General features: G+C 37.5%; 5 protein-coding genes and 4 pseudogenes across 10 annotated transcripts; 6 read left to right on the top strand and 3 right to left on the bottom strand.

The window, feature by feature from the left end:
- Positions 1-2,273: 2,273 nt before the first annotated feature.
- Positions 2,274-163,813, bottom strand: ART3 (ADP-ribosyltransferase 3 (inactive)). Of its 4 annotated transcripts, XM_037830009.1 has the most exons (12): positions 163,745-163,813; positions 154,776-154,871; positions 71,438-71,515; positions 67,727-68,438; positions 23,539-23,571; positions 21,593-21,622; positions 8,436-8,468; positions 7,793-7,825; positions 5,705-5,737; positions 4,438-4,470; positions 2,589-2,654; positions 2,274-2,466 (listed from the first exon to the last, which is right to left on the bottom strand). In XM_037830009.1, exons 3-12 carry the CDS (start codon positions 71,504-71,506, stop codon positions 2,408-2,410), a joined length of 1,101 nt encoding a protein of 366 aa, XP_037685937.1. In that variant the 5' UTR covers positions 71,507-71,515; positions 154,776-154,871; positions 163,745-163,813; the 3' UTR covers positions 2,274-2,407. The 4 variants fall into 4 exon arrangements, with proteins under 4 accessions (XP_037685937.1, XP_037685935.1, XP_037685938.1 ...); XM_037830007.1 differs by having other exon boundaries at positions 2,274-2,654; XM_037830010.1 differs by lacking the exon at positions 4,438-4,470 and having other exon boundaries at positions 2,274-2,654.
- Positions 26,153-30,404, top strand: LOC119529533 (annotated as a pseudogene).
- Positions 85,160-85,441, bottom strand: LOC119530315 (annotated as a pseudogene).
- Positions 97,736-98,500, top strand: LOC119530314 (annotated as a pseudogene).
- On the top strand, positions 117,995-119,870 carry CXCL11 (C-X-C motif chemokine ligand 11). 2 transcript variants are annotated; one of them, XM_037830014.1, is made up of 4 exons: positions 117,995-118,097; positions 118,743-118,830; positions 118,936-119,008; positions 119,242-119,870. In XM_037830014.1, the coding sequence occupies exons 1-4, from the start codon at positions 118,037-118,039 to the stop codon at positions 119,281-119,283; spliced, it is 264 nt and encodes an 87-aa protein (XP_037685942.1). In that variant the 5' UTR covers positions 117,995-118,036; the 3' UTR covers positions 119,284-119,870. The 2 variants fall into 2 exon arrangements, with proteins under 2 accessions (XP_037685942.1, XP_037685941.1); XM_037830013.1 differs by having other exon boundaries at positions 118,704-118,830.
- Positions 143,025-144,150, bottom strand: LOC119530313 (annotated as a pseudogene).
- Positions 146,938-149,248, top strand: CXCL10 (C-X-C motif chemokine ligand 10). Its single transcript, XM_037830012.1, has 4 exons — positions 146,938-147,059; positions 147,595-147,721; positions 147,948-148,037; positions 148,484-149,248. Exons 1-4 carry the CDS (start codon positions 146,999-147,001, stop codon positions 148,518-148,520), a joined length of 315 nt encoding a protein of 104 aa, XP_037685940.1. The 5' UTR covers positions 146,938-146,998; the 3' UTR covers positions 148,521-149,248.
- On the top strand, positions 160,217-166,265 carry CXCL9 (C-X-C motif chemokine ligand 9). Its single transcript, XM_037830011.1, has 4 exons — positions 160,217-160,326; positions 161,486-161,612; positions 162,833-162,917; positions 164,024-166,265. Exons 1-4 carry the CDS (start codon positions 160,263-160,265, stop codon positions 164,126-164,128), a joined length of 381 nt encoding a protein of 126 aa, XP_037685939.1. The 5' UTR covers positions 160,217-160,262; the 3' UTR covers positions 164,129-166,265.
- Positions 166,266-192,094: 25,829 nt separating this feature from the next.
- On the top strand, positions 192,095-226,026 carry SDAD1 (SDA1 domain containing 1). 2 transcript variants are annotated; one of them, XM_037830005.1, is made up of 22 exons: positions 192,095-192,286; positions 195,786-195,890; positions 196,363-196,461; positions 198,917-199,027; positions 200,773-200,844; positions 200,921-201,021; positions 201,985-202,042; positions 202,713-202,787; positions 203,975-204,076; positions 204,595-204,664; positions 205,727-205,830; positions 207,106-207,163; positions 211,795-211,853; positions 212,448-212,524; positions 213,315-213,412; positions 213,515-213,591; positions 214,242-214,371; positions 215,843-215,937; positions 216,089-216,279; positions 216,387-216,471; positions 217,341-217,502; positions 222,645-226,026. In XM_037830005.1, exons 1-22 carry the CDS (start codon positions 192,197-192,199, stop codon positions 222,690-222,692), a joined length of 2,067 nt encoding a protein of 688 aa, XP_037685933.1. In that variant the 5' UTR covers positions 192,095-192,196; the 3' UTR covers positions 222,693-226,026. The 2 variants fall into 2 exon arrangements, with proteins under 2 accessions (XP_037685933.1, XP_037685934.1); XM_037830006.1 differs by having other exon boundaries at positions 192,249-192,286; positions 196,288-196,461.
- The last annotated feature ends 249 nt before the right edge of the window (positions 226,027-226,275 follow it).

The following is a 226,275-nucleotide window of genomic DNA, read 5'->3' as shown; positions in this document are numbered from 1 at the left end:
ATAATTCTGTCTGGGTGTTTTGTTTACTTGGCTTTTGGAAAATGACAATTCATGTCCACATAAACATTAAATCATAATCATAATTCAAGAATTTTAATCTTATTTTAAATCTGATTTTCCCTCTCAAAAACTTTTGTGAATGCTTACATAAACATTTTTCTGACTACAAACTGCACACCCTGGCTTGTTGGCCCCTCTTGAAATGCTTTAACTTTGTGTTCTTGGTGTGATGCTTTGACTTATATCAAGGGGTGTTAAAACAAACAGTCCCATGAATTTTGCCACTGTAATATACTATGGGGATAGTGATGAATGTGATTCACTGTATATATCCAGAGTCCATTTTCTCAAAGAATTTCTCCCCACATGCAGACTAGTTAACAGTTACAGAAGACTTGGGAACTTTAAAACTGATTATCCTTCCAACTTGGCTCTCCCCTTTGTTGCACTTCCATCTTTGTTGGGAGAGGAATTTATCTCTTTGTGCATGTTTTCTCCTTGACCAAAATGAGGGTACTTCTGTCCTTCTCATCCACATATTACAGTATGGAAGGAATTTCTGTCCCTCTCCACACCAATTTACAATAGGAAGAGTTGATCTAATTGATAAGAACTGTTATTCATTGGGTCACAGTCTCTACTGGACAGATCATTAATCATGAATACCACTTCTCTAGACTTTTGTTTTTGTGTCTGACATTGATAGGTTCCTCACCCTTCTTGGTTCACAAAGAAGTATGTACACCTAGATGGGGCCCAGGATCTGCCTTATAAAGGCAGGTCCAGTCAACCTCCTAGGTTTTATCCTGCTGGTGACTGCATGTGCAAAGCAGGCCTGTGGTACTTGTTCATGTAGCTGGTTAGATAAATGGACTTGGACTGTCTTATGTTTTTGTTCCAACAAGTGAAAACCGAATTCTAGATTTGAGTGGCAGGAAAATTTGGCCTTAGGACTTGGGATCTCCAACACGGTTGATCAGAAGTTTTGTATTTAGTCCTCAACTGGCTAATAGTTCTTGTGGATAATTTTCACTCAGAATTCTAAACATGAAGAGAGCTTTTAAGAGGTAGAATTAAAGCACACTGAACTTCTAGCACCTCATTTAGATTTTTAGTTTCTATCTTTGAAAGTGACCTTAAATCCTTTTTGAAACATTGGCAATATGTAAACAAGTGTTGGTTATGAAAGCCCATGCCTAAGTCAGTAACTGTTTGTTCACCACAATACCTCAGGAAAAAAAGGTATATTCTGTAATTTCATTTTTCCCTGCTTGATACAAATATTCAGTACCCTGTCTACATTCCTGAGTTAACATGAGATTCAAGTTAGAGACTATGTGAAATGTACTGGTTTGAATGTATTACGTCTCCCAAAATGCCATTTTCTTTGATGTAATCTTGTGTGGGCAGACTATCAGTGTTGATTAGATTGTAATTATTTTGAGTGTTTCTGCGGAGATGAGCCCCACTCAACTGGGGGTGATGACTCTGATTGGATAATTTCCATGAAGGTGTTACCCCAACCATTCAGGGTGGGTCTAAATTAAATCACTGGAACCATATAAATGAGCTTACAAACAGAAGGAACTCAGTGCACCTGAGAGAGATGTTTTGAAGAGGAGCTATACCCAAGAGGGACACTGAAGAATGCACTGGAACTGAGAGGAACTTCAGCCTACAGAGACATTTTGGAGAAGGCCTTTGAAAGCAGACTTTTGCTTTGGAGAAGCTAAGAGAGGATAAACGCCCCAAGAGCAACTAAGAGTGACATTTTTGAGTTGCTGAAGCCTAGAGAGGAACATCCTGGGAGAAAGCTATTTTGAAACCAGAACTTGGAGCAGACACCAGCCACGTGCCTTCCCAGCTAACAGCTTTTCTGGATGCCATTGGCCATCCTTCAGTCACGGTACCCGATTGTTGATGTGTTACCTTGGACGCTTTATGGCCTTCAGACTGTAACTGTGTAACCAAATAAACCCCCTTTTATAAAAGCCAATCTATCTCTGGTGTTTTGCATTCCAGCAGCATTAGCAAACTAGAACACTATAAACTGTTGTATTTATAAAATAAAATGTGTTCATATGTCAAGGGAAGATGAAGAGATTAAGGGATGATACTATTTGAAATGAAAGCCTGACCCTTCAAAGAGATGAGTAGAAGATATTTAAAATTCAGGTATTAAATTCATGTTAACTACTAACATAACTATTGGGCATTTTAATATCTGGCAGTTCTATTAAAATTATACCTAAATAATCTTAAAAGTCTTTTATTGAATTCAATCGAAGTATACAGTTTTATGCAATCGTAAGAATACAGAAGTAAGTGAAAAGTTAATTCTATGACAGATCACATCTAGACCAACTTTCTGAATTTGCAAAATGAGGAACAAGCAATTTTCTTTGTATCAAGTGACTGGCGAACAAGTGAAAAATACATCATTCCTTTTGCTTTCCTTTGGAATCCCTGCAATGTATTTCAAGTAACAAAGAATGTATCAAACTATAGAGCAACAAAAACAAAGAGATTTATAGTGGAAGCACTGATTAAAATGATGAATGTCCCAAACAGTGGAAGGAGCATTTCACCTGAGGATGCAGAGGGATGGGTTTTGGGACCTGGAACTGGAACTGGACCCGGGCCTGGACCTGGAGCTGTTAATGAGAACACAATCACTGATAGAAGACATTTTTACTATCAAGTATCATCTACTTAAAACGTATATCCTGAATACCTGAACAAAGACATTCATGCTGAGTTAGAAACTTACCTGAAATACATCCAACCAGCAACAATTTTCAAATAAATGTAGTTCATTACAGATTTCAGGCTGTATTTCCTTATATATGATCACAGCATGCTGATCTAGGCTTTATATAGTATTTCACAGGCTTTGTAAACAAACTGAATGCAGATAACTAATAAAGTTCCTTAGGTGGTATATTTTATTATCTATATAGCCAAGACAAGTATTTTTTGTTGTTCAAGTTCTCTAGAATTTCTTAGCAATTTTCTATTTCCATTTTCTGTACATGCATGCGAGGTAAAGTTTAATTCTGTATCCTTCACAGAACAGGACAATATACTTTGTCCTATTTCAAGTAGGATGAAGTATAGTTCATATACCTACTCAAATAGCTGCCAATATACATAATTGGATATAGCTGCATTTTTAAACATGAAGCCATAAAAGTTTTTTTAAAAATATGTTTTTTTCTTTTCATACATCATTCACTGCTCTAGAGAAAACCACTTCCCTTTCCACTGAACTAGTGGAGAGGAGTAGTGGAGTCCTTCCATCTCAGAATGATCTGTTTCACACTGCCTTTAACTCAGATAACTGACTTATTGCTGTGTTTTTGTTTAAATAGACTATAGTGGGAGGGTTGACTGAAAGTATCCAAGTGGGATCACAGTTCAGATTTCATAGGGGAAGCCAAGAGAATTAAATACCCAGTAAATTTTATAAAAGCTTTCAATTCATATTAATGATTTTACTTGCCATAGTTAACACATGCAGTTACATGAATACAGATGAGGAAATGGACAGGCAGATGCACTCATGCATTAGTATGTTACTACAGACCAGTGATTTCTCAAGCTGCCAATACTGTCCCCTAAAGAGGCAGTCTGGAAATTTGTCAGGGTATTTTTTTGATTGTCACAATAATTGGGTGAAGATAGAGGGCTAGATATCTTATAATGCTAAGGACAATATCGCACAATGAAAAACTGACCCATTTCTGGTACAACTTTTAAATGCACTGCTAGATACATGTAAGTTAAAAACCTGTTTTATAATGATCAAACCCAGAATCTAACTCAGTTTTACGTGTAAACAAAGTATTTTTGGACAGCTCTAATATATACCAAACATAATAGTTTTTATCTAGTGTCCACTGTTTCTCTTCCCTTTTCATTTTTTTATATTTCTGGTATGAAATAGCTTCCAATTTTCTCTTAAATCCAAATTTATTTAGTAAGCAAATAAAAGCATTTGTCTACTTTTTTAAGTCTTCTAATAGAGTCAAAGCATTTCAATACTGAAATGCATGTAATTCTGTTATAAATTTTATCAGGACATTATATTGATTTTTTAATGGGTGTGTGTAGGTCTTATCTATGAATCTTATTTCTGAAAAATATAAGGGCTTCATAAAATGTTTGTTATTAAAAAAAAGGGATCAATGAGTTGATAGAATTGAGATCACTGCTCTAGACAGTACAGTCTCCAGACACAACTGAAATGCTTAAGAAACAAAGTCAAGTTGTCCCTGCCACACATACATATAAGCATTTGGATATGACCTTATACTGTATATGATGACGCCTTAAACTCTCACAACTTTGTTCCATTTATTGATGGAAAAGAAATTTCTCACTTTTTCTATGTTGCAGAAACAGACATTTATCAACTGAGGAAATGAGATTTCTTACTAGGATTGTCGATATTTCCTTGACTTCTGTCTTCTAAAATATAAACAGATTTGGAGTTAGCTGGACTGTATATCTATCTATCCAGAAGAGAATAAAGGATTAAGCAAACTTGGTTATCTCTGGGGGCAGTTCTGAGGAGGAGGGTATTAGGTTTTGAAGTATGTGTGAGGTTGGGAAAAGTTAATATTTCACTCACCTGTGCTCTTTGAAATTTTTTTTTACCATGAATAGGTGTTTCCATTAAAATAAAAGTTAAAATTTTGTTTATTACAAAGTACTGCCACGCATTGTGCAGTTGCTTTATGTACATTGTTGCCTTTATTTCTTATAGTACTCTTAAGGTAGGTATGTTATCTGTGAAATGTTTTGAGGGATGACTTACTCAAAATCAAGAAGGTAATCTGGTAGCAATGATTTCAAAGCCTTTGCTCTTAATTTCTATTCTTTATTACTTCCAAGTGTGTTGTGTGCATAGCCATGAAATATTACAATTTTACCATATTTTGACAGTTGTGAAGAACATATGCCAATTCTAGGAACCAGGATAGAGGTGTATATTCTATAAGTAAATCTGGCTGGAAGACTGTCACATGGCAGAAAATGAAAAAAACTTGTGTCCTAGGTTTGTCTTTCTAGCTTCCTACAGGTTACTTAACCTTCTATGTTCCGTGTCCTCAGCTTTAAAGTGGCAATAACAATGCCTGTCTCACTGGATTAAATGAGATCCTGCGTAAATATGTTCTAACACCACCTTTAAAAAAGCCTTCACTACACATAGCTCTCCAGGAGAGGGCACAAAACAATATAGTCCCAGCAAAACCAAGTGGCCTATTGGAGAACAGGGAGAGTGTAGTGAGGAGTACAGAATGGCCGGCCCCAATATTAGTATGTTGTCGGGTCTCTTTTACACCTCTTTGATGGCACTAAATCTGTGACTACAGATTCACTCACAGTAGCCACCTCACCCCTTGAAGCTTCCCGTCCCATTCTGGAATGGACAGGAGCAGCTGGAAAGCCAACTGTTCCAGTTTCAGGTGAAGCATCTTTTTCTCTCTGTAGCCCAGAAAGCCATAATAGCAGCTTGCTACTTACACTGAAAGGAGTTACTGACATTTTCCCTGTCTGGCTTGCAGACCGGAGTACAAGAAGCTGTGTACCCAGGTGTCCTCCCCAGACCCGTTAAGAATGACCTAATTGATAAAGGACTGGGAACCCCATGGTGCCTCTACCCCACACCCCCCCCCCCCCAAAAAAAAGAATTTGTTACCAGGGTTTTCATCCGGCTGTATCACTTTTATTCCTAAATGAGAAAGAGATTTCAGATAATAATAAAACAGCTACTATTTACTAGTCTTTTACTACCATTCGCTTTGCCAGGTATTTTATCTCATTAGGTTTTTAATCAATTCTGCAGGACAGGTTTCTTAATTTTAAGATATGGAAGTAGAGGCTCAGAAAAGTGAAATAACTTATACAAAGGCATCCAGAGGAAAGTGGTAGAAGAGAGACTTCCTGATGTCAGGACTATCCACCTACAAAGCCATGTTCATCCCCACAGCCTGATTAGCAGCTGCCTTTCAGACAACCACAAGGTGCCGTAGGAAGATCCCAATGAGAACACCGTGCAAACTCAGGTCCAGCAAGCTCAGAAGTCGTAGACACAGAAGGTGTGTCATCAGTGTTGCCAGAGGTTCACTTTGAAGTTGTGGCCAAATAAATTCAAAAGTACAAATGTGATGAGCTTCTGCTGGAACCTCCCTCTGAGCCTAAGTCTGTGCTTTGTGTAACTAACTGTGAACATGCTGTTTCTGTACACAGGATGCAGTTTCTATAGACAACGTTAGCCAAAGCTTAGCACTGGAGCAATGGATATAATGTCATGGGTGCTAAAAATCTGATTTCTTTAATAGATGCTCATTCCCATAATAACCAAATGTACAAAAAAATTTTTTTCAAAGCACTACATGACTCAGGAGAAAGATTTTAGGCATGGAGAAGGGCTTAGACCCTGAGGTTTTGTGTTTTATAGTCCTTACAGATATCCCTGTGAGGTACACATGACAAGTTGTAACCACCTTTGAAAGATAATAATTCTGAGGCAATGAAGCATCACTACTGTCCATAAATGTCAACATGCAGGTCTAGGACAGAGATCCTTAGACTTTCCCATCTCTGGGCTCTCTGGTAAAAGATATCAAATCATACGTACTTTTTTTTTTTACTTGTCTCGGGGAAAAAAGTTAAGTTTTGAGGCCTTTTTATTTTTTCCCTCTATTACAAGCATAAATTTTGAGGTCCCTCTGAAGAACTTGACTGGAGTCACTGCTATGTTTTTCTGGCCACAGAAGTTCTCAAGGTCTCCTATTAGCCTTGCCCTAAGCTACAGCTTCACACTTTAATATGTATTTCATTGCTATATCTTGAAGGCAAGTTAAATCTGTCATGGTAAATACACTGGAAAAACACTTGAGGAACCATTAATGTTGAGGAAAGGGCACTTGGTCATAAGTTAAGAAACCTGAGTCCTTCATTCACATATGTAATCTTGTGCAAAGTATTTAGGCTCAGAGGGTCTCAGTTCCTCTGCATGTCAAATGGTGATGATTATGTGTGTAACACCCCACCCATCTACCTACCCCACCCCCCTCCCCTAACTCCCCACCTCCATATTGGCAGCTTCCTGTCTAGCATGCCTACCAATGCTTACCAGGTAGTGAAAAAGAGTCTGAAATTTTCATTCCTAAATGAGAGAAATTTTCAGTAGCTTGCAGTTTGCTCCAGTGAGTATAATTTTTCAACTCCTGTCTGATGAGCTTAAGAGATACAAGTACCAAAGGTTCCACTGCACTGCAGTTTCACCGGGTTTTTATTTAAAAGTTCTGGCTATATGGACCCTCATTGTGTAAATCCATGGCACCTCACGGAGTCTGTGTCTATGCCAAAATACTGTTTTGTTACCTAGAGATCCCACATACTGAGATATTAGGCAAAGTTAACAGTCTGTTCATGAAGGTGAAGTTTCTATTGAGTAGCTCCCAAAGCAGACACTTTCCCTACAGAACTTGGAAGTGCTGGACTGTATGCATCCCAGTCCCAGTAGCCCTACCCTCAGTGATGTCCTCCAGTAGAGCTAACTTTTCTGCTCCAGAGGCAATGCTCCAGGAACACATGAATGCTATGGAGGAAAGGCACCTTCTCTACTCTTACCCAGCTCAATCTTTGTAGAATGACTAGCAGGCAGTTGTGAGGGAAATATTCATGAATAATAGTCTCATGACAATATTCTCTTTAGTGTCTGGAGTACTCCTTTTCATCTCATACTCAGGTCCAGAGAGTAAATACAAAGATGTCTTACCAGGAAATTGGGTAGGTTCATTGTTTTTCATAACTAAAGAAAGAAATGAATATTGGTTAGTGTTAATCTGTTATCTTGCATTATTAATGTCCTCTTTGTCTATATCTTCCTCATAACCAACCCTAAGAAAACACACACAAAAGAAACCAAACAAAAAGAAAACAAACACACACCTTTCAGTGACTCTTCATTCCCTAACTGGACAAAGTCCAAACTCCTTAGCCTAGAATCCAAGAACTTCCATAATACAGCCTCTATCTCTCCAACCTCATCTTCATAAGGCAGTTGAGTACATAGGTTTTTGTTGTGTTTTTTTTTTTTTAATAAAAACAGTACCAGGTTTCAGTCTCTGTTAGTTTGGTCACTTAATAACTATGAGTTTGGGCAGGTTACTTAATCCCTGCACTTCAATTTCTCATTTGTGCAAAGTAAGTACTTACCTCATAGGTATGAATTGAGTTAGGATTAAAGGATAATAGATAAAAGTGTTTGGTACATTGTCCAGGACATAATCAATGAAGTCTCTCTGTTCTGGCTTAACTCATTCCTCAAACTCTCCACACCCAGTAATGTTCTCAGGCTTTCCTCTCAGTTCTTCTAACCTTACAGCTAGTCTCAGAGAATAAGTAAAAAGATGACTTACCATGTAAGACAGTGGGCTCCTGGCTTTTCATGCCTAAGGAGGAGAATAAGGACTGTTTAGTGAAAAAAAAGCAAATCAGCTTGAAAATTAATTGAACCTTATACTTGGTGTGATGGTTAGGTTCATGTGTCAACTTGGCCAGGTGATGGTGCCCAGGTGGCTGGTCAAGCAAGCACTGGTCTAATCATTACTGCAAGGACATTTGTGGCTGGTTAATAAAAGGCTGGTTTATTAAATCATCAGTGAATCTATTGCATTTGTAGCTGATTACATCAACGAAGGGAGTATCTTCCACAATGAGAGAATTCAATCAGCTGGACTTAATCCAATCAGCTGAAGACTTTTAAGGGAGATGAGAGAGAACTTGCACTTCTTCAGTCAGCTAGCCTCTCCTGGGGAATTCACTGAAGACCCTCATCAGAGTGCCAGCTTGCAGTCTACTCTATGGAATTTCTCTTCAGCCAGCCTCTCGTAGGGAGTTCATCGAAGACTTTCATTGAAGGTACCAGCTCACTGCCTGCCCTACGGAATTTGGTCTCATGCATCTCCACAGTTGCATGAGACACTTCTATAAATCTTACATTTACAGATATCTCCTGTTGGTTCTGTTTCCTTAAATAACCCTAATACAGCTTGGCTATTTATAGCGGAAAACTTTGAGAGACAGGAGGTGACAGAGTGAAAGGAGAGAAGGGGAGAAGATTCAACACACTGGAGCCTGAATGACTTATGGTGAGAACTACAGCTAATGACCCAGAATCTCTCCTAAACAAACAGCTGTTGCTGATTTTATGTTTTGCTTTGTTTTGAGATTCAGTCCAAAGATTTTGATCCAAAGACATCGTGCTATACTTTAAAAAAAATTCCCTGTTTATATAATTATATATAATTTGGAAAAATACAAGAAACTATTAAAAATAACAACTTCACACTTCAGAGATAATCATTTTTAACATTTTTGGTTATTTTCTTTCAAACTTTTTGCTTTGTATATACATATATGTGCATATATATTTTTAATAAAATCAATAGCTGTCTACATAGTTTTATATCTTATTTATATTTACCATTGTATTATGAGTACCTTCTCATATCATTATTTTTCAAAACATGATTTTTAAGTTGGTTAGTGTTTCATAATACAGATACACATTATTTAACAATACCCAACTGTTGGGTGCTAAGATTGTATCTAAATTTTTCCACTATAACACTGTGATAAACATTTTTATACACAAAGACTTGAGTTTATGTCTAATTTCCTTAGGACAAATTAACTAAAAGTGTTACTACTGGGTCTATGAGTCAAGGTTCTCCAGAGAAACAGAACCAGCAGGAGATTGTATGTATGTATGTATTTACATAAAATACTAAGACATTTATTATAGGACTTGGCTCATGCAACCATGTGGATTGGCAAATCTGAATTCTGTAGAGCAGGCTTCAAGTTGGGAGCTCCAATGAAGGTTTCACTGAATTCCCCAGGAGAAGCTGGCTGGTTGAAAAAAGAGATAGAATTTTTTCTTTCTGACTGCTGAAATCATCAGTTCCCCCATAAGGCCTTCCACTAATTAAAAATGTGAGACATTTCTCTCATTGTTAAAATCAATCTCTTTTGTTGATTGTAGATGTCACCAGCCATAGGTGGAATCAACTCACTAATGATTTAAGTCCACAAAATACCCTCAGAATAACAATCAGGCCAGTGCTTACTTGACCAAACAACTGGACACCATAACCTAGCCAAGCTGACACACGAACTTAACCCTCATAGTCCTCCACATGTCAACTCAGCATCAATACACATCTCCTTAAACCAATCTTAATTTCTAAATAAAAACAGTAACAGTCATACTTTCATCAAACATGAATTTAACTGTCCTGCATACAACCAGAAACACACTAACTTGTTCCCCAGAAGAGGATGAGAAAGTCCTTGGGTAATAGTCACCCTTCAACCTGATATCCTGTAATTTAAATACTATGACAATAAGGTTAATTTATGTTATAACTTATGTTATATGATAAGGGGATAAGATATGGATGAAAACAAAGACATTTGCTTTATGTATACATATAAACATAACAAAACAAGGAAGAGATTCTCATAACCATTATGGTCCTTATTTCTGCAACTGGTTGTAGGCACATATGACTACCTTCTTCCACAGTCCATTCTGTATTGCTTTTACGCTCACAGCAAGAACTTCAGCTGGTTATCGTTCTTTGCATGGTGGGGTGACCCAAACCTTCACTCTGGAAGGTCTCGGCCATTAGTAGTCCTGCCCTGATGGGGATGCTGCAGATTTCCACTGACTTCAATCATTGGCCTTGGCAGTACTAAAAGACGCCCTAGGGGATCTCTCCTGTATTCCAGGCAAGCTTTCCTTGTAGAGTAGCAGTCCTATTTCCCCTTGATAATCAGGATCAATCCACCTACCCCCATCCCCCAGCAAGTACAGAAATTCCTTCTTTGCCTATTGATTCAGAGGCATGAGAAGTCCAAAGTGGCAGAGTAGCTTGTTTGGCAACCTGGAGCTGTTGCAGAGCTTCCTGTTGTTCTGGTCCTCATTCAAAATTATCAGCAACTCAGGTCACTCAATAAATGGGCCGAAGTAGCACACTCCAATGAGAAATATGTTGCCTCCCAAATCCAAAAAAGGCCAACTAGACATTGTACCTCTTTTTTGGTTGTGGGGGTGAGGCACCACTTGCACTTCACCTTAGAATGAAAATCTCAACATACCCCACACCACTGGACACCTAGATAATATCTCACTGAAGTGGAGGACCCCTGAATATTTTTTTTAAATTTCCATTTGTTTTATTTTATTTAAAATGTAGTTTTGTAGGATCCCTCTGGTGTTTTGGGAATACAGATTCAGAATACATGATCATATACAACATTTGCATTCTAAGAAAAGGTTATTCTTACCCTCCTCTTTCCACTTACAACTTTTTAATAAAAGCCTTCTATACACTGTAAATAAAACCTGCAATGCATTATAGAATAGTACACAAATTTCAATACAGATTAGCGTGGCTACCTCGTTAATTAAGATCCTGTGGTTGCCAGAGGAGACTTCATTCCCATGGTCAGGGTCTCCCGAGATTTACAGGAAATACTTTCTTGCAATAAATAAGAAGTGTACATACACAGCAGCAGTCTTAAACTGATAATCGGTACCACAGCAATACTGACTCCTCACCAGTAAATAGATATTATAATAACTCTTTTCAAAAAAGCTGAGCCAGTACACACAACGAGATTCAGAAGTCCAAATGAACTCCAGGCATACTATTACCAAGTAGGTCTGCCAACCATGAAATTACTATATGGATTTCAAAGTCAAATGATACACCTGACTTTGATTAACACTGTAATATTTTTAAACATTGCCTCTTTTCTATTAGAACTGCTATTTGTACTCTAGGTGTTCACTCTAGTATGTCATGTCCCCCAGAAAAACATTTCCCAGCCCTTTTATAAAGCCCTCTGCCCATTTGCCCTGCCCGCTTGCCTCATCCCTTGTTCAGGTAAGCAGGTGCTTGAAGATAAAATATATATATATACACACACATATATAATTGAGGAACAAAACAAGGAACATTTAGAACAAAAAGTGTACTTTCTTTTAGCAGAATGTTGACAAACCCAATGGTTATCAGAGATCAGGACTGTAAAGGAAGGACTTCTCAGATTGATCGCATCTAAAGGTTTCATTGTCATCAGAATGACCAGAATGATCTGGGAAAGTGATTTTTAGTTTCCATTTGCTATCAAACAATAGATAAATCTGTAAGAAGCCTCAGGCTAAGAAAAGTATTGCTTCTTTTGTTTTGGATAGACTGGATATCAGAGATTGAAGGCCAAATTTTAACATTAGATAGCCCAATCACTAAAGTCCTTCAAGTGTGTTTAAATAGAAGTAAAAAAGCTAGAAACGCAGATTTTTTTTTTCAATTTTAAAACATTTTCATTGCTCCAAAAAGAAAACCCTGTACCCTTTATATCCCCCCTATTATTAGCAGTTATCATTGGTGTGGTACCTTTGTTACAAATGATGGAAGGATTTTAAAATATTACTGTTAACAATAGTGTATAGTTTGCATAAGTGTATTTTTTCCTATATAGCATTTTTACATACTATTAACCTCCTTCATTGTCCACAATAGAGTTCACTATGTTATACAGTCCCATGTTTCATTCTCTAGCTTTCCTTCTAGTGACATACATGATCTAAAATTTCCCTTTCAACTACAATCACACGCACCATTCAGCACTGTTAATTACATCCACCATAATGTGCTACCATCACCTTTCATTTCCAAACATTTATATTCAACCTTATTAAAAATTCTGCACAAATCAAGCATCAGTCCCGATTCTGCACCCTCATTCTATCTTCTGGTAACCTATATTCTAGATATTAATTCCACAAGTTTGCTCATTACATTTAGTTCAAATTAATGAGATCATACTATATTTATCCTTTTGCGCTCGCTTATTTCCTCTACATAAGGTCCTCAAGTTTCATCCATGTTGTAGCATGCATCAGGACTTCATTTCTTCTTACAACTGAAAAATATTTCATCATACGTATATACCACATTTTGTTTATCCATTCATCAGCTGATGGACACTTGGGCTGTTTCTATCTATTGACAACTGCAAATAATGCTGCTATGAACATCACTGTGCAAATGTCTGTTCGCGTCCCTGCTTTCAGTTCTTCAGAGTATATACCTGGTAGCGGGACTCTGGATCAAACAGCAGTTCTGCACTTAGCTTCCCGAGGAACTGCCAAACTACCTTCCACAGTGGCTGTACTATTTTATATTCCCACCAGCAATGAATAAATGTTATTTCTCCATATCCTCTCCAACACTTGTACTTTTCTGTTTGTTTAACAGTGGCCATTCTAGTAGGTGTGAAATGATATCTCACTGTGGTTATGATTTGCATTTCCTTAATCACCAGTGATGTTGAGCATCTATTCATGTGCTTTAGAGCCATTTGTACCTCCCCTTTGGAAAAATGTCTATTCAAGTCTTTTGCTCATTTTTAAAATTGGGGTGTTTGTCTTTTTACTGTTGAGTTGTAGCATTTCTTTATATATTCTGGATATTAAACCCTTATTGGAATCAAACTCTCAATATGATTCCATTGATCAATGTCTATCTTTATGCCAGTACCATGCTATTTTGACCACCGCAGCTTTATAATATGCTTTAAAGCTAGGAAGTGTGAGTCTTCCACCTTTGTTCTTCTGTATCAGAATGTTTTTGGCTCTTTGGGACCCCTTACCTTTCCAAATAAATCTGCTAATTGGCTTTTCCATTTCTTCAAAGTAGGCTGTTGAAAATTTTGATTGCTATTGTGTTGAATCTGTAAATCAATTTGGGGAAAATTGACATCTTAATGATATTTAGTCTTCAAATCCAAGAACATGGAACATCCTTTCATTTATTTAGCTCTTCTTTGATTTCTTTTAGCAATGTTTGTGGTCCTTTACATCCTTGGTTAAATTTTTTCCTAGATATTTGATTCTTTTAGTTGCTATAGTAAATAGAATTTTTTCCTTGATTTCCTCCTCAGATTGCTGTTTACTAGTGTATAGAAACACTACTGATTTTGGGGGTGTTGATCCTGTATCCCGCCACTTTGATGAACTCATTTATTAGTTCTAGTACCTTTGTCATAGATTTTTCAGGACTTCCAAATATAGGATCATGTAATCTGCAAATAGTGAAAGTTTTACTTCTTTCTTTCCAATTTGGATACATTTTATTTCTTTTTCTTGCCTACATGCTTTAGCTAGAACTTCTAGCACAATGTTGAAAAACAGTGGTAACAGTGGGCATTTGTCTTTTCCCAACCTCAGAGGGAAAGCTATCAGTCTTTCATCGTTGAATATGTTGTTAATGCAGGTTTTCCAGTTATCCACCTACTGATTTCCAGCTTCATTCCACTATGGTCAGAGAAGATGCTTTGTAGAATTTCAATCTTTAAATTTACTGAGACCTGATCTGTGACCCAACATGTGGTCTATCCTGGAGAATGTTCCATGGGCATTTGAGAAGAATTTATATCCTGCTGTTTTGGGGTGCAATGTTCTGTATATGTCCATTAAGTCTAGTTCATTTATCATAACTTTCAAACTCTTTGTTTCCTTATTGATCTTCTGTCTAGATGTTCTATTTCTTGATGAGAGTGGTATATTGAAGTCTCCAACTATTACTTTAGAAATGTCTATTTCTCCCTTCAGTTTTGCCAGTGTTTGCCTCATATATTTTGAGGCACCATGGTTAGGTGTATAAATATTTATTATTGATATTTCTTCTTGGTGGATTTCCCCTTTTATTAACATATACTAATCTTCTTTGTCTCTTATAACACTTTTGCATTTAAAGTCTATTTTGTCTGATAATAGTATAGTTACCCCAGCTCTTTTTTTGGTTACTAGTTGCATGGAATATCTTTTTCCAACCTTTTATTTTCAACCTATTTGTGTCTTTGGGTCTAAGGTGAGTCTCTTGTAGACAGCATACAGATGGATCATATTTTTTTTGTACCCATTCTGCCAATCTGTATCTTTTGATTGGGGAGTTTAATCCATTAACATTCAAAGTTATTACTCTGAAGGCAGTAACCACTTCAACCATTTTATCCTTTGGTTTTTATATGTCATACCTTATTTTTACCTCTCTTTTTACCCCTTTAGTTACCCTTACTGATATTATTCATTTCTATACTTTCCTTCAAACTTCTCTGTCCTGTCTTTTCAGCCTGCAGAACTCTCCTTAGTATTTCTTGTACAGCAGATCTCTTGTTGACAAACTCTTTCAGTTTCTTTTACTGTGAATATTTTAAACTCCCCTCATTTTTGAAGGACAGTTTTTCTGAACAAAAGATTCTCGGCAGGAAGTTTTTTTCTTTCAGCATCTTAAATGTATCGTACCACTGCCTTCTCTCCTCCATGGTTTCTGATGAGAAATAGACACAATGTTATTGAGCATCCTTTGTATGTGATGGATCACTTTTTTTCTTGCTGCTTTCAAAATTCTCTATCTTTGGCAGTTGAAAGTTTGAGTAAGTGTCATGGAGTTGTCCTATTTGGGTTTATTCTGTATGGAGTATGAGAGTATGCTGCACTTCTTGGATATGTGTATTTATGTCTTTCATAAGAGTTGGGAAATTTTTGTCCATTATTTCCTCAAATATTCTCTCTGCCCTTTTTTGCTTCTCCTTCTGGGACACCCATGACACGTACGTTTGGCACCTTGTGCTATCATTCAATTCCCTGAGACCCTGCTCAATATTTTCCATTCTTTTCTCTGTTCTTCTGTCAGTTTGATTTCAGATGTCAGTTTAATTTCAGATGTACTGTCTTCTAGGTCACTGATCCTCTTTCTGTCTGTTCAAATCTGCTGTTGTATGCCTCTAGTGTATTTCTAATCTCATCTATTATGCCTTTCATTCCTATAAGTTCTGTTATTTTTCTTGGCATGCTTTCAAATTCTCCTTTATGCACTGTTAGTGTCTTATTAATATCCTTTATCTCTTTAGCTGTATTTTCCTTCATCTTCTTGAATTTATTTAGGATATTTGTTTGAACTTCTTTGATTAGCTGTTCCAAACTCTGTATCGCCTGTGACTTTTTAATTTGTTCCTTTGACTGGGCCATATCTTCCTGTTTCTTAATATACAGGGTAATTTTTGCTGATATCTGGATATCTGCTTATCTTGATAGATTATTCTGTAGGTCAGTTACTCTCTTTTGTAGAATTGGGTTTGTTGTTTGTGTTTGTGTTAAGGCTCTTCTTTGACATTTGGTTCATATTTCCCAGTCATAACACGACCGTGGACCCATGCAAGGAATGCTGACCAGTTCCAAAAGCCCCTGGGGAAAGGGTCAGAGAAAATGTCAGAAAGCCTTTTTTTAGTTCAGCAGGTCTGTGCTTTCCTGGCCTGCCCACCAGAAGGCACTCGTCAGCGACCCATTCCCCACAGCCCTAAGAAGGTAGGGTATTTTTAGCCCTCTGTCTGCTCTGCCTCTGACACAGGTCAAAACAATGGCATGGCAGCAACTGTCTGGGTCAGGTTAAAGCAGCAGGACCCAGAAGTCTCAATTCACTGGCCAATAGCTGTATCAGTATTGGGCCATGCCGCCCTCTATTCTGGGGGAGGAGGACTTCCACAACCCTTCCAGTCTGCAGCTGCCCACCAGGTAGGGACCAGACCGACCTGAAGCCACTTGCCTTGAGGTTGGGGGATGCGTGCCTGAAGCCATGGCCAAGCTAGTTCTCAAAGTTCTTCACTGTAGTTTCTCAGTCTCTTTGTCTCTCTCTTCCGTGGATACTGCATAGTACTCCCATTGTCTCTGGAGTCCCAGAACAGTTGTTTTGGACAGTTTCTGCCTGCCTACTAGCTGTTTTTGGAAGAGGAATGAGCCCTACAACTCCCCACTCCACCATATTCTTGGATGTCCTGTCCTAGAAATGGCCCTTTGAATTTGGGGGGAACTTATTTCCCACACTGTGACAAATCATACCTTATGAATAAGTCTAGAGTAGTTAGAAGCTCTTGCTCACTAGGTCCAATCAGTATAATGTCATCAATATAATGGACCAGTGAGTTGTTTTCTACATGGGAAAGAGGATCAAGGTCCCTGAGGACTAGATTATGACATAGGGCTGGAGAGCTGATATATCCCCAAGGTAGGACAGTAAAGGTACACTTCTGGCTTGTCAGCTGAAAGCAAACTGTTTCTGGTGGTCTTTACTAACAGTTATTGAGGAAAAAAAAAAGAATTTGTGGATTAATAACTGCTTACCAGGTATCAAGGAATGTACTGATTTGTCCAAGTAATGATACCGCATCTGGAAAGCAGCTACAATTTGAGTTACCACCTGATTAAATTTATAATAATCCACTATCATCCTCCAAATCCATTTGTTTTTTGCACAGGCCAAACAGGGGATGTGGCGGGAATCACCCCTTCATCCTTCAAGTCCTTGACGGTGACACTAATTTCTGCAATCCCTCCAAGAATGCAGTATTGCTTTTGGCTTATTATTTTGCTAGGTAGAGGCAATTCTACTGACTTCCACTTGGCCTTTCCTACCATAATAGCTCCCAGTCCACAAGTCTACAGCCAATGTGAGGATTCTGCCAGTTGCAGAGTATGTCTATTCCAATTAAGCATTTGAAACTAGGGAAATAACTACAGAATGGGTTCAGGGATTCACTGGACCCACTGTGAGATGCACATGAGCTAAAACCCTATTGATTACCTAACCTCTATAGGCCGCTACTCTGACTGGTGGACCACAGTGATGTTTTGGGTCTCCTGGAATTAATGTGAGTCCTAAGCCAGTGTCTAATAATCCCTGAATTGTCTGATCATTTTCTTTTCTCCAGTTCATAGCCACTGTGCTAAAAGGCCATAGGCCCCTTTGGGGAAGGCTGGAAGATTAAGAGTATAAATTTTGGGGGAGTATAGCAGTGTCCTTACCCAAGGCCCAGCCTTCCCTTCATTCTAAGGTTCTGGGTCTGTAAACTGTCTCAAGCCCAGGAATTTATTGTGGGGCAGTTACTCTCTGTTTTTGTGATTCAGTTAGACTTTTGTTCACTTGACCTGGAACTCTTTTGCTTACACAGATTAAGAAAGAATTTAGCAGGCTGCCATCTATTTTACTTCTGGGTACCCTATGCTCAAACTAGCCAATGTCCTAGATCTCTGAGTCAGACTACTCTGATTGCTGATTTGAATCTACTGTCCATTATGCTAGCCATGCCACCTTGTCTTTGGGGATTAAGTGCTGCCAAGTGGCTCCTGCCAACCCATGATCCAATCATCCTTACTGTGTTTAAGGATCCAAGTTGAGTGACAGCAGTTCCCACAGTAATATCTGACCTAGAGAGATGAGCCATCACAGAGTTCTTCAGGGATTATGGATATTCTCTCACAAATTTATTCCTCAGAGTTGCAGTGAAAGCTGTGTCCTCTGGACATTTCTGGGGTGGATGAACAGGTATTACAAGATAAATCTACTCTTAACATTCCAATCTTTCTAAGCCTTTCGATCCCCTCATTTACATTACACCAGTGCTGTTCTGGCACTTCAACTTCTGGTAATGAAGGCCACCATGCTTTAGCCAACAACCTGAAAAAAACTCTTGGAGCCCTTTATAACCCCTCAATACTGAATCTCAAATCTCTGGTTCTTGGGCCATGTTTAGAATCTCTGCTTCTTAGGCCCTTATCAATAAATTCAGCTTGATCCAACTTCATGTTCCTTCCCCATTATCTCACATCCTTAATATCCATTCCAACAAATATCCCCCTGATTTCTGGCTATATGGATTTGAAAAATCATGCAGTTCTTTTGGAGTGTAGCATACCCCCTCATGGTCACACTTCACCCCTTTTGGGACCTGTTAGGAGTTCAAAATGGCATAGGTCTGCAAGAAAAGGGGTAGTGGTGGTGGGTCAGGAGAGGTATTAGTGCCTTGCAAGTCAACAACCTCAGAGCTTTCCATTAAATTTTCATTTGGGGAAACAGGGTTAATTTCTTCAGACAGAGACGGGAGGGTTGTTTCCTTAGGAGAGGTCATAACAGGTTTATCAGGCATACATGGTAAATCTCTTCAGGTGGAGGCAGGATGGCTAAATTCTCAGGGCAAAGAAGATACAGAGGAATCTAGGGTTTCAATGTCCCCACCATCATCATCAGCCCATATATCCCCATTCCAATTTTTAGGATCCCACTCCTTCCCAATCAATGCCCTCATTAACAGCAGACACCCTACAAGTTTGGGAATTCAGTTAACATTGTAATTCAGCCACTCATACAATGAGAGATTTCTGGTTTTCAGAAATCTCAAAGCTGTAGCTACAAGAAATAAGAGTTGCTTTCAGGGTACACATAGAAACTTTCATGTCCTTCATGTGGTGCTTAAGCTTAGAATCTGAAGCCTTGATCTCACCCTTTTCTTCAACAACTGTATCCAGCAGCTTTAGGAACAACCAGCCAACATCATTATCCTTTTTAACTCCATGAAACTCTGTTAAGGCATCAAATAACACTGTCATCCAAAGCCTTGCCTCTTATAAGCATTTGAGCAGCAGTATCCAATGGTGATATTTTGTGTATTTCTATTGCCAGTTCAAGCCATGGACTATCAGTGCCATCTTGACCACTGGAAATGGAATCATTAGTGCCTTTGAATCTACTCAGATTAAAGAACCAATTCCAAAAACTGAAGGATCAACTAAGAAATATCATCCTTAGATTCTGTTTCTCCAGAACTACTCTTGGTACTCAAGTTTGTATTAATCCTGGTTCTCCAGAGAAACAGAACTGACAGGATATATATGTATATGTGTGTGTGCGTGTGTATGTATGTATGTGTACATATATATGTATGTATACATATATATGCACATATGTGTACATATGTATACATACACACATATGTATGTATGTAAATATTAAGAGATTTATTATAGGTATTGGCTCACGAGCCTGTGGGGATTGGCAAATCTGAATTTGATATGGCTGGCCACAAGTTGGGAACTCCAATGAAGGTTTCACTGAATTCCCCAGGAGAAGCTGGCTGGCTGAAGTAGAGAAAGAAATTCTTCTTTCTGACTGTTGAACTCATCAATTCTCCCTTTAAGGCTTTCAACTGATGGATGAGACTTCTCTCATTGCTGAAGGCAATCTCCTTTGTTGATTGTGAATATAATCAGCCATAGATGCAAGAACTACCCTCAGAGTAACAATCAGGCCAGTGCTTGCTTGACCAAACAACTGGATACTATAACCTAGCTGTGCCAGTTTGAATGTATTACGTTCTGCAAAACGCCATTATCTTTGATGCAATCTTGTGTAAGCAGACGTATTAGTGTTGATTAGACTGTAATTCTTTGAGTGTTTCCATGGAGATGCGACCCACCCAACTATAGGTGATAACTCTGATTAGATAATTTCCATGGAGGTGTGGCCCCACCCATTCAGCATGGGCCTTGATTAGTTTACTGGGGCACTATATAAGCTCAGACAGAAGGAGCGAGCTTGCTACAGCCAAGAGGGACACTTTGAAGAACACACAGGAGCTGACAGAGGAGCTTTGGCTTACAGAGACATTTTGGAGATGGCCTTTGAAAGCAGATTTTTTCTCCAGAGAGGCTAAGAGAGGACAAACGCCCCAAGAGCAACTTACAGTGACATTTTTGAGAAACTGCAGCCTAGAGAGGAACATCCTGAGAGAAAGCCACTTTGAAACCAGAACTCTGGAGCAGATGCCAGCCACATGTCTTCACATTTAACAGAGGTTTTCCAGATGCCACTGGCCATCCTTCAGTGAAGGTACCTCCTTACCTTGGACACTTTATGGCTTTAAGACTGTAACTTTGTAACAAAATAACCCCCCTTATAAAAGCCAATCCATTTCTAGTATTTTGCTTAACAGCAGAATTAGGAAACCAGAACACTAGCCAAGTTGACAGATGAACTTAACCATCACACTGGATCAAAAAGTATGACATTTTAAGGCTAGTAATAGATACTATCAAACTTTCCTCCAGAAAAATTGCTCCAATTTATAATCTTACGAGTAATTTATAAAAGTGTTCTCCTGTCCCACCACCCTTGAGGACGTTTGGGTGCTATCATTAATTTTTTTTTTTTAACTTGGGAATGAGTTGTACTTTGGAATGTACCAGATACTCAAACGAATATAGCTAATAGCATCTGTAACTCAGACTGCTAGAAGTAGAAATCAATACACAGAGTTTTCATTTTAATTTAGAAATAAGCAATGCTGTCTTTTGACCATCCCCAATACCCTAGTTCACAGGAGTTTGTCCATATAACAGCTGGCTTAAAGTAGGAAATGTTGTATATAATTGGTTCCTCATGTCCTGTCTCTAAATGCTCCTCTGGGATAACCTAAAGATTGTCACACAGGAAGCACAGAACTATTATGTCAATCTTAAAAAGAATTCTATCTGAAACCCAGGATGGTCTTAGATATACCAAATTAGAAAGTGAACATGGGGTCCTTACCATGCCAGTCCCACCTGCTCCCACCCCTAAGAGGAGTTTCTTGCAAATGTAAACCCTCAGAGTTTATGAAAATATCTTACCAGGGTCTTCAAGCTCCTGGTTTTCCTCACCTAAGTTTTAAAAAGAAATTAATCAGTTTTAATGCTGGTGCAAAAGAACTGGGAGTTACTACAGCTGCAGCAAAACTATTTTCATGTAATATGGCTATAAAGAATCATTTGACATGTTAAGCAAACTACTGCTACTGAACGTAAGTGTCAGCCAGGATCTATGTGCATACTGGCTGACAGGCTGGAATCTTACTCTAGATTCCTCGACCAAGAAAAACTGTCATATATGTCTAGTCTCCTGGAGATCTCAAGGGGCCAGAAAACTGTCTATCATGAAGAGGTAGGTGAGGTCCCTGAAGGGACCAGCAGAACTTGTGGGCACAATGTGACAGTAAGAAGAGGGATTAAGAAGGTCCTCAGGGGAATGAAATGCTTCATTTCTATCAGGATAGGAAATATCTTCTCAAATATCAACTAAAATGCATATTTAAGGAAGGGACAGATGCTTCACCCCTTGAACAAAGAAATACTTATTGTGGTGACATGGGCTAAACAAATAATAAGGGGCTTAAATACAAAGAAGTGATATGGGCATCTCTCTGTAAGTGGAATATAAATAAATGTATATGTACATGTACATATACATGTATATATAGATAATCACTCAAACATTTTAGTTAAATGATACTAAACACTGGCATATTTGAGAGATGCAAATGACTAAATTATGTTTTCATATGGATGTCTGATGTCACACAGGCTAATCTCAATGACTGAATACAGTGTTCTACCATCCTTATTCCTCAGAAAGTTTCCATATTTTTCAGATCTCCAGAAAGCCAACCCTCTCATTTGCAAGGAGGAAAACTGACCCAGAATTGGTTCTTCTTCATATCTGTCAAGTCACTGCTTTGTATCTGCAAAGTACTCTGTTCCTTCAGCTAAAAATTGAATTTGCTAAACAGGAAATAGTTAAAACATCCATGTAAGCATTATTAAAATAAATTAAAGTATACTTACCAAGGTTGTAAACCTAGATGGGTTGAAAATATTCTGAAGTACAAACATATTCTCATTACATTATACTATGTTCAGATGTGAATTTCAGGTTCTGTCCATTTTTATATACTTACTAATAAAGATTTGAGTTGGCTTACATTTAAGATAGATACAAAATATGGATATCAGGAGAAATATGAAATTTTAATCCCAAAGACCAATATGTGTGGGTTCATTTTAATTAATGAAGAAGAATTCATCGAAAAGCTAACCAGGAAGACAGCTAGAAACAGACCCTTGTTTTCAAACTTTTTAAAAAGGAAATTCTCACAAGGACCCACCCAAAGCATGTATCAGCCATAAGCATTTTCTGGAAATTTTGGTTTAAATCTGTTGGGCTTATATGATAATGCTGTTCCTGAATACTCTTAGAATCCCCTATTTTCCCAAATCTTTCCTACAGTACTCTAAGAAAGATTAGTTTTTGTTACATCCTATTTTTCCCTGAGGAATCTGAGACTGGCCACATTACCATCCTGTCATCCCATCCTTCTCTCCTGAACTTCATTCCTTCATTAGTCTCCCAAATGTTATTACCTAAAATCATCAACACAGGAGTATGAATCCAGCTCTCTGCATAGGAGTCATGGGAAATGGCTGAAGATGTAGAGGCATTTGGGAGTCCTTCAGTTCCTATAACGATAGGCTAAGGTGTGAGTGGCATGGTCTCTGCTTGCCTAGGGCAAGACAAGGTAATGTATGTGAGAATAGCTACAAGCAAGACTGGGGAGGGGATATAGCAGGCAGCAGAGGTTCCTTTACTCTTCATCTAAAAAGGCAGTAGCAGTAGCACAACTCAGCTACTTGACAGAAAATGATAGCCTCACAGTGTTGCAGGGTGGCTCTGACCCCTACCTAGGAGAAACAACACTGATATAATTCCCATTACAGACAGAATATATTAAAGCATGTCTTACCCATGTTCTCGACACAAGTATCTGTTTTTAGTCCTGAAACACAAAGATAAAGTTTAATTAGTAAAACATAATCTACCCCCGGCAAAGATTTCAAATTGGTCTGTGGATATTGGTAATCTAAACTTTCAGCTCCTAGTCTATCAGACCCATAACTTAATGGGATTCAAGCCACAGAATAATTATATTTTTGTATTCAGATTACTCTGCCACAGTATGACTTTGACAAAACATCTAAAGCTTCTGGAATTTAGCTGCATAATCTGTATTTTTCACTAAGAGATTGCTTCAAATGACCTGCAAGGGCCTATCCAAAGCTAACAATTTGTGATTCTATTCTATGGTTAGTCTGTAAAAGTTAGGAAAAAATTTACCTGTTCATTCAGTTAATCCTCTCTTCAGCTACTAAAGGTCCTTAATAGCAAACCAATCCCTGTACTATAGCAATTTCTACCCTTTTGAAAAAAAGAGTTTCAGTCAGCTCTTCAAGATACTTTAATATATGAACAAAGATCCTTCACATTCATGAAGGCCTTCCATTTTCAGAACTGGTCTGCCCCAGAACATTCATCTGTACGTGAGGAAATCCACAACTTCTAGAAAACAGGAACATGGCTTCTAACAGTACCTCTATAAGGCCCTAGACCTCCTGCTGGTGATACACTACAAGAAGTCACCAGTGCTGAAGTGCTATCTCTGTAATCTGACATAAAGGGAAATCTGCTAGCCTGTCTAACAGAAGGGCAAGGAGGTCAATGAGAAAGTATTTAGATTTGGTGCCAGCATGAGCCATGGAGGGCTGCCCAGAATACCACATGAAGGTATAAACTGCCTATAGCCTGTTCTCCATGCCTGGCTAACTCACTAATCTAATCTGCAAGTTCAGCTACAGGAGAATAAGCCTTTCCAATGAGGTGAAGGAGTCCCTGAGAGGCCTGGCTCCACTATGAAACAAGGGCTCTTCTATGATTTGTTCTCAAATCCTGCTCCTTTTATGGAGTCTGAACCCAGAATACAGGTGACTTGGTCTAGTTTCTGGTAGTCCGTGAAATGGTATAGATCTGTTAGAATCTGGATGGCTAAACTGAGGGGTTTGGCTAGACTAGAAATTTAAAAACAAGTTCTAGAAACTATTACAAAATGTCCCAATAGGAGATGAGGTGATGCCAGCCTTGCCCAAAGGGCCTAATTGAGGGTGAGGGTGAAGGTTAGGGGAGTTGGGAACAGGAAGGTTACAGGTACAGTAAGTAAAGAGATTCACCCTGGGGACTAAGAGCTAAGGAGATTTTAAAACCCCTGCCTTCTGTCTGCAGCACAAATTAGAGCATGTTTTTCAGAATCAACTGGGTGCTTTTAAAAATGCAAATTCCAGGACCCCAACCATGACTACTGACACAGAATTTCTGGGGATGATGTCTTAAAATCTGCATTTTAAAAAAGCAACCCAAGTGATTTTTATGCACAAAATTTTTGATAACTACTGGGTCAATGCCTCCTCAATAAAATAGGATTGGTATCATTTAATGCTTAACATAGACCCATTTTGTCAAAGACTGCATTTCTCCTCTCTTTCTGGCTTTGGATTTGATTTTCCATTAGCAATTTCAGTAGCAGGAAAACAAACTACTTTGGTTTTCTAAAGAAGTAGCAGGGTAAAAATAGATAAGACATTGATCCAGAAATAAAAGCAAGAAGATACAAATATAATACACATAGACAGAAAAAGGGAACATTATTACAGATTCAGGAGATATCTAAAAAGATATAGGGATGCTATGACCAGTGTGCCAGTTTGGATAGATTATGTCCCCCATAAAGCCATGATCCTTTAATACAATCTTGTGGGATATGTGGATTAGGTTGTTTCCATGGAGATGTGACTTACCCACCTGTAGGTAATACTTCTAAGTAGATTATTTCCATGGAGCTGTGGCCCCACCCATTCAGCATGGGTTTTGATTAGTTCACTGGAGCCATCACAGGTCCAGGCTGTTGCTGACAGCTAGCTCAGAGTCTGCTCCAGAGAAGCTAAGAGAGGACTAAATGCCCCAAGAGCAGCTAACAGAGACCCAGAATGCCACTTTGAAACACAACTTGGGAGCAAAGTGTCAGCAGATGCTAGCCACGTGCCTTCCCAGCTGACAGAGATGTTCCCGATGCCAACAGCCTTTCTTCAGTGAAGGCATACTCTTGTTGATGCTTTAATTTGGACATTTTCATGGCCTTTGGACTGTGAATTTGTAACCAAATGAACCCTCTTTATAAAAGCCAATCCATTTACAGTGTTTTGCATAACAGCAGCATTAGCAAAGCGGAACAACCAGTTTATTCCAATTTACTTGAAATATAAGGAAATGGAAAAATTCTTAGGAAAATATAACTTACTGAAACTCACTCAGGAATAAATAGAGCTCTGAGCTGACCCAGGGAGAGGGTGGGTTCATCTCGGCGGCACTGCAGAGACCTCCGTCCAGAATGGCTTCCCCTCCCCAGGCCTCTCCAATCTTGCCCACAAGTCCCCATGGGCTTGTAGGCCTCTGGGATCTGATATCATAGGGTGAGGTGTGAGCAGGCCTGCGAGGGTGGTTACCACTGAGGGGCCACTATCACGATCAAGATGATAGAGTTCCTGACAACAACTAATGCTCAGAAACTGCTACACCAGCTGAATGCCCTTTTGGAACAGAAGTCTAGATGTCAGCCAAAGGTCTGCAACTTGAGACTGAGTCTGCACATGTAGAATGACTGCAAGGCTAAGGGCCTTTGAAGTAAAAGATCTTCTTGGTTTAACTCAGTTCTTTGACTTTGATACAGAGACCTTTTCTCTAGCTGTGAATTTACTGGACAGATTCCTATCCAAAATGAAGGTACACAGCCCAAGCACCTTGGGTGTGTTGGGACTGAGCTGATTTTATTTGGCCATAAAATCAACTGAAGAGGAAAGGAAAGTCCCACTGGCAAGTGACTCAATCCATATAAGCCAGTATACGTTCACGGTTTCAGACTTGATGAGAATGGAAAAGATTATATTGGGAAAGGTGTATTGGAAAGTCAAAGCTGCTACAGTCTCTCAATTTCTGCAACTCTATTATTCACTCATTCAAGAGAACATGCCAGAGAGGGGCAAGCTGGTGGCATAGAGAGGTGTGGAATTTAGTTAGTACCCTGGAGCAACTAATAAACAACCAGGAACAACTAGTAAATAATCTGAAACAACTGTTGGGGGACAACCATGACTATCCACTCATTGTACACCAACCTGGATTGTGTGGAATGGCTGAGATCACAGCATAAGATCTGTAAGTAAAAACTGCAGACCCATGCTGGGAGCCCTGTGTCCCCACAGCAGGCTGAACTGCAGGACCTTATTGGGGAGAAAACAGCATTCTTGGAGCAAGCGAATATAGCTCAGCCCAGCTCCAACTGGGGTTTTAATTAACAGAAGTGGACTACTGAATACAAGCTACAAACACAAAACCCTAACAAGCAGCAAAGTACCCTGAGGTCACTCCCAGTGGAAAGGAGGTAGGGCTGACGGAAAAAAAAAATTAATTAAAAAAAAAAGGAAAAATATGGAGGCTTTTAGAGACTGACCTTGGAGAGCTGGAGGATACCAGCACCCCAGGAGAGGGAGCCCAGAGGACTGGGTGTTCTATCTGACCAAAGGGTAACACCGGGGGGCTGTGGACTGGCTCTGAAAGAGGGCTTTCTTTCCCTTTTTCTCTCTCCCAACCTGAGTGGCCATTTTCATTTCACAGCACTCTGACCCAGACAGGGGTGGTTACACAGTTAGAGAGACAAAGGTGATATTCAAATGTAGAGGATAACTTCCTAGAGGGTGTATCTTCCCTAAGGGGAAGGAGGTGGGGCCCAGCTCTAGTGTCAGCCCGCCCTTCAGAATTCAGACCCCAGGGCCTGGGGGAAAACAGTCAAAACAGAAACAAACTAAGCTAAGCATTAAAGGGGCCACACTTTCTTACACCAGCCAGGAGCAAGAGGCTGACAGGCACCACCTGCTGGGAAGGTTAGGAAAAGCACAGTAGCTAGAGGCCTCACAGGAAAGTCTGTCAACTTTCTAAGACACACCCTCAGGGAAACTTAACACTGAATATAGTCCCACTCTGAGACCTGAATCCGGTCTGGTCTGGGAAAATCTGATTGGGGTAACCAAGGAAACCAGATGCCTAGACAAGAGAAAACTATAAATTACATCAAGAAAAATGAAGATATGGCCCAGTCAAAGGAACAAACTTACATCTCAATTAAGACAGAGTTGAGATATTGTTTCACTTTAATGAAACAACAAATTAAAGATTTTCAAAGAAATATGCTAAATCATATCAAAAACCAAGTCAACGAATTCAAGGAAGATATGGCAAAAGAGATGAAGGATATAAAGAAAACACTGGGTGAATATAAGGTAGAAACCGGAAGTTTGAAAAAACTATTAGCACAATCTACGGAAATGAAAGGCACAACACAAGAGAAGAAAAACACAATGGAGACATACAACAGCAGATCTCAAGAGGCAGAAGAAAACACTGAGGAACTGGAGAACAAGACACCTGAAATCCTACACACAAAAGAACAGATAGGAAAAAGAATGGAAAGATATGAGCAATGTCTCAGGGAATTGAAGGACAACATGAAGCACATGAATGTATGTGTCATGGGTGTCCCAGAAGGAGAAGAGAAGGGAAAAGGGGCAGAAGCAATAATAAAGGAAATAATCAATGAAAATTTCCCATGTCTTATGAAAGACATAAAATTACAGATCCAAGAAGCACAGTGTACCCCAAACAGAATAGATCTGAATAGACCTATGCCAAGACAATTAATAATCAGATTATCAAACGTCAAAGACAAAGAGAGAATCCTGAAAGCAGCAAGATAAAAGCAAACCATCACATACAAAGGAAGCTTGATAAGACTGTGCAGTTTTCTCAGTAGAAACCCTGGAGGCAAGCAGGAAGTGGTGTGATATATTTAGGGTACTGAAAGAGAAAAACTGCCAACCAAGAATCCTATATCCAGCAAAACTATCCTTCAAATATGAGGGAGAGTTTAAAATATTTTCTGACAAACAATGACAGAGTTTGTGAACAAGATCCTGCTCTACAGGAAATACTAAAGGGAGCCTTACAGACAAACAGGAAAAGACAGGAGTGAGAGGTTTGGAACACAATTTTGGGTAATAGAGCACAACAATGTAAGTATACTGAACAATGATGACTGTGAGTATGGTTGAAAGAGGAAGGTTAGGAGCTTGTGGGACACCAGAAGGAAAGAGGAAAGATAAAGACTGGGACTGTAAAACTCAGTGAAACCTAGAGTGCTCAACAATTGTGATAAAATGTACAAATATGTTTTTACATGAGGGAGAACAAATGAATGCCAACCTTGCAAGGTGTTAAAAATGGGGTGGTATTAGGGAAAAAATACAATCAATGCAAACTAGAGACTATAGTTAACAGAAACATTGTATTATGCTTCCTTTAATGTAACAAAAGCAATATACCAAAGCTAAATGCCTATAAGAGGGAAATATAAAGGAGGGGTATGGGACTCTTGGCATTGGTGATATGGTCTGACTCTTTTATTCTACTTTAGTTTAATTCTAACTTTCCTTTTCTTGCTTTCTGGCTGTCATGTTTGTCTTTCTTTTTCTTTTGTTTCTCTACCTTCTTTGACTCTTCCTCCTTCTTTGTAGAAGAAATGGAGATGTCATTAAATAGATAGTGGTGATGGTGGTGAATGCATGAATACGTGATTATACAGGGAACCACTGATTGTTTACTTGGGATGGACTGTATGGTGGGTGAACAAAACCACCTTAAAAAAAAAAGAACAGGTTGATGAAGAAACCTTGAGGGCACTGTACTGGGTGAAATAAGTCAGACACAAAAGGACAAATATTGTATGGTCTCATTGATATGAACTAATTACAACATGTAAACTCATAGACATGAAATCTAAGTTACCAGGATATAGAATGAGGCTATAGAATGGGAAGCGGTTGCTTATTATGAACAGAATACTTAAAAAGGTTGAGCTTAAGTGTTTGGAAATGGACAGAGGTGATGGTAGCACATTACTGTGAGAATAACTAACTTGCTGAATGGTGTTTGAATGTAGTGGAAAGGGGAAGCTTAGAGTCACATAAGTCACCAGAAGGAAAGTTGGAGCTTAAAATACGGGAATGTATAAAAATGAATCTTGTGGGAGACAATGTCTGTGAATAACTGTACAAATACTAGAAATCTATTTCATGAACTAAAACAAATGTATGACACTATAATGAAGTTAATAATAGAGGGTTATTTAGGGAAAAATATACCTATTGCAAACTATGTACTACAGTTAGTAGTATTTTAACATTCTTTCATCAACAATAACAAATGTACTATACCAATACTATGAGTCAATAATGGGGGGGGTGGTTAGGGGTATGAGAAGATCTGAGTTTTCTTTTTTATTTCTTTTCTGGAATAATGGATGCACAGCTGTATGATGGTACCATGGGAAACTGATTGTGCACTTTGGGTGATTGTATGGTATGTAAACTATCTCAATAAAATTCAATTGAAAGAATAAAAAAAGAGAGAACATGCCAGATGGAAGGAGAAATAGCCTTAATTTTGAAAGACTAGAAGCTCAACTCAAGGCATCCCACTGCAGGATCATACTTTCTAAAGCAAAGCCTTCTGTGTTAACACTGTTGATCATTGCATTGGAGATTTCAGCACAGAAGTCTATAGAATTAACAGGAGTAGACCATCTTCAGAAACATTCCAAGATAAACGGCAGAGATTTGATCTCTGGTAAGAGGTTGTATCCAAGTGTTTAACTGAATATTCATCAAAAGTATTCCAAACCAAATGTTCAGAAGTTGAAATGGATTGTTTCTGGGCATACTGCATGGCAACTGAAGCACAGTTACTATTGAATCACCCACCTTTCAACAATTCCTGAAACGGTTCCTTAATCGGTAAATTTGGTTCATAGTTATTCTCCATATAGATAAACTTTTCCAATATTATAAGTTTCTTCTACAATTGAAGAATTAAAATATAAATTATTGTCTTCAAAATAAACAAAATGGAACTGGAGTAGCAAAGGGAAAAATAACTGATCTAATAACTAACATTTGAAGGCATTTACTACATACAAGGATACCACCTTAAGAGTAAAGAATTATCCAACCTCTGATATGTACATTAATTATTTTTATTAAATATCAACTTAGAAAACAGCATCCTCCTTAATAATCTGAATGTTAAAAGTAGCATTAGAACAGTATTTTTTAATTGCACAACAGTTTGCTATATGTAGACCCAAGCTTTGGTTCACAATATACATCATTTGAAGTTGCATAAGCCTAAATTGGACAATAAGACCAAACGTCTGAAACACAGATGAACTAATTTCAAACTGTTAGCTTACTAGCAAAATCAATATGAACTTGAATATGGCAGATGGTCTCCATATTAAATATTTGGAAACTGCCAGTGTGTCTCAATACTAAGGCTGCATACCAATGCTATAGCAGTTGGGCTAATTATAAAGTAGTTATAATCATAAAGAATGTAAAGAGGACCCCAGCATATATGATATACATCCTTGCCATCTAAATTACTTAACTCATAGTGGTGATTTATCTTTTTTCTACTCAAAACTAAGTGCAACATTTTTAACATATCTGCATATGATATAATTATGAAACCAAGATATTGAACAGTTCCTTTTAACAGTAGTTAGTAATATTTATGTTTTACAGATTTTTTGGTAACTCGGTTTTTGCTTGTTTATATAGGATTATTACAGTAACAATATCTCTACTCTTAAGTCTTTTTCCACAACCCTGAGCCATGGCTTCATTAGTGTTACAACAGATTTAAGCTGAGAACTCTCAAAACATCACAGGTAGATTAACACTGATGTTTTCAGACTTGGGAAAACTGCCTTCTTAATATTATGCTATGGTAGAATTATGTTTAGATTTGAGTTCATCTGTGAAGCCTACAAATCAGCTAATAGTATACTTTTGAAACTAATGACAAGCCTGGGAAGATAAACTGTGAATCTTCATTTCTAACATTCATTCAAATTTCTATATTGTATCAATACATTTTCTTTAGGTGGTATTGAAAGTGGTGACCTACTTAAATCATTTTAAGAGTGCTTTTTAAATTATGAAGGTGTATATCAAAACCAACTTTCAGGTGCACTTTTCGGGCATAACAGATTACTATTCTAGGCAGTATAAATGATTTCTTGGTACTCATAATGCTAAGTGATGGATAATCCAGAGACGTGGATTTATTACTACACTGAAATTACATTTAAATTTGAAGGCATTTTATATAAAGCAAAAAATATAGATATGGTAAGCTTGGCATAATCATTAAGTTATTTTTAATATTTTTTCTAGAACACAGGTGATGTTTATACCCATGATAAAAATGTTTTTATAGAATCTACTGCTCAGTCAAGTCCCATCAAGAAAGTTAGTTTCTCTTGTAACAAAATAAATTATCACTCCAAAAACTTGCTTTACCCCACCAAAGCACATTTAGGCTAAATTTAATACTTGAGAAGTTTTTACTGAGGACTGTTTACATAAAACCACTATTCCCTAATTTAGAGTTTAATTTAAAAGGAAGAGAGTATACTTTCAATGATGGCCATGCTGTGCCAAGAACAGTATTAAGTAAGCAGGCACCCTCAAAATAGGTAATGTTCAGGATTTTCCATGCATATCAGTGAATGTAAGGTCTACAGTATTAAAGTCACCATTGTAAACAGTCACTCTGTGCAAATATGTAGCCTGAGTCCATCCAGAATAGCTGTAACCAATTCAGATTTACTTTTGACATCATGTTATGGATAAATACACACTGAAAAATAAACCAAAGAACTACAGTAACACCTAAAAAAGTTAGACCTAACTTTTATAAACTGTGTTTGTAGATAACTTTTCAGTTTTCCCAAATGCATGACACATTTCAATATTTTGAATACTTCAGTGTTAATTTTGAGTTGGCAAGGATAACTTAACAAACTACCATTATGTTTGGTACTAAAGGATATACCTTTCAATAAAATTACTGAAATGCAAAAGAAAAAAACAAAACAAAGAATAGAAACCTCAAATGGTATTATAACCATTAAGTAATTCAATTTTTTTCTGGTTTTCACAGATGAGTTCCTATCCCCCTCGATGGACAAAGCTCCTTCCAATCTTATACAAATTCTTCCAAAGGAAAGAATAATAGGAATATTTCTGATGTAGCAAAAAATTCTTATACACACTTGAGTAAAGGAAAAACTGTATTACTCATTAATGAGAGAACTAGTATAAATAGTGTCCAGTTCAAAATGACATGGGAAAGAGGAAAGTTAAATACATAAAACTACTAGAAGCTAGGCACAACCTGCTGGTTTACTTCACATTCTTATCAGTCGTAGGGTTCGATCTGTGTCATGGAAAATTCAGAACCATCTTCAAACTTGAAACATTAATCAAAATAAGAACTGATATATTTAGGAAGCAAAATTAAGGAAGTAAATCCATGGCTACCATAACATGACAATGAAGCAATTAGTACCCAGGTGCCAAATGCCCATCAATGAAGGCACCCAGAAGGATCAAAGGGGATTCAGTTAAGTAGAGACACCAATCCAGAAATTATCAGGAATCTCCACTATGCAATCAGATATGCTAAACATAATTTGCTTAATTCACATTTTTTTTTTCAAACCCACCAACTCATTCTATGAGTGCAAGAGTACAATGATACAAAAACCATGCAAGGACTGCACAAGAAAGGAAATTTACTCATAGACATAGACCCAAAGCCACAAACAGAAGTATTTTTTAAATGTTAAAAAATGTATAAAAAAAGAAAGTATATGTTGACTCAGTTGCGTGATTCAGTTGGTTAAAACATGCAAGAGTGGTTTAACATTAGGAGATTGATGAGAGACAAATACAGCTCATTTCCTTTCCCCTTTTTGGTAGCTTAACAAGAGCTAGCTAAAAAAAAACCAATTAGCTCAACAGAAGAACAAGTTGATGCCAGATACCTCCTAAAGGATGCCCATTTCTGAAATGACCACTGCTTAGATTGGAGAGCTTCCACTCTTCCATAGTTCAGGGCCCCAGCAACAACCTCTACTGAAATGCTGGCTATCGTGCATAGAGAGCATAAATACCACTTAAGAGGTTGGATAATAAAAGTTCAGGGGATATATCTCTGCTTCCCAGTTTTCCCCCAATGATTCCCACATTATATATGCACCTGAAAGCACTAGTGGTATGCCTGTGCAACAGCTGACCACTGCAAAACATACTTTCTGCTTTTCCCAGTGCTATGCATTTCAGAATTAAGAGTTAAATTGGGCCACCACAGAAGTGAGAAGCTTTCCCTACTAGGGTGATAGCAGGTCACTAGGAAGGCCTGTGAGTAAAGATACATTACCCTAGAAATTGGGAGAGCATCATGGGGTACAGGGTGCTCTAGAGAGGTCGATGACGAACTGCTCAGAGCCAGGGATGGGTGGGATGGGGACCAACAGCAAGGTCTCTGGGATATCTGCTCCAGGTACTTGGTGGTAGAAAGGAAGTCTGTCAGCCTCACAAACTCAAAAGAAGCAGGTCATTTGTAACAATTGAATTTACTATAAAAATTCTAAGATAAGTAAAGATTGCTGGTAGCCAGAAGAAAGGAAGCCAGGCTCTTCAAAGCCCAGAAAAAATGACAGGAATGCTTAGAATGCACATGGCTGAAGGTTGAGGCACAGTAAGAGTTAACTGGACAAGCAGAGCTCTAACCAAGTTTGGGACAAACAGACTGACTCATGCCAAAATTAGATAGAAAACTTCAAAAAAGCATGAGACGTTTTTTGGTCAAGATGGAGTAACGGTAACTACATTTACCCTCCTGCCAGAAACAACTCAATAGGAGGTAGGGAATAAATGAACCTATGTTCATATTTATTTAAAGTGCCAGAGTTGAGTTGAGATGAAGCTGAGACCCCAAAGAGATCAGCATTCACAGGAAAGGGTCCCAGAGAGAAAAGAGCTGCAATGACAGAGAACTCCAGAGATGTGCGAAGGGCTTTCCTCAAGTTTTCAGCAGAAGAGAACTGATCAGCTTATACAGGTGAGGAAACTATCCAAGGCCAGGAGAAGAACCCACAGGGTTTAGAATAGGGCCTATTCTACAAGCCAAACTGGAAAACTTTATAATTAACAGGTTTTGATTAGAGTACTCAGAAGAGTATTGCCTCAGCAGTAAGAAAAATTAGCCCTACACTAAAGTGGATCTGGTCCTGCCTAACAAATCTGAAAAGCAAGTCTCACAAGGATCAAACCGTTTTCAAGTAACTTCACTACATACCAGAACAGAGCTCAAGAATATTTTCAGAAATACAAAAATATCCAGCACCCAACAAGGCAAAATTCACAATGTCTGGCATCCAAGCATGCAAAGAAGCAGGAAAATACAACTCATAATGAGGAGAAAACTCAATTTATTGAAACCAACACAGAACTGACACAGATGTTAGTTATCAGAAAAGGACATGAATATAGTCATTACAACTGTTTTCTATGTGCTCAAAAAGCTAAAGGAAAAATTAAAGGTGTTAAGTAGAGACATATATGATAGTTTGAAGCTGTATGTACCCCAGAAAAGTAGGTTCTTAAAGTTAATCCACTCCTGTGGCTACAGGCCCATTGTAAGTAGGATATTTTGGTGAGTAGGATCTTAAGATGTGACCCACCTCATTCAAGGTGGCTCTTAAGCCTCTTACTGGAGTCCTTTATATGAGAATGAAATTCAGACAAAGAGAGAGAAAGTCGTAAGCTAATAAACCCCACTGTTAAAAGCCAATCCATTTTATGGTATCTGCTTTCAGCAGCCTAGCAAACTAAAACAACATGGAAGATACAAAAAGACTCAAATCAAACTTCCTAAGACAAAAAGTCTGAAAAGAAAAGTACTCTGGATGGAATTAATGGCAGACTAGATACTGCAGAAAGATTAGTGAACTTGAAAATACAGTGTGGTTGGCAGAATAACAGCTTCCCAAAGAGGTCTACATACTAATCCCCAAGCATGTGAATACTTTATCCTACACGGAAAAGGAAATTAGGATCACAGATGCAATTAAGGTTGCTAATCAGCAGACCTTGAGATTGAGAGATTATCCTCTATTTATCCAGGCAGGCTTAATGTAATCACACGCATCTTTAAAAGTAGAGGAAGAACAGGCAGAAGAGAGGATAAAAGAGATGCAATGTGAAGAGGACTCAACCCATTGTTGCTGGTTTTGAAGATGGAGAAAGGAGATGACAAACCAAAGAATGATGGTAGCCTCTAAAAGCTGTAAAAGGCAAGGAACCAGATTGTTGTCTACAGCATAGAGAAAGAAGCACAGTCTATCAAAACCTTGATTTTAGTCCAGAGTTAACTACCCGTCAAAATAAACAAACAAAAAATAGGTCAATACCTTTTGGAGCAACATAACAGAATCCAGACTTTCTATAATATATCATTCACGAAGTTCAGAATACAATTCAAAATTACTAGACTGGAGTATCTTAGAGGTAGGCAGAATAGGGAGTTCTAGGATTCAGTCCATCTTCTAGGGCAGCTAGTATATAGCCAGGAACTGTCTGAAAGAACTGTTTGGGAGGTTGCAGAGACCAGAAGCACATAGTACATTAGTCAGGAATAAGTGGAAAGAGACTGATAAATTGTGGTGAATAGCTGTAAGTAGATCTCTCCATGATGTGGAGGCTGATGCTCATCCCCCACTGGCATGGCAGACTTCTTTGGAGTCACTCCCTGGCTGGAAATAGAAGCTGTCTCTCCTAGGATTAGGGGAAGGGAGACTTGGCCAAGCACCAATTGCAGCTTTTGATTAGCAAATTTGGACTGCTAGATACCAATTCCAAGCACAAACAAACTACAACTCACCCCGGAAAGAAAGAACTCAACAGGTTCTGTTTCAACCCTCCTCCCAGTAACAGAGGAAGCAGGGAGGATAGAGAAAAAGAGTCTTCCTGGGACAGTGGAAATCAGTTTGTTGAAGGACAGTTCTTCCCCAAGAAAAGGGAGAGAAGGCTGGTCACTGACTCTGACTCTTGATTGGCAAATTCAGGGTGCTGGACTCCAGCTCTGAGAAAGCTACATTTTTTTAAACAGTCTATTAAAGAAAGCAGCTGGCAGTCTCCATTTCAGTCCTGCCCCAGCACGGGCGGAAGTGGGGCTGATTAAGAGAAGCTGTGACTTTTCAGGAGGGCAGGGAACAATGTGCTGAAGGGTAGCTCTTCTTAAAGAAAATGGGAGGGGGGAGGGCAAGGCCCAGCATAGTTTGTGGCTGCTGGTTAGAGAATTCAGATTCCAGGGTCTGAGATCCCAGAAACAGTTTCAATCTGCAAAAAGTAGTTGGCAACCTCTGTCTCAACCACGCATTTGGTACAGGTGGAGTCGGCTGAGAATGAAAGGTGCAGTACTACCTTAGGACAGTGAGGATCAGTTGGGTGAAGAATGTCATCTGCTGGGCAGGAAAGGATAGCAGAAAATCAGGCGACTTCATAGAAAAAATTCATATCATGCCAGGTCTCCTCACCAAGCACTTTGGAACTGATCTACACCTCCTTTGTGAGTACTGGACCTCTCTCATCTGGGAAAAACTGACTGAGGGAGATCCTCTCCAGGGGGAACCCTCCTCCCAGAATCAGCCCTCCAGATAAAAGTAGCTTGAGATAACAAAAGGAGTGTTAAAAACATATAGAGGCAAATCAAAAACAAAGAGAACAGATCAACATTCCTGAAGGAAGAAGAGGGAAAAGGAGGCCTTTTCCTAGGAGTGAAACTATTGCACAAATAACACAATCTCAAAAATTGTACCATAAATGCAGGGCAAGAATCAGATAATTAACAGCTGAAAAAATTCTGGTGAGTTAAACATAAGATACTTGAGAGGTCCAGAATAAGTTGAATCAAATGTCAAAGAAGAGTTATAGCACAAAGGCAATCAACAAGAAAGCCCTAGGCAAGAGAGAGAAACCAACCCCCAGAATAAACTAATCAAAAAAATCAGATGCCTAGACACAGCAAAAAAACCACAAGCCACACAAAGAAACATGCAGATATTAGCCCATTCAAAGGAACAAACGAAAACTTCAGATGAGATACAGGAGTTGAAACAACTGATTAATGATCAAACAAATCTCCTAACTCAACGAGATGAAGGAAAATGTGGCAAAAGAGATGAAAGACATAAAGATGACACTGGGTGAGCATAAAGAATAATTAGAAAAATGCAAGGAAAAAAATAACAGAACTTATGGGAATGAAAGGCATAATAGAAGAGACTAAAAAATACAATGGAGACATACAACCAGCAGACTTGAAGAGGCAGAAGAAAGGATCAGAAAATTAGAGGATAGGACATCCGAAATCTTACACACAAAAGAACAGATAGGGAAAAGAATGGAAAAATTTGAGCAGCATCTCAGGAAATTGCAACATACAGTTTTAAGAAGTGCAATGTACTCCAAACAGAATAGATCCAAATAGACTTACTCCAAGGCATTTACTAATTAGACTGTCAAATACCAAAGACAAAGAGAATTCTGAAAACATCAAGAGAAAGCAATTCATTACATACAAGGGATGTTAAATAAGACTAAATGCAGATTACTCATCAGAAACCACAGAGGCAAGAAGGCAGTGGTATGATCTATTTAAGATAATGAAAGAGAAAAACTGCCTGCCAAGAATTTTATATCTGGCAAAAATATCCTTTTGAATAGATGGAGAATTTAAAATATTCACAGATAAACAAAAACGGAGAGAATTCATTAACAAGAGACCTGCCCTACAAGAAATACTAAAGAGAGTGCTACAGGATGATAGGAAAAGACTGGAGAGAGAGGGTTGGAGGAAAGTGTAGAAATGAAGAATATCAGTAAGGGTAACTAAAAGAGTAAAAAGAGATAAAAAAATAAGATATAATAATATATAAAAGCCAAGTGATATGATGGTTGAGGAAAGTACTGTCTTTACAATAATAACACAATGTTAATGGATTAAACTCCCCAATCAAAAGACAGAGACTAGTGAAATGGATAAAAAAACATGATCCATTTATATGCCATCTACCAGAGACTCACTTGAGACTCAAGGACATAAGTAGGTTGAAAGTGAAAGGCTGGAAAAATATATACCAAGCAAACAGTAACCAGAAAAGAGTTGGGGGTAGCTATACTAATATCAGACAAAATAGACTTTAAACACAAAACTGTTAAAATTTTGAGACAAAGCAGCACACTATCTACTAATAAAAGGAGCAATCCACTAAGAAGAAATAATAGTCATAAATATTTATGCACCTAGCCAGGGTGCCCCAGCATACATGAAGCAAATACCGGCCACATTGAAGGGAGAAACAGACATCACTTCAATAATAGTTGGAAACTTCAACACACCACTTTCATCAATAGAACAATTAGGCAGAGGATCAATAAGAAAACAGAGATCTTGAATAATATGATGAATGAATTTGACTTAACAGACATTTACAGAATATTGCACCTCACAACAGCATGATCTCCAATCTTCTCAAGTACTCATAGATCATTCTCCAAGATAGATCACACATGCTGGGTCACAAAACAGGTCCCAATAAATTTTAAATGACTGACATTATACAAAAGCAGTTTCTCTGACCATAATTTAATGTAGCTGGAAATTAAGGAAAATTTTTTGGAAAATTCACAAATTTATGGAGATTAACAACACACTCAATCAGTGGGCCAAAGAAGAAATTACAAGAGAAATCAATAAATACCTTGAGACAAATGAAAATGAGAATGTGGCATATCAAAACTTATGAGATGCAGCAAAGGCAGTACTGAGAAGAAAAATTATTGTCCTAAACACCTATATTAAAAAAAGAAGGAAGAGCTAAAATCAAAGACTTAACTGCACACCTAGAGGAATTAGAAAAACAGTAAACTAACCCTGAAGCAAACAGAAGGAAAGAAATAACAAAGATTAGAAAAGAAATAGACAAAATTGAGAATAAAAAACCACTAGAATCAACAAAAACCGAAGTTAGTTCTATAAGAAAATCAATAAAATTGACAAATCTTAGCTAGACTGACAAAGTCAAAAATGGAGAAGATGAAAATAAAATAAAAAATGAGGGGGGGGCATTGCTGACACCACAGAAGTAAAAGGGTTCATAAGAGGATACTATGAGCAATTGTATGCCAACAAACTAGACAACTTTGATGAAACTGACAAATTCCTAAAAACATATGAACAAATTACACTGACTCTAGAAGAAATAGAAGACCTCAACAAACCAATCACAGGTAGAGACTGAATTGGTCATCAAAAACCTCCAAACAAATAAAAGCCCAGAACCAGATGACTTCACAGGTGAATTCTACCAACCATTCCAAGAATAATACCAATCCTACTCAAACTCTTCCAAAAAACTGAAGAGTAAGGAACACTACCTAATTCATTCTATGAAGCCAACATCATCCTAATACCAAAGTCAGACAAAGATACCACAAGATAAGAAAATTACAGACCAATTTCTCTAAAGAATATAGATGCAAAAATCCTCAACAACACAACCTGCAAATCCACTCCACTGGCACATTAAAAGTATTATCTACTATGATCAAGTGGGTTTTATCCCAAGTATGCAAGGGTGGTTCAACACAAAAAGATCAATATTAATGTAATACAACACATTAACAAAACGAAGGGGAAAAACCCTATGATCATCTCAATAGATGTAGAGAAGTCATTTGATAAAATCCAACATCCTTCTTAATAAAAACACTTTAAAAGATAAGAATAGAAGGAAACTTATAAAGGGCATATATGAAAAACCCACAGCTAACATCATACTCAATGGTGAAAGTCTGAAAGCCTTCCCTCTAAGATCTGGAACAAAACAAGGATGCTCACTGTCACCACTGTTATTCAATATTGTACTGGAAGTTCTAGCTAGAGCAATTAGACAAGAAAAAGAAATAAAAGGCATCCAAATTGGACAGGAAGAAGTAAAACTTTCACTGTTTGCAGAAGACATGATCCTATATTTAGAAAGTCCTGAAAAAGTTACAACAAAATTATTAGAGTCAATAAACAAGTTTATCCAACTAGCAGGATACAAACCAACACCCCCAAATCACTAGTGTTTCTATGCACTAGTAAGGAGCAATCTGAGGAGGAAATCAAGAAAAAAATTCCATTTACAATAGCAACTAAAATAATCAAATATCTAGGAATAAATTTAACCAAGGATGTAAAGGACCTAGACACAGAAAACTACAAAACATTGCTAAATGAAATCAAAGAAGACCTAAATAGATGGAAGGACATAATGAGTTCACAGATTGGAAGACTAAATACAGTTAAGATGTCAATTCTACCCAAACTAATTTACAAATTCAATGCAATGCCAATCAAAATCCTGACAGGCTATTTTGCTGAAATAGAAAAACCAATAATCAAATTTATTTGGAAGGGCAAGGTGACCTGAATAGCAAAACAAATTCTTAAGAAAGAAAAATGAAGTTGGAGGACTCACACTTCCTGATTTAAAAGCACGTTACAAAGCTGTAGTGGTCCAGAACAACACGGTCCTGGACAAGACTAGATATACTGACTAATGGAATTGAATTGAGAGCCCAGAAACAGACCTTCTTGGGGAGTGAATCTCCCTGGCAATGTGGAATATGACTCCCGGGGAGGAATGCAGACCCGGCATTGTGAGATGGAGAACATCTTCTTGACCAAAAGGGGGATGTGAAAGGAAATGAAATAAGCTTCAGTGACAGAGAGATTCCAAAAGGAGCCGAGAGGTCACTCTGGTGGGCACTTTTACGCACAATTTAGACAACCCTTTTAAGGTTCTCAAGAATTGGGGTAGCTGGTGGTAGATACCTGAAACTATCAAACTACAACCCAGAACCCATGAATCTCGAAGACAATTGTATAAAAATGGAGCTTATGAGGGGTGACAATGGGATTGGGAAAGCCATAAGGACTGCACTCCACTTTGTCTAGTTTATGGATGGATGAGTAGAAAAACAGGGGAAGGAAACAAACAAACAAACAGACAAAGGCACCCAGTGTTCTTTTTTACTTTAATTGCTCTTTTTCACTTTAATTATTATTCTTGTTATTTTTGTGTGTGTGCTAATGAAGGTGTCAGGGATTGATTTAGGTGATGAATGTACAACTATGTAATGGTACTGTGAACAACTGAATGTATGATTTGTTTTGTATGACTGCGTGGTATGTGAATATATCTCAATAAAATGAAGATTTAATAAAAAATTAAAAAAATTAAAAAAAAAAACAGACCTTCTCATCTATTGCCCATTGATTTTTGACAAGGCAGCCAAGTCCACTCAACTGGGATTGAAGAACAGTCTTCTTCAACAAATTGTGATGGGAGAATTAGATATTCACATCCAAAAGAATGAAAAAGGACCTGTATCTCACACTTTATATAAAAATTAACTCAAAATGGATCAAAAGACCTATACATTAGAGCTAGGACCATAAAACTCTTAAGAAGAAAATGTAGGGAAACATCTTAAAGCTCTTGTGGTAGGAGGTGGTTTCTTAGAACTTACACCCAAAGCACAAGCAATGAAAGAACTAGATAAATGGGATCTCCTCAAAACTGAATACTTTTGTGCTTCAAAGGAGTTTGTCAAGAAAATGAAAAGGCAACCTAGTCAATGTGAGAAAACATTCAGAAACTACATATCCAATAAGGGTTTAATATCCAGAATATATAAAGAAATCCTACAATTCAACAATAAGAAGACAACCCAATTTAAAAATGGGTAAAAGACTTTTCCAAAGAGGAAATACAAAACAGCTAAAAAGCATCTGAAAAGATGCTAAACATCACCAGCTATTAGAGAAATGCAAATCAAAACCACAAGATACCATTTTGCACCACTAGAATGATCATTACATATTAAAAAAACCAAAAACCAAAAAACAAAAAAACAGAAAACTACAAGTGATGGATATGGTGTGGAGAATCAGAACACTTATTCACTGTTGGTGGGAATGTAGAATGGTACAGCTGCTCTGGGCGGCAATTTGGCAGTTCCTCAGGAAGTTACAGAACTACCATATGATCTGGCAATCCCATTACCAGTTATATACTCAGAAGAACTGAAGGCAGGGACACAAATAGACATTTACACACCGATGTTTATAGCAGCATTATTCACAATTGCCAATAGATGGAAACAACCCAAGCTGGCCATCAACTGATGAACAGATAAACTGTGATATATACATACAATGGAATATTATGGACCTGTAAGAAGGAATGAAGTCACACTGCATGCAACAACGTGTATGAACCCTGAGGACTTCATGTTGAGTGAAATAAGCCAGAAACAAAAGGACAAATGTTATATGGCCTCACTAATAGGAACTAATTATAATGAGCAAACTCATAGTTGAATTCAAGAGTATGGGAGAGAGAAAGAGGGTAGAGAATGGAAAGATGATGCTTAAGATGTACAAAATGTTTAATAAGGTTGATTATAAATGTTCAGAAATTGATAGCATGATACTATGTGATGGTAGCACAATGCTATAAGTGTAATTAACAATGCTGAGAGTGAGTATGGTTGAAAGGGGAACACTAATGTCGTGTATGTCACTAGAAGGGAAGCTAGAGAATAAAACATGGGACTGAATAACAGCAAAACATACTGGATGATGACTGTGGTTGTACAAACATAAAGTTCTCACATGAACTATTAAGAAATGTACATCATGATTACAATGCATTAATAATAAGGTGGTATATGGAAAAATATAGTTAATGCAAATGAAGGACTATAGTTAACAGTAACATTGCAATATTCTTTCATTAATTGTAACAAAGGCACTATACAAAAGCTAAGCATAAATAATAGAGGGGAATAAAGGGTATGGGACTTTTTTTAGGGGAAGAAATGAGAATATTCTCATGTTGATTATGACAGTGGATGCATAACTATGTGATTATACCAAGAGCCACAGATTTTACACTTAGTATGAATTGTATGGTATGTGACTAAAAAAATAAAAGTGGGGCTCTCTGGAAAAAAAAAACAGAATATATCCTGCAAAAATTGCAGTTTAAACAACAACTGAAAATAATCTGGTTTCAGTCCAATAGAAACAGCCTGTCAGAAATAGACAAATAAACTGTAATAGCCACTCTATGATCATTACCTCCTTTGCAAGGCCCTCCTAAATGTCAACCAATTGTAATTTCCCCTTTGAAAATGCTCTAATTGTCTTTAGAAGCTAATATTATTTGCTAACTATTTTGAGACTCTTACTTCAGTTTGCGCTCTCGACTGCTTGAGCAGTTTCTCTTTCAATAAACACAGTATATTTAATAACAAAAAAAGAATGCTCTTCCATGAACCAGAACAAATGTATGTCACTATTATGAGGGGTTATTAATAGGATGGTATATGTGAAAAGTACAACCAATGCAATCTGTGGACAATAGTTAACAGTAATAGTGTACTATTCTTTCATCAATTGTAAAAAAGGTATCATAAAAATGCTAAGTGTCAATAATGGGATGGTATAAGGGGTATGGGAATTTTATTTTTGAAGGAATGAAAATCTTCTCAAATTGACTGTGGTGGTGAATGCACAACTCTGTGATTATACTGAGAGCCAATGATTGTACACTTTGGATGGATTGTATGGTGTGTGAATAAAACTTTTTTTTTTTTTAATTACTAGGCCTAAAAGCCTTACAAAGAAACAGAAAAATGTGAACCATAATCAAAAGAAAAGAAAAATGGTGATCAACCTCAAGATAACATGAATATTGGAAAAGGGCAGGCAAGGATTTAAAAGCAGCTATTACAACCATTCTCAAGGATATAAAGAACAATATTCTCATAACAAATAAAAGACAGGAAATCTCAACTGAGAAATAAAACCTATAAAGTGGAAAATTTAGAACTAAAAATCAATATCTAAAATAAATTCACTGGATGGACTTAAAAAAAAGGAGACTGAAAGTGATAAAAAGAAGATTCAATGAATTTGAAAACAGAGCAACAGAAATTATTCAATATGAAGAAAAAAGGTTAAAAAATAAGGGCTCAAATGTTTATAGGATAAATAGGCAATAAATCTGAATATCTGGGTAAGGGATATACTGGAGCTCTTTGCATTGTTTTTGTATCATTTTTTGCAACTTTCCTGTAAGCCTGAAATTATTTCAAATTAAAAAGTGTTGGGAGGAGGGGCAAGATAGTGGCATAGAGAGGAATGGAATTTAGTCAATCCCTGGAACAACTAATAAACAACCAGGAACAACTAGTAAATAATTTGGAATAACTGCTGGGGTACAACTGTGACTGTCCACACATCATACACCAACCCGGATTTGGAGGAATGCTTGAAATTGCAGCATAGAATCTGTAAGTAAAAGCAGCAGAACCATGCCGAGAGTCCCCTTTCCTGATGGCAGGCTAAGCTGAAAAACCTTGCTGTGGTCGAAAGCAGCACTTTCCTAGCGAGTGAATACAGCTCAGCTGAGCTCCAACTGGGGTTTTAATGAACAAATGTGGACTGCTGAATACAAGCTACAAATCCCCAATAAGCAGAGAGGCTTTTAGTGATGACTGACCTTAAAGAACCAGAAGACTCATCTGTCCTGGGAAGGGGAGCCCAAAAGACCAGGTGTTACCTCTGGCCGATGAGTGAAACTATGGCGCCATGTACTGGCTCCAAAAGGGAGCTTTCTGTCCTTTTACCTCTCTCTCAACCTGAGGGGCTCAGAGGAGAAAGCCTCAGCCATTTTCAGTTCACAGCACTCTGACCCAGACAGGGGTGGAGATAAGAGTCAGAGAGAAAACTCAAATGCAGATGATAACTCCCTAAGGGGTGTATCTTCCCTAAGAGTAAGGAGATGGGGCTCAGTTTTCCCTTCAGAACCAGACCCCAGAGCCTGAGGAAAAACAGCCAAAACAGAAACTGAAAGGGCCACACCACCTTATACCAGTCAGGAGTGACAGGCTGAGAGCACAACCTGCTGGTGGGCAGGTTAGTAAAAGCACAGTGACTAGAGACCTCACAGGAAAGTAAGTCACTCTTCTAAGATATACCCTGAATATAACCCCATTCTGAGACCTGAATCCGTGCAGATCTCAAGAGGCAGAAGAAAACACTCAGGAACTGGAGAACAAGACACCTGGAAGCCTACACACAAAAGAACATAGAGGGAAAAGAATGGAAAAATATGAGCAACGCCTCAGGGAATTGAATGACAACATGAAGCACATGAATGTACAGGTCATGGGTGTCCCAGAAGGAGAAGAGAAGGAAAAGGAGCAGAAGCGATAAAGGAAATAATCAATGAAAATTTCCCATTTCTTATGAAAGACAAAAAATTACAGATTAAAGAAGCGCAGCCTACCCCAAACCATACAGCTGTGTCACCGGAGTCCCAAAAGAAGAGGAGAGAGAAAATGGAGCAGAAAAAATATTTCAAGAAATAATTTAAAAAATTTCTCAAGGCTAGTGAAAGATATAAAATTACAGATTCAAGAATCTTGGCAAATCCTAAATAGGAGAAACACAAAACAAAAAACTAAAAGCAAAAAAACCCAACCAACCAACCAAAAAAACACATCTAGGTACATCAGAGCCCAACTTTCATTTCAAATGTGAATCAAAATCTTTAAAAGCAGCCAGAGAGAAACAATGAATTACATACAGATGAACAATTTGAATTCCCAGTGCGTTTCTCACCATGAGCCACAGAGGCCATAAGACAGTAGAACAATATCACCATTGAGTACTATGCTGGCTGTGGGTTTTTTGTATACGCCCTTTGTCATACTGACGAAGTTTCCTTCAATTCCTACTTTTTCAAGTGTTTTTATTTAAAAGGATGCTGGATTTTGTCAAATGCATTTTCAGCATCTATTGAGACGATCTTTGATTTTTCTCTTGATTTTGTTAATGTGTTGGATTACATTGATTGATTTTCTTATGTTGAACCATTTTTGCATGACTGGAATGAATCCCACTTGTTCATAGTGCATGATTTATTTAATGTGTCTTTGGATTCTATTTGCAAGTATTTTGTTGAGAATTTTCGCATCTATATTCACAAGGGAGATTGGCCGCCTGTAGTTTTCTTTTCTTATAGCATCTTTACCTGGTTTTGGTACTAGAGTGATGTTAGCTTCATAAAATGAGTTAGATAGTGTTCCATTTTCTTCAATTTTTTGAAAGTTTAAGTAAGATTGGTGTCAGTTCTTTTTGGAAAGTCTGGTAGAATTCCCCTGTGAAGCCATCTAGCCCTGGGCATTTATTTGTGGGAAGCTTTTTGATGACTGATTGGATGTCTTGGCTTATGATTGGCTTGTTGAGGTCTTCTATTTCTTCTTTGGACAGTCTAGGTTGTTCATGTGTTTCCAGGAAATTGTCCATTTCCTTTACATTATGTAGTTTGTTGGTGTACAGTTGTTCATAGTATCCTCTTGTGATTTCTTTAAATTTCTTCAGGATCTGTAGTAATGTCCTCTCCCTCATTTATTATTTTGTTTATTTGGGTCTTCTCTCTTTTTTATTTTGTCAGTCTAGCTAATGGCTTGTAAATTTTGTTGATCTTCTCAAAGAACCAAATTTTGTTTTATCTATTCTCTATTGTTTTTTGTTGTTGTTGTTGTTCTCTATGTCATTTATTTCTGCTTTAATCCTTGTCATTTCTTTTCTTCTGCTTGGTTTAGGATTAGTTTGCTGTTCATTTCCTATTTTCTTCAGCTCTTCCTTCACTTCTTTGGTTTTAGCTCTTTCTTCCTTTTTAATGTATACATTTAGAGCTATAAATTTCCCCCCTCAATACCGCCCTCACTGCATCGTTTTCATTCATCTCTAAATATTTAGCAATTTCTATTGTTATTTCTTCTTTAACCCACTGATTGTTTAGGAGTGTGCTGTTTAACCTCCAGGTATTTGTGAATGTTCTAAATCTTTGATGGTTATTGACTTCTAGTTGTATTTCATTGTGATCAGAGAAGGTGCTTTGAAAAATTTCAATCTTTTTAAATTTATTGAGGCTTCTTTTATGGCCCAGCATATGATCTATAGTGTTGAAAGTTCTGTGGGCACAAGAGAAGAATGTGTATCCTGGTGATTTGGGATGTAATACTCTATATATGTCTGTTAAGTCTAATTAGTTTATCACATTGTTTGGGTTCTCAATTTCCTTATTAGTCCTCTGTCTGGTTGATCTATCTATAGGAGACAGTGATGTATTGAAGTCTCCCACAATTATTGTGGAAACATCTATTGCTTCCTTCAGTTCTGCCAATGTTTGTCTCATGTACTTTGGGGCACCCTGATTGGGTGCATGGACATTTATGATTATTTCTTCTTGTTGAACTGTCCTGTTTATTAGTATATAGTGTCCTTCTTTGTCTCTTATGACATCCCTGCATTTAAAGTCTATTTTATCTGAAATTAGTATTGCTACCCCTGCTTTCTTTTGGCTGTAGCTTGCATGGAATAGTTTTTCCAATCTTTCACTTTCAATTTCTTTGTGTCGCTAGGTCTAAGATGAGTTTCTTATGAACAAAATACTGATGGTTCATATGTCTTAACCTGTTCTGCCAATCTATATCTTTTAACTAGGGAGTTTAATCCATTCACATTCAATGTTATAACTATGAAGGCAGTTCTTGAATCAGCCATCATATCCTTTGGTTTTTATTTGCCAGATATATTTTTTCCCTCTCTGTCTTTATTTCCTTTAATGTATCTTTATCAAAACTCTTTAGTTCTGTGCCCTTCTCCAGACCTCTCTCTCCTTTATGTTTTTTCTCAGCCGGTAGGGCTCCCTTTAGTATTTCTTGTAGGGCAGGTCTCTTGTTAGCAAACTCTCTCAGCATTTGTTTGTGAAGATTTTAAGCTCTCCCTCAAATTTGAAGGAGAGCTTTACTGGATAAAGAATTCTTGGTTGACAGTTTTTCTCTTTCAGAATTTTACATGTGTCATACCACTGCCCTCTCACCTCCATGGTGGCTGCTGAGTAGTCACTACTTAGCCTTATGTTGTTTCCCTTATATGTGGTGAATTGCTTCTCTCATGCTGCTTTCAGAACTTGCTCCTTCTCTTCAGCATCTGACAATCTGATCAGAATATATCTCAGAGTGGGTTTATTTGGATTTATTCTGTTTGGAGTTCATTGGGCATCTATGATTTCCATATTTATGTCATTTAGAAAGGTTGGGAAGTTTTCCCCAACAATGTCTTTGAATACTCTTCCCCTTCTGGAACACCAGTGATTCTTATATTTATGCACTTCATGTTGTTCATCATATATCCCTGAGATCTATTTCAAATTTTTTTATTTTTTTCACCATTCATTCTTTTGTGCTTTCACTTTCCAGCTTACTTTCTTCAAATTCACTTATTCATTCTTCAGCTTCCTCTAATCTGGTGCTATGTGTATCAAGAATCTTTTTAATTTGATTAACAGTTTCTTTTATTTCCATAAGATCATCTATTTTTTTATTTACTCTTGCAAATTCTTCTTTATGCTCTTCTAGGGTCTTCTTGTTGTCCTTTATATCCTGAGACACAATATTGGTGTTTCTGATTACTCCTTTGATTAATTTATCCAAGTTCTGTATCTCCTCTGACTTTTTAATTTGGGAACTTGGGTTATCCATAACTTCTGGTTTCTTCACATTTTATAATTTTCTGTTGTTTTTGGCCTCTTGGCATTTGCTTATCTTGACAGGCTTCTTTTAGGATGTGCAGGCTTATTTAAAGAATTATCTGTAATTTGACAGAGCTACAGCTTGGTGGAGTGCACTCTCCCTGATCTTCCAGCAGATGGTGCTCCTGAGCCACTTCTTTTAATTGGGGAGTTTAATCCATTTACATTCAATGTTATTACTGTGAAGGCATTTCTTGAATCAGCCATCCTATCCTTTGGTTTATGTTTGTCAGATATATATTTTCCCTCTCTCTCTTAATGTCCTTTAATGTACCCATACTGAATCTCTTTGGTACTGAACCTTTCTCCATATCTCTCTCTCCTTTCTTTGTTTCTCTGTTGGTAGCGCTCCCTTTAGTATCTCAAGTAGGGCAGGTCTCCTGTTGGCAAATTCTCTCAGCATCTGTTTGTGAAAAATTTAAGCTCTCCCTCAAATGTGAAGGAGAGCTTTGCTGGATAAAGTATTCTTGGTTGGAAATTTTTCTTTCTCAGAATTTTAAATATGTCACTCCACTGCCTTCTTGCCTTCATGGCGGCTGCTGAGTAGTCACTACTTAGTCTTATGTTGTTTCCTTTGTATGTGGTGAATTGCTTTTCTCTTGCTGCTTTCAGAACTTGCTCCTTCTCTTCAGTATTTGACAGTCTGATCAGAATGTCTCAGAGTGGGTTTGTTTGGATTTATTCTATTTGGAGTTCACTGGGCATTTATGATTTATGTATTTATGGTGTTTAGAAGGTTTGGGAAGTTTTCCCCAACAATTTCTTTGAATACTCTTTCTAGACTTTTACCCTTCTTTTCCCCTTCTGGAACACCAATGAATCTTATATTTGGATGTTTTATATTATCTATCATATCCCTGAGGTCCACTTTGATTTTTTTGATTTTCTTCCCCATTCTTTCTTTTGTTCTTTCATTTACTATTCTGTTGTCCTCAAGGTCACTGATTCACTGTTCAGCTTCGTCTAGTCTTGTACTATCCAAAGTCTTTTTAATTTGGTCTACAGTTTCTTTTATTTCCATTAGATCATCTATTTTTTTAATTTACTCTTGCAGTTTCTTCTTTATGCTCTTCTAGGGTCTTCTTCATGTCCTTTATATCCTGTGCCATGCTCTCATTGTTTGTCTTGAGTTCTTTGATTAATTGCTCCAAGTACTCTGTCTCCTCTGATCCTTTGATTTGGGTGTTTGGGTTTAGGCTATCCATATCGTCTGTTTTTTTCATATGCTTTAAAATTTTCTGTTGTTTTTGGCCTCTTGGCATTTGCTTAACTTGATAGGGTTCTTTTAGGATATACAGACTGATTCAAACACTTATCTCCAATTTGTCAGATCTATACCTTCGTGAAGTACACTTTCTCTAACTAACCAGCAGGTGGTGTCTGCAAGCCACCTATTCCCCTCAAGCCAGTTCTCCCCAACTTTGTGGTGAGTGGGTGTGTGAGTCTTGTGGGGTCCAATTGGTGCACCAAGTTTGCATGTGTAGTTGGTGCTTCCTGCCCTGAATGTGGGGTGTGTGTCTGCGCAGTTACGGAGAGAGAGTGGCTTTAATAATCAAATCTCCCAGGTGTTCCTGGAGATTTAAAGCTGTTCCAATAGCCTAATCCTTCAGTTCAGTCTCACCACAGTTTGTCTCTGCTGCTGACCCACAAGTCCTTGGTATTGGCTTATGGTCCCTGGGACTTGCAAGTGGGTCCCTCTTCCAAGCTGTGCCCTCCTAGGTCCTCTGCTGAGGGAAGACTATGCTACGTCACAGGTGAGCACTGTCCCGCAAGGGAAGTTCTGGGCTGCAGGGCTGTGTAGCAGCATTCCCAATCTGCTGAAAGGATGGCTGAATGGGGCGTGTTAATTTCCCCCTTTTCACACAGCTCTGCCTTCCAGGCTCTGGGACAATTAGCTGTGGGTGCATGAAAGGCTACTGTCCACGCCCTATGTTGTGGTGTGTGCACATGTTGTTGGAAACACTTCCCATCACACTGGGTTGTTTGGGGCAGCTCTGGGCTGCAGCACTGGCACCAGGCAGGACCTTTCCCAGCCCTCCAGGAAGATGGCTATAAGGACACGCCCCCCTTTTCTTGGGAAGTTGTGGCATTTAGCAAATTTTCTCAGCCACTAGACTTATTGCTTTGTGTCTCAGAGCTATCTTAGCTCTGCTCTTGCCTGGGCCCAAACTGCAAGTCTTTGAGGCTTTCTGTAATAGGCTTCTTAGAGTAATTGTTTTAGAACAAGAGAAAAAGATAAAAAAAAAAAAAAAAAAAAAAGAAGAGCCCTCCTTGCATATCTAATGGACTACTGAAATGCTAAGAGACAAGGAGATTAGGGCCATTAAGGAACAATCAAGAAAGCAGAGAAACCAGCTCTTCAAACCAGGGACCTTACCCTCTGGATTTGCATATAGCCTAACTCTGCCTGAGCCCTGCCCTTTTCCATTTTACGTTCCCAAGAACTCCAAAAAGTCTCTGTTTTTATTTTTGGGTGTTTTTTTTTTTTTTTTTTTTTGCTGTTTTTGCTAGCCTATCTCCTTCCTGCTGGGTTGACTGCTCCTGGATTCTCTGATATCTGGTCTCAGTCCATCTATGTTTGGAGTTTCCATCAGCAGCCAGAGTTTTCAATCAGAGTCGCAACTGCAGTTCTCCCTCCTTGTTCCCAGTACAGACGGCCCCTCCTCCCATGGGACTGAGCCTGGCAGGTAGGAGCATGGGTCCCCTGGCCACGGGAACTTACAGATTTCGCTGATCTCAGCTGTTCCATGTGGTCATGAGTGTTGTATGAAGTATGCCCAAAGTCAAATTGCTCTGTGGTGTCTGGTCCACACAGTTCCTGGCTTTCTATCTACTGCCCTGGAGGAGTAACTAAAACCTACACCTCACCACTCCACCATCTTGCCCCCCCCCCCCCGAGCCACTTCTTATCCTCAATACAGTTCTCCCCAGCTTCATTTATGCAGCAAGGCAGGGGGGTCCAAACCATGGGGATGTCTAATCAGGGCACCAATTTTCCATTTGCAGTGAGGACTGCCAGCCCTGTGGTGGGTAGCATGCCCCATGTAGTGTGGCAGGGAAGGGGGCTTTAAGACCCAGTACTGCCAGCCATTCCCGGGGCTGCAGCTAGAATATACTGGGGCTGAGGCAGGTGTCCAACCTTTCAGCTCAGTCTCTCCTCAGTCCCTCTCTGACATGGGCCCACAAGTCCCTGGGCTTGGTGGAGGGTTCCTGGCAATTCCGTGCGGCACTCCTGCCTCGAGGCTGCCTATAGACTTTTGTGGAGGAGGAGTTGTGCTGTTACAAGCCAGATGAATCCCGTGTTCCCTTGAGGAAGCTCTCAGCCACAGTGCTATGAAGGGGTGGCTCCCAGTCAGCTGCAAAGATGGCTGCACAGGGCATGGAAACTAGCCTCTTCTGCAATCATCCACCTGTGGCAGCAGCTCATCCCTGGCTCTGGGCCTTCAGCTGCGGGTGCGCAAAGGGCTATCACCCAAGCCAGACACCGAGGCAGGATTCCAGGTCACGCAAGGCACTCCATGTGGCGACTGACCATGGCTACCTCTGCCAGCTCTTTGGCCACTCCCTGGGTCCCATTCTGACCTGCCTCCATACACAGACTCTGTTTCTCCCCGACGCAGTGCAAGTCTGGCTGCCGTTTCCCCAGCGGCTCTCCAGATCAAACACTTACACGACTCCACACACAGTCTCTCAGTTTCTCCAAGTGCTCAATCACTATGGATATACAAGTCCCCGCCCAGCTGGTGGAACCCTGGAACCACTATTCTGGAGCACTTTCTGTCTTTTATCTAGTGTTTTTCACAGAGGAGAATTTTGCTCTGTCTCTCCTAACCCACCATCTTGGATCTCTCCGCCATGTGAAAGAAAAGCCAAGGACCAAGGATTCCTACAGCTAGCCCCAGAATGCCATAGTCTTCACGTAGAAAGCACTGCCTTGCTGATAACTCAATTTCGGACTTCTCCTAGCCTCAAAAAAATGAGCCAATAAAGTACTGTTGTTTAAACCAACCCATTGTATGGTTTTGTTTTAGCAGCCAGGAAACTAATAAAAACAATGAATAATGTTATGTCACTAAATTTGATAAATTAGATAAACTGGACAAATTCCTCTAAAGTCACAAATAACCAAAGCTCATTTATGAACAAACAGATCACCTCAATAGCCTTACAAGAGCCCTGTATCTTCCAGAGAAATTGAATTTTAGTTAAAATACCATCTCACAAAGAATACCATCCCAGCCCTACATGGCTTCACTGGTAAATTCTATCCAACATGTAGGGAAGAAATAATAATTCTATACAAATTATTCTAGAAAATAGGAGAAAACTTATTCTATGAGGTCAGCATTACCCTGATACCAAATCCTGAGAAACACATTTCAAGAAAAGAAAATTACTGGCCAATATGATACAGACACAAAATCTTTAACAAAATTTTAGCAAATGAAATTCAATAATATAGCAAAGGATAATACAGCATGAAAAGCGGGGTTCTCCCCAAGAATGCAAGGTTGGGTTAACATTCAAAAATCAAGCATGTAACTCAACACATTAACAGTCTAAAGAAAAAAAAACATAGCTCAATTGATGTGGAAAATGCAGTGACAAAATTCAACATTCATTAATGAGTAAAAAAAAAAAAAACTCTAGAAAACCAGGAATGGAATGGAATATCATCAATTAACAAAGGGCATTTTTAAAAAACCTAGAACTACCCCAGGAACAAGACAAGGATGTCTGCTCTCACCATTTTTATTCAACATTGTACTGAAGGGTCTATCCAGCGCAATAAAGCCAGAAAAAAAATGGTTTCCAGATTAGGAAGGAAGAAGAAAAACTGTCTTTATTTGAAGATTGTCTATGTAGTAAATCCTAGGGCATCTATCAAATAACTAGAATTATAAGTGCAGTTGAAGACACTGGAGGATACAAGGTCAACATACAAAAATCAATTGTATTCCTATGTGCAAACAATGAACTGAAAATGAAATGTAAAATACTTATCAGCTATGAAAGCCTCAAAATACATTAAATTAGTATGGATAAATTTGACAAAAGAGTACAAGACCTATACAATGAAAATCACCAGACATTGCTAAGAGGAATTAAAGTCCTAAATAAATAGAAAGGCCTTAATCATGAATCAGAAGACTCTGTATAATTAAGATGCCAATACCAAAATAATGGAATCAACCTGTATGTCAATGAATATTTGTTATATTCAAAGAATGGAATATCATAAAGTGTGAAATGATTGAACTACAACCACACATTGTAATATTACATTAATGTTTTTGTTCTTAAGTTGGCTGGTAGGTTCACCACCATTCATTTTATTATTATATTTGAAAACCTATATATGTTATTTACATTCTCTTCTAAATCAAGTATTACATACATTTTTAAACTATAAGTAACACAGTTTCACACAACTTCAGAGGCAGAAAGAACTGCAGAGAACATCTAATTCAACCCTCTTATTCTACAGGTAAAGAAAAGGAGTCTATGGTTTAGTAACCATAAGTCACATAGCTAATAAAAGGTAGTAAGAGGACATGATCTAAGCCTTCAGACTCTTTGTATACAGGTTTTTTACCTTTTCCATTGCCCTCACACTATTTCCATGCCCCTAAACCACTCCTTTAGAGTAGAGAGGTGGGCTATATCCTACCTAGTGTACCTTGAAAAGACTCAGGCCAAAAGTTCTCTCATGCACTCCATCTCAGGATTTCCCTGAGCAACAGGCACAAAACATAAAGAGCTGAAGACTTGATAAAGCACTGATCCATCAGCAAAGGAAATCAGACTTAAACAGCAAGTAATTAGAGGGCTTTAGATTCTCAGAAATCTAAGTTCAAAAGGTGCTACAGCAACTGCAAACAGAAAGTAGAAGAATAAGAAATGGTTAGATTGTCAGACAAAAATCATACCAATAGGGAATTCTAGTTAATATGGCATTCTGAATATTTGTGTTTTATTCCTGCTTTCTCATGAAACATCACTAAATTACTGCAAAGGAATAAACATGGTATTAACCTACAAGGACAAAGAGAAATCAGAGAGGAAACAACAGCTAACAAGCAATGTCAAATTAATTTGGGGAGATGAAAAGAAGATGGAAGACTTAATGGAGCCTTTCAGGGAGGAAGCCAACAATAAAGTAGATTCCTACCTCAGAATTCCTTAAAGGCTCAGGATTGGTGGTGCTAGATAGACTGGGGTTGGAAATAGGAAGATTGGTTGAAATTCTACGTTAAGAAGCAGTTGATGGAGTTTGGAGAAGACCTGCTTGAGAGCACCACCAGCTGGTAGGTGAGGGAAACTGCACGTCAGAAAGCTGTACCTCAAGAGTGCCATCTGTTGGTAGGTTAGGGAAACTGCACTCCAACCAGCTATACCTCAAGAGCACCACCTTCTGGTAGGATTGGGAAACTGCACTCCAAGAAACCAAATTATATATGTAAGTTCAATTAATTCTGCACTTCCCAAAATAACCCTATCAAGATAAGTAAATGCCCCCAAAGCCAGCAGAAAATTACAAAGCACCTGAAGGATACAGAAGATATGGATAAGCCAAACGAACAAATTAAAAAGCTGGAAGAGACACAAAATTTGGAGCAATTAATCAAAGAAGTATGCACAAATATCAATATTATGGCTCAGGATATAAAAGACATGAAGAAGTCCCTAGAAGAGCATAAAGAAGAATTTGCAAGAGTAAATAAAAAAATGGATCTTATGGAAATAAAAGATACTGTCAATCAAATTAAAAATACTCTTGAGACACATAACACCATATTTGAAGAAGGAGAGGAACTACTTAGTGACCTCAAAGAAAGGAGATGGAAAGTGAAAGCACAGAAGAATGAATGGTGAAAAGAAAAAAATGAAAAATTTGAAATGGAGCTCAGGGAAATGATGGACAACATGAAGCTCACAAATAAAAGCATCACTGGTGCTCCAGAAGGAGAAAAGAAGACTAAGGGCTGGGAAGAATATTCGAAGACATTGTGGGGAAAATTTTCCAACCCTTTTAAACAACATAAATATGCAAATTAAAGATGCCCAACAAACTCCAAAAGAGAATAAATCTACTCCAAGACATATACTAATTAGATTATCAAATGATGAAGGAGAGACTTCTGAAAGCAGTGAGAGAAGTGATTCACCACATACAAGGGAAACAACATAAGACTAAGTACTGACTACTCAGCAGGCACCATGGAGGCAAGAAGGCAGTGGTATGACATATTTCAGATTCTGAAAGAGAAAAATTGCCATCCAAGAATTCTTTATCCAGCAAAGCTCTACTTCAAAATTGAGGGAGAGGTTAAAATTTTCACAAACAAATGCTGAGAGAATTTGTTAACAAGAGAACTGCCAATAAATACTACCAGCTGAGAAAAAAAGAACAGAGAGAGAGGTCTAGAGAAGAGCACAGAACCGAAGAGTTATTAGTAAGAGTAATTTGAAGAAAAAAAAAAGAGGGAAAAAAATAGATCTAGCAACTAAAAACCAAAGGATAAGATGACTGGTTCAAGAACTCCCTTTACAGTAATAACTCTGAATGTGAATGGATTAAACTCTCCAATTAAAAGATACAGACTAGTAGAATGAATTAAAAAAAATATGACCCAGCAATATTCTGTTTACAAGAGACTCATCTTAGACCCTGTGACACAAAGAGACTGAAAGTGAAAGGATGGAAAAAAATATTCCACACAAACTGCAATCAAAACAAAGCTGGAGTAGCTATACTAATATTGGACAAAACAGGCTTTAAACGCAAAGATGTCATAAGAGATAAAGGAGGACACCATATATTAATAATAAAAGGGATAATTCACCAAGAAGAAATAACAATTATAAATGTTTATACACTCAATCAAGGAGCTCCAAAATACATGAGACAAACATTGGCTAAACTGAAGGGAGCAACAGACACATCTACAATAATCATGGGAGACTTTAATACAACATTCTCTTCTATAGATAAAACTAGACAGAGGACCAAAAACGAAATTGAGAACCTGAACAATATGATAAATGAATTAGACTTAATAGACAGTTATATCCCAAAGTACCAGGGTATACATTCTTCTCTAGTGCCCATGGAATCTTTTCCAGGATAGATCATACGCTGGGGCACAAAAATGTCTTAATAAATTAAAAAATATTGAAATTATTCAAAGCACATTCTCTGACCACAATGGAATGCAACTAGAAATCAACAACCACCAAAGAACCAGATCTTTCACAACTATATGCAGGTTAAACAACACACTCCTAAACAACCAGTGGGTCAGAGAAGAAACTGCAAGAGAAATTGGTAAATATCTAGAGACAAATGAAAATGAGAACACAACATATCAAAACCTGTGGGATGCAGCAAAGGCAGTGCTGAGAGGGAAATTTATAGCTCTAAATGCATATATCAAAAAGCAAGCAAGAGCTAAAATTAAAGACCTAACTGAACAACTGAAGAGGTGAGAGAATGATCAGCAAACTAACCCTAAAGAAAGTAAAACAAAAGAAATAACAAATATTAAAGCAGAAATAAATGAGCTGCAGAACAAAAAACAACAGAATAAATAAAACCGTAAGTTGGTTCTTTGAGATCAACACGATTGAACAGACCCTTAGCTAAACTGACAAAGCAAAAAAAGAGAAAAGACACAAATAAACAGAATCAGAAATGAGAAGGGGATAATTACTACAGATTCTGAAGAAATAAAAAAATTATAAGAGGATACTATAAACTATATGCCAACAAGCTAGACAATTTAGACGAAATGGACAAGTTCCTGGAAACACATGAACAACCTAGACTGATCCAAGAAGAAACAGAAGACTCAACAAACCAATCACAAGCAAAGAGATCCAATCAGTCATCAAAAATCTACCTACAAATAAAAGCCCAGGGCCAGATGGCTTCACAGGGGAATTTTACCAAACTTTCCAAAAAGAACCGACACCATTCTTGCTCAAACTCTTTCAAAAAATTGAAGAAAAAGGAACACTACCTAACCCATTTTATGAAGCTAATATCACTCTGATACCAAAACCAGATAAAGACACTACCAAAAAAAAAGGAAAACTATAGGCCAATCTCCCTAATGAATATAGATGCAAAAATCCTAAACAAAATACTTGCAAATCAAATCCAAAGACATATTAAAAGAATTATATATCACAACCAAGTGGGGTTCATTCCTGGAAGCAAGGGTGGTTCAACATAAGAAAACCAAATAATGTAATTCAATACATTAACAAATCTAAAGGGAAAAAATCAAATGATCACCTCGATAGACACTGAAAAAGCATTCAACAAAATTCAACATCCCTTTTTGATAAAAACACTTCAAAAGGTAGGAATTGAAGGAAAGTTCCTCAATACGATAAAGGGCATATACGAAAAACCCACAACCGGCATAGTACTCAATGGTGAGAGGCTGAAAGCCTTCCCCCTAAGATTGGGAATGAGACAAGGATGCTGACTGTCACCTCTATTATTCGACATTGTGCTAGAAGTTCTAGCCAGAGCAATTTGCCAACATAAAGGTATAAAGGTATCCAAATTGGAAAGGAAGAAGTAAAGCTGTGGTTATTTGCAGATGATATGATCTTACATTTGAAAAATTCTGAGAATTCAACCACAAAGCTACTTGAGCTAATAAACAAATTCATCAGAGTGGCGGGATATAGATTAATGCACATAAGTCAGTAATATTCCTATACACTAGTAATGACCTAACTGAAGAGGCAGTCAAAAAAAAAATTCCATTCACAATAGCAACTAAAACAATGAAGTACCTACGAATAAACTTAACCAAGGACGTAAAAGACCTCTACACAGAAAATTGCAAAATTTTACTACAAGAAATTAAAAAGGACCTAAATAGGTGGGAAAATATTCCACACTCATGGATAGGAAGACTAAATATTGTTAAGATGTCAATTCTACCCAAACTGATGTACAGATTCAATGCAATCCCAATCCAAATTCCAACAACCTACTTTGCAGACTTGAAAATGCTAGTTATCAAATTTATTTGGAAGGGAAAGGGGCCTCAAATTACCAAAAACATCCTACTATAAAGCTACAGTGGTCAAAACAGTATGGTATTGGCATAAAGATAGACATATTGATCAATGCAATAGAATTGAGAGTTCAGAAATAGACCCACAGATACATGGTTGACTGAGTTTCGATAAGACCCCCAAATCCACTGAACTGGGACAGAACAGTCTCTTCAACAGATGGGGCTGGGAGAACTGGATATCCATATTCATAAGAATGAAAGAGGACGCCTACCTCATACCCTATACAAAATTAACTCAAAGTGAAACAAAGACCTCAATATAAGAGACAGTGTCATAAAACTCCTAGAAGATAATGTAGGGAAACATCTTCAAGATCTAGTATTAGAAGTTTGCTTCTTAGACTTTACTCCTAAAGCACAAGCAATGAAAGAAAAAAATAGATAAATGGGAACTCCTCAAAATCAAAAGCTTCTGTACCTCAAAGGAATTTGTCAAAAAGGTGAAGAGGCAGCCAACACAATGGGAGAAAATATTTGGAAACCCTATATCTGATAAGAGACCAATATCTTGCATATATAAAGAAATCCTACAACTCAATGACACTAGTACAAACAGCCCAATTATAAAATTGGCAAAAGATATGAAAAGACATTTCTCATAAGAGGAAATACAAATGGCTAAAAAACACATGAAAAAATGTTCAACTTCACTACCTATTAGGGAGATGCAAATCAAGACCACAATGAGATATCATCTCATACCATTAAGAATGGTTGCCATCCAACAAACAAGAAACTACAAATGCTGGAGAGGATGTGGAGAAATTGGAACTCTTATTCATTGCTGGTGGGACTGTATAATGGTACAGCCACTCTGGAAGACAATTTGGGATTTCTCAGAAAACTAGATATTGAATTACCCTACGATTCGGCAATTCCACTTCTCGGTATATATCCAGAAGATATGAAAGCAGTGACACGAATAGGCATTTGTATACTGATGTTCATAGCAGCATTGTTCACAACTGTCAAGAGATGGAAACAATCCAAGTGTCCTTCCACAGAATAGTGGATAAACAAAATGTGGTATATACATACGATGGAATACTACGCAGCAGTTAAGAAACAACAAGATCTTGAAACTTATATGGCAACATGGATGAACCTTGAAGATATAATTGAGTGAAATAACTCAGATGCAAAAGGAGAGATATTATAATTACCACTTCTATGAACTATCTGAACAATGTAAAATCAATGTCTTATAAAGTAAGAATATTGGGGACCTAGTGATAGACAGTAGCTAGGGAAGGGGAATGATAATCTAATATGTTTAAATATGTTAATGATGGTGAATTAAAAGGTACTGTAATGGATAGGGGTGATGATTGTTTGTTAATGGGATTATAAGTATCAGAGCTGTACTGAAGGCGAATAGGAAAGAAAGGGGTTGTTTAAAGGCATGTTTCCCACAGATCAGCACCACAAATATAGATAGGTGCTTGCATGATATACTTCTAAGGTATGACACTAGCACAAAGAGTTGACAACAGAAGCATACAGGAGAAAAATCTATACATTGTATACTAGGGACTGTAATTAACAGGAATACCTTACTAGTATTACACAAATATTAGGGACAATAATTAAGGGCTGACAAGAGCTATGAGATGTTTTACATCATGAGAATTGTTTAAAATGGATAGTGATGAGGATTGTACAACTAAGTGATGATAATGTGAGATATGGATGGATTATCATGGCTATAACATATGCTATGTGAACTTAGGAACCCCCTACTTTTTAAGTCAAGCCATTGATGTTGAGGCTTGCTCAGGTTAAACTTATGGCTGTAAAGAGGAGGCTGAGCCCACCTGAAATTATGCCTAGGAGTCACCTCCAGAGAACCTCTTGTTGCTCAAATGTGGACTTTCTCTCTCTAAGCCTAACTCTACAAATAAATTCATCACCCTTCCCCTGACGTGGGACAGGACCCCCAAGATGAATGAGCCTCCCTGGCGACGTGGGACATGGATTCCGGGAATGAGCCTGACTCCAGCATTGAGGGATGGAGAATGTCTTTTTGACCAAAAGGGGGGAAAGAAAGGCAACAAAATAAGGTTCTAGTGGCAAAGAGAAGTCAAATAGAGTCAAGAGGTTATCCTGGAGGTTACTCCTATGCAAGCCTCACCTACATACGCCAAATGACCACAATATGATAAGCCCAAGTCAACAGGAGTCCCCAAAACCTTCAAGAATATCAGGATCCCTATCTGGGACTCTATAAAAGTTTCACTCACTAAGTGTATTCATCAGAAATTTAAATACTTCAGAATGCTCCTATGCTAGCTAAGTCCCAAAACCCAGAGGCAATAGCCTTTTCAAGAACATCAACTAGATGTGTCCCCTTTGCACATAAAGTTGACATCCCTTTTCAACAGGGGTATATGAATCTTTATATAATTTACTTTTTCTAGTTGCTAGGGTATTAGAATAGTTGGAAGGAAATAATTGAAATGGTGGAACTGTAACCCATAGTATCCTTTGAAATTTGTTCTGCAGCTATTTATTAAATTGTAATTTGAAAGCTATAACTTTTTGTATATATGTTAGATTTCATATAAGGAAATAACTGAAACTATGGTACTATAACTCATAATAATTTTGGAAATTTCCTATATATCTACTTGTTAAATCATACTTTGAAAGATATTACCATTATGAATATATTATATTTCATAATAAGGAAGTAACTTATTGTCACCTATAATATTCTTTGAAATTTGCTATTTGTTAAATTGCACCTGGAAAGCTATCATTTTTATGTATGTATGTTATATTCTACAATAAAAAATATGATAAAAATAAAAGAAGCAGTTGATCTCAAAACTCTTTTTCCTTGACCCTGGCAGGAGACTGGAATAAAGTCTATTCTCTGGAGGCAACAAATCGGCAAAATTCTCAGGAACTTAAGCACAACTGAAGGCAACAGAGAAGCATAGAGCAAAAAAACAGAGGGTCTGCATAAAGATCCTTCTTTCTCCAAGTCCTCCTTCTCTAAATTCCCAGCATATTGGAGATGAGGCATTTTCTCCAACCAGGAGAAAACCAAAAGCTTTCTCTCTGAGGAAACTGGTCAGCCCAAGAGAATAAGCTTACAGATACCGACGTTAGGAAGTGTCCCAACAAACCCACTTCCTCTCCCCGTTCTCCAACTGTACAGTTTCCTATCAAGCTAAATCTGAACTGACAGGTAAGACTCACTAACACTAAAGGACAGTCTCTAACATTAAAAACAGAGATTAAAAACAGCAAACAAAAGGAATTCTGTAAAAATAAGGACAATACGAGGAGCAGAAGAAAACATACACACAATAAAACACCTAAATCATAATTGATATCATTAGAAAGTTACTGTGTAATGAAACAAAAATAGGAATGAATAAAAAGTGAACACTCAGAGAGCAATAATGAGTATCAAAATTAAATATATGATATATATTTTTAAAAACTCTAATGATAGGTTGGAAGATAAACATGGGGAAATTTCTCAGAAAGCACAATAAAAATACAAAGAGAAGGAAAACAGGAGAGAAACTTTTCAGAAATCAAGCTAAGAAGTCCATCATTCAACTCACTGTTCCAGGGAAAACAGAGAAAATAAAGAATCATCAAAGACAAAACTTTCCAAGAACTTAAGAACGTGAGTTTCCAAGATTGAATAGGACCATGAAGTGCCCTGAAAAATGAATAAAAGAACCATACCACACCCTTGAGTTCTATTACATCTAGACAATCAAACTCATCCCACCACACAAGGGCCTCGATATTCAGAATGACACAGGCCAGGGAATAAATACAGCATGCTATCCAGGCAGCTTCAGACGTGTCGCTTCAGTGGGAGTCCTCATAGCAGTTCAGACTCCCCAAGTGACAGCTCAGGTTTGAAGGTGGGTATGAAAGCCACTATGGTTAATTAGAAGTCCCAAATAGGAACAGACATCGACATAGCTTTCAGCAAGGGGAACATCTGACTACCACATTCAGGGAAGCCCAAAGCTATGTCTTCTCACCATGTATTTATAATTCATCAACAGTCCTCCCAATCCAGGTGCAATTTTCCACTTTCGGGTCAGTTTTAACCATAATGACTATAGCTGATTACATAGCTAAATTCCACTTTTACCAAGTTTTCTAAGGAAACAGTATAGAAGAAGGCTAACTTGATTTTTCCCTGAAGGAGAAAGGGGTTTGTTTCTTTTTACCCACAGTTCATTCCCATGATCTTGGATTAATACCAAGATTAATATTCATGACAGGATTTGTATTAATGAATGGGACCTCTACTTCCTAACCAACTGGACTATTTTTTTAGTTAGCTAGTTTTTGTAAAGCCCACAGTACACTTTTATCATGGAAATCATAGGCAAGTGTATAACAATAACACAGGACAGTGTTTAGCACACTAAGTACAGCACAATATATTTATCATTTTAGAAATACTGTTTTCATCCAGAGGCACAGTCATATCCAGTCACAACAGAACAAGGTTCCAATTATATCCTTCTGGCTTAGGCTTTTAAAATCCCTGGTCACTGTCCTTTATAGTGTCTCAAACAGCTATCTTTAATCATCACGTTAGGGAATTTTTGACCCCGCATTCTCATTAGTTATCTCTAGATGGCAGGGCAGCATAGGACATTGGTTTGACTCCAGCCTAGGGTTAAATCAACAAATAATGCAGACTTTATCAGGGCTGTCCAAATAAATGGTACATTGTGAGCCACCACAAATGCCTTCTACTTTGAACATCATGCAGCTGTGTAACTGCCTGACCTTGTGGGCAGGCCCACAGCGTTTATGCCCACTCCCCTCCCCATTCTCCCCACTCAGGGATCACATTTACTTCTTCAAGCCAATAAAAACTCAGGCTCTTTCAGAATAAACCCAATGGCTCCACTCCTTTTGTCATATTACAATCTCACTCACAAACATGGACTCTGGTGCCCACCTCTGCCCGTGCTTGATGTGGCCTGTAGCCACTGCAGCCAGGGCTTTTTTTATTTTTATTTTTTAAAATCTCCAATGTCTTCACAAATGGCATTTGGCCAATTGCATCAAGAGCACCAAAAGTGGTATCACTTCCATTAGCCCAGCTCTAACTGGGTTTCTGATGGTGATGTGCTATTGAAGTTCAACAGTCTCTCCAGAAAACTAAAAAAAAAAAAAGGCCCTGATTTGTAGTGTTTGCTGATTTCCATGGTATAAATACTCACAACATGGCCAATTTCAAGCTACTGATGTAAAATCATCGAGCAAAGAATTGGGAAAAAAGATGCAAGTCCACAGCAGCTCCCATGTGCTGGTATGAGCCCGCCCCAGCTGACATGGTTTTTGGTCAAGTTCAATGTATGGTGAGGGGAATGGGCAGTTTTCCTCTCAGCACAATTTTCTCTAGCTTTCATTTGCTTCCTCTAGGAGAACAGTTAACCCCACTCACATGCTAATCAAGGTCAGGTCTACAGTAAGGTAAGGAGGCTCCCAGAGCACAAAATTTAAGGAGGCCCTCACTCTCAGGATCATGCCAAGTACAGGGTGGTGTAAGTGTACAACCTGAAAGTGAGGGCCTCCTTAAATTTTGCACCTCAGGTACCTCGCTGGCCTCAGTGAGGCTTCATCCTACTCCTAGTTCTGTGACACTTCTGCCATCAAATCCTAAGTGTATCAGCCACCCATCCAGGAGTTGATGTCTCACCAGCACTTCCCCTACCCATCCTTTAAATCTCATAATGCCTTGGCCATACTGAGTAAGTGTGAAATTCTATACCAATTCTGGTGCTCCAATGTAATACTCACTCTGACAGCAGCCATGATTTGGTGTTCAACTAGACAATCACACTCACAAGACCCCCAAAAGGCCATCTCCTCAACAGTTTATTCAGTTTTACAGAAGAACGCAACATAGAGCATATAGCATACTGCTTAGCAGCAGAGCAACATCAATTATGCCCCTTTAGGGCAAGTTCTCACAGCTGTCCAGAGCTGTTCTTTACTCCCCCAAACAACAGCTCAGATACAGCAGAACAAACTTGCATAGGCAGGAGCCACCTTGGCTTAGTAGCCTCATGCCACATATAGAAGCCAATATTGCTGTTACCAGAACACAGACGTCCTTCCCAAGACTCAACAAGGAGAACGCCAGGATAAGTCATACCATATTCAGGGACCCAAAGCTATAGCCTCCCCTCACCCCTACCCCCATATTTATAGTTCATTAGAATCCTCTCAGTTTAGATGCACTTTACCAATCAGGGTTTATGTTAACCATAGGCTGTGCTGCATGATTACACAGTTGTCATTCCAGCTTTGGTAGATGACAGAGAAATAGTGCTTGGAGCAGGTCAATGGGAGGCCATTTACTCAGGAGGAAGGAGAAAGGATTTTATTAACCTTTTACCCATATACATCAAGGCACATTATCACAAAATTTCAGAATGTTGGGGATAAAGAAAACATCCTAAAAGCTTCCAGAGGTAAAAACAGATTTCATTAAAAGTTTTAGTCATTAGAATGGCTTCACACTTTTCAACAGAAACTAGAAGTCACTGGAGGAACATCTTCAAAATTCCAAAGGAAAATTATTTCCAAAACATAAATACAAGTCTACGTAAACTCTTACTCAAACCTAAGGTAGATTTTTCAGACTTGCAAAGTCTTAGGAAACTTATCTCAATGTCCCTTTCCTCAGAAAACTCCTGGAAAATGCCACTCCCCTGCCAAACAAAGGATTAATTCAAGAAAGAAGACTATGAAATCTAAGAAACTGGAGATCCTTTACAGGGGAAGAAGCAAAAGAAAGTCTCAGAATAGTAGTGAAGACAGATTTCAGGACATTCACAGACCTAAAGAGCATATCTTAGAGCAGGATGATGGGGAATCTGGGAGGGGCGTACCCAGGAAAAAAAAAAACAGAAATGAGAAAGTATCTGACATACTTGAATGTATTAAGTGGAGATTTATATTTCTATCGAAGAGTTTATGGTAAATTAGTGATGAGATATAAAAAACTAAGAAAAAAAATCTTAAAGCTAATGACCCTGGGGTAAAAGAGGTACTTAGGAAAGAAATATAACTCTGACTCAACTATGACTAGTCTTTTATTACACTGGGAGAATGGGAAGAGGGAAAATACACACATGTTGGGAAGAAAGACTTTGATTGTCAGATATGTCTAACTCCCTTCTCCCTTCCCTCCTTGTACTACAGAAATTTCTGATGTTGCTTTGGATGATTAAGTAACTGTTCTGGTCAGTGATCTGTATGCATAAGTTTACTAATGGTTTCTGGGAAAGCTTTTACTTTCATGACTAAAAGGACAGATTGGCTGCTGACCCCCTTTCTTCTTTTTGTCTTGAACATAGAGTGAGGCCTAGAGCTGTAAAAGTCACACTGAAAACAGGGAGCAACAAACCAACATGCTAAGGATGACAAAACAGAAAGAGCATGAAATACTGAGGATGCAGTTAAGCCACTGCATCAACTCTGGACAGCCTGCCTCCACACTTATTAAATGAAGCCCATCTGTCAAGTTTTCTATTACACCTGAAAGCTATAAAGGATTCCTAACTAATGCAATGATATATGAGAGCTAAATACACATCCTGTATAGTAGGAAGTCAATAGATGTCTAAAATTTAAAAATAAGAAATAACAAGTTTAAGCATGTAACTTAGAAATATGACAATATGTACCAGAAAAACATAGCTAAAAGAATTTAAAATGGATGCCACCGAGAAGTAGGAACTGGGGATGGTGAGGGGTGGGGTAAGGGACTGCTATTTTTCATTGTTAAGTCTTACAGTAGCGTTTTTCAACTTCAGCACTACTGACATTTTGGGCCAGATAATACTTTGGGCCCAAAAGAGGAACTGTCTTCTGCATTGTTTAGTAGTATGCCTGGTCTCAACCTACTAAATGCCAGTAGCAACCCCCCTCCCTAATTTGACAAGCAACCCCCCTCCCTAATTTGACAATCAAAAATGTTTCCAGACATTGTCAAATGTCCCTTGGGGGGCAAAATTGCCCCGGTATGAGACCACTGCCTTATAGTACTATTTTTAAAATTCTATAAATGTATTATTTTGATAAAATTGAATTACGGGAAAAGAAACTGAAGTACAAATGGTACTGGACTAGAAACTACCAATGTCATTTCTCCTTTCAAACACCTTTCTCTCTCTTCACCAGACCTTATCTTCCGAACCTAAGAACCCCATTTCTTCACTCCCAAACATGTACAACAGAACAGAGATACTTACCACCTAGAAACGCACACTCATAATGGCTGCAGGTCTTGTTTGTGCTTTGAAGGATAAGGTTATTGCCGCTCTCTTCCCGTAACACATAAAATACTTCATTCAGAGGTATTAAAACAACTCTTTCACTTTCTTTGTCAAAAAATTTTTCAATAGAAACTCCAAAGCATGTGTAGATGGTTAACAAAATGTGCTGGTCATTCGCAGCTTGAGGCTCAACTAAATATGCCAAGGTGAAGTGGCCAAACCTGGCTTGATTTAGCCTTCCCAATGTAAATGACATATTTTGGCTTGTTCTAAACACCACATTCCTGTAACTGTCCTCACAAGGTCGTCTCAGCAATTGCAGGGCTCTTGTCAGGTAAAAATGAAAAGCTTTGAACTGGAAGCCATAGATATAATCTTTTCGAGATTGGCCAGCCATTTTCACAGCTTCATTGAACAGCTGGTAAAAGGAACTTTGCTCTTGAGCTTGAGAAATATATGCCATCAGGGCTATTCCATGATTATCCTTAAAATTTACAGGGAGAAAGAGCTGAGTCTTCTGGGATTCCCACTTGGCTTTTGCATTTTCCCACACACTCTCAAAGAGCTGATGGCCTGCTTTTTCCTCCTTGAGCAGTTGGGGAACGTATTTGGTTTCCATCCTGTCAGTACATTTCAGGTATTCATCATCAAATGCATTAGCTGCCATGTCTAACATTTCAGCCTTCACCTTTAAACGGAAAAGAAATTAATACTCTTGAAATAAGGTGTTTGGTACATATAATTTTCTCTCACATTACTACTCCCTACCCTCTTATCTCTTTCCAAAATTCTCTCCTTACTTATAACCAATTCTGGATATGTTCTCATATAAGAAGTACATTCCATGGTTTTTGATAAATTTCCTCAGCCGTGACATTTTTATGAAAGAGTATACACTAGTTGGTGAGGGTTGTGCCTGTAACTCATTCATCTGAACATTGTGGTGCAGAGGAAGCAATGAATGTGAAATTGAAGAACTGGGTGGAAATTATGGCTTTGAGTAACATTCTTAATTATAATTTGTTAACTCAAGACTGTTGGGAGAATTTGAAATCCATGTGTGAAACATTATACATGATAAATAAATACAAATTGACAAGTATTGCCTCCTTTCTTTCGGTAAAGTCCTCCCTTGTCCATGTGGTTTGGGTAGGACTAATTCTGTATCTCCAGTCCCACAATAAGTAGGTGGTCCAGAGCTAGCAATCAGAGAACTCCCCTCTCCCCCGCAAAAAATGGTTCTTTCCTCCTCTAACATCATGTGCTGTAAAGATGCTATTGACTTCATGCTGCCAACATTTTTTTTTGTTCCATGGCAAATCCTGTCTGAAAAAAAAACCCAACAAAGAAAGGACTGAAGATCTGAAAGCTGGAGAGAAATATAAGGCCCCAAGAACATTCCTTGAGACCAGGAATCTAGCTGTGATGTCTGTTCTTGCTTTCTTTTCATTTCCCATCTGTATCTCAACTCTCTCAAATCTAGTTTCCCACCCCATTCCTCTGCCAAAATGGCTCTCACGAAGGGAGCATTACATCTTAGACTCCTTTGCAGATCACTAAATGTTGGAACTCCTCAAGTCTACTTGTTTTCTAACTCTCAACTCTATTCTTAGGCAATTATATACACGCCCACAATTTCAATCATAATCTAAACGCCTTTGACCTCTTCTGTGAGTACCTGACTTATATATATATTAACTGCCTATTTGATACCTCTGCTTGTGAATTTCTTAAAGACACTTCAAATGTAACATGTCCAAGACCAAACTGATGATCTTACTACTTATAACCACCACCACCACCACCAACCTGGTCTTTATTTAAGACCATCCATCCATTTGTGAAGCTCCTTCTCAGTCACCCCCTATTAAGTAATCCATCACTAAGACCTAATAAACTTCTCTAGAGAGCTTTCTATCTGCCAAGCACTATGTACTTTACATGCATTAACTCATGCAATTCTCAGGGCCAGCCTGTGAGGTAGGTACTATTATCACCCCCTTTTTAAATGAATATAGAAAGACTGAATAATTTATCTGGAATTGGATTTGAACCGAGGCAGTCTGGCACCAGAGTCTGTCCTCTTAACTAAAATGCTTTGTTGCCTCTAAGGAATGACAGTGTTTATAATGACGAAGACCGCTGGTAACATGCAGCACTTTTAACTTTTCAAAGAGCTTAATTTTGCCTTCATAATAACCTTTACGAAAACTTAGGCAGACAATTATTAATGCCATTTCACAAACGAGGGAACTGTGCCACATCAGAAACTGTCTTGATTACCAACCACATAGAATTCATCCAGGGACATCATTGGGACCCCTACACTCCTGGTTCTGTAGATCAGTTCCTTAATGAGGAAATAAGAGCTTCAGAAGATCAAATCACTGCCATCTTCAAGTCAAGAAATGCACTCTTCTCTATAGCACAGAATGTACCACAGTGCAGCTTGGGCAATAATGCCTGATTTATCTTTAAGACTTCAACACAGCCATAAGATATCATATCCTGAAACCACCTCCCACATTCCTCACATCATATCAGACTTGATCCAATGAGTTCCTGTCTTTTCCCTGTGGTTCTAACCAGTCTCTACATGTCTAACTTTAGACATCAAGCCTTTCTGGCCAGAGGCCATAGCTGATTGTGCGTTCTGTACAGTGAGTGTCTTGAGCAGTGACAAAGCTCACAAATGCCACCACCATGCAGGGACAACTGAATGGACACTAAGGAACAAGTACAAAAAATTATAAGAACAAGCTGATTGTATTTTCTTCATCTGCTTAAGCCACTGAAACAGAAGTCCAAACTGATGAAATCCAATTACCAAAATTTATTACAAAAATGTGGAAATGACCTAAATGTTCAGGAAGAGGAACTGATTAAACAATTATGGAATATTCATAGAACAAACACATTAAAATTATGTTGCAAAAGAATATTGAAAATGCAAGACAAAACCACAATGGTATTCCATCTCACACTCACTAAGCTGGTTATAATAAAAAGTGGAAAACAGCAAGTGTTGGCAAGGATGTAGAGAAATTGGAACTCTCATACATGGCTGGTGGGAATGTAAAATGGTGCAGCTGCTCTGAAAAATAGTATGGCAGCTCTTCAAAGAATTAAGCACAGAGTTACCATATGCAGCAATTCCACTCCTAGGTGGAATTTAGTTACAAGAATACTGACAACATATGTTCACACAAAAACACACAAATTTTCATAGTAGCATTATTTGCAACAGCGAAAATGTGGAAATAACCAAATGTCTGTCAATCGGTGAATGGATAAACAAAATGTATGTATATATATATATACAATGGAAAATTATTCAGCCATGAAAAGGAATGAAGTACTGTTACATGCTGCAACATGGATGAATCCTGAAAACAGACACAAAGCCAAGGCTATACACCAACAGGTTAAAAGTCCTTCCCTTTAAGTAGGAAAAATTATGGATGATTTTTACTTTCTTCTTTTTGCTTAGCTTTAATTTTTAAATTTTCTACAGTTAGCATGCATTCACATCTGTAAAATGAAAAAAGGAAAAGCTACTTCTAAAAAATATATTTACCCACCCTACCTGCTCCCATTTCCCATCGTCAACCCATATAGATGCTTCAGGCAATATTATATCAAGAGTTCCCATTCCAATGACCACATGCTTCCCATTCCAATCATTACCTGGAAGATGTCCATTAGGATCACAGCTGCCAGCAGCATGGTGACCACTTCAAAATGTCCTGTTTTCATTTTTCTCTTCTAAATTGAAGAAATTTAAATTTAGTGGACTTATAAGAGAGGTTTAAAGGAATAGAGCACTATATATATTTTCATTCTAGGTGAAAAGGATATCACAATGGTCAAAAAATGATCATCATTAAATTTTCAAAGTTGGAAGGGCCATTAGGGTTTTTCTAGTGGTCTCACACCCTTATTCTACATCTGAGAAAACAAAAACTCCAACAACTTAAGCAATTTGTTCACAATTAAATCTCTCCATTTCATTCTCCTCCAGACATATCACCTCTCCCATCACATTGTCACTGGTAGTCATATTTTCTTCCAATCTCTAAATCTCCCCTCAATATTACATAGGATATAACACAAATTAAAAAACAGCCATCTCAAATTGGTCTCTCAGCTCCCAATTTCCAAGAATTCCCCAGAAGTTAGTGTCCATGCATTTCATCCATTCTATCTTCTTTGCAAACCAAGTCATGCCCATTTGGGTAGGATGGAGAAGATGATGAGGTCAGCAGTAGTACAAAACAGTAGGTTATCAGAGGGGGACTCCTTCCCACAAAATATTCACAATCAAGAAAGTCCAAGTAAAGTAATTATCTTGCATAACTTTCTGAAGATAGGAATATGGGAATAAGAAGGAACTAGGCAGGCAGCAATTCTAAGATTATACAACTCTATCAGTTGGAATGCCCAAAATTCATTCCAGTGTTTATAAGACTAAAGTGAGTAAACAGGATTGTAAGGGCTACAGGTTCCCCAGAGCCACTGACCAATTCAATTAAGGGCTACATCAAATTAGGCTTCCTTTCACATAACTCCAACAAAGTTTACATTACTTGGAAATGAAACCTCTATTTTATCCTACCAATCACCTTACTCTAGCTTCTGAAAATAGGAATGAACAATACAGAAGAGGGGAATAGGCTTTCCTTTTACAGATCATTTTGGTCCCAGATTCCCATCTTCCTTCAGAAACTATTTCTTTCACTAAAGTTACAAAAATACAGTACTGAAATGGCACTCCTGGGTTAAGCTTCCTTCCCAAAAGAGGATCTGGCATCTAAAACTTGAAAGATACCTGTCACAAAGCAATATATGCCAAGCACGCTCTGGATCAGGGTATTTACTTTTCTTCACTTTTATAGTCCGAGTGGAAATACATAAAATGTTTACCTGGCTTTTGTGCATTTGGAGGAGGTTTAAATGATGCTAGGTCTCAAACTGAGTCCCCACTCTCAGTTGTGCTGAATGTGTCTTCAGGATGGGACGTGGTTGACATTGAGAGCTGAGAAGGGAATGCTTTTCTTTTTATAAACATCCCTAGCAAAGGCTTGGCAGTGGCACATTACCCCACTTGTGTTCTGCTATTTATATCTGGCCCCCACACTATCCCTTGGAATCACTGCTGTTAACACATGAAATCGCTAAGAGGCTTGTAAAGCCACGACAATTTCCTCTACACTTACAGCATGTTCAGTTATGGGGCATCAGATCTTATATGGAAAGCTTTCAGTCTTTCACCATTGAGTATGATGTTAGCTGTGGGTTTTTCATATAAGTCCTTTACCATGTTGAGGAAGTTTCCTTCTACTTCTATTTTTCAAAGTGTTTTTATCAAGAAAGAATGCTGGATTTTGTCAAATGCCTTTTCTGCATCTATTGAGATGATCATGGAGTTTCTCCCCTTCCTTTTATTATTGTGGTGTATTACATTAATTGGTTTTCTTGTGTTGAACCACCCTTCCATACCTGGGATAAAACCCACTTGGTCATGGTGTATAATCCTTTCAATGTGCTGTTGGATTCGATTTGCAAGTATACTGCTGAGGATTTTTGCAACCATAGTCTTAAGAAAAATTGGTTTGTAATTTTCTTTTCTTGTGGTATCTTTATCTGGATTTGGTATTAGGTGATGTTGGTTCCACAGAATGAGTCAGGCAGTGTTCCCTGCTGCTAAATTTTTTTAAAAGTTTGAGCAGGATTGGCAACAATTCTTGAAAGACTGATAGAATTCACCTGTGAAGCCATCTGGTTCTGGGCTTTTCTTTGTTGGGAGGTGTTGGTTGTGTGTGGTTTTTTTTGTTTTTTTGTTTTTTGTTTTTTTGTTTTTGTTTCTAGATTTTAAAAATCATCTATTGTTTGTCTATGTCCCTTTACATCTAGATTTCAAAATGCCATTTAACATTGAAGTGTCTTTGTACTTTCGACAGGACTTGAATTTTGGACAAGTGTTGGACCATCTAGAAAATTCTCTGGTACTTCCAGGTAGTCATTTAGCATGCACACAAGAATCTAGTTCCTAAGGAAATCTATGTTTATATAATATCCCCTTACAATTATTAATCATCTATATTTTACAAAACACTTCCAGATTCTTTATTTCATTTTATTGTTGAGAGGTTTTTGGTGACTGATTCAATCTCTTTACCTGTGATTGGTTTGTTGAAGTCTTCTATTTCTTCTGGAGTCAGTCTACATTGTTCTCATGTTTCTAGAAATTTGTCCATTTCATGTAAGTTATCTAATTTGTTGGCATACTGAGTATCCTCTTATGCTACTTTTTACTTCTATGGGATCAGTAGTAATGTTCTCCCTCTCATTTCTAATTTTCTCTGCATCTTTTTTCTTTATCAGTCTAAATAAGGGTTTGACAATTTTATTGTTCTTTTCAAAGAACTGAAATATGATTTTTAAATTTTTCTATATTTTTTTTAAATTCTCAAATTCATGTATTTTTGCTCTGATCTTTATTTCCTTCCTCCTGCTCTTTTGGGATTATTTTGCTGTTCTTTTTCTATTTCCTTCAGGTGTGCAGTTTGGTCCTTGATTTTAGCTTTCTTCTTTTTTAATGTAAGCATTTAGGGCTACAAATTTCCCCCTTAGGTCTGCTTCGCTGCATCCCGTAAGTTTTGATATGTTGTGTTCTCATTTTCATTCATCTTAAGATTTTTACTGAATTCCCTTGCAATTTCTTCTTCAACCCACTGATCGTTTCAAAGTGTGTTATTTACTTCCATACATTTGTGCATTTTCCAGTTCTCCACCTGTTACTGATTTCCAGCTTAATTCCATTACATTCATAGAACATGCTTTGTATAATTTCAATATGTTTAAATTTATTGAGACCTGATTTGTGACCCAAAATGTGGTCTATCCTGGAGAATCATCCGTGTGCATTTGAGAAGAATGTATATTCTGCTGTTGATGTTGGGGGTGGGGCAATGTTCTGTATATGTCTGTCAGGTCTGGTTCACTTATCATATTATTCAAGTTCTCTGTTTCCTTATTGTTCTTCTGTCTAGATGTTCTACCTATTGATGATAGCAGTGTACTGATGTCTCCAACTATTATCACAGAGGTGCCCATTTCTCCCTTCAGTTTTGCCAGTGTTTGCCTCATGTATTTTGGGGCACCATGGTTAGGGGCATAAATGTTTATGACTGTTATTTCTTCTTGATGGAGTGCTCCTTTTATTAATATATAGTTTTCTTCTTTGTCTCTTATAACAGCTCTTGAGTGTTATAGTATATTATTGTATCTACTCATCAGCTCTTTTTTTGTTACTATTTGCATGAAATATCTTTTTCCAACCTTTCACTTTCAACCTATTTATGAATTGGGGTCTAAGGTAAGTCTCTTGTAAACAACGTATAGTTGGATCATGCTTTTTTATCCATTCTGCCAATCTGTGTCTTTTGACTGTTGAGTTTAATCCATTAACATTCAGTGTTATTACTGTAAAGGGAGTACTTACTTCAACCATTTTGTCCTTTTGTTTTAATATGTCTTCTCTTTGTCTCCCCTCCTTTACTGCAACATCCTTTTCTGTTTATTTAATCTTTTGTGATATATCTGACTGATCCCTTTCTCTTTTGTGTTTCTGTACATTTCAAAATTACTTTGTGGTTACCCTGGGGTTTATATTGCACAACCTATATCTATAACCTACTAATTTGAAAAGATACCAATTTAGCTTCAATAGCATACATATTCTCTGAATCTTCATTTCTTCACACTACTCCAAGTCACTCTCTCCTGTCTTTTCCTTTCAACATGCAGAAATCCCTGTAGTAATCCTTGTAAGGCAGGTTTTTGTTGACAAACTCACTCAGTTTCTATTTATACGTTAATATTTAAAACACTCCCTCATTTTTTTAAAAGAAATTTTATTTTGAGATAAATTCAAACTTACAGGAACAGTTGCAAAAACAGTACAAACCCCATACACAGAACTCCAGCATATCCCGAACCCCCTCCCCCGATCCTGTCACACCATTTCTTTTTCTTTCCCTCCCTCCCTCCCTCCCTCTCTCTCTCCCTCCCTATTATCCATCATCTATTGCTCTGTCTTCTGAGCATATGACAACAAGCTGCACACATTCTTGAACAAACAATATAATTCACATATACATTTCCCATGAACAAGAACATTCTTTTATGCAATCCCATTAAACGCAGCTAAGAAGTTCAAGAAATTCAACCTTGATACAAAGCTTACATTCTATATTTCCTTTTTTTTTTCCCTTATGGCCCATCTGTGTCCCTTTGAGCCTCCTCTCCTCCATCCTCAGATCCCATCCAGGATCATCCTTGGCATTTAATTGTCATCTATTTAGACTTTTTTTTTTCAGTTGTGGAAAACATATATACAGCTTTAATCTTCCCATTCCACCCCTCCCTAGCAATCCATCAGTGGGATTAATCACATTTAGAATGTTGCAATGCTATCACCTTCCCACCATCCATTTCTAGAAGCTTCCCTTCACCACAAACAGAAACCCTACACTCATTTCTTAACTCCCGATTGCCCTTTTCCCCACTTCTCGGAACCCCTACTCTACTTTTCATCTCTATGGTCATATTCTCTGATACTTTCTTTGTGTTTACTGTGGGGCTTAAATTTAACCTCTTAAGTCTATAACAATCTTGTTTTCTTTGATACCAACTTAACTTCAATACAACACATAAACTATGTCCCTATACTCCCTCATTCCCCCACTTTTATGTAGTTCTTCTCAAAAATTACATATTTTACATTGAGTCCAAAACCACTGATTTATCATTACAGTTTATGTATTTTAGATCCTGTAGGAAGTAAACAGCGGAGTTACAAATCAAATATACAGTAGTATTGGTATTTATATTTACCATGTGACCTTTAGTGGTATCCTTTATTTCTTCATGTAGTTTCAGTCAATTGTTTAGTGTCCCTTCCTTTCAGCCTGTCGACTCCCTTTAGCATTTCTTATAGGACTGATCTACTGGTGGTGAAATCCCTCAGCTCTTTTCTCTGTCGGTAGGGCTCCCTTTAGTATCTGAAGTAGGGCAGGTCTTTTATTAGCAAAATCTATCAGCATTTGTTTGTCTGTGAAAAATTTAAGCTCTCCCTCAAATTTGAAGGAGAGTTTTGCTGGATAAAGTATTCTTGGTTGGAAATTTTTCTCTCTCAGAATTTTACATGTGCCATGCCACTGCCTTCTTGCCTCCATGGTGGCTGCTGAGTAGTCACAACTTAGTCTTATGTTGTTTCCTTTGTATGTGGTGAATCGCTTTTCTCTTGCCGCTTTCAGAATTTGCTCCTTCTCTTCAGTATTTGACAGTCTGATCAGAATATGTCTTGGAGTGGGTTTATTTGGATTTATTCTATTTGGAGTTTGCTGGGCATTTATGCTTTGTGTATTTATATTGTGTAGAAGGTTTGGGAAGTCTTCCCCCAACAATTTCTTTGAATACTCTTTCTAGACCTCTACCCTTCTCTTCCTCTTCTGGGACACCAATGAGTCTTAAATTTGGACGTTTTATTTTATCTATCAATATCCCTGAATCCATTTCGATTTTTTAAATTTTTTTCCCCATTCTTTCTTTTGTTCTTTCATTTTCTGTTCTGTGGTCCTCGAGGAGGCTGAGTTTCTTGTTCAGCTTCCTCTAATCTTGTATTATGAGTATCCAGAGTCCTTTTAATTTGGTCAACAGTTTCTTTTATTTCCATAAGATCTTCTATTTTTTCATTTACTCTTGCGAATTCTTCTTTATGCTCTTCTAGGGTCTTCTTTATGTCCTTTATATCCTGTGCCATGCTCTTCTTCATGTCCTTTATATCCTGAGCCATGCTCTTGTTGCCTGTCTGTAATTCTTTGATTAATTGTGCCAAGTACTGTGTGTCTTCTGATCTTTTGATTTGGGTGCTTTGGTTTGGGTTCTCCGTATCGTCTGGCATATCATATGCTTTAAGATTTTCTGTTGTTTTGGCCTCTTGACATTTGCTTTACTTGATCCCTGATTTGACAGAACTGCAGCTTGGTGGCATACTCTTTCTCTAACTAACCAGCAGATTGGCATCCTTCAGTCACCTATTTCCCTGAAATCAGTTCTCCCCCACTTTGTCTTTGTGGTGTGTGGGAGTATGATTCTTGTGAGGTCCAGTTAGTGCCTCAAGTTTGGGTGTGTTGCTGGTGCTACCCGCCCTGAACGTGGGGCGTGTGTCTGGTGGTTAGGCAGGCAGGGCAGCTTTAATAATCAAACCTCCCAGGTGTTCCTAGAGATTTAAGGCTGTTGCAGGAGCCTAAGCCTTCATTTCAGTCTTTCAACCGACTGTCTCTGCCGCTGATCCACAAGTCCTTGGTATTCATGTAGGGTCCCTGGGATTTCTGAGCAGTTCCCCCTTCCCAGCTGTGTTCTTCCAGGACCTCTGCTGAGGGAGGGCTGTGCCATGTCACTAGTGTGCACTGACCCACCAGGGAAGCCCTGGGTCGCTGGGCCGTGCAGGGGTGCTCCCTGCCCGCTTCAAAGATGGTTGAATGGGACACGTTAACTTCCCCCTTTTTGCACAGCTCCGCCCTCCCAGCTCCGGGATAATCAGTCATAGGTGCATTAAAGGCCACTGTCCACAGCCGATATCATGGCATGTGTGTAGTGCTGTGGGAAAGATTCCCCGTCACACCGGGTTTCTTTGCGCGGCTCTGGGCTGTGGGTCTGGCCCCAGGCAGGAGCGTCCCCTGCCCGCTGGGGAGATGGCTGCAAGGAATGCAGTTTTTTTTCTCCTTTTGGCTCCTCTCTGCTCCTCTGGTCTCCAGACAATCAGCAGCGGGTGTAGGAAGGGGTATCCTCCACGCCAGACACTGAGGCGTTAGCCCAGCCTGCTCCTGCCGTGCTTCACTGCGCAGCTCTCCCCATCATATCTGCAGCCGCTCCCGGGCTTTTTTTTTCCTTAAAGAACTAGTCCATCTCCAAATGCCAGCCCACTGTTTCCCCACACCGCAGCACGGCCACGGGACTTTCAGTCAGCTTACTCACTCGTTTCAGAATGCAGGCTCCTGGTTTCACCAAATGCATGTTCCCTGTGGCTTTAGCAGACCTTGTCTGGCTGGTGCTACACTGGGAGTGGTGTTCTGTGTCACTTTCTGGTTTTTATCTAGTATTTTTCATGGAGGTGTTTTTTTGCCCTGTCTCACCTAGCTGCCATCTTAGGTTCTCCTCACTCCCTCATTTTTTAAAGGATAGTTTTTCCAGTTAAAGAATTTTTGGCTGGCAGTTTCTCTCTTTCAGTACCTTAAATATATCACACCACTGACTTCTCACCCCCATGGTTTCTGATAAGAAATCAGCACTTAGTCTTGTTGAGGATCCCTTGTATGTGACAAATTGGTTTTTGTACCAGTTTGAATATATTGTGTCCCCCAAACGCCATTATCTTTGATGTAATCTTGTGTGGGCAGATGTTATCAGTGTTGATTAGATTGTAATTCTTTGAGTGTTTCTTTGGAATGCGCCCCAACCAGCTGTGGGTGATGACTCTGATTGGATAATTTCCATGGAGGTGTTGCTCCGCCCATTCAGGATGGGTCTAAGTTGATCAGTGGAGCCATATAAATGAGCTGACATAACAGAAGGAACTCAGTGCAGCTGTGAGTGACATTTTGAAAAGGAGCTACAGCCAAGAGGGACACTTGGAAGAAAGTACAGGAGCTACAGATGAGAGACAGTTTGAAGACAGTCGTTGAAAGCAGACTTTTGCTCTGGAGAAGCTAAGAGAGGACAAATACCCCAAGTACAACTAAGAGTGACATTTTTGAGAATCTGAAACCTAGAGAGGAACATACTGGAAAAAAGCCATTTTGAAACCAGTACTTTGGAGCAGACGCCAGCCACGTGCCTTCCCAGCTAACAGAGGTTTTCCGGACACCGTTGGCCATCCTCCAGTGAAGGTACCTGATTGCTGATGTGTTACCTGGACACTTTATGGCCTTAAGACTGTAACTGTGTAACCAAATAAACCCCCTTTTATAAAAGCCAATCCATCTCTGGTGTTTTGCATTCCGGCAGCATTAGCAAACCAGAACAATTTTCTCTTGCTGCTTTCAGAATTCTATATCTTTGGCAGTTAAAAGTCTGATTAGTATTTACTTCTTAGACTTGTATATTTATGTCTTTCGTAAGAGTTGGGAAATTTGGGGCCATTATTTCCTCCACTATTCTTTCTGCCCCTTTTCCCTTTTCTTCTCTTCCTGGGACACACATGACATGTATGTTTGTGTGTGTCATGCTGTCACTCAAAATCCCTGAGACATTGATCATTTTTTTCTATTCCTTTATTTTTTTGACTTATGATTTCAACTGCTTTGTCTTCTAGTTCACTGATTCTTTCTTCTGCCTGTTCAGATCTGCTATTGTATGCCTCAAGTGTATTTTTTTCTCTACTATTATGCCTTTCATCCCCATAATTTATGATTCTTTTTATTCTTTCAACTTCTACTTTATGCTCACACTGGTCTTCTCGATATCCTTTCTCTCTTTATGCATATATTCCTTTATCTCCTTGAACTGATGTAAAAGATTTGTTTGAACTTCTTTGATTAGTTGCTCCAAACACTGTGTCTCTTCAGAATTTTTAATTTGTTTTCTTGACTGACCCACATCTTTCTGTTTCTTAACATGGCCAGAAATTCTTTGCTGATGTCTAGGCATCTGATTATCTTGATAAGTTAACTCTGAAGCTAAGCTTCTCCCTCTTGTTGAGAGTTTTATTGTTGGTCACTTTTGTATTAAGGCTCTTTTTTGACATTTGGTCCAACTTATTCTGGACCTTTAGAATAGCCTGATTTTAACTGATCAGATTTTCTCAGCTGTTCTTCATCTGATTCTTGTCCTGGAATGTGGTACAATTTTAAGATTGCACTTTTTGTGTAATTATTTCACCTTCATTTCCTCTGTTCCTTCTCCACAAATCTTGATCTGTTCTATTTGTTTTTGTGCATAATTTTCTTCCCAGTGTCTACGATTTGTTTAAATACTCTCCCAAACTCAGTGACCCATTTTCCCTGCACTTTACAGTTCTGGGACTCTCCAGTCTCTCAGCAGTTCAGTTTACCAACCTCCCCACCCCCCTTTTCAAATGTTTTTCTCTGTCAGGCTTTTCTGTCTCCAGTTTCCATTCCCATAGGGTGTCCCACCTTGAGGAGCCAGGTGGGGACAATTCAGAAAGCGGGTCACTCCAGAAAAGTCCAATTTGCATTTGGGGATTCCCACCTACAGTACCGGGATCATGTGAGTGTGGCACTTGGGTACCACTGTTCTGCCACTGCCCCCTCCCAACTCTGGTTGCCCTTTTGTATGCAGCATTCCTCAGTGGCTTGTATTCCACCCTGGGTCTCTGCAGACTTGGGTCCTTGTCCCTGGATATGTGTTGGTTCTAACTGCTGTGAATTCCTCTATAGTCTGTGACCCTGATGGGAGGGACCTGGTCCACTGCCTCTGGAGACCTTCCAAGCTGGGCAGGACTGATTAAGGGGGAGGGATGAGGACTGGCAACTCCAGGCCAGAAGTCTCCTGCCTGATATTTTTCTCTTTCCTTCAATTTCAGCATTTGTGGAGTCCCCAATTTTTACCATCCTCCAGAGTTTTAAGCAAGTGGAAATGTTAAATCTCTAGGGGTATTTTCAGGGGATGTCTTATGTCACCATGTTGATGATGTCACTCAGGTTCTGTTTTTTTGTTCACATCAGTTCTGTGAAAATTCATCAAGCCACATGTTTATAATATGTATATTTTCCTATATGTGTGTTTACCTATATGTGTGTATATACATAAAAATTTTACTTCAATGAAACATTTTAAATTATCATGAACTATGCACACATTTACAAAACCCATATCTACTCTGCAGACCCTTCCAAAACTTCTAATCTTTTCCCACCTTCCCAGCTAAATAATCTAAAATTAAATACACTGAGTAGATTCCCAGAAACAGTATCATAAAAAAAACAGAGTAAATATTGGAAAGAAAAGAAAAAACTTTTTACACATATTTTCTGGCCATAGACTCACAATGACCTGCTTTTAAGTTCCAGGCACATGGGCCTACAGCGCATGAGGCAGTGGTGTTCTCCTCTCCCTGGCCCCTATCACCTGCCATCTATGCATCACATAAGAAACTAATTCTACCAAAAAGAATATAACAAACACTGGGTAAAGCTCATGGCAAGTTTGACCTTGTTCATTCCCAATATGTTTTTGTTCCACTCCTCTTTCTTCCCAGTTCTGAACTCTTGATTCCATTCCATTTGTTGTATACAACAAGTATGTGAGCACTGACAATGTGCCAGGCACTCTTTTAGGTACTGGAGGTATATCAGTGAATAAAATAGATAAAAATCTTGCCCTTGTGAAGACAGTAAAATAAAAACAAAAAAAAATGTAAAATATAAAAGTATGTTAGATGGTTTATTCATTTATTTTACTATTGATGGACATTTGGGTTGTTTCCAGTTTGGGGCTATTGTGAATAAATCTGCTAAGAAAATTACTGTACCTGAGTTTGTACTCATTCTCTTGGGTACAGATCTAAGAGTGCAACTGCTAGGACATAAGGCCAGAATTATGTTTAGCTCTAGTAGATATTGCCAGACATTTTTCCAGAGTGGTTGTATCAATTTACACTCACAGCAGCAGTATATGAGAGCATTCTAGTTGCTCCACATCCTCACCAGTGCTGTCTTTAATTTTAGATAGGTGTTTAATGGTATCCTGTTGAATTTTAATTTGCATTTCTCTAAGAAGTAATGATGTTGAGGACTTTTTCATGTTTATTGTTCATTTGACTATCTCCATTTTGTGATGCTATAATTCAAATTTGCTTTTCATTTTCTGATTTGTTGCATTTTTTACACGTTTTATTACATTCATGATCCAGGAGGTTTCCCTTAACAGTGCGTAGGTCAATTGGAAAACAAAATTAACTTGACATATGTTGGGGATTGAATCATATCCCCCACAAAAAAGCACGTTCAGGTCCCAACCTCTGGTCCTGTGGGTATGACCCCTTTTGTAAATAGGATCTTTGAAGATTTTATTAAAGTGTACCCAAACTGAATGAGGGTGGGCCTTAATCCAATATGGCTGAAGTCCTTATAAGCAAAGGAAACTGGACACAGAAAGAGAAGCTACGGGAGCAGCTATAAGCTGGAAGTCAAAAGTACCTGGAAGAAAAAGGAGAGGATGTCACCACTGCATTGCCGTGTGACAGAAATGCCCTAAAGATTGCCAGCCAGCCAGAAGATACTAACCCCGGGAGGAAGCAAGCCTTCTAGCCTCTGAAACCGTGAACCAATAAATTCCTGTTGTTAAGCCAACACACACACACACACACACACACACACACACACACACAAAGTATGTTAGAATGTAGTAAGTGCTATGGTTTTTTTAAAAGGAGATGAGGATTGCATGGAGGGTTTCCAGTTTAAATCAGATGGCTAAGGAGGACTCACTCACTGGAAAAATGATACTTGAGCAAAGATTAGGAGATAAGGGAGATGAGCCAAGGGAATTGTGACAGAAGAGTGGCCAGGCAGAGGGAATAACAACTGTTAAAGTCCTGAGACAAGAATGTACCTGATTTTGTTTGAGGAAGAACAAAAGGCCAATATGGCTGGAAAAGAGTGAATGAAGGAAAGAATAGTAGAAGATAAGGTCAGAGTTGTAAGGAGGTGGGGTAGGTGGGAAGATCATGTAAGTCTTTGTAGGCTATTGTAAGAATGTTGTCTTTTATTCTAAGAGAAAGGGAGCAAACCACAAGATTTTGAGCAGAGAAGTGACAGGATTTGACTTATGTCTTAAGGTGATCACTCTGGTTGTAATTCCGAGAGTGATCTGTAGTATGAAAGAAGGGAGACCAGTTTATAGGTTATTATAATAATCCAGGCAGAGATTATGGTGGCTTGAACCAAGGTGGTAACAGTAAAGTGGTGAGATGTAGATGTATATACACACATGAGCACACGCACACGTATGTGATTGATACAGGCCCTTTTTATTTGAGCTTGTTAAAAAGATTAAATTAAAAGACAATCTCTCCAGATATGATAAGCAAAGTTATTTTGGGGGCTATTAAAACCCAGCTATTGTATTTTCAGAACTGTAGTAACTCACAAAAAAGTAAATGGGAATGATCTATAGAGATACCAAATTATTATACAATAAAAATATTTGGACTTAAATTCAGGGTATACTTTGAAAGTTAAGGCCAAAGGATGCACTGACAGAATATATGATTAGACATGGGCTGAGAGAGAATGAGAAGAATAAAGGATAATTCCAAGACTTTTAACTGGAGTAACTGGAAGGAAATAGTTATTAACAGAAATGGGGAAGACTGTGTGTGGAAAAAGTGTCTTAGAAGTCAAATTAAGAAAATATTTTTACCAGGAAAGAAAGATCAAAACCGTTAAATGCTTCAGACAGGTCAAGTAGAGGAGAAATGAGAACTGACCATTTGACTAGTGGGGATGACAGCCTGGTTGGAATGGTCTTACATAGAATGGAAAGAAGAATCGAAAGAGAAGTAAAGAAATGAGGCAGTAGCTTGGTGGTGGGGTTGTGGAAAAGATAAAGAAGAGAGTTCAAGAAAAGATTTTTTAAGATGAGAAATAAGAACATATTTACAAAAAGATCAAATAGAGAGGGGAAAATTGATGTTATGAGAGAGAGAGGTAAGATTTACTGGAACAACATCCTTGATTACGCAGAAAGAGAAAGAACCTACCACACAAGAGGAAGAGGTGGTCTTAGACAAGAGCAGAAACAGCTAATCTAACATTAACTGGAGGGAAGGCACAGTACATTGGCAGATGATGGAAAGTGGATATGATGGTGGAAGTTCTGTCCTAACTGCTTCAATTTTCTCAAAAATTAATAAAGAAAAGGTAAAGATTGAGATGGCAAAGATTTTTAGAGGCTGGAGAAGGTAAACAGTCATTTAGAAAAGTAGAAGAATGGAGTATAAATGTCGAGCAGTATTAAGGGCCCACTTGAATTATTTTCCACTGTTATTTCCATTTATTTTACTTATAGTAATAATTTTTTTCTATCTCTGACATGATTGAACACATATTTTGCTTTAAAATTAAGTCACAATTGAAGACACAAATGGTTTATTTTTCTACTCAAGTTGAATCTTACAGATTCAACACACATGGCATCTTATTATTTTCATTGAACATTAAGACCTTCTATTTTGATTATTCTTGGTAAATAGTAATTTTGTTTCTCTGATGGCTTTCAAACGCCATTCATGACAGGTGGTTTAACATGGCTACTGCTTTCAGGGGATTATATTAAATGAAACCTCATATCCAGTGCAATCTTTTATTGAAAGTCCATCTATCAGGACTTCTCTATTTGTGGTTGGCCAAGGAGTCCTTCTTTGGCTGCCAGGGCTTCATTCTTCTGAATATGACATTCCTGAAATCTCATGACTATTCTTTGTGTCATTTTTAAGTATTTCTGTAAGCAATGTTCTGAACAGGTGGTCTGTTCAGATTTTACTTCTCTTGTTGTGAAGTCTTTAACACAGTCCAAAAAGCAGGTTTCTTGAAGTTTATTGTAGGTTCCAAGAAAGTCTTTAAACTGTTTTATCTAACCAGATTCTGGTATTTGTGCAGTCATATTCTTTTGGTATGTTTATTAGACACCTTTTCTGATGCATGAGCTTCCTTTCTGCTGTGTAAAAGTGGTTGACCAACCATTGCTTGAATGTCTCCAGTGAGGTCAGATTTCTTACATAAGCACAGGCTCTTACATCCAACACCAGTACAAGGCTGGGGGACTGTGCTGCCAGAGAAGTCTGGGGGCAGCAAGCCCGGGTCAAGGAGGGCGCCACAGCTGCTGGATGGAAGAGAATACTCCATTTGAATTTAAAATGAGACCACTCAGGATGGTTGTCTTTTTCTCCAGTTACATGCAATTCCATGGGTAGATGTGGAGTAAGCAAAATTGGTCTGAACCAAGGTTTCAGTTTTTCCAAGCAGAGAAAGGACTGACTATAAAGACTGACTGTGAGCAAAATATTTGATTGACATTTCATTAAGGAAGATATATGAATGCCAAACAAGCAGGAAAAGATACTCAACATCATTAGTCATTAGGGAAATGCAAATTAAAAGCACTATACATTCACTACAATGGCTAAAATTAAAAAGACTAAATTAAACAGTGATGAGGATATGGAGCTACTGAAACTCTCATACATTGCTTGCAGGAATGCAAAATTGTATAGTTACTTTTGAAAACCATTTGGCAGTTTTTTATAAAGTTCAATATATACTTATGATCCTAGGTATCCCCCCATGAGAAAATGAAGCATATGTTTACATACAGACTTGTACCCAAATGTTCCCAGCAGCCTGATTCATAATAGTCAAAATCTAAGAACAACCCAAATATCTATTAACTGGTAAATGGATAAACAAATGGAATATTACATAGCAATAAAAGGGAGCAAACTTCATCAAACTGCTAAACACAGACCTAGCAACTCCACTCCTAGGTATTTAATCAAAAGAAATGAAAACATATGTCAACACAAAAATTTGTACACAAATGTTCACAGCACCATTTTTTATAATAGCCAAAAAGTGGAACCAATCCAAATGTCCATCAACTGATAAATGGATAGACAAATTGTGGTATAGCCGTACAAGGGAAAGAAGTACTGATACATCTACAATTATATGAAATGTTCAGAATAGGCAAATCTGTAGAGACAGAAAATACACTTACGGTTGCACAGGACTTGAAATATAAGGGGAATATGGGGAATGACTGCTAACGAATATGGAGTTTCTTTTTGAGGCAATGAAAATGTTCTAAAACTGTTTGCAGTGATGGTTGCATATACTAAAAACCACTGAACTGTATATTTTAAATGGGTGAATTTTATAGTATACGAATATCACAATAACACTGTTAAAAAAAAAGGAATGAACTACTGATACACACAACATGGATAAATCTCAAAAAGACTATGCTAAGATACCAGTCACAAAAGACTACATATTATATGGTAATATTTAAATGACATTCTAGGAAAGGCAAAACTATAGTGACAGAAAGAAAATCAGTGATTGCTAGGATCTCTAGGGTGGAGGGAGGAGACTGACTGCAAAGGGTAAGAAGGAACCTTTTTTGAGTGATGAAATGTTTCTTATCATGATTGTAGAGTTGGTTACACAATGAAGTACATTGTTAAAACTCATAGAATTGTACACTTAAAGTTGAAATATATGTAAATATAAATTTATATTTATAATATAAATATGTAAAAATACAGGTGATTTTTTAAAATAGAGAACAAACAACAAAAAAAAGGTATCTTGTCCACACATTCTTTGAAATGTCTTCATGAATCCCCAGAGGGATACATATCCCAATTTGAAGTGTACTACAGCAAAGCATCTGTAATGTTTCAAGGGCTTATGGAAGAGACTGGAAGAGACCTGGCAGATTCAGAGGATCCTAGCATTGTGATAAGATGAATGCAAAGTACATACATCTTAGAGACGAGCACAAAACAGGACATTATAGCAGCAGAGGCAAATGACCATCATGCAAAGACCAAGCAGGATCAGACACCTCATTGGAGGCCAGTAACCACTAGAGGTCAGCACCAGAACAAGAAACTTCTCCCACAATAGTAGGATTTATAGATTGCACTTAGGAAGGGGAGAAGAACAGGAGAAAAGAACTCTAAATTTAACTAAATATTTACTCAAAGGAGACTGTTTCAATTCAGAATTGATTAACTTTTTATTGGCAATATTAATGTTTCTACCATTAGAGGAAATGGGGCTTGTGAACTAAGTTGATTTCCAACAGAGAGAAACAGATTCCTATTGGCATATAGTTTTCCATCTAAATTGTGGCACTCTGCTACTAGGGAAAATTGTAGTCTGGTCTCTGCCAGATCTAGCTGCTAGTTTTATATCTGGCATATAAATATTTATATGATATTTAATTGCTGGCTCAGGACCATGGTATATTCCATGGCTTTTGGCTGCGCAGTTAGTAAATCCCCCTGTTATAGCCTCCTGGCATTGGATTGTCTAAAGAGGAACAATGTTTCTGCCCTCCTATCCCATGAGGTTGTCCTCCCACAAACTCCAGATTAGATCCCTTGGTCTTGGCTAGACATCTCCTTACAGAGCATGGTAAGCTAGTTTGTACCCCAGTTACCTTCACTAGACTAAAGGGAAACTTAGGATTTCTATCAACACATCAGTGATTCTGTAGAAACCTGGAGTGGAACCTTTGTCCTCTCCTCACTCATTCTGCTACTTTGGCTAGTCCACTTATTGCTTGGAGTGGTCCCATATTAGACACATACTTCTCTAAGAGGCCATAAAATTGCTCCAGTTTATCTTGGTAGAATCAAAAAAAAAAAAAAAAAAAAATCTCTACTGCTCAAGGATTCCCTGAAACATACCAGGTTGTTTCTAAACTTGCATCTACCCTTTCCAGAGTTTCAGTTCAGAGCAGCTAGGACACAAGAGTCTGATTGTTTTCTCCCTTTTTCCTTTTCTCTTGTTGTAGAACCAATCTTCTACTTCCAATTCCTATTAAGAGTACTTCCTATATGTTTATTTTCCCCTCCTCTATCCTATGAACCTACCTCTTTGTTGTGGCACTATCTACCCTCTTCTCCCCTTGGACCAAAAATGGTTTAATCTTAAGGGTGCTTGGAGTACAAACAGAACAGAATTTATAGAGGGAATGAAAAACATATCCATTTAGTATTTTCAAAATAATGCAGAATATTATCCCTATAGCATTCAATATATAATGTTGTATTATATTCACTACATTGCTATATAAATACATTACTATGTACATATCGCTATACATATATACATATATGTGTGTTTGTAGATATGTCACTGTTGGTAGATTTTTAAACCACTAGGCTTTAGTTCTCAACTCTGTGTTTCTACTCCTATGAAGTGGAGTGACACACATTCTTATCAAGGACAATGGGTCCCTATGGTGATGATGTCGAAGCGTATGTATGAGTGGGGGGGGGGGGTAACAGCAGAGTAGGGGAAGGATGGTTCCTTCAGAAATTACTCATACATCACCACATAATATATATTTTTACATCTCCCAGAAGGCTTAGTATGATGTCTTTCACATCATGAATACTCCATAAACATTCGTGAAGTAGGGAAGGGCACTGATGGGAAGAGGGAGGAAAGAAAATCACAAGGCTTACTTGGCTTAAGAATTCCAAAATCAACAGTGACAAAAACAGCATCAGCACCCTCAGTCACAAAGGGCAACACTTGACCTAATTTGTCTACTTCCTTGGGAAGGAGCATTACTCATAGGACCTTCTGGTCAGCAATAAGGTATCCTGTTTCTGGTCACTTGGACTTGTAATTTTGGCCTCACTTAGGTAACCGTAACTTAAAACCATGTATCTCTAGTACCTAGCAACTTTGTTCTACTGGACCCTGTTATACACAAACACGCACATACACATACACAGTCCAAAGTTCATATGCAACACCTTACCTGTTCTTAACCAATCTATTATGGTTTTACAAATCTCATTTGAAGCACTGGATTCCACTCCAGCAATTTTCTACCTCATTGAAATTTATAGTCAGCCTTCATTCTATTACTTGAATCAGATACTCTGACTGCTTTTCAAGAAATTAAGACCAAGATGATGAAGTTAGCAATTCTTTTTCCTGTAGGGTTATGCTCCAGAGTGCACCCCACCAACATTTACCACATTAATAGAGTAACTGAGAGTACTGTGACATAACTCAAAGAAAACTATTTGGCGAATCATTTCATTGAGCAGCCAGAATGTACCAGGAAGGCATCAGTCAGTCATGTATAACTCATGGTAATTGGTGACAATTTGGTTTCTTGTATACTAATCATTGATCTGGATAATAAACCACCTCTGAAGAAAGGAAACTCAAAGGCATTAAGAACATATGGCAACCTCCCTTACATTCTATACTTTTGTAAGCAGGCTCCCCAAACTCACATACCAGATGCTAGGGTACTGCACTGTAAACGGAACTTTTGACTGAGAACAATGATGACAGCAATTAAGGTAGAAACCAAGAATTGAAATATTACATTACAAAAATGAGAAGTTTCCTGTGCTCACAAAATATTTTGAGTGAGAAAAGGTACCAATCACCTGAAAGAAACCACTTGAGTGTCTCCCTAGAAAAAGGAGATCCAAGAGCAGAGCCCACAGGAGTCAATAACATCAAAATCTGCCTCCAGGCCTATTCTCAAGTGACTAACTAATTATATGGGCAACTCCAGAGATCAGGTCTTTGTGGGATTCTCTGTATCCACATGATCATCATACAGATGTAGTCATTCATTCATTCATTCAAATACTTGTTCAAAAAAATATCTGAGTTGTCTTCTATGTGCAAGGCCATAATACTCAATGTTCTATTTGTAAATAAACTTTCTTTTATCACATCATCATAAGCACTTGCAGGTGGAAAGCACTGAGTTATCCAGTGAGTTCCTTAGTACTTAGTGGATGCTAAAGGCAATAATAGTGACACCTCTATACCTCACTGTGTCTCCTAATAGGGTAACTTGACCCTTAAGAGCATACAAGGCTTACACAAAGAAGCAACTCACAAATATTTATTGAGTGCTAGGTTTGAAGTCAGGTGAATGATACTTAAAATCTCAAGACAGAGTTCTTGACTTCAAAGTGCCTTCTGGTGATGGTAAAGGATTTAAGATGAGGAAATTTGGAAATCTTGATATTGCTAGGGAAGAACAGAGTTTTTCTTGTTAAGGAGCAAATTCCCTTTCTTAGAAATACACAGCATGTTTTCCCTCCAAAGGATACTGGATTGTAAGTATCCTTTCTTCTGAACGTCAAATTCAGGGTTCATATTATCTAAGATTTCATAAAGCTAACTTTTAAATAAAAAGTTTATCCAAGTTATAATTAACATAGAACTGAAAGATACAATATTTCAGAGGGCTTACAATGATAAACAGCAGTCACTGCAGCATTTGTTCCTAGAAATAATCACTTTTAACTACTTTAAGTTCTTTTGATTAATAAACAAAAACAGAGAGAATTCATTACCAGGCTGAAGGGAAATGACACCAGATTGACACTAGGATCCACAGCAGTAGGTGGTAAACTACTGCCCTCCTGCCTGTTTTTTGTATGACCTGTTTTTGTATGACCGTTAAAAGAAAAAAAAATAAAGAGCAGCTCAAAAATCAAGAGAATTACTGAAAATGAAATGCTAAAAAATTTTTGATTAGCCCAAAAGAAGGAATAAAATGAGAACCGTAAGAACCAAAAACACACAAGACAAACAGGAAATAAATAGCAAAATGGCAGCCCTGTCAATAAATAAATTAATAATTAGTTGATTTATCAACTTGAGAACAAACCTACTGATTTTCTTAGGCAGTTTTTACTCCCACTATTCCACTTCCCTTCTTCCACCCAATACTGATAATTATACCAGTATTTACCCTGACAAAGGTACACAATGATATATTTAAAAGCAATGACTTTCAACATTCACTCTTTGGTGTCCTTTTCATAATATGAGGACATTAGCACTCCTACTTTCCCCCTCTTCATCTCCTTTCTGCCTTCTGCCTTCCAGTTTCTGTTAGAAGTTATTTTATTTTTACATTCTCAAAATTTAATAATTTTTGGATTCTTTTTGTAACTATAATAAAGTCTTATACTCTCTGACTATAGGCCCATTCTAAAATTAAAATCCAAAAATACTGCATACAATATTGCAACTATGTAAATATTCCTTAGTATAAAGCCAAGAAGCAAACTGTCTCTGCTGTTTCCATGTCATGAAAATAATAAATAGGTAAATATACAGCTTTTTCTAAGGTGGTAAGTATGAAAAGAGATAATATGGATTGGAGTAAGCAGGATTAGAAGTGTGGCACGTGGGGACTTAGGAGCAGGGTGTATTAAACAGAGTGGTTAGGTAGGTCTCATTGAGAAGATTAGATTTTGAGCAAAACCTTAAAGGAGGTGGAAGTTAACCAAATGGTTATCTGCAGGAAGAGTATTCCTTAAAGAGGAAATAACCTTAGAAACTGCACGAATAGCCATTCTCCACGTGTGACTACTTAGCACAGTGTGGCTTGGAACTGAATTTTTATCTGCATTTCATTTTAGTCAATTTAAATTTGAACTGAAAACCTGATACAATTCATTTCTGAAAAAATTCATTACGCTTAGAGTAATTCAGATATGAAAATATACTTTTCAACTGTAAATTTTAGAGACTTTAAATATAGATAATAGATCAAGTATTTCTGATGAAAACTTAGTGTCCAAACTACAAAGTGCTATCAGTGTAAAATACTCACAGGATTTCAAAGTAAGAAAAAAACAAGTAAAACATCTCATTTATATTTATTGGGTTAAATAAGATATATTATTAAAATTAATTCCACTTATTTCACTTTACATCATTTAATGTGGCTACTAGAAAATTTAAGCCACATATGTGGCTTGAATTTTATTCCTTTGGTCAGTGCTGAGCTAGAACAGCAAACCTGCCTCCATGTCTGAGGAAGACCAGGGCAGTGTAGAAGTAAGTGGCACCAATGCCAAGTTAGTGAACTATGTAGTAGAAGATGAGATCAGAGAGCATTTAAAATTTTTTCTATGATAATAACAATGATAATGAACTGGAATAGTAAGGTTAGGGGTGGAACTGAGACCTGAAACACCACCTCTGTTGTCAGAAATTTCTGGGAAATCATTTGGTTCTATTTGTGCCCCTACCATGCTGATACAGTGTAACATGACACAAGGTAGGATGGTGGCAAGAAAGGGGTTACAGTTAAGCTTCATTAAAGTCCTGGCAGTAAGCAGGACTGGACAACCTTCAAAGAGCAGGCTAACCTATTTGCATGTTGCCAGGCCCATAGACAGTGACTCTAGTAGTGTCAGGCCAGATCCAGTCCAACATTCCTTCTTTCATTTATTCTCCACCTCTCTTTTCCATGATCCCCTTCCACTCAAGGCTGCTTCTCTAATAGCAGTAAGAAAGCAGATCTCTGGCTTTCCTTTTCTACACCAAAAATCATTTAATCATCACCATCATTCATGAAATAGCCGTATTTTTACCTGCATTTTCTTCTCCAAACACTACAAAATTGATTAAGTAACATGGATTTGGAAAAGAAAAAAAGAATTTAAATGGTATGGAAAATAGCAGTTGTCATTCATTTGTTCACCAGCTGTAAAGTGTCCAAAATCACATAGGACCTTGAGGACTGAGGACACGAAACAAGAGTAAACAGGATCTGATTTACTAATTGCAAAGTTTCTGTAGAAGTTATACCTTCCTAAGAAAGAGAGAAAAAAAGAATAATAATTTTTGCTTTTAGTCCCATGCATTTCCTTTTTAAATACATGGAAGCAGTACTATTTAAAAGGTGAACAGTTTGTATAACATGAAGAACAGAAAAAAATTATTTTTTTTAAGTTTAAGTTTTTTAAGTTTTTAAAGTTTTTTTTTTTAAGTTTAGTTATAACTCTTTTCCCAAGGTTGGAAACCCCCAAAAAGCAACTGTTGTTGGAGCATAATTCAGACTTAAAAGAAAACTGAAGGTAACTTACTGCTTTTTAATCTAATCTTACTCCCTTCTAGAACAGGAAATCTTAGCTTTTTTAAAAAGTGAAGCAAAACTAAAAGGGGTTATCCCATTTGTAGATGAGAGAAGTGGATGGTTACACAAGTAGGTCTGGTATCTTTCTTACATGTGTCTCACCACCCATAAAGGCATTCTCTCTTCTGAAGTAACTCTTTGGTGAACTTCTGTCTATTCCTACCCCAAATAGCAAATTCAAATGCTCTCATTAGTTTTCACATAAAAATCACTAGAGGGTATCCTTAATTTATCCCAGAAACATTTCTATATACTATTGTCCTTAAGATATCCAGGGAAAGAAACTAAAAATTCGTGTGGAACCCACCTCTGTGGCTCACGATCCTTATTCTTTGGCATATTTCTCATTCACTCTTCAAACCAACATTTACTGAGCCCCTACTAAATGTCACACACTATTAACAGGTGTAAGGGACATAAAATGAAAAAAAAAAACAAAAACCCAGCAACAACAACAACAACAAAAAAAACAGTTCCCTGTCCTCAAGGAACTTAAGAGATTATAGGCAGAGGCTAAACATACAAATAAGAAATGATAATACTGTGAGGTAAGTGCTATGTCAGAAAATTAAAGGGGGCACTTGGGTCCACGAAGGACGGCACCTACCTCAGCCTGGGATAAGGCGAGGTGTTGGAAGGGAGTAACAATTCAGGTGAAGACTGAGGAAGAAACAGCGAAAAGAGAAAAAAGAGGGCACTCCAAACAGATGTAAAAGTATGTACAACGGCACTGATGGCATAAAAGCGTAGCACATATTAAAGAAAATGTCAGAAGTTCAGGATAGCTGCACAGCATGATATGTGTTAAGGAGCAGAGAAATTCAAGGCTAGGGAGAAAAAAGCTGGGGACATGCTTAGATATTGGGATTTCAGAAAGGTCACTCTGATAAAACAGAAGGGTAAGTTAGCACATTTTAACTAGAGGCAGAGAGATGTGTTGGGAGATTATCTGAGAAATCCACGTGAGAAGTGGTGGGGGCCTGACCTAAAGCAGAGTAATGGACCTAGAATCAAAAAGACTTAGTAGCAAATTAAGTGAGGTAGGGATGTACAGAGGAACAGCATAAGAGAAAGGAAGGAGTTTAAGCTGATTACCAGATTTCTGGCTAAGGCATCTGAACAGGGAGGAGCAACACCAATTAAGATAAGCAAGAGCCAGCAGGTTTTAGGGAAAAGAGAAGTTTTGTTTTTCAATGCAGTGAGTTTGAGGTCCCTGTGGGATATCAAAGAGAAAAGCTATCCAAGTAAGCAACTGAATTTATGGTTCAGGGAGAGATCTGAGATGGTATTCAAACGTGAGAGTTATTAGCTGTATTAGTATTCTTGTGTTGCTGTAACAAATTATCACAAACTTAGTAACTTAAATGTGACACAAATTTATTATCTTAGAAGTACCTAGGTTAGAAGTCTGACACAGGTCTCCTCGGGCTAAAATCGAGGTGTCAGCAGGCCTGAGTTCCTTTCTAGAGGCTCTAGGAAAGAATCCATTTCATTGCTCATTCAGGTTGTTAGCAGAATTCAGTTCCTTGAGGATGTGGGACTGAGATCCTTGTTTCATTGTTGGCTGTCAGCTTCAGGTCAGTTCCAGATTCTAGATGCCACCCACACACTTCCTTGGTTTATAGCCACCAGTTTCCAAGCCAGCAACAGCAAGTGAAAACCCTCTCATACTTGAATTCATCCTGCCTCTTCTGACACATTTCTCTGACTGCTCTGCCTCCCTCTTCTATTTTTAAGTGCTTATGTGATTACATTGCTCCACCCGGATAATTCAGGATAAACTTACTACCATTTTTTTAAAAAAATTATTTTGAAATACTTTCAAACTTACAGGCAAAGTTACAAACATAATACAAACGTCATACAGAGAACAGCAATATATACCTATCCCACCAGATTTACACCAGTTTTACCTATTTTGCCACATTTGTTATATAATTCTCTCTAGTCATCTATCATATTGTATCTACCTATCCACTTATCTGTTAATCATCCTGTTTTCTGAACACTTGAGGATAGGTCATATACATCATGCTCCTTGAACACAATACTGCCATATACATTGTCTAAGAACAAGGTAATTCACTTATATAACCACCTTAAGTGCAGTTATCAAGCTCAATAAATTAAACATTGAAAAAAACTTACAGTCTACATTCCTATTTTTTCATATGCCCCAATATCTTCTCTGAACCTTTTTCTTCCTTACTAGATCCTATCCAGGATCATATATAGTGCATTTAATTGTCATTGTCTCTTTAGTTGCTCTTTCCTTTTTTTTTTTTTTAAATTGTGGGAACATATACAACAAAAACTTTACAATCTCAACCACTCCCAAGCATATCATTCAGTGGGATTAATCATATTCACACTGTTACAGTACCCTTACCACCTCCCATTACCAAAACTTCCCTATCTCCCCAAACAGAAACCCTACACCCATTATGCATTAACTTCCCATTCCCCTACATCCTGCCCCTGGCAACTTGTACTCTACTTTCTGCCTCTATGAGCTTGCATATCCTCCAATATTTTCTTTGTAGTTACCATGGGGCTTGAATTTAACAACCTAAATCTACTACAATCTAGCTCGCTTTGTTACCAGCCCAACTTCAGTAGTAAACACAAACTATGTTCTTACACCCCTCCATCTCCCCCCCCCCCCACCCTATTCCATGCAGTTCCTATCACAAACTACATGTTTATTATGTAGTTCTGGTCACAAAATACATGTTTATACACTATGAGTTCAGAACCATGTATGACTGTATTCTATACATCTGCCTTTTAGATCCTGTAGGAAGTAAAAAGTGAAGCTACAAACCAAAAATAACAACATACTGGAGTCCATATTTATCCATGTTGTTACCCCCACTGGAAATCCTTAACTGTTCATGCAGCTTCCATCCACTGTCTACAGTCCTTTACCTTTAACCTACAGAATTCTCTTTAGCATCTCTTGTAGGGCTAGTCCAGTAGCAACAAACTCCCTCAGCCTTTGTCTATAAAGGATGAGACAATCTCTCCCTCACTCCTGAAAGACAGCTTTGCCAAACAGAATTCTTGGTTGGCAATTTTTTGCTTTCAGCAATATGTCATCCCACTGCCTTCTTGCCTCCGTGGTTTCCAACGAGAAATCAGCACCCAATCTTATTGAGGGTCCCCTGTACATGACACATTGCTTCTCTCTTGAAGCCCCTAGAACTCTGTCCTTATCTCTGGCATTCAACATTTTGATCATAATATGTTGTGGTACAAGTCAATTTGGGTTTATCCGGTTTGGAGATCACTGAGCATATTAGATGTGTATTTTCATGTTTCTCATTAAATCGGGGAAGTTGCAGCCATTATTTCTTTGACTATTCTCTCTGCCTCTTTCTCTCTTTTTCTCTTTCTTGAAGTCCCAAAACATGCATATTGGCAAGCATGATGGTGTCCCATGGATTCCTTAGGCTCTGTTCACTTTTCTTATTTCCTCTTTCTGCTCCTCTAACCAGATGATTTCAATTGTCTTATCTACAAGTTCACCAATTCTTTCTTCTGCCAGCTCCAACCTGCTGTTTTAACCTCTCTAGGGAATTTTTAATTTCTGTTATTGTGGTCTTCAGCTGTTTGGTTCTTTTTCATAATTTCCATTTCTTTATTGATATTTTGTCTGTGTTCATCTACAATTTTCCCAATTTCCTTTTATTTTTGTTCATGTTTTCCTTTAGCTCTCTGCACATACTTAAGACCATTTTTTAAAACTCTTTGTCTGGTATGTCCCAGGTCTGGTTCTCCTTGTTAATGTTTCTAATGCTTTAATATTCTCCTTTGCCTGCGCCATCAATTCCTGTTTCTTTGTATGTTTTGTAATCTTTTGCTGATGCCTGAACATCTTTATATTTTGATGTTATTGCTGGAATTTAGACTCTGATGCATCTGTTCCTTAAGCTTATATCAAGCTAGCGTTATGACAGAGCTTTCCATGAATTCCAGGCATTAACAAAAAAATGAGAGTGAGAGAAGGAAAAAAAAGAAAACACTGCTTGGGTTGGGAGACCCTGTGTAGCCTCTTTCTCCACTTCCAGGTTCATGGAGGTGGTCTCTTCTCCACATGCAAGCTGACAGCTCTGAGGTTCTTGCTGGGCTGTCAGAAACTCAAGACAGTTCTGAGACATCAGCTGCTGCCACCACCGCCCTCTACCACCCTTCACCCTCCTTACCAGTAGGCTATTCTGTAGTAGCATCAGCAGGGAAATGGTCATGCTTTTGGTACCTGCTGAAATTACTGTGATCCTGTTAGATATTGGACATTTTAACTTCCTTACATCAAAGAAAATGTTAAAGAGTATCTGCAGACACTCTGGGAAGAAGAGGAGTACCAGCAGGACATCAATCTTTTGAGGAAACAGACTGAAGGGGATTCCCATCTGGATGGGGCTCTTCCAATCCCTGTAGGATCTTTGATCCAAGCTGTGGTAGATAACATGTGCTGGCATGAAAGACCACGGAGTTGAAGTAGCTTCAGGGCCGCATGTGGAAGGTGGCATTCACAGCTGGGTGCATGAAAGCAGAGTTCTTTGAAGATGTGGTTCCAGGAGTCAAGAAATGGAGAGAGGCTGGAGAGAAGGTGTATATCTATTCTTCAGGGAGTGTAGAGCCATAGAAACTATTATTTGGGTATTCTACAGAGGGAGATATTCTTGACCTTGTTGATGTTCACTTTGATATCAAGATAGAACATAAAGTGGAGACAGTTACTGAAAGATTGCAAGCAGCATTAGATGCTCAACCAATAACATCCTGTTTCTGACAGATGTTACTCTAAAGGCCAGTGTTGCAGAAGAAGCGGACATGCATGTAGTTGTAGTGGTGAGACCTGGCAACGCCGGATTAACAGATGATGAAAAGACTTACTACCGTCTCATCACATCCTTCAGTGAACTGTACCTGCCTTCCTCAACTGGAAAAGGGTTTCTCACTGCTCATACTGTTCCTCACAGAGTTGTTCCTATAGTCTAGTTTTACTCCAATGGTCAAGGAAACTTAAAAAGTGCACATATATACACACATATATGCAAGTGTATGTATGTGCATGCTCAAATTACCTTCCACAGGCACATAAGTGAAAAAAAAAACACCAGTTCAGTGAAAGCGAAGCTTATTTTAAAATGTATTTAAATTGTATATGTAGATACTGAATTGTTTGAAATCACAACTCTAACCCTTATTAAGTGTAGTCAATAAAATAAATTACTAAAATACGGATCAAAATACAGATTAAATGTGTTATATTTATCAGGTCATGTACCAAAATAGAAAGCTAGTTTTGGGAAGTTATTCAAAAGCCTTGTTTTAAAAATTCAAAGAATTATTCCTAAAAATAACTCATTGCCCTGTTTAATTTGTTAATGTCTAGCAAAACAGTCCTAATCCTACCAGCTGTTATCACTACAGATTTTTATAGTTGCCTTTCTAATTACTTAGCACAGTTTTAAGATACATGTCAATTGCCATTTATTTTTTAAAATAACCAAAATGGTTTTAATGAAATCAGTCTTTAAGGTCAATAAGAGTTCTAACATGTAATATTTTCCTCTTAAAAGGATAGGAAAAACTTAAATTTTAAAACAGCATTATTTATCCTTGTTCAATTCTAATAGGATGTCAAGTCAATTTCATGTTGTGATTAATAAAAACACTTTCTTCTTCTTTAAAAAAGAAAGAAAATATCTTTCTCAGTCTTTGCAGATTGACCTGAACAAGTAAGTGCTCTTCTTCAGAGCTTATCCATATGAATTAAGAGAACAGCTCGAGGATCCTTTCTTCACATGTGCCTTGTCTTGGGCTTGAGCATGTGGCCCGAGGAATTCCCGTGTTTACTCAGATACGAATGTACCGTCTTCCTTAAGAAACAGTTTCTTCATGGTCCTAGACACTGCACTGTATGCCCTAAAGCCAGCAACCTCTTGCTCTAGGCAGCCATGACTTGACTGCTCTCCCACTGCATTCTATAGGAAAGCTCTATAAGCTGCAATTTCTGGGACAGTGAGCCTGCACAACTGTCCTGATTCAGTCCCTCAGAGTGCCAACAGACTGGGCCAGAGGTACATGCTCTCAGTATATGCATGAGGGTTGCTTTGCTCCCAACAATTCTGAAAGATGTTATTATTATACAAAGTTAGATTCTACAGTACTATTGGGCTTGAACTTTAGGTTATCTTACACATTAACTAGATTTTATAGGTCAGGAACAATGTTAATATATTTATTAAGACTTCACCTTATGCAAAGCAAATAGGAGAAGATCAAAGATAAATTAGACAAGGTTCATGCCCTGGAGGTCCCCCTAAGTTTAACAATCACCATCACCATTTTTACTTCTTTAAGAAAGTAGGCTCTGATTTCCTAAGCTATAACTCACTAATAGACTTCTTGAACATGACCCCACCAACACTTCTTTTGCTAATTTTATAAGTGTTAATACTACACATCTAACTCATAGTCTGTATCCCTCATCTCTATTTGTCAGACATGTACAAACTTGGTAGTTCTCTAACCCCTATTTATGTAGTCTGCTTGTTTTTTTTTTTTTCTCTTAAGTAAACTCCCCTCCCCTGAATGCTACTAAACTTTACTAATTCATTTCTCTAAATAGTCAAAGTCACTTGGTAGTTGACTTAAGCTGTCAACACAATTTGGAATTTCCTGAATATATAATGAGAGTACTGAATGGCAGGCAAAGGAAATTTCTTTTTCATTTGAGGTACCTACCAGGGGGTAAATCAATCAAGAACACTTACAAGCAAAAAAAAAAAAAAAATCTGTTTTTTTAGTTATAGAAACACAAAGGGTCAACTCAAATTTTAAAATTAACTTTTTAAAAATAAATCTTACAGATATTTTTAAAAATTAAATTCTAAATTATAGTCAATAAAAAGTAAAGGGCTCTTCACATGTTGTCTCTTTATTAATAAAGGTGATATTTGGGTCTAAAAAAACAGTAAAAATGAAGAAAGGGGGAGAAAAGGATCAGGGCTGTAAACAAAGATTGAGAAAAAGTAAATGGAAATGAAAGGAAAACAGTAAGAAAACTAACAGAACTTTGACCTTTGTACCTTTCAAAGCAAGTATCTACTATTAGATTCTTTCCCTGCACCATGAATCCAAAGGTAACAGGAAAAAAAAATCAGTATTTTCAAATTTTAATCCAATGCATAGAAAAAATGTCCTTAACCATAGAAAGGAGAATACACATAAAATTGCTCTTGCAGCAAAGACTACATGCTTGCTGTATTTGTGTGTGTGTATAAATAGGTAGGAAAATTTATTTCTTTTCTCACCTTTTAAATAATAAGTTCTTTTTTCTTTCTTTCTTCCTTTTCCCCCTCATCCCAAGAAAACAGAAAGACAGAAATGAATTTCTCATATGACTTGGCAATGACTAATTCCTACCATTTTGAAGCTTACTGAGTCAGTAACTGTTAATTTATGCATTTTATCCATTTTTTATCTGATTCAAATACAGAGAGTCTTCCTTCAGAGCAACTTCTACCATGTGGAACGTGTATCTACCTCTGACGGCTTAAAGGAAGCTCAGTTTCAGTCTCTACATTGACTATTAACCAGGCTCAAGTAATTCATTCAGACTTCCAAAGGTTTGCAATAATCAACATCATAATCTTTTTTCATTTTAAAGAGCACAAACAAAGCCATTGCTACAATAGCTACTAAGTTTTTTTAAACAAATGAATAGGTAATCCCAATATGAGATATAGATGAAAAGGGCATTCATACTAATCAAAGCACCCCAGAGAGTAACAGCAGAACTTTCTGGTAAATTTAAAGGGAAATTTGATTCCACTTAATCTTTAAGTACAGGCTGAACCTAGTAGTTATGAGAAATTAGTGCTTTATTCAATAAAGGCTTCTTGCCCAACCAACTAAGACAGGATTCCCTAGTTTCCAATGCAGTTGCTATCTACAATATTCAGCATGCCATGAAAAGATTTTTACTAGAGAACAGGATATGCTTTGAATAGCACAGATAAAAAAAACAAAGTAGGCTGCTGTCAATGTCCATGAGTAAATTATTTTCTGAAGGATATAAAACAAAAACAAACAAAACTAGTGACTGAGATTGCCTCATGAAAGAGTAGCCCTGATTTTGGTATGTCTGGATTGTTTTTAAACAATGTGTACATACAGCACACTTAGAGGCAGTAGGGTGTAATGGACCTCTAAATCTAGAATGCCTGAGTTCAAATCCCATCTCAGCCACTTTCTAGTTATAGCTATGTGACACTGTATGCCAGTTTCCTCCTCTATCAAATGGGAGTAATAAGAGTTGCCCTTACAGGGTGACTGAGAAGAATAAAACAATTAATAGATGCAGAGTCTAGAACATGGTAGGCCCTATTTAAGTATTAAATATAACTGTTATTTTTAAACTTTTTATTCTGAATTTTAAACTTACAGAAAACTGCAAAAATAGTAAAAAGAGTATCCATCCGAATCTGCCTCATTCCCTTTCCCCAATGTTAACATCTTACATAACTTCAGTACAATTATCAAGATAGAAAATGAAAATTGGCACAATATTGTTAATTAAATTACAGTTCTTATTTGAGTTTCACCAATTTTTCCACTAATGTCTTCTTTCCAGGATCCCATCCAGAACCATATTACATTTAGATGTTCTCAATTCCACAATGCCGGGTCCAGATTCATCCCTGCGAGTCATATCCTGCGTTGCCAGGGAGATTTACACCCCTGGGAGTCAGTTCCCACATAGTGGGGAGGGTAGTGAGATCACCTGCCAAGGTGGCTCAGTTAGAGAGAGAGGGCCACATCTGAGCAACAAAGAGGCACTCAGGGGGAGACTGTCAGTCACAATTATAAGCATGTTCAGCCTCTCCTTTGCAGTAACAAGCTTCATAGGAGCAAGCCCCAAAAAAGAGGGCTCAGCATGTCAAGCCGTCAGTCCCCAATGTTTGTGAGAACATCAGCAACAAACCAGGTGAGGAAGCCCAACACCTCTGCATCCTCCCCCAGCTCCTCAGGGGGCCCTGAATATATACACTTTTTCTCCACCCAAATTACTTTGGGAAGTGTTGCTATTTCACTCTAACCTATACAGACCTACCATATCTCACTTCCTATTCAAAGTTCCATGTAATTGTGGTGTTTGAACAAACTGATTGTAGAAGCTATACTGTTTAGAAAATATAGATCGTACACCAAATAAACATTCCTTCCCTTGGTCTCACATGGAAGTTAAAGTTTTAACACACAGTCAGTTTCAACCTTTACCCTTTGGCCTGATTTGCTCTTGTCTTAACCAGATTTGCTTCATTCATATCTCTAACTGAAGTCTGGGTTCTTTTTAAGCTTTTTTTTTTTTTTTTTTTAAGTTTGCTGTATGCGTTAATACTGACTTTCATATCTGCCAAGTTCTAGCTCTGAGTTTCAGGTGTCACACAGATACCCAATGTTCCAGAGACCAGTCAGGTTATACACCAAGGGATCAACATCTCAGAGTTTGAAGATAGCTATTACAATTCAGAAATAGATTTGACTGCTGCAAGAGCTTACAATCTAGGGACCATTACAATAACCATTTCCCTGTTAGGCTGTGCTCTAAGATTCAATTCTGAGTTTACACATGGTAGTTAAGTCCATATCGGTGAGGCATTATAGTGTTTGCCTTTGTTTCTGGCGTACTTCACTCAAAATGCTGTCTATAGGATCCATTCACCTCCTTGCTTGTCTCACAACTTCACTCCTTCTCGTAGTTGCTCAATATTCCGTTGCATGTACACACCACAGTTCACCATTCTGTTCCTCAGTCAGTGTACCCTTAGGCCACCTCCACCCACTGCAAATCATGAATACTGCCTCCATAAACATCAATGGGCAAATGTCCATTCCTGTCTCTGCTCTCAGATCTTCCAAGTACATACCCCATAATTCTAATTTACAGGTGGCTCCCCACTTATAAATGGAACCTCATTGAACAAATCACTTGAGAATCCATTGTTTTCCACCAAAATAATGTTTTTCATGATAGATTCTATATTTCAAGTTCATTATGATGTAAATCTATTTTATTGGGCTATCCTAGACCTAACTAACCTAATATTTTTCTAGGGAATAATGTATCCTGGATCTTAATTGGAAATGTCAGGAATATATCCTTTTCTCTTACTCACTCTCTTCTCAACATGATGAGCCACAGGAACTTTGCCTCTTTCCCGATCTCTTTAAACACATCCAACCCCCAATTACTCTGCTGCTGTTAAACAATAATGCTTGTTCTTGGCAATTTCCAGGTGGGGCTTCTCCTTACTCCAAACCTGCTACTCTACTCTCTTTCTCTAACCCTTGGATTTCTGCTTTTGAGGCCTATTTATGGAGGCCTTGGTTTTGGCAATAAGTTCACATGCCCCTTTGGTTCTCCAGACTCAACAATGGGCTCTGCATATTCTTCGGATTTTGGAAAGTCCCCACAGGAATAGGTAAAAGTTTTCCTCCAATAGTCTCACTGTTATGGAACTCCATCTACCAGCTGGGCTGATCCCTGGCATCCCTCCAAAATAAGAGCTCTGGAAATAAAGGGGTCTGGGATGGGGAGAGAAGGAACAACTAGAGCTACTGGAATTCCATGAATCTAGAATGTGGACTAGATTAAAGGGGAAGCATAGTAGAATGGAGGGATGGGAATGAGGGAACAGTATTATTACCAAAGTCCTAATGCAGTTTCCCTGCTTTCTTCTCTATCCTTTCCTGTTTCCTCTGGAAGGACACAAGGCATTCATCTGGTATAAATTCCCACAGAAAGGGACTGACCTGCTGATACCTACTGCACAGATCAGAGTTTGTCTGCCCGAGCTAACTGTACGAAAAAAACAGACTTCTCCCCTTTTCTCCTGTTCCTGGACTAAGAATCAGTTGTTTTGAGGCTTCCTAATGGTTATAACCACTAGTCGTGATGGGTAAGTAGACAACAAATGTTACTTATAAAGGGCAAGTTTTAAAAGTCTCACAATAACCATTCTCCTGGCATTCAATGAAACATAAATTAAATTGGGCTCTAAACTTTCTTAAGCTTCCTTAATAGCCTTCTCACCAGGACCCACAGATTCTGTTTACCCAAAATTATTTCACAGGTAACCTTCTTTTACATTTTCTATTTTCCAGAGAGGCCTGGGTCTGAGAGTTATATAAGTCAGAACTTTGAAGCTGCATTTCACTTCCCTGTTTTATCACAAAAGAAGGGAAGTCAAGTGTGCTTTTCACTGCTGCTTTCCCACAACTCTGCCACTTTACTAAATAGGTTAAAGAATTTTGGTGAGAGTTACATGATCTCTGTAAGTCTCCTTTTCTTCTTTCAAAAGACAGTAACAGTGCCCTTACTTACAGAATTATTATGAGGACTAGGAAGATACTCTGTACAATGCCTGGCACCTGGTAAGCACTCAAGAAATGATGGCTATTATTATCGTCCCCTTCACCTATCCTGTTAGCCACATTTCTCTGACCACAAGTCCAACTGCTCACCATCCCATACGGTAAAAATAAGGATAAGGAAGTGAAAAACAGAAAACCAACTAGGTTGTGGATGCCTCTAAGATGTAATCAGGAACTCAGGAAAATCTTAGACATAGGAAAATGATCAGAATATTCTGTTGGCTTTTTATTAGAAAGAAAAACAGCCTTCAGCATAATGCACACAATAAAATTAATACCTAGCCTATATAAATATTGAAAAGATGTTTTTGTTTTGAATCCAAAAGAAAGCCATACAAGTAATAAGATAACGTATATAAAATACTGAGAAAACAACAGCATCATTATTACTATCAGCCAACAAAAACTGTCCTACTCCTCTTTCTTATTTACTCACCATATCTCCTATTTAAAACATTACTTTAGTTAACCCTTAATTCAAAAGGGCAAACCATGTATACTGAAATGTTCCTTATAAATGGCCGATTTACTTACACTCTGCAAGAAAAAAAAAGATACAAGTAAATCCAATGCAGCTTCATACCTTGCAAATACAGCTTCTCTAACATTCACATGCTGGATTCATCTCTCCAGATTAGATTCTCTTATGCAATAATATTCTCTTTACAAAAAGCCTGATATGATACTAGACAAATCTATTTTCCCCTTCCCTCCAGCTTCTCTGAGTAGCAAAAACAATAATGGTAAATGAAGCTATTGCACAATTTTCCTTCTTATTGAATCAAGCTTCCTCCAGTTAGTTGTTTGAAAAGTTGCTCATTGCTACTCTCTCATATGTTTCTATGCCTTAACAACAGACATGTTGTTTTCCAATGAGGAAAATTAACATGAACATCCACAGTGACCTCGCAGTTGTCAATTGCAGTCATTTTCCAAGCAGCCAACAGAAAGCCAGACACAGAGCTTCTTTTGTTGTGAGAAAAACAATTTCTCTTAAGTTTATAGTGATATTGAAGCTATTGTGCACAACCCACTGCTCCTAGCTCAATACATGCAAATAGCAGCAAATATTCTGTGTGGAATGTAGATGACATGGAAAAGAAGGTTAGACTATGTAATGACGTAACAGAACCTGACTGCTTCCTCTTCTGGGTTCTAAATTTTAACATACTAAGTTTTTTACTTTTACTTATAATTCTAAAAGAAAGTAATTAGTTTCAAAAACATATTCTTTTATCCTTCTAAATTATTACTATGAAAACATATAAAGCAATTTCTCTTTGACACTTATTAAGTACACTATATCAAAGTTAGCATGGCAGCAGACTTGGAACCCCTCTTCATGAGCTGGCAAAAAGAAACATTCCAAAGGCAAGTAAATATAGTTCTTGATAAAACAAACATTTACAAACACTGCTTTTACCTGATTAAAAAATCAAATAATGACTGTTATTTGACAACTCCTCTTTAAGAAAGGTAGAAAAATGTTTTCCTTTCAGACAAGGAAGGGAAGATTCAACTCTTAATGAACTAATTTCCAAGGAAACAAAAGAGCTTATAAATTATTATCTCACCTATACCTTAGCTGTTCTAGGAAACTCTCTTCTGGGCAATAAATTTAATTAGGCTAATGGAAAACCATCCAACTCCAGAAACAGAACACAGCCTGGATTTGAGCAGCATGAACACTTAATATTCAATATGGAAGACTTAAGATTGTTAAGACGTCAGTACCACCCAAAGTGATCTACAGATTCAACAAAATACCCATCAAAATTCCAACAGCCTTTTTTGAAGAAATGGAAAAGCCAATCCTCAAATTCATATGGAACTGCAAGGGGCCTATAATAGACAAAAACCTTGAAAAAGAAGACCAAAGTTGGAGGTCTCACATTTCCTGATATCAAAACTTAGAACAAAGCCACAGTAATCAAAACGGCGTGGTACTGGCATACAAATATATATATAGACCAAAGGAATAGAACTGATAGCTTAGAAATGAAACCACAGACACCTATGGTCAACTGATTTTCAACAAGGGTATCAAGTATATTAAAATAGCCTCTTCAACAAATGGTGCTGGAAAAACTGGAAGCCACAAGTGCAAGGATGAAGTCAGACCCCTACCTCACATCACATAGAAGGCATAACTCAAAATAGATGAAAGACCTCAACATAAGAGCTAAAATCATAAAACTCTTAAAAGAAAGCATAGGGGAAAACTTCTGTGACTTTGGATTTGGAATGACTTTTTAGATATGACACCAAAAATGTAAGGAAAAGAAGAAAAAAAAAATAGAAAAACTATTTTGTCAAAATTAAAAATTGTTTATACATCAAAAAACATTACAATGAAAGTGAAAAGGCAACCTACAGAATGGGAGAAAATAGCATATATGCTAACCATATATGTGATAAAGGTTTATTATCCACAAAATATAAAGAAATCATACATCTTTACAACAAAAAAACAAACAACTGATTTAAAATGGGCAAAGGACTTGAATAGACATTTCTCCAAAGAAGATGCACAAATGGCCAATAAGCCATTTTGATATTGAGAGGAGGCTCAATATCATTAGCATTAGGGAAATGCATATCAAAATCACAATGAGATTGCAGGCAAGACAGCAGCATAGGAAGGTGTAGAATTTAGTTAATACTCTGGGACAACTAGCGTATAGCCAGGAACAACAAGTAAACAGTCTGGAACAACTGCTGGGGGACATCTGTGACTGGACACACACCATACACCAGTCTGGAATGGGTGGAATGGCTGAGATCGCAGCATAAGAACTGTAAGTAAAGCTCTCCAAACTACAGAGCTGGTTCCCCTCCCCCACTGGCATGGCAGGCTGGGTTGGAACACTTCCCTGTGGGAAAGTCTATTAGGAGGAAGGAAAGGTTGTTCAAACAAGCTCCAACTGTGGTTTTAATTAATGAATCTGGACTACAGAATACAAGCTATGAGCACAGATAAACCCAGAGCAAGCAGGAAAGGAAACTGGAGGTTTCTCTGAGCAGAGAGGAGGCAGGGTTGATGGAAAAAAATACATAAATAAATAAAAACAGAGGCTTTTGGAGTCAACTGAGCTCAGAATACTGGAAAAGGGCTGTGTCATAAGAAAAGGGGCACCAACTCTGATTCTTGACTGGTAACTGGCTGGGGACTGGCTCTGAAAAGGGGATTTCTTCTTTTTTCCTTTTTTTTTTCTCTCATTCTAAGTAGCTCATTAGAGAAAGCCTCAGCATTTTCAATTGTCAGCACTCACCCAAGCAAGAGTGGAGTTATGATAGGTAGACAAAGGAAGAAGTATAGGAGATAAATCCTTAAAGGACTTATCTTCCCTAACAAAAGGGGAGGCAGGGCCCAGCTCAAGCTGCTCTCCCTTAGAGAACTCAGACCTAGGGCCTGGAAAAAAAAAACAGAAACATTTTAACTTTGGCTTCTGACACTCTCAGCTGTGGCAGGGATAGGTCTACTGAGAATTAAAGGTAACGCACCTCTTTATGCTGGTGGAGAGCCTCAGGCTGACAAGTGCCATCTGCTGGGCAGGACAGGAAAAGCACAGCATCTAGAGGCCTCACAGGAAAGTCTGACAACTTTCTGGGTCTCATCCTCAGGGAAACTTGATACTGATTATACCCTCTCCCTGAGACATGGGCCCGTCTAGTCTGGGAAAATCTGATCAGGGTAATCAAGGAAACCAGATACCTAGACAACAAAAAATTACGAATCACACTAAGGAAAAAACAAAGATATGGCTCAGTCAAAAGAACAAACTTACTCTTCAAATAAGATACAGGAGTTAAAACAACTAATTAAAGATCTTTAAACAAATATGCTAAATCAATTCAAAAATCAAATCAGCAAGTTGAAGGAAGACATGGCAAAAGAGATGAGGATATAAAGAAGGCACTGGGAAAACATAAGGATGAACTTCAAAGTTTGAAAAAACAACTGGCAGAACTTAAGGGACTGAAAGGCACAATAGAAGAGATGAAAAACACAATGGAGACATACAACAGCAGAGTTGAAGAGGCAGAAGAAAGGATTCAGGAACTAGAGGACAGGATATCTGAAATCCTACACACAAAAGAAGATAGGGAAAAGAATGGAAAATATATGAGCAGGGTCTCAGAGAACTCAATGAGAACATGAAGAACATAAATATATGTCATGGTTGCCTCACAAGGAGAAGAGAAGGGAAAGTGGGCAGAAACAATAGTGGAGGAAATAATCACTGAAAATTTCCCATCTCTTACGGAAGTCATAAAATTGCAGATCCAAGAAGTACAGCATACTCAAAAAAGAACAGATCCAAATAGACCTACTCCAAGACACTTAATAATCAGATTATCAAATGTCAAAGACAAAGAGAGAATTCTGAAAGACGCAAGAGAAAAGTGATCCATCACATACAAAGGAAGCTTGATAAGACTATGTTCAGTTTTCTCAGTAGAAACCATGAAGGCAAGAAGGCAGTAGCCTGATATATTTAAGATACTGAAAGAGAAAAACTGCCAACCAAGAGTTATATATCTGGCAAAACATCCTTCAAAAATGAGAGAGAGTTTAAAATATTTTCAGACAAATATACACTGAGAGAGTTTGTGAACAAGAGACCTGTCCTGCAAGGAATAATAAAGGGAGCACTACAGGCAGACAGGAAGACAAGAGAGAGAGGTTTAGAGAAGAGAGTGGAAATGAAGACTATCACTGGGAGTAAAAAGAGAGAGGGAAAATAAAATAAGATAAGATATGACATATAAACTCCCAAAGTCAAAATGGTAGACAGTACATATTATGTGAGTGAAATTAGCCAGAAACAAAAGGATGGTACTATGGACTCACTAACATGAACTAATATTGATGAGCAAAATTTGAGAGTTATAGTTGAGAACACAGGTTATCAGGAAATGGAAAGAGGTTAGAAATTGGGCATTTGATGCTGAAGGAGTACATACAGGAAAACAGGACTGATTGTACAGATCCAGAAATTGATAGCATAATACTGTGTGATGGTAGCACAATATTGTAAGTACTCAGAAGAAAAAAGAGTGTGAGTATGGTTTAAAGAGGAAGGCCAGGGGCATGTATGACACCAGAAGGAAAGATAGAAGATAAAGACTGGGATTGTATAACTTAGTGAAACCTAGAGTGGTCAATGACAGTGATTAAAAATACAAATGTAAGAATGTTTTTAAGAGGGAAAACAAATGTCAACATTGAAAGGTGTTGAAAATTGGGTGATACAGGGAAAAAAATAAAATCAATGCGAACTAGAGTCTATTAATGGCAACATGTAAGATGCTTCCATTAATTGTAACAAAGGCAATATACCAAAGCTAAATGTCTATAAGTGGGGTGATATAAGTGAGCGATATGGGATTCTTGGTGGTGGTGGTGGTGTCTGACCTTTTCATTGTATTCTACTTTTTTATTTTTATTTTTCTTCTTTTATATTTTTACTCTTCATTTTTTTCTCCTTTTCCTCTTTCTTTGTGGAAGAAATGGAAATGTCCTCACATAGACTGTGGTGATGAATGCATAAACTGTGTGACTATACCGGCAATCCTTGATTGTTTAGTTAGAATGAACTGTACGGTGTGTGAATAAAACTGTTTAAAAAATAAGCAGAGGGATACAGTGTTGGGGAAAATGTGGAGAGAGGGATGTACCTATTCACTGTTGGTAGGGAAGTAGAATGGTGCAGCCCATCTGGAGGGCAGTATGGTGGTTCCACAGGAAGCTAACTATGCAGTTGCCATATGGTCCTGCAATCCTATTACTGGGTATGTACTTGGAAGAACTGAGAGCAGGGTCATGAATGTATCTTGCACACTGGTGTTCATGGGGGCAGTATTCACAATTCGCAATGGATGGTGGTGGCCTAAAGGTACATCAACTGATAGAATGGTGAACTGTGGTATATACATTCAATGGAATACTGAGCAGCAGCAAGAAGAAATGAAGTTGTAAGGTATGCACCTAAGTGAATGGACCTTAAGGACTGTATATTGAGTGAAATAAGCCAGAATGGAAAAGACAAACATAACACCTCACTAATACGGACTACCTATAATGTGCAAACTCTGAGAATTGAATCTGAGTGCATATGTTATCAGGGGAAGGCTTATGGTAAAGGTTCCTAGACTGTAAGCTCTTACAGCATTCACATCCATTCATGAGTTGTAACAGTTATCTCTAAATTCTGAGATGATGAGCTGTTTGTGTATAACCTGGTCAGTCCCTGAAACTTTGGCTATCTGGGTGATACCTGAGACTCAGAGTCAGAGATCAGCAGCTCTGAATGTCAGTGCTACCCCATAAAACAAATGTTAAAGAAGTTGAAAAAGAGATAAGACCTTAATTAGATATATGGACAAAAAGCACTTGGTTAAGACTAAGGTAAAACAGACTTAAGGAAAAAGGATGATATTGACTGTGTTTCAAAACTTCAACTTCTGTGTGAAATGAAAGGAAGAGATGTTTATTTGGTGGAAAATCTATATTTTCTGTAGCATGCTATATAATTTAACTTGTATGGTCAGTTTACTCAAACACCACAATTACATGGAACCTTGAATAGGGGGTGAGATCTGGTTGGTTTGTACAGATTAGCATGACGCCCCAATACATCCCAGAGTAATTTGGGCAGAGAATACAAATGTAGTTGCAAAGGCCCCTTGAGGGACTGGGGAAAAACGGGAAATATTAAACTTCCCCACCTCGGGTATTCCTGATATTCTCACAAGCATTGGGACCACCACTGCAGTAGGCCAAGCTCTCAATCTTGGGGCTTCCCCTTACGAAGCTTGTTACTGCAAAGGAGAGGCTAAGCCTACTTATAATTGTGCCTAAGAGTCACCCCCAGAGAACCTCTTTTGTTTCTCAGATGTGGCCTCTGTCGCTAAGCCAATACTGCAGGTAAACTCACTGTTCTCCCCACTACATGAGACATGACTCCCAGGGGTGTAAATCTCCCTGGCAATGTGGGACGTGACTCCTGGGGATGAGCCTGGACCTGGCATCGTGTGATTGAGAAAGCCTTCTTGAACAAAAGGGGGAAGAGAAATGAAACAAAATACAGTTTCTGTGGCTGAGAGATTTCAAATGGAGTCAAGAGGTCATTCTGGAGGTTATTCTTATGCATTATATAGATATCCCTTTTTAGTTATTAGTGTATCAGAATAGCTAGAAGGAAATACCTGAAACTGCTGATGGCAATCCAGTATCCTTGATTCCTGAAGAAGACTGTATAACTATACAGCTTATATGGTGTGACTGTGAAAACCTTGTGGCTCACAATCCCTCTTTCCAGTGTATGGACAGATGAGTAGAAAAAAAGGGGACAAAAAGTAAATGAATAATGGTGGTGGTGGGGTGGAGTATGAGATGTTTGGGGTGTTCTTTTTTACTTTTATTTTTATTCTTAATTTTTTAGAGTAATGAAAATGTTCAAAAAATTGATTCTGGTGATAAATGCACAACTATATGATGATACTTTGAACAACTGATTATACAGTTGGGATGACTGTACGGTATGTGAATATATCTCAATAAAATTATATTAAAAAAACCACAATGAGATACCACCTCACACTCACTACAATGGCTATTATTTAAAAATGGAAAATAACAAAAGGTAGCCAGGATACAGAGCAAAAGACACCCTCATATGCTGTTGGCTGGAATGCAAAATGGTGCAGCTGTTGTGGAAAACAGGTTGGTTGATCCTCAAAGAGTTAAACATAGAACTACCACATGACCTGGCAAGCTCACTTCTGGGTATTTAGCCACAAAGAACTGAAAGCAGAGACTCAAACAGATATTTGTACACCAATGCTCATAGCAGGATTACTTATGATAGGCAAAAGACTGAAGCAACTCAAAATGTCAATGCTCACAGCAGGATTACTTATGGTAGTCAAAAGACTAAAGCAACCCAAAATGTCATCCTCAACAGATGAGGAGACAAACAAAATATGGTATATCCATACAATAGAATATTATTCAGACATAAACAGGAATGACAATAAATCTTGAAGACATACTGTGTGAAAAAGGCCAGATACAAAAGGACACTGTTTAATTTCACTTACATGAAATACCAAGAAAAAAAAATCTAGAGAGACAGAGAGTGGATTACAGGTTACCAGCTGCTGGGAAGAAAGGAAAGTGGAGTTATTGCTTACTATGTGCAGAGTTTCTGTCTGAGGCCATGAAAAAGTTTGGTAATGGATAGTAGTGATGGTAGGCAGCACAATGTAATTAACAGCACTGAAGTGTACACTTAAAATGGCTAAAATGGGGCATTTTATGTTGTGTACATGTTACCACGATTTTTTTTTTTAGAAAAAGTAAAGCAAATTGAACTGTTAGTAACTATTTTCTAATTCTCCAATCACTGGAAACCAAAAGATTATTTCTTTCTCTTTCAGAGTACAGATAATTGAATTTCTTTCATTATCAGAATTCAAAGTTCAGTAATCTCTCATATAATGTGTGCCATTATATATACATTCCTTCTTGCATGCTGACAAGGAGAGGGGAGGTCTATAGATGGCTAGCAGTTGCTCTCTCAAACATGGGAAAGGCAGTGGTCACTAAAAACTGTCACGTCTTTACATACACACTTGAGTCTGCAATGTCTGGAGTAACACATATCAAAGATGAAGTCATCCTTATGAAACATAAATGCTGGTTTATCTACTCTCAAATACCAGATTGCATTAGCAGAATACAACTTTTAAAACTAACTTGCTGACACTATGTCATTGTTAGAATGTCTAAGTCCCAGAAAAAGATTAAGTAAATGTTAAGAAATACTCTTTTTATGAATTCATTGTCACTTTAGAGCTCTTTCTAATAACAATAAAATATGCACCATTCTTTAATTTTTTTGTTATTGCTTATACAACTTTTTCCAAGCATTTTGGGGAAGAATATAGCCTTTCTCAGTGCCTAATGGCTTCCTTCAATATAGCCTATAGGATTTGTCTGATTTCTGGGAAGAATATTTTCATAATATTATAAGAAAATCACAGAAGTAGTATTCTATTAAGAGTACCTGAAAAAAATCCAATGGTGGCTCACTAAATGCTTTAATCCCTTTACAAAAGCACATTACTTACTGTTAAGAGTTAAGGATTCTACATTAATCTATTCAATCTATTCATATCAGCTTGGCAGTCTTCCCTAGGAGTGAATCATCTGCTTCTATAACAATGAACAACAGGATTCTGTGGTCATACTGATTTCTAATAAATGGAAATGTCAGTTTTCATTTCTAAACCACTTTTCACTAATTTAACTGGACAAAATATCCTTGATATTACTTTTTTTTTTTTTTTTTTTGCAGGCAATATACTATTCAGTCTTAGAGATTGAGTTGGGAATTATCTTTAAATACTTTGCATTAATATTTTTCCAACATTTTAAAATTATATATTAATTGTATAATTTGGAAGCATTACTAAAACTTCAGATGAATCACAACTTATAGAATTTTTAAGCTGGAAGGAACTTTAGTGATTAGTTATGGAAACAAGATTCATTTCCTAGGATACTCCTTGAAGCTCATAGAGAAACTTGTTTGAGTGCGTGAACCTGGAAATATCAACAGGAAATAGTCTAATTCTAGAAACAAAGGAAAAGGCAAGACCATTAAGAAGGCATAGAATTCAGTGTTCATCTTTTTTCCTGCTTAATCAAAGAGAAAGAATACTGAGATATAATGCCTCAGTGAAGAGAAAGAAGAAAAGGATTAGGAGATTTAGAGAAGTTTCTTGAAAAAAAAAAAAAGCATAGTTCTCCTCTCTTCCATCTCTTTGGTTAAAAATTAAAGTATCAAGGCAGTATATACGAAATGCCAAATAAGTAACTAAACCATTCAATATGGCAGCCACTAACCACATGAGCCTTTTGAGCATTTGAAATGTGGCTAGCCCAATTTGAGGACTTAGTACCAAAAATGTAAAAGAACTTATTTAACATTTTTATATTGATCACATGTTGCAATGATCATTGTTGTATTAAGTAAAATCTATTTAAATTAATTTCACCTGTTTTACTTTTTAAATGGGCTTCTTAGAATATTTAAAATTATATGTGGGGTTCACATTACATTTCTACTGAACAAAGCTAGACAAAAGTTATTAAGTGTTATAAAGCCAGGAGAGGAAGAAATTACTCCGGGAGGAAAGAAAGGATTAATGAAAGGAGAGGAAAGAGTATCCCATGCTAGAGAAACCATATTATATAAATAAAAAGAACATTGCTCTCTCAGGTCCAGTAGATAAGGGAATGTGATATTAGACAGTATTTCAGTGAGAACAAGCCATCCCTATATGAAGTCATACCTGACCCCACACATCTATAGAGCAAGCAGAAATCAGACAGACAGTCTTCTACAATAAAGCAGGAAGCCATAAAGTTTGAAGAATGCGAATAGGATTTGTTCACTGTTTTACCCCCAGTACTCAAAAAGGCACTTGAAATATTGTTTAATGGATGAATAAATAAATAAATAAGCAAATGAACTTCTGTAGAAAGGGATGGTACTTTCCAGGAAATTGTAAGGCAGGACACTGGAAGGAAGAGGGAGTAAAGGAAAGACATCAAGGAGCACTGATCAGGGAAGGAGAGAGTATCCATATCAGTACCTGCCAAGGCCTAATTAGGTTTACTTTTGTATGGTTCGCAGAAACTATGTGACAAGGTTAGAGCACAAAACCAGTCCCTCTTTCCAACCCTGCATAATTCTGGACCTAGTACCTGAAGATTTGAAATGACAAACTTACCAAGCCTTTTTCAGTATTCAAAGTACAACTTAGCTCTGAAGAAAAGTAAGCAATGCTGTATCCACATGGTTAGGAATAGCTCCCCTCCTCTACGGCCAGAAGCAACCAGCAGCAGCACACTTTCTATAGACTACTGGGTGGTCCCGCCACAGAGGAAGAGGAAGGATTTTTTTTCTCTCCCTGTCTTCTCTGCCTTCTCCACAGAGAGTATCTAAAAACACACCCTGACACACAGAAAAATTAGGGGCCTACCATGGTCTAATATGGAAATTACCCATTTGAAATAGCATGATAATTAATGACTGTTTAAGAGATTGTCTACATTAAAGCTACATGACAGCACAATTTTAGCTGGTAACAGAAATATTCCCCATTCTTTGTCTATATTTTGTGAACCACACTGTTATGCTGGTGTATTAGACTTCTTTTATAAGTGACTTTCATGATTAGTGTGTTATTTTAACAATCACAGTTATTATAATTTACAATGTTTACCCTATAGGAATGCCATCAGAACTTTTGTTAAGTAGTTGTGCTTATGCTAATGCTGAAAAACACTCCAAAACAAGTTAGATGTGGTGGGCTAATTTAGGAAAGAATTATATTTAATTTAGGAAAGTAAAATATTAGAGATAATAACAGAAGCTAACACTTTTTGAATGCTTACTGTATGCTGGGCACTCTTCCGAATTATTTACATGCATTACCTCTTTGAATGCTTAGCTTATAACAGATCTATGAATAAAGTATCATTATTATCAGCATTCTATAGATGAGAAAAAAATGAGGCTAAAAAGTTTAATTAACTTGTTCAGGATCACTCAAGTTTCAAGGAAAATTAGTCTTGAATTACATATGGTGAAAAAATGAATGAGAAAGAAATATATGCCAGCTACTTAGAGATTAATTAAAATATAGACTTTAAGGCTGGTAGTGACTGCTAGAATAATTTAAATGTAGGATTATGTCTAAATAATTTCAGGAGAAAATACAAATAATTCTTAAAAGAGAAACCGATAATGTAAAACTAATCTCAAGATAATAAACTAGCTATAAAATCTGAGATTTTGCCAACAAAACTAGGAAATAGGAGCAAATGTCTGAAAGGAGGTTACAGGGATTTTTCTTCTCTTACAAAGGGAGGACAAAAAAAGATACATTTTATGGTGGATATAAATAATTAGAAAAATTCAGGTTAAATTTTTTTAGAATTTTAAAGATTACTAGTAAAATGCAAAACAATGTATTTCTTTCATGAAAGAAAAAATTGAGGAAAACATTCTTAAAGATATAAAGAAATTTAGAAAATCATAAACACAGAAAAGAAATTGCAAGGAAGCACAAAAAAAGATTACAAGCTATTCATTTAACACATTTATTAAACTCATCCAGTAAAAACTGCCTTGCATATGAGTTTTTTAAATGTCCATATATGACATACCTAAATCAAACAGATTAAAAAGCATAAGAGGAAAAGGCAGAGACAAATAAAAGAAAATAGGGGTTATATCAAAGTAGAATCCAAGAGGTAGAAACATCACACGACAAAAGAGGACTTTTTTTAACAACCCACATACAATCTTAGGTACTAAATAACAGTGCTGAAAATATATTTAAAGTAAGAATTGTTTAAAAATGCAAAAAGAAATGCATACAAACACAGAAGTACTGGGAGACTTCTTTAGACACGCAAAAATAGAAATAAAGTTAAATAAAGGTCAACATGCGTGAAATCCAGGATAAGAAAGAGTTTGGACTTAAGAACAAAAGTGAAATGAGGATCAAAATTGTTATTCAGAGTGTTCTTTAGAACAGTCATGTGAAGGACAGAGGGTGAAAGGACTGAAGACAGGAAGATAGTTTCCTGAATGAATGAATGAGTGAATGAACTGCAGTCAGGATTCCAGTGCAAAAAGTAAGCCAACAAGTGAACATATTTACAGGGAATGCTCCCTTAAGAAGTCTGGTTTCCATATGGGTGTATCTTGTTCTAGATTTATACAACACTTCACTGTTTACAAAATGCTTTCATATCCATATCACTTTCAATACTGCAAACAGAAAGGGACAGTGACATTTAGATGAGAATAAAACAGAAACTCTTGGAAGCAATAAAGGAGCATGAGTCAGGAGGGAAACTCCTGGTGCCATAAGAGGATTATTGGTAAAGAAAGTGCCTTATATATACCAATTAAGAATCTCCTTTCTTCTTCAGTATTTTCACTCCCTTGAAGAAGAGAATCAAAGCTGAAGCAGCAGCTACAGCAGCAGCAACAGACAAACATGTGTGTGAAGGGTATGGCTATAGCCTTGGCTGTGCTATTTTGTGCTACAATTGTTCCAGGTATGTAATACTTTTTACCTCTCTGCCTACAAAAGTATAATGCTTCAAATCTCTTTTTCCGCTTTTATCCTACAAGACTTGGTAATATTATTTTAACCCTTTACATTAGAAACTTCTACAGCTTTGAAAGAGTGTTGGCAATACTTAAGTTATTAGAGATGACTACTGAAACTAGAGACAATAAACTTCACAGAGTTTTCTATTTGGCTACAATTTTTCTATTTAGCAAATGCCTCTTAGCAATAGTTTTAAATGTCTGTCAAGAAGATTTTATATGAGATAATGTTATTAGCTTCCCAGAAAAATTTCTGAGCATAAAAGCGAAAGGCAAAATAGCTTCACCTCCAGCATAAAGCAAGCAAATAATGCACAAATTTCCTTCAGGCTTCTCTCTATTCTTTAATGATTTGCTTACAAATTTAAAGAGAAAATCATTAACATATTACTTAAGCTTCTATTCCAGTAACAGTGGTGTCGAGTACTATTTGACAAATTAGTACTTTTATCATTAATGAAAACTTTGCTCACACCCATCACCAGTATTATAAACCATTTCCATCGCTGCAATCAAATGCATTTAGTAACTGATGCTATGATCTATTCTAGGCTTCCCTATGTTTAAAGGAGGACGTTGTCTTTGCATAGGGCCTGGTGTAAAAGCAGTGAAAGTGACAGATATTGAGAAAGCTTCCATAATTTACCCAAGTAACAACTGTGACAAAATAGAAGTGATGTAAGTAATTGACTCATTGAAGATGACAATCGTGTAGGTTTTTATTTGTTTTGTTTATGTTTTCCCATCCAAATTTTAAGACTCTTTCGGATCTTCCCTTAACAGTGTCACCCTGAAAGCACACAAAGGAGAACGGTGCCTAAATCCCAGATCCAAGCAAGCAAATTTTATAATCAAGGTAGGATATCAGCCACATTATACTCTGTCTTATCCAAGACAGATCTTTTGAAAAACAGAAAATAAAGTAGACAACTACAGAATGATTCTGTATGTTCCTGTGTGAAGTGTTTTGATAAGGGGTCTTTGGTTATAATTACGTTCCCTTTCTGCTATATGTTTTACATTATCAACTAAAGAACTGGAGAAACAAGAACAGCCCAAGTAAACAAAACTCTCTTTTGCTCATTGCAGAAAGTTGAAAGAATGAATTTTCTAAAAATATCAAACATATGAAGAGGATTTGAAAACCCAGGACAAGTTTCACTATGACTACTGAAATGATATGCATGCTGCAATAGGAAACTGACTCTCCTGCCTGCTGTAATATGCATTTGTGCATTTTAGGATTAGAGAATCTTCTAGGAGTTTTGATGCTTATACTATTCTGCTGTGGCTACATAAACATTTCTGTCTCAAGAAATTATTTGTCTGCACTTGATTTATATTTCATGTTATAATTTGCAGTTTCAATGGAGAAATTAAGATTATTTCTGGAAGGAAGACTTTACAAGGCAAAAGCATCCATATGTGTGGTAAAACATTCCTGAAACCATTTTTCATGCAAATCCACATTTCTTTTCCCTAAATAATGTAACATTTATATATATAGAAAAAGTTCTTATACATATTGTTTGTTTTATAACTTATAAATGATGATAAACTCCTGAGAACTCAAGTATTTCATAACTGAATTAGTAGCTGTGGTCTTAGTGTGATTTTTTTTCAACTTTTCTTTTCCATTGAGATGTTTTTAAGCAATTAGTATTGTTTACTGTATATTTTGGTTTTATCTATTCTTATAAATGACACACAGAAATATCTTGGACACATTTTACATATGAAATGTTTCTGTCTTCCAAAGAAAAATGTTGGAAAATAAATATATATATATATGCATATCTGGCAACTGTCTTTACTTTCGTGATTCTTTTTTTTAGAAAAATATATAACCTAATTTATTTCTACAGTTAGGCCTATGCTGTAAAATTTAGGGTTGCCTAAGACTAGTTTACTTTGAACAGAATCAAAATCATGTTTTTCCAATAAGCCACTACAACCTTTCTTAAAAACAGAAACATCCATATGCTTTCCAGAACATTTGAAATGCCTTAAACAATTTCACCTTGTATTTCAAGAAGCACACAGCTACCTGTCATCACAGAATTGTTCAGAATTTTGGTGGCTATTTGTGAAGGAGAGTTGACTTTTTTTTTTTTAGGAATTCTCCCTAGGTCCAAATTCCCTCCCTACTTGGGCTATATCCCCTTCTATGTGCCTTGGTGGGAGGCCAAAAGAAAAGTCAAATCCTGGCAGCTAAAACAATAACTAAGTCAGCCTGCTCCTACCCTAGACTTTGAACTCCAGCAAACACAAACCACAAAGATGCTATGAGTAAGAAAATTATTGTAAACAGTGATTTACTATGTTACATGGCAGCAGCAGCAAGAGTCTGATACCAGCGCCCTCCTAAACATATTACTGTGGTGTGACTTTGGCCAGGCTTTCCTGCCACCTAGCTCATTTAGATTCTTGTCCATTTTCTAAGCCTGATTTTCAAGTCTTTCTGTGGATTCTTCAACTAACCAATATATTTCCAATTAAGTTCCTTTTCTGTTTAAATAGCCAGAGTAGGTTTTTCTGAATGTAACCAAAAGCCCTGACTGATACAGCTCTCTTTACAGGCACTTATATGTATGAAAAATGAAAATATTTTACAGTATTACTAAAAATATAATCAGGTGTTTCTGTTTATTTGAAAACAAAAGAATAATCAATATAGCCTGTGTGTATTTTTCCCACTAATATAAAATAGCCAAACATAAAACAGATTAGAGAATAGACAGAAAATTAAATAGCAGGGGAGGGTGCTTGGACCCTACCACGCCCTCTCACTGACTGGCATTTAGACTGGTGCCAACAGGCAATAATGAAAAGCCAAAATCCTATCCAGAAAATTTCTATATAAATCTATATAATAACTCTATATCATACAAACCTATATGTTTCCATATAGAAATAGGATATATATCCCCTGGATAGTTTTAGGATCTGAATCTAATCTTTGGTTATTTACAGTGATTTTTTTTTCAGTTTCTTTAAAAATAAAAATGCATTCGGTTAAAGCTGTATGATATATTTGGTATTTTAAAAAGTATATTAAGTATTACTTAAATTTATGTATGGCAAAATAAACATATGAAAGAATCAACATACTCCATCCAAAACCCTCCCTATCTCAGTGCCTTTACATATACTTTCCCCTCTGCCTAATTCTTTACCAAACTAATTCCTATTAATCACTTAGGACTTAACTTAAATAGCATTTTCTCCAACAGATCTTCTTTGAAACAATCCTTACAACCTCAACTAGATTAGAATTCCTGTTGGTTTTCATAACACCCTGTATTTTTGCATCACACTACTTATTGCAGTTATAACTAAAGAATTAGTCCTGTGCTTAATGTCTGCTCTCCTGCAAGTATAAGCTAAATAACAAAGCCATGCCCCCTTTATTAAGTGCAGTAGCCCCAGCCTATTTTAGTACAGGGTCTGTCATATAGCAAACACTCAATAAATATTTGTGAATTGAATGAATGAACCATGACAGAAATTAAGGGGAACAGAACTTAAGTCAAAGAAATGGCATGAGGGAATGCACAGTGGCAGGAAAGTACAAGCTGATTTTTATTTATACAGAATTTTACAAATTTTTTTATAATTAGGTTGGTTTGGTGGGAGTGAGACAAAGGGCACTGGGGTAGTCTGGATGCTGTACGTACCCCAGAAAGGATGTTTTTTTAATACATTCCTGTGGGTGCAGACTTACTGTACGTAGGACCTTTTGATTAGGTTATTTCAACTGAAATGTGACCCATCTCATTCAAGATGGGTCTTAATCCTCTTACTGGAGTCCTTTATAAGAGAATAAGGGATACAAAGAAAACCCAAAGAAGCTTATGGAAAAAGACACTCAGAGAAGCCCCAGAGAATCTAAGAGAGGACCCACAGAAAAGAGAGGAAGCCACTGAAGTCAGAAGCTGAAAGCAATGAAATCCAAGAGAGAAGGACCAGCAGACACCAGCCATGTGCCTTCCCATGTGACAGAGGTGTCCTGGATACCAGCAGCCTGACTTCACAGAAGGTATCGTCCTGCTGATGCCTTAATTTGGACATTTTCAAGGTTTAGAATTGTAAACTTGTAAGCTAATAAATCCCCATTGTTAAAAGCCAGTCCATTCAGGTATACTGCATTTTGTCAGCTTTATCAAACCTAAACAGGCAATCAATATCTAACTAAACAATCTGGAATTTTATTCTGTATAAAATGGGCATACATTAAACATTTGTAAATAATTGAGACAATCTACAAAGTGGGAGAAAATATTTGCAAATCACATATCTGATAGAGAACTTGTAACCAAAACATAGAGAACTCTTAAAACTCAACAATAAGAACACAAACAACCCAATTAAAAAATGAGCAAAAGATCTGAACAGATATCTCACCAAAAAAGATACAGATGGCAGATAAGCATATGAAAGCATGCTTAACATCATATGCCATTAGGGAATTGTAAATTAAAACAACAAGATACCACTATTGTGCCAATTTAGATATATTATGTTCCCCACAAAGCCATGATTTTGTAATCCAATCTTGTGGGATATTTGGATTAAACTGTTTCCATAGAGATGTAACTCACTCAACTGTAGGTGACAGTTCTGATTAGATTATTTCCATGGAGGTGTAGCCCAACCCATTCAGGGTTTTGATTAGTTTACTGGAGTCCTTTAAAAAGAGCCATCACAGACGCAGATGCTTGCTGACACTGACACTTAGAGATGCTTGGAGAATGCCATTCTGAAACCCAACCTGGGAGCAAGCAGACACCAGCCACGTGCCTTCCCAACTGACGGAGGTGTTCCAGATGCCAACAGCCTTTCTCCAGTGAAGGTATAATCATAAACATGTTGATGCCTTAGTCTGGACACTTTTATGGTCTTAGAACTGTAAATTTTTAACTTAATAAATCCCCTTTATAAAAGCCAATCCAGAGAACCTAAGATGGCGGCTAGGTGAGACAGGGCAAAAAAACACCTCCATGAAAAATACTAGATAAAAATCAGAAAGTGACCCAGAATGCCAGTTTCAGTGATGCACCAGCTGGACAAGGTCTGCTAAAACCACAGGGTCTGTGCACTTGGTGAAACTGGGAGTCTGTATTCTGATACAAGTGAGTAAGCTGGCTAAAAGTCCTGTGGCCATGCTGTGGTGTGGGGAAGCTGGGGGTTGGCGTTTGGAGACGGACTAGTTCTTTAAAAAAAAAAAACAAAAAACCCAGGAGCAGCTGCAGTTACAACGGTGAGAACCGCGCAGGGAAGCAGAGCAGGAGTGGGCTGTGCCAACCTCTCGGTGTCTGGCATGGAGGATAGACCATTGCTGACTCCCTCAGGGCCAGCAGGGAAGAGGGAAGAGTCAAAAGGAGAAAGAAACTGTGCTGCTTGCAGCCAGCTCCCCAGCAGGCTGGAGACACTCCTGCCTGGGGCCATACCCAAAGCCCAGAGCCGCACCAGGAAACCCAGTGTGACGGGGAGTGTATCCCACAGCACTGCACACACGCCACAATATCGGCTGTGGACAGTGGCCTTGGGCGCATACACAGCTAGTTGCCCCAGAGCTGGGAAGGTGGAGCTGTGCAAAAAGGGGGGTGGGGTTGAGACGCCCCATTCAGCCATCTTTGCATCAGGCTGGGAGTGTCCCTGCATAGCCCAGCAGCCCGAGGCTTCCCTTGAGGGACAACGCGCACTTGTGATGTAGCACAGCCTTCCCTCAGCAGAGGTCCTGGGAGATCACAGCTGAGAAAGGGGCCCGCTTGGAAAACCCAGGGACGCTACGTCAACACCGGCAACTTGAGGGTCAGTGGCAGAGAAAATCTGGGGCAAAACTGAAATGAAGGCTTAGACTCTTGCAACAGACTTGAATCTCTGGGAACACCTGGGAGGTTTGATTATTAAAGCTGCCCTGCCTGACTAACCACCCGGACACAAGCCCCACATTGAGGGCGGACAGCACCAAAAACACACCCAAACTGAGTTCACCAGGTGAACCCCACAAGAATCATTTCCCCACACACCACAAAGACAAAGTTGAGGAGAACTGACTTGAGGGGAACAGGTGACTCGCAGACACCATCAGCTGGTTAGAGAAAGTGTACGCCACCAAGTTGTAGCTCTGAAAAATTAAATTGGTGTTTTTTACAAATACCCAAAGAACCCTATCAAGCAAAGCAAATGCCAAGAGGCCAAAAACAACAGAAAACCTTAAAGCATATGATAAAACAAGACGATATGGAGAACCCAATCTCAAACACCCAAATCAAAATATCAGAAGAGACCCAGTACTTGGCACAATTAATCAAAGGACTACAATCAAAGAATGAGAGCATGGCACAGGATTTAAAGGACATGAAGAAGAACATGGCACAGGATATAAAGGACATAAAGATGACCCTAGAAGAGCATAAAGAAGAAATTGCAAGAGTAAATAGAAAAACAGAAGATCTTATGGAAATAAAAGAAACTGTTGGCCAAATCAAAAAGACTCTGGATACTCAAAATTCAAGATTAGAGGAAGCTGAACAATGACTCAGGGTCCTAAAGGATCACAGAACAGAAAATAAAAGAACAAAAGAAAGAATGGAGGAAAAAAATCAAAAAAATTGAAATGGATCTCAGGGATAAGATATATAAAATAAAACTTCCAAATTTAAGACTCATTGGTGTCCCATAAGGGGAAGAAAAGGGTAAAGGTCTAGGAAGAGTATTCAAAGAAATTGTTGGGGAAAACTTCCCAAATCTTCTAAACAACATCAATACACAAATCATAAATGCTCAGCGAACTCCAAATAGAATAAATCCAAATAAACCCACTCCGAGACATATACTGATCACACTATCAAACACAGAAGAGAAGGAGCAAGTTCTGAAAGCAGCAAGAGAAAAGCAATTCACCACATACAAAGGAAACAGCATAAGACTACGTAGTGACTACTCAGCAGCCACCATGGAGGCAAGAAGGCAGTGGCACGATATATTTAAAATTCTGAGTGAGAAAAATTTCCAGCCAAGAATACTTTATCCAGCAAAGCTCTCCTTCAAATTTGACAGAGAGCTTAAATTTTTCACAGACAAACAAATGCTGAGAGAATTTGCTAACAAGAGACCTGCCCTACTGGAGATACTCAAGGGAGCCCTACAGACAGAGAAACAAAGAAAGGACAGAGAGACTTGGAGAAAGGTTCAGTACTAAAGAGATTCGGTATGGGTACAATAAAGGATATTAATAGACAGAGGGGAAAAATATGACAAACATAAACCAAAGGATAAGATGGCTGATTCAAGAAATGCCTTCACGGTTATAACATTGAATGTAAATGGATTAAACTCCCCAATTAAAAGATACAGATTCGCAGAATGGATCAAAAAAAATGAACCATCAATATGTTGCATACAAGAGACTCATCTTAGACACAGGGACACAAAGAAACTGAAAGTGAAAGGATGGAAAAAAATATTTCATGCAAGCTACAGCCAAAAGAAAGCAGGTGTAGCAATATTAATCTCAGATAAAATAGACTTCAAATGCAGGGATGTTTTGAGAGACAAAGAAGGCCACTAAGTACTAATAAAAGGGGCAATTCAGCAAGAAGAAATAACAATCGTAAATGTCTATGCACCCAATCAAGGTGCCACAAAATACATGAGAGAAACACTGGCAAAACTAAAGGAAGCAATTGATGTTTCCACAATAATTGTGGGAGACTTCAACACATCACTCTCTCCTATAGATAGATCAACCAGACAGAAGACCAATAAGGAAATTGAAAACCTAAACAATCTGATAAATGAATTAGATTTAACAGACATATACAGGACATTACATCCCAAATCACCAGGATACACATACTTTTCTAGCGCTCATGGAACTTTCTCCAGAATAGATCATATGCTGGGACATAAAACAAGCCTCAATAAATTTAAAAAGATTGAAATTATTCAAAGCACATTCTCTGACCACAATGGAATACAATTAGAAGTCAATAACCATCAGAGACTTAGAAAATTCACAAATACCTGGAGGTTAAACAACACACTCCTAAACAACCAGTGGGTTAAAGAAGAAATAGCAAGAGAAATTGCTAAATATATAGAGACGAATGAAAATGAGAACACAACATACCAAAACCTATGGGATGCAGCAAAAGCAGTGCTAAGGGGGAAATTTATAGCACTAAACGCATATAGTAAAAAGGAAGAAAGAGCCAAAATCAAAGAACTAATGGATCAACTGAAGAAGCTAGAAAATGAACAGCAAACCAATCCTAAACCAAGTAGAAGAAAAGAAATAACAAGGATTAAAGCAGAAATAAATGACATAGAGAACAAAAAAACAATAGAGAGGATAAATATCACCAAAAGTTGGTTCTTTGAGAAGATCAACAAGATTGACAAGCCCCTAGCTAGAATGACAAAATCAAAAAGAGAGAAGACTCATATAAACAAAATAATGAATGAAAAAGGTGACATAACTGCAGATCCTGAAGAAATTAAAAAAATTATAAGAGGATGCTATGAACAACTGTATGGCAACAAACTGGAGAATGTAGAGGAAATGGACAATTTCCTGGAAACATATGAACAACCTAGACTGAACAGAGAAGAAATAGAAGACCTCAACCAACCCATCACAAGCAAAGAGATCCAATCAGTCATCAAAAATCTTCCCACAAATAAATGCCCAGGGCCAGATGGCTTCACAGGGGAATTCTACCAAACTTTCCAGAAAGAACTGATACTAATCTTACTCAAACTCTTTCAAAACATTGAAGAAAATGGAACACTACCTAACTCATTTTATGAAGCTAACATCAATCTAATACCAAAACCAGGCAAAGATGCTACAAAAAAGGAAAACTACCGGCCAATCTCCCTAATGAATACAGATGCAAAAATCCTCAACAAAATACTTGCAAATCGAATCCAAAGACACATTAAAAAAATCATACACCATGACCAAGTGGGGTTTATTCCAGGCATGCAAGGATGGTTCAACATAAGAAAATCAATCAATGTATTACAACACATTAACAAGTCAAAAGGGAAAAATCAATTGATCATCTCAATAGATGCTGAAAAAGCATTTGACAAAATCCAACATCCCTTTTTGATAAAAACACTTCAAAAGGTAGGAATTGAAGGAAACTTCCTCAACATGATAAAGAGCATATATGAAAAACCTACAGCCAGCATAGTACTCAATGGTGAGAGACTGAAAGCCTTCCCTCTAAGATCAGGAACAAGACAAGGATGCCCGCTGTCACCACTGTTATTCAACATTGTGCTGGAAGTGCTAGCCAGGGCAATCCGGCAAGACAAAGAAATAAAAGGCATCCAAATTGGAAAAGAAGAAGTAAAACTGTCATTGTTTGAAGATGATATGATCTTATATCTAGAAAACCCTGAGAAATCGACGATACAGCTACTAGAGCTAATCAACAAATTTAGCAAAGTAGCGGGATACAAGATCAATGCACATAAGTCAGTAATGTTTCTATATGCTAGAAATGAACAAACTGAAGAGACACTCAAGAAAAAGATACCATTTTCAATAGCAACTAAAAAAATCAAGTACCTAGGAATAAACTTAACCAAAGATGAAAAAGACCTATACAAAGAAAACTACATAACTCTACTAAAAGAAATAGAAGGGGACCTTAAAAGATGGAAAAATATTCCATGTTCATGGATAGGAAGACTAAATGTCATTAAGATGTCAATTCTACCCAAACTCATCTACAGATTCAATGCAATCCCAATCAAAATTCCAACAACCTACTTTGCAGACTTGGAGAAGCTAGTTATCAAATTTATTTGGAAAGGGAAGATGCCTCGAATTGCTAAAGACACTCTAAAAAAGAAAAACGAAGTGGGAGGACTTACACTCCCTGACTTTGAAGCTTATTATAAAGCCACAGTTGCCAAAACAGCATGGTACTGGCACAAAGATAGACATATAGATCAATGGAATCGAATTGAGAATTCAGAGATAGACCCTCAGATCTATGGCCGACTGATCTTTGATAAGGCCCCCAAAGTCACTGAACTGAGTCATAATGGTCTTTTCAACAAATGGGGCTGGGAGAGTTGGATATCCACATCCAAAAGAATGAAAGAGGACCCTTACCTCACCCCCTACACAAAAATTAACTCAAAATGGACCAAAGATCTCAATATAAAAGAAAGTACCATAAAACTCCTAGAAGATAATGTAGGAAAACATCTTCAAGACCTTGTATTAGGCGGCCACTTCCTAGACTTTACACCCAAAGCACAAGCAACAAAAGAGAAAATAGATAAATGGGAACTCCTCAAGCTTAGAAGTTTCTGCACCTCAAAGGAATTTCTCAAAAAGGTAAAGAGGCAGCCAACTCAATGGGAAAAAATTTTTGGAAACCATGTATCTGACAAAAGACTGATATCTTGCATATATAAAGAAATCCTACAACTCAATGACAATAGTACAGTCGGCCCAATTATAAAATGGGCAAAAGATATGAAAAGACAGTTCTCTGAAGAGGAAATACAAATGGCCAAGAAACACATGAAAAAATGTTCAGCTTCACTAGCTATTAGAGAGATGCAAATTAAGACCACAATGAGATACCATCTAACACCGGTTAGAATGGCTGCCATTAAACAAACAGGAAACTACAAATGCTGGAGGGGATGTGGAGAAATTGGGACTCTTATTCACTGTTGGTGGGACTGTATAATGGTTCAGCCACTCTGGAAGTCAGTCTGGCAGTTCCTTAGAAAACTAGATATAGAGTTACCATTCGATCCAGCGATTGCACTTCTCGGTATATACCCGGAAGATCGGAAAGCAGTGACACGAACAGGTATCTGCACGCCAATGTTCATAGCAGCATTATTCACAATTGCCAAAAGATGGAAACAACCCAAATGTCCTTCAACAGATGAGTGGATAAATAAAATGTGGTATATACACACGATGGAATACTACGCGGCAGTAAGAAGGAACGATCTCGTGAAACATATGACAACATGGATGAACCTTGAAGACATAATACTAAGCGAAATAAGCCAGGCACAAAAAGAGAAATATTATATGCTACCACTAATGTGAACTTTGAAAAATGTAAAACAAATGGCTTATAATGTAGAATGTAGGGGAACTAGCAATAGAGAGCAATTAAGGAAGGGGGAACAATAATCCAAGAAGAACAGATAAGCTATTTAACGTTCTGGGGATGCCCAGGAATGACTATGGTCTGTGAATTTCTGATGGATATAGTAGGAACAAGTTCACAGAAATGTTGCTATATTAGGTAACTTTCTTGGGGTAAAGTAGGAACATGTTGGAAGTTAAGCAGTTATCTTAGGTTAGTTGTCTTTTTCTTACTCCCTTGTTATGGTCTCTTTGAAATGTTCTTTTATTGTATGTTTGTTTTCTTTTTAACTTTTTTTTCATACAGTTGATTTAAAAAAGAAAGGAAAGTTAAAAAAAAAAAAAAAACAAGGAAAAAAAAAAAAGATGTAGTGCCCCCTTGAGGAGCCTGTGGAGAATGCAGGGGTATTCGCCTACCCCACCTCCATGGTTGCTAACATGACCACAGACATAGGGGACTGGTGGTTTGATGGGTTGAGCCCTCTACCACAGGTTTTACCCTTGGGAAGACGGTTGCTGCAAAGGAGAGGCTAGGTCTCCCTGTAATTGTGCCTAAGAGCCTCCTCCCGAATGCCTCTTTGTTGCTCAGATGTGGCCCTGTCTCTCTAGCTAAGCCAACTTGAAAGGTGAAATCACTGCCCTCCCCCCTACGTGGGATCAGACACCCAGGGGAGTGAATCTCCCTGGCAACGTGGAATATGACTCCCGGGGAGGAATGTAGACCTGGCATCGTGGGACGGAGAACATCTTCTTGACCAAAAGGGGGATGTGAAAGGAAATGAAATAAGCTTCAGTGGCACAGAGAATCCAAAAGGAGCCGAGAGGTCACTCTGGTGGGCACTCTTACGCACACTTTAGACAGCCCTTTTTAGGTTCTAAAGAATTGGGGTAGCTGGTGGTGGATACCTGAAACTATCAAACTACAACCCAGAACCCATGAATCTCGAAGACAGTTGTATAAAATTGTAGCTTATGAGGGGTGACAATGGGATTGGGAAAGCCATAAGGACCACACTCCACTTTGTCTAGTTTATGGATGGATGAGTAGAAAAATAGGGGAAGGAAACAAACAGACAAAGGTACCCAGTGTTCTTTTTTACTTCAATTGCTCTTTTTCACTCTAATTATTATTCTTGTTATTCTTGTGTGTGTGCTAATGAAGGTGTCAGGGATTGATTTGGGTGATGAATGTACCACTATGTAATGGTACTGTGAACAATCTAAAGTACGATTTGTTATGTATGACTGCGTGGTATATGAATATATCTCAATAAAATGAAGATAAAAAAAAAAAAAAGACATAATGCTGAGCAAAATAAGCCAGGCACAAAAAGAGAGATATTGTATGTTACCACTAATGTGAATTCTGTGAAAAATGTACAATGTTTTATACTGTAGAATGTAGGGGACCTAGAGATACCAATTAGTGGAGGGGGAATGATAATCTAATAAGAACAGATAAACTATGGAGGGTAATCTCAATGTTATGGGAATGCTCAGGAATGATTATGGTTTGTAAACTTTCTTGGATATAGTAAGATCATGTTGGAAGCAATAGAGTTATTTTAGGTTTTTTTTTTCTCTTATTCCTTTGTTTTCTTAGGGTTTGTTAATTTTCTTGGGGTATGGTAGGAACATGTTGGAAGCAATGTAGTTATTTTAGATTATTTGTTTTTCTTACTCCTCTGTTTGGACATGGTTTATTAATTTTCTTGGGGTATGGTAGGAACATATTGGAAGCAAAGTAGTTATTTTAGGTTATTTGTTTTCCTTAATCCATTGCTTTGTTTGAAATGTTGTGGGGTTTTTTTGGTTGTTGTTTGCCTGTTTGTTTTTAATTTTTTGATAAACAAAGTTAAAAAATTGAAAAAAAATCAGTAGAAAAATGGGAGTAAAAACTAAATGACAAATAGGGTGGGATGGGGGGATGGTTTGGGTATTCTCTTTTCACTTTTATTTTTTATTCTTATTCTGATTCTTTCTGATGTAAGGAAAATGTTCAGAAATAGATTGTGGTGATGAACGCATAACTATATGATCATACTGTGAACAGTTGATTGTATACCATGGATGACTGTATGGTTTGTGAATATATTTCAATAAAACTGAATTAAAAAAAAAAAAAAAAGATGTGGAGAAGATGTGGTTTAGAAAAGATGACTAGCAGAGAAGACTGCAGGATGGGGTTTCAACATATGTAACATGAGATGCCAAACATCCATATAATTTTAAATTTCTGGACTGTTTCCTCTAATTTACCAAGAGGAACTTTCAAGAAGTTGGAGTTGGATAATACTGCTAGAAAAGCAAAGGTTAGATTTGATTATTTTTGGCTATTAAGTACAGTACTTCATAAACCTCTTTAGAACCTAGTTCTCAAAGATTTTCATAGCCAACACAAACAAATCTGTATGATGTGGTCAAGGCATTCTGTGCATTATAAACTGTACACAGTCACGCACAAAACTCTCTGCTTTCATTTTATAGGTGAGGGTGGGGAGGGTAAAAAAGCAATGTTAGTCCCTTCTTCTTGCCTTGTCTGCAAATTTTATTTACCATTCACTGGAAAAGAATTTGAGCAAGTCTGAGATCATCACACATTTTCTTTTAGGTACCAAAGAAGGACAACTACTTCCTAGAAATCTTGGCACCCTAAATGCAAATGTAGTTGCTTCATGTTCCTCAATAAACTACTACTATATAGGAAACATCCTGAGGGGAATTATACATGATACATTACTTCCAATAAATCACGCTTTAGCATCTTTCTTTAAATAGTTCACAAAGGAAAGACAAATTGTAAATCAGAGCTTGAACAAATTAAATGATGATCCAAAATATGGAATAAAATGTACTATTAACACAAAAACTCAAGATTCTTCCCCCCAAAATTTAACCAATGATAAATCAATTAAAATTAAAACTATATCCTTTTCTAAACTATGAGACAAAATATTCATAAAATTCAAAAAAATTTTTTCAGATCTAATTTATTGGAGAAGCAGTGAGGAATGCACCATACTTCCCCAAAACACATTCACTTTTCCAGTACCCTCATATGTTATATCCTACCCCAAATGATTAAGTCTGCCATGTTTGTAAAAGCCTCCCAAATGCAAACATGCAGAAACATGACACTCTTTATCAAGGTGTATCACTCTGTATCAAGGTGTATCAATTGCTCTGCTCTCTGCAGCAATTAAAAAAACAAACAAAAAAAAAAAAAACAGGGTTACCCCTGCCTCTACCCCTACCTTGACCCTCTTCAAGGCCATATGCCTTTGACTGCCTACTTTGGTTTCATCACACTCCAAGTTGTCACAAGATCCTGAAAACAAAACCATCTAAACTGTCTTTAATACGTATATCAATACAACTGTGTCTGCAAATACATGCACACATATACGTATGTGCCTCTGTATTTATACATACACACACACACACACACACACACACACACACACACACACACACACGTTCCATTCAACACTTTAAAGAAGATAACAGGAGGTAAAGCAAGGATTACGGATCTCACGCCATTTGTATTCAGTGTCTGTCCAGATAACATCACCTGAAAGTGTAAACCACATCACATTAAGTTACTCCAATTCATCCCCTTCTCCTATCTCCAAGGATGCAGCTTTAGTTCAGGCATTAATTATCTCTTTTCAAGATCACTCTAAGAGCCTGCTTGTAAGTTTCCCTGCTTTAGACTACCACCCTCCAACACTACTTCAAAGGAATCTTCTAAAATGCAAATCTAAAATGTTACTCTATTTTTCAAATCTTTGAATACCTCTTCATTGTCTTCAGAATGAAGTCCACATTGCTTAGCCTGTTAATCAGCCTATCTCTCTGAACATTACTGTTACCTGCCACATCCTTGCACTCTCTACTTCATTCATATTCAATTACATGTATCTGCAGCTTCCAGATTATTTTTATCTGCTTTTTCTATCTGAAATGACCCTCTCTTTTATCTACTTGTCCAATACCTACTCATCTTTCAAGACGCAAGAGTTACCCTGTCATAATCCTTTCCTGAAGCATCCCACACATATATACCACAGAACTCATCCCTTCCCCTTTGTACCTCCACTGTACTTTAATTTTTGGCATTTATAACAGTCTGTTTATAATGTCTCTCCCTGTCTCTCTCTCTCTCTCTCTCTCTCTCTCTCTCTTTCTCTCTCTCTCCCTCCAAGGATATCTCAAGACTCCTTTCACCAATCTTGGGATCTCTTTGGCAGTCTCCGAGCTCCTACAGCTGGTCTTCAGCCAATGACTATCTTAACAATACTTGCTTTTTCAGGATAGAGACCATGTCATACTTCCTTGTACTCCTGTAGCACCTCTGATACACGTTTGCATTTGCTAATGCTGCCGTTATGAAAAATAAATAATTGGCTTTTTTAAAGGGGGTTTATTTAGTCACAAATTTACAGTCTTGAGGCCATAAGTGTCTGGACTAAGGCATCAACAAAAGGATACCTTCACTGAAGGATAGCCAATGGCGTCTGGAAAACCTCTGTTAGCTAGGCAGGCATGTAGCTGGCGTCTGCTGATCTGGTGGTGTGTTTCAGCTCCTCTCTCAGCAACTGTGTGTTCTTGGTTATGTCTCCCAGGATGGTTCTCTCTAAGCACCTGGGGGTCCTGTCTTAGCATATCCTGGGGCAAACTCTGGGCTTCATCTTTTAGCTAAACATCCTGCTGTCTGCATCTCCAAGCATCTCCAAGTGTCACTGTCCACAAGCGCTTCTCCAGAAGTCTCTCTTATAGGACTCCAGTGATTTAATTCAGGCCCATTGTGAATGGGCAGGGTCCATATCTCCATGGAGATAATTTAATCAAAGATCTCCCCCACAATTGACTAAGTCAACTGAAAACAATCAAAAGATTAAAGTCTGCCCCCACAAGATTGCATTAAAGAATATGGCTTTTGTGGGGACATAATACATCCAAACTGGCACAATACAGTACCTTGTATACTGGAGATGCTCAATATTTGCTGGTAAAATGGAACTCTTTCCATCTAGAGCATCAGAAACAAAGGGTTTCCCCAGGTTCTGGAAAGTATTATTGTAGGAAGCGATCTTCACATTTGTATAGTTGGCATGTATCATATTGAAAATTGCTCTTAGAATACTCATGGACTCTTAGAATATTTGTATTTTTCTAATTTATAGTAGTGATAGTCTTGTGCATCATTTACACTGTTTTAATTAATTTCCTTTTCCATTATTGTTCTGTTTTAGTTTTGCATTGATGGTTCTAATTAATACAAACACTGAGTATCATATGTGTACTTTGTGTTCATAGTTTCAAGTGTTCAGCATGTAACAACTACCAAAGGGTTAAACGAGCACAGAAGACACATTATAAAAGAGCACTAACTTAAAACAATTTCCATAATAATATTTAAGATGTCATTTGTCTTTTTTATTCTCATTCTCTCACAAGTGACAGTGGAGTTTTCCAGAGGCTACATGGCATGAGATATTGCAATAGATTGAACACAGAAGCAGATTTGAGAATTCAGCTATCTTCTATTAAGCTAGATATTAAAGAAGATTGCAAAAATGTAAAACAATGCCACTCTTTTCACTAATTGTTTTGGAAAATATTTTTCATTAAAAACATTTATGTTAACATGTAATGGGCTTTCACTGGGTTCCAATAACATCTTTTCCTTACCTTGCCTCTTTCTGACTAAAGGATAGTAACAGCTTCCACCATTGCTAGACCTCTAGGTACCTTAGCATCCTTTGTTGGTTCCTTTATGCCCATACCTCTGTAGTAAAACCTTCATTATTTTCAATTATTTTCAAATTCCCAGCTGGCTGTACCCTAAGTTTTTGTTCAGGTCCTGGTCAGACATTCCTCTTAAAAATGATCAGACTAAAAGACATGGCAAGGGGTAGGTTATAGAGAACCTGCTTCTTCCTGTAAGGCATGTATGAGGCTTCTAATTTACAACAATGAGGTGCCCTATTTGCTGACTGATGTCACAGATTTCAATAATTTGTATTGGGTAGACAGGTGACACAAAAATGTCTCTGGGAAGTCTCTATTCTGGGTACCTTTAGTGTCTCAAAAGCAACAGACTAATTTAAAGAATCATATATGGCTCTGTGAATGATAAAATGGAGAAGAAAGTGGAGTAAGATGCTTCAGAGCTCCCTGCTTCAACAGAGGCTTTGAATAACCACCAAGAAATGGCAGAATCATCCTTCTAGAAGTCCCAGAAAGCAGTTAAAAGATTGCAGTAACATGGTAAGCACTAAATCAAGAAAAAGTCCACTTAAAAAGTAGTAGGATCTTATAGACCCCTCTCTGGTCTCTCCCTCATTCCCTCACTGACTCAGTGCAGAACTGGCCCACACTCCCAGTGTGGATCCCTGGTCCTGGTACCAGAGAGAGCAGAGTAACCCTTTTGTACACACTGGGACCATGTATGTCTGGCTCAATCTGTCTGATGGCAGCCTGAGAGATTCTCTGTCCCAGAACTTGTTCTGCATGTAGAATGCTGAGGGAGCACAGTCAAATCATGCTGGCTGGGGCAAAGGATTCCTGGTGGTAGGACAAATGTGCTGTGTCCAGGACCATGAGGAAACAGTTTCCTAGAAAGAGAGTACATTCCTATCCATATAAACAGAGAAAATTCTAGGGCTACACATGCATGTCCAAGACAAGAGGCACTGGAAAGGATCAGGGAGACCCTTATGCTGTGGTTTGGAGCTATTCTCCAAATTCATTGTATGAATAACCCCTGAAGGAGAGCACTCACATAGGTCAATCTGTAAAGACCATGAAAGCTGTTTTCTTTTTAGCTTCTTTTTTTAAAAGAACACTAGCTGGACACAGGTTTAAGGAACAAATGCCTCAGAACTAAATTCCAGCAATAACATACCAAAATATGAAAACATCCAGATGTTCTAGTTTGCTAATGCTGCCAGAATGCAAAACACCAGAGACAGATTGGCTTTTATAAAAGGGGGTTTATTTGGTTACACAGTTACAATCTTAAGGCTATAAAGTGTCCAAGGTAAGGCATCAACAATCGGGTACCTTCACTGGAGGATGGCCAATGGTGTCCGGAAAACCTCTGTTAGCCAGGAAGGCACGTGGCCGGCATCTGCTCCAAGTTCTGGTTTCAAAATGGCTTTCTCCCAGGACATTCCTCTCTAGGCTTCAGCTCCTCAAAAATGTCACTCTTAGCTGCTCTTGGGGCATTTGTCCTCTCTTAGCCTCTCCGGAGCAAAAGTCTACTTTCCAAGGCTGTCTCCCAAGTGTCTCTGTAAGCAAAGCTCCTCTCTCAGTTCCAGTGTGTTCTTCAAAGTGTCCCTCTTGGCTGTAGCAGTGTGCTCCTTCTGTCTGATTTTACATACTGCTCCAGTAATTTAACTCAGACCCACCCTGAATGGGCGGGCCAACACCTCTACGGAAATTATCCAATCAGAGTCATCACCCACAGTTGGGTGGGGCACATTCCATGGAAACACTCAAAGGATTCCAATCCAATCAGCACTAAAATGTCTGCCCCACAAGATTGCATCAAAGAACATGGCTTTTTCTGGGGGACACAACACATCCAAACCAGCACACCAGATTTCAACAAAAGATTACAAAACATACAAAGAAACAAGAAGTGACGGCCCAGACAAAGAAGATTAAAGCATTAGAAACCACAAAAAGAAGCATCAGACCAGGGATATTCCAAACAAAGAGTTTTTAAAAATTGTCCTAAGTATGATCAAAGAGCTAAAGGAAAACATGGACAAAGAAATAAAGGAAATCAGGAAAAAAACAAATGAACACAAATAGAATATCAATAAAGAAATGGAGATTATGAAATGGAACCAAATAGAGCCAAAGGCCACAATAACAGAAATTCCCTAGAGGAGCTCAACAGCAGATTGGAGCTGGCAGAAGAAAGAATCAGTGAATTTGAAGATAAGACAACTGAAATCATCCAGTCTGACTAGCTGAATGAGGAAATAAAGAAGAAAAGAGAACAGAACCTGAGGAATCTGTGAGACACCATCAAGCATATCAGTACATGTGTTGTAGGAGCCCCAGAAGGTGAAAAAACAGAGAAAGGAGCAGACAGATTATTCAAAGAAATAATGGCTGACAACTTCCTAAATTTAAGGAAAGACATGAATATACACATCCAAGATGCTCAACAAACTCCAAACAGGATAAACCCAAACAAACTCACACTGCACCATGTTTGAATCAAACTCTCAAATGCCAAAGATATAAAAGAGAATTCTGAAAGCCACCAGAAACAAGCAACATGTCACATTAAAGGGAACCTCAATAAATTTAAATGCTAATTCTCATCACAATCCATAGAGGCAAGAAGGCAATGGGAAGACATACTTAAAGTACCAAAAGCAAAAAAAACTGCCAACCAAGAATTCTGTATCCAGCAGAACTGTGGGAGGAATTAAGAGTTACCCAGATAAAGAAAAGCTGAGGGACTTCCCCACCATGGATTGGCCCTACAATCCAAAATGCTAATGGGAGATGTGCAGTTTGAAAGGAAAGGACAATAGATAATTGACTGAAGCCACATGAAGAAATAAAGATCTCCAGTAAAGATAATGACATCATGGATAAATATAAATATCAGTATTATTCTATTTTTAATTTTTAACTCCACTTTTTACTTCCTACTGGATCTAAAAGGCAAATTCATAAAATGTAATGATGAATCAACAGCTTTGGACTCATAATTCATAAATACGTAATTTGTGACAAGAACTACATAAGGTGGGGGGATGGAGGAGTACAGAAACATAGTTTATGTATACTGCTGAAGTTGTCAAGTTAGTATCAAAGCAAACAAGACTATTATAGATTTAGGATGGTAACCACAAAAGCAATTTCAGAGAATCTGAAAACTTATAAAGAGAGAAAGTAGAGTAAAGATTACCAGGGATGGAGGGGGCAGGGGTAATACAGAGTTAATACAAAATGAGTAATGAGTGTAGAGTGAAGGGAAACTTAGAGTAATGGATGGTGGTGAGGGTACTGCAACATTGTGAATGTGATTAATTCCAGTGAATGAATGCCTGGGAGGGGTCAGGATGGTGTTTCAGTTTGCTACAGCTGCCGGAATACAATATACCAGAAATGGGTTGCCTTTTAACAATGGGGGTTTATTAACTTACACTTTATAGTACTAAGGCCAAGAAAATATCCAAATTAAGGCATCAACAGGATGATACCTTCTCTGAAGAAAGGCTGCTGGCAATCCAGACTCCTCTGTCATACGGCCAAGCACATGGTGCCGTCTGCTTGTCCTCCTCTCCTGGGTTTCATTGCTTCAGCTTCTGGCTTCTCCACTGAGGCTTCCTATCTCAGCTTCTGTGTCTCTGTCTGTGAGGTTCTCTCAAGTTCATCTTTTAGTTTCTGTATGTGTTATAAAGGACTCCAGCAAGAGGATCAAGACCCACCCTGAATGAGGTGGATCACTTCTCAATTGAAATAACCTAATCAAAAGGTCCCATCCACAATAGGTCTGCATCCACAGGAATGGATTAAAAGAACATGGACTTTTCTGGGGTACATAACAGCTTCAAACTACCACAGAAGGGAAGATTTACGTTGTATATATGTTTCCACAATTAAGAATGGAGAGGAGAGGAGAGAGGGGATAATTAAATTGGAGGAGACAATTGATATTTAACGACAATTAAATTCAATACCTGATACTGGATGGATCTAAGAATGGAAGAGAAAAGGCTCAAAAGGACATCATTGTTACTCAAAAAACACTGGAATGTAGACTCCAACTTTATATCAATGTTAAATTTCTTGAACTTGATAACTGCACTTAACATGGTTACAGAAGTGAATATCCTTGTCTGTAGGAAATGTGCACAGAAGTATTTTGTGTTCTTGGAGTATGATTTGTGCAAACTGCTCTCAAATGTTCAGAAAACAGATGGATAGATAGATTAAATTGATAGATAGATATATACACACATACATGATAAAAAGGTAAGAGTTAGAATGATACGGCAAAGATGGCAAAACGTTAAAATTGGTGGAGCCGGGGTATATCTGGGGATAGGGTGTGTATTATTTTTGCAACTATCCTATAAGTTTGAAATTATTTCAAAATTAAAAGTTTTTAAAAAAACTCATGGAGGCTGATAACAAAATTAACTCACAGAGGCAGTATTAAAGTGTGATTAAGAGGCTCTTGGCAGACTGCCTGAACGAGAATCTTGCCACAGCATCCAGTTTCAGCTTATTACAAAACAGTTATACCACAAAGAGTAGTTGTTAAATGAGTTAATTTAAATGAAACACTTAGAACAGCTTATCATAAAAGAAAACATTCAGTAAGAATTAATTTTATTATATTTCATAAAATAATTTCTAATACTAAGCACTTTAACACTTAATACGGAAACCAGCCTTCAGACTCTTCATATTAAGAAATTACACGTCTTGAGACTCCCCTAGATTGGGATTTATGAATGCATTTTATCTAGTCTTCCTGCCCTAATGGGGCCATGTTAAAAATAATAATAATGAATTTCAAAAGAAAACCAATTCTCATTTTCTGCTCTTCTCTGCCTAACCTCTGGTTTTATCTCCTACCTTCTTATCTATTCAACTTAATTTACCAACCATAATCTTTCCAGCTCTCCTCCTTCAGTTCTTTGATCTCTGGATTAACTATAAATCAAAGACCCTCTCTGCATGGTATGCTCATCTACACACTTGAATCACTTGGTTAAGCCAAAATATTGCTGCAATTGAATAGAGACTCTTGGAAACTTCCCAATATCTAAGAGATGAAATAACTCAGAAAAATGCTGGTATAATTTTGCCTCATTTCTTTGGCTCCTCTCCATAAGGAATCAGGGATCTAAAACTTACTCTTGCTATTTCCCCAAAATGAAGATTTGGTAGTAAATTAACTTGTAATGGACCTCAGGTACACAGGTTTGGATGAATCATAGTTTTAGTTGAAGATATATAACACAGTCATATCTAATACATGCATGGCCCTCTTTTATTTACTTTTCATTTATATATTTGTAATATAATGAAAACTCATTAACTAGTCACTCAAATCCAGAAGTAGAACATAATTTAAATATAACTATGTGCCTCCTTCCCTATCATTCCCCTGCTTCCTCCAACCCCATAATAATCACTATACCGAATTCTGTGCTTATCACTCCTTTGCTTGTAAAGATACTTTTATCATGTATATACACATACCTAAACAAAATATTATTTTACTTTAATTTTGCTGAACTTTATCAAAATGGTAATTATGTTGTATGTAACCTCAGCATTATTTTACTCAACATTCTCTTAGACTCATCTACATTTTCTGCAAACAAGGTGTACATGCCTTTTGTTAGTTTTATTCCTAAGCATTTTGCAGATATTGTTGCTAAACTATTTCTTTAAAATAGTATAAAAAACGTAATTGACTTTGTTCATTGTTCTATTATTTCTAAAACTTTGCAGATTCTTTCATGTTTTCTATGCAATGTTATCATCTGCAAAACTTTATTTCTTCTCATTCAATCCTTATGGTTTTAATTTCTCTTTTTGTTTTCTTGTTCAGGCAATGAAAAGAATTAGTGAAGTAGGTATCCTTATCTTGTTCTGTAAATTCACTATACACTTTTATTTATCTCTAGGTAAATCAGATTACCGAAAAAAAGAAATCAGATTACCTAAAAAAGGAACTCTTTCTTATGAGAAGATGCTAGTATGATTCTATCCCTCAGTTGCAACAGAAGAGTTACGCCTATGGCTTATGAATATTGTAGACTAACAGATACATCTGACCGCCCTTTAACTGCATTGTCCAGAGAGAATGCTTTCATGGTATCTAGGAGATGAGCTGAAACTTGACCAGAGAGCTGCTGTATCTCTGAAATGCTGGCTGGTGAAAAATTCATCTAGACTTGTTAAAATACCTTTTTATCTCCAGTCACTTTTAGAATAACCCAAAAGGTAGATGGGTTAGGTTCTTTAATCTGCATTTGAATATAAGAAAACTGAAGCACTGACAGACTTCTTTGTCCAAGATCACAGAGCCAATGAAAAAACTATACTGTTTATCTCTGGATTCCCATCCCATTCCAACGTGAGGGAAGAAAAATACTTCATGGTCTAAAATGCAATCAAACAGAAGCCATTCCCAGATTCCCAAGCATGATGACTGTAGCAGTCTACCATCTCTGCCTGAGCCTCTGTCCTATGCTCAGGTTAGCTGAAAATAATGACACACAGGTACACAAAAGTGTATAATAAGTATGTCAGACAATGTCAGCTAAGGGAGTCTTGCAAGGACTCAGAATTAAAACTATGAAACGGACAGCTTTGTCTTCCTCGCCCCTATTTTCCAAGCTGAGGGGATCCCCAGTCTATAAACACAACTGAAGTCCTCCTGCTCACTTTTTAGGAAATTTCCTCTAAACATATTCATTTCTCGGAAAGCATTACTTTCTGGATCTGTATTCACAAGTCTCTTAGCGCAGACTGTTTCTTTGGCCTGATGCCATAATTAGACCAACAGCAGTTAAAACCGAAACTAAACATGGGATGTTTCTTTAACTCTTGGCATACTGCGTATTTTTTTTTACATAGAACAAGAAATTTTACTATCTCAAATGCTGGTGCATAAAGAATAACAAGCTTAATTAGAAGAGGAGACAGAGGGAAATATCAGATACTGAGGTGGACTTCTGGGCAGGTTTAAAACCTTTAAAGGTTGATAGTAAAATTATTCATTAAGTCTTTTTTTAGTTCCATATGAACAACTTTCTCTTTACTTGACAATTTTCACTTATGGTTCTAACAATATGAATTTCAACTAGTCTTTGGCCTGTCAAGTTAAATAAAAAGTAAAAAGGGAGAAAAACTAAAATTTCCTAGTATAGAAGGGTGTTAGAAATAGTTGGTTTTCTCTGTACTTTCACATACATGTTCGTGTCTACAGTTGAAGCTTTTTTATTAAGGACATCTTAATTTTTTACTTTTAAATAAATGGTCATTATAATGAACTTTATTGAATTATAGACCATAGTAGCTTTATAAATGATCAAAATACACATACAAGCAAAATTTCAGATGCACCTAGAAATACACAAGTGATACATATTTCTTTTTGGGTTTCCTCATCCTTTTGAGACACTGAAGAAAACTCTCACACTCATGATTTAGCCTTCAAAAAATAAGGCTTGAATAGATCACAAAGCTGGAATTTTTCAAAGTTTTCTCAATAGGCTTGTAGTCCAATTAATTCAATGGCATTTTGTGTCTAAAGCTGGATATTTTGTTTATTTTTTTTCTCATTATATAGCTAATATTAATGGACTTTTTAATGGCAGTTTGTCTTGGTCATGACTTATTCTTGTAAAACCACCCCTTACAGTGAAGCAGTTATGAAAGTTTTATTTTCTCCAATGCAAGGAAAACAATCTGGATCAATAACAAAATCAAAGGCATAGGTGTTTCAGGACATTCTTGAAAACGGGTTTCAATAGTGCTAAGATCATTTTTCTTTCTTAACTATTCTCTTCCTTTTTCATAACTGCCTAGGTCAATGCCCTTTTATTCTCTTCTTTTCAAAACAAAAATTTCTTTTTGAAGATCAGCGTTTCTATTAGCATGGAACGATATGAAATGAACCTAAAAGACAGTGAAACATGTTACTTCCTCTTTTAACAGCATGTAATTACTTCCAATCAATAATCTCATCACAGTTGAGTTCTTCAGTATGACAACTGACAATCGTAAGTGGAAAAAGCTCTTGGATAAAAGCCTTCTGGTCAACTGCGGTCTTTTCATAATGCATGTGAAACCCTCCACCGAGTGCTGCTTCTCTTGGTCTGTATGTTCTCGGAAACATCTTGTTGGCTTCTTCAAAGGCACTGTACCTGTTTGGATATATTATGTCCCCAGAAAAAGCCATGTTCTTTAATGCAATCTTGTGGGGGCAGATGTATTAGTGTTGATTAGGTTGGAATCTTTTGATTGTTTCCATGGAGATGTGACTAGTTACACCTTTGATTAGGGTATGACCGATTGATGGGGTTGTTTCCATAGAGATGTAGACCCTTCCCATTCAGCTTGGATCTTCATTTAATTACTGGAGCCCTATAAAAGCTCAGAAACAGAAGGACTTCAGAGAAACTGCAGCTGAGAGACACATTTTGAAGGCAGCCATTGGAAGCTGACACTGACATTTTGGAGAACGCCATTTTGAAATGCAACCAGGGAGCAAGCAGATGCCAGACATGTGCCTTCCCAGCTAACAGAGGTTTTCTGGATACCAATGGCTTTCTCCAGCGAAGGTACCCTATTGTTGATGCCTTACCTTGGACACTTTATGGCCATAAGACTGCAACTTTATTACCAAATAAACCCCTTTTATAAAAGCCAATCCATTTCTGGTGTTTTGCAAAATGGCAACATTAGCAAACCAGAACAGCCACCAATATTCTGCAGCCTGCACCACTCAGCTGTTTCCCTTCTGGATAGTTGTAGTCATCCTCCTAGTCATCAAATTCCCCACTCTCAAATCTGAGGCCGAGATCTGGCCTGGTTGCTCCAGAACGTTGGGACCGTTCACAAGGCCCCCTTTCCCCTCTGTCTCAGCCACTGGCTGGGCCTCCTCCTCCTCCCTTGGGCCATCTTCCTCGAGCTGTGGAGGCCCCATTGCAGGAAGCATTTGGGAATGGCTCCCAGCTCCCACTGCCTACCTCCACCTGCAAAAGGTTTCTCTCACCTGGCATCACATCCATCTGTAGGTCACTGCTTTCTTCATACAGCGCAGACAGCACAGACATTTTGGAAATCATACAAGCTACTCTACTAGAATCAAAGTTCCATTTAAAAAAAATTATTTCTACATACAAAAAAGTTCTGTTTTTGAAGAAGTGGTTCATGTCTTGGAACATAAACCCTAACTCACTTTTATTGGACAAAAATGGGTGAAGGGAAATTCCATACTAGGAAGCCATAATAAATTAACAATAAATACCTTCAATTCCGTAACATGGGACTTCCTCAAAGGACAATGTGTTTGCAGTAAGACCAAACATACCACCATGTATATTTTTTATTATTTAATTTTGTACCTTCCGGGTCTCTTCCATCTATAGTATCAGACATTTCTCTGGAAGTTTTTGACATTTATTCACAGTCCAAATTTACTCTGTACTAACAGCTATGGGAGGACCATTCCATGTCACCATGTCTCATATGCCTTTACTTCATCAGGAGCAAAGAATCTTTGCTGGGTGAAAGTTTTGGGGCTCTAATGTCAGCCCTGCCTCATTTCCCTTACTCTTGTCTTTCCAGGTTCCCAAAGCTAAGCCCATTGACGTACCCATTTAAAGGCTTAGCTCTGTTCCAGTCCTGTGACTCAACACTAGAGAATTTCCTGTCTGTCCCAGCAGCAGCTCTCTTTGTTCTGATTAACAGAGCTCCTGCACTTGAGGTTCCAAGTCTTATGAACCAGTCTGCAAATTCAGGCTTTTATCTTGGTCAGTATATGGCAAGTTTTGAGCCAGTACTTGCCAGGTATACCACCCCAATCCTAGAATCTCTACCCTTCTCTGGCCAATCCCCATACTGTTGCAGCATAGCTGACTACGAAAAGACTTTTCAGATGTTTCCTTAGGTTCCAAGTATCGCCTATATCAGATTTCCCATTGCAGAGTGATGTCTGCATCTAGAACAGTCTTTCATCTTAGATCCCCTGTTGTGAATCACTTTTAAAGAAGACAAAGATGACTATATCCTTTGGATACTGCTGTACTTCTAGTGCCAGGCCTAACCTACAGTCATCCAATTGAAACTCTGCTAATTTCAGTTACCACTGATACCAGCTCACTAATTAACACTTTTTTTCTTTTACTTTGTTTTAACTTTGACAATATTTGTTGAGCTGTACCCCACTGTGGTAGTCTGAAGTTGTATGTACCCCTAGAAAAACATGTTCTTCAAATTAATCTATTCCTGTGAGTATGAGCCCATTGTTGAGTAAGACATTTTGACAGTTACTTCAGTTAAGGTATAGCCCACCTCAATGAGGATGGGTCTTAACTCTATTACTAGAGTCGTTTATAAGCAGAATGAAAATCCGATGGAGAAAAAGCCACAAGGAGCAGTCAGAAGCTGAAATTTGCTGGAACCTGGAAGAGAAGAGAGACACCACCATGTGCCTTGCCATGTGACAGAGCAGCCAAGGATCGCCAACAGCCAGTCCTAGAACACCACTGATTTGGAGAGAAAGCATTGCCCTGATGATGCCTTGATTTGTATTTTATTTTAACCTCAAAACTATAAGCTAAGAAATTCCCACTGTTTAAGCCAACCCATTTCATGGTATTTGTTTGAATAGCCTAGAAAACTAAAATATCCATCTTTAATCAGCTTCTCTGTTTCTCTCCTGTCTCAGACTATTCCTACAAAGTCTGTCCCCAGGTAAGTCCTCCTTTTAAAATTCTTTCTGAGAAAGCACCCTTTTTTTTTTTTCAATAACTCTGATATAGCTAAGAATCCTTCTATTATCCCATTCAGATGTCATCTTCTTATGTTATTTTCATATAAGAACTGATAAGGACTGACTATAAGACATCAGACTTGTTTACTAACACACCAGAAATAAGATATCCAAAGAAATAGTACTTCCTCCTCAAAATAGTTGCTTTGGAAGTTACTTTTTAAATTCTTCAGAACTTTCCAGTTTCTTAATCTTTGACTGTGACCAAGAAGACTAACCTTATTACTTTATAGTAACACCCTGAATTTTATCAAAGGGATTGCTTGTCCTATTTATCAAATACAACATGCTGTACCCAAAAGTTAGATTAATGACAAAAGATGAAAAATTGTTATTACTGAGGATATGCAAAAGGAAGTAATTAGCCTCTGAAGTAATTACAAAATTTGTAAGTAAATGTTGAGAAAAAAAGTATTATAGTTACAATAAATGGATGGCTTCCATTGTGTGACCTAAAACAAGAATCTAACATGGCAGCCTTTGTGCGACCTAAAACAAGAATCTAACCTTTAGAACAAGATTATTCTTCCATTTGCAAAATGAAGATAGTGACAACTTTCCTATCTTCACAGCGTTATTGTGAGGATCAAATGAGAAAGTATATGACACCTCTGAAGCCTGAAATCATAAAGTAAATGAATGTAAGCTATTCCTATCCATGCTTACTGCAGCAAATTAAAATGGATGCAAAGTACAATGGTAAGGCATACACATTTATAAACTGTATTTAGGACTCTAAGTTGAGGATTAGGTTGATATTTTTATTTTACAAGATATGAAATATGAGAATCAATGTTCCACATAGAAAATATTATTTCTATGTACAATAAAGTTCTGCTTTTTTGAGAAATAGTCCATGTCTTAGAAAGTGAAACCTAACTCATTCTTGTTGGGAAAAAAAGGATGGAGGGAAATTCCAAAAGAAGCCACTATAAACACTTTCAATCCTGAAACATGGGACTTCCCCAAAGGACAGACAGCTTTTGCTGAGTCAACTGTAATGTTATCCAATCAGAGCTAAGGAGGGAAAGTGCCTTTGCAGATAAATGCTGCATCGCAGCCCCACGTTTTCTGAGACACTACTCCACTGCTCACACGCGGTCTGAGCCTACAATAGACGAAACTTCAGTCTCAGCACCATGGACCAAAGTGCTGTTCTTATTTTCTGCCTTGTCTTTCTGACTCTGAGTGGGACTCAAGGTAAGGAATATCAAGGGATATTTAATTTGTAAAGTAAGAAATAGGACTGGGTATATGTTCAGAAATACAGAAATAGTGTACTTGCGAAGGTTTCACAGCCTGCCAAAAATAAGAGGTAAATGAGCAGAGATTCCTTCTGATCGCAGAGTTTATCTAAATGGTTGAAGTCAGAAAAGCAAGTAGAATGAAAGAAAGATATAAAGAGGAAGAGCGAAAAGGCAGAAGGAGGAGAAGACAGAGGATAGAGAAAACGTGAGGGAATGAGGAGAGGGTGAGACACAGATTCCTCTTCAGTTAACTCAGTTTAAATAACTCAAGTATATGATTTTATAATCAACAAGTTACAACTGCATGCTTTCAGAACATCAATTCGATAATCATTCAGAGCTATGTTTTAATTGGATACATTCCTTTGCAGACTGACTATACAATGACGGGATATAGATTCTGCTAACTTCTACCCAATCCAGATTAAATACCTAAAATGAAACAAAACACTAATCTACCCTGTTGTACCTAATCTCTTTTCCTGCAGGAATACCTCTCACTAGAACTACACGCTGTACTTGCATCAAGATTAATGACCAACCTGTTAATCCAAGGTTTTTAGAAAAAATTGAAATGATTCCTGCAAGTCTATCTTGTCCACGTGTTGAGATCATGTGAGTAAAATCATCTGATGATTACCTTTCTGGTTGTAATCATATATTAAGTATGTGATGATCATAAAAGATCAGTAAAGAATCCATGATGATTTTAATACTTCTGTATAGAAAAAGGAAATAGCTTGTATCAAACTTAAACTTCTGACTTTGGAACTGTATATTGCAATTGTTTTATTGGCCCAACATTGCTTTAAATATTTCTCACTCCTACTTACTTCTGCAGTGCCACAATGAAAAAAAATGGGGAGAAGAGATGTTTGAATCCAGAGTCTAAGATCATCAAGAAAATACTGAAAGCTATTAGCAAGGAAAGGTAGGTCTGCTGTTGCTTGCAGAACGTCTCTTTAGGAAACGGCAATCTTGGGAAGTTAGCAATATTTGTATGGGGTTTTGCTGTGGGATCCCTGGTTTAAAAGTGTGTTACCACCATGCCCTCCTCTACCTCCGTTTATTTATATACTCAAGTGCTGTCTTGTGTTGTAAGTATCTGAAGTTACTCTGATTATCTGTCTAGAAGTGTCAGTAGGTCACTTCAACCTTGCGGCAAAGCTATACGTAGCCAAGAAAAGCTGTCAAATTTCCCTCAAGCTTTTCTTAAAAAAAAAAAATAAAAAAAAAAAAATGCTCCTGTAAGCTCACCACACCCTTCACCTGAGAATCTCTGGGTTATGTATGAACTCAGTACATTCCTAAGCAGAACCCAAACTAAAGCCAGCATTAATATCATCACACATTTTTACCCTCTTTCTCTTCTTACAGGTCTAAAAGATCTCCTCAGAACCAAAGAGAAGCATAATCACTGCACTGCTGACAAGGATGGATCAGAGAGAGGCTGCCTCTGTTATCACTTCCCTACATAGGGTGTATGTCAAGCCCTAATTGTCCCTGGTTTGCAGTTCTCCTAAAAGGTGATCAACCATAGTCACCAAATTAGCTGCTACCACTGCTGCAGGACGTGAATGGTTCATCATCCTGAGATATTCCAGTAATAACTCTGCCTGGCACTATTACCATAAGCTACGCTGGTGTGCTACATTCTTAGTGAATATGCCAAGTCCTAACCCTGCTACTGACACTTCTCTCACTTTCTTATCTTCTAGAGGTATTAAAGGCTCTTTCTACCTCTGGGCTTATCAGAGTTCTTCAAGTCTCAAATAATGAAAATGTATGCAAACAAAGTGACAATACAACTTCTTAACTACATGGACATTTTCTACCGTTTTCCCAAACGGCCCAAATTCTTTCATTAGCTGTATATACATAACTCCAAATACATACAGGAAGCTAAAAAATGTCTAGAAATGTATGTATAAATGTTATTTAATGAAAGACTGTACAAAGTAGAATTTTAGATGTATACAGTTCTTCTATTTTTTCAGTGTTGTGTGGAATTTGTATAATTAAGTACTACACATGAATGAATAATACAAGAAATATGTGCTGGATAGATTTCAAAATAAAAATGATGTATTCTCCTGAGAATATTAAAAAAGATTATCTGATTGTCAAGAAACCAAAAATGTAATAAAGTAATTGTAACTAAGATGAAATGTCTTGTGGGTCATTTGGCTGGGGCCTAGAGTAAAAGTGGAAATGATTCAAGAACAAATGAGCTTGAGAATTACCAATTTCCTTCCAACTGTAATCTCCTGAAAGGCTCATCATACAGGATTACTACAGGACTGATGTGGCTTAGAGCTCGGTCCAAGCTTCAGACCCCTAGAGTCAACTTTCTACAAAATGTCTGTACCTAGATATCCCATAGGAAATTCCAATTCCAAAATATTCTAAATTAATTCCCCTCTTCCCCAGATCTGTTTCTCTTCCTCTATTCTATATCCTAGCCCCATCATCCACTGAGTTCCCCAAACCAGAAACCTGGGAGCAATTCTATACTCCTCCTCCTTCCTCACCTTCCACATCCAATTAGTGACTAAGAAGATATATACAACATATCAACAAATTATTAGTATCTAGAATATATAAAGAACTCCTATGAATAAAAAGGAACAGACAACCAGTTGAAAAACGGGAAACAGAAGTGAATATGAAGTTCACAGAAGAAAAAAGCACAACCCCCTAAAATGACAATATGTTCAACCTTATTAGTAATCAAGGAAATGCACATTCAAATCATTATGGGATATGATTTCACACCACCAGATTTGCAAAAGTTTTTTATGTCAGAAAATATCCATTGTCAGCAAAGATGTATAGCAATGAAGAATGCCCGAAAACTGATGGTGGAAGAAAAAAATAACCATGACTACTTTGGAAAACAGTTTGGCATTATCATAAAAAGTTGAACATGAATATACTCTATGTCCTAGCAAATCTACTGGTAAATGTATACCATAAATAAATTCTTGCATAGAACATGTATGAGAATGTTACAGACACATATCCTAACAGCAAAAAAACTGGAACCAATCCAAATATCCATAAAAAGGATAAGTAAATTAGGGTATAATTATTCAATAGAATATTATACAGCAGTAAAAATAAAGTACAACTATACACATCAACAAGGATGAATCTCAAAAACAATCTTGTACAAAAGAAGCAAGTCACAGAAGAGTACATGCCATATGATTCCATTTACCATAAGCTTTTTTAAAAAAACAGCAAATGTAAGATTTTAAGAATAAAAACATATGGCGAAAACAAATAAAAAAGCAAGAGGTTTCAGGATGGTGGTTACTTCTGAGAACAGAAAGGAATGCAATCAATGTGGGGCACATGGGGTTCTGGATGACAGTAAGTCTATTTTTTGACCTGGGTGATAGGTATATGGGAGCTTGTTCTTTAATCCGTACCTACACACTTTCTTTTTTTTGTTTTTTTTTTAAGACATGCTCTATTTTACATCAAAAAGACAAAACAAACTAACAAAGAAGCAAAAAGTTCAGAATATTACTAATTGTGAGATGCTTCATAAATTTCAAGAAATCTCACAAAGCAAAATGGAAGAATAACAGAAATATTATATTCTGGTATATGACAAAGAAATACAATATCTGACAATTACTATGGAGGCATTAACTGGATCACAGTAAAACTGTGAAGATGAAAGAGTTTCTCTTTCCTGTCCTCTCATTTTCCTTCTCTTCCTGATCTCTTAAATCTATATATACAAAGGCCATCTTACTCTCAGCTGACTGCCAACTAATTTTCAGCAAGTTTTTAACAAATGTAAGTTGAAGTTGCTCTCTATCGAAAAGTAGGGCATTCACTTAACAAAAATGTGTTTAGACCCACTATACACCAGATTATAAGAAATTACTAAATCATGAATGTATAATTCACCATTAAAGGCAAAGGTAAACAAGTCATTCATCAGACTTGGGGAAAAAAAAAAACTCTAAATGTGCACAGAAAATCAGGGAAGCCTTTACTGAGAACTTTACATCTGATCTAGATTTTGAAAGATGCATATGTATCTAGTAGACTGAAGTAGAAAAATTTAACTCTAATAGAGGAAAAAACATGCACAAAGTTACGTAAGTGTGATCCAGCATGATGTGTGTTCAATCTGGTCGAATGTGAGTATAAAGTTAGAGGCATGGATATTGTGGGAAATGATGGAGAGATAAATAGGAATTATATCATGAAAGCATTCCTATTCCATGCTAAGTATGTCATTCACCATCAATATACTTATTTACTTATAGGTTAAATACACGTTACAAAATAGACACAAAAACAGTATTTATGATATTGCTGGTCTACACTATAGTAACAAAACTTCCAAAATATTAGTGACTTAACAAAAATTTATTTATTGCTCACACAAAGTTCTATGTAGGTTTATATATTACCTCTATCTAACTCAGGAATATGGTCTTTATCTCAATCCAGGGTTGTTGTGACAGGAAGAGAGAATTAAAGTGGCATGCTGGCTCTTAATGCCTAGTCCATATTACATTGTCTCAAACATATCACTCTGCCTACCTAATCACAGTGAGGGGCAGAAACTGTAGGGAAAGTGTACTTTTCTCTGCTACAAACAGAAATTTTAAAGAAAGATATTTTTTAAATAATAGTAAGTCTCATTGCTGATCTCTGTCCCCTATACCTATAACAGTAGTTCTCAAAGTGTGGCCTGGAGACAACTTTCAGGGGATCCCTGAAGTTGAAACTATTTCCATATATTATTTGTCTTTTCACTGTTATTTTCTCATGAGTATAGAGTACAGTTTTCCCAAAGTTTTCCATGCTTTGGAAAATGATGACATCATTGCTCTAGAAGCTAATGGATTATGTGTCATGTATTCTTGTGTTATAAAATTTTTCACTTTAAATTTCTTTTATAGTAAATATTGATAGCTGTAACTCACCTAAACAAAAACTCTTTGGAAACTCAATAAAATTTAAGAGTGTAAAGGGGTTAAGAAACCAAAAACTTGGAGAACCACTGACCCATACTGTATTTTTAAATGTATGCAGATCAATCGCAAAGTCCAGAGGAGCTTAACACGATGGAAGAAACGAGACTTCTCAACATTGGAACTGAGAAAGGGAAGATAAAATAATAATAATAACACAGGAGACAATTAAGTCCATAAAGCAGAAGAAAATATTGAACAAATCTTTCCTCAAGTTATCAAAGAATTAAAAAAAGTTAATCTCTTTTTTGTAAAAGAAATATATAAGTACACAAAGAAGATATAAGACAAATGAGGATGAAAAAGTTTTTTAAAGTAATGGGACATAGAAAAAATGAAGTTGAGAAATCAACAGGTTTATCTTTTCCTGTGTACAAAACTAAATACAACAAGATATACTTCTAACATACAGTTTTAATGCAGGCAGTATATTTTATAGGACATGGCAAATCGATACTAAAATGTTTCTGAGTTAACAAGCAGTAAAAATTTCAATGAAAAATTGCAAATAAAATTATATTTTCACCTTATTCTTTTAAAATAAATTATACAGTTACAATCATCAAAACAATGTGGTAAACATCAACCAGACGTGTCCCTTTTTCTCATAATGTCAACACCCCTTTTCAACATGAACACGTTAGGGTAGTCACTGCCCAGATATCCCTGAAGATCGGGAAAGTGATTAAACTAGAGGATTGGGTAGCAACAGACAAGATGGAATTTAACAAAGGATTATGAATACTGAATCTCTATATAATTTTCTTCTTCTTAGTTGCTAGGGTATTAGAATAGCTAGAAGGAAAGAATTGAAATGGTGGAACTATAACCCATAGCATCTTTTAAAATTTGTTCTATAGCTACTTGTTAAATTGTAATTTGAAAGTTATCACCTTTTTGTATATATAATTGACAATGAAGAAATAACTAAAACTATGGTACTGTAACATAACATTTTTGGAAATTTCCTATAGAACTTTTAAAGTAAATATTTTAAATAAATATGGACATTTTTAATGCAAAAATTACTCTTACTTATCTTTTCTCCCTTTTCAGGATAATTTTTAAGCTAGGCAGCAACTTCTTAATGACTACGGTCAATGTCCTCAGAATATAGAACTACTTGTTAAATCATACTTTGAAAGATATTACCTTTTTGCATATATGTTAAATTTCACAATAAGGAAATAACTGAAACAGTGGAACAGTAAGCCATAACATTCTTTGAAATTTGCTAACTACTTGTTCAATCACATTTGGAAAGTTATCACTTCTATGTATATATGTTATATTCTACAATTTAAAAATGATTAATAAAGGTATTGGTTACAAACAAAAAAATGATGAAAAAGACAAAAAAAATGTGGTAATGATTTTATAAATACATCATCAGAATAAAGATTTTCAATGTTGTTCAAAAGTATATACAAACCGCATGCATGACAAAATATGAGTACCAAAATAATAGAGAAAAATCACTAACAAATTTTGGTGGGAGAGTTAATGTATTAATTTGGAGCTCAAGTAACTTAAAGCCACACTTAAACAGCAGCAGGCAATAATTCATAGAAAGCAAAATATTTTAATAAATAATAATAGTACAGTTGTAACATTACTCACATATTAGATACAACTCAAATGTCCAGCATTCAGAGAAAAAACAATACGCAGATACAAGGAACTGCTTATATAAACTAAGATTAATTAAAAGATGTTTAGTGACAAGGTCAGTTTGTGTGTGTGTGTGTGTGTGTGTGTGTGTGTGTGTGTGTGTAAATCTCCTCATGCCACTCCCTTGATTAAAATCCTTCAATATCTGCTTATCACGTAAGGATTTACAAGGTCCTTCATCCTCTGGTTCCTGCTACATTTCTAGCCCTGGTCTCTCACCAGTCCCACATCATCACCTACCCTTCACCCTTGCAATTTCCCAAATCTGGCATACTTTCTCATGCTCCCAGCTCAAAATGACTTTCCCCCACCTTGTTCTGGTAACAAATTCTAACCAACCTCTCCCTTCCAGACCTAATTCAAATGGCTCCTCTGGGGAGCCCTCCCAGCCCATCAGCTGACCCCTCTAGTCCTACAATAACTGTGAACAAACCTTTATCGTACCACTTCTATAGTAATTGTTAATTTTCATGCTGCTTTCCCCCATCATACTGTGAGCTCCTTGAGGGCAGAGATTATTACTCATATCTGTGCCCCCAGAATCTAGAATAATAAACATTTGATGAATGAACTGAATGAATAGTAAATAACAAGTTTTTAAATATATAGGTATTTTTTCTTGTAAAGTTACTCCGATAATCAATTTTAAAGTAAATATTTTAAATAAATATGGACATTTTTAATGCAAAAATTACTCTTACTTATCTTTTCTCCCTTTTCAGGATAATTTTTCTTTAAGCTAGGCAGCAACTTCTTAATGACTACGGTCAATGTCCTCAGAATATAAGCAGACTTGCCAAAAGTTGTGGAGCAAAAATTCTGTGTAACTGCCAGCATTTAGTCACAGCTGTCCTTTAAATGATGTCCTGACATTCCCTCTCAAGACAGTTTATTCACAGATTTAACCCAGCCCTTAAGCTTTAATGGGAAATATAAACCAGGAGGCCATATAGTAAGATCAGCAAAGGAAGGATGTGTTCCTTCCTCTTAGTTACCTGAGATGTCCACAGGACAATGAAACCTCCCACAACTCTGATTTGCTTGCAGACAGTTTACCAAATTACAATACTTTGGGAGGAAGCAATAACTTCCTGTATGGGGAGAAAAAAGAAAAGAGGAAAAATAAGAATTTTAAGTAGAGGTTTCTGACACAAGAAATAAGCCCTTTTCAAGTCAGTGTCTTTTAGCATTAGCAACAGCTGCAGAGAGAAGGGGAAGTCCACAACTAAAAAAAATTTAAACAGGCCTGGGGAAGAGAAACTTCCCACTCAGGAGTAGAAAGACTTTTATTTTCACTGTGACAGAGCGGTTCATGCTTTGTACATAATTAAACAAACCACACTGACTCCATAACCAAAAAAGATTAAAAGGGGAAGTCTGGGAGGAAGAACGTGAGATAACTAAGACTAGGACCCAAGGCTCTTGGGGGTTACATCATTATTTGGTTCCTCTGGGACACAGAACTGGAATTTTTTAAGGCAAAGGGGATTGAAAGATTTGTCCAAAGGGAAACTGGGATTATACTTGATTGCAACAGAATCCTTGGCTCCTTTTCCCAGGACGGTGAGAAATGGCTGTGACAGCCTCTCACCAGGTTTCTGTTTCTCCTAAAAGCCCTGACTAGCCATAAACTCAAAATCAGTGGGATTTTCCTCTTCCTCTGCCCAGTCAGGAACGTATTTTTCCTCAGAGTCCGCAAAATAATTTGCCCAAGGCCTGGGAAACAAGCCTCAACTGATGGCAGCTGCCCCAGCTTTACTTTCCACAGGCCAAGAATGCTCGGAGGTGCCTTAACACGGGAGAACAGTTGCAACACTCAGAAAGACAAGTCCGGAGGTGCCCTCCTATTCTGCTTCTTGCCAAAGACATTTAGCTCGGTCTGGGTAATAAAATCCGGCCTTGAGCGACTCCTAACTGGCCACACCACCTCCCTTCTCTAGTCCAGAGGGCCTCTGCCCCGGTCACGTCAGTGCACAGTCGAGGGATTCTCCCAGGACTCGCCTTGCGGCTTTCGCCTCACTGACCAACCCCTTATAGGGATGGTTCCCGACCGGCTCAAATTCCCAGCCCTCCCTGGCGTTGCCACCCAAGCCTCGTGTGAAATCTGCGCAACGGTCCAATGCTTATGGCGTCCTGCCTTTGCGCGGCCCTCAGGGCAGTGCGGCCCCGTGGACCGGCCTTGGGGTGAGGAGAGAGACCCCGAGGGGTACACCCACTACCTTTCCTCGTTCGGCTTCTCCTCCTCTCCGGCCCGATCAGCGCGGGAGATAGAAACAACACGGCACCACCAACAGCGGCTCCGACCTCCTCGCCGAAGGTTCTGGAAGCCTGGCAGACCGGGCATGCGCAGTGCTAGCGTCTCAGCCGCGAGGGAGAGAACCGCTTCACAGCTCTTTGCCAACCGCCAGACCCGCGAGTTAGGCACTGAGTTTGCGTTCACTCGCCCTCTCCTTCATTCTCTCACCTACACGTCTTTACTGAGCACTTATTTTATGCCAGGCACTGTGCCCAGCACTGTTTTGAAATGAATCCTTGTGGGGCTCCCTAGTGTAGTGGGAGATATTAACGATAGAATTAACAGATAAATCTTAACATTGCGATGGATAGCATGTGAGGAGAGGCACCATGGTGCCATGAGAGCATATGGTGGGGGACCCGACCAAGCCTGGGCATCAGGGAAGTCTTCTCTGGGGAAATGATGCCTTCACTGGCAAAATCTAAGGTAGATAAGATCATGGAGGAATTGGGTAGAGTAGAGTAAGGAGCAGGAACAGCATTCCAGGCAGGAAACCCACATGAGCAAAAACTGTGCAGTGGGAAGGAGCATTGTCCCTTGAGAAACTGAGACAAGGCAGGGTGTTAGGGGCAGAGTTATGCAAGAAGAAGCCGGAAAGATGATCAGGGGAAGACCATGCTAGGCCTTAGTCTCTATCCTAAATTTGAATCCTTTTTCTTTGCCACAAGAATAGCCACTTAACTCTGATGCTTTGTAGTTAACAATGCATTGCTGCCATACATTAATATTAAAAATAACCTGTGAAATTCGTTGGTTTTCTCAGATGAGGGAACTGAGACTCAGAAGTTAAGTACTTTGCCCAGTCATTAAGTAGCAAAGCTGAGACATGAACCCAACTCCACTGTATGCATCGAACTTAAGAGAAACCAAATGAATAAGCTGCATCAAAGGTCATCAAAGTTTTCTTTAAAGATAAGTCTTAAGTTTCTATTCAGGCATTAGTAATTCATATAGAAACCAGACCAAAAGTGTGCCTCATGTGGCAGAAACTGCTAATATCTGTTCTCCCCTTATTCTACAGCATGCATTCTCAAGGGGTGGAGAGGGGCATGCGATATTCCCTCAAAGGGACAAAACTTGGTTGTTGGAGGTGGCCTAAACTAACTTAGATATCACAATGATTACTGGCCCACCAAAATTCAGTCCTACTGAACAAAATTGTGTTTCTTAGTGTTTAATTTCTCTCATTAGGGAGAAATTTTCTATATCTTTTAATTATTTAATTGATTGAATTTAATTGAATTTAATTAAATTTTTCTCCTGAGGGGGCAATAATGAAAAAAGTTTGAGAAGTATTGTTCTACAGTAATGGATCCTCTAATTTTTAGCTAATCAGTTAAAATAAAAACCACATTTTTTAACTTCCCTTGCAACTAGGTATAGCCATGTGAATAAGTTTTGGCCTATGAGATGTGATGGAAAGTGATGGGTGCAACTTCTGGATGGGTCTGAAAGAGAGAGAATGTGCCCTTTTTCTGCATTCTGTTCATCCTATGCTTGGAATGTGGACATGGTGGCAGCCACTTTGGACCATGTGGGATGAGGGCAGCAAAACCTAGAGATGGTAGCAAAGCAACAAGATAGAAGGAGTCTGGGAGACTTCATGGAACAGAGCCACTATACAACCCCTGGTCCTCTGTCATAGAGAAATAAGCTTCTATCTTGTTTTGCCACTATTAACTTTGGTCTCCGTTACATGCCACTGAACTCTCTAACTAATAAAATCATCTAAAAATAATAAACTGTAGCAGCAATTACATAAAAATAAAATGAACTTACCACTATTAGAAAACGATCTGCTTGCTAAGGAAATTAAGAAGCTTTAAAATGTTGGGTGGGCAATATAAGAAAAGATAAATGTAGCCAAATATTATTCAGAAGGATTTGCCACAAATATTGAGAGGATTTGAGAGTGTATTATTTATCTAGACTTTAATATTTCCCATCTGGAAACTATATTTCCAACCATTGTGGCATGACACTATTATATTTATTATTGTGTTAGTTTGAAGCTGTTATATACCCCAGAGAAGATCATGTTCTTTTAATCCATTCCTGTGGGTATAGATGTGTTGTGGGTAGGACCTTTTGATTAGGTTATTTAAATTGAGATGTAATCCACGTCATTCAAGGTGGGTCTTAATGCTCTTACTGAAGTTTCTTTATGAAAAGGATAAAGGACAGAAAAAAGCCCCAGAGAATGAATAATTAGCAGCTGATGAGAGCTCCGGGATGTATTATGTTATGACATTTTTTTAAAGTTGAGAGTGATGATGATTGTACAACTAAATGAAGATAATGTAAAAAACTCACAGTTTATCTTGGCATATAATATATATTACATAAATTTAGGAACCCACAAAATAAATCAAGCCCTCAACTTGAGGCTTGCTCTTGTGAAATTTAGGGTTGTAAATGGATGGCTGAGTCCTCCTATAATTATACCTAAGAGGCACCTCCGGGGAACCTCTTTTGTTGCTCAGATGTGACCTTTCTCTCTCTAAGCCCAACTTGGCAAATAAATTCATTAACCTCATCCCCATGAGGGACATGACTCCCAGGAATGAGCCTGGCCATGGCAGCAAGGGATTGACAATGTCTACTTGACCAAAGAGGGGAAAAAAGAAAGGTAACAAGCTGAGATCACAGTGGCTGAGAGATCCCAAATAGAGTTGAGAGGCTACCCTTGAGGTTTCTCTTATGCAAGCTCCACCTAGACATCTCAAATGGCCACAGTACACTAGGCCCTTACCAAAAGTAGTTCCCAAATACCTAGGTTCCTACCTGATATTCTATAAAAGATGCACTCACCAAGTTTTATCTTTCGGAAACTTAAATCCACCAGAGGTTTCCTATGCCAGACCAGTCCTGAAACCCAGAGGCAACAGCCACTTTAAGATCAACAGTCAGATGCAGCCCCTTCCCCATACTGTTGACACCCCCTTTCAATATGAACAAGTTAGGGTGCTCACTACCTAGCTACCCTTGAAGATGGAGAAAGAGATTAAGTGAGAGGAAAGGGGTAGCAGAAAACAAGATAAGATTTAACAAAAGTCTATGAATGGTGAAAGTTTATATAAATATATATTTTCTAGATGCTGGGGTGTTGGAATGGCTGGAAGGAGGTAAATGACATGGTGGAACTGTAACCTATAACATCCATTGAATTGTGCTTTGAAAGTCCTCACCTTTCTGTATACACCTTATGTTGCATAATGGGGAAAGAACTGAGACTGTGGAACTGTAATCCACAACAATTTTTGAAATTACCTGTATAACTGTCAAGCTGTACATTGAAAGCATTTGTATGTACGATATATTTTACAATTGAAAGTATTTGTATGTACGATATATTTTACAATGAAATACGATATACGATATATTTTACAATGAAAAACACTGAAGTGTGGAACTGTAACCCATGACATTCTTTGAAATTTACTCTCTAACTACTTGTTGAATCATACTTTGAAAGTTATCACTGTTATGTATATATGTTAAAGTTAATAATAAAAAATTTAATAAATAATAAATAAATCCCTAAAAAAAAAAAGCCCCAGAGAAGTTTAGAGAAAAAGCCACCAGAGAAGTTGAGAAAGGACACATGGAAAACAGAGAGGAAGCCACTGAAGCCAGAAGCTGAAAATCAAGCAGATGCCAGCCCTGTGCCTTCCCATGTGTCCAAGATGCTGATAGCCTGTCTTCAGAGTGCAGGTATCATCCTGTTGATGCCTTAAGTTGAACATTTTTACACCCTATGAACTGTAAATTGTAAGTTAAAAAATCCCCATTGTAAAAGCCAATCCATTTTTGGTATATTGCAATTCATCAGCTTTAGCAAACCAAAACAATTATATAACCTAATCTTCACTCAGGTGAGCAGCTATGAGTGTGCTAAAGGCTGTCAGTGATGTTGGTTTCACATCCCTTACTATAAACCACCCATTTATGTGAAATGGAAATAAAAAATGCAGAAATTCCCTTGGATCTGAGAGTAGGGTTTCCCCCAGCACAATCAAGTTTGTAGTCAGTTTATCTAGATCAGCTAGTAACACTAACCAATCAGAGTTTAGGAGGGAAATGGATTTCCTAAATAAATATGATTCCCAGGAACATGTTCTCTAAAGAATTTCTCAGGCTTGAAATCCTATACAGAAGTGACTCAGTAGACCACGATCCTATCACCATGAAGAAAAGTGGTGTTTCTCTCCTCTTGGGTATCATCTTTCTGTTTCTGACTGGAGTTCAAGGTAAGGAATTCAGAGTTATATTAGGTTAGTAAAGTGAGAGATATGAATCACTATAAAAGCCTCTTGGTTCATCCGATAAAGATGAATGTTCTGCATGCATCAGAAAGTGATGTGAGTCATTCATAAAAGCTTCTCAGTGATGTGATCAGCTATCCGAAGTTCATAACTTGGACCTGCCAAGTCAAACACAAGTCTTCTGAGTCTAGGCATGTGAATTCCTGGCAGGCGGTAAGTGTTCAATAAATGTTCGTTGAACTGAATGACAATGAGATGAAAGATTCTGTCTCCTCAATTAACTTCATCACCCTGCTATTGTTTCTTGATAAGTATGTCTGTGGTTGACTGCTCACAGATCTAATAATCAAAGAGGCTGTCCCTAATCTGTTTACCTTGGGCAAATTACTTAACCTTTCTAGGCCTCAGTTTCCTCCTCTGTAAAATGGAGATTCTGTATTACACCTTTTCTACCTACCACACTATGTGTGGCATATAGTAAGTGCTGAATAAGTAGATGTTGAATGAATGAAAGAATGAAGGAATGAAGATAACATATTTTAAAGGGTTTTTGAAAACCTAAAGCACTATATAAAAGCAAGGCAGTAGGGGATGATGAGGATGAAGATGGTGGTGATAATTGATTATAAGTAGAGCTTTCTGCTCAAACCAACACCAACTCCATTCCACTAAGTTCAGATATAAATAATGAATAAATAAGTAGTCAGGGCTGTGGAAGTTCTGTAAGAAACTGTGGCTCGCATATCACACATGAATTTGCACATTAGGTATCTTTGTGTCTGTATCTGGTCTGTGATAATTGTTCATTAAATATCATGAGTCTCTTTTTCTCCTAAGGTTGTAAGATATTCTAGTTAATAGCAAGGCCTTTGGACTCAGAGAGACTCAAACTGAAACTCTGACCCAGCTCCCTAAAAGCTAAATGACTTTGTTCTTTACTTAATCTTTCTGAACCTTACCTTCCTTATCTATAAAATGATAAAATGAAGTTAATACCTACCTTAAAAGTTTGTGGGGCTGATTTGCCAAAACTCAGTAAATGATAGCAGTAATTTTTATTAAGACAATTGGATCATTTTGATGAATCTCCTAAATTAAGATATTTCCCTAAACCAATATCTTCTACCCTTACGCTTTCCCTTAGGAACTCTAATAATGAAGAATGGACGCTGTTCCTGCATCGACGCTAGCCAAGAGACAATCCATCAGCAATCTTTGAAAGATCTTAAACAATTTGCTCCAAGCCCTTCCTGTGAGAAAACTGAAATCATGTAAGTAAAAGCCCATTTGACATGCATGTGCCATATTGGAAGGGACATTAATTTTAGTGTGAATATTAGCCCTGGACTACTTACCCATATATACACTTAAAATTCAGATGATTAGCCCCTTCACAAATCTGGTCTACACCTTACTTTTCTTCTTCTAAAAAACAAGGAATTTCCTGGTGGAACTCAGGAACCAAGTATTACAAAGTAATACATGTTCATTGTAGAAAACGATTAATGCAGATAAACCAAAAGAATAAAATAAAAATCACTTTAATTTAATTTAACAAATACTGTTAACTCCTTCCAAATCTTCCAAGTACACACACACGTGCACACAAAAAAAGTCATACTCTATATACTGTTTTATAATCTGCTTTTCATTTAACATTGTCATTAACGTTAACATCTCGAACATTTTCTTATGTCAGTAAATCTCTCATAATGTCATTTTTCCCTAATAATGTCATTTTAATGGCCAAATTATGTTGTATCATATGGAGGTATGATACAAAAATCAATCTCCTATTATTAGAAATGTAGGTTATTTCCAAGTTTCTGCTATTGAAATCAAACTGTTATTGTAGCAATATTTTATCTTTAATTCTTTCCTATTACCTTTGTAGTGATAGAATTGCTAGCTTAAAGAATATGCATGTTCTAAGTCCTAAGATACCTAAATCAAGGATGACGTACAGAATGGCTACTCTTAGTCTCAGTTCATACAGAGGAATCAAAGAAAAAAACCTTTAAATTAGTCCTGGATGTTCTGCTCTGAGACAGTCTCTTAATTTTGTCTTTAGTAAAACATTCGATTATATTTTAAATATTTTCATTGAGAAACTCAGCAAAATTCATGCTGATTTTCATTATTTCCATTGAAAAGTATTTACATTGATAACTTGTCTATTTTGCTTCTCCACTTGAACATAAGTAACTATTTCCAGCAGAATAGAACCAATATTATCCTGTTAATGTAACTTTCTCCCATAGCATTAACCTGTTGGAGTTTTTTAAATTTAGGTTTATGTATTATCTTAGCAATTCATTTAAGTCTACTCACTCATTTAGAAAATAAGAAGACAGGAAAAATATTGGAAGTCTCAGATATTTATAGTGATAATATAAATATATTCTAGTTGGGAAGCTGAGTTTTCTAGGGGGTGAGGGGAGATGAAGCAATTACCTACAGAAAAAAAATCACATTACTATTTCCTTGGCAGTGCTACAATGAAGAATGGGGATCAAACATGTCTAAACCCAGATTCAACATATGTGAAGAAATTGATGAAAGATTGGGAGAAACAGGTTGGTAAAAAGGAATTTTTCTTTTTTTAAGAAATCAACTTTGGAAGAAAAAGAATTTGTACTGCTCATTTTAGGATAATTTTTCATTCATACTATTGTGCTCCTGTTTTATTCCTGGAATGATGTCACCACATAGTAGTATAATTGCATCCCTGCATATTGTATCACTTGTATCTCTCCCCAGCTAGAATGTGTGTCCATGAGGGAGGGGAGCTTGTCTTTCTTATTCAGTACAATAAAAATGTATTGAATTGAAAGGTAGACACTGAAAATACAAAGGTAATAAGATATGGTCCCTTCCCTCTGTAGCAAATAGAGACAAATATGCTAACTATTGGTTATGGTAGAATATTAGAAATACAAGGATATGTACAAGAATCTTGAAGATTACAGAGGAAGAAGTAATAAACTTTACCTCAGGTGCAGGGTGAGTGTTAAGGAAGGCTTCTCAGATCAGGTGACATTTGATTTGGTTCGTGAAAGATAAGTAGTTCATCAAGAGGGTAAAGACAGCATGAACAAAAATGTAGATTCACACAAGAGCTTGCTGTGTTCAGGGAGCCTAAAGTAATGTGGCTGGAAGTTGTGTGGAGGGAGTGAAGGGATTGAAGGTAGAAAAGTAGATGAGACCAGAGTGGGAAAGATCCTGTATGATATGCTGTGGAGCTGGATTTGAAGACAGCCACAGAGTATGTGGTTAAGAGCTTGGGATCTGGAGCCTGAGAAACTAGTCATTTTGTCACATACTAGCTGTGAAACTTTGGGCAAGCACCCTCTCAAAGCCTCAGTCTCCTCATATGTAAAAAACAAGTGATAATAGTACGTACCTCAGAGGGTTGTAAAGGTGGCAAGTGGATGGTAAGCAGGATTGGGGCAAGAATTGTAATAATCCAGGAGAATAGACATGTGAAGACCATTTAGAAGGCTGTTTCCTCCTTCTCAGAGTGGGCAAAGTAGAGAGAATCAAAAGGAACCCCTTTGGGAGAGAAGTAACTTTAAACCAGTTTTGAGGATAAAGAAAGACCACAGTCAGGAAAATCCAAATATAGTATAAGGAAGGAAAATGATAAGATAAGCATTATCTGTTATTTTCCCTCTCCTTGCAGCTCAGCCAAAAGAAAAAGCAAAAGAAAGGGAAAAAACATCAAAAAATCAAGAAAGTTCTAAAAGTCAAAAAATCTCAACATCCTCGTCAAAAGAAGTCTACCTAAGAGGCCACTTTACCAACAAGTATTCTGCGTTGAAAACGTTTTTTTTTTTAGTTGTAAAAAAATAACCCCAAAAGGGGAAGGTGTCTTAATACATAAGCTTGTTAATTTTACTAGAAGTTAGAACATCATTAAGAAATTATAACTAAAGCTAGAAAGTTGCTTTTAAAATCCAAATATTAAGAATTGTAGAGCCTATAATTTGTCATTGTTTTTCTCCTGAATTTTATCATGCTTAAGACCACAATCATAGTAACACCCACACCTGGACAAATGCCCATACACCCGCATCCCACATACAACAGCTGCTAGGAGAGCAGCCTTAAGCTTCCTGAGTCAGTAACTGCAGCCTCTAGAGAGTATTCTGAAGCACATGTCAGCAAGCCTTAAGCTTGTCAGCATGCAGGTGGGCCAGGCAGCTTGGAATTGAGCTGGATCTCACCCAGCTGCCATGGCTGCCAGCTCTGTATTTGAATCAGTTTATGAGCCTCCCACACAATGTATCTGGGAGATCTGCCTTGTTTGTTTCTGGGGACTACCATGGAAGATCACTAGTGCTTGTCTTTCAGAACCTTCTGTCTGACTTTTGAGGTCCTCCTTAATGTGACTACATCTTGCCTGCCCAGGCTGACCACTTTATTTCGTACTGTTCCCCTTTGCTTCAGTCAAATCAGTTCTTCACCATCATACCACAATTCAAAGTCTGCCTCCTCTCCGCTACATATCATACTCTCTCACCCACCTGGAGTTGCTCCTTTCTCACCCTTTCCCCAGCACCCCACAGGAAATGCTTTCTTTTCCCCACTCATTCTCACTTGATCAAGTCTTCAAGGCTCAGTTCAGGTCCTGCCTCTTAAATAAAACCTTTCTGGACATTTGAATTATCTTAAAACCCCTATTTCAATTGTTTTCAGTACCACATGGGGAGAATTTAATTGTTAGCTAATTAATTTTTGTGTGTTTATTCTGTCTGTCCAACCAGATTGCAAGCACCTTGAGGGCAGGGGCCACACTATATTTCCATGAATCTGCCACAATGCCTAATATATTGTGGAGCTAGGTTTTGATTAATTTCTTAAATGCAGTCATTACAGGTAGGAGGACAACGAGACCATCTCCTCAGAGCAGGGGTTAGTCATTTACTGGCTACTCCATATTGTCTAACCTGTGATAACCTCTTTTACTCATTATTTTCAGGCCACTGTCACTGCAGGGGTAGGGGGTGATGCAACTTCCCCATCCTACAATAACAGGATATTAACTTGGCCTCTCCAATAATAAGAAGCACATGTTTCAAACACTTGTGCATATTCTGGGATATTTTCTTAAAATATACAAGACACCTAAAATCACAGCATTTTACCATGGGAAAGGGCTTTGGAGATCATCTGGTGTCCAACCTTTCCCCGCCCAATACAAAATTTCCTTCAGTACCATTCCTGACAAGCCTCTGCTTCATGTGATCTGATAAGATAGTTACCAAGATCCTTGTGAAAATTCATTTTAGGAAAATAATGAATTTCACTGTCAGTTTAACTTGTTTCCGAGTTTGTAAAGTATGGAGATTATCAATTACCATACCAGTTCTCAAGAAGAAAGGGAGCAGCAAAACACCAGAAGCTGGAGGAAGCAGCAATCCCGCTAGTGGAAGCATGTTTGGTGCCCAATAAACCCCTGCAGGGCTTGGAAACCCCTGAGGATTCAGTGAATTGTGTAGGAGAGGATGTCTTTAGCTAGAATTTACGCCTCTACTTATGTTCTCAAATTTTGTCACTCCTCACACTGCAGATGATTTTGAGTGCTACCCGGTGGTAATTCCACCCAAGAAACCCCTTATCTAATTATGAAACTCTTCAGTTCTTTTTGTGTAACTCCTGAAAAATCTAAATGTTCCACAATTTGAGAGTCTGCAACCCAGTTACCATACAAATCACAGGTAAAGTGGACATTGTGTAACTGATAACCAAAGACCACATATTTTTATTAAATATCTATTATAAATATATATACACACACATTATAATCATTCATCATGTATGTATACATCTATATCCTCTAAGAAAATAATTGAGTTCAAAGAAACACTGACGTTTATACCTTGTACTCTGAAATACTTTCTTTGTTAAAAGACATTGGTATCAATAAATAGACCATTGCTCAGAAAACAAATCCTGATTTTTTTTTGGTCTTTATTCATTTGCCTTTTAGCTCTCCTCTCAGACAAGATGTAGCATTAATTGAGATAAAGACATGGACACTTTCTAAAGGGCTGTTTTGGAAAAGAAAAAACCTTCTATGGAAAATATGACAACTCTGCTTTATAACAATATTGACTTAAAAGAGTTAAGTAGAATGCACTTTGTTTCTTCATCTTCAAGAGTGATGCTATTCCCAGTGAAGTATACATCTAGGAAAACAAAAATGTCCTCACCCCTTTTCATCTCCTAAAATTACATATGTTTAAATATTATTAAGAGTTCAGGAAACTTGGGCTAGAGATAATATGCAGTGTGGTGTCTCGAAGAGGGCTGAAAGTGGATAAAGATTATCAGCCTTCTACACTTGAGATAGATGGGCCAGGCAAGTGTGATGTTTGGGCAGGTATCAGCCACTGATGGTGGATATGAACACCCACAGGGCCTCCACCTGAGAGGCAGAAGGGTACGATGGAAAGAGCTAAAATTGTAGATTCTGAGAGATCTGGATTAGGGGCCAGGTCAGAAGCCCACCACTTATTCGCTGTGTGAGCTTGGTTCAAGTACAGTATTTAACCTCCCTGTGCCTCAGTTTCCTCATTCAGTCTGTAGTGAGGTACATACCCAGCATAGATCTGGGTGCATAGAAAGCATTCAATTTTAGTCCAACCCTCCTCCACCAGTTACAACAGAAGGTGTTCACATCTCACACACACAGAAATGTTTCCAGGACTGAAAAAATATGCTAGATAGATCAAACCAAAAGCCTGCTGAACCAAGTCTCAGTATCTACATTTTCATATTCCTAGTCCAGGTCACCGTTGTCTCTTTCCTGGACTACCTCAATAGCCTCTTGTTTTCCCAGCTGCCACTTTTTCCTCAACTTTTCTCTTGCTCCCTATCATCCGTTTTCCACATAACAGCCAGAAAGAACTTTCTAAAGCTTACCTCATACAATACCACTGCCTTGCTTAAAATTCTGCCATTAGAATTAAGTCAAAATTTTTGGCCTACAAGGCCTTACATGAGGTAGACTCAGCCTACCTCTCTGATTGTGTCTCCCTCTCTACCCTCCACCTGACTGATTAAGCTTCAGTCTCATGTTTTTGTTTCTTGAGCACACCAAGTTCATTTACTTCTCAGGGCCTTTGTATATACTGTTCTCTATTGGTTAAATGGGCACTGTGTTCTCAGAATTTCCTATCCTACGTGGTTGTGGATTGGAGTTAGCTAAAAGAGGAACTTGCACGAGATTTGAAAGGCAGAAGTGAAGCAGTGGCTATTAATCTTGAGTAAATGTAATGACAGACAGACACAGTGGTACCCAGTGGATCCCAGTTTGTCTTTGCTCTCCTCCTCTGTGTTCAGATCATCTTCCCAAATGCTGGCCTCCTGACCATCGTGGTCCTGCGTGTTCTATGAGATATTTGGCAATGGACTACAGAGGCAGTAGTTACACAGGGATAATAGCATTCCATAGACTCCTAGCAGTCTCAGTTCGGCACCTGGATAGGCTTGGATTCTTGAGTTTTCTCACAGGCTCTGAATTGTCCAGCTATTCCAGTGCTTCTCATGGACTGGTCAGCAATACTTTCTTCAATCCCTTGTCTCTCCCTTTTAGACTTTCATGTCCCCAGATCTTCCTTTGTTGTATAAGATCTGATTCCTATAATAAATCCTTTATTCCCTTAATATTCCCTGCGTCTCTGCTTCACTGATAGATACTCTTCTTTGCATGGCTATTCCTTCCTCATCATTTGAATTTCAATTTAAATGCCTCTTTACAGATTCTCCTTCCCTTATTACTCGTAGTAAAATAGCCATCATTTCCCCAGGTCCTCCCTATTGTAGTAGGGTATGTATACCCTACGAGTGGATGAAATGAAAATATTTAGAACTTACATTTTTGTCTAAAAAATAAGAAAGAACTGAAGATTTCCTATAAATCTTAACCCAGCAATTGACAGTCATCTTCACTCAATGCATGTCAGGTGGTCATGTGTCACATGCTGATTTCCTAAGGAAAAGTGAGGCTTCCACAACTAGGACACAATTAGGGGAGTTGACATGTGCCCTCAATCAATCATTTTCTGCATATTGCAAAAATGTATTGCCCTTTATGTGTGACAGTTAAGTGGACTTAGGGCTTATAAGAGTGCTAACTAAACCAACCTTCACAAAATGGGCACATAGTTTTAAAAGACTCCTACTAGGAAATTCTTATTGAGGATAATAGTAGACGTGCAGACATTAAGGGCAAGAATAAAAGATGCAACATATGAGATGCTTGCTCTACGTTTACCTAAAAGAGTACGAATTTTAAAATTCTGATGGCTGTAGCCTGTTGCATTTCTTTTAAACTTCATTACAGTATGAAATTATTTTCTTCATGAGGTAATTTCCTCTCCTTGTCTTCCCCCCACCCCAAGAAATCTTAGTTCCTTGACTGCAGAAACTTTGTCATGTTCACCACTGCATCCCTAGTGCCTGAAGCAGTGCCTAGCACATAGGAAGATCCTAAATACATATTGTTTACTTGATTGATACGTTTCACTCTAATTTTTCTTCCAGGTTTTCTTCAAATCAATCACAACTGCACTTATCACAGTCATCGAAACATATTATTCTCATTTCTGCCTTCAGCTTTGCTCATACGCTTTTGCATCACCCCCCATCTGTCTGACTCCCAAACATACATGATTCAATTCCCTATTTTCCATAACTCAATCCCAGAGTGCTACCAGCCACACAGAAATTCTTCCCTTACTTAAAATAATAAGAATTGTTTTCTGCCTAAAAATTTAAGTTACATTTTGCTATACCAGCAGGCAGTTTGGAGCTTAACAGAGTTTATATATGAGAGCAACTGATAAAGGAATTTTTTTAATTGTATTTAATCTGTAAACTGTACTTTTCAACTTAAATGCCAGTGATCTCTCAGCCAATTAACTGAGAGAAAGCTATTTGTGGTTATTTTATCCTTCCGAAGAAAATGGAAAGTTGCTTTCTTATTGAAAGGAAGATAAAAAAAGAGATTGCCATCACAGATGCTTCCACATATTGTCACTTCCTTTTCTGGCCTGTAAAGACAAAGGAGGGTATTAACTGAGAAGGAAAAGCAGGCACCCTTCCTTACTGATAGCAAGTTAATCAACAGTCACTGGCCAAGAAGTCACTTGAAGCATTTTGATACCAAGTTGGCTTCAACTTCCCAGGAAGGTTTTTGACCTCACATTTTAAGGAAGTGAGCAAATTACAAAATAACAGTCTAATCTAAATCTGTGAATAAGATGATGAACTGGAGCAAATTGGTAACAGATTAGAGGGAAAGGTGTCTGTTTGCTCTCTTTAAATGTTTGCTGTGCAGAGGAAGAAATCTCATCCTTTCAACATAGTATTTAACTATGCTGTTTCGAGTCAACTGTTTTAATAAGGAACTTGTTTAACCGAAAATTTTTTAAAAGGAAATAACGGCTAGTATCTCTTTCACCAGAGAACTAAACCTTAGCTGCTACCCTTCTGTACATAGGGATAGCCATCCACCATCAGTTTTCCTTAACCACTAGAGTAGACAATTTGAACTCAAAAAGCCTCAGGAATTAGGAACTAAAAACAAAATCTAAAAGGTGGGAGGAGAAATTGCCAAGATAAATCATATAACTGGAGAGAAAAGAATTTGTTATTTAAAAAAAGAAATGCCAGTGTTCTAGTTTGCTAATGCTGCTGTTCCAACATGTTTGGTATTTGCAAATTCAGCAGCACCAGCACCCCACTTCTCTGGTACCAAAATCTGTTCTAGTTTGCTAATGCTGCCAGAATGCAAAACACCAGAAATGGATCAGCTTTTATACAGGGGGTTTATTTGGTTACGAAGTTACAGTCTTAAGGCCATAAAGTGTCCAAGGTAAGTCATCAACAAACGGGTACTTTCACTGGAGGATGGCCAATGGCGTCAGAAAACCTCTGTTAGCTGGGAAACACGTGGCTGGTCTCTGCTCCAAGTTCTAGTTTCAAAATGGCTTTCTCCCAGGACGTTCCTCTCTAGGCTGCAGTTCCTCAAAAATGTCACTCTTAGTTGCTCTTGGGGTATTTGTCCTTCTTAACTTCTCTGGAGCAAACGGGGTGTTTGTACTCTCTTAGCTTCCCAAGAGCAAAAGTCTGCTTTCAAAGGCCATCTCAAAAATGTCTCTGTAAGCTTCAGCTCCTCTCTCAGCTCCTGTGCATTCTTCCAAGTGTACCTCTTGGCTGTAGCAAGCTTGCTCCTTCTGTCTGAGCTTATATAATGCTCTAGTAAGGCCCAGGCTGAATGGGTGGTGCCAGACCTCCATGGAAACTATCCAATCAGAGTCATCACCCACAGTTGGGTGGGGCACATTTCCATAGAAACAACCTAATCCAAACGTTCCAACTTAATCCCCACTAACATGTCTGCCCCCATAAGACTGCATCAAAGAACATGGCTTTTTCTGGGGGACACAATACAAACAAACCAGCACAGCAAGCAACAATTTCTACAATATCAAAGAAGCAGAATTTACCTCAGGGTAGATGTTTTTCTTGTTTGGGGACTTTTATTAGGGTCAGACCGATCTAGGAGTTTTTGAAGTATTGAGACTAATGCAAAAGTGAGCTAAATTTCTCTGAATAATAAGGAAACAGGAATTATCTCTGGCAGCCAAGGAGGGTGTTGGGAATTTCAGAACAGTCAAAAAGAGAGGGGATAGTGAGCATGTAAAAATGGCAGCAGGCTAGGGCTTGAAGGTGAATATGGACAGTGATAAATTTCCTGTGGTGGGGATGACTAGCCCTAAAATGGTGCTGTGTAGTATCTAATTATATTGTGTACTTTTATTAGAGAAGTTGTAAGTTTACAGAAAAATTATGCAGAAAATGCAGAATTCCCATTTACCCCTCTTAAATGGTTTTCCCTATTTTTAAAATTTTGCATTAGTGTGGTAACTTTGTGACAAATTGATGAAAAAATATTACTATAATTATACTACTAGTTATAAACCATAGTTTACATTAGGTTTCACTGTTTGTGTTGTACAGTTCCATGATTTTTATAAAAATTCTGGTAACATATATACAAAGTAAAATTTGCCATTTTAAGCACTTTCAAATATACAATTCATTGGTGTGAATTACATCCACGCTGCTGTGCAACCATCACAGCCATCCATTACCAAAACTTTTTCATCACCCCAAATAGAAATTCTGTACCAATTAAACATTAACTCCCCATTCCCTCCCATCATCCTAGTCCCTGGTAACCTATATTCTAATTATTGGCTCTAAGAATTTTCATATTAGAATAATTATTTCATGCAATTGAGATCATACAATATTTGTCCTTTTGTGTCTGGCTTATTTCACTCAACATGATATCTTCAAGGTTGATCCATGTTGTAACATGTGTCAGAACTTCATTTCTTTTTATGGCTGAATAATATTCCATCAGGTGTATATACCACATTTTGTTCATCCATTCTTCTTTCAATGGGCACTTCAGTTGTTTCCTCCTTTTGGCTATTGTGAATAATGTCACTATGAAGAATGGTATACAAGTATCTGTTTAAGTCTTCTTCTTTCTGGAGAACTGTTAAACTGTTTTCCACAGCAGCTGCACCATTTTGCATTCCCACCAACAATGAACAAGTGTTCTTATTTGTCCATATCCTCTCCAATACTTGTTATTTTCTAATTTCTTTAATAGTGGCCATTCTAGTAGTGTGATAGAGTCTCTTATGATTTTGATTTGCATTTCCCTAATGGATAATGATTTCCCTACTGGCTAATAGATATTTTCATGTGCTTATTGGTCATTTGTACATCTTCTTTGGAGAAATTTGTATTCAAGTCTTTCACCATTTTTTCATTGTGGTGTTTGTATTTTTGTTGTTGAGTTGTAGGAATTTTTATATATTCTGGATATTAAACCATTATCAGATAAGTGATTACCAAATATTTTCTTTCATTTGGTAGATTGTCTTTTTTTTTTTTTTGATTGTGAGCCCTTGTTAGAAAAGCATATATGTATGTACAATAAAGGAAAGTTTGGGCAACTCTGTTGTATGACTCTCTGAATTACTCCATTTTCTGTGAATGTCTTTGACCTCTAAAAGCAATTTCTTGCAGAATCATGCTGGAGATATAATATTGATAAGCTCCATGACATGTAGATTGACATTTTTTTTTAATTTTTTCTTTAAATTTTTGTTGGGATTGTTCAGATACCATACAATTATCCAAAGATCCAAAGTGTACAATCAGTTGCCCCTGGTACCCTCATACAGCTGTGCATCCATCACCGCACTTAATTTTTGTTCAATTTTTAGAAACTTTTCATTACTCCAGACAAGAAATAAAGTGAAAGATGTAAAAAGAAAAAAAAAAAAAAAAAGAAAGAAAAGGAAACTCGAATCCTCCCATATCCCTAACCAACCTCCCTCAATTGTTGACTCGTAGGGTTGGTATAGTACATTTGTTACTGTTTATGAAAGAATGTTGAAATACTACTAACTGTAGTATATAGTTTGCAATAGGTATATATTTCTTCCCTATATGCCCCTCTATTATTAACTTCTAGGTGTATTGTCACACATTTGTTCTGGTTCATGGAAGAGTTTTCTAATATTTGTATAGCTAATTATGGACATTTCCCACCATAGGATTCAGTTTTATACATTCCCATCTTTTGACCTCCAACTTTCCTTCTGGTGACATATATGACTCTGAGCTTCTCCTTTCCATGTCATTCACATGCCATTCGGCACTGTTAGTTATTCTCACATCTTGCTACCGACACCTCTGTTCATTTCCAAACATTTAAGTTCATCCTAATTGAACATTCTGCTCATACTAAGCAACCGCTCCCCATTCTTAAGCCTTGTCCTATATCTTGGCACCTTACATTTCATGTCTATGAGTTTACATATTATAATTAGTTCCTATCAGTGAGACCCTGCAATAATTGTCCTTATGTGTCTGGCTTATTTCACTCAGTATATTGCCCTCAAGGTTTTGTCATCAACCCTTTTTTTTTTTTTTTTAAATATGGTTTTGTTCACTCACCATACATTCCATCCCAAGTAAATAATCGATGATTCTCTGCATGGTCATACATTTATGTGTTCACCACCTTCACCACTATCTATATAAGGGCATATACATTTCTTTCACAAGGAAGGAGGGAGAGTCAAAGAAGGTAGAGAGGCAAAAGAAAGAGGAAAAAAATGACAGCTAGGAAGTAGCAAAAGGAAAAGTAACCTTAAATCAAAGTAGAGTAAAGAGTCAGACAACACCACCAATGTAAAGTATCTAACATGCCTCTCCTATCCCCCCCTCTTATCTGCATTTACCTTGGTATATCATCGCCTTTGTTACATTAAAGAAAGCATATTACAATGATTCTGTTAGTTACAGTCTCTAGTTTACGTTGATTGCATCCCTCCCCAAAGCCTCCCCATTTTTAACACCTTGCAAGGTTGACATTTGTTTGTTCTCCCTCGTAAAAGAACGTATTTGTACATTTATCACAATTGTTGAACACTCTAGATCTCACAAAGTTACACAGTCCCATTCTTTATCTTTCCTCCTTTCTTTTGATGTCTCACATGCTCCCAACCTTCCTCTCTCAACTGTATTCATAGTTATATTTGTTCAGTGTACTTATATTGCTGTGCTACCATCTCCCAAAATTGTGTTCCAAACCATGCACTTCTATCACTCTGTAGTGTCTTCTCCTATCACTCTGTAGTGCTCCCTTTAGTATTTGCTGTAGGGTGGGTGTCTTGTTCACAAAGTCTCTCTTTGTCTGTTCGTCAGAAAATATTTTGAGCTCTCCCTCATATTTGAAGGACAGCTTTGATGGATATAGGATTCTTGGTTGGCAGTTTTTCTCTTTCAGTATCTTAAATATATCACATTACTTCCTTCTTGCCTCCATGGTTTCTGCTGAGAGATCCGCACAGTCTTATGAAGCCTCCTTTGTACGTGATGGATAGCTTTTCCCTTGCTGCTTTCAGGATTCTCTCTTTGTCTTTGACATTTGATAATCTGATTATTAAGTGTCTTGGTGTAGACCTATTCAGATCTATTCTGTTTGGAGTACGATGCGCTTCTTGGATCTGTTTTTTATGTCTTTCATAAGAGATGGGAAATTTTCATTGATTATTTCCTCTATTATTGCCTCTGCCCCTTTTCCCTTCTCTTTTCCTTCTGGGACACCAATGATACATAGATTCTTGTACTTTGTTTCATCTTTAAGTTCCTGGAGACGTTGCTCATATTTTTTCATTCTTTTCTCCATCTGCTCCTTTGCGTGTAGGCTTTCAGGTGTTTTGTTCTCCAGTTCCTGAGTGTTTTCTTCTGCCTCTTGAGATCTGCTGTTGTATGTTTCCATTGTGCCTTTCGTCTCTTGTGTTGTGCCTTTCATTTCCATAGATTCTACTAGTTGTTTTTTTGAACTTTTGGTTTCTGCCTTATGTATGCCCAGTGTTTTCTTTACAGCCTCTATCTCTTTTGCAATATGTTCTCTAAACTTTTTGAATTGATTCAGCATTAGTTGTTTAAATTCCTGTATCTCAGTTGAAGTGTATGCTTGTTCCTTTGATTGGGCCATAGCTTCGTTTTTCTTAGTGTAGGTTGTAGTTTCCTGTTGTCTAGGCATCTGACCTCCTAGGCCACCCCTGTCAGGTTTTCCCAGACGAGAACAGGCTCAGATCACAGAAGGAGGAAATATTCAGTATCTGGTTTCCCTGATGGTTTTTCTTAGAGGATTGATACACCTGTGCTTTTCTGCCCAGCAGGTGTACCTGTCAGCCTGTCACCACCTGTGTAAGAGGGTGTGGCCTGTGGCTCTCTTCCCCCAGGCTTTGGGGTCTGGTTCTGGAAAGGTGGGCAGTAGAGCTGGGCCCCTTCCTTTCCTCTTGGGAAACTATGCCCCCTCCAGAGATGTCATCTGCATATCAATAAGTTCTTTGTTTCTCTGAGTCTGCTGATCAAAGTGTTTTGATTTTAAAATGGCTGAGGCTGTCTTTACTGCAAAGCGCTGCAGGCTGAAAATGGCTGAGATTTTCTCCACAGAGAGAGAAAAGGACAGAAAAGCTCCCAGAGTCACCTGTCAGCCAGAGATAGCACCTGATCCTCTGGGCTCCCTGTCCTGAGACAGATATGTCCCCCAACTCTCCCAAGGTCAGTTGTCACCAAAAGCCTCTATCTGCTTGTTGAGGATTCACTGTCTGTATTGAACAGTTAACACTAAAACCCCAGCTGGAGCTGGGCTGAGAGAGTGCTGCTTTCTAGCACTGCGAGGCTTCTGTGAGGGAGGGGTCTCAGCTCTCAGCTCTCAGCACGGGTCCACAGTTTTACTTACAGATTTTATGCTGCAATCTCAGGCATTCCTCCCAATTCAGGTTGGTGGATGATGAGTGGACAGTCACGTTTGTCTCCCCACAGTTATTCCAGGTTATTTACTAGTTTTTTGATCATTTATGAATTGTTCTGGTGGGGACTAACAGTCTTCCATTCCTCTCTATGCCACCATCTTAGCTCCTCTCGACATTTTTAATTTCATGATAAAGACCTTTGATGCACAAAATTTTTAAATTAGATGAAGTACCATTTATCCTTTTCTTTTGTTGCTTGTGCCTTTGGTATAAAGTCTAGGAAACCAATGCTTAACACAAGGTCCAGAAAACGTTTCCATATGTTTTCTTCAGGAGTTTTACATTTTTGTTTCTTATATTAAATTTGAGTTAACTTTTGTATATGGTGTGAAGTATATACAAAGTATTGAAGAGGCAGCACCTATTTTTTTTTCTCTTTTCTCATTCCATTCCCCATTTGGGGACAAAAGTATTTGGGGGAAGTCATAAAGTGAAGACTCCAGCCCTCAAAAAGAGAAAAGAAAACCCTAGCCATCCCAGAGATGTGATTTCCAGAGCTATAACAGTATAGTGCTCAGAATGTCCAGTCGTCAACAAAAATTACAAACCATGCAAAAAAACAGAAAAGTATGGCCCATTCACAGGAAAAATTTCACCAGAAACCATCAATGAGGCAGTGTGTATGTTGGTACTATTAGTTAAAGACTCTAAATCAACTGCCTTAAATACATTGAATGAGCCAAAGGAATTCATACAAGGAACCAAAGGAAATGAGGAAAACATTACATGAAAAAAACAAGAGCTGGAAACTACCAACAGGAACCAAAAAGAAATTTTGGAGCTGCAAACTAAACAACTAAATATAGTCATTTAATGAAAAACTCACTAGAGGGATTCATCACCATATTTCAACAGGCAGAAGAAAGTATCAGTAAACTTGAAGCTAAGACAATTGAAATTATCCAGTATGAGGAGCAGAAGGGGAAAAAATGAAGAAAATCAACAGAGCCTGAAGGACCCATGAGACACCATCAAGCATACCAACATATATGCATTATTGGAGTCCCCACAGGAAAAGAGAGAGAGTAAAGGGCAGTAAAAGTATTTGATGAAATAATGGCAAAAACATCCCAAATCTGATGAAAGACTTGAATATACACATCCAGGAAGCTCAATGAACTCCAAGCAGGATAGACTCTAAGACATCTACATTATAGTGAATTGTCAAAATCCAAAGACAGAGAATTTTGGAAGCAGCAAGAGAGGCAACTTGATGCATACAAGGGATTCCCCAATGAGACTAACAGCAGATTTCTCGTTCAGAAGCTAGAAGACAATGGGAAGACATATTTAATGTCCTTAAAGAAAAAAGTATCAAACAATATTCTACATCCAGAAAAAAATTATCCTTCATAAATGAAGGAGAAATCAAGACATTTACAGATAATCAAAACTTGAATGAGTTCATTACCAGAAGACATGCCCTACAAGGAATGCTAAAGGAAATCCTTCAGGTTGAAATAAAAGGACACCTGAAGACATAAGAAGAAATAAAGAACATTGGTAAAGGTAAATACTTAGGTTAAATATAAAATCCTGTATTATTGTACTTTTGGTTTGTAACTGCCTTTTCCCCCTTATATGACTTAACAGGCAAATGTATAAAATAATAATTAAAATCTATGTCAATGGTCACACAATGTATAAAGATGTAATCTGAGACAATAACAACATAAAAAGAAAGGGATGGAGATATGTATAGGGGTAGACAGTTTGTATACTTCTGAAACTAGGTTGGTATTAGTCTAACAGGTTGTTACTGGCTTAAAATATTAATTGTAATTACAAAGGTAACCACTAAGAATAAAAACTAAAAAATATAGAGAAAAGGAAAGAAGAAGGGAATCAAAATTGTATATACAAAGCAGGCAACTAAACACATGCAAAAAATGAAATAATGGAGCAATTGAGGAACAAAAAAATATACAAGACATACAGAAAACAAATAGTTAAATGACAAAAGTAAATCTTTCCTTCTCAGTTATACCTTAAATATCAATGCATTAAACTCCCCTATTAAAAGGCAGAGATAGGCAGATTAAATAAAAAGGCATGATCCGTTTATATGCAGTCTACAAGAGACTTGCTTTAGTTAAAGTTACAGAGATGTTGAAAGTAAAAGAGTGGTAAAAGATATTCCATACAAACAGTAACCAAAAGAAAGATGGGGTAGCTATTTTATTGTCAGATAAAAGAGACTTTAAGTCAAGGAAGATTATAAGAGACAAAGAAGACTATTATATATTGATAAAATTTCAATCCAGCAAGAAGATGTAATGATTATAAACACACCTAACAACAGAGCCTCAAAATATATGCGACAGACATTGATAGAATTGGAAGGGGAAATAGATTTTTCCACAATGATAGTTGGAGACTTCAGTATGCCACATTCAATAATTGATAGAATCTCTAAACATAAGATTAATAAGAAAATAGAGGACTTGAGCAACACTATTAAGCAATTAGACATAACAGACATATATAGAACACTTTACCCAACAACAGCAGAATATATATTCTTCTGAAGTGTACAGGGATCATTTTACAGGATAGACTTTATGGTAGGGCACAAATCACGTACTACTAAATTTAAATATACTAAAATCATACAAAGTCTCTTCTCAGACCACAATGGAATAAACCTAGAAATCAATAAAAGGAAAACTGGAAAATTTACAAACACAGGCATACCTCATTATACTGTTCTTCACAGATATTACATTTTTTACAAATTGAAAGTTTGTGGCAACCCTGCATCGAGCAAGTCTATTGGTTCCATTTTTCCAGCAGAATGTGCTCACTTTTCATCTCAATGTCACATTTTGGTAATTCTCTAAATATTTCTAACTTTTTTCACTATTATTACATCTGTTATGGTATTCTGTGATCTGTGATCTTTATTGCAATTGTTTGGGGGCACCACAAACCATGCCTATAAAAGGTGGCAAACTTAACAAATGTTGTGTGTGTTCTGACTGCCTCACTGACCAGCATCCCTCCACCTCTCTCCCTCTCCTCAGGCCTCCCTATTCCCTAGGCACAACAATATTGAAATTAGGCCAATTAATAACCCTACAATGACCTCTAAGTGTCCAAGTGAAAGGAATAATCGCACACCTCTCACTTTAAATAAAAAGTTAGAAATGATTAAGCTTAGTGTGGAAGCCATGCCAAAAGCCAAGATAGGCCAAGTTGCACCAAACAACCAAGCTGTGAATGCAAAGGAAACTGAAAATGTTACTCCAGTGAACATACAAATGATATGAAAGCAAAACAGCTTTATTGCTGGTAAGGAAAAAGTTTTAGTTATGTTAATAGAAGATCAAACCAGCCACAACATTCCCTTGAGTCAAAGCCTAATCCAGAGCAAGGCCCTAACTCTCTTCAATTCTATGAAGGCTGAGAGAGGTGAGGAAGTTGTAGAAGAAAAGTTTGAAACTAGCAGAGGTTGGTTCATGAGGTTTGAGGAAAGAGGCTGTCTCCATAACATCAAAGTGCAAGGTGAAGCAGCAAGTGCTGATACAGAAGCTGCAACATTATCTGGAAGATTAAGCTAAGATAATTGATGAAGTTGGCTACACTAAACAATAGATTTTCAATATAGACAAAACAGCCTTCTATTGGGAAAAGATGCCACTAAGACTTTCATAGCTAGAGAGAAGTCAATGCCTGGTTTCAAAGCTTTAGTGGATAAGCTGACTCTTGCTAGGGGCTAATGCAGCTGGTGACTTTAAATTGACACTAATTCTCATCTATCACTCTGAAAAGGGCCCTTAAGATTTATGCTAAATCTGCTCTGCCTGTGTCCTATAAATGGAAAAACAAAGTCTGGATTACAGCACACCTGTTTACAATATGGTTTGCTGAATATTTCAAGCCCACTTTTGAGACCTATGGTCAGAAAAAAAGATTCCTTTCAAAATATTACTCTCATTGACAATGCACCTGGTCACCCAAGAGCTCTGATACAGATGTACAGTGAGATTCATGTTCTTTTCATGCTTCCTAACACAACATCCATTCTGCAGTCCATGGATCAAGGAGTCATTTCAACTTTCAAGTCTTATTTCATAATACCTTTCATAAGGGTAAAGCTGCCATAGGTAGTGATTCCTCTGATAGATCTGGGAAAGTCAACTGAAAACCTTCTGTATAGGATTAATCATTCTGTATGCTATTAAGAATATCTACTCCTGGTAAATAAGCTGTGAACATTGTTGAAATGACAACAAGGATTTAAAATTTTACATAAGCTTAGTTGATAGAGCAGCAGAGTTTTAGAGGATTGACCCCAATTTTGAAAGAAGTTCTATGGGTAAAATGCTATCAAACAGCATCACGTGCTACAGAGAAATCTGTCATGAGAGAAAGATTCAATCAATGTGGCAAACATCATTGTTTTGTTATTTTGAGAAATTGTTTCAGCCACCCTTAGCTTCAGCAACTACCACCCTAATCAGTCAGCAGCCACCTATATCAAGTCAAGACCCTTCACCAGCAAAAAGATTATGACTCACTAAAAGCTTAGATGGTGGTTAATATTTTTTACCAATAAAGTATTTTTAATAAAGTTATATACATTGTTATTTTAGACATAATGCTATTGTACATTAAACAGACTACAGTATAATGCAAACATAACTTTTATAGGAACTGGAAAAATTTTTAAAAGTTGTGTAACTCACATTACGGTGATTTCACTTTATGGTGGTGGTCTGGAAATGAATCCACAATATCTCTGTGGTATGCTTGTATGTGGAAATTAAACAACACATTATTAAACAATAGCTGTGTCAAAGAAGAAATTACATTAGGAAATATCTGGAAACAAATGAAAATGAAAACAAAAAATAGCAAAATTTATGGGATAGAGGAAAGGCAGTGCTCAAAGGGAATTTTATGCCTACAATAAATAAGAAGAAAGACCACAAATCAATAACCTAACTTCACACCTAAAGAAACTAGAAAAAGAGAGCAAACTAAACCCGAAATTAAGTAGAAGGAAGGAAATAGTTAAGATTAGAGCAGCGATAAATGAAATACAGAATAGAAAAACAATAAAGACAATCCATAAAACCAAAAGTAGATTTTTTTTTAAAGACCAATTAAACTGACAAACCTTTAGCTAGACTGACAAAGAAAAAGAGAGGACACAAACAACTAAAATCAGGAATGAAAATGGGGACAATACTACTGACCTTACAAAAATAAAATGGATTATATAAGAGGATACTATGAACAATTATATGCCAATGCATTAGAAAACCTAGATGAAATTTTTAAAAATACTAGAAACATATAAGTTACCTAATTTGACAGATGAAGGAATGGAAAGTCTCAATGGACCTATAACAAGTACAGAGATTGATTCAATAATCAAAAATCTCCCAATAAAGAAAAGTCCAGGACCAGATGTCTTACTTTCTACCAAACTTTTAAAGATGATTTAACACCTAACCTTCTTAAACTCTTCCAAAAAATAGAAGAGGAGGAGAAACTTCCAAACTCATATTTTGAAGCCAGCATTACCCTGATACCAAAGCCAGATAAAGACAGCATAAGAAAATAAAATCACAGACCAATATCCTTCATGCAAATAGATGCAAAAATCTTCAACAAAATACTGGCAAAATTAACCCAATAGTATATTTAAAAGTTTATGTCCCATCGCCAAGTGGTATTTATTCCAGGGATGCAAGGATTGTTCAACATAAGAAAATCAATGTAATACACTACATAAAAAGAATGAAGGAAAAAAACAAATGATCATTTCAATTGATGCAGAAAATACATTTGATAAAATCCAACATCCTTTCATGATAAAAACTCTCAGAAAACTAGGGTATTTACGAAAAGCCCACAGCAAACATCATACTCTATAGTGAAAGACTGAGAGCTTTCCCGTTAGGATCAGTAACAAGACAAGGATGCCCATTATAACCATAGCTATTCAACCTTCTATTGGAATTTTTAGCCAGAGCAATCAGGCAAGAGAAATAAATAAAAGGCATTCAAATTGGAAAGGAAGAAGCAAAATTATCCCTAATTTCAGATGGCATGATCCTATATAGAGAGAAAATCCCCCAAAATCCACAAGAATGCTACTAGAACTCCTAAATGAATTCAGCAAAGTTTCAGGATACAGGATAAATACACAGAAGACAGCTGAGTTTCTATACACCAGCAATGAACAATCTGAAAAAGGAAACCAAGAAAACAATTCAATTTATTATGACATCTAAAAGAATAAAATACCTAAGAATAAATTTAACAAAGGAGGTAAGACACTTGTACTCCGAAAACTAGAAAACATTGCTGAAGAAATTAAAGAAGACATAAATAAATGGAAAGACATACTGTGTTCATTGATTGGAAAACTTAATATTTTTAAGATGTCAATACTGGATAGCATGATCTACAAATTCAAAGTAATCCTTATCAAAATTCCAGTAGCCTCTTTTTAATTTTTTTAACTGTGAATTTTAACATATATACATAACAGTGATAACTTTCAAAGTATGATTTCACAAGTGGTCAGAGAGCAAATTTCAAAGAATGCCATGGGTCACAATTCTACAACTTCAGCCATTTCCATTATTGTAAAATATAACATACATAAAGAAAGGTGTCAACTCTCAATGTACAGCTCAACAAACAGTCATATAGGTAATTTCAAAAGTTGTTATGGATTACAGTTGCACAGTCTCAGTCCCTTCCCTATTATGCAATAGAAGGCATATACAGAAAGGTGAAGACCTCCAAGGCACAATTCAATGAGCAGCTATAGAGCAAATCCCAAAGGATGCTATAGGCTACAGTTCCACCATGTCATTTACCTCCTTCTAGCCATTCCAACACCCCAGCATCCAAAAACTGTATATGTAATTATATAAAGTTTCAGTACTCATAGACATTTGTTAAATCTTATCTTGTTTGTTGCTACCCCTTCCTCTCACTTAATCTCTTTCTTCATCTTCAGGGACTTCTAATCAGTGAGCACCCTAACTTGTTCATATTGAAAGGGGGTGTCAACAGTATGAGGAAGGGGGCTGCAACTGATTGTTGATCTTAAAGAGGATGTTGCTGCTGGGTTTTAGGACTGGTCTGGCATAGGAACCCTCTGGTGGATTTAAGTTTCTGAAAGATAAACCTTAGTAAGTGAATCTTTTATAGAATCTCAGGTAGGGACCTAGGTATTTGGGACTACTTCTGGTAAGAGCATGGTGTACTGTGGCCATTTGGGATGTCTAGGTGGAGCTTGCATAAGAGAAACCTCAAGGGTAGCCTCTCGCTTCTGTTTGGCATCTCTCAGCCACTGTGACCTCAGCTTGTTACCTTTCCTTTTTCCCCCTCAAGTAGCCTCTTTTGTAGAAATGGAAAAGCTGATCGTCAAATTCATATGAAATTGCAAGGGACCCCCCAAAAGCCAGACCATTTTGAAAAGAACAAAGTTGAAAAACCTATACTTCTTGATTTCAAAACTTACCATAAAGCTATAGTTATTAAAACTGTATGGCAGAGGCATAAAGATAGACACATGGAATAATGGAATACAAATTGAGAGTTCAGAGATAAATCCACACATCTATGGCTAGTTAATTTTTCAAAAGGATGCCAACTACATTCAATGGGAAAATAATAGTCTCTGCCAAGACAACTGGAAATCCACACACAAAAGTACTATGTGGACCCTTACCTCTTACTATAAGCAAAAATTAATTTAAAACGGATTGACAACCTAAATATAAGAGTTAACACTATAAAACTCTTGCAAGAAACAGGGAAATATCTTCATGAACTTCTAGTAGGCAATGGATTTTTATGTTTACAGCATAAGTAACAAAGGGAAAAATAGATAAAATTGACCATTTATTTAGGTCTTCTTTGATTTCTTTCAGCAACGTTTTATAGTTTTCCATGGATAAGTCCTTTACATTCTTGGTTAAATTTATTCCTAGATATTTGATTCTTATAGTTGCTATCGTAAATGGAATTTTTTCTTGATTTTCTCTTCAAATTGTTCATTATTACTGATTTTGTGTGTTGATCTTGTACCCTGCCACTTTGTTTAATTCGTTTATTTAGTTCTAGCAGCTTTGTTGTGGATTTGTAATATTCAATTTTCAGATGTAAGCATTCCTGGGGTTCTTGGAAATATTGAGAAAGATTTTGGACATTGCATAATTGGTGGAAAAGGGTCTCAAATCACTTTATTTGGATATCGAAGGTAACACCAGAATGCTAAAATATTTGGGGATATTTGAGTTATGTGGCTCCCATGCAGGTGTGTTGCTTGGAGCCCCTTCAGTAAAGAACTTGCTGTTCAGCTGTGAGGAGGCAATTAGCTGACAGCCTTCAGCTGCAACACCTTGAGGCTCCTCCTCAGCTTTTGAGCTGGGCAGTGCTCTAACTGGGCGGATTCCTGCCAGTGACCAAATACAGAAGGAAGCCTTGGGCCTGGCTATATGTGCCCCATGCAGGACTCCTCTGATGGGCAATATTTAATTGGGACTCCCCTGTTGGATTGGCTGAAACTTTGTCAGATCTGCCTCACAGTTTGAGGCTCTCTTCAGATTCGTAAGTATTGGCTGCTATTATTTTTATTATCTTCTTACAGCCTTTAGCACAGAATTTTAACACTGGAGTAGATGTTAGAGATGGAAGTACAAGTAAGGGCTAGAAATCAAGAGACTGGAAGGTATTCCAGGCCCTACCACTCACGGGCTGAGTAGTCTCAGACAAGTTACAGAGCCTGTCTGAGTAGCAATTCCCTCATCTGCAAAGTGAAGGATGAGTGATTACGATCAGTACTTTTTCCTGGTTTCTTCCAAAGCTTTATCCCCATTTCAGTGTTCTGTAAGTACACCACACCTGTTACTTAATAAATACCTATTGGTTTAACTTGGCCATCTTTTAGAATGATGTTCCCTGTACTCCTTTAAATACATTTTAAAATAAACTTCCATAGGGAACAATTTTAGGGCTGCCAAAATTTGGAAAGGCCTCTTCTCTGGTCTTAGATTATTTTGAAAGTAATGAGATGAAAACAAGAAGATACAAAAAGTTTCTTTCTTTTTTCTTCCCTATCAAATGCAATGCTAAATAATGTCAAGGTATTCCCCACACTGCTCCAGTCCTTTGCCTGAAGGTGAGTTTCTCCAAATGTCTAATTAACCCAGAAGGTCCCTCAAACAGTAAGGACAAACACAGAGGGATGTTATTTCTTTTTTAACTGAGTCCTTGAGGATATAAGCAGGAAAACATACCAGGAGAAAGGAAATATGTTCTGATCACTCTTATTTATTTATTGACAGAAGTTGCAGATATATGAGGACATCTCACCACAACTCTCATGCCATTTGGGTTACAAAGGAACAGGTTTCTTCCTAATATTTCATAGAAATAAAAAAGCAAGCAAGTATGATTTATAAACAAAGACTTTAAATGGGGAAATTTATAGACAATTACATGTTCTCTCCCCTTATTATAGATATGTAACTTGTCTTCTGAAAACAGACCCAGAGATCCTTGCATACCTTGCTTAAAAACAAAACAAAAATACCAGTCACAGTCTATTCTATTTCCCATGAGATGGAAAGATTATATAGTGGCATGAGAGGCTCTTGGATCCCATGGTGGGAATTTTCCTAAGAGGTTCCTGTAACAATGAAAACCAGGAACACCCAAGACTAGATTACTAGTCTTTCCTATGTCTACATTAACCCAGCAGTAAGAGGAGAGCCTACAAAATAAGACCGTGAATGGCATCAGGTTCATCTGGCACACCAAGAAATATGACTAAAGGATAAGGGCAAGCCTTTGTTTGTTATCCATCTGAGTTTGAATATTGGCATAATGTTGCAGTGGACTATCAATAAAGGAGACATCCTGCTACCCAAAATTACTAAAGATATTTCAAAGCCAACTAAATGTTATTGCCCTTTGAGGTTTAAAAATAAAAGAACATGGCTGTGATGGTTTAAGAGAAAAATCAAAGAAATATGGTGGAACAAATCCCTACTGAGCCTGGGGTTGATAGATGTGTCCAGAGGCTGATCCCATAGTTCTCACTGTCCCCAAGGAGGACGATGCAAAATTAAATTAACTTTAAAAAGAATTAAAAGTACTTCTGGTATCAGTTTCATCTCAAGTTTTATATAACTATTTTGTCAAACGGTGTAATTTTCTTGTTAAAAAGAAAGGCATGAGCGCCCTCCGGTGGTTAATCTAATCATTAAAAAAAACAATGCATTTTTAAACTGGCAATATAACGCGTGCCTGGCTTTTCTCAACATAGTCTATACCCTTGGATTCTAATGAGAGAGACAATAATTGGAATTCACATGTTAGTCACTTACTCGTTTTGAGGTAAATTTTGTCTATGTATGTCCAAGATATTTTAAGTTCTTATCACATAGCCAAAGAAGTGGAAGAGGCATTAGAGATTATCCATCCATTCATTCAGTAAATATTAGCTGGTTACCTACTATAATGTGCATTGCTCCATGTTTTGAGGGTAGAGCAGTGAACAAAGCAAACAAAATCTTCTTTAAGCTCATATTCTAGTGTAGAAAGATAGATAATAAATAACTAAGCTAGTAAATATGTGATATAGCCGAGACTGATAACAGCTATGGAGGAAAATAAAGCAGGGGGAAGGGAGTGTGGAGTGGGAAGAGGGGGAGATCAAGGAAAGGCCTCTCTAATAAGATGTCATTTGAGCAGAGACCTGAATTGAGAGAGCAAGACTTGTGTGGTGTTCAGTCAGAGGAAACAGCAAGTGTGAAGGCCCTGAGGCCTGACTCCTTCGAGGCAGCTAGGAGGCCATTTTGCCTGGAGCAAAGAGGAGAGTGAAGGAAGAGGAGCCTAGAGAGGAATGTGGGGTCAGATCACACAGGGCCTTCTACACCACTGTGGGAGCCCCGGGCCCAGGGCCTTCCCCAAGTGCCTTGAAGACAGCACACAGCAGCTTCCTTGACCTAGGCAGTTAAGGTTTGACCTACTCTCCTTGTAAAATCAGGCCTCTGGCTATAGCTTGCCTCCCTCTTGGAACCACCTCCTCCCTGAAACTCCCTGAGGTACCATTATCCACAGGATAATCTATAATCCTCCCCTCTTCCCTGTTGACTACAATCGATCCCTCCCTATGTCACAAGACCCCTGCTTGTCTCATACCCATTTGAATGTCTTCGTCCTAACCCTTATAAACTACTCCCTGGCACCTCCTGCTTTTGTGCAGTATCTTCACGATGAGCTCTAAACCCGCTGTCATTCAGAGCAGCTCCTGAATCCATTCAGTGCAGCTACTGAATTCTGGGCAACGTGACCAACTTCCCACCCTGTAGGTAAGCCCCAAAATAAAAGCTCATGTCTCAGAACATGTCTGGTGCTTTCTTTTGGTCCTTCAGCTGCAAAAGCCCTCTTGGGCCATGACAACCACTGAAGGACATTAGCTTTTACTCTGAGTGAGAAGAGAAGCTGCAGGAGTAACCTGACCCATTTAAGGAGTCCTTTGGCCACTACATAGAAATACACTTTATGAGGGCCAAGGGAAGAAGCAGAGAGACCAGTTAAAAGATCAGGAGGAAGGACAGACCAACTGTGTCCAAAGCTACAAATTGGTTGGTGAAAACAGTTTTAGCATATTGGTGGAAGCAAAAGACTGATTTACCAGTTTCTTTTTAAAAAGTTGCACATAAACCTACCATATGATCCAGCCAGTCCACTCCTAGGCATTTACCCAAGACAAATGAAAGCATGTGTCTATAAAGACTTGAAAATGAATGTTCATAGCAAAAAACTGGAAACAACCCAAATATCCAATAACAGGTGAATGGATAAACAAATTGTGTTATATCCATATGATGGAATACTACTCAGCAATAAAAAGGAATAGCTATCAAATACAAAATATGGATGAATTTCAAAATGATATGCTAGTAAAAAATAGTCTGGCACAAAAGAATAGATACTGTATGATTCCGTTTGTATGAAATTCCAGCAAATGCAAATTTCTCTATGGTGACAGAAAGCAGATCAGTGTTTGTCTGGGAGTGGTAGGACACAGGAAAATTTTGGGGTTAATGCATATGTTCATTACCTTGATTGTGATAATAGTTTCACGAGTGCATACATATGTTAAACCTTATCAAATTGTGCACTTTATGGACAGTTTCTTGTACAGCTCAATGAAGCTGTAAAAATAAATCATTATAATAAAAAAAGAAAGGGTGGGATCTTACGCAGAGGCAGAAGGGCTAGCCTTAGATAGACTCAGGAATGTTTCATCCTGTTTTGATGTATATTCAAAAAAATATAATCTGCACACCAAGCACATAATTCCTAGATATTGTTGCTTAGGATAAGTTTAAATGACTAGAGTAGATTTAATATCAATTTAAAGAAAAATTTCAGTTGCTCATCATAATGTATGGCACCTCCATATGGTAAGTATGACAAAATCAGAGGTTGGTATGAGAAATGGCCCCTTCATTTTACAAAGAAGGAAGTAGTTTTCTAAGGAGTACTATAGAGTTCTCTTGAAAGATATTAATAAACTCTTAGGGAGATTGCCACTATCCCAGTTGAGTTAGTCTTTCTTTTTCCTCTATGAATCCCTTCATGTCAAAACCCCACACCTCCTTCAAGGCCTATCTCAAATATGACCTTCTTCATGAAATCTTTCCTTATTCCTTAAATCAAATGTGACCTCTTCTGTATTCAAGACTTCATTGTTTCCAGCCAAAAGAGTTTATTATTCAACCTCCCTTGTAGGATTAGCCATCTCCCTAAATTCTGACCAATGAGATATATGCAGAGGTGTATGTTGTTTGGGACTTTAGGGGAGCTGCTTCAGCACACTTTTGCCCTTCCTTCTTCCTACAGCTTGTAATGAAGATTTAATAAGTGGTGCTAAAGCAGCCATCTTGGACTATTCACACCCTACCCCCAAAGAGGGGTGCTTCTTATGCAAATCAAATTTTAAAATAATCCTCTGGTCTAGACTCCTGCAATAAAGAAATTTTGAAGCTGCCACTCACAAGACCCATTTTAAAATTACAAGAGAGTCTCTTTTGCAAAGGTATAAAGGAGATTTTCTTTAGAATAATTCACTTCAGGTTGAAAATCATTTGGGAGTAGGAAAATAAGGGAAGTTCCTTTTTCCAATTCAAGAGTAAATATAGAAATGAATATAGAATGTTATGACCCAATTTTTATTGGTTTTGGTGTTATCTGGCTAATATACCTTATACATAATGTAGCCAAATTTTTAACATTTAAAAAATACATATTCAGTTAGCCACTTTCAACCTTAGTTTTCTAATCTATCAAAAAAATAATTCCTACCTTCCAGCTGGTTGGGAGTAAAATGAGCTGACCCACATGACCTCCTGAGAATGGCATGGAAAGCCTTTCACTGTCAGGAATACATAACATTTCCATCCCATTTTCCTCAGCTCTTTCCCTGATGCACATTCCCTTCCCAATTTTAGTTAAACCAAACTTCTGGCCATTCCTGAAATCCAGCAGACTTTTTCAAGTCTGTGTACCCCTTCTTAAGGGCTATTTCCTTTATATCAAAAGCCCTCTCCCTTTTCCAGAAAAAAAGCTCATCTTTCAAACTTTCAGTCAACTGGTACCACAACTGTGAAACTTTCTGATTCCTCTAAACAGAGTTAAGACCGTTCTATTACTTCCACTGCTCTATAATAAGAACACGTTAATTTATTTTAAATGTGCTTATCTGTTTGTCTCCCTTATTAGATTGTGAGTTCGCTCAGGGCAAAGGCTCAGGCCTCATTTATTTTTGTATTTCTGGTACCTACCCCAGTGCCTGGCACATAAATTATGCTCAGAAAAACTTGTGACATGGCCTGAATGTTTTATTCACAAATAATCATATTTTTGTGACCAAAGATAAATATTCATAGCTTATAGTTTTGACAGGAAGTGAATTGAATAATTTCAATATATTTTGTTATAGAAACAAATCCCCCCCCTTCACTTATATAGCCTAACAAAACAACAACAAACAGCCTAAACAAAAAAACAAAACAAAACAAAAAAAAATCTTTTAAATTTAAATCTAATTGGGTAAAAAAAGAGAGAAAGATTTGCTATCTGTATTTTCTTAATAACTACACAATTACCTGATTAATAAAATATTGTATGATCTCACTGATATGAAATAATTAGAATGGACAAACTCATATAGTCTGAATCCAAAATACAGGATACAGGGGATGAGGTGGGGATAGGGCATAGGGAGTTAAGGCTTAAAATATACAGAGTTCCTATTTGGAATGATGGGAATGTTCTGATAATGGATGGTGGTGATCGTAGCACAACATTGTGAACATAATTAACAGCACTAAAATATATATCTGAATGTGGTTAAAAGGAGAAATGTTACATTGTACATATGAAACTAGACTAAAAATTTTTTTTAAATCCATGGAACTGCACAACACCTGTTAAATTAAACCATGGACTATATAGTTAATAGCACAATCATTAAAATGTGCTTTCATCAATTGTAACAAATGTAAAGTGTTAATAATAGGATGGTGTGCTGGTTTGGATGTATTACGTCCCCCAAAACGCCATGTTCTCTGATGGAATCTTGTAGGGGCAGACGTTTTAGGGTTGATTAGGTTGGAATCCTTTGACTGAGTGTTTCCATGGAGATGTAACTCAATCAACTATGGGCGAGACTTTTGATTGGATATTTTCCAAGGATGTGTTACCCCACCCATTCAGTGTGTGTCTGAATTAAATCACTGGAGCCATATAAAAAGCTCAGGCAGAAGGAGCTCACTGCTTGCTGTAACTTAGAGAGACATTTTGAAGATGGCCATTGAGAGCTGCAGAGACATTTTGGGGAATGCAACCTAGGAGCAAGCAGCAGCCTAGAGAGGAATGTCCTGGGAGAAATCCATTCTGAAACCAGAACGCCGGAGCAGACACCAGCCACATGCCATCCCAGCTAACAGAGGTTTTCCGGACGCCACTGACCATCCTCCAGTGAAGGTACCCAGTTGTTACTGCCTTACCTTGGACACTTTATGGCCTTAAGACTGTAACTGTGAAACAAAATAAACCCCCTTTATAAAAGCCAATCTATTTCTGGTATTTTCGATAATGGCAGCATTGGCAAACTGGAATAGGTGGTATATGGGAATACTGTATTTTATGCAATTGCTCTGCAAAAAAAAATAGAATTATAATTCTCCAAATACTGCTGAAAAACTAATCATGGTTTGCACAGTATTCTTGATGTTGTTTGTATTCAGACATGATTATAGAGTGGTCTTATTTTTGGTTCATATCATTGCCATCATAGATGACTTGATCGGTGTACTCTGAAATTGCTACTGTTCAGCAGGAAAACACCATCCTGCTGTTTATGCCAGATCAGGTACCAGCTGACAGCTCTCAGACTTCTTTTTTCTTTCTCCTGTAGATAAAATCAAGTCTGCCACAATTCAAATCCGAGCTTCCTCATAGGAACCTGGGTAGTCAACTTCCCTGAGTCTGTCGCCTCATTTGTAAAAGAGATAATAATACCTTAGAAGGTTGTTACGAGGATTGAAAGAGTTAATACAAGTCAAGCGCTTAGAACAGCACCTGCCACCGTGTGAGCGATCAATAAGTGTATTTCTATATAAACACCACCCTATTCAACACATATTTTTGTCTGTACACCGTGAGATTGTCGAAATGTATTTTCCTTTTCGAATTACCAAGATCTGATTAAAAAATTGGCCGAGGAATTCTTACAAAAGGTTATAGCAATCGTTGAATTTTAAAAATACATTTGCATTTTTAGCAGATCAATACGATTGCGTTTTATCCAGTCCACACTTTTTCCCCTTGTTGGTCACGTTGAGTTAAACCAACCAAAACAAAATCTAAACAAAACGAAATATTTAAAACCACACAGAAAAACGAATTTATGCCCTTCGTTGCTGTTTTTTCTCATCTTTAAAACGGGATAGTGCTATCTACTCCCTACGAATTTTTTAGCTTCTAACTTTAGACTGTGGGATTAAAAATAGTCTATTAACCCTTATCTGTTTCATTGGCGTGTCGGCATGATTAAACAAAGTAACGTTAGTGAAAAATCCTTTGCATTTCAGACAGTTCCAGAAAGTCTAGGTAGTAATAGCAGTTGACCGAGGGAAAAAAAAAATCTCGTAAAGCCAATACACAGGATTTCACTAGGACAATGAACTTGACACTCTGGGGCTTCCGTAGTATAGCTCTCTTTAAAAATTAAGATGGCTCCGCCTGCCGAGTGCCCACGTGCTGTTTCCGGTCGTACCAGGAAGCTTGATTCTTAGCTGCTGTTGCGAAGGTTTGTCGGCTGTCAGTGCTGTGGGGTTTCTGGGAACTGCTCGCTGCGGAGGCACTGTACAGTCAACATGACCAGCAGGAACAACAACAAGCTGCCCAACAACCTGCCGCAGTTACAGAATCTGATCAAGCGGGACCCATCAGCCTACATCGAGGAGGTGGGAGCGCGGCGCAGCAGACGGAAGAGGCCCGGGCGCTAATAGCTGAGACACCGGTGGGGGGAAGCGTGGAGTGAAGCTGGGGTCGTAGTCGTTGCGTTTCCTCCTTTTGGGTTTAGGGGTCCCTCGGGAGGAGAGAAGAGGTTAGAGAAGGGACATGCTGTGGTGTTTGTTCCGCATATCTTGGAAATCTGCGGCCCCTTTGGATTTTTATATCTGTTCTGTAGTAGACTCGTCCCAAACCGCCATGGAAACTCCTTTTGAAACCTCACTCTGCTTTAGGGCTTTTAGGGCTCAGCGGGAGGTGGAGGGTTAGAGGATAAATGGTCTGCCCTCAGCCTCCAACTTCCATGCATGTTTCTCAGCCGTTTCCTAAAACAAATCCTTTACTTGAATTAGTTGGTAACGTTAGGATGTTTTCGACGTCTGTTGCTGAGAACCAGCTCTGTGCTATGCCAAGGAGGGGAATTGTCAAGTGTCAGGGACAGACTTAGGAGCTCAGTATATCTACTTAGCCAGGATTCATACTAGTCAGAAGCGAACATGGCCTGGATGTTAGAATTTATTTTGGGAAAATTGAGATTGAAAAATTAGATTAGGTCCATATTGTAATGGGCTTTGTATACTGGCTTTAAACACATTGTGAAGGGTCATTTAAAGGTGTTGGAGCAGAGAAGTGACAAAATTAAAGCGGTGGTTTTGATATATAAATATGGCAGAAGCTTTTTTCAAACGCCAATTTGTAGCATTAGACGCTATTTCTACTTAAGCCTTTGCTGCAGTGACTTGTTCCTGCTTCTTCCTCCCTAGATTGTGATTTCTCCAATGGTTAACATTGTTATTCATCTTTTTATTGCCCTTCTCACTTCCCCCCTACTCCAAATTTTCACATAGAAAAATTACTGTAAATGCTTTTTAACAAATAGGGGTCACAGTGGTTTAGGTAGTCAGTAGAGAGAGTCAGGGCAGCGGAAATACAGAGTAAGGAACAAATGTAATAAATAAGCAATAGAGGTGAGGCTTTGAGATGTGTAGGATACTATACAACCACTGACAAAAACAGTAATAAATTGAAAGGCTTTGTAGTGCTGTATTTAAAAACATTGGTTTCAAAACAAACTCTAAATCCTGGCTCTGCTGTTGACTAACTGTGTGACCAAGTCAGGTTAAATCAAGTCTGTGTATTTATTTTGATATTTAAAAGGAGATAATACCTACCCCAGAGGATTACTTTTTCATTCACTTAGCAGATATATAGGTAGGTATACAAAAATACAGATACACATATATAGCGCCTATTATGTCTGTATATTCTAGGCACTGGGAATACAGTGATAAATAAGACAAATCTAAGACCCTTACTCTCTTGGACTTACATACTAGTAATAGTAAACTTATAGTGAACAAGGAAGGCTTCTTTGTGATGATAATATTGAACCACATAGGTCAAAAACATACTAGACAAGAAATAGGAAGTGCAGAAGTCTCAGTGGAAAAGAAATAGAGAGGCAATCAGTGTGGCTCAAGAGTAGCAAGCACAGAAGAAGGCAGTGAGAGATGATGTGGGGAATGCAGGCAGGAGTCAGATCATGCAGGGCCTTTTAGGCCATGGTGAAGAATTTAGATTTCACTCTTATTGCTTTGGGAAGTCATTGAAGGGTTTTAAGCAGGGGAGTGACATGATTTGATTATAATGATTGATCATGGAATTAAAGCTGGTCGAGAAAAGGAGTTGGGGGTGAGGAGTTTGGTGAGGGACAGTGGAAAGGGTAGATTCAGAGACCTGTAGATTCTGCTGAGGTCGGGATACTAGAGGAAAAAAGATAGAAAACAGGAGATGGTCTTCAGAGAGCAGGTGCTTCTAGTGGGGATTATGAAGGAGTTGTTATTGTTAAGGACAGAATTTAGGATGTGACCATTGAAGTGAGTAGCTAAGGTGGAGTAAGAGTTTAAGGTCTTTAGGGGAGGAGAGATCAAGGAGGTGAAGGGCCAGGGTATTGGACAGACCATCCATGTGGATGTAAAATCACCAAGGATTATGACAGGAGTGTGTTAGAGGGTGATATGACAGTGAACAAAGGGCTGAAATCTTCAAGGAATATGAGAAATGACCATAGTCCATAGATAACTGCAAGAAGGAGGGGTTTTGGGACATGAGGTTCAAAAATGGGAGCTGGGGGACAGTTAGGGAAGGGAAAAAGATAACCAACCTGGAAAGGTATCAGTGCCCTGAGAGTAGCCCTTAAGAACAAGAACTGGCTCAACAATGCTGGGGATAGAATACGGAATAGCAGTGTATTAGGAGAGAACCAGGGTTTAGGTAGGGCAGAGGTTCTCACCCTTTTACTTGTATCAAAATGACTGGGCTAGTTTAAAAAATACAAAGGTCTGGTCCTGCTCCCAGAGTTTCATGATTCCGCTGTGTAGGGATTAGTAACGGGTGAGAGATGGCCTGGGAGTCCTGGGCTTTTGTGGTGATTGATGAACATAGGGGCATAATGAGATTAGTCCTAATTATCTCAAGGCCAGGTGGGGTGGGGGAAGAAGTGAGGTAAGGATCTTTCCAGCAGCAGGCAGAGTTCTAGGACCCCCTTCTCACTCATGTCAGTGGTGGTGTGGTCAGAGATATGGTCTTATCTGAAGCATGTAGGGGCTTTAGGTCTCCCTCTTGACTCCTACTGGTAGAGAAAGCTGGAGGCCTAGCAGTTTTATTAGGGAAATCAGTTTTTTGACCATGCCAAGTTTGTGAGATAATTGGATATATGAATTTGGAGTTCAGCAGACAGGTTATGGCTGGTGAGAGACAGAAATATTCATTCTTATATTCTGTCTGTCTCACTCACTCACATGCACACACATACAGTTTAAAGCTATAGGTCTACCTAGGAAAGGAGATGTAATTGTTGGGCATGGAATTGAGCCCTGGTGAGTTCCAACTAGCTTTAGATTGTTCGGTTGTTGTTAGGATTAAACAAAATTAAGTAAGATAATGTACCTAATGAACTTGGCATATAAATGGAAATTATCATTTCAGGATTTTAACACACCCTATCTAGAATCCCAGCATAAAATCTTAGTAATTAAAAGAAAAGCAGAATTTTGACTGAAGTGCTTCATGTTCTTGAAATATAATGTATGTTTTCTCACATGGCATTTTTCTACTGATTTGACTGCTCCATATACACAGACAATGTAATTGGGGTCATTTAGACAGTAAATATCAGAACAGGGCCAAAATCTGAGCTTTTTGACTCTTGCTTCACAGTTCTTTATACTATAGCACCTAAATTTCTAATGATAATTCTAAGGAAAGGGTCTTGAGATTAACTATGATATGCTTTGATTTCAAAACTCATTTTGAAGAGTGCAGATGAGGTGAAGGGAGTGGTTCTACATTCTTTTGCCGCATTACTCTCAAAGACTGCTAAGTAATTTTTCATTCTACATTGAGAAGGTCATATAATAGAATGTGACAAATTTAAATTTTATTTTTCTACAGTTTCTACAGCAGTATAATCATTACAAATCCAATGTGGAGATTTTCAAATTACAACCAAATAAACCCAGCAAGGAACTGGCGGAGCTGGTGATGTTTATGGCACAGGTAAGGGGATAACTTCTAAATAAAACAAAAACCAGTTTATTATACATTGTTTGCCTTTTTTTTTTTTTTTTTTCAGTAATACCTTGCTCCACTCTGGATTGGAAATTTAATTAAAAATTTTTTTTTTTACTTTTCCTTTTTTGCAAGTTTTATTTTCTCCCTGTAGTGAGTTAAGAGAATTTCTCTAGAGCTTTTCATGGAGCTAACCAGAACAAAACTTTCAAACTTACTTGGTTTAATCAAATGTATCATAAAAATAGGTTCTAAATCATGCCACAGATATTATTTAAGACTAGAGGAGATACGAGAGGGGCCAGCAAACCTAGCATGTAGAAGAAAAAGAGGTGTTATGAGACCATTTACTTCTGTGAAACAGCCTTTTACTCTCCTTTTGCAGAACATCCTAAATATGTGCATCTGAATTATAGGAGAGAAAGAGAGAAACTTCAGAAGAACCTTTGCTTTATTACAGATTGGTCACTGCTACCCAGAACATCTAAGTAATTTTCCTCAAGATCTGAAAGATTTGCTCTCTTACAATCACACTGTCTTGGATCCAGATCTTCGAATGGTAGGACCAGTATTTGCATTGACAAATTCTTCTATATTCATGTGTGCATGTAGTGTTATTTAAATAAGAACAGCCTTTCAGCTAAATATCTTTTAAGAAAGCAAATCATTTGTCATTGTGTCCTTAAAATCCTTCTGTGGCTTCTCATTGTACTTAGAATAAAACTCAAACTTATTGTGACCTTTAAGTCCCTACATGCTCTGCTTCCTCCCTGAGTTTCTGATCTCATCCCCTTCATCTCTCCCTTTTTCTGCTACAGTCTTCTCTCACTGAACTTTCTGTTCTTCCAGCATCTTACCCTGCCAGGATGCTCTTCCTCTTCTTTTGAAATAGGTGATTCCTTCTGGTCATTTGAATTGCATGTGCCTGAAAAACCTTAATTACAGCTTGCAGTTTTTATAATGCTTAATTTAATAAACTTATCCATTAAATAGCAACTTTGAGCATTTAAACATTGGTTACTTTAGTGATTGGTAGGGGGTCCTGTCCCGGATCCCAGTTTCCGGGCCAATGTACTCATTTTCCCTACCTGCTATGAATGTTAACTGCTAATGGCCTACAGCTGCTCCTTCTTTGGAGCTTTGCTTTCCCAAATGGGGTCCTTGCACCTGGGAGGTTGTCCTCCCAGGCCACAACCAGTGACTGACTAATGCAAAGGTACAAAAGCCTGGCTCTTTGCTTCAAGGTGGGACTAACTTTGTGGTGCAGTTTGGCTCTAGGGTTTCCCCAAAAGATTGAACTAAAGCTAGTCTCTAACCAAGATCACGTCCTTGCTTAGCTTTCCTTTTCTCTGCCCTATCCTGCTTCCTTCACTTCTCCTGAGAGCACACTCCCAACAAATCACTTCTATATGGATCAGGCTCTGCTTCGAAGGAACCCAACCTCTAAGCCATTTTCTTGTTTAGTAAACCTGCCTTTCAAACAACTTCACAGCAGGTAGAACTTATACAATATTATGATTACAAAATGTGTTAATGTCCTATACCAAAACTTGTAAAAATGCTAAGTTCATAGATTCAATTTTGTTTTTCCATTTTCCCAGGCTTTTGTTAATTCTACCAAATTCTACCAAATCTAGAATTGTTACACTTCTCTGGGATTTTATTAATTTGATTTGGCCCAAAAGAAAAAGAATACCATTTCAGACAAACCAAGGTTGCAGGCTCTGGGTTGTCAAGTGATTGACTCTCGGTTGGGTGGTCCCAAGTTTTTGTTTGCTCTTCCTTGCTTACGCAGATAGAAACAGCCTGTATTTCTTAGGGAAAGAAACACAGTATCCACATATATTAACTTTTACCTATTTAATGAAATAAATAAATATTGAATTTATATTTACCCTTTTTTTAACATTGCAGCTACCTTTTGGTGTACTTTTTATTAACTTCTTTTTGAGCATCATTATTTTATTTTCAAATTGTTATAACCTGTCCAATGGGAGCTTCTTAGTCCTTTTAGTAATACCCCTAATGTTTTTAAAAGCATCATCACATTCTGGCCAACCTGTTACTGATTTTCCTCTCCTAAGATATGAAATCAATTATTCTCCAAGGATTACTTAATCCATTCAATGGAGAAGAGCATAGAAGCCAAAATTTGGGTGATAGGGATATACATGAAAGTTGTTGGTAAGCAGGAGTGCTACAGCTGCTGTTGGACCATTCTTAGTACTGACAGTACTTCAGAATAATGCCTTTAGATCACAAATTCATATTTATTATTCCAGTTTATTGTGTTATGTTATTGTACCCCACCTTCCTTCTATTTGTGTATTATTGATTACTAGGGTTTTTTCTCACATTGACACTCCCTGAGGAGGCCTTCTTTGACCTCCCTGTATAAAGAAGCCCTTCCTCAGTCACTGTTTGTCAATTATATTACCCTGTTTTACCTCTTTTATGACATTTCTCATTATCTGAAATAACTCTGTTTACATACTTACTTGCTTATCTATCCCTTTTGCCCACTTGCAGTGTAATCCCTTGTGAGAGCAGAGATTATCTGTTCTGTTTGTTGCCCAGAATAATGCTTACTTAATAGAAGATTGCATAGTTAATAAAGACATTAAGCTCTTTGGGGACATACATATAGGCATACCTCAGGGAATTTGGGGATTGATATCAGACCACCACAGTTAAGTGAGTTAGACAAATTTTTTGGTTTCCCAGTGAATATAAAAGTTGTGCTCACACTAGACTGTAGTCTGTTAAGTGTGCAATAGCATTATGTCTAAAACACAATGTATATACCTTAATTAAAATGTGATGCAGAGACACAAAGTGAGCACATGCTGCTGGAAAAGTGGTGCCAATAGACTTGCTCAACAACAGGCTTGCCACAAACCTTCAATTTGTAAAAAAACACAGTATCTGTGAAGCACAATAAAACGAGATATGCCTATACTCCATTTTCTCATCTTAACTTCATTATTTTATACTGTTTTCTTTTCTTTCCTGAGACATTTTGCAAAGCTTTGATCCTGCTGAGAAATAAGAATCTCATCAATCCATCAAGTTTGCTAGAGCTCTTTTTTGAACTTCTGCGTTGCCATGATAAACTTCTGCGAAAGGTAAAAAGTGAGATTACTTAGTTTCCTATGTATTGTTCTTCCTTGCAGTAACATTAAAACTTGTAGTTTTGGAGTCCCTTGTATTCTTTGTGCTTTACATTATTGGCTACAGTTAAGAATAATTTTAATAGGAAAAAACTTGACTATTGTGTGCACATAATATGGTGGTAATAGCTAACATTTATTGACTGCTTACTTTATGCTTTTGCATACTAACTTGTTTACTCTTCACAGAACTCTGTGAAATAGGTATCATTATTACTGTTCTCACTTTACAGATGGAAAGGCTGAGGCACAGGGAGATAGAGTAAATTTCTCAGAGTCATACGGCTTCTAAGTGGTAGGACTGGGGTATAAACCCAGGCAGTCTGACTCCTGAGCCCAAGCCCTCTGCTACTGTATTACTGGCTAAATCAGAACACAGTCACTTATAGCTAAACCTCACTCCCATAAAACTGATATTTGTTGTTGTTGATACTTCTCTGTTGCTTTGTATTTACTTGTACAGATAAGACCAGAAATTGAAGATTTATGAAAGAATTTAAAGAAAGAAAAACTTACCATTTACATTCATTAACTTAGTTTTTTTTTTTCCAAAGTTTTAAGAAGCTATTTCCATTTGATTTTAGCAATTGTATGTTTTGATATAACTTGTGGAATGAAAGTGGTCCACAGGAGCATAATTTGGGCACCACTATTATTTGTATTCCCAGTTTCTTGCATGCAGTAAATGCACATTAAATGGAGCAACTTTCGCTTTTTTTTTTTAATAACAGCTTTATTGAGATATAATCAACATACAATTCACCAACATAAAATGTACAGTTCAGTTGATTTTAGTATATTCATGGAGTTGTACAACCATCACAATCAATTTTAGGACATTTTCATTACCCCAAAGAGAACTCCCATTCCCCACACCCCCTCCAAAACAAACACCATACCCATTAACAGTTATGTCCCTCTCCCTAGCCCTAAGCAACCACTAATCTACTTTCAGTCTTTACAGATTGTCTATTCTGGATGTATCATGTAAATGAAATCTACAATATGTGGCTTTTTGTGACTGACTTCTTTCACTTAGCAAGGTTCATCCATGTTGTAACATGTATCAGAACTTCCTTTATGTTGCCAAAAAAATAATCCATTTTATGTACTTACCACATTTTATTTATCCATTCATTGGTTAATGGACATTTGTGTTATTTCTGCTTTTGGGCTATTATCAATAATGGTGCTGTGTACATACATGTGAACATGATTTTCATTTCTCTTGGGCATACCTAGGGGTGGAATTGTTGGGTCATATGGTATTGACATGTTTAATGATTTTGTTTTTATTAGAGAAGTTGAGATTTACAGAAAAATCATGCATAAAATACAGGGTTCCCATATACCATTCTAGTATTAACACCTTGCATTGGTGTGGTACACTTGTTAAAATCGATGAAAGCACATTTTTTGTAACTGTACAATTAGCTATAGTCCATAGTTTAACTTAAGGTTCACTGTGTGTTTGGTTCCATCCATGGATTTTTTTTTTTTCAATCTGAGTTTAACATTTTGAATGGAACTTTTCTTTTAGCCACTTTCTTTTTTTGGTTTTTAGTTTTTTTGAGTCCCTTCTGTGATACAATGAAAAGTAGGTAAAATTAAATGATTGTTTTGTGCTTTTTTCCAAATTGAGCAAGGTTAGAAATGTTGGTTAGGTGTAACGTGTGTATATTTTTGTTTCTTTTCCTCAGACTTTATACACTCATATTGTGACTGATATCAAGAATATTAATGCAAAACACAAGAACAATAAAGTAAATATAGTAAGTATATTTTTGTTTTCCATGTTTGTAGTATTCTACCATCAGTGTTTTAAGTCTTTCTCCTCTTTTTCTTCAGGTATTGCAGAATTTCATGTACACCATGTTAAGAGACAGCAATGCAACTGCAGCTAAGATATCTTTGGATGTGATGATTGAACTTTACAAAAGAAACATCTGGTAAAATATATATGTGTCTCTTAAGAAGTGTACCATTTTATTAATTGGTAATTCTACTAAACACATACGCAAATACTTTTCTTGATCTTGAGCTCTTTAATATACCTCTGTCAAAGATTAAGTTGGAAGTCAAAATACGGAGGCAATCCAAATGACTAATAACATAAGCTACCATTCTTGTGGACCTACTGAGGCTATGCACTTTGCATTACCTCATTCAGCCCGAGAACAACTTACTGCAGCTTATCTGGAATTCCCATTTTTAGGTAACAAAACTGAAGTTTTTAGAGTTTAAATTTAGTAGCTAGTTAATGATGGAGCTGAAATTCAAACCCAGATCTCATTGACTCCAAAATCTGTGCTGTTTCTCCTCTGACTCTGAAGATTTTTAAATCATTTTGTCTTGTAAAATAACATGTTTCATAAACTTTGGTTTGTTGCTACAATATCTCCTACTCATGTCTTTTGCTTTTCTTCTTCTTTTTGCTATAAAGGTAATGTTTATTCTTTCCAGCAGAAAACTTAGAGAAGCTAGAAAAGTTTTAAAAAAATTATTGATAGTCTCACTACACAGAGATGATCAGTATTAATATTTTATAATATTTCCTCCTGGTCTTTTTAACAGGCATTTTAAATTTTACATTTGGGATTTTGCTATATTAGCATTTCTTATTCTGTTTCCCCCTCCTCCCTTATCTGGAGTAGGTTCCTGTGTCATTAGAAATTCTTCAAAAACTATCTTAATAGCTGCACACTTTTCTACATAGGATTTGGCTAAAAATTTAAATGTTCACTTGTGGTTGACCATTTATCATTCCTTTGATTTTTTAATACTATGATTGTGAATTCTAACATGCCAGAAATCTTTATTGTATTGTTTATCTTATGCCAATAACCATACTTTCTATACTATGAAATACAATAAAATGAAAATTATTTAAAAACAACATTGCCTTCTTCTAGGAATGATGCCAAAACTGTGAATGTTATCACAACTGCATGTTTCTCCAAAGTCACCAAGGTGAGCACCGTTTGACTGTGACAGCTCAGGGTAGTGGTCTGCTCCATGGATAGAAAGTAAAGGAGGTAGAGATGTGAGGAAGAAGTAGTGTGTGGACAAGTAGTTTATTTTGGGTAAGCCTTTATTTGTACTACTTTGACCATTTCCCTCATTTCATTTTTGCTTTAGAGGAGTTAAACAAAATTATCATGAAGAGTTTTTAAAATGCTATGTATTAAATGACAGCCTTAGGGCTTAGATTTTTTGTTTTCCTCTGTAATTCTTGACTTTACTATTGGGATATAAACTCATGCACAACTGAAAGAAATTTAAGGACTGTGTTGTTTTACTTTTTCTTACAAGGGCTGTAATGTCACTTTTTGTGTAAGGGATGTAGATTTCTTAACAGTTTACTTTGAAGGATAACTTCTTGGTCATTTTATCTAGTTAAAGATTTCTTTTTAGTTACATATTTATGGGACAAATAACATAATAGCATTTTCTTGCAATTAAGAGTGATGAGCCAAAATCACGCCACCCTTTAATTTTTTTTCTTCAGATCCAAGTTCATACTCATGTATAAAGTGTAGGCAAAAGTATTTATTATTTGTTGTAAACTGAGTAGGCAAAAGTATTTATTATTTGTTGTAAACTGAGTTAAGTAATTGACTTTTTTCTTATTGTTCTTTAGATATTAGTTGCTGCTTTGACATTCTTCCTAGGGAAAGATGAAGAGGAGAAACAGGACAGTGACTCAGAATCTGAAGTTAGTTTATAAATTGCTTCTGAATTTCAGAGTTTATCAAACTTCATTATTTCTCTCAGTACAAATTGTAAAATCCATGACTGCTTGAGTAAGGAAGAAACTTACATATCACATTTATCCTTTATTGAGTTCTGCCATATTAAGATTTTATTCCATTTAGAATTTGTCACTTGCATTCAGTAAGATTGGTTAAATAACTTAATAAAGTATAGATCCATTAAGTCTGGTTCTTAGTTCTAAAGCTATACCTGTATCTCACTATATATTTTTAGAATGGAATTACCAACATATTTTGAAGGTAGAATGTTGACGTCATAGGAACCAGGGTGGTGGGGGCAGGAGTAATGTCATTACAACTTTCAAAGGAAAAAACTCAAGATTTGTGATGTCTTAAATTTTCTTAGAAGTATTACAAGGAAGAATTAAAAAAAAAACAATTCCTCTTCCCTTCTTAGCATTTTGTTAACAGGAATACTGGAATATGTGTTAAACAACTTTTAATTAGTTTTATTATTTTGTTAAATAATATATGAATGGTGCATTAGCATTGTTAAAATTTTCAGATAGTATAGCTAAAATAAAAGTTTTATTGACTCTGTCTTATTTTCACTTCCCAGTTCCTTCCTCAGAGTTAACTTCTCCATTTGCATTTCCAATGCATTTATAAATGGATTTAAAAACTATATAAATAATGTATGTATTATTCTGTAGCTTGCTTTCTCCCTGTCACCATATAAAGATCTATAGGAGCTTTTAGATCTTTTTATGTTAGTATGTTAGTTTATGTTGGTATGTTAGTATGTTGGTACATATAGATCTACCTCATTCTTTTCACCTTGGAATGTGGTGTCCTGTAGTTTATTTAAGCATTTCCCTATTGATAATTTTAATTGTTTCCAGATTCTTTTTTCAGTTTAAAACAACGGTGCATTCTGTCTATATTATACTTCAATGAAAAGCAAAAGCAAAAGATAGAAACAGGAATCACTGCTGCAGTGAAAATCCTTGTATGTTCCTGTTTGTAGAACTTCTGCAAATAATTTTTACTTGATTTTAAAGGTGGTATTAATATTTTATAGCCGTTTGCAGAGTAAAATACAAAAAAGTGATTGAAAAGACTACCTTTTGATTCTGTGCAGATGTTCCTTGATTACAGTTTTACAAAGTAATTTATTCTTCATCTTCAGGATGAAGGACCAACAGCAAGAGACCTGCTAGTGCAGTATGCCACAGGAAAGAAAAGCTCCAAAAACAAGAAAAGGTTAGAAAAGGCTATGAAAGTGCTCAAGGTGAGATTCATGTTTGGGGAATGAGGTAGGAATCATTAGAATGTAGAATGTGTGGAATTTAGCAAGAACTTGTAAGAATTTGAAATAAAGAAATAGCATTTTTCAAAGACTTCAAATTGTGTTGTGAATTTTTAAGCATGAATATTTTAGATGAATAAGCAAAAGCTGTGACTTAAATAAATTAATTTGATTAACTTTACTTTTTGTTCTTATCAAGATGATTCATCTTCTTGAAAGAGTCAGTGAAGTACATTTGATATTTTGTAATGATTATTGTGCTTTTTAATGTTTATATTTCCACATCCCTTTAAGTCTCACAGGCACTAATAGCTGAAATATTCTTGGTTTAAACATAAGAGGTAAAAACCACCTTCACATCTTCCAGTTGATAAAGCAGTCTTTGGAACAAGATTTTGGTTTTCTTCTTAAATACTGTAGCGGTCTTGATAACAGCCTTTAGCACATAATCCGGTGAACATCATCACCATATACATGTTTTTCTTCTCCCTGTCTTTCAGAAACAAAAGAAGAAGAAAAAGCCAGAAGTGTTTAACTTTTCAGCTATTCACTTGATTCATGATCCCCAAGGTACTGTAATTATGACTTTCCAAGTTCCTTGTTGTCTTTATTTCTACCTATGAAGTTTCCTTCCTTCAGGGTTGCCGAGGAATATAAGTCCCTGGCACAAAGTAGGCAATTGGTAAATGCTTAGTTGTTGCTAGTTGGTTGTAGTCTGGAAAATTCTGTTCCAAAGCAATGATTCTCAGCCCACAGCAAAATAAGAAAAATGTGGAAGAACACCTCTATCTGAGAATCATATCTTTAACAACATGATAGTGGTAGGATGTTGTGGTTAACCAAAGAAAAACTTGGCAGTCTTTTGTTGGTCTCCCCCACTGTTTTTTTTTTTTTTCTTTTTCTTTTTCTTTTTTTCTTTCTTTTTTTTTTTCCTTTTCATTTTTTAAAGGTCTGTGGAAACCAAAAGTCTAGAAAACCTTGTTCTAGAACATTCAGACTAGGCTGCTTATTGCAATCTCCTGGGGAATTCATAAAAATATGCTGATTGCTTGGGTCCTGTTATTGTTAGTGATTCTGGTATAGAGTGTGGCTAGATGCTGGGATTTTTATAAATTCTCTGCGCTGTAATGTACAGCAAAATTTGTTGACCCCTTCTTTAGATCAGTGTTTCTCAAAATTTTCATATACATAGGAATCATCTGGGGGTCTTATTATTATAGTACAGATTCTGAGTCAGCAGATCTGGGGTGGGGCATGATGAAATTCTGCAGTTCTGACATGCTCTCAGGTGACTGCTGGTCTGGGGACCACACTTTTAGAAGCAAGACCCGAGAGAACTACTTAAATGGAGCACCCATCACATAGTCACTCTAGATGTTGATGCTAAAAATCTTAGTAAGCCTTAAGACTTAACTTTGGGCATACTGAAGGTATATTCATCCCTGTGAATCTTTTCACCTTCTGTCATGTTTTTACTGTCCTAGTTAAGTACAGTGATTTCAGGCACAGCCTTGGCCAGAGTCACTGATATAACTTATCTTTCACTGTGTCTGTTGGATACAGTTGTACAACAGTAGATACAGTTGTATACACCATGGACCTACTGTGCACTTCTGATATTTTCTTTTCCAGATTTTGCAGAAAAACTACTAAAGCAACTAGAGAGCTCTAAGGAGAGGTTTGAAGTGAAGATGATGCTCATGAACCTTATCTCCAGATTGGTGGGAATTCATGAGGTTTGAATTATATTATGTTGCTTGTGATAAATATTAGAAGTGGATTTATTCTTCATAAAAGGAAAGCAATTGGTTAGAGCAGTGGTTTAATTTTACCCCATAACATTTAAACCTAGTTTACAGAAGAATAAAATCCTCTACTCTAAAAATAACTTTTTTATCACTTTTTTCTCTTTAATAAGTATTGAATTCAGGCATTCATTTTGTGGATAGACTATTTTGTATTCAGTTTTTCTTGTGTTCTATATTTTTATTCAACTTTGTTTTATATATATATTTTCCTGAACTAGTGTAACCCACATGTTTTTATTGACTGTTATTACAGTTCGTAGTTCGCTTAACCCTTCATGGCTTTCCTGACATTCAGATCCCTCTAATAGGAAATTGTCTTATTATTTGCAAAGCTGAAGTTTCTGGACATTTATTTTATATTCAGCTAGATGACAAGAGCTCCTTGGTGGTGTGTGTGTGTGTGTGTGTGTGTGTGTGTGTTTTGTGTATGTATGAGTGTACGTATGAGAGTTTAATTTCTTTATGGCCTAAATTTTTGGCGTCTTTGTTTTTCTGCACGGCAGTTCATCTTACATTTTGGTTGCCTCTCTTCCCCCTAGTTTACTCTACATGCGCTTTTTTTCCTCCTTTGTATAGTGAGGACAGCACCATGGCCTCACTTGAGAGAGAGAAAGAATTCCTTTTCTTGGTTAATAAAACAGGTGGAGTTATCCCGGGGCATGATTGCTGATTAAGAAAACACAAAAATAAAAAGTGATCCCCTAGCTAGAAGTAAATACCTGAAATTATTAAACTCCAACCCAACAGCCTTGACTCTTGAAGACGATTGTATAACAGTGTAGCTTACAAGGGGTGATAGTGTGATTGTGAAAACCTTGTGGATCTCACTCCCTTTATCCATTATATGGATGGATGAGTAGAAGAATGGGGACAAAGACTGAATGAAAAATAGGGTGGGATGGGGGGGATGATTTGAGTGTTCTTTTTTACTTTGTATCTCGTATTCTGATTCTTTCTGGTTTTAAGGAAAGTGGTCAAGAATAGATTGTGGTGATAAATGCGTAACTATATGATGGTACTGTGAACAGTTGATTGTACATCATAGATGATTGTGTGGTATGTGACTATATCTCAATAAAACTAAATTTCATTAGAAAAAAAAAGTGATTCCTGATTAGTTAAGATTGGTGATGTAATTGCCTTATGGAGAAATGAAATTCTGCAGCCTCAGGTATTAAAGCCAGTGTATTCTTCTCTCCACAGCTTTTTCTCTTTAACTTCTATCCCTTTGTGCAAAGGTTTCTGCAGCCCCACCAAAGAGGTAAGCCATCCTGTTAGAATAACAATCCAATGTCTTTTGTTCTTCAATCATTACCGAGTTACAAGTCTGTGTCAGAGAAGGGGAGAGAAGAGAGAAACCCTTGTATTCTCTTTCCACAGTCTTGCATGGATTAGGTGTTAAGCTCATCAACTTTAAGGCACATTTTTTTAAAAAAAGCAAATTGGTTCTTCAGAGCAAGTCTATAAAACTATAAATACTATGTGGAAAATTCTAAAAAAAAGAAGTTTGACCTTTCACTCTAACTTTATAGTAGATATCAGGATTTTATATCATTGCCCTCCCGTACAGTCTCATTTAAACAACATAAAAGCAGGAGAGAAGAGGTGATTGTTTTAACCTTGAACTTAACCAAGGTAGGAAGGAAATGAACATTTATTGAGCATCTAATATGAGTGAAGCACTGTGCTAGGTGCTTTACGTACATCACATCATCTAATCCTCACATTAGTTCTGTGAGGTGTAGAAAGAACAGTAAAAGACCAGTGTCCTCAAAATAAATGCAAACCCACACTTCTTTCTTTTGCCAAAGGTCTTGTTCTTTACACATACTGCCCTGCCTCCTCGAAGGACAAGTGTGTGTATACATTTATGTTTGTAATCATTCGTTCATTCATAAATACTTATTTAGCTATGCTGAGTACTGCTTTAGACATTAGGAATTCCACAGTGAACCTAAGCAAATTCCTTACCCTCATGGAGCCTACATTCTACTGGGGGAATACAGACAATGCTGTACATGCTATGTCTAGGTCAAGGTAAGTGGAATAAAAAGGAGCAAGGTAAGAATGATAGGGGAGTTTCAAAGATGGCGGCTAGATGAGGCAGGGCAAAAAAACACCTCCATGAAAAATACTAGATAAAAGCCAGAAAGTGACCCAGGACACCAGTTCCAGTGATGCACCAGCCAGACAAGGTCTGCTAAATCCACAGGTACTGTACATTTGGTGAAACTGGGAGTCTGCATTCTGAAATGAGTGAGTGAACTGGCTGAAAGTCTGGCAGCCGTGCTGCGGTGTGGGGAAACCGTGGGTTGGCATTTGGAGACAGACTAGTTCTTTTTAAAAAAAAAACAGAAAAAACCTGGGAGCAGCTGCAGATACGGTGGCAAGAACCATGCAGTGAAGTGCAGCAGAAATAGGCTGTGCCAACACCTCAATTATCTGGTGTGGAAGATAGCCCTTCCCATACCTGCTGCTGATTGTTTTGGAGCCAGGAGGGCAGAGGGGAGCTGGGGATGCTTCTGCCTGGAGCTAGGGCCACAGCCCAGAGCTGTGCCAAGGGTCCCAGTGTGACGAGGAGTGTTTCCCGCAGCACCGCACATATGCCACAATATCGGCCATGGACAGTAGCCTTTAGTGTACCCACAGCTAATTGTCCCAGAGCTGGGAAGGTGGAGCTGTGCAAAAAGAGGGAAATTAACATGCCCCATTCAGCCAACTTTATAGCAGGCTGGGAATGCCCCTGCACGGCCCAGCAGCCCAAGCCTTCCCTGGAGGGCCGGCGTGCACTTGTGATGTGGTACAGCCTTCCCTCAGCAGAGGTCCTGGAAGAGCACGGCTGAGAACGAGGACCCACTCGGAAATCCCAGGGACTCTACCCCAATACCAAGTACTTGCAGGTCAGTGGCAGAGACAATCTGTGGCAAGACTGAAATGAAGGCTTAGACTCTTGCAACAGCCTTAAATCTCTGGGAACAACTGGGAGGTTTGATTATTACTGCTGCCCTGCCTCCCTAACCACTCAGACACATGTCCCAAATTCAGGGTGTACAGCACCAACACCACACCCAAACAGTGCATCAATTGAACCCCACAAGAATCAGACCCCCACACACCACAAAGACAAAGTTGAGGAGAACTGACTTGAGGGGAATAGGTGACTCGTGGGCGCCATCTGCTGGTTAGTTAGAGAAAGTGCACACCACCAAGCTGTAGTTCTGACAAATTAGAGATTGGTATTTTTCATATCCTGAAAGAACCCTATCAAGTAAAGCAAATGCCAAGAGGCCAAAAACAACAGAAAATTTTAAAGCATATGATAAAACCAGACGATACGGAGAACCCAAACGCAAACACCCAAATCATAAGATCAGAAGAGACACAGTACTTGGAGCAATTAATCAAAGAACTAAAGACAGACAACAAGAGCAAGGCACAGGATATAAAGGACATGAAGAAGACCCTAGAAGAGCATAAAGAAGAAATTGCAAGAGTAAATAAAAAAATAGATGATATTATGGAAATAAAAGGAACTGTTGACCAAATTAAAAAGATTCTGGGTACTCAAGACTAGCGGAAGCTGAACAACGACTCAGCGTCCTCAAGGACCATAGAATGGAAGATGAAAGAACAAGAGAGAGAATGGGGGAAAAATCAAAAAAATCAAAATGGATCTCAGGGGTATGATAGATGAAATAAAACATCCAAATTTAAGACTTATTGGTGTCCCAGAAGGGGAAGAAAAGGGTAAAGGTCTAGAAAGAGTATTCAAAGAAATTGTTGGGGAAAACTTCCCAAACCTTCTACACAATATAAATTCACAAAACATAAATGCCCAGCAAACTCCAAATAGAATAAATCCAAATAAACCCACTCCAAGACATATTCTGATCAGATGGTCAAATACTGAAGAGAAGGAGCAAGTTCTGAAAGCAGCAAGAGAAAAGCAATTCACCACATACAAAGGAAACAGCATAAGACTAAGTAGTGACTACTCAGTGGCCACCATGGAGGCTAGAAGGCAGTGGCGTGATATATTTAAAATTCTGAGAGAGAAAAATTTCCAACCAAGAATACTTTATCCAGCAAAACTCTCTTTCATATTTGAGGGAGAGCTTAAATTTTTCGCAAACAACTGCTGAGAGATTTTGCTAATAAAAGACCTGCCCTACTTCAGATACTAAAGGGAGCCCTACTGACAGAGAAACAAAGAAAGGAGAGAGAGGTATAGAAAAATTTAACAGACATGTATAGAATATTACATCCCAATCACCAGAACACACATTCTTCTCTAGTGATCACGGATCTTTCTACAGAATAGACCATATGCTGGAACATAAAACAAGCCTCAATAAATTTAGAAAAATTGAATTTATTCAAAGCACATTCTCTGACCACAATGGAGTACAAATAGAAGTCAATAACTATCAGAGACTTAGAAAATTCCCAAACATCTGGAGGTTAAAAATGAGGGGGAGATGAAAACATTCCTGGATAATTAAAAGTTGAGGGACTTCATCACCAGTAGATCAGTCCTATAAGAAATGCTAAAGGGAATTGTGCAGGCTGAAAGGAAGGGAGACTAAACAATTGACTGAAACCACATGAAGAAATAAAGATTTCCAGTAAAGATCACATGGTAAATATAAATACAAATACTACTGTGTTTTTGATTTGTGATTCCATTATTTACTTCCTACAGGATCTAAAATACATAAACTGTAATGATAAATCAGTGGTTTTAAACTCAATGTAAAATATGTAATTTTTGACCAGAACTACATAAAGGTGGGGGAATAGAGGAGTATAGGAACATAGTTTATGTGTCCTATTGAAGTTAAGTTGGTATCAAAGAAAAACAAGATTGTTATAGATTTAGGATGTTAAATTTAAGCCCCACAGTAAACACAAAGAAAGTGTCAGAGAATATGACCATAGAGATGAAAAGTAGAGTATGGGTTTTGAGAAGTGGGGGAAGGGGCAATGGGAAGTTAAGAAATGAGTGTAGGGTTTCTGTTTGGAGTGAAGGGAAATTTCTTGTAATGAATGGTGGGAAGGTGATGGCATTACAACATTCTAAATGTGATTAATCCCACTAATGGAATGCTAGGGAGGGGTTGGAATGGGAAGATTTAGGCTGTATATATGTTTCCACAATTGAAAAAAAAAAAAAAGTCTAAATAGATAATGACAATTAAATGCCAAGGATGATCCTGGATGGGATCTGAGGGATAGAGGAGAGGAGGCTCAAAGGGACACAGTTGGGACATAATAAAAAAAAAAAAAAAAAAGGAAATATAGAATGTAAGCTTTGTATCAGTGTTGAATTTCTTGAACTTCTTAGCTGCGCTTAATGGGATTGCATAAAAGAATGTTCTTGTTCATGGGAAATGTATATGTGAATTATATTGTTTTTTCAAGGATGTGTGCAGCTTGCTGTCATGTTCAGAAGACAGAGCAATAGATGATGGATGATAGGGAGGGAGGGAAAGAAAGAAATGGTGGTGTGATAGGATGTTAAAGTTGGTGGATCAGGGTATTGGGGGAGGGGAGTCGGGGTATGCTGGAGTTCTGTGTATGGGGTTTGTATTGTTTTTGCAACTGTTTTGTAAGTTTGAATTTATTTCAAAATAAAATTTTTAAAAAAATGATAGGGAGTGCTGGGACAGGTTCTAGTTTAGGTCAGAGAAGACCTTTCTGATAAGACAACAATTGAGCAGGGGCCTAAAGGAAATGAGAGGTGTGGCATGCACGTATCTGGGGTTTGGGTGTTCCAGGTAGAATAGGCAGTGAATCATTAAGGCAGGAAGAACATGCTTGCCATGTTTGCTGTAGTCCTTGGAGGCAGAGTAATAAACTGACTGTGGCCTTTGTGGTCTCTTATGTTTTTAGAAGTAACAAAGATCCTCCTGTTTGCTGCACAAGCATCTCATCACCTGGTACCCCCAGAGGTGAGCACTCTTGACCTAAACTCTGGATCTAGTATATGCATAGCAGTGCCACTGTTACGTACATTAGAGTGACTTTTCCCACAGGGATTACTGCCACTTTTATTTTTTTTAAGTGAGTAAAGGAAACACTAACTCTAAGAGATACATGTAGAAATTCAGTTGTACAGCTCATAGAAAGTGAAGTTTGTTTTGGACAAGTTATTGAGAATTCTAATTTTTAAAAAATATTTTATGAGTGGGGGGTTCAGGAATATTTGTAAGATTATAGTAATTTCACAAAGCTGGGGATTCCTTTCTTTGGTTAATACAGCATTGGGTTATGCTGGGTCAAAGCATTTTTTAATTTTTATTTGTATTGAAAAATAATGTTAAAGGGGTATAAAATTTAGTCTGCAAGGATAGCCATTAAGGACAGCCTCCAAATTGGAATATTTTTAATCTGTCTGCCTCAGTATTGATTCCTTCCAACTCCCAAACTGAAGCTGAAGGGCTAATTTTCATCTGTGAATAATATACTGTCCTTTCATCCTCAAGTGTTTGAGTAGGTACGGACATTTTACCAGCGTTTATCTTTTTTCTTTATTCCCAATTCAGATCATTCAGTCATTGCTCATGACTGTGGCCAACAATTTTGTCACCGACAAGAACTCTGGTGAAGTCATGACAGTAGGGTATGTAGAACATGGCTGGAGGCAGTGGATATGTTTTTTAATGTACTGATTTTGCTTTAAGTAGAGCTCACAAAGATGTAAGATTTTCAGCTGCAGTGTGGCCTCGAGAAAAGCAGTTTACATTGCAGTCTTCTTAGGAGACTTGGTATTTGAATTTTTGGTCGGAATTTTGAGGATGGAGCAGGAGAATATATACTTATTCTAATCAGTTTTTTTTTGTTTAACTAGCTTTACTCTTTCAAATAAATGATTATTTGACAATCTTTGTTTTTCCTCCTGTCTCCTGGCTTGAATTCATGTCTTTCCCTGAAACAAATGTTTTGTTATTGAATCGCTTTTTAATCCAAAGGCAGTTCAGCTCTGCCTTTTTAATTAATTCAAAAATGCTTAATGAGTATGAGCAGTGGGTTAAGAATTATCTAATCTGTCCTAATAATTAAGTGATATGCTGAGCAGTTGGCTTTTTTTTTTCTTTTGGAAAATATTGCTGAAATAACAGCCATAAACACTTTTAACCTTTCTCGTTTGACTTGATCCCTTCTCCGTTAGACATGGTGAGTAAATGCTGCAGTGATTTAGTGTTCTGGACATTAAATGGCTGTGAACTGCAATAAATGCCCTCCACACTCACATGCTCTACTATGCTGCAGTTTTAGGCACCTAAGCCATATAAAACCCAACTCATGTTCCTTTTGATTTAGTCTTTTTTAGGAAACTTCCTTAGGTTGTCTTACATGAAATTTCTGTTTTTTGGTTGTTTCGCTTTTAAAATTCATTTTTGCTTTTTCAGAATCAATGCTATTAAAGAGATAACAGCTCGATGTCCTCTAGCCATGAATGAAGAACTTCTCCAAGACCTGGCCCAGTATAAAACACACAAAGATAAGAGTAAGTTGCATGTTATTCTCTGTAGACTGCAGAGTGGCCCATTTTTGCCTTAGTATTCTCTTTGCTGTGGAGTTTAATTCTGATTAAGGTATTCTTTTACAGATGTAATGATGTCTGCTAGAACTTTGATTCAGCTCTTCCGAACACTAAATCCTCAGATGTTGCAGAAGAAATTCCGGGTAGGCGAAGCATGCTTGTGCTGCTGATGTAAGGGTTATGGTCTTAGAAGATGAGTGTAATTTCCTACAATTTGAATTTCAGTATTTGTGATGCTTCCATTATTAGTACTGGTGAGGCACAGTTTTATCCGTTAAGTTCTGAGTACAAGTGATTGAATGCCATTGCCCTAGATAGTTGGCACATGCCCTTGGATGATGACTGAGCCTTGTAGACATACCAGGCTCTTTCAACTTGAAAGCTTTTGAAATTGTAAACAGATTGGAATCTCAAAGATCAGTCAGTAGCTTTGCCAGTATTAAACAGAATATTCCCCAGCCAGGTATCACATCTTTCTAGTTGGGAAGGAAGAAGGATACATGTAAGTAACAGACAGAGACAGGGTGATATTGAGACTTTAAAAATCACAGCACTATTCTCAGATCATTGCCAGTTTCTTGATCTGGATCAGAAGAATGAGAAAATAATAGAGTTGTGGCTATGGGGATTTACTTTTACCTGAGATATAACTGGACTGTGTTTGTCACCTAATTTCTTTTTTTTTTTTTTTTTTAAGCTAACTCTCCCTTCTAAATTTACAATTCTAGAGAATTCCTTTTGTGATTAGTGTTTTGCAGTCTAACCTTGTTATAAACCATCTCCTTTTATTTAGGGCAAGCCTACAGAAGCCTCGATTGAAGCAAGAGTGCAAGAATATGGAGAATTAGATGCTAAAGATTACATTCCAGGAGCGGAAGTTCTAGAAATTGAGAAAGAGGAAGAGAATGCTGAAAACTATGAAGGTTTATTTTTATTTCACCATTATTGAGAGCAAAGTCACTCTTACTATCTGTGTTGATCTTTAAATCTTTATGCAGTTTGAAAAAATTAAGCAGATATTTATTGAGCATTGACTACATGCCAAGCACTGTTATAAATTGGAGATAAAATGGTCATGTTTCCTGTTCTTGTGGGTGCTTATATTCTAGTGTAGGAAATGCCTTTTCATGTCCTTGAGTGTTGCCACCCCTTACTAAGGGCATGCTCTTTGACACTTGGAAAAATGATGATTTTGTGTCTGTTTCCTAGAAAAAATGGTGAGAGTTAGTCCTAAGATCAGTCCTCTAAAGCTCTGCCTGGCGAAGAAAGCTTGAGGAACTCCATTCTGGTTTTCAGGGTTTGGTTTTATTGCAGTTGTCGCCGAAGTCCCGTCTTCCTCCTGTTCATTCATTCATTATTTCCAAAAGGCTAATTTAAGCACTAGCCATGTACCAGCCTCAGCCAGTGTGAAAATGAATAATATGGTTCCTGCCTTTGAGGCCTTTCATAAAAAGCTGAGTAATAAAATATTAACAGGGTTTATTTTTGGAGTGGAGGCATGAAAGCAGGAGAGAAGTTGGGTCAGTGAGATGGTAACCTATAAGCTTTGAATGATGATGCAGGAGTTTGGCAAGGAGTGGTAGAATAGTGAAAACTTTCTAGGGAAAGTGTGAATAGAATCCTAAAGGATTTAGAGAACTATCAGAATATGGAACACAAGATGTGACATAGCAAGATATGAAATTAGATACAGAGTTGGGAGCATTATCATGAGTGGTCATATATATGCCAAACTAAAGAGCTGTGATGTTATCTTGGAGATCAAGAAGAGCCACTGAAGGATTGTAACTTACTTTGGTGACTCCTTTAAGAACCCTAATACCTATTTATTGAGACTGTTATAAGGTTCTTTCACATCCAGAATTTCCTATCTCAGTTTGAATAACTGTTTCTAACTAGTTTATCTTATATAACATAATTTATGAATTTGATTAGATGGATTAGTCAGATACTTGTGGCCAAGATAAATGTCCAAGTGCAGTTTTGATGGATGCAGTTATTTGGTGCAAAGAACATAGGCTCTGGAGTCAGATGTGATTTTTGTGATTTCAGTGTAGACTGCAGTTTCTGGCATTGTAGCTTGTGTTAGGTTACTTAACTCTGCAACTCTCTTTCCTCTTCTGTTGAGTTATGAAAGATAGAGAAAACCATTGTAAGATTTTGGCATGTGGTGTATGCTTGATTAGTACATTTAATTAAATATTGCATTTAATTTAAGGATTTCCCATTCCTTACATTAACAAAATTGATATGGCTTAATACTGCTTAATTCTTGATCAGCAGAACATTCTTTTCAAGGCTTATTGCCTTACTTTTCTTTTGCTTGATTTATCTCAACATACTGAGTCCCCAACATAAAGTGGTAGTAATTACAGTGTGTTTTTTTCCATACAGATGGGTGGGAAAGTGCCAGTCTCAGCGAGGAGGAGGATACTGATGGTGAATGGGTGGATGTGCACCACTCCTCTGATGAAGAACAGCAAGAATTAGTAAGTATTAATATTTCCTTGTATAAATGCATCATTCTGTTGTTTAGCAAGCCTTAATTTACACTGGGCCTTGTGGGGGGACTAAAGTTTGAATGGCAAATCTCTTACTTGAGCTAGTAACCATTTATGACTTCTTTTGTGTGCTTTCAAGTCCAAGAAACTGAACAGCATGCCCATGGAAGAGCGGAAAGCCAAAGCTGCAGCCATCAGCACTAGTCGGGTTTTAAGTCAGGAAGACTTCCAGAAAATCCGCATGGCCCAAATGAGGAAAGAACTCAGTGCTGCCCCTGGGAAAGCTGAAAAGAGGAAATATATCGAAATAGACAGTGATGAGGAGCCCAGGTAAAATGGCACATATACCAGGTTTTCAGTCTGCTCACGTGGTAATATAGGTATGAGGGAAAGAAATTCCATAGCCATCTCATATCATTTTTTTCCCCTCACTCAAGGGGCGAATTACTTTCACTTCGGGACATTGAGCGCCTTCATAAAAAGCCAAAGTCTGACAAGGAGACAAGACTAGCAACTGCAATGGTAAGTGAGGCATAATATTCCCTAGATTTTTAAGTGTAAAGCAAATAAAATTAAATATGACTCACAAACTATACAGTTTAAGATGAGTTTTGACAACTGTATGTACCCACACCAAAAGAAGATATAGAGCACAGAAAGGCAGTATTAAATGTTCCTGGCATCAGGGAGGCCTGGTACATTTATCAAAACTAATAGAAAAGCACAAGAATGTTTACAGTCATCAATGAAAAGCCAGAGACAGTTGGAGTCTGCTTCTGGCATGGGCCATGGGTATTCATGTTAGCTTCCTGCCTCCGTTTCCAACCTCATTTTCTGTATTTTTACTTGGTTTAGGCATCATCCCTTACTGGCTCCACTTCACCCTCTGCATCCATTGCACTAAACCCATTTAGATAAGTTTAAAAATCCATGCTCTTACTGAATTGTACTCCTAAAAATGGTTTAAAAAGTAAATTCATGTTATATACATATATATGTTATCAAAATAAAAATTCAAAACAAAATTAAAAAACACGCTGTTTTTCCTCCACACCTTTATATATACTATCCCTATGTCCTGGAATGCTCTTTTTCCTCCTTTCTACCACCATGAACACCTTCATCCTGCAAAACAAGGACACGTCTCCCCCTTTGGGAAGCTCCTCTGACCTCACCAAGCTGTACTATGACATTTTCTTCCACTGTGCCGTTAAAATACATCAGAGTCATTTCTGCCCCAGAATTGAATTGTGGGGAAGCAAGGGCTGCATTCCATCCATCTTCGTGTTCTTGGCATCCAGTTGAATGCCAGGTGCAGAGTAGATACATAGGTTGACTGGATAACTCCTGAGGTATGTTATGAAGAAATACCAATTGTTTTGTGTTGATAGGCTGGAAAGACAGACCGGAAAGAATTTGTGAGGAAGAAAACCAAAATGAATCCATTTGCCAGTTCCACAAATAAAGAGAAGAAAAAACAGAAGAACTTTATGATGATGCGGTATAGCCAGAATGTCCGGTCAAAAAATAAACGTTCCTTCAGAGAAAAGCAGGTGAGTTCAACTGGAAACTTGGTTAACTAGAATAATACTGCCGTTCTAAGACTGCTTTACATTTGACTTTGTACTGTGTGTGTGTGTGTGTCTTGGGATGAATCGGGAGCATTATTGGAGAGTACGGAGATGTAGAAAGTAGTCAAAGTATATAAATCCAAACCTGACTTGGTTGAGATCCAACTGTGTGACCAGAGTCCTTTTTCCTACTCTATAAACAGAGGGAATCAAGCTGGATGATCTCTCAGGTCCCTTCCCATGCTAAAATTCCCTGTGAAGTATAATATCAAAATTAGGTGAATAGCAATTTTTCAAACACCTTATATATTCCTTGGTACTATTGTAGAAACACAAACAAACAATAAGTTTGAGTGGTAATATCTCAGGAACATTTTCAGGAAAGTAGTGTGAAATTATCAGCTCTGTTGTTGGCATGATCCTACCTTTATGTGCCGTTTTGCAAAGTCTCTCTGCTTACAGGTCTTTGGGATTTGATTTCATACTTTTATAGCCTTTGACAGGTAGTGCCAGGCTGCTCAGTGGCTTGATTATTGAGTGATTCATTGTAGGAAAACAAATTTATGTTTTCATATCTTCCTCTACTGGGAGTATACCAGAATGTATCTAAATGTCTTCTTTAGAATCTCCAGGAAAACAGATCAGGGTAAAATAGTCCCACATTCGGAAGCAGAATAAGCTAGCAGAGGACAAATCTGTTGGTCTGAATGTGACAGCCAACCCTCCAGGGCAGTGCCATGCCTAAGGGAACCAAATCAGTATTAATGGAATCAAGGTACCATTTAAAATCTAGCTATCTGTTTATTTAATCTTTCTAGTTCTAAACCGTATTCAACAACATCATGTAAATAACAGAAGTGACATCATTTTTAATAGAAATTGTTGAAATTGGACTGAAAGGAAGGGTACCATTTAAGATTTTAGATACTCTAAATTTTGCCAGGTTCGTCACTGAATTGATTTAAATCCATCAATCTATCCTTTACTGGCCATTAACAAGATTTTAGGATTGAAGAAATAGTAGTTGCTCAGTTGATAGACCTTGCTTCATTACAGATTTATGTGACTGCTACTTTGAGTTAATGTTGTTCCACCACCCTCCACTTTTGTTTTTTGTTGTTGTTTTTGTTTTGTTTTTCTTCTGTTTATTTATTTGAATCTGCAGATTTTGTTGAGATATATTCACATAGCATATCTTCTATCCAACTGTATCCTCTCTTAGTTGTCAGTCATCATCACTGTCAATTTTAGACAATTTTCATTGCTCCCAAGAGAAAAATAACAAATAGACACACCGACACCAAAGAGAAAACCCAGAATACCCCATAACTCTCATCACCCCCTAGTTATTTACCCCTAGTTTTGTGCTGTACTAGTCAGGTATTCCTGTTAAATATAGCCCATAGCTTGCAATAGGTAGTTTTTCACATATGCCACTCTATTATGAACATACTTTTGAAGTAGTTCATGCAAGAACTTATTTATATTTGTAGTGCTAATCAGTGAGATACATGACTTTAAAAAACCCCTTTTAATCATATTCACCTTCAATAAAGCACTATTACTTATGATCTCACTAACAAACTACCATCACCGCTGTCCATCCCTATACATTTAAGTTCAACCTCATTAACAAGTCTGTACATATTAGATAACTGCTCCAACTTCTCTAGCTTCTGTCTACCTCTAGGTCCCCTATATTCTGTGTTTTAAGACTCAAAGTTTACATTTTTTTACATATTTTGGGGTGGTTATATTAGTGAAATCATACAATATCTATCCTTTATGTGTCTGGCTTATTCCACTCAGCATCATGTCCTCTGGGTTCATCCATGTTGTCACATGCTTCAGGACCTCATTCCTTCTTACTGCTACATAATATTTCATCGTATGTATATACCACATTTTGTTTATCCACTCGTCTGTTGATGGATACTTAGTTTGTCTCCATCTTTTGGCAATAGTGAATAATGTTGCTAATAATATCGGTGTGCACATGTCTGTTTCTGTCACTGCTTTCAGATCTTCTGGGTATTACCACATAGTGGAATTGCTGAGTCGTAGGGCAGCTCGATATTCGGTTCTGAAGAATTGCCAAACTGTCTTCCACAGCAGCTGTACCTTTGTATATTCCCACCAGCAGTGAATAACTGTTCCAGTTTCTCCATATCCTCTCCAACATTTGTAGTTTGCTGTTTAACAGTGGCCATTCTTATAGGTGTGAGATGATATCTCATTGTGGTTTTGATTTGCATTTCCCTTATAGTTGATGAAGTTGAACATCTTTTCAAATGCTTTTTAGCCATTTGTATTTCCTCTTCAGGCAGATGTCTATTCATATCTTTTACCTACTTTATAATTCGGTTGTTTGTTGTTGAGTTGTAGGATTTCTTTCTATATACTGTATATCAAACCTATATCAGATGTATTGTATCCAAATATTTTCTCCCATTGAGTTGGCTGCCTCTTCACTTTTTTTGACAAAGTTCTTTGAGGCACAGAAGCACTTGATTTTGAGGAGTTCCAATTTTTCTGTTTTTTTGTTCGTTGCTTATGCTTTGGGTATAAGGTCTAAGAAGCTACCTCCTATTACTAGGTCTTGAAGATGTTTGCCTGTATTTTCCTCTAGGAATTTTATGATACTGACTCTTATATTTACGTTTGTGATCCACTCTGGGTTAATTTAAGGGTGTGAGGTAGAGGTCCTGTTTCATTCTTTTGGATATGCATATCCAGTTCTCCCAGCCCTATTTGTTGAAGAAACTGTTATGCCCCAGTTCAGTGGATTTGGGGGTCTTGTCAAAAATCAATTGACCACAGATCTGGGGGTCTATTTCTGAACACTCAGTTTGATTCCATTGATTAATATGTCTATCTTTACGCCATTACCATGGTGTTTTGACCACTGGGGCTTTATAATAAGCTTTAAAGTCAGAAGGGTAAGTCCTGCCACTTTCTTCTTCTTTTTTAGAATTTTTTTGGCAATTCGAGGCCCCTTTCCCATCCAGATAAATTTGATAGCTAGCTTTTCCAAGTCTGCGAAGTAGGTTGTTAGAATTTTTATTGGTATTGCATTGAATCTGTTGATCAATTTGGGTAGAATTGATATCTTAACGACATTTAGCCTTCCTAACCATGAACACGGAATATCTTTCTACCTTTATTTAGGTCTTCTTTGATTTTTTTTGGCAAAGTTTTGTAGTTTTCTGTGTAGCAGTCCTTTACATCCTTGGTTAAGTTTATTCCTAGGTACTTTATTCTTTTAGTTGCTATTGTTAATAGAATTTTTTTCTTAATTTCATCCTCAGTTAGGCCATTACTAGTGTATAGAAACATTACCGATTTTTCTGCATTAATCTTGTATCCTGCCACTTTGCTGAATTTGTTAGCTCAAGTGGCTTTGGTGTAGGGGAAGATGATAGAGTAGGTGAAATGGAACGGGCTTCTCCTCCATGAGAGTAACTAGAGAGGGGCTGGAGGATACCAAGGACCACGGTTTCAGGGTGTTACTGGCCATAGAGGGTCCCCCACAGTATGTGAAGGGGATGCTGACAAAAATGAACAAGAGACAGCGCCTCGAGGGACAGGGTAAGTTTGTTCTGGTTGGGACCACCCCCTGGGCTGGCAGCAGCAAGACCACAGCCAGGCAAGGGAGTGAGCGGCACCTGCAGTGGCCTGCTTCAGGGTTGGGAGATAGGTGCTGAGCACCACAGCAAAGTCTCTGTGTGGCTAAAATAAGTCTGTTGGTTTCTAAGTTCCCACACGGGAACTCAGAACTAAAACCAAAGACCTCCCTGAACAACTGAAGAAGCCAGGGGAAGAACAGCAAACTAACCCTAAAGCAAGTAGAAGAAAAGAAATAACAAAGATTAAAACAGAAATAAATGAACTGGAGAAGAAAAAAACGATGGAGACCAAATAAAACCAAAAGTTGGCTCGTTGAGATCAACAAGATTACAAACCCTTAGCTAAACTGACAAAGTCAAAAACAGAGAAGATGCAAATAAACAAAATCAGAAATGAGAGGAGGGATGGTGTCATTACCATGGATCCTGAAGAAATTAAAAAAAAAAAAAAATAAGAGAATACTATGAACAACTGTAAGTCAACAAACTAGACAATTTAGAGGAAATAGACAATTTCATAGAAACATATGAACAACCTATACTGACTCAAGAAGAACTAGAAGACCCCAACAAACTAGTCACAAGTAAAGAGACTCAATCAGTCATTAAAAACCTTCCTACAGAGCTGGTGGTGGATACCTGAAACTATCAAACTACAACTCAGAACCCATGAATCTTGAAGATGATTATATAAAAATGTAGCTTATGAGGGGTGACAATGGGACTGGGAAAGCCATAAGGACCACACTCCCCTTTGTCTAGTTTATGGATGGATGAGTAGAAAAATTGGGGAAGGAAACAAACAAACAAAGGCACCCAGTGTTTTTACTTTAATTGCTCTTTTTCACTTTAATTGCTCTTTTTCACTTTAATTATTATTCTTGTTATATTGTGGGTGTGGTAATGAAGGTGTCAGGGATTGATTTTGGTGATGAATGCACAACTATATAATGGTACTGTGAACAATTGAATGTACGATTTGTCTTGTATGACTTCATGGTATGTGAATATATCTCAATAAAATGAATATTTAAAACAAACAAACAAACAAACAAACAAAAAAACCTTCCTACAAAGAAAAGCACAGGGCCAGATGGCCTAACAGGGGAATTCTATCAAACATTCCAAAAAGAACTAACACCATTCCTGTTCAAACTCTTCCAAAAAATTGAAGAAGGAACACTACCTAACATTTTATGAAGCTATCATTATTTTAATTCCACAAGCAGATAAAGATACTACAAGGAAGGAAAACTACAGGCCCATATCCCTAATGAACACAGATTCAAAAATTCTCAACAAAATACCTGCAAATTGAATCCAAAGGCACATTTAAAGAATTATACACTACGACCTGTTATGGAGTATATCACTATTTGTAATTTTCCAGGATGATTTGACTTAATGATTCCATTTTGGTAAATTTCCATGTAACCAAATTAGCATAAGGGGGTGTACCAAAGCTATCATGTTTAAATATTTTTTTCTTATCTTCCAGATGGCATTACGAGATGCACTTTTGAAAAAGAGAAAAAGAATGAAGTAACTACCAAGCAAGTTTTCCATTACTAGGAAAATGCTGTATTTGTTCCGTTACTCTGAAAATTAGTAAATCAAGAATGTTTGTTTACATTAAGAAGTCCAGAAGTACTATATTTTGGAAACCACAGTAAACTTAGAAGCAATTTGATATTTTTATTTTTATTTTATGGTGGGAATGTTTGAAATGTAAACAGTATGGTATTGTAAAATCGTTTCCATTCAGCATCCATGCAAAAAAAAATTGAGTGCCTACTGCATATTACTGTGGACAAAAATGAATGAGCCATAACCTCTTCACTTGAGGTATTCACAGCCTAGCGGGAGGCAGTGCATATGTGTGTGTTTAGAGTACAATGTAAATAGTTCTGTATTAGAGATAGGTACATATTTCTGTGGGGTCACAGAGGCCTTACAAACTAACTCTGTAGGGGATAGGGTTTTATAGTCTCTTAAAACAAAACAAAAATGGACAATGTTACAAGAGTAAGAGATTCTTACTTGTAAATAGGCTTACCTGCTAAAAACAGGTCCCTGCTGTACAGACTTTGGGTGGACGGTATAGCTCTTTTAGACCATCCAAAATATTGTTTTGAATGTCATGTAAGGACTTTTTGGTTAAGACCTCACTTTTTAAAAATCGCCTTAACTATAACTAGTAATCTTGGAATGTCTTTTCTTCATCATTTGCGCTGCCCATTCTTCACAGAGGAAAGAAAAATCAGATTGGCTTCCTCAGTCTCCCTTTACCTGTAATGTTTTCAGCCCTCTATTTGCCTTTTTTCAGTAAAATGGTTTCTTGGGTCGTGTGTGTTGACTGTGTGCCATTCTCCCTTTCGTAGGCATGCTTGGATGGATATTAGGGGATATGAGAGTCATTGTCTGTCTCTCACAAGTTACTGCATTGGGAAATAGTTTGGTGGCTTTTGCCTCAAATTGGTGGGTGAGAAAATTGCTGTTACTTCAAATTAGAGTAAAAGGCCATTTTCTGCACAGGATTAGAAAGCAATTTCTCTACCAGTTTTTTAGAAGTCCTGAAATAGTGGTTTTATCTCTGCCATGTGTTTGTTTATGAAATCACTTTTCTTGTTCCCCCTTCCAATATCTTTTGTCACTTCCTGAGTTTAACTTTAGCTGTGTTTGAATGAAACTTTGTGACTTTTCCCGAGATGCCCCAGATAACTGTTTTCAAGGATTAGTTGTAAAGACCTTGAGATTTAATGGTTAAATTGCACTGGCCTAGTCAGAGGAACTGTCAGAATCAATCTCTATCAACTTGAGTGTTTTAGAGGAAGTGTCCAATGCAGATTTGAGTATTTCAGACCTGAAACTGTGCTCCCCTTTCAATTTGCATTTTTAAAATGGCTGTCTCCTCATGTGTCTAGATCCAGAGAGACTTGAATAAAACTGAAAATGGCATAGCAGCTAGGGTACACAGCTTTTCTGTGCGAGTTGTGATAGAACCTGGAAGTTTCGTCCTTCCCCTACATTGCCCCACACCACTTAGATGCCAAGAGGCCAAAGTCTGTTGTGATGCCAAGAGGCCAAAGTCTATTGTTTTCTGACTTCTTTTCTTACACCATGGCTTCACCTGCTCTTAACTTGTCTGAGGTTTATGTGAAAGAAAGATTTCCCTTTAAAAAGATAAATTCTTACTCTATTTTATTTCTTGAAGTTAATGGTGTCTATTTCTGTCTGATTTCTTTTATTCTTTTTTCAGTCTTGTGAGTATTTTCTGTTTACTATAAACTTGAAGATGAGATCTTCACAAGGTTGGATATTGCCAGCAAAGGCTGAGACCTTGCAGGGTGATCTTTACCTTGAAGAGAATTGTGAGAAATTTATAAGCATTTACCATGTTATCTGCTACAGAATAAGCATTCAGTAAATTTCTCATCAAAGGTTGGATATCTATTAAGCTTTTATTCTGTTTTTTTCTGTAATTTACTTAGAGTGAAACAACAGTTATAGTTCCACCAAATATTTGTTTTACACCTCATCCATTTTGGGGAGGAAATGGGTATGAAATATAAAAATGTATATTGAATGTCCACCATGCGCAGAGCACTCTGCTAGATACAGTGTAAGTTGCAAATATAGGTTTGTGCCATAAGAAACTGTCAATCCAATGAAGCCCATACACTTACAAAATGACCATATTGTACAAGGCAGTTTAAAGAGCTATATAGGGGCACAAGCATAAGGCTGGGGGGCATCCTGAGGAAGGAGCAGTTCAGCTGGTAGGGGGAGTGAGATCTGTTAGCAACCCCAGTGCACATCTATAGCACAGTGGGAAACAGATTTATGGTGAAGATGACAGCAATAGTAAATATGTTTCTGAATCATAAAGTTACTTAAATAGTTTTTAAAAAGTTTTGGTTAATTAAAATATTGGTTATATTTCTTTATATTCCAATTCTTTGAAAATTTGTAATCTATACAGATTATTGCATGGCAACTCTATACTAACCAGAAATATTTATCAGTTGGAATATTCTGCCTTCAAACTATTTTATAGAACACATTTTTAAAACTGTAGATACATAATAGTTTTGCATCCTTTTACAGTGGCATCTTTTGATTGTATGGAAATGAAATTTTTAGTTAATTTTTAGTTAACCATTGCTTACATATTTTTGGAATATACCTAAGGAGATTTTTAAAATATCTTCAATATTTTTTCCTCATCTATAAAATGAAGATAATGATAATACTTTGCCTTCATAGACATCTCTTCTGTTTTGAAGGCAAAAGGGTGGGCACTCACATGGAGGTTTTCCTCTTTTACAGGGTTAAAGTCCTGGGAAATCACCTTTTCTCTCCTAGAACAGAGTCTTGGGTCTGTACTGTGCTTTACAGATGCAAACAAAAGCAAAAAGCACAGCTTATTCTGTAGCACGTATATAGCATAAGCTTATACTTGTATAAGGCATTTCTAATATGGTAGTCGTTTCCTTCTGCAGATTTGACTTTCATCATTGTGGTAATCTGCTTTCAGTATGGAAATGTTTAAGTAAACTATGATTTATCCACATGATGGAATATTATGTAGCCATTAAAATATTTATAATGGGAAGTGCTTATTATAAATGGAAAGAACAAAATACAAAAGTATTTATGTATAATCCAACTACATGTGTAAGAAGATGGCGAATAATAAAAGCCCAAGAAGAAATACCAAAATGTTAAATGAAGTATTGGGATCATGTGTGGGTGTTTTTCTTCTTCTTCTTTCTACTTTACTATCTGGATCTTCTACTGTATATATGTCTCTACTTGTGTCATTTGTAAGAAACAAAATAACTTTATTTGAGGTGCAGAATAAAGGTAACTTAAACTCACTCTTGTGACTTTTTTTTGTAATGAAAACAAGGATTGATTCAAAAACACTCCAGAGAAGGAGTTGTAGTCTTGACTTCTTACCTACTATCTTCTACCAGCTTACTGATTGGGTGCTCGAGTCATTCTTAGTTTGGGACCCTCTTCGACTATAGCCAACAATGTCATATATTTAGCAAAGTAGTAAATTAGTATAATTCTTTGGGAAAGTAATTGTTGTATGTATCAAGAGCCTAAAAACAGTCATAACC

This window comes from Choloepus didactylus, chromosome 3 (assembly GCF_015220235.1).
Source record: "Choloepus didactylus isolate mChoDid1 chromosome 3, mChoDid1.pri, whole genome shotgun sequence".
In the NCBI taxonomy this organism is placed as follows: Eukaryota; Metazoa; Chordata; class Mammalia; order Pilosa; family Megalonychidae; genus Choloepus; species Choloepus didactylus.
Note: the sequence above shows the minus strand (reverse complement) of the source record. Positions and strands in the feature narration are given on the sequence as shown.

Excerpts from the sequence above, each read along its gene's own strand:
- ART3 (XM_037830007.1), bottom strand. The coding sequence starts at position 71,506 with ATGAAAACAGGACATTTTGAAGTGGTCACCATGCTGCTGGCAGCTGTG. Across the intron at positions 4,471-5,704 it reads ACAGCCGGATGAAAACCCTG|AAGACAGAAGTCAAGGAAAT; the intron begins GTAACAAATTCT and ends TTTATATTTTAG. Across the intron at positions 2,655-4,437 it reads AGGAAATATCGACAATCCTA|CTCCAGGTCCAGGCCCGGGT; the intron begins GTAAGAAATCTC and ends TCTCATTAACAG.
- CXCL11 (XM_037830013.1), top strand. The coding sequence starts at position 118,037 with ATGTGTGTGAAGGGTATGGCTATAGCCTTGGCTGTGCTATTTTGTGCT. Across the intron at positions 118,831-118,935 it reads TGTGACAAAATAGAAGTGAT|TGTCACCCTGAAAGCACACA; the intron begins GTAAGTAATTGA and ends TTCCCTTAACAG. Across the intron at positions 119,009-119,241 it reads AAGCAAATTTTATAATCAAG|AAAGTTGAAAGAATGAATTT; the intron begins GTAGGATATCAG and ends TGCTCATTGCAG.
- CXCL10 (XM_037830012.1), top strand. The coding sequence starts at position 146,999 with ATGGACCAAAGTGCTGTTCTTATTTTCTGCCTTGTCTTTCTGACTCTG. Across the intron at positions 147,060-147,594 it reads GACTCTGAGTGGGACTCAAG|GAATACCTCTCACTAGAACT; the intron begins GTAAGGAATATC and ends CTTTTCCTGCAG. Across the intron at positions 148,038-148,483 it reads AAAGCTATTAGCAAGGAAAG|GTCTAAAAGATCTCCTCAGA; the intron begins GTAGGTCTGCTG and ends CTCTTCTTACAG.
- CXCL9 (XM_037830011.1), top strand. The coding sequence starts at position 160,263 with ATGAAGAAAAGTGGTGTTTCTCTCCTCTTGGGTATCATCTTTCTGTTT. Across the intron at positions 160,327-161,485 it reads GTTTCTGACTGGAGTTCAAG|GAACTCTAATAATGAAGAAT; the intron begins GTAAGGAATTCA and ends GCTTTCCCTTAG. Across the intron at positions 162,918-164,023 it reads TGAAAGATTGGGAGAAACAG|CTCAGCCAAAAGAAAAAGCA; the intron begins GTTGGTAAAAAG and ends CTCTCCTTGCAG.
- SDAD1 (XM_037830005.1), top strand. The coding sequence starts at position 192,197 with ATGACCAGCAGGAACAACAACAAGCTGCCCAACAACCTGCCGCAGTTA. Across the intron at positions 214,372-215,842 it reads GAATGCTGAAAACTATGAAG|ATGGGTGGGAAAGTGCCAGT; the intron begins GTTTATTTTTAT and ends TTTTCCATACAG. Across the intron at positions 217,503-222,644 it reads GTTCCTTCAGAGAAAAGCAG|ATGGCATTACGAGATGCACT; the intron begins GTGAGTTCAACT and ends CTTATCTTCCAG.